At 48.8% G+C, this 267,161-nt stretch overlaps 7 protein-coding genes across 17 annotated transcripts; 4 read left to right on the top strand and 3 right to left on the bottom strand.

The window, feature by feature from the left end:
* Positions 1 to 7,328: 7,328 nt before the first annotated feature.
* On the top strand, positions 7,329 to 28,064 carry LOC140133841 (uncharacterized). 2 transcript variants are annotated; one of them, XM_072154482.1, is made up of 4 exons: positions 7,329 to 7,503; positions 23,982 to 24,078; positions 24,155 to 24,229; positions 24,325 to 28,064. In XM_072154482.1, the coding sequence occupies exons 2-4, from the start codon at positions 24,045 to 24,047 to the stop codon at positions 27,978 to 27,980; spliced, it is 3,765 nt and encodes a 1,254-aa protein (XP_072010583.1). In that variant the 5' UTR covers positions 7,329 to 7,503; positions 23,982 to 24,044; the 3' UTR covers positions 27,981 to 28,064. The 2 variants fall into 2 exon arrangements, with proteins under 2 accessions (XP_072010583.1, XP_072010584.1); XM_072154483.1 differs by having other exon boundaries at positions 7,329 to 7,494.
* Positions 28,065 to 40,259: 12,195 nt separating this feature from the next.
* On the bottom strand, positions 40,260 to 76,822 carry LOC140133840 (uncharacterized). 7 transcript variants are annotated; one of them, XM_072154477.1, is made up of 42 exons: positions 76,449 to 76,822; positions 72,336 to 72,657; positions 70,229 to 70,372; positions 69,755 to 69,871; positions 69,121 to 69,234; positions 68,249 to 68,674; positions 67,790 to 67,915; positions 63,203 to 63,301; positions 63,012 to 63,122; positions 62,822 to 62,932; positions 62,661 to 62,738; positions 62,463 to 62,583; positions 62,280 to 62,378; positions 61,655 to 61,732; positions 61,427 to 61,576; positions 60,760 to 60,900; positions 60,528 to 60,677; positions 60,162 to 60,299; positions 59,958 to 60,071; positions 57,644 to 57,781; positions 57,251 to 57,385; positions 57,038 to 57,175; positions 55,892 to 56,023; positions 55,113 to 55,256; positions 54,784 to 54,909; positions 54,583 to 54,702; positions 53,741 to 53,902; positions 53,558 to 53,650; positions 53,318 to 53,476; positions 53,096 to 53,182; positions 52,864 to 53,016; positions 52,685 to 52,765; positions 52,433 to 52,588; positions 51,526 to 51,672; positions 51,312 to 51,371; positions 50,824 to 50,949; positions 49,521 to 49,709; positions 47,106 to 47,225; positions 46,901 to 47,035; positions 46,625 to 46,821; positions 46,395 to 46,532; positions 40,260 to 40,699 (listed from the first exon to the last, which is right to left on the bottom strand). In XM_072154477.1, the coding sequence occupies exons 2-40, from the start codon at positions 72,651 to 72,653 to the stop codon at positions 46,814 to 46,816; spliced, it is 5,244 nt and encodes a 1,747-aa protein (XP_072010578.1). In that variant the 5' UTR covers positions 72,654 to 72,657; positions 76,449 to 76,822; the 3' UTR covers positions 40,260 to 40,699; positions 46,395 to 46,532; positions 46,625 to 46,813. The 7 variants fall into 7 exon arrangements, with proteins under 7 accessions (XP_072010578.1, XP_072010582.1, XP_072010577.1 ...); XM_072154481.1 differs by having other exon boundaries at positions 52,685 to 52,768; positions 63,203 to 63,238; positions 76,449 to 76,821; XM_072154476.1 differs by having other exon boundaries at positions 52,685 to 52,768; positions 60,528 to 60,674; positions 76,449 to 76,821.
* A 1,797-nt stretch (positions 76,823 to 78,619) lies between these two features.
* On the bottom strand, positions 78,620 to 125,186 carry LOC140134167 (uncharacterized). Its single transcript, XM_072154803.1, has 7 exons — positions 125,022 to 125,186; positions 104,272 to 104,398; positions 101,138 to 104,083; positions 81,854 to 82,038; positions 81,307 to 81,433; positions 81,140 to 81,226; positions 78,620 to 80,361 (listed from the first exon to the last, which is right to left on the bottom strand). Exons 1-7 carry the CDS (start codon positions 125,034 to 125,036, stop codon positions 78,713 to 78,715), a joined length of 5,136 nt encoding a protein of 1,711 aa, XP_072010904.1. The 5' UTR covers positions 125,037 to 125,186; the 3' UTR covers positions 78,620 to 78,712.
* Positions 125,187 to 134,833: 9,647 nt separating this feature from the next.
* On the top strand, positions 134,834 to 162,120 carry LOC140133850 (uncharacterized). 3 transcript variants are annotated; one of them, XM_072154492.1, is made up of 7 exons: positions 134,835 to 135,011; positions 139,410 to 139,529; positions 139,609 to 139,677; positions 144,406 to 144,456; positions 147,910 to 148,044; positions 148,210 to 148,350; positions 161,796 to 162,120. In XM_072154492.1, exons 1-7 carry the CDS (start codon positions 134,898 to 134,900, stop codon positions 161,808 to 161,810), a joined length of 645 nt encoding a protein of 214 aa, XP_072010593.1. In that variant the 5' UTR covers positions 134,835 to 134,897; the 3' UTR covers positions 161,811 to 162,120. The 3 variants fall into 3 exon arrangements, with proteins under 3 accessions (XP_072010594.1, XP_072010595.1, XP_072010593.1); XM_072154493.1 differs by lacking the exon at positions 139,609 to 139,677 and having other exon boundaries at positions 134,834 to 135,011; XM_072154494.1 differs by lacking the exons at positions 139,609 to 139,677; positions 144,406 to 144,456 and having other exon boundaries at positions 134,834 to 135,011.
* Positions 162,121 to 166,551: 4,431 nt separating this feature from the next.
* LOC140133853 (zinc finger BED domain-containing protein 6-like) lies at positions 166,552 to 172,899 on the top strand. The gene is made up of 2 exons (XM_072154496.1): positions 166,552 to 166,776; positions 169,429 to 172,899. Exon 2 carries the CDS (start codon positions 169,532 to 169,534, stop codon positions 172,778 to 172,780), a length of 3,249 nt encoding a protein of 1,082 aa, XP_072010597.1. The 5' UTR covers positions 166,552 to 166,776; positions 169,429 to 169,531; the 3' UTR covers positions 172,781 to 172,899.
* A 13,168-nt stretch (positions 172,900 to 186,067) lies between these two features.
* LRRC61 (leucine rich repeat containing 61) lies at positions 186,068 to 200,129 on the top strand. 2 transcript variants are annotated; one of them, XM_072154498.1, is made up of 2 exons: positions 186,068 to 186,146; positions 198,653 to 200,129. In XM_072154498.1, the coding sequence occupies exon 2, from the start codon at positions 198,766 to 198,768 to the stop codon at positions 199,540 to 199,542; it is 777 nt and encodes a 258-aa protein (XP_072010599.1). In that variant the 5' UTR covers positions 186,068 to 186,146; positions 198,653 to 198,765; the 3' UTR covers positions 199,543 to 200,129. The 2 variants fall into 2 exon arrangements, with proteins under 2 accessions (XP_072010599.1, XP_072010598.1); XM_072154497.1 differs by lacking the exon at positions 186,068 to 186,146 and adding an exon at positions 192,105 to 192,182.
* An 11,793-nt stretch (positions 200,130 to 211,922) lies between these two features.
* On the bottom strand, positions 211,923 to 265,127 carry RARRES2 (retinoic acid receptor responder 2). Its single transcript, XM_072154500.1, has 6 exons — positions 264,970 to 265,127; positions 255,053 to 255,302; positions 233,588 to 233,692; positions 215,735 to 215,833; positions 212,859 to 212,975; positions 211,923 to 212,145 (listed from the first exon to the last, which is right to left on the bottom strand). The coding sequence occupies exons 2-5, from the start codon at positions 255,242 to 255,244 to the stop codon at positions 212,880 to 212,882; spliced, it is 492 nt and encodes a 163-aa protein (XP_072010601.1). The 5' UTR covers positions 255,245 to 255,302; positions 264,970 to 265,127; the 3' UTR covers positions 211,923 to 212,145; positions 212,859 to 212,879.
* Positions 265,128 to 267,161: the final 2,034 nt, after the last annotated feature.

Here is a 267,161-nt window from a genome sequence, read left to right on the forward strand (position 1 = left end):
TGAGTTACATCCTGTATTATACCCCAGAGCTGCACTCACTATTCTGCTGCTGGTGCAGTCACTGTGTACATACATGACATTACTTATCCTGTACTGATCCTGAGTTACATCCTGTATTATACCCCAGAGCTGCACTCACTATTCTGCTGCTGGTGCAGTCACTGTGTACATACATGACATTACTTATCCTGTACTGATCCTGAGTTACATCCTGTATTATACCCCAGAGCTGCACTCACTATTCTGCTGCTGGTGCAGTCACTGTGTACATACATGACATGACTTATCCTGTACTGATCCTGAGTTACATCCTGTATTATACTCCAGAGCTGCACTCACTATTCTGCTGCTGGTGCAGTCACTGTGTACATACATGACATTACTTATCCTGTACTGATCCTGAGTTACATCCTGTATTATACCCCAGAGCTGCTCTCACTATTCTGCTGCTGGTGCAGTCACTGTGTACATACATGACATTACTTATCCTGTACTGATCCTGAGTTACATCCTGTATTATACCCCAGAGCTGCACTCACTATTCTGCTGCTGGTGCAGTCCACTGTGTACATACATGATATTACTTATCCTGTACTGATCCTGAGTTACATCCTGTATTATACTCCAGAGCTGCACTCACTATTCTGCTGGTGCAGTCACTGTGTACATACATGACATTACTTATCCTGTACTGATCCTGAGTTACATACTGTATTATACCCCAGAGCTGCACTCACTATTCTGCTGGTGAGGTCACTGTGTAAATACATGACATTACTTATCCTGTACTGATCCTGAGTTACATCCTGTATTATACCCCAGAGCTGCACTCACTATTCTGCTGGTGCAGTCACTGTGTACATAGATGACATTACTTATCCTGTACTGATCCTGAGTTACATCCTGTATTATACCCCAGAGCTGCACTCACTATCTGCTGCTGGTGCAGTCACTGTGTACATACATGACATTACTTATCCTGTACTGATCCTGAGTTACATCCTGTATTATACCCCAGAGCTGCACTCACTATCTGCTGCTGGTGCAGTCACTGTGTACATACATGACATTACTTATCCTGTACTGATCCTGAGTTACATCCTGTATTATACCCCAGAGCTGCACTCACTATTCTGCTGCTGGTGCAGTCACTGTGTACATACATGACATTACTTATCCTGTACTGATCCGGAGTTACATCCTGTATTATACTCCAGAGCTGCACTCACTATTCTGCTGCTGGTGCAGTCACTGTGTACATACATGACATTACTTATCCTGTACTGATCCTGAGTTACATCCTGTATTATACTCCAGAGCTGCACTCACTATTCTGCTGCTGGTGCAGTCACTGTACATACATGACATTACTTATCCTGTACTGATCCTGAGTTACATCCTGTATTATACCCCAGAGCTGCACTCACTATTCTGCTGCTGGTGCAGTCACTGTGTACATACATGACATTACTTATCCTGTACTGATCCTGAGTTACATCCTGTATTATACCCCAGAGCTGCACTCACTATTCTGCTGCTGGTGCAGTCACTGTGTACATACATGACATTACTTATCCTGTACTGATCCTGAGTTACATCCTGTATTATACCCCAGAGCTGCACTCACTATTCTGCTGCTGGTGCAGTCACTGTGTACATACATGACATGACTTATCCTGTACTGATCCTGAGTTACATCCTGTATTATACTCCAGAGCTGCACTCACTATTCTGCTGCTGGTGCAGTCACTGTGTACATACATGACATTACTTATCCTGTACTGATCCTGAGTTACATCCTGTATTATACCCCAGAGCTGCACTCACTATTCTGCTGCTGGTGCAGTCACTGTGTACATACATGACATGACTTATCCTGTACTGATCCTGAGTTACATCCTGTATTATACTCCAGAGCTGCACTCACTATTCTGCTGCTGGTGCAGTCACTGTGTACATACATGACATTACTTATCCTGTACTGATCCTGAGTTACATTCTGTATTATACCCCAGAGCTGCACTCACTATTCTGCTGCTGTGCAGTCACTGTGTACATACATGACATTACTTATCCTGTACTGATCCTGAGTTACATCCTGTATTATACTACAGAGCTGCACTCACTATGCTGCTGCTGGTGCAGTCACTGTGTACATACATGACATTACTTATCCTGTACTGATCCTGAGTTACATCCTGTATTATACCCAGAGCTGCACTCACTATTCTGCTGCTGGTGCAGTCACTGTGTACATACATGACATTACTTATCCTGTACTGATCCTGAGTTACATCCTGTATTATACCCAGAGCTGCACTCACTATTCTGCTGCTGGTGCAGTCACTATGTATATACATGACATTACTTATCCTGTACTGATCCTGAGTTACATCCTGTATTATACCCAGAGCTGCACTCACTATTCTGCTGCTGGTGCAGTCACTGTGTATATACATGACATTACTTATCCTGTACTGATCCTGAGTTACATCCTGTATTATACCCAGAGCTGCACTCACTATTCTGCTGCTGGTGCAGTCACTGTGTACATACATGACATTACTTATCCTGTACTGATCCTGAGTTACATCCTGTATTATACCCAGAGCTGCACTCACTATTCTGCTGCTGGTGCAGTCACTGTGTATATACATGACATTACTTATCCTGTACTGATCCTGAGTTACATCCTGTATTATACCCAGAGCTGCACTCACTATTCTGCTGCTGGTGCAGTCACTGTGTACATACATGACATTACTTATCCTGTACTGATCCTGAGTTACATCCTGTATTATACCCAGAGCTGCACTCACTATTCTGCTGCTGGTGCAGTCACTGTGTACATACATGACATTACTTATCCTGTACTGATCCTGAGTTACATCCTGTATTATACCCAGAGCTGCACTCACTATTCTGCTGCTGGTGCTGTCACTGGGTACATACATGACATTACTTATCCTGTACTGATCCTGAGTTACATCCTGTATTATACCCAGAGCTGCACTCACTATTCTGCTGCTGGTGCAGTCACTGTGTATATACATGACATTACTTATCCTGTACTGATCCTGAGTTACATCCTGTATTATACCCAGAGCTGCACTCACTATTCTGCTGCTGGTGCAGTCACTGTGTACATACATGACATTACTTATCCTGTACTGATCCTGAGTTACATCCTGTATTATACTCCAGAGCTGCACTCACTATTCTGCTGCTGGTGCAGTCACTGTGTACATACATGACATTACTTATCCTGTACTGATCCTGAGTTACATCCTGTATTATACCCCAGAGCTGCACTCACTATTCTGCTGCTGGTGCAGTCACTGTGTACATACATGACATTACTTATCCTGTACTGATCCTGAGTTACATCCTGTATTATGCTCCAGAGATGTTCCGGGAAGTGCCCTTAACAGCAGACTCCCCCTAACGTCCTCATTCCCTTCCCCCTCCTTTCTGTCCAGGACGTTGCTTTCTTCCTATTACTGTAGTCAGGGGGGAGGGGCGCTGATGTTCTCCATCAGTCCATGGGGAAAATAAGTGATTTTCCGCCTCCTCAGATTCTGTATGAGTTTTGTGTCAGGATTCTCAGGATGAGGTAATAATCATCATAGATGTCGGTGACCGGGAGGATTCTGGGGGATCTACAATGAGGCGGAAACACAGGACAGATGAGAACGGACAGGACTGCGGCGTCACTGCCTCCACATCCATGAGGCTCCTTCTGTCTCGCTGTACTCGTATAATACCGCCATATGCAGCTATACTCTTATACAGGGGGCGTGGAAAGTGTTCAGAGCCATTTACATTCTTTACTGTTTGTTTCTTTGCAGTTAATTGGTAAAATCAAAAAAGTACCTTTGTTTTGTTGCCCAGTAATGTGCCCTCTGCCCCCCCCCAGTAATGTGCCCTCTGCCCCCCCCCAGTAATGTGCCCTCTGCCCCCCCCAGTAATGTGCCCTCTGCCCCCCCCCAGTAATGTGCCCTCTGCCCCCCCCAGTAATGTGCCCTCTGCCCCCCCAGTAATGTGCCCTCTGCCCCCCCCAGTAATGTGCCCTCTGCCCCCCCAGTAATGTGCCCTCTGCCCCCACCCCAGTAATGTGCCCTCTGCCCCCACCCCAGTAATGTGCCCTCTGCCCCCAATAATGTCCCCTCTGCCCCCTCAGTTATGAGAACTCAGCCCCCTCAGTAATGTGCCTCCCACCCCCAGTAATGTGCACTCTGCCCCCCAGTAGTTTGCCTTCTGTCCCCCAGTAATTTGTCTTCTGTCCCCCAGTAATGTACCCTCTGCCCCCTCAGTAATGAGAACTCAGCCCCCCAGTAATGTGCCCTCTGCCCCCCCAGTAATGTGCCCTCTGCCCCCCCAGTAATGTGCCCTCTGCCCCCCCCAGTAATGTGCCCTCTGCCCCCCCCCAGTAATGTGCCCTCTGCCCCCACCCCAGTAATGTGCCCTCTGCCCCCACCCCAGTAATGTCCCCTCTGCCCCCTCAGTTATGAGAACTCAGCCCCCTCAGTAATGTGCCTCCCACCCCCAGTAATGTGCACTCTGCCCCCCAGTAGTTTGCCTTCTGTCCCCCAGTAATTTGTCTTCTGTCCCCCAGTAATGTACCCTCTGCCCCCTCAGTAATGAGAACTCAGCCCCCCAGTAATGTGCCCTCTGCCCCCCCCAGTAATGTGCCCTCTGCCCCCCCAGTAATGTGCCCTCTGCCCCCTCAGTAATGTGCACTCTGCCCCCCCCCCAGTAATGAGCACTCTGCCCCCCAATAATGTCCCCTCTGCCCCCTCAGTTATGAGAACTCTGCCCCCTCAGTAATGTGCCCGCCCCCTGGAATGTGCACTCTGCCCCCCAGTAATTGTCTTCTGTCCCCCAGTAATGGGCCCTCTGCCCCCCAGTAATGTACCCTCTGCCCCCCCAGTAATGTGCACTCTGCCCCCCAGTAATGTACCCTCTGCCCCCTCAGTAATGTGCCCTCTGTCCCCTCAGTAATGTGCCCTCTGCCCCCCAGTAATGTGCCCTCTACCCCCTAAGTAATGTGCCCTCTGCCCCCCAGTAATGTGCCCTCTGCCCCTCAGTAATGAGAATTCAGCCCCCCAGTAATGTGCCCTTTGCCCCCTCAGTAATGTGCACTCTTCCCCCTCCTGGAATCTCCCCTGGTGATGAGTATTCGCCCCCGGTGATAAATATTCGCCCCCGGTGATGAGTATTCGGCCCCCGGTGAGGAGTATTGGGCCCCCGGTGAGGAGTATTCGGCCCCCTGGTGATGAGTATTCGGCCCCCTGGTGATGAGTATTCGGCCCCCTGGTGATGAGTATTCGGCCCCCTGGTGATGAGTATTCGGCCCCCTGGTGATGAGTATTCGGCCCCCTGGTGATGAGTATTCGGCCCCCTGGTGATGAGTATTCGGCCCCCTGGTGATGAGTATTCGGCCCCCTGGTGATAAATATTCGCCCCTGGTGATGAGTATTCGGCCCCCTGGTGATGAGTATTCGGCCCCCTGGTGATGAGTATCCGGCCCCTGGTGATAAGTATCAGCCCCCGGTGAGGAGTATTCGGCCCCCGGTGGTGAGTATTCGGCCCCCGGTGGTGAGTATTCGGCCCCCGGTGGTGAGTATTCGGCCCCCGGTGGTGAGTATCCGGCCCCCTGGTGAGGAGTATTCGGCCCCCGGTGGTGAGTATTCGGCCCCCGTGATAAGTATCAGCCCCCTGGTGAGGAGTATTCGGCCCCCGGTGATGAGCTATCAGCCTATTTTCTCAGTGATGAGTAGAAGCTTTGGAGCTGGTGCACCCCGGAGTTTCTCACCCCTGGATTTGGGGATCCTCTGCCTCCTCCCTGCAGATCCTCTCCAGGTCCCTCAGGTTGGATGGTGAATGTTGGTGGAGACATTTTCTGGTCTCTTCAGAGATGTTCCATTAGGTTTAGGTCCGGGTTCTGGCTGGGCCGGTCCGGCATGTTCTGGAGCCTCTGCTGTGTTATTTTGTGCTTCGGGTCATTGTCTTTATTTCTTCTAGTTTTTTTCTTTCATTTTTGGGACTTTCTCTGTCGTTTCTCCAGAACTCGTTGATCTGCAGCTTTTTTTGGCTTATTTTTGTGACTTTTTAGGCGCACATCTCCGCGTGCTCCGGGGCGGGTGCAGAGGAAGGATTCTTCTTTTCATGAAACCGTTTTAACATGTAAATCGGAATTATTTCACCTGCTTTAAATGTTTGACATTTTGCACATGAACCTGCTGGGTAGTTTGTTTTCATTTATAACTTGTTGCATTGACATGTTACTTTTTCATCACTTTTTATCCTTTTTTTTTTTAAAAATGAGTTTGGATGTGAAAATATCGTAAACTTTGTGGGTTTTTTCTTTTTTTACAATATTGACCTTACAGGTTTGGTAACAATGTTATTCTACGGGTTGTTAGCGGCGCGGCGATACCCAACGTGTCGTGTTTTGTGATGTGTGTGATGGGCATTAGCGGAGCTTTATTCATTTGATCGCTTGCTCGACGTGATATACTTCAGTACTAACATATATTATATCTATATACTACAGTCTGCATTCTGCACAGTGTTAGATTGAGCTTTCAGGCACTTACCTCCCGCAGCTCTGGGGGCCTTCATAGGACCCCAGGGCTGCCATGGAAACAGTTGGCACCTCTGTGCCCTGCTGTAGGATGCCGACCCGATGGGTGAGCGCCTGGTGCTGCTCCATAGTCGCTGGGATCGGGAGAATCACAATCCCGGCTGTTACTGCAGGAGCTCGGCCTTCACATACAGCCGAGATGCTACTGACCCCGGGCAATCGCTGAGACCTACATGTACGTCAGGATGCGCCAACAGACCACATATCCCGACGTACATGTACGTCTTATTGCAGCAAGGGGTTAATGAGCAAAAAAAGGGATTATTTTGACACTTTCCCTGCGGACTGTAATACGGCCGTGTGGACGAACACTCAGGGCTGCACCTCCACCTGCTGGAGACAGGGGGCGCTGTCAGGCTGCAAACTCCCAAGCATTCGGATCTTCCTGCAGTAAGTTATACTGTTCCCTGAGACTGCGAGCTGCTCTGTGGCGCCTGCCCTATACCCATATAACGCCGCCATGCAGAGTAACAGGTTATCCCTCACCCCCTGCACCGGAAGCAAGAAGAGCCTTTCCGCTGCCCCTCAGACCGCGTCTGGTCATGTGACCCCGAGACGAAGCGCGGGGTGCCTGGGTAATGGGTCAGGTGACAAAGCTGGTGCCGCACTGCATTGTGGGAGCAGCAGTCCACGGAGTGTGGGCGTGTACGAGTGCAAAAGGGACTGGAACTCCATCCCCCAGCATGCCGCGCGGCGCTCCCGGACTCCCGGCCCCTCCTCCTCCCCGGGCACTTCCTTTGTCTTTTCCTCCCGGATCCGCGGCCCGACCTCTGCAGCGGCGCATGGCGACCCGGGAGCGGATACCGCACTGCTACCGCATCGTGTGACCGCTGTACTGCAAGCGTCATGTGTGTAACGTATGTAACGTGCTCCGTGTCTCCCCATAACAGTGTCACCTACACCTCCCCCCCCATAACAGTGTCACCTACACCTCCCCCCCCATAACAGTGTCACCTACACCTCCCCCCCCCATAACAGCGTCACCTACACCTCCCCCCCCCATAACAGCGTCACCTACACCTCCCCCCCCATAACAGCGTCACCTACACCTCCCCCCCCCATAACAGCGTCACCTACACCTCCCCCCCCATAACAGTGTCACCTACACCTCCCCCCATAACAGCGTCACCTACACCTCCCCCCCATAACAGCGTCACCTACACATCCCCCCCATAACAGCGTCACCTACACCTCCCCCCCCATAAGTGTCACCTACACCTCCCCCCATAACTGCGTCACCTACACCTCCCCCCCCCCATAACAGCGTCACCTACACCTCCCCCCCCATAACAGCGTCATCTACACATCCCCCCATAACAGTGTCACCTACACCTCCCCCCCCATAACAGCGTCACCTACACCCCCCCCATAACAGTGTCACCTACACCTCCCCCCCCATAACAGTGTCACCTACACCTCCCCCCCCATAACAGTGTCACCTACACCTCCCCCCATAACAGTGTCACCTACACCTCCCCCCCCCATAACAGCGTCACCTACACCTCCCCCCCCCATAACAGTGTCACCTACACCTCCCCCCCATAACAGTGTCACCTACACATCCCCCATAACAGTGTCACCTACACATCCCCCATAACAGTGTCACCTACACCTCCCCCCCATAACAGTGTCACCTACACCTCCCCCCCATAACAGTGTCATCTACACCTCCCCCCATAACAGTGTCATCTACACCTCCCCCCATAACAGTGTCACCTACACCTCCCCCATAACAGTGTCATCTACACCTCCCCCCATAACAGTGTCATCTACACATCCCCCCCCCATAACAGCGTCACCTACACCTCCCCCCCCATAACAGTGTCACCTACACCTCCCCCCCCCATAACAGTGTCACCTACACCTCCCCCCCATAACAGTGTCACCTACACCTCCCCCCCCCATAACAGTGTCACCTACACCTCCCCCCCCCATAACAGTGTCACCTACACCTCCCCCCCCCATAACAGTGTCACCTACACCTCCCCCCCCCATAACAGTGTCACCTACACCTCCCCCCCCCATAACAGTGTCACCTACACCTCCCCCCCCCCATAACAGCGTCACCTGCACCTCCCCCCCCCATAACAGCGTCACCTGCACCTCCCCCCCCCATAACAGCGTCACCTGCACCTCCCCCCCCCATAACAGCGTCACCTACACCTCCCCCCCCATAACAGCGTCACCTACACCTCCCCCCCATAACAGCGTCACCTACACCCCCCCCATAACAGTGTCATCTACACATCCCCCATAACAGTGTCACCTACACCTCCCCCATAACAGTGTCACCTACACATCCCCCCATAACAGTATCATCTACACATCCCCCCATAACAGCGTCACCTACACCTCCCCCCCCCATAACAGTGTCACCTACACCTCCCCCCCATAACAGTGTCACCTACACATCCCCCATAACAGTGTCACCTACACATCCCCCATAACAGTGTCACCTACACATCCCCCATAACAGTGTCACCTACACATCCCCCATAACAGTGTCACCTACACATCCCCCCATAACAGTGTCACCTACACATCCCCCATAACAGTGTCACCTACACCTCCCCCCCCATAACAGTGTCACCTACACCTCCCCCCCCATAACAGTGTCACCTACACCTCCCCCCATAACAGTGTCACCTACACCTCCCCCCATAACAGTGTCACCTACACCTCCCCCCATAACAGTGTCACCTACACCTCCCCCCCCATAACAGTGTCACCTACACCTCCCCCCCCCCCATAACAGTGTCACCTACACCTCCCCCATAACAGTGTCACCTACACATCCCCCCATAACAGTGTCACCTACACCTCCCCCCCCATAACAGTGTCACCTACACCTCCCCCCCCATAACAGTGTCACCTACACCTCCCCCCCCATAACAGTGTCACCTACACCTCCCCCCCCATAACAGTGTCACCTACACCTCCCCCCCCCATAACAGTGTCACCTACACCTCCCCCCCCATAACAGCGTCACCTACACCTCCCCCCCATAACAGTGTCACCTACACCTCCCCCCCATAACAGTGTCACCTACACCTCCCCCCCCCATAACAGTGTCACCTACACCTCCCCCCCCATAACAGCGTCACCTACACCTCCCCCCCCCATAACAGCGTCACCTACACCTCCCCCCCATAACAGTGTCACCTACACCTCCCCCCCCCATAAGTGTCACCTACACCTCCCCCCCCCCCATAACAGCGTCACCTACACCTCCCCCCCCATAACAGCGTCACCTGCACCTCCCCCCCCCCATAACAGCGTCACCTGCACCTCCCCCCCCCATAACAGCGTCACCTGCACCTCCCCCCCCCCATAACAGCGTCACCTACACCTCCCCCCCCCATAACAGCGTCACCTACACCTCCCCCCCATAACAGTGTCACCTACACCTCCCCCCCATAACAGCGTCACCTACACCCCCCCCCCCATAAGTGTCACCTACACCTCCCCCATAACAGTGTCACCTACACATCCCCCATAACAGTGTCACCTACACATCCCCCATAACAGTGTCACCTACACATCCCCCCATAACAGTGTCATCTACACATCCCCCCCATAACAGCGTCACCTACACATCCCCCATAACAGTGTCACCTACACATCCCCCCATAACAGTGTCACCTACACATCCCCCCCATAACAGTGTCATCTACACATCCCCCATAACAGTGTCACCTACACATCCCCCATAAGTGTCACCTACACATTCCCCCATAACAGTGTCACCTACACATCCCCCCATAACAGTATCATCTACACATCCCCCATAACAGTGTCACCTACACATCCCCCCATAACAGTGTCACCTACACATCCCCCATAACAGTGTCACCTACACATCCCCCCATAACAGTGTCACCTACACATCCCCCCATAACAGTGTCACCTACACATCCCCCCATAACAGTGTCACCTACACATCCCCCCATAACAGTGTCACCTACACATCCCCCATAACAGTGTCACCTACACATCCCCCATAACAGTGTCACCTACACATCCCCCATAACAGTGTCACCTACACATCCCCCCATAACAGTGTCACCTACACATCCCCCCATAACAGTGTCACCTACACATCCCCCCATAACAGTGTCACCTACACATCCCCCCCCATAACAGTGTCACCTACACATCCCCCCATAACAGTGTCACCTACACCCCCCCATAACAGTGTCATCTACACATCCCCCATAACAGTGTCACCTACACCCCCCCCATAACAGTGTCATCTACACATCCCCCCCCATAACAGTGTCACCTACACCTCCCCCCATAACAGTGTCACCTACACATCCCCCCCCATAACAGTGTCACCTACACATCCCCCCCCATAACAGTGTCATCTACACATCCCCCCCCATAACAGTGTCACCTACACATCCCCCATAACAGTGTCACCTACACATCCCCCCATAACAGTATCATCTACACCTCCCCCCCCCATAACAGTGTCATCTACACCTCCCCCCATAACAGTGTCATCTACACATCCCCCCATAACAGTGTCACCTACACATCCTCCCATAACAGTGTCATCTACACATCCCCCCCATAACAGTGTCACCTACACATCCCCCCATAACAGTGTCACCTACACATCCCCCCATAACAGTGTCACCTACACATCCCCCCATAACAGTGTCACCTACACCCCCCCATAACAGTGTCATCTACACATCCCCCATAACAGTGTCACCTACACATCCCCCCATAACAGTATCATCTACACCTCCCCCCCCCATAACAGTGTCATCTACACCTCCCCCCATAACAGTGTCATCTACACATCCCCCCCATAACAGTGTCACCTACACCTCCCCCCATAACAGTGTCACCTACACATCCCCCCATAACAGTGTCACCTACACATCCCCCCATAACAGTGTCACCTACACCTCCCCCCCCATAACAGTGTCACCTACACCTCCCCCATAACAGTATCATCTACACATCCCCCCATAAGTGTCACCTACACATCCCCCATAACAGTGTCACCTACACATCCCCCATAACAGTGTCACCTACACATCCCCCCATAACAGTGTCACCTACACATCCCCCATAACAGTGTCACCTACACCCCCCCCCATAACAGTGTCATCTACACATCCCCCATAACAGTGTCATCTACACATCCCCCATAACAGTGTCATCTACACATCCCCCATAACAGTGTCATCTACACATCCCCCATAACAGTGTCATCTACACCTCCCCCATAACAGTGTCATCTACACCTCCCCCATAACAGTGTCATCTACACCCCCCCCCATAACAGTGTCATCTACACATCCCCCATAAGTGTCACCTACACCTCCCCCCCCCATAAGTGTCACCTACACCTCCCCCCCCCCATAACAGCGTCACCTACACCTCCCCCCCCCCATAACAGCGTCACCTACACCTCCCCCCCCATAACAGCGTCACCTGCACCTCCCCCCCCCCCCATAACAGCGTCACCTGCACCTCCCCCCCCCATAACAGCGTCACCTGCACCTCCCCCCCCCATAACAGCGTCACCTGCACCTCCCCCCCCATAACAGCGTCACCTACACCTCCCCCCCCCATAACAGCGTCACCTACACCTCCCCCCCATAAGTGTCACCTACACCTCCCCCATAACAGTGTCACCTACACATCCCCCATAACAGTATCACCTACACATACCCCATAACAGTGTCACCTACACATCCCCCCCATAACAGCGTCACCTACACATCCCCCATAACAGTGTCACCTACACATCCCCCCATAACAGTGTCACCTACACCTCCCCCCCCATAACAGTGTCACCTACACATCCCCCCCATAACAGTGTCATCTACACATCCCCCATAAGTGTCACCTACACATTCCCCCATAACAGTGTCACCTTCACATTCCCCCATAACAGTGTCACCTACACATCCCCCCATAACAGTATCATCTACACATCCCCCATAACAGTGTCACCTACACATCCCCCCATAACAGTGTCACCTACACATCCCCCCATAACAGTGTCACCTACACATCCCCCATAACAGTGTCACCTACACATCCCCCCATAACAGTGTCACCTACACCCCCCCCATAACAGTGTCACCTACACATCCCCCATAACAGTGTCACCTACACATCCCCCCATAACAGTATCATCTACACCTCCCCCCCATAACAGTGTCACCTACACATCCCCCATAACAGTGTCACCTACACATCCCCCCATAACAGTGTCACCTACACATCCCCCATAACAGTGTCACCTACACCCCCCCCCATAACAGTGTCATCTACACATCCCCCATAACAGTGTCATCTACACATCCCCCATAACAGTGTCACCTACACATCCCCCCATAACAGTGTCACCTACACATCCCCCATAACAGTGTCACTTACACATCCCCCCATAACAGTGTCATCTACACATTCCCCATAACAGTGTCACCTACACATCCCCCCATAACAGTGTCACCTACACATCCCCCATAACAGTGTCACCTACACATCCCCCATAACAGTGTCACCTACACATCCCCCCATAACAGTGTCACCTACACCTCCCCCCATAACAGTGTCACCTACACCTCCCCCCATAACAGTGTCACCTACACATCCCCCCATAACAGTGTCACCTACACATCCCCCCATAACAGTGTCACCTACACATCCCCCCATAACAGTGTCACCTACACATCCCCCCATAACAGTGTCACCTACACCTCCCCCATAACAGCGTCACCTACACATCCCCCCATAACAGTGTCACCTACACATCCCCCCATAACAGTGTCACCTACACATCCCCCCATAACAGTGTCACCTACACATCCCCCCATAACAGTGTCACCTACACATCCCCCCATAACAGTGTCACCTACACCTCCCCCATAACAGCGTCACCTACACATCCCCCCATAACAGTGTCATCTACACATCCCCCCATAACAGTGTCACCTACACATCCCCCCATAACAGTGTCATCTACACATCCCCCCATAACAGTGTCACCTACACCTCCCCCCATAACAGTGTCACCTACACATCCCCCATAACAGTGTCACCTACACATCCCCCATAACAGTGTCACCTACACATCCCCCCATAACAGTGTCATCTACACCTCCCCCCATAACAGTGTCACCTACACATCCCCCCATAACAGTGTCACCTACACATCCCCCCATAACAGTGTCACCTACACATCCCCCCATAACAGTGTCATCTACACATCCCCCCATAACAGTGTCACCTACACATCCCCCATAACAGTGTCACCTACACATCCCCCATAAGTGTCACCTACACATCCCCCATAAGTGTCACCTACACATCCCCCATAAGTGTCACCTACACATCCCCCATAAGTGTCACCTACACATCCCCCATAAGTGTCACCTACACATCCCCCCCATAACAGTGTCACCTACACATCCCCCCCATAACAGTGTCACCTACACATCCCCCCCATAACAGTGTCACCTACACATCCCCCCCATAACAGTGTCATCTACACATCCCCCATAACAGTGTCACCTACACATCCCCCATAACAGTGTCACCTACACCTCCCCCCATAACAGTGTCACCTACACATCCCCCATAACAGTGTCACCTACACACCCCCCATAACAGTGTCACCTACACATCCCCACATAACAGTGTCACCTACACATCCCCCATAACAGTGTCACCTACACATCCCCACATAACAGTGTCACCTACACATCCCCCCCATAACAGTGTCACCTACACATCCCCCATAACAGTGTCACCTACACATCCCCCCCATAACAGTGTCACCTACACATCCCCCCCATAAGTGTCACCTACACATCCCCCCCATAACAGTGTCACCTACACATCCCCCCCATAACAGTGTCACCTACACATCCCCCATAACAGTGTCACCTACACATTCCCCCATAAGTGTCACCTACACATCCCCCATAACAGTGTCACCTACACATCCCCCCATAACAGAGTCACCTACACATCCCCCCATAACAGTGTCACCTACACATCCCCCATAAGTGTCACCTACACATCCCCCATAACAGTGTCACCTACACATCCCCCATAACAGTGTCACCCACACATCCCCCCCATAACAGTGTCACCCACACATCCCCCCATAACAGTGTCACCTACACATCTCCCCATAACAGTGTCACCTACACATCCCCCATAACAGTGTCACCTACACATCCCCCCCATAACAGTGTCACCCACACATCCCCCCATAACAGTGTCACCTACACATCCCCCATAACAGTGTCACCTACACATCCCCCCCATAACAGTGTCACCTACACATCCCCCCCATAACAGTGTCATCTACACATCCCCCATAACAGTGTCACCTACACATCCCCCCCCATAACAGTGTCACCTACACATCCCCCCCCATAACAGTGTCACCTACACATCCCCCATAACAGTGTCACCTACACATCCCCCATAAGTGTCACCTACACATCCCCCCCATAACAGTGTCACCTACACATCCCCCATTACAGTGTCACCTACACATTCCCCCATAACATTGTCACCTACACATCCCCCCATAACATTGTCACCTACACATCCCCCCATAACATTGTCACCTACACATCCCCCCATAACATTGTCACCTACACATCCCCCCATAACAGTGTCACCTACACATCCCCCCATAACAGTGTCACCTACACATCCCCCATAACAGTGTCACCTACACATCCCCCCATAACAGTGTCACCTACACATCCCCCCATAACAGTGTCACCTACACATCCCCCCATAACAGTGTCACCTACACATCCCCCATAACAGTGTCACCTACACATCCCCCCATAACAGTGTCACCTACACATCCCCCCCATAACAGTGTCACCTACACATCCCCCCCATAACAGTGTCACCTACACATCCCCCCCATAACAGTGTCACCTACACATCCCCCATAACAGTGTCACCTACACATCCCCCCCATAACAGTGTCACCTACACCTCCCCCATAACAGTGTCACCTACACATCCCCCATAACAGTGTCACCTACACATCCCCCATAACAGTGTCACCTACACATCCCCCATAACAGTGTCACCTACACATCCCCCATAACAGTGTCACCTACACATCCCCCATAACAGTGTCACCTACACATCCCCCCCATAACACTGTCACCTACACATCCCCCCCATAACACTGTCACCTACACATCCCCCCCATAACACTGTCACCTACACATCCCCCCCATAACACTGTCACCTACACATCCCCCCCATAACACTGTCACCTACACATCCCCCCCATAACACTGTCACCTACACCTCCCCCATAACAGTGTCACCTACACATCCCCCATAACAGTGTCACCTACACCTCCCCCATAACAGTGTCACCTACACCTCCCCCATAACAGTGTCACCTACACCTCCCCCATAACAGTGTCACCTACACATCCCCCATAACAGTGTCACCTACACATCCCCCCATAACAGTGTCACCTACACATCCCCCCATAACAGTGTCACCTACACCTGCCCCATAACAGTGTCACCTACACCTGCCCCATAACAGTGTCACCTACACATCCCCCCATAACAGTGTCACCTACACCTCCCCCCCCATAACAGTGTCACCTACACATTCCCCCATAACAGTGTCACCTACACATTCCCCCATAACAGTGTCACCTACACATTCCCCCATAACAGTGTCACCTACACCTCCCCCCCCATAACAGTGTCACCTACACATCCCCCATAACAGTGTCACCTACACCTCCCCCATAACAGTGTCACCTACACATCCCCCCATAACAGTGTCACCTACACATCCCCCCATAACAGTGTCACCTACACATCCCCCCATAACAGTGTCACCTACACATCCCCCATAACAGTGTCACCTACACATCCCCCATAACAGTGTCACCTACACATCCCCCATAACAGTGTCACCTACACATCCCCCATAACAGTGTCATCTACACATCCCCCCATAACAGTGTCATCTACACATCCCCCCATAACAGTGTCACCTACACATCCCCCATAACAGTGTCATCTACACCTCCCCCCATAACAGTGTCACCTACACATCCCCCATAACAGTGTCATCTACACCTCCCCCCATAACAGCGTCACCTACACATTCCCCCATAAGTGTCACCTACACCTCCCCCCCCATAACAGTGTCGCCTACACCTCCCCCCCCATAACAGTGTCACCTACACCTCCCCCCCCATAACAGTGTCACCTACACCTCCCCCATAACAGTGTCACCTACACATCCCCCCATAACAGTGTCACCTACACATCCCCCATAACAGTGTCACCTACACATCCCCCCATAACAGTGTCACCTACACCTCCCCCATAACAGTGTCACCTACACATCCCCCCATAACAGTGTCACCTACACATCCCCCCATAACAGTGTCACCTACACATTCCCCCATAAGTGTCACCTACACCTCCCCCCCCCATAACAGTGTCACCTACACATCCCCCCATAACAGTGTCACCTACACATCCCCCCCATAACAGTGTCATCTACACATCCCCCCCATAACAGTGTCATCTACACATCCCCCCATAACAGTGTCATCTACACATCCCCCATAACAGTGTCACCTACACATCCCCCATAACAGTGTCATCTACACATCCCCCATAACAGTGTCACCTACACATCCCCCATAACAGTGTCACCTACACCTCCCCCCATAACAGTGTCACCTACACATCCCCCCATAACAGTGTCGCCTACACATCCCCCATAACAGTGTCACCTACACATCCCCCCCATAACAGTGTCACCTACACCTCCCCCCCCATAACAGTGTCACCTACACATCCCCCCCCATAAGTGTCACCTACACCTCCCCCCCCCCATAACAGTGTCACCTACACATCCCCCATAACAGTGTCACCTACACATCCCCCATAACAGTGTCACCTACACATCCCCCATAACAGTGTCATCTACACCTCCCCCCATAACAGTGTCACCTACACATCCCCCATAACAGTATCATCTACACATCCCCCCATAACAGTGTCACCTACACCTCCCCCATAACAGTGTCACCTACACATCCCCCCATAACAGTGTCACCTACACATCCCCCCATAACAGTGTCACCTACACCTCCCCCCATAACAGTGTCACCTACACCTCCCCCCCCCCATAACAGTGTCATCTACACCTCCCCCCATAACAGTGTCACCTACACATCCCCCATAACAGTATCATCTACACCTCCCCCCATAACAGTGTCACCTACACATCCCCCCCATAACAGTGTCACCTACACCTCCCCCCCCCCCATAACAGTGTCACCTACACCTCCCCCCCATAACAGTGTCACCTACACCTCCCCCCCCCCCATAACAGTGTCACCTACACCTCCCCCCCCCCCATAACAGTGTCACCTACACCTCCCCCCCATAACAGTGTCATCTACACCTCCCCCCATAACAGTGTCACCTACACCTCCCCCCCCATAACAGTGTCACCTACACCTCCCCCCCCCATAAGTGTCACCTACACCTCCCCCCCATAACAGTGTCACCTACACCTCCCCCCCCCATAACAGTGTCACCTACACATCCCCCCCCCCCATAACAGTGTCACCTACACCTCCCCCCCCATAACAGTGTCATCTACACCTCCCCCCATAACAGTGTCACCTACACATTCTCCCATAACAGTGTCACCTACACATCCCCCATAACAGTGTCACCTACACCTCCCCCATAACAGTGTCACCTACACATCCCCCATAACAGTGTCACCTACACATCCCCCATAACAGTGTCACCTACACATCCCCCATAAGTGTCACCTACACATCCCCCCATAACAGTGTCACCTACACATCCCCCCATAACAGTGTCACCTACACATCCCCCCATAACAGTGTCACCTACACATCCCCCCATAACAGTGTCACCTACACATCCCCCCCATAACAGTGTCACCTACACATCCCCCCCATAACAGTGTCACCTACACATCCCCCCATAACAGTGTCACCTACACATCCCCCCATAACAGTGTCACCTACACCTCCCCCCATAACAGTGTCACCTACACATCCCCCATAACAGTGTCATCTACACATCCCCCATAACAGTGTCACCTACACATCCCCCATAACAGTGTCATCTACACATCCCCCATAACAGTGTCACCTACACATCCCCCATAACAGTGTCACCTACACATCCCCCATAACAGTGTCACCTACACATCCCCCATAACAGTGTCACCTACACATCCCCCCATAACAGTGTCACCTACACATCCCCCCATAACAGTGTCACCTACACATCCCCCCATAACAGTGTCACCTACACATCCCCCCATAACAGTGTCACCTACACATCCCCCCATAACAGTGTCACCTACACATCCCCCATAACAGTGTCATCTACACATCCCCCATAACAGTGTCACCTACACATCCCCCATAACAGTGTCACCTACACATCCCCCCATAACAGTGTCACCTACACATCCCCCCATAACAGTGTCACCTACACATCCCCCCATAACAGTGTCACCTACACATCCCCCCATAACAGTGTCACCTACACATCCCCCCATAACAGTGTCACCTACACATCCCCCCATAACAGTGTCATCTACACATCCCCCATAACAGTGTCACCTACACATCCCCCCCATAACAGTGTCACCTACACATCCCCCCCATAACAGTGTCACCTACACATCCCCCCCATAACAGTGTCACCTACACATCCCCCCCATAACAGTGTCACCTACACATCCCCCCCATAACAGTGTCACCTACACATCCCCCCCATAACAGTGTCACCTACACATCCCCCCATAACAGTGTCACCTACACATCCCCCCATAACAGTGTCATCTACACATCCCCCCATAACAGTGTCACCTACACCTCCCCCCATAACAGTGTCACTTACACACACACCCCCATAACAGTGTCACCTACACATCCCCCCCCATAACAGTGTCACCTACACATCCCCCCCCATAACAGTGTCACCTACACATCCCCCCCCATAACAGTGTCACCTACACATCCCCCATAAGTGTCACCTCCCCCCCCCCCATAACAGTGTCACCTACACATCCCCCATAACAGTGTCATCTACACATCCCCCCATAACAGTGTCACCTACACATCCCTCCATAACAGTGTCACCTACACATCCCCCATAACAGTGTCACCTCCCCCCCCCATAACAGTGTCACCTACACCTCCCCCCCCATAACAGTGTCACCTACACATCCCCCCATAACAGTGTCACCCACACATCCCCCCCATAACAGTGTCATCTACACATCCCCCATAACAGTGTCACCTACACATCCCCCCATAACAGTGTCACCTACACATCCCCCATAACAGTATCATCTACACATCCCCCATAACAGTGTCACCTACACCTCCCCCATAACAGTGTCACCTACACATCCCCCATAACAGTGTCATCTACACATCCCCCCATAACAGTGTCACCTACACATCCCCCATAACAGTGTCACCTACACATCCCCCCATAACAGTGCCACCTACACCTCCCCCATAACAGTGTCACCTACACCTCCCCCATAACAGTGTCACCTACACATCCCCACATAACAGTGTCACCTACACATCCCCCCATAACAGTGTCACCTACACATCCCCCCATAACAGTGTCACCTACACATCCCCCCCATAACAGTGTCATCTACACATCCCCCCATAACAGTGTCACCTACACATCCCCCCCATAACAGTGTCACCTACACATCCCCCCCATAACAGTGTCACCTACACATCCCCCCCATAACAGTGTCACCTACACATCCCCCCATAAGTGTCACCTACACATCCCCCCATAACAGTGTCACCTACACATCCCCCCATAACAGCGTCACCTACACATCCCCCATAACAGCGTCACCTACACATCCCCCATAACAGTGTCACCTACACATCCCCCATAACAGTGTCACCTACACCTCCCCCATAACAGTGTCACCTACACCTCCCCCCATAACAGTGTCACCTACACACACACCCCCATAACAGTGTCACCTACACCTCCCCCCATAACAGTGTCACCTACACATCCCCCCCCATAACAGTGTCACCTACACATCCCCCCCCATAACAGTGTCACCTACACATCCCCCATAAGTGTCACCTCCCCCCCCCCATAACAGTGTCACCTACACATCCCCCATAACAGTGTCATCTACACATCCCCCCATAACAGTGTCACCTACACCTCCCCCATAACAGTGTCACCTACACATCCCCCATAACAGTGTCACCTACACATCCCCCATAACAGTGTCACCTACACATCCCCCATAACAGTGTCACCTCCCCCCCCCCATAACAGTGTCACCTACACATCCCCCCATAACAGTGTCATCTACACATCCCCCATAACAGTGTCACCTACACCTCCCCCCATAACAGTGTCACCTACACCTCCCCCCCCATAACAGTGTCATCTACACCTCCCCCCATAACAGTGTCACCTACACATTCTCCCATAAGTGTCACCTACACATCCCCCCATAACAGTGTCACCTACACATCCCCCATAACAGTGTCACCTACACATCCCCCATAACAGTGTCACCTACACATCCCCCCATAACAGTGTCACCTACACATCCCCCCATAACAGTGTCACCTACACATCCCCCCATAACAGTGTCACCTACACCTCCCCCCATAACAGTGTCACCTACACCTCCCCCATAACAGTGTCACCTACACATCCCCCATAACAGTGTCATCTACACATCCCCCATAACAGTGTCACCTACACATCCCCCATAACAGTGTCACCTACACATCCCCCATAACAGTGTCACCTACACATCCCCCCATAAGTGTCACCTACACATCCCCCCATAACAGTGTCATCTACACATCCCCCCATAACAGTGTCACCTACACATCCCCCCATAACAGTGTCACCTACACATCCCCCCATAACAGTGTCACCTACACATCCCCCCATAACAGTGTCACCTACACATCCCCCCATAACAGTGTCACCTACACATCCCCCCATAACAGTGTCACCTACACATCCCCCATAACAGTGTCACCTACACATCCCCCCCATAACAGTGTCACCTACACATCCCCCCCATAACAGTGTCACCTACACATCCCCCCCATAACAGTGTCACCTACACATCCCCCCCATAACAGTGTCACCTACACATCCCCCCATAACAGTGTCACCTACACATCCCCCCATAACAGTGTCACCTACACATCCCCCCATAACAGTGTCACCTACACCTCCCCCCATAACAGTGTCATCTACACATCCCCCCATAACAGTGTCATCTACACCTCCCCCATAACAGTGTCACCTACACATCCCCCATAACAGTGTCACCTACACATCCCCCCATAACAGTGTCACCTACACATCCCCCCCCATAACAGTGTCACCTACACATCCCCCCCCATAACAGTGTCACCTACACATCCCCCCCCATAACAGTGTCACCTACACATCCCCCATAAGTGTCACCTCCCCCCCCCCATAACAGTGTCACCTACACATCCCCCATAACAGTGTCATCTACACATCCCCCCATAACAGTGTCACCTACACCTCCCCCATAACAGTGTCACCTACACATCCCCCATAACAGTGTCACCTACACATCCCCCATAACAGTGTCACCTACACATCCCCCATAACAGTGTCACCTACACATCCCCCATAACAGTGTCACCTCCCCCCCCCATAACAGTGTCACCTACACCTCCCCCCCCATAACAGTGTCACCTACACATCCCCCCATAACAGTGTCACCCACACATCCCCCCCATAACAGTGTCACCCACACATCCCCCCATAACAGTGTCACCTACACATCCCCCCATAACAGTGTCACCTACACATCCCCCATAACAGTGTCACCTACACATCCCCCCATAACAGTGTCACCTACACATCCCCCCATAACAGTGTCACCTACACATCCCCCATAAGTGTCACCTACACATCCCCCCATAACAGTGTCACCTACACATCCCCCCATAACAGTGTCACCTACACATCCCCCCCATAACAGTGTCACCTACACATCCCCCCATAACAGTGTCACCTACACATCCCCCCATAACAGTGTCACCTACACATCCCCCCATAACAGTGTCACCTACACATCCCCCATAACAGTGTCACCTACACATCCCCCATAACAGTGTCACCTACACATCCCCCCATAACAGTGTCATCTACACATCCCCCATAACAGTGTCACCTACACATCCCCCCATAACAGTGTCACCTACACATCCCCCATAACAGTGTCACCTACACCTCCCCCATAACAGTGTCACCTACACCTCCCCCCATAACAGTGTCACCTACACACACACCCCCATAACAGTGTCACCTACACCTCCCCCCATAACAGTGTCACCTACACATCCCCCCCCATAACAGTGTCACCTACACATCCCCCCCATAACAGTGTCACCTACACATCCCCCCCCATAACAGTGTCACCTACACATCCCCCATAACAGTGTCATCTACACATCCCCCCATAACAGTGTCACCTACACCTCCCCCATAACAGTATCATCTACACATCCCCCCATAACAGTGTCACCTACACATCCCCCCATAACAGTGTCATCTACACATCCCCCCATAACAGTGTCACCTACACATCCCCCATAACAGTGTCACCTACACATCCCCCATAACAGTGTCACCTACACATCCCCCCATAACAGTGTCACCTACACACACACCCCCATAACAGTGTCACCTACACACACACCCCCATAACAGTGTCACCTACACACACACCCCCATAACAGTGTCACCTACACCTCCCCCCATAACAGTGTCACCTACACATCCCCCCCCATAACAGTGTCACCTACACATCCCCCCCATAACAGTGTCACCTACACATCCCCCATAACAGTGTCATCTACACATCCCCCCATAACAGTGTCACCTACACCTCCCCCATAACAGTATCATCTACACATCCCCCATAACAGTGTCACCTACACCTCCCCCATAACCGTGTCATCTACACATCCCCCCATAACCGTGTCACCTACACATCCCCCCATAACAGTGTCACCTACACATCCCCCATAACAGTGTCACCTACACATCCCCCATAACAGTGTCACCTCCCCCCCCCCATAACAGTGTCACCTACACCTCCCCCCCCATAACAGTGTCACCTACACACCCCCCATAACAGTGTCACCTACACCTCCCCCCCCATAACAGTGTCACCTACACATCCCCTTCTGTTACATTGTTGCTTCCTCTTCTCCAGGTTTTCCTGCCGTTGTGGTTTATTTCCTGCGGTGACATTTGGATCTGTCGGTGTCGGTCGGTGATGATGGAGAACTACGAGTACACGATCTCCTCCGGTGAGAGCGTCAGAAGAGCTTACAATCACTGTATGGTTTGGTGATTCTATAAATTCTTGGACTCGTTCTTTTGCAGGTTATGAGGCGCACGAGGCTGAGGGGGTCTCCAGCATCCATGGTGGTCCGGAGCCCTGGTGCGCAGATTATGGAGGTGAGAGATGAGGCCTCGGAGGCTCAGGAGACTTGGGGGTGACGTGTAGCGCCCCCCGCAGGCCGGGATCGTGATCATTTGTCTCTGTTTTACAGTGGAGATTCTGGAGGCAGAGAGTTCTGCAGCGCAGGAAGTTGTGGACCTGGGGGGCTACGCGCACATCACTTATGAGGTCTCTGAAGGAGAAGAGGAGATCCACATCACGTCTCCCGAGATCACGGAAGTCTCCGAGGAGAAGCCGCACATCTGCAGCCGCTGTGGAAAGAGCTTTGGGTCGTACATGGCGATGGAGATGCATCGGACCTCGTGTGAAGATGTCACCAGACTCTGCAGAACTCAGCAGGTACAGAGGCCGTTCTCCTGCCCGGACTGTAATAAGAACTTCACGGCCCGATCTGCTCTTCTCAAACACCAGAAGACGCACACTGGAGAGAGGCCCTACAAGTGCTCCGACTGCCACAAGGCCTTCAGCCAGAGGTCCGCTTTAACTAAACATCGGAGGAGTCACACCGGGGAGAGACCTTATTCCTGCTCCGTCTGCTCCAAGGGCTTCATCCAGAATTCAGACCTGGTGAAACATCTGCGCACCCACACAGGGGAGAGGCCGTATCAGTGTGTCACCTGCCACAAGAGCTTTGCTGAAAGTTCTGCTCTGATCAAACACAAGAGAACGCACCTAAACGATGGACACCAAAGCAAAAGCCAGAAGAAACTGGTGGAAAGGCCGACAGGCTCCGCAGGGCAAATCCAGAGTGTGGAGGGTTTAAAGGGAATGTCCGATGTCCTGTACACGTGTCCGGACTGTGGGAAGACCTGGAAGCAGTGGTCCTCCTTTCTCCGGCACCAGCTGATGCATTCAAGAGATAGACCCCACAAGTGCGGTCAGTGCAGTAAGAGCTTCATCCAGAAGTCTGACCTGGTCAAGCACGAGAGGACACACTCTGGGGTGCGCCCATATCAGTGCCCACAGTGCCACAAAGGCTTCATACAGAAGTCTGATCTGGTCAAGCATCAGCGGACACACACCGGGGAGAGGCCCTTCCAGTGCACCCACTGTCACAAGACGTTTGCCGAAAGATCCGCCTTAGCCAAACACCAGAGAACTCACACAGGGGAGAAGCCCTACAAGTGCTTGGCCTGTGGGAAAGGCTTCACCCAGAAGTCCAATCTCATACTGCACCAAAGAATTCACAGCGGTGAACGTCCCTTCAGCTGTGATCAGTGTGAACGCGCCTTTATACAGAAGTCAGACCTGGTCAAGCATCAGGGGGTCCACACAAGGCAGCAGCGGGTCTCTATTGTGCAGCAGAGCTCTAGTCAATGGTCTGATCTTGAGAAGCAAGACCTGGTCCAGAATGGACACAACCTTTTCCAATGCTCCAAGTGCAACAAGGACTTTATCCTGGAGTCAGATCTCTCAAACCATATTCAGAGCCACCATGGAGACAAGTCGTACCACTGCAGGCTGTGCTCCAAGAGCTTCCTCCAGAAGTCAGACCTTCTCAGACACTGTAGGACCCACACGGGGGATCGACCCTACAGGTGCTTGGACTGTAACAAGAGCTTTGCAGAGAATTCAGCTTTAGTGAAGCACAGCCGAATTCATAGTGGGGAGCGGCCCTATAAGTGTGGCCTGTGTGAGAAGGCCTTCACCCAGCGCTCAGCCCTGACCAAGCACACGAGGAGTCATACGGGAGAGAGGCCCTATGCCTGTGAGCAATGCGGCAAGAGCTTCATCCAGAACTCTGATCTAGTCAAGCACCAAAGAATCCACACCGGGGAGAAGCCCTACCAATGCAGCGAGTGTGACAAAAGCTTCACAGAAGGGTCTTCTCTGGTGAAACATCGCAGGACCCACATGGGTGAGAAACCCTTTAAATGCCAGCAGTGTGAGAAGACCTTCACACAGAGCTCAGACTTGATTAAACATGGCCTGGTGCACATTGTGGAGGACCCCCCGGCTGCCACGGCCTTCCATGAGATTGTCATTATACACCCAGAAGACCTGAAAAGTGAAACAATGGAAGAAGGTCCCCCGTATCGATGCCCAGAGTGCGACAGTGTGTTCCTTAATAGACCTACCTTTAAGAAACACCTAAGAACATACCATATAGAGAAACGCTACCCCTGCAGCGAGTGCCCCCGCAGCTTTATTCAGACCTCCGACTTGGTTAAACATTTGCGAACCCACACGGGAGAGCGTCCCTATCACTGTGCACAATGCGGGAAGGGCTTCATCCAGAACTCAGACTTGGTGAAACACCAAAGAACTCACACAGGGGAACGGCCCTTCCGATGCGATGTGTGTGACCGCAGCTTTGTACAGAAGTCTGCACTGACCAAACATATGAGAAGCCACACGGGCGAGAAACCCTATAAGTGCGAGCTCTGCGGGAAGAGTTTCATCCAGAACTCGGATCTGGTGAAGCATCGAAGAATCCACACAGGAGAGAAGCCCTACCATTGCTCAGAGTGTGACCGCAGCTTCACCGAGGGCTCATCACTCATCAAACACCGCAGGATCCATGCCCGACCACAGCCCTACTCCTGCATGGAGTGTGGGAAGAGCTTTAGTCAGAGCACCAGCCTCCGAAAGCATATGAAGAGTCACGAGGAAGAAAAACGAGCCAGGGTCACTCCCAAGGTCGTCTCCGAGAATCCTGTCCATACTGAGACCACAATACACAGTAAAAAGGAAGGGGAGAGGATCTATCCCTGTAGTGTGTGCGGGAAGTGTTTTACTCACAAGTCCGTGCTCATCAAACATCTACGAATTCACACGGGGGAGCGGCCCTACAAGTGCAACCTGTGTGTGCGCAGCTTCATCCAAAAATCTGACCTGGTGAAGCATTACCGCACGCACACCGGCGAGAGGCCCTACCAGTGCCGCGAATGTGGACGAACATTTGTCGAGCAGTCAGCCTTGGCCAAACACCAGAGAACTCACCGCAGAGCGGACCGGGCCGACAGTGTGCAGCCGGGAGGAGGCCACCACCAGGTCACCTACTGGGGGGAATCCGAGGACAACCCCGGGAGCCTGATACCAAAGTTTCACGTTATTAAACAAGAAGAAAACCTTCCTGTCCTCAAACCCTTGGGCGGTGCTAGAAGTTTCCCGAATTTGCTAAAACATAGGAGAAAAACGACAAAGTTGCAGGTGTACGCGTGTCCTGAGTGCGGGAAGACGTTTGGCCATCGCTCCGTGTTCTTAGCCCACCGGAAGACGCACGGGGGCCAGCAGCACACCTGCAACGTGTGCGGCAAGAGAGTCAGCCAGAGGTCTGCCCTGGTGAAGCACATGAGGCGGCACACCGGGGAGAAGCCCTACACCTGCCCCACCTGTGCAAAATCCTTCATCCAGAACTCCGACCTGGCCAAACATCAGCGCACCCACACGGGGGAGAAACCCTATAAGTGTGAGCAGTGCGAGAAATGCTTCATTGACCGCTCTGCCATGGTGAAACACACAAGGACTCACACCGGGGAGCGGCCATACAAGTGTCCCGAGTGCCCGCGGGGGTTCGTGCAGAAGTCTGACCTGGTGAAGCACATGAGAATTCACACGGGGGAGAAGCCCTATCCCTGCTCCTCCTGCGACAAAAGATTCAGCTCACGCTCTGCCGCCTTCAGACATGAGCGCATGTGCCAGGGGGAGACGTCCTACCAGGACCCCGAACTCTACTACACCCCCCCAGTAACCTGGGAAGGACAGCCGCCCCCGGGAGCCTTCAGATTATTAATAGCGTCCTAGAGGCCTCACTACCCACAATGCATTGCAATGACTGAGCCGTGTGATGTAACATCCGAGGAGACTAATAAAGATTTTACTGCAACATTTCCGGGTCTGGGAGGAATGAATGGATCAGTACCGGATACCAGAAAACTCTAGGAGTGCAGCAGCTGCAGATAACTCCAGATAAAGCCTCCAGAGGGGGAAACGTCGCTCTTATTGTGCTGGAATAAAGAAATCCTGTGACCCAGAGCGAGGAGCTGCTGCGCTACTGGAGTTTTCTGTCACAGGTGCACGGCTCGTTATATATCCCTGGTCATGTGATGTCACACAGGTGCACGGCTCATTATATCCCTGGTCATGTGATGTCACACAGGTGCACGGCTCGTTATATATCCCTGGTCATGTGATGTCACACAGGCGCACGGCTCGTTATATCCCTAGTAATGTGATGTCACACAGGTGCACAGCTCGTTATATATCCCTGGTCATGTGATGTCACACAGGTGCACGGCTCATTATATCCCTGGTCATGTGATGTCACACAGGTGCAGGGCTCGTTATATATCCCTGGTCATGTGATGTCACACAGGTGCACGGCTCGTTATATATCCCTGGTCATGTGATGTCACACAGGTGCACGGGTCGTTATATATCCCTGGTCATGTGATGTCACACAGGTGCACGGCTCGTTATATATCCCTGGTCATGTGATGTCACACAGGTGCACGGCTCGTTATATCCCTGGTCATGTGATGTCACACAGGTGCACGGCTCATTATATATCCCTGGTCATGTGATGTCACACAGGTGCACGGCTTGTTATATCCCTGGTCATGTGATGCCACGCAGGTGCACGGCTCGTTATATATCCCTGGTCATGTGATGTCACGCAGGTGCACGGCTCATATATCCCTGGTCATGTGATGTCACACAGGTGCACGGCTCGTTATAACAGATTTGATTACTTTGGGTTATAATTAGCCAAGCGCGTGTGACATCACATGACCAGGGATATAACGAGCCGTGCACCTGTGTGACATCAAACGACCGGGGATATAACGAGCCATGCACCTGTGTGACATCACACGACCGGGGATATAAGGAGTTGTGCGCCTGTGTGACATCACATGACCAGGGATATAACGAGCCGTGTGCCTGCGTGACATCACATGACCAGGTATATAAAGAGTTCTGCACCTGTGTGACATCACATGACCAGGGATATAACGAGCCGTGCACCTGTGTGACATCATTCGACTGGGGATATAACGAGCCATGCACCTGTGTGACATCACACGACCGGGGATATAAGGAGTTGTGCGCCTGTGTGACATCACATGACCAGGTATATAACGTGCCATGCACCTGTGTGACATCACATGACCAGGTATATAACGAGTTCTGCACCAGCGTGACATCACATGACTGGGGATATAAGGAGTTGTGCACCTGCGTGACATCACATGACCGGGGATATAAGGAGTTGTGCACCTGCGTGACATCACATGACCGGGGATATAAGGAGTTGTGCACCTGCGTGACATCACATGACCAGGGATATAAGGAGTTGTGCGCCTGCGTGACATCACATGACCAGGGATATAAGGAGTTGTGCGCCTGTGTGACATCACACGACCGGGGATATAACGAGCCATGCACCTGTGTGACATCACACGACCGGGGATATAAGGAGTTGTGCGCCTGTGTGACATCACATGACCGGGGATATAACGAGCCATGCACCTGTATGACATCACACGACCGGGGATATAAGGAGTTGTGCGCCTGTGTGACATCACATGACCAGGGATATAATGAGCCATGCACCTGTGTGACATCACATGACCAGGGATATAACGAGCCGTGCACCTGCGTGACATCACATGACCAGGTATATAACGAGTTCTGCACCTGTGTGACATCACATGACCAGGTATATAACGAGTTCTGCACCTGCGTGACATCACATGACCAGGGATATAAGGAGTTTTGCGCCTGTGTGACATCACATGACCAGGGATATAACGAGTTCTGCACCTGTGTGACATCACATGACCGGGGATATAAGGAGTTGTGCACCTGTGTGACATCACATGACCGGGGATATAAGGAGTTGTGCACCTGTGTGACATCACATGACCGGGGATATAAGGAGTTGTGCGCCTGTGTGGCATCACATGACCAGGTATATAACGAGTTCTGCACCTGTGTGACATCACATGACCAGGGATATAAGGAGTTGTGCGCCTGTGTGACATCACATGACCAGGGATATAACGAGCCATCCACCTGTGTGACATCACATGACCAGGGATATATAACGAGTTCTGCACTTCTGTGACATCACATGACCAGGGATATAATGAGCCGTGCACCTGTGTGACATCACATGACCAGGGATATAACGAGCTGTGCACCTGTGTGACATCACATGACCAGGGATATAATGAGCCGTGCACCTGTGTGACATCACATGACCAGGGATATAATGAGCTGTGCACCTGCGTGACACCACATGCCCAGGGATATAACAAGCCGTGCACCTGTTTGACATCACATGACCAGGAATAAAATGAGCCGTGCACCTGCGTGACATCACATGACCAGGAATAAAATGAGCCGTGCACCTGTGTGACATCACATGACCAGGGATATATAATGAGTTCTGCACTTGTGTGACATCACATGACCAGGGATATAATGAGCCATGCACCTGTGTGACATCACATGACCAGGGATATAACGAGCCGTGCACCTGCGTGACATCACATGACCAGGTATATAACGAGTTCTGCACCTGTGTGACATCACATGACCAGGGATATAACGAGCCGTGCACCTGCGTGACATCACATGACCAGTTATATAACGAGCCGTGCACCTGTGTGACATCACACGACCGGGGATACAACGAGCCATGCACCTGTGTGACATCACACGACCGGGGATATAAGGAGTTGTGCACCTGTGTGACATCACATGACCGGGGATATAAGGAGTTGTGCACCTGTGTGACATCACATGACCAGGTATATAACGAGTTCTGCACCTGCGTGACATCACATGACCGGGGATATAAGGAGTTGTGCACCTGCGTGACATCACATGACCAGGTATATAACGAGTTCTGCACCTGTGTGACATCACATGCCCAGGGATATAACGAGCCATGCACCTGTGTGACATCACATGACCGGGGATATAACGAGCCGTGCACCTGTGTGACATCACACAACCGGGGATATAACGAGCCATGCACCTGTGTGACATCACACGACCGGGGATATAAGGAGTTGTGCGCCTGTGTGACATCACATGACCAGGGATATAACGAGCCGTGCGCCTGCGTGACATCACATGACCAGGTATATAAAGAGTTCTGCACCTGTGTGACATCACATGACCAGGGATATAACGAGCCGTGCACCTGTGTGACATCATTCGACTGGGGATATAACGAGCCATGCACCTGTGTGACATCACACGACCGGGGATATAAGGAGTTGTGCGCCTGTGTGACATCACATGACCAGGTATATAACGTGCCATGCACCTGTGTGACATCACATGACCAGGTATATAACGAGTTCTGCACCAGCGTGACATCACATGACTGGGGATATAAGGAGTTGTGCACCTGCGTGACATCACATGACCGGGGATATAAGGAGTTGTGCACCTGCGTGACATCACATGACCGGGGATATAAGGAGTTGTGCACCTGCGTGACATCACATGACCAGGGATATAAGGAGTTGTGCGCCTGCGTGACATCACATGACCAGGGATATAAGGAGTTGTGCGCCTGTGTGACATCACACGACCGGGGATATAACGAGCCATGCACCTGTGTGACATCACACGACCGGGGATATAAGGAGTTGTGCGCCTGTGTGACATCACATGACCGGGGATATAACGAGCCATGCACCTGTATGACATCACACGACCGGGGATAAAAGGAGTTGTGCGCCTGTGTGACATCACATGACCAGGGATATAATGAGCCATGCACCTGTGTGACATCACATGACCAGGGATATAACGAGCCGTGCACCTGCGTGACATCACATGACCAGGTATATAACGAGTTCTGCACCTGTGTGACATCACATGACCAGGTATATAACGAGTTCTGCACCTGCGTGACATCACATGACCAGGGATATAAGGAGTTTTGCGCCTGTGTGACATCACATGACCAGGGATATAACGAGTTCTGCACCTGTGTGACATCACATGACCGGGGATATAAGGAGTTGTGCACCTGTGTGACATCACATGACCGGGGATATAAGGAGTTGTGCACCTGTGTGACATCACATGACTGGGGATATAAGGAGTTGTGCGCCTGTGTGGCATCACATGACCAGGTATATAACGAGTTCTGCACCTGTGTGACATCACATGACCAGGGATATAAGGAGTTGTGCGCCTGTGTGACATCACATGACCAGGGATATAAGGAGCCCTGCGCCTTTGTGACATCACATGACCAGGGATATAACGAGCCATCCACCTGTGTGACATCACATGACCAGGGATATATAACGAGTTCTGCACTTCTGTGACATCACATGACCAGGGATATAATGAGCCGTGCACCTGTGTGACATCACATGACCAGGGATATAACGAGCTGTGCACCTGTGTGACATCACATGACCAGGGATATAATGAGCTGTGCACCTGCGTGACACCACATGCCCAGGGATATAACAAGCCGTGCACCTGTTTGACATCACATGACCAGGGATATAACGAGTTCTGCACCTGTGTGACATCACATGACCGGGGATATAAGGAGTTGTGCACCTGTGTGACATCACATGACCGGGGATATAAGGAGTTGTGCACCTGTGTGACATCGCATGACCGGGGATATAAGGAGTTGTGCGCCTGTGTGGCATCACATGACCAGGTATATAACGAGTTCTGCACCTGTGTGACATCACATGACCAGGGATATAAGGAGTTGTGCGCCTGTGTGACATCACATGACCAGGGATATAAGGAGCCCTGCGCCTTTGTGACATCACATGACCAGGGATATAACGAGCCATCCACCTGTGTGACATCACATGACCAGGGATATATAACGAGTTCTGCACTTCTGTGACATCACATGACCAGGGATATAATGAGCCGTGCACCTGTGTGACATCACATGACCAGGGATATAACGAGCTGTGCACCTGTGTGACATCACATGACCAGGGATATAATGAGCCGTGCACCTGTGTGACATCACATGACCAGGGATATAATGAGCTGTGCACCTGCGTGACACCACATGCCCAGGGATATAACAAGCCGTGCACCTGTTTGACATCACATGACCAGGAATAAAATGAGCCGTGCACCTGCGTGACATCACATGACCAGGAATAAAATGAGCCGTGCACCTGTGTGACATCACATGACCAGGGATATATAACGAGTTCTGCACTTGTGTGACATCACATGACCAGGGATATAATGAGCCATGCACCTGTGTGACATCACATGACCAGGGATATAACGAGCCGTGCACCTGCGTGACATCACATGACCAGGTATATAACGAGTTCTGCACCTGTGTGACATCACATGACCAGGGATATAACGAGCCGTGCACCTGCGTGACATCACATGACCAGTTATATAACGAGCCGTGCACCTGTGTGACATCACACGACCGGGGATACAACGAGCCATGCACCTGTGTGACATCACACGACCGGGGATATAAGGAGTTGTGCACCTGTGTGACATCACATGACCGGGGATATAAGGAGTTGTGCACCTGTGTGACATCACATGACCAGGTATATAACGAGTTCTGCACCTGCGTGACATCACATGACCAGGTATATAACGAGTTCTGCACCTGCGTGACATCACATGACCAGGGATATAAGGAGTTTTGCGCCTGTGTGACATCACATGACCAGGGATATAACGAGTTCTGCACCTGTGTGACATCACATGACCGGGGATATAAGGAGTTGTGCACCTGTGTGACATCACATGACCGGGGATATAAGGAGTTGTGCGCCTGTGTGACATCACATGACCAGGTATATAACGAGTTCTGCACCTGTGTGACATCACATGACCAGGGATATAAGGAGTTGTGCGCCTGTGTGACATCACATGACCAGGGATATAAGGAGCCCTGCGCCTGTGTGACATCACATGACCAGGGATATAACGAGCCATGCACCTGTGTGACATCACATGACCAGGGATATAATGAGCCGTGCACCTGTGTGACATCACATGACCAGGGATATAACGAGCTGTGCACCTGTGTGACATCACATGACCAGGGATATAATGAGCCGAGCACCTGTGTGACATCACACGACCGGGGATATAAGGAGTTGTGCGCCTGTGTGACATCACATGACCAGGGATATAACGAGCCATGCACCTGTGTGACATCACATGACCAGGGATATAACGAGCCGTGCACCTGCGTGACATCACATGACCAGGTATATAACGAGTTCTGCACCTGTGTGACATCACATGACCAGGGATATAACGAGCCGTGCACCTGCGTGACATCACATGACCAGTTATATAACGAGCCGTGCACCTGTGTGACATCACACGACTGGGGATATAACGAGCCATGCACCTGTGTGACATCACATGACCAGGGATATAACGAGCTGTGCACCTGTGTGACATCACATGACCAGGGATATAATGAGCCGAGCACCTGTGTGACATCACACGACCGGGGATATAAGGAGTTGTGCGCCTGTGTGACATCACATGACCAGGGATATAACGAGCCATGCACCTGTGTGACATCACATGACCAGGTATATAACGAGTTCTGCACCTGTGTGACATCACATGACCAGGGATATAACGAGCCGTGCACCTGCGTGACATCACATGACCAGTTATATAACGAGCCGTGCACCTGTGTGACATCACACGACTGGGGATATAACGAGCCATGCACCTGTGTGACATCACATGACCAGGTATATAACGAGTTGTGCACCTGTGTGACATCACATGACCGGGGATATAAGGAGTTGTGCACCTGTGTGACATCACATGACCGGGGATATAAGGAGTTGTGCACCTGTGTGACATCACATGACCGGGGATATAAGGAGTTGTGCACCTGTGTGACATCACATGACCGGGGATATAAGGAGTTGTGCACCTGTGTGACATCACATGACCAGGTATATAACGAGTTCTGCACCTGCGTGACATCACATGACCGGGGATATAAGGAGTTGTGCACCTGCGTGACATCACATGACCAGGTATATAACGAGTTCTGCACCTGCGTGACATCACATGACCAGGGATATAAGGAGTTGTGCGCCTGTGTGACATCACATGACCAGGTATATAACGAGTTGTGCACCTGTGTGACATCACATGACCAGGTATATAACGAGTTCTGCACCTGCGTGACATCACATGACCGGGGATATAAGGAGTTGTGCACCTGTGTGACATCACATGACCGGGGATATAAGGAGTTGTGCACCTGTGTGACATCACATGACCGGGGATATAAGGAGTTGTGCACCTGTGTGACATCACATGACCGGGGATATAAGGAGTTGTGCGCCTGTGTGACATCACATGACCAGGTATATAACGAGTTCTGCAACTGTGTGACATCACATGACCAGGTATATAACGAGTTCTGCACCTGTGTGACATCACATGACCAGGGATATAAGGAGTTGTGCGCCTGTGTGACATCACATGACCGGGGATATAAGGAGCCCTGCGCCTGTGTGACATCACATGACCAGGGATATATAACGAGCCATGCACCTGTGTGACATCACATGACCAGGGATATAACGAGCTGTGCACCTGTGTGACATCACATGACCAGGGATATAATGAGCCGAGCACCTGTGTGACATCACACGACCGGGGATATAAGGAGTTGTGCGCCTGTGTGACATCACATGACCAGGGATATAACGAGCCATGCACCTGTGTGACATCACATGACCAGGTATATAACGAGTTCTGCACCTGTGTGACATCACATGACCAGGGATATAACGAGCCGTGCACCTGCGTGACATCACATGACCAGTTATATAACGAGCCGTGCACCTGTGTGACATCACACGACTGGGGATATAACGAGCCATGCACCTGTGTGACATCACATGACCAGGTATATAACGAGTTGTGCACCTGTGTGACATCACATGACCGGGGATATAAGGAGTTGTGCACCTGTGTGACATCACATGACCGGGGATATAAGGAGTTGTGCACCTGTGTGACATCACATGACCGGGGATATAAGGAGTTGTGCACCTGTGTGACATCACATGACCAGGTATATAACGAGTTCTGCACCTGCGTGACATCACATGACCGGGGATATAAGGAGTTGTGCACCTGCGTGACATCACATGACCAGGTATATAACGAGTTCTGCACCTGCGTGACATCACATGACCAGGGATATAAGGAGTTGTGCGCCTGTGTGACATCACATGACCAGGTATATAACGAGTTGTGCACCTGTGTGACATCACATGACCAGGTATATAACGAGTTCTGCACCTGCGTGACATCACATGACCGGGGATATAAGGAGTTGTGCACCTGTGTGACATCACATGACCGGGGATATAAGGAGTTGTGCACCTGTGTGACATCACATGACCGGGGATATAAGGAGTTGTGCACCTGTGTGACATCACATGACCGGGGATATAAGGAGTTGTGCGCCTGTGTGACATCACATGACCAGGTATATAACGAGTTCTGCAACTGTGTGACATCACATGACCAGGTATATAACGAGTTCTGCACCTGTGTGACATCACATGACCAGGGATATAAGGAGTTGTGCGCCTGTGTGACATCACATGACCGGGGATATAAGGAGCCCTGCGCCTGTGTGACATCACATGACCAGGGATATATAACGAGCCATGCACCTGTGTGACATCACATGACCAGGGATATATAACGAGCCATGCACCTGTGTGACATCACATGACCAGGGATATATAACGAGTTCTGCACTTCTGTGACATCACATGACCAGGGATATATAATGACCCATGCACCTGTGTGACATCACATGACCGGGGATATAATGACCCATGCACCTGTGTGACATCACATGACCGGGGATATAATGAGCCGTGCACCTGTGTTACATCACAGACGCCATTAGCCCTGGCTAGTTGCTAGCAGTGTGTATTAGCTCTGCGCTCTCTTATAAAGATGATAAGCCAGTGTTTCCCTATGGCTGCAGTAGCTGGAAGCTGACACCTCTCCATTCCTTACTGCGGCCATTCGCCTACTAACACTCGGCTTTCTGCCTCTCCCAACCCCCCTTCTTTCAGCCCTGCATTCTGGTCATCATGATAAAACCATACAGTGAGACAGGAGATGCAGGCTATGGGCTCCAAGGTCAGCAGGAGGTCAAGGGGGAGGGGCTATGCCCTGTGCTTGCACTCAGATCAGTAATTACAGGAAGCAGCTCCTTCACGTCAGCTCTGTCCAGCCTACAGTCTGCCCTCATGTTCCCGCACACAGTCCACCTGCAGTTGCTCAGCTTAGTAAAGAATCTAGTGCCTCAAAAAATATCATCCATTAGCTGCTCCGCACCTCCCACTTCTCTCTAGGCTTAGACAAGAGTCAGGTCAGCACAGCCGTATGGTACGCAGGATGCTCTGTCTCCTCCATCCTCCTGCATGTCATCTGCTACTTCCTTAATGTTCTCAGCTGCCCTCAGGTGACGGGAGAGCGATGGCATCTGCAGTGTGTATAGTAGTCATAAGGTCGTATTAGATTATTGTTATAATGGTGTGTATGTGCGAGTGTAATAATCTGTATGTATAGATCCTATTAGTATCAGCGCGAGGATGTAAAATATTGGGGGACATTTATCTATTGCGCTTTTTTGTTTTCTTTTTGTACATTTTTTTGCACCTACACCCGGGATCTGCTGCAGTTTTCCTAAAGTCTCTTTTCAAGATGTTCTTCACCCCATATAAAGGAGCAGATTAGAGTCTGTCATATGTGATGTAAATGAGCCTAAAAAGTTACAAAAACAATAAATATCAAACTCATACAACCAAAAAAAAACCCCACATGTTCCTGCGCATCTCAGACTGGGACATAAGAACGTACAAGACTCCCACAGATACTGAGATACATGTGTCTGATTCTGAGTAACATTGAGGAGAGGCTGCAGCCCGAGATCCTGTGTTCTGATTGGCTGTGGTGCATTATGGGAGGTGAGGGAAGCTGCTCTGCTCTGGTGGTTTGGAGTCTATGATCACTGCCGGATGTGGGGGCTATGGGAACCATGAATACAAAATGTCCTGTGCCTGAATCAGAGCACAACCCCCCCCCTCCCTGACAACCCCCAAACACTTACAAGACCACCACGGCTGGAGCGGCCACGTATCTCCAGACCTAATCCCTATGGAGCACCAGGTCTCCCGCATCACCTCTGATTACAGTGCAGCAGTGACATCACAGGAGCGGCTGATATCACCTCTGATTACAGTACAGCAGTGACATCACAGGAGCGGCTTATATCACCTCTGATTACAGTGCAGCAGTGACATCACAAGAGCGGCTGATATCACCTCTGATTACAGTGCAGCAGTGACATCACAGGAGCGGCTGATATCACCTCTGATTACAGTGCAGCAGTGACATCACAGGAGCGTCTGATATCACCTCTGATTACAGTACAGCACTGACATCACAGGAGCGTCTGATATTACCTCTGATTACAGTACAGCACTGACATCACAGGAGCGGCTGATATCACCGCTGATTACAGTACAGCACTGACATCACAGGAGCGGCTGATATCACCGCTGATTACAGTACAGCACTGACATCACAGGAGCGGCTGATATCACCTCTGATTACAGTACAGCACTGACATCACAGGAGCGGCTGATATCACCTCTGATTACAGCAAAGCACTGACATCACAGGAGCGGCTGATATCACCTCTGATTACAGTACAGCAGTGACATCACAGGAGCGGCTGATATTACCTCTGATTACAGTACAGCACTGACATCACAGGAGCGGCTGATATCACCTCTGATTACAGTACAGCACTGACATCACAGGAGCGGCTGATATCACCTCTGATTACAGTACAGCAGTGACATCACAGGAGCGGCTGATATTACCTCTGATTACAGTACAGCACTGACATCACAGGAGCGGCTGATATCACCGCTGATTACAGTACAGCACTGACATCACAGGAGCGGCTGATATCACCTCTGATTACAGTGCAGCAGTGACATCACAGGAGCGGCTGATATCACCTCTGATTACAGTGCAGCAGTGACATCACAGGAGCGTCTGATATCACCTCTGATTACAGTACAGCAGTGACATCACCGGAGCGGCTGATATTACCTCTGATTACAGTACAGCACTGACATCACCGGAGCGGCTGATATCACCGCTGATTACAGTACAGCACTGACATCACAGGAGCGGCTGATATCACCGCTGATTACAGTACAGCACTGACATCACAGGAGCGGCTGATATCACCTCTGATTACAGTACAGCACTGACATCACAGGAGCGGCTGATATCACCTCTGATTACAGCAAAGCACTGACATCACAGGAGCGGCTGATATCACCTCTGATTACAGTACAGCAGTGACATCACAGGAGCGGCTGATATTACCTCTGATTACAGTACAGCACTGACATCACAGGAGCGGCTGATATCACCTCTGATTACAGTACAGCACTGACATCACAGGAGCGGCTGATATCACCTCTGATTACAGTACAGCAGTGACATCACAGGAGCGGCTGATATTACCTCTGATTACAGTACAGCACTGACATCACAGGAGCGGCTGATATCACCGCTGATTACAGTACAGCACTGACATCACAGGAGCGGCTGATATCACCTCTGATTACAGTACAGCAGTGACATCACAGGAGCGGCTGATATTACCTCTGATTACAGTACAGCACTGACATCACAGGAGCGGCTGATATCACCTCTGATTACAGTACAGCACTGACATCACAGGAGCGGCTGATATCACCGCTGATTACAGTACAGCACTGACATCACAGGAGCGGCTGATATCACCTCTGATTACAGTACAGCAGTGACATCACAGGAGCGGCTGATATCACCTCTGATTACAGTACAGCACTGACATCACAGGAGCTGCTGATATCACCTCTGATTACAGTACAGCACTGACATCACAGGAGCGGCTGATATCACCTCTTATTACAGTACAGCAGTGACATCACAGGAGCGGATGAGAGGTTTGAGGTAGAATGTGTTTATTTCCATTGTACAGATGATTGCACTTCCGATAAGAACCCTGTAAATGCCCTTGGGGGACGAGAAGTACTACAACCATCATCCTCTCTCCTGGATGCTGCTGTCCAAGAAAATTGTGAATATATAAAAAAATAAATATAATAAAATCTCCAAAATAGAAAGTTGTCTGAAGCGTCAGATCCCTCCACGTCCTGGTGCGTTGTCTGCACTGCAGAGCGTCACACCAATGTTATTCATATACATTTACATCACAGCCAGGAGTCCAGTGTGCCGATCCCAAGGAGCGCCCCCCACAGGAGAAGTGTGGTCACTGCACCGCTCACCCCAATCATCCCAAAAGGAATGAAAATGGAGATTATAGAAAGGGATCCCGACACTAATTCTGATGGTTCTTCATCACACGGAGGCTGCAAGTCACATATCTAAGAGGAAGAAGATATTAGAGAATATTAGAAACTTATAAATGGTGGTGTATAATCTGTATGTAGTGATCTCCTCCTAGTGGTGGTGTATAATCTGTATGTAGTGATCTCCTCCTAGTGCTGGTGTATAATGTGTATGTAGTGATCTCCCCCTAGTGGTGGTGTATAATCTGTATGTAGTGATCTCCTCCTAGTGGTGGTGTATAATGTGTATGTAGTGATCTCCCCCTAGTGGTGGTGTATAATGTGTATGTAGTGATCTCCTCCTAGTGGTGGTGTATAATCTGTATGTAGTGATCTCCTCCTAGTGGTGATGTATAATCTGTATGTAGTGATCTCCTCCTAGTGGTGGTGTATAATCTGTATGTAGTGATCTCCTCCTAGTGGTGGTGTATAATGTGTATGTAGTGATCTCCCCCTAGTGGTGGTGTATAATGTGTATGTAGTGATCTCCCCCTAGTGGTGGTGTATAATGTGTATGTAGTGATCTCCCCCTAGTGGTGGTGTATAATGTGTATGTAGTGATCTCCTCCTAGTGGTGTTGTATAATCTGTATGTAGTGATCTCCCCCTAGTGGTGGTGTATAATCTGTATGTAGTGATCTCCTCCTAGTGGTGGTGTATAATCTGTATGTAGTGATCTCCTCCTAGTGCTGGTGTATAATGTGTATGTAGTGATCTCCCCCTAGTGGTGGTGTATAATCTGTATGTAGTGATCTCCTCCTAGTGGTGGTGTATAATGTGTATGTAGTGATCTCCCCCTAGTGGTGGTGTATAATGTGTATGTAGTGATCTCCTCCTAGTGGTGGTGTATAATCTGTATGTAGTGATCTCCCCCTAGTGGTGGTGTATAATGTGTATGTAGTGATCTCCTCCTAGTGGTGGTGTATAATCTGTATGTAGTGATCTCCCCCTAGTGGTGGTGTATAATCTGTATGTAGTGATCTCCTCCTAGTGGTGGTGTATAATCTGTATGTAGTGATCTCCCCCTAGTGGTGGTGTATAATCTGTATGTAGTGATCTCCTCCTAGTGGTGGTGTATAATGTGTATGTAGTGAGCTCCCCCTAGTGGTGGTGTATAATCTGTATGTAGTGAGCTCCCCCTAGTGGTGGTGTATAATCTGTATGTAGTGAGCTCCTCCTAGTGGTGGTGTATAATGTGTATGTAGTGATCTCCCCCTAGTGGTGGTGTATAATCTGTATGTAGTGATCTCCCCCTAGTGGTGGTGTATAATCTGTATGTAGTGATCTCCCCCTAGTGGTGGTGTATAATCTGTATGTAGTGATCTCCTCCTAGTGGTGGTGTATAATCTGTATGTAGTGATCTCCCCCTAGTGGTGGTGTATAATGTGTATGTAGTGATCTCCCCCTAGTGGTGGTGTATAATGTGTATGTAGTGAGCTCCCCCTAGTGGTGGTGTATAATCTGTATGTAGTGAGCTCCCCCTAGTGGTGGTGTATAATCTGTATGTAGTGATCTCCTCCTAGTGGTGATGTATAATGTGTATGTAGTGATCTCCTCCTAGTGGTGTATAATCTGTATGTAGTGATCTCCCCCTAGTGGTGGTGTATAATGTGTATGTAGTGATCTCCCCCTAGTGGTGGTGTATAATGTGTATGTAGTGATCTCCCCCTAGTGGTGGTGTATAATCTGTATGTAGTGATCTCCCCCTAGTGGTGGTGTATAATCTGTATGTAGTGATCTCCTCCTAGTGGTGATGTATAATCTGTATGTAGTGAGCTCCTCCTAGTGGTGGTGTATAATGTGTATGTAGTGATCTCCCCCTAGTGGTGGTGTATAATCTGTATGTAGTGATCTCCCCCTAGTGGTGGTGTATAATCTGTATGTAGTGATCTCCCCCTAGTGGTGGTGTATAATCTGTATGTAGTGATCTCCCCCTAGTGGTGGTGTATAATCTGTATGTAGTGATCTCCCCCTAGTGGTGGTGTATAATCTATATGTAGTGAGCTCCCCCTAGTGGTGGTGTATAATCTGTATGTAGTGAGCTCCCCCTAGTGGTGGTGTATAATCTGTATGTAGTGATCTCCTCCTAGTGGTGGTGTATAATCTGTATGTAGTGATCTCCCCCTAGTGGTGGTGTATAACCTGTATGTAGTGATCTCCTCCTAGTGGTGGTGTATAATCTGTATGTAGTGAGCTCCCCCTAGTGGTGGTGTATAATCTGTATGTAGTGAGCTCCCCCTAGTGGTGGTGTATAATCTGTATGTAGTGATCTTCCCCTAGTGGTGGTGTATAATCTGTATGTAGTGATCTCCCCCTAGTGGTGGTGTATAATCTGTATGTAGTGAGCTCCCCTAGTGGTGGTGTATAATCTGTATGTAGTGATCTCCCCCTAGTGGTGGTATATAATCTGTATGTAGTGAGCTCCCCTAGTGGTGGTGTATAATCTGTATGTAGTGATCTCCCCCTAGTGGTGGTGTATAATGTGTATGTAGTGATCTCCCCCTAGTGGTGGTGTATAATCTGTATGTAGTGAGCTCCCCCTAGTGGTGGTGTATAATCTGTATGTAGTGATCTTCCCCTAGTGGTGGTGTATAATCTGTATGTAGGGATCTCCCCCTAGTGGTGGTGTATTATCTGTATGTAGTGATCTCCCCCTAGTGGTGGTGTATAATGTGTATGTAGTGATCTCCCCCTAGTGGTGGTGTATAATCTGTATGCAGTGAGCTCCCCCTAGTGGTGGTGTATAATATGTATGTAGTGATCTCCTCCTAGTGGTGGTGTATAATCTGTATGTAGTGATCTCCCCCTAGTGGTGGTGTATAACCTGTATGTAGTGATCTCCCCCTAGTGGTGGTGTATAACCTGTATGTAGTGATCTCCCCCTAGTGGTGGTGTATAATCTGTATGTAGTGAGCTCCTCCTAGTGGTGGTGTATAATCTGTATGTAGTGAGCTCCCCCTAGTGGTGGTGTATAATCTGTATGTAGTGAGCTCCCCCTAGTGGTGGTGTATAATCTGTATGTAGTGATCTCCTCCTAGTGGTGGTGTATAATCTGTATGTAGTGAGCTCCCCCTAGTGGTGGTGTATAATCTGTATGTAGTGATCTCCTCCTAGTGGTGGTGTATAATCTGTATGTAGTGAGCTCCCCCTAGTGGTGGTGTATAATCTGTATGTAGTGAGCTCCCCCTAGTGGTGGTGTATAATCTGTATGTAGTGAGCTCCTCCTAGTGGTGGTGTATAATCTGTATGTAGTGATCTTCCCCTAGTGGTGGTGTATAATCTGTATGTAGTGATCTCCCCCTAGTGGTGGTATATAATCTGTATGTAGTGAGCTCCCCTAGTGGTGGTCTATTATCTGTATGTAGTGATCTCCCCCTAGTGGTGGTGTATAATGTGTATGTAGTGATCTCCCCCTAGTGGTGGTGTATAATCTGTATGTAGTGATCTCCTCCTAGTGGTGGTGTATAATCTGTATGTATTGATCTCCTCCTAGTGGTGGTGTATAATCTGTATGTAGTGATCTCCTCCTAGTGGTGGTGTATAATCTGCATGTATTGATCTCCTCCTAGTGGTGGTGTATAATCTGTATGTAGTGATCTCCTCCTAGTGGTGGTGTATAATCTGCATGTAGTGAGCTCCCCCTAGTGGTGGTGTATAATCTGTATGTAGTGATCTCCTCCTAGTGGTGATGTATAATCTGTATGTAGTGAGCTCCTCCTAGTGGTGGTGTATAATGTGTATGTAGTGATCTCCCCCTAGTGGTGGTGTATAATCTGTATGTAGTGAGCTCCTCCTAGTGGTGGTGTATAATGTGTATGTAGTGATCTCCCCCTAGTGGTGGTGTATAATCTGTATGTAGTCAGCTCCTCCTAGTGGTGGTGTATAATCTGTATGTAGTGAGCTCCCCCTAGTGGTGGTGTATAATCTGTATGTAGTGATCTCCTCCTAGTGGTGGTGTATAATGTGTATGTAGTGATCTCCCCCTAGTGGTGGTGTATAATGTGTATGTAGTGATCTCCCCCTAGTGGTGGTGTATAATCTGTATGTAGTGATCTCCTCCTAGTGGTGGTGTATAATGTGTATGTAGTGATCTCCCCCTAGTGGTGGTGTATAATGTGTATGTAGTGATCTCCCCCTAGTGGTGGTGTATAATCTGTATGTAGTGATCTCCTCCTAGTGGTGGTGTATAATCTGTATGTATTGATCTCCTCCTAGTGGTGGTGTATAATCTGTATGTAGTGATCTCCTCCTAGTGGTGGTGTATAATCTGCATGTATTGATCTCCTCCTAGTGGTGGTGTATAATCTGTATGTAGTGATCTCCTCCTAGTGGTGGTGTATAATCTGCATGTAGTGAGCTCCCCCTAGTGGTGGTGTATAATCTGTATGTAGTGATCTCCTCCTAGTGGTGATGTATAATCTGTATGTAGTGAGCTCCTCCTAGTGGTGGTGTATAATGTGTATGTAGTGATCTCCCCCTAGTGGTGGTGTATAATCTGTATGTAGTGAGCTCCTCCTAGTGGTGGTGTATAATGTGTATGTAGTGATCTCCCCCTAGTGGTGGTGTATAATCTGTATGTAGTCAGCTCCTCCTAGTGGTGGTGTATAATCTGTATGTAGTGAGCTCCCCCTAGTGGTGGTGTATAATCTGTATGTAGTGATCTCCTCCTAGTGGTGGTGTATAATGTGTATGTAGTGATCTCCCCCTAGTGGTGGTGTATAATGTGTATGTAGTGATCTCCCCCTAGTGGTGGTGTATAATCTGTATGTAGTGATCTCCTCCTAGTGGTGGTGTATAATGTGTATGTAGTGATCTCCCCCTAGTGGTGGTGTATAATGTGTATGTAGTGATCTCCCCCTAGTGGTGGTGTATAATCTGTATGTAGTGAGCTCCTCCTAGTGGTGGTGTATAATGTGTATGTAGTGATCTCCCCCTAGTGGTGGTGTATAATCTGTATGTAGTCAGCTCCTCCTAGTGGTGGTGTATAATGTGTATGTAGTGAGCTCCCCCTAGTGGTGGTGTATAATCTGTATGTAGTGATCTCCCCCTAGTGGTGGTGTATAATGTGTATGTAGTGATCTCCCCCTAGTGGTGGTGTATAATCTGTATGTAGTGATCTCCCCCTAGTGGTGGTGTATAATGTGTATGTAGTGATCTCCCCCTAGTGGTGGTGTATAATCTGTATGTAGTGATCTCCTCCTAGTGGGGGTGTATAATCTGTATGTAGTGATCTCCCCCTAGTGGTGGTGTATAATCTGTATGTAGTGATCTCCCCCTAGTGGTGGTGTATAATGTGTATGTAGTGATCTCCCCCTAGTGGTGGTGTATAATGTGTATGTAGTGATCTCCTCCTAGTGGTGGTGTATAATCTGTATGTAGTGAGCTCCTCCTAGTGGTGGTGTATAATGTGTATGTAGTGATCTCCTCCTAGTGGTGGTGTATAATCTGTATGTAGTGAGCTCCTCCTAGTGGTGGTGTATAATGTGTATGTAGTGATCTCCTCCTAGTGGTGGTGTATAATCTGTATGTAGTGAGCTTCCCCTAGTGGTGGTGTATAATCTGTATGTAGTGATCTCCTCCTAGTGGTGGTGTATAATCTGTATGTAGTGAGCTCCCCCTAGTGGTGATGTATAATCTGTATGTAGTGATCTCCCCCTAGTGGTGGTGTATAATCTGTATGTAGTGAGCTGCCCCTAGTGGTGGTGTATAATCTGTATGTAGTGACTACTCACCAGGCCCGGGGCACCGTCCATGTCTATCTGTTACACTGGAGGCCTCTCTTCTCATACAAGGTCCATTAGATGCAGTTGTGTCTTTCCTGGAACATTTGGTTAGTCTGCTATGGGATTGTCTGGTGCAGAGAGCGCCCCCTGAGGACAGAAAAGGCAGATGACTTGTCTCTATCATCCCACAGTCCAGGTTATCGCTGACTGATTCATGGATCATGAGATCCTGTGCTCACCGGATTCCTGGAGACCCTCGCCGGCCTTTCTCCATATGTCGGTGGTCCGGCCCGCGCCCCTCCGCAGTCTCCATCACCAGGTTATTGTATGTGTCTGTGGTTCCCCCGAGGACGATGAGCCTCGTCAGCCCCAAATAATGACCCGTCTCTGCTGCCGTCACTGCTGGTCACCGCCATGACAGGGCGGCTTCAGGTTTCTGGAGGGGGAAGATACAGAGTCCTGTTATTTGGGGGGTGATCCGGGGTGTCTGTAGGCACATGGTGAGGACTTGTTACCGTGAGATGAGGTGCTCTTAAACCACCAGCTCCCGCTCCAGGCCTGCCCACTGCCTCTGCCCGCCGGGGTGAACGTTGGGACCCCTTTAAGGAGCTTCTCCAGGCCGCTGAGATGTTCATTGACTGCAGGGACAGCTAAGAGACAGGACACGGGTATCAGCACCGCCACAGCCACTGGCAGAGCATGCGGCTCTCATGTACCTACCTCCTCGGCTGGAGCCCGATGCCCCCGGGTCCAGCGGTCTGTCCAGCTTTCCACTTGGAGCCTGCGGTAAGTGAGCTGCGGGTCGCTGCTTCTCAATGGGAGGCGGATTTGGGGAGATTCCTGAGGAAACAAGAAGGAAGAGTCAGGGGCTGCACATGGCTGAAGAGCTCGTCCCACCAGAGAGGCCCCCAGTAATCAGGACAATGGAGGACCACCACAGCACCATACGGACCCCCCACCCATCCTCCCTGTGTAGGAAGGGGCTGTGCACACGGCAGCATACGGACCCCCCACCCATCCTCCCTGTGTAGGAAGGGGCTGTGCACACGGCACCATACGGACCCCCCACCCATCCTCCCTGTGAATGAAGGGGCTGTGCGCACGGCACCATACGGACCCCCCACCCATCCTCCCTGTGAATGAAGGGGTGTGCACATGGCACCATACGGACCCCCCCACCCATCCTCCCTGTGAATGAAGGGGCTGTGCGCACGGCACCATACGGACCCCCCACCCATCCTCCCTGTGAATGAAGGGGCTGTGCACACGGCACCATACGGACCCCCCACCCATCCTCCCTGTGAATGAAGGGGCTGTGCGCACTGCAGCATACGGACCCCCCACCCATCCTCCCTGTGAATGAAGGGGCTGTGCGCACGGCACCATACGGACCCCCCACCCATCCTCCCTGTGAATGAAGGGGCTGTGCGCACGGCACCATACGGACCCCCCACCCATCCTCCCTGTGTAGGAAGGGGCTGTGCGCACGGCACCATACGGACCCCCCACCCATCCTCCCTGTGAATGAAGGGGTGTGCACATGGCACCATACGGACCCCCCCACCCATCCTCCCTGTGAATGAAGGGGTGTGCACATGGCACCATACGGACCCCCCACCCATCCTCCCTGTGAATGAAGGGGCTGTGCGCACGGCACCATACGGACCCCCCACCCATCCTCCCTGTGAATGAAGGGGCTGTGCGCACGGCAGCATACGGACCCCCCACCCATCCTCCCTGGGAATGAAGGGGCTGTGCGCACGGCACCATACGGACCCCCCACCCATCCTCCCTGTGTAGGAAGGGGCTGTGCGCACGGCAGCATACGGACCCCCCACCCATCCTCCCTGTGAATGAAGGGGCTGTGCACATGGCACCATACGGACCCCCCCACTCATCCTCCCTGTGAATGAAGGGGTGTGCACATGGCACCATACGGACCCCCCACCCATCCTCCCTGTGAATGAAGGGGCTGTGCGCACGGCACCATACGGACCCCCCACCCATCCTCCCTGTGAATGAAGGGGCTGTGCGCACGGCAGCATACGGACCCCCCACCCATCCTCCCTGTGTAGGAAGGGGCTGTGCGCACGGCACCATACGGACCCCCCACCCATCCTCCCTGTGAATGAAGGGGCTGTGCGCACGGCACCATACGGACCCCCCACCCATCCTCCCTGTGAATGAAGGGGTGTGCACATGGCACCATACGGACCCCCCACCCATCCTCCCTGTGAATGAAGGGGCTGTGCACACGGCACCATACGGACCCCCCACCCATCCTCCCTGTGAATGAAGGGGCTGTGCGCACGGCACCATACGGACCCCCCACCCATCCTCCCTGTGAATGAAGGGGCTGTGCGCACGGCAGCATACGGACCCCACACCCATCCTCCCTGTGAAGGAAGGGGTGTGCACATGGCACCATACGGACCCCCCACCCATCCTCCCTGTGTAGGAAGGGGCTGTGCGCACGGCACCATACGGACCCCCCACCCATCCTCCCTGTGAATGAAGGGGTGTGCACATGGCACCATATGGACCCCCCCACCCATCCTCCCTGTGAATGAAGGGGTGTGCACATGGCACCATATGGACCCCCCCACCCATCCTCCCTGTGAATGAAGGGGCTGTGCGCACGGCAGCATACGGACCCCCCACCCATCCTCCCTGTGAATGAAGGGGCTGTGCGCACGGCACCATACGGACCCCCCACCCATCCTCCCTGTGAATGAAGGGGCTGTGCACACGGCACCATACGGACCCCCCACCCATCCTCCCTGTGAATGAAGGGGCTGTGCGCACGGCAGCATACGGACCCCCCACCCATCCTCCCTGTGTAGGAAGGGGCTGTGCGCATGGCACCATACGGACCCCCCACCCATCCTCCCTGTGAAGGAAGGGGCTGTGCGCACGGCACCATACGGACCCCCCACCCATCCTCCCTGTGAATGAAGGGGCTGTGCGCACAGGACCATACGGACCCCCCACCCATCCTCCCTGTGAATGAAGGGGCTGTGCGCACAGGACCATACGGACCCCCAGTGGTCTGATCCTTATCCCCTTTGTGTCACTTGTTATGTGTTGTATGGGCAGCGCCAGTCCCTGCGTGTGACCCCCATGATCTGCGGTTACCGGTCCGGGTAGATTTGCCGGGTTCCTCTGTACTTGATACTTTGGGTTTGGTGACAGTCTCCTCTTCTTCTGTCAGATCTATCAGCTGGTTACAGGGGACGCAGCTGCTGCCTGGGTGTCCGGCTTTGATATCCAAAACATTCCTGGGTCGGCTACTGGTTCCATCTGCAGGACAGAGAAGAGCGGAACCTGTGAGACAGACACAAAGAGTTTCCCTCTACACTCCTCAATACATCTCCAACAGGAAGATCTGCAGCTGTTCTAGGCTTAGGGTTATTCCACTACTACAGGTGTCACTATGGAGTAACTGAATGCACAGAGCACAGCAGTGTGAGGACACATCCCTATTGTACTTGGACAAACTACAATCTTGTAATATAAATCCATATCTCACAGTCCTGCTGCTACTAACAATATACTCAAAGGAATAATCACACATCTCTCCAGGAACATACACTGGCTGCACAGAGCTCAGCAGTGTGAGGTCTGATTACACATCTCTCCAGGGACAGTACATAACACTGGCTGCAGAGAGCACAGAGCACAGAGCACAGCAGTGTGAGGTCTGATTACACATCTCTCCAGGGACAATACATAACACTGGTTGCAGAGAGCACAGAGCACAGCAGTGTGAAGTATGATTACACATCTCTCCAGGGACAATACATAACACTGGCTGCAGAGAGCACAGAGCACAGCAGTGTGAGGTCTGATTACACATCTCTCCAGGGACAGTACATAACACTGGCTGCAGAGAGCACAGAGCACAGCAGTGTGAGGTCTGATTACACATCTCTCCAGGGATAATACATAACACTGGCTGCAGAGAGCACAGAGCACAGCAGTGTGAGGTCTGATTACACATCTCTCCAGGGACAGTACATAACACTGGCTGCAGAGAGCACAGAGCACAGCAGTGCGAGGTCTGATTACACATCTCTCCAGGGACAATACATAACACTGGTTGCAGAGAGCACAGAGCACAGCAGTGTGAGGTCTGATTACACATCTCTCCAGGGACAATACATAACACTGGCTGCAGAGAGCACAGAGCACAGCAGTGTGAGGTCTGATTACACATCTCTACAGAGACAATACATAACACTGGCTGCCGAGAGCACAGAGCACAGCAGTGTGAGGTCTGATTACACATCTCTCCAGGGACAGTACATAACACTGGCTGCAGAGAGCACAGAGCTCAGCAGTGCGAGGTCTGATTACAGGGACCTCACAGGGACAATACATGAGTGACATCTGCTGACAGCCTCCCTCCCTGATATTTGGCAGCTGGGGGGGGCTTTACCTTCTCTGATTTTCTGCTTCCTCTCGGCTGACGTCCTGCTCTTGCCGCACAGCGGTTCCTCCTCTGTCGTCAGGTCGATGCAGTGGCTTCTGGATGATCCATGGGATTGATCAGAGTCATTATGTCCTTGTAAAGAAAATAAGTAGAAATCTGGATTATTGGGATTAACCTTTGTGATCTGTCCCTGGGGATAGTCTGAAGACAGGTGGGGGTCATTCACCTGGCACAGCCGATGGCAGCAGTGGGTATCAGGTTGTACAGAACCTCCCGGACCCATGAACTGCTCAGAAGTCCTTCTTGCCAGCGACCGGCCAGCGCTGTATTAACTATTACAGTGCTGCAGTGTGGCCGGCAGAAGGACTTCTGTTCTCTGCACCATGTACAGTCCGTGGGGTCGGGCCGACATACAGCGCATTTTGCATGGTCTGCATACGATGGTGGGGAGGAGGTTGGAGGGAGAATCCAGGAGACAATAAGGAAGGACTTACTAGCTGCAGCGATGGCGGCCGCTCTCTGACCATCAGAGGAGCTTTTTAGTGACATTTCATCTGTGGATGGAAAGTAGATAATTACAATCGCACTGATCATGTTTACTCATATCCACTACCCCAAAGGGAAAACTGGTGCAAGAGACAATCACTACATGCGACTAGAAACCTTCATCTACATTTATCAGAGAAGTGAGAACAACACGTGACAGACCCCGATGACTGCGCTCACATCTGCTCTTCGTGGTCGGGACGGCATCGCTCTCGCTGGAAACGTTGCTGGCTACTGTCAGGGGGCTCAAGGCGTCAGGGACCCCATTATTCACGTTCTTCTGACCACTGAGGGTGGAGGAGACCAGATCTGTGCAGGGAGGTAGGGGAGGTCAGTCACAGAACATGGGGCAGAGATGGGACAGGACCATGTACTGGGCAGTGCAGGAAGAAGTACAACTTATTGGTACAGATATGGTATTGGATAAATATACACATCCCTTGTAAGAGAGGGGCTGCTGGCCAAAGACTGGTGAGCGGCTCCTTTCTTACATATTCAGGGGTAGTAGTGAAGCTGCGGATCTCCTGGTCACAGGGATAAGTCATCCCCCATAAGCAGAGATAGCAGGTTCACCACCAACGCCGCTCAGAAGTCTACACAGTCTGAGGGATAAGAAGAGTCTATTACAAGAGTTTAGGTGCATTTGCTGAACCTTTCAAAATGCAATGAAAACTTATTCTGCAAACGTGGCCTAAGACTATACAAGTAATATTTCCATGTAGCAGTAGCTGGTCCCCGGAATCTATTTCACTGGTGGACCCTAGGCCCCGCAGTGTGACCTGGATTACAAGGGTATAGTTACATGACAACTTGTTTTGGGAATGAATTATTCTCTTCATCAAGGCCATTGTAGTGCAATCTAATCTCTCCATCATGTAAGTCGCAGATATTCTCTTGACTGCACACTGGCAGCTTAACACATGAAAAAGGTTCTGCTGCAATATCTAGTGCAGCCTGAGGAGGCGCTGCAGGACTGGTATCCTCCCATCATGCTCCAGCACTCAGGCCTTGCATTAAGCTCTAATGTATATAATCAGTAGTGGTGCAGGGATAAGAGCAGGGCACTCACCCTGAGCCCTGGCATCGCTCCTCTGCTGGGTGCCACCCTCCAGGGTGCCCTCACTGACCGGAGTGCTGACTGCTGAGAAGGGGCTGACGCAGCTCATCTGGGAGAAGCCATTCACCACTTTCTGGAGACCGCTGAGGGCTGAGTATGAGGAGTCCACTGAGAGGAAGGAGGGATAAAAGCGCTTATTGTCACCCAAACAGGAAGGTGCAGATGTAAGGGGTGCCGGAGCTGTAGGGGACACAATAGTCTTACCTGGTTCAGAGATCCATTTCACAGTTTCACAGAGGAACAGACTGGTCGGTGCTGGGGATGAGTCCTGGACATGTGGAGACGCTGCTGTGGATGAAGAGAAGGTACTAACAGATGAAAACACCCTGCCCTGAAGAGCGGAGACAGACCAGACCCCATAATACCCCTATACGACCCCTCACCTTCCTCCTCCAGACAGGTCTTCTTCCCAGGACAGTCCCGGGGGCCGGTGTTTGGGGTCTTTCTGACAGCAGAGATGGGACTCACACATTCTTGCTCCACAAAGCCATGGACCACCTTCTGCAGGCCACGGATCGCTGTGATGGCCGCTTCCCCTGGGGGGATGAGATACAGACATGAGGCTGAGCCGTGGAAGGGCTGACCACGACATTTACATGAGAACAGGCTTCTCACCATTCTCAGCGGAGCAGGAGCTGGTCACAATCCCAACAGAGTCCCGAGGGGATCGTCTTATGCTGTCACCGAGACGGGAAGAGGAAGCTGCAGAGATTGTACAGAGGGACAGAGATGAGCACGAGGTCACAGCGACACCTTCCTCCATTACTGACAGACGTGGTGAGAATGACCGGCACTGTCAGGTCATTACGTGGGGGTCACCATGTCTGGGTCACTCACCAGATGAAGCCTCTTTAGGTTTCTTCAGTCCAATTCCCTCCTGGACGCTGGAGACGGGTGGCGGAGCAGCTACTGCAACCAGTGGACTGACTGATCCCAGTTCTGCAAACTCGCTGACCACCCGCTGCAGTCCACCGATCGCTGAATAGGAAGGGTCCACTGGGGATCAGAAGACAGAAGTGCTGAGTGGGGGAGGGGGCATTTACCACCAGGACAGAAGCCCAAAGCGCTTGCGGTTACCATTCTCCGAGGACCAGCTGGTGTCATCGCTGTACACAGAATCCACTGATGCGATGGTGCTGTCATTCAGCTCTGCCTGCAAACTGGGATCCTCTACAAATAAGGAAATAAGAGCATTACCACCGAGAGGAGGCTGCACCACACGTACCAGGCCTCCTCACCACATGTATCGCCCCTTCTCACCATTACAGGCATTGAGGTAATTGTATCTGTCCATTCTCCTGGCCAGCGAGTGTCCTACAGCAATGCTATACATGGCGCGGGACGAGCTAGTGGACTCCACGCAGGGGATCTCCTCCATCAGCCTCATCAGACCAGTCAGATGCACATTAGTAGCCACAGGTCCTGCAAACAACTTCAACAAGTTACCTCTGTACTGAAATCATAAAATAATTATTTTTGGGGTCAGCATGGGCCGTTCCATGACTACACCCCCCATATACACAGGGAGCTGCCATGTCCTTTGTCCTGACACCTTTCTATCATAGCCAGCCGTGGTCAGGGGTCAGCATGGGCGCTCTGACCCCTCTGTGACTACACCCCCATACACAGCGAGCTGCCATGTCCTGTGTCCTGACACCTTTCTATCATAGCCAGCAGTGGTCAGGGGTCAGCATGGGCGCTCTGACCCCTCTGTGACTACACCCCCATACACAGGGAGCTGCCATGTCCTGTGTGTCCTGACACCTTTCTATCATAGCCAGCAGTGGTCAGGGGTCAGCATGGGTCAGCAGTGGTCATGGGTCAGCAGTGGACAGGGGTCAGCATGGGTCAGCAGTGGACAGGGGTCAGCATGGGTCAGCAGTGGTCATGGGTCAGCAGGGGTCAGCAGTGGTCAGGGGTCAGCATGGGTCAGCAGTGGACAGGGGTCAGCAGTGGACAGGGGTCAGCATGGGTCAGCAGTGGTCATGGGTCAGCATGGGTCAGCAGTGGACAGGGGTCAGCATGGGTCAGCAGTGGACAGGGGTCAGTAGAGCCATGGAGAGTCATATAACCCTAGGGAAGTGCTTGGGCTGGACACTGACCTGATTTGGGCATATCTGGACTCTGGGGTGGAGGAATCCACTGCCTGGAGGCATCTATTGGACAGTTTTCATCTTTTTCCTGCTTTACTTTCACTTCTTCTTTGACCTCAGTGACTACGTCTGTATAAGAGAGAAGTCATCAGATAAGGGCCCTGTGTGCAGTCATACAGCTCCCTGTGGGTATGTGCCACCAATGGTCACCTTGTGTGGCAGTGCGTCTCGTGTCTGCTGTGGACACAACGTGTATGGAGGGGCTGGGCCGACAAGCGGGGATCTTCCGTACGCAGTTCATGACGCTCATCAGGTGGGAGTTACCAATCGCCTGATCTGCAGGATGAGGTAGACACATTTTAATGGCCGATCCCTGTACAATGTGACCCCGAACCAGGGGACAAGAATCCATGTACAAACACTGGAGCTATTGGGAGGACTGTGCGTGTAGCAGGCTTCATATGGTGGCTTGGATCCGGCTATGCAGACCTGGGATGGGGTGTGTGCACCAGTATGGGGGCTATCACAGTAATACATACCCTCACCAGGGGCCCTGGGCAGCTCCTCGGGGGGTCTCCACAAATCCCGGTGACTGGGAGAAGAGCTGCTGTTACGGGAATAGCTGGAGACATCCAGGGCCGGGCGCTTCCCACCAGCAAATACACCTGACCGACAGGACAGATCTGAGATGTAGAGAGGACAGAACCTTAGGAGCAGCTGCAGTCTCCCCATTGTCAGGATTTATGACTTAACCACAGAATTTCGAGGGGTCTCCCAGAGACGTGATACACAACCTCCTCTCCACACAAACTGAGGCAACTAACACTGCACGGATTACAGCCACAGTCCTGCTACTGACCCCAGGGGTCACATGATCAGAGCACCATAATTAATTAAATATAATTAATTCCTTTATTTATATAGCGCACACAGCTTACACAGCGCTCCAGAGCTTGCCAAATCGGTCCCTGTCCCCAATGGGGCTCACAATCCAATCAACCTACCAGTATGTTTTTTAGAGTGTGGGAGGAAACCGGAAGAAACCCATGCAAACATGGAGAGAACATACAGACTCTTTGCAGATGTTGACCCTGGGACTTGGACCCAGGTCCCCAGCGCTGCAAGGTTGTAATGCTAACCACTAAGCCACCATGCTGCCCCACCATTATAATACAACATATGAATGGGGGTCTCCAGATTATACAAGTCAGAAGGGGTCACATCCTGTGTGTGCAGCACCATCACATACACGGCTTATAGGAGGCTATCACAGTAATACATACCCTATATTATAATAAGAATAGAACTGATATCTTACCATCAGAGTGGGTCCTCTTCACCCCCAGTTCTGCCCTCTGGGGCTCCTCACTGCTGTGGGGGACACCACGAGTGTGAATCTTCTCCAGACACCTCCCCAGGGCAGAGAGCGGGACATTGCTCATAGGAGACGCTGCAGCAGCAAGAATACAACAGTCACTGACCAGAGAAGCGGCACAGACCTCAACCCCGGTCTCCTCACCCTCTGTGCCAGGCCCCCCCGGTCTCCACACCCTCTGTGCCAGCCCCCCCGGTCTCCTCACCCTCTGTGCCAGGCCCCCCCCCCCCTGGTCTCCTCACCCTCTGTGCCAGGCCCCCCCTGGTCTCCTCACCCTCTGTGCCAGGCCCCCCCGGTCTCCTCACCCTCTGTGCCAGGCCCCCCCGGTCTCCTCACCCTCTGTGCCAGGCCCCCCCGGTCTCCTCACCCTCTGTGCCAGGCCCCCCCGGTCTCCTCACCCTCTGTGCCAGGCCCCCCCGGTCTACTCACCCTCTGTGCCAGGCCCCCCCGGTCTCCTCACCCTCTGTGCCAGGCCCCCCCGGTCTCCTCACCCTCTGTGCCAGGCCCCCCCGGTCTCCTCACCCTCTGTGCCAGGCCCCCCCGGTCTCCTCACCCTCTGTGCCAGGCCCCCCCGGTCTCCTCACCCTCTGTGCCAGGCCCCCCCGGTCTCCTCACCCTCTGTGCCAGGCCCCCCCGGTCTCCTCACCCTCTGTGCCAGGCCCCCCCGGTCTCCTCACCCTCTGTGCCAGGCCCCCCCGGTCTCCTCACCCTCTGTGCCAGGCCCCCCCGGTCTCCTCACCCTCTGTGCCAGGCCCCCCCGGTCTCCTCACCCTCTGTGCCAGGCCCCCCCGGTCTCCTCACCCTCTGTGCCAGGCCCCCCCGGTCTCCTCACCCTCTGTGCCAGGCCCCCCCGGTCTCCTCACCCTCTGTGCCAGGCCCCCCCGGTCTCCTCACCCTCTGTGCCAGGCCCCCCCGGTCTCCTCACCCTCTGTGCCAGGCCCCCCCCGGTCTCCTCACCCTCTGTGCCAGGCCCCCCCGGTCTCCTCACCCTCTGTGCCAGCCCCCTCACACCCTATGCTTGCCCCCAGCCCTTGTCTATTTACCCTCTCCGATTGCCTGCCCCCCCCCTCCTCCCCGCAGCTTACTCACCCTCTCTACTCGCCCTGGTATAAGGACCGTCTGGGGTCCTTATCTGTCCGGCTCCATTAGCCGCGGTTACAGTGTAAAGATTGGGCTGATGTGCGGGGCTCAGTGACACCTTGGAGGCGTTGGTTCTGCTTGAGGCGTCTGTAACAATGGGAAACGATTCAGCTTCACTTTCTTCCATAAGGAGAATATTTTGCAGCACTGCAGTAAAGTTACCTGCACAAACTCGGCTAAGATCTGTGGCCAATCGTGTGGTGGACAATGTGCTGCCGTAAGGACGAGCGCGGCTGGAGGTGATCTCCTTCAAGCAGTTCACCAGTCTGTGTAATGGGGAGCTGCCCACAGAGGGATCTGTGCAAAGCATCAAGACATTACCTATAGGACATCCATTACACAGCAATAACATACACCCCACCTCCTGCAGAGATCTGAGCTGCAGTGTAAAGCAGGAGGACAGACTAAGAAAAGCAGAGGACTGAATCAGAATCCAATAAACAAGGCAGATAAGAAGAAGCCACTAATCAAAGCCAAACAAATAGAGAAGAGCCGCAGAGGAAAGTATAAAGACCTACAGGACAATCACAGCCCAGCAACACACAGATACAGCACCTGCAGGGAATCTCTGGGGAGAAGCCGACACCCTCCACAGCTCCCTCTCTGCTTGTGAGGTCCTAGAAGCCGTCGTGTGGTACAACCTTCTCCCATACACTGGGGACTCTGCCAAATCTCTCTCACTACCAGAATCCTCTGCAAGAGAGAAAGAGGTCACAGGATACAGGATAAGTAATGTCATGTATGTACAGTGACTGCACCAGCAGCAGAATAGTGAGTACAGCTCTGGAGTATAATACAGGATGTAACTCAGGATCAGTACAGGATAAGTAATGTCATGTATGTATACAGTGACTGCACCAGCAGCAGAATAATGAGTGCAGTTCTGGGGTATAATACAGGATGTAACTCAGGATCAGTACAGGATAAGTAATGTCATGTATGTACACAGTGACTGCACCAGCAGCAGAATAGTGAGTGCAGCTCTGGAGTATAATACAGGATGTAACTCAGGATCAGTACAGGATAAGTAATGTCATGTATGTACACAGTGACTGCACCAGCAGCAGAATAGTGAGTGCAGCTCTGGGGTATAATACAGGATGTAACTCAGGATCCGTACAGGATAAGTAATGTCATGTATGTACACAGTGACTGCACCAGCAGCAGAATAGTGAGTGCAGCTCTGGGGTATAATACAGGATGTAACTCAGGATCAGTACAGGATAAGTAATGTCATGTATATACACAGTGACTGCACCAGCAGCAGAATAGTGAGTGCAGCTCTGGGGTATAATACAGGATGTAACTCAGGATCAGTACAGGATAAGTAATGTCATGTATGTACAGTGACTGCACCAGCAGCAGAATAGTGAGTGCAGCTCTGGGGTATAATACAGGATGTAACTCAGGATCAGTACAGGATAAGTAATGTCATGTATATACACAGTGACTGCACCAGCAGCAGAATAGTGAGAGCAGCTCTGGGGTATAATACAGGATGTAACTCAGGATCAGTACAGGATAAGTAATGTCATGTATATACACAGTGACTGCACCAGCAGCAGAATAGTGAGTGCAGCCCTGGGGTATAATACAGGATGTAACTCAGGATCAGTACAGGATAAGTAATGTCATGTATGTACACAGTGACTGCACCAGCAGCAGAATAGTGAGTGCAGCTCTGGAGTATAATACAGTATGTAACTCAGGATCAGTACAGGATAAGTAATGTCATGTATGTACACAGTGACTGCACCAGCAGCAGAATAGTGAGTGCAGCTCTGGGGTATAATACAGGATGTAACTCAGGATCAGTACAGGATAAGTAATGTCATGTATGTACACAGTGAGTGCACCAGCAGCAGAATAGTGAGTGCCGCTCTGGGGTATAATACAGGATGTAGCTCAGGATCAGTACAGGATAAGTAATGTCATGTATGTACACAGTGACTGCACCAGCAGCAGAATAGTGAGTGCAGCTCTGGAGTATAATACAGGATGTAACTCAGGATCAGTACAGGATAAGTAATGTCATGTATGTACACAGTGACTGCACCAGCAGCAGAATAGTGAGTGCAGCTCTGGGGTATAATATAGGATGTAACTCAGGATCAGTACAGGATAAGTAATGTCATGTATGTGCACAGTGACTGCACCAGCAGAAGAATAGTGAGTGCAGCTCTGGGGTATAATACAGGATGTAACTCAGGATCAGTACAGGATAAGTAATGTCATGTATGTATACAGTGACTGCACCAGCAGCAGAATAGTGAGTGCAGCTCTGGAGTATAATACAGGATGTAACTCAGGATCAGTACAGGATAAGTAATGTCATGTATGTACAGTGACTGCACCAGCAGCAGAATAGTGAGTGCAGCTTTGGGGTATAATACAGGATGTAACTCAGGGTCAGTACAGGATAAGTAATGTCATGTATGTACACAGTGACTGCACCAGCAGCAGAATAGTGAGTGCAGCTCTGGAGTATAATACAGGATGTAACTCAGGTTCAGTACAGGATAAGTAATGTCATGTATGTACACAGTGACTGCACCAGCAGCAGAATAGTGAGTGCAGCTCTGGGGTATAATACAGGATGTAACTCAGGATCAGTACAGGATAAGTAATGTCATGTATGTACACAGTGACTGCACCAGCAGCAGAATAGTGAGTGCAGCTCTGGGGTATAATACAGGATGTAACTCAGGATCAGTACAGGATAAGTAATGTCATGTATGTACACAGTGACTGCACCAGCAGCAGAATAGTGAGTGCAGCTCTGGGGTATAATACAGGATGTAACTCAGGGTCAGTACAGGATAAGTAATGTCATGTATGTACACAGTGACTGCACCGATTGATTACATACCTTGTTTAATCTTTATTTTCAGGTCCCCGAGTCCAGTGCAGTTTGTCCCATGACTGGGAGACAAAGGGGATGCACTCGGGTTTCGGGATGAGGAGCGACTCAGTGAGGTCCCACCTGTTAAGTGATTGGAAGTGTATATTATACAAGTATATATTGTAACCATGGTCTCCTATGACAGGTCCCCTGTATATATGGTGCACTGACCTGCAGAGCAGGGGCTTCTGCTATGGTCAGGAGTGAGGTGGTCCCGGGCTCCTGGGCTGTACAGTGGAGTCTTTGGAAGGTGGGGGATGATGGGCTTCATAGGGTGATGTGGGGGACTGCAGGCTGCGGGCGACTCTTCTGTGGGCAGATGAATAACAAGTCTTCATATACACAGACAGGACATGTTGTCTCTGATTATGCCTCATCTCTAGCCATAGTATTATGGACACCTTAAAACTATTGGTCCCAACACATTAGCAGCAGTAACCAATAGCCTGGCATGTAACACACCATCGCTGTGACTGGTGGAGAATGTCAGGTTAAGAGTTGCCACATTTTCTTAGGTGCTGTGTATTACATGCTCACCTTGTTTTATCTGCACTCTGCCTGGCGCACGGTCCGCGCTGGCGCCAGGGTCGCTCTTTATACAGGACGGCGATGATCTGGACGCACGCTGGTCAGGTGAGGGGCTGACAGGTGTGCTGTACCTGGACGACTGACTCACAGCCACCTCTGCTGCAAGATACAGAACATCTCATTGATCCCAGGGCCCGGAGCTCAGCATCTACATAACATCCCCCACGGTCCTGAGATTTACTTTTTTCTGCTTTGGTCACGATTTTGATGTTATAGTGTTCTAGACTCCTGTGCACCCCCACATCAGCTGCGACCTCCGGGGCCTCGTGATGAACGTGAGCAGAAGCAGGAGAACCGGACGGGGATCGCTCTTCTGTTTTAACTAAAAAAAAAAATAATAAAATTATAAAATCCACAGATTAACGTTCAAAAACAGGGTATTTTTTTAAAAAAACAAGTAGGAATAGCAGTAAAATAATTAATATTGTATCAATAAACTCCAGCATAAAGTTATTGAGTTACATTTGAAGCAAAGACAAGACAAACGAGACAAAATTACATTTAAATGTTCTTTCATTCCTCCCCATAAATAGATGAGATGCTAAATGTATAAATCGGGGCACGGCTGAGAAACACACAAAAAACAAACCCCTAATCCCAAAAATAAAAAAGGTGATAGGAATAAAAAAAATAAAATAAATCAGTTGTTAAGACCCAAGTAGGCAGAGATGTGAAAGAGATGATGGGAAAGCTGAGTGAGTCGTCATCAGGGGTCATCATCCAGCTTTTCCAGGTCCTCTCCCCCCATGCATATCCATATCACTGCATTACTAGGTAGATTAGGACAATCCCTAGGATCTACAGGGCGGCCGTCACCCAGATTTTCGAGTGTTGGATAGAACTCATACCTTCCAGGAACGTCCGGCTGCTCCCATGATCCTCTGTGCTGCGGGCCGGAGAGGAGCTTTCATCTGTGACTGAACTGCCCAATAGGAAACCGGGGATCTCATTCACAAGCCGCATCAAGGCACCGAGGTGACTACTACTCTCAGCAGACTCTGCAGAAAGGAGAGTGATATTCAGCGACTGAGACACGTTACATACGTGTACACATCACGCGGTATCACACGCCTCACCTCGTCCGGAACAAGACGACGCATCACTGTCCTTCGCACATCGGCTGAAGCCGTCCACATCCAGGTCCTGGTTCTCCTCTGAAATGACAAGAAGAATTGTGCTTGGACCGGCCCCAAATCACAAAAGGCTTCTCAGGTCTTACATATACACAGCCCAAGAACCATGCCACGGCTTTAGCCTTCAGCTCTGTCCTGCACTGACACACTGTCACATGCCACAGCTGTCAGCAGGTCAGAGAAGGTCTTCATATTGTGAATGTAAACTGAATTTGTTGCGCCCCTAATGACACAGAATAAGGGGGGATAATTATCTGGTCACTGAAGTGCCCCCAGTGACCACAAAATCAGGACCTCCAAGTGCCTCAAGCATCCACTATTAAGAGCGCTCCATCAATAGGGCGTCTGCTATGAGAGCAGGTTCAGTCCCACTTTCATGTGGAGCACTCATGTGGGCGCTGTAGGCCCCTATTTTGTGACAATGGGGGTCCCATCATAATGATCAGAAAATTATCCCCTCTCCTATGTCTTTAGTTGCACATGAATGACTGTTCACATTACAGGACTGAAAACATTGATAGCTGCAGTTTGTTACAGTGTGTCAGGGCAGGACCTCACGTGCACTCACCCGGGGGATGGATCCTCCTGCAGGTCTCTTCATTCACCCAGAGATTCTCCTCCTGCTTCTCCATCCGTATCACAAGGTCAGGCTTCTCCTGCAGGAGTCCTAGGGTGGGGAATAACACAATAATGACACGCACGCCCCTTTAATGAGCACAGAACCGCAGGTGTGAACAGGGGCGACTGTTACCCAGACTGCTCAGGGACCGGTAGTTATCAGACATGACCGTCCTGTAGAGATCCTTCTCGCCGTCCCCAAGGAGTTCCCATTCTTCCTTAGAGAAATATATGGCGACGTCTTCATAAGTCACCTGAGGGAAAGGTCAGAGGTCAATAAATCAGACCATGCAGGACCCCTCTCTGGGGACACAATGAAGATCTGCAATACCTTATTCTCGGGGCTGTCACTGACGTCCTGTGGCTGCCGCCCGTCCGTCTCCGGTCGCTCTGGGTTACGCTCTGTTTCCTGTGCCGGAATATAGGGTCACCAATGGGTTAATCCTAGAACATGGATGTGCCGCACACATAAAACCAGAGGATGTGCATCACCTGATGTAACCATGAAGGGGCGCTCAGGAGCGGCGGGCAGCTGCGGCACACCGGGGGTCTCTGCAGGGTCCTCGCTTCTTCCCAAGTTCTCTGCTGGAGGTCATCACAAGTCTGAGAAGAAGAGGAGGAGGAGATCAGGAATATGATGCCAGATATAGGGTTCATGGGAGGGTCATAGGTCAGGACCTACCTGTGTCTCCTGATGCTGCTGTGATGTGACCACAGGAGAGGACAGATCACTGGATGTAGGGATTTCCCGATCCTCTGCCGTCTTCTCCGGCTCCACAAAATTCAGAACAATCTACAAAGAGAAAACTGACTAGTATGATCCACGAAGGGTTAATAATCACCTATAGAGAGGACATCATCATCTGCACTTACCTGCTTCACATGCCCCGAGGCGGATACACAGGGACACTGAGCCGAGGAGACACAAGGGAGAGGAGGCACATGATACCGCTCCAGCACTTCCCCAACACACTGACCATACACAGAGGAGACACAAGATTATACCCCGACATATACAGACCCCCGAGACAAACATAGGGGGCGGTATTATAGTAGTTATATTCTTGTACATAGGGGGCAGTATTATAGTAGTTATATTCCTGTACATAGGGGGCAGTATTATAGTAGTTATATTCCTGTACATAGGGGGCAGTATTATAGTAGTTATATCCCTGTACATAGGGGGCAGTATTATAGTAGTTATATTCCTGTACATAGGGGACAGTATTATAGCAGTTATATTCCTGTACATAGGGGGCAGTATTATAGTAGTTATATTCTTGTACATAGGGGGCGGTATTATAGTAGTTATATTCTTGTACATAGGGGGCAGTATTATAGTAGTTATATTCCTGTACATAGGGGACAGTATTATAGCAGTTATATTCCTGTACATAGGGGGCAGTATTATAGTAGTTATATTCTTGTACATAGGGGGCGGTATTATAGTAGTTATATTCTTGTACATAGGGGGCAGTATTATAGCAGTTATATTCTTGTACATAGGGGGCAGTATTATAGCAGTTATATTCCTGTACATAGGGGGCAGTATTATAGTAGTTATATTCTTGTACATAGGGGGCAGTATTATAGTAGTTATATTCCTGTACATAGGGGGCAGTATTATAGTAGTTATATTCCTGTACATAGGGGGCAGTATTATAGCAGTTATATTCTTGTACATAGGGGGCAGTATTATAGTAGTTATATTCTTGTACATAGGGGGCAGTATTATAGTAGTTATATTCTTGTACATAGGGGCAGTATTATAGTAGTTATATTCTTGTACATAGGGGGCAGTATTATAGTAGTTATATTCTTGTACATAGGGGGCAGTATTATAGTAGTTATATTCTTGTACATAGGGGGCAGTATTATAGTAGTTATATTCTTGTACATAGGGGGCAGTATTGTAGTAGTTATATTCCTGTACATAGGGGGCAGTATTATAGTAGTTATATGCCTGTACATAGGGGGCAGTATTATAGTAGTTATATTCTTGTACAAAGGGGGCGGTATTATAGTAGTTATATTCTTGTACATAGGGGGCAGTATTATAGTAGTTATATTCTTGTACATAGGGGGCAGTATTATAGTAGTTATATTCCTGTACATAGAGGGCAGTATTATAGTAGTTATATTCTTGTACATAGGGGGCAGTATTATAGTAGTTATATTCTTGTACATAGGGGGCAGTATTATAGTAGTTATATTCTTGTACATAGGGGGCAGTATTGTAGTAGTTATATTCCTGTACATAGGGGGCAGTATTATAGTAGTTATATGCCTGTACATAGGGGGCAGTATTATAGTAGTTATATTCTTGTACAAAGGGGGCGGTATTATAGTAGTTATATTCTTGTACATAGGGGGCAGTATTATAGTAGTTATATTCTTGTACATAGGGGGCAGTATTATAGTAGTTATATTCCTGTACATAGAGGGCAGTATTATAGTAGTTATATTCTTGTACATAGGGGGCAGTATTATAGTAGTTATATTCTTGTACATAGGGGGCAGTATTATAGTAGTTATATTCCTGTACATAGGGGGCAGTATTATAGTAGTTATCTTCCTGTACATAGGGGGCAGTATTATAGTAGTTATATTCTTGTACATAGGGGGCAGTATTATAGTAGTTATATTCCTGTACATAGGGGGCAGTATTATAGTAGTTATATTCCTGTACATAGGGGGCAGTATTATAGTAGTTATATTCCTGTACATAGGGGGCAGTATTATAGTAGTTATATTCTTGTACATAGGGGGCAGTATTATAGTAGTTATATTCTTGTACATAGGGGGCAGTATTGTAGTAGTTATATTCCTGTACATAGGGGGCAGTATTATAGTAGTTATATTCTTGTACATAGGGGGCAGTATTATAGTAGTTATATTCCTGTACATAGAGGGCAGTATTATAGTAGTTATATTCTTGTACATAGGGGGCAGTATTATAGTAGTTATATTCTTGTACATAGGGGGCAGTATTATAGTAGTTATATTCCTGTACATAGGGGGCAGTATTATAGTAGTTAACTTCCTGTACATAGGGGGCAGTATTATAGTAGTTATATTCTTGTACATAGGGGGCAGTATTATAGTAGTTATATTCCTGTACATAGGGGGCAGTATTATAGTAGTTATATTCCTGTACATAGGGGGCAGTATTATAGTAGTTATATTCCTGTACATAGGGGGCAGTATTATAGTAGTTATATTCCTGTACATAGGGGGCAGTATTATAGTAGTTATATTCTTGTACATAGGGGGCAGTATTATAGTAGTTATATTCTTGTACATAGGGGGCAGTATTATAGTAGTTATATTCTTGTACATAGGAGGCAGTATTATAGTAGTTATATTCTTGTACATAGGGGACAGTATTATAGTAGTTATATTCCTGTACATAGGAGCAGTATTATAGTAGTTATATTCCTGTACATAGGAGCAGTATTATAGTAGTTATATTCTTGTACATAGGAGGCAGTATTATAGTAGTTATATTCTTGTACATAGGGGACAGTATTATAGTAGTTATATTCCTGTACATAGGAGCAGTATTATAGTAGTTATATTCCTGTACATAGGAGCAGTATTATAGTAGTTATATTCCTGTACATAGGGGGCAGTATTATAGTAGTTATATTCTTGTACATAGGAGCAGTATTATAGTAGTTATATTCCTGTACATAGGGGGCAGTATTATAGTAGTTATATTCCTGTACATAGGGGGCAGTATTATAGTAGTTATATTCTTGTACATAGGGGGCAGTATTATAGTAGTTATATTCTTGTACATAGGGGGCAGTATTATAGTAGTGATATTCTTGTACATAGGGGGCAGTATTATAGTAGTTATATTCCTGTACATAGGGGGCAGTATTATAGTAGTTATATTCCTGTACATAGGGGGCAGTATTATAGTAGTTATATTCCTGTACATAGGGGGCAGTATTATAGTAGTTATATTCCTGTACACAGGGGGCAGTATTATAGTAGTTATATTCTTGTACATAGGGGGCAGTATTATAGTAGTGATATTCTTGTACATAGGGGGCAGTATTATAGTAGTTATATTCCTGTACACAGGGGGCAGTATTATAGTAGTTATATTCCTGTACACAGGGGGCAGTATTATAGTAGTTATATTCTTGTACATAGGGGGCAGTATTATAGTAGTTATATTCCTGTACATAGGGGGCAGTATTATAGTAGTTATATTCCTGTACATAGGGGGCAGTATTATAGTAGTTATATTCTTGTACATAGGGGGCAGTATTATAGTAGTTATTTTCCTGTACATAGGGGGCAGTATTATAGTAGTGATATTCTTGTACATAGGGGGCAGTATTATAGTAGTTATATTCCTGTACATAGGGGGCAGTATTATAGTAGTGATATTCTTGTACATAGGGGGCAGTATTATAGTAGTTATATTCTTGTACATAGGAGGCAGTATTATAGTAGTTATATTCTTGTACATAGGGGGCAGTATTATAGTAGTTATATTCTTGTACATAGGGGGCAGTATTATAGTAGTTATATTCTTGTACATAGGGGCAGTATTATAGTAGTGATATTCTTGTACATAGGGGGCAGTATTATAGTAGTTATATTCTTGTACATAGGAGGCAGTATTATAGTAGTTATATTCTTGTACATAGGGGGCAGTATTATAGTAGTTATATTCTTGTACATAGGGGGCAGTATTATAGTAGTTATATTCTTGTACATAGGAGGCAGTATTATAGTAGTTATATTCCTGTACATAGGGGGCAGTATTATAGTAGTGATATTCTTGTACATAGGGGGCAGTATTATAGTAGTTATATTCTTGTACATAGGAGGCAGTATTATAGTAGTTATATTCTTGTACATAGGGGGCAGTATTATAGTAGTTATATTCTTGTACATAGGGGGCAGTATTATAGTAGTTATATTCTTGTACATAGGAGGCAGTATTATAGTAGTTATATTCCTGTACATAGGGGTAGTATTATAGTAGTTATATTCTTGTACATAGGGGGCAGTATTATAGTAGTTATATTCCTGTACATAGGGGCAGTAATATAGTAGTTATATTCTTGTACATAGGGGGCAGTATTATAGTAGTTATATTCCTGTACATAGGGGGCAGTATTATAGTAGTTATATTCCTGTACATAGGGGGTAGTATTATAGTAGTTATATTCTTGTACATAGGGAGCAGTAATATAGTAGTTATATTCTTGTACATAGGGGGCAGTATTATAGTAGTTATATTCCTGTACATAGGGGGCAGTATTATAGTAGTTATATTCCTGTACATAGGGGGCAGTATTATAGTAGTTATATTCCTGTACATAGGAGCAGTATTATAGTAGTTATATTCCTGCACATAGGGGGCAGTATTATAGTAGTTACATAGGGAGAAGTATCACTTGCTGGTCATTCACATCATACACAGCAATTGTGTACCTGGTTAATAGATGGATCCAGGCTGAACTGTTCAGTGGTCTTGGGGATGTGAGGACACACTGATGGGTTCTCTGGTCTCTGGTGACATTTCCTGATATGTGTTGATGATTGTTCATTTGTCAGTTGCTAATAAAGATAGAAAAAGAAATTACTTAAATACAGAAGAAATTAGTTAGTACCACTCTTTATTTGCCTTTATTTGGGTCAGCATTGACTTATACGGCAGTTGCCTGTAGATGGCGCTAGACACTTGTTATCACTTAGTCTGTGGACAGGTAATAAATGTCTACTTAATACTGCACCAGTCCTGCTCATGGTCCCTGTTCTTAAAGGGCCAGTACAGTGTTTACCATTGGAGAAGAGACTAGGATACATTGCTAGCTAAATACTGACCCGTTTATGATTTAGGGTTATGGTAAAGGATACACCTTCAGTGTACATACAAATATTAGTAAATACCACATTTCGGGGTGCAGCATCTGTACATACAGTCCAAGGTGTCCCCAGATCCTGTGAGTCCCCGGCGGGGGTGCGCTGCTTCGGATCGGCTTGTCTTGTGCTGCCCTCGTTCTTTTCGGTCTGCATCGGCTCCTGGGAGGACTCTGGGCCCTGCGCCCCGGGGCTAGACTTGGGGGCGCTCTCCTTGGCTGCTGTGGAGACTTGTGCCTCGCAGTTTTCTTGTGGACCGCTGACCTCCATGCTGGTGTCGGGAGAGGACGTGCACAGGACAGGTCTCTCTGGATGGACCTGACCATCAGTGTCGGATCCTCCATCTTTCTCTTCAGTCTGGGTGCTGGAACTGAATGTGGAAGGAAAGTCTCGAGACGAGGTAGAAGACGTTGGGGGAATGGACTCGTGCGGATGATCAAGGAATATGATGACAACCTGAGGACAACAGGAGAGATTATATGCAGAACACAGAGCCGTCTAATGTAATACAAAATGTCCTCACCCTGCTGTGCTCTGTACACTGATTACTGCAATGATCTTTCCTGCTGCACCTAGAGACTGGTGTAGTGTCCACCAGACCCCCACTGCGGCTTTTACAGAGGGAAGCAGCTTCATTCAATCAGCTAAGAGCACAGCAGTGTGAGGACACGCCCCCAGTGCACTTGGAGAAGCTACAATTATGGAATCTACATTCATACATATCACAGTCCTGCTGCTACCAGCGACATACACAAAGCTCTGATTACACATCTCTCCAGGGACAATACGTGGCACTGGCTGCAGTCTACACGGTCACACCTGCTGACAGGTTCCCTGTAGATCTGCACCCTCACTCCCCACCTTCCTCATACAGATCTTGTCCCGTGTTTCCAGGCTCTCACCTGCTTGACCACTCTCTGCTGGCAGTGGCATCCTCCCTGACACTGGGGGGCGCTGTCTGTGGACACATTATCCAGTGTAAGAGCTTTCCCTTGGTCACGGAAGTTGAGAACGATCTGTGGAATAAGTAAAGGTCAGAAGTCGACAAGATCTGGATTACAATGTAGAATCAATATAGATTGTTCTGATTTTTTCATATTAAAGTTTATTTAAGGATATTCTAATAAACATATAAACAGTATTAACACTTAATCACAATAAGGAGCGCAGGTTGCACCCAAGGTAAACAATACTACTCGTTGTAACATTGTTGACCTTCATGTCATCCACACCATAGGAAGGTTATAGAAATTAGGTTACAATGTGTAACATATATAAATAAATAAACCATCAAGATCCTCTCATGAAATCCTCTGAGCTGCTGTGACCCAGAACCCCAGTCCTAAATATGAACTGTAATAATATATGTCTTGTTGGTATTTGTCATTTCTTAAAGGGGTTGCCAACATATAGCTATCGATATGTTTAATCCACAAGATGGGAGAGTGTGGCTGCCCCTTTAAGTAGTGAGGCCCCATCTGGTCCAGTTCCTCCTTTCTGATGTGTGTGACCTGAAGATTGACCCTGACCTCTCACCTGGCTGACCCCGGCTTGGGGGGTGACCACCGTGGCTCCTGTGCTGCACTGCGACACCCGGGGTCTGGATTCAGCAGCTGGGAAATGGACATTAAGTGAATTTCCACAATCTGAAACCTGAAGCAAAAACAGAGACACAGACACCTGGATCACTTATAGTTTCTTCAAATACACAAGGGACAAACACACATGTCCTCTTACTGCTGTTCTCTGTGTTGACAATCAGGTATTGTCCCTGGAGAGATGTGTAATCAGACCTTTGTGTATGTTAGTAGCTACAGGACTGTGATTTATGGATTAATATTCCAGGATTATATTGGGAGTGTGTCCTCACTGTAAGCACAGCAGTGTGAGGACGGTCCCAGTGCATTAACAACATTCACCAAGTTATGATTTAAGACCCTTTATTGGAGCTTCAGAATCAGGTAATGGGTCAGGTTAGGGCTGGGGTCATGATGGAGCCCATTCTCTTACCTTCGCAGCATTAGAGGTCCCGGGCACAGGTGGAGGACAGGTGCATGTGGGCGCCGGAGGCGAAGTCTGGGAAGAGGTGCATGCGGGCGCTGGAGGCGGAGTCTGGGTGCGCGGGCTGCCGGCGGCTGGTAAGGAAGAAGTAACCTAGAAAAAAAGAGAACACCTAACATTACACCAGAGGTTACAGGCAGCGCGATGGTCTGCAGGAGAACTACCGTCCGATACGCACGTGAAGCAGCCAAGTCTACAAGTGACATCAAGAAGAAAAGATGGCCGGTCGCTGGTTGCCATGGAAACTATGGAGAGATGGTTTGGCAGGAGCAATCAGCGAGAAGAGGAATGAAAACCTCAATGATTTATGATGCGAGGGCCGACTCTGCTACATAACACCTCCAATAGATGAGAAGATACAAAACCAGGAATACAACCCCTATCATCCTCATCATTGCAGTCTGGAGAGTCCAGCACAGAGGAAATGCATGAATAGCAACTTCTTAAAATATTCTGAGCCGGCTCGGCCTTCCCGTCCGGCACCAGGGGCGGCTCGGCCTCCCTGTCCGGCACCAGGGGCGGCTCGGCCACCCTGCCCGGCACCAGGGGCGGCTCGGCCTCCCTGCCCTGCACCAGGGGCGGCTCGGCCTCCCTGCCCTGCACCAGGGGCGGCTCGGCCTCCCTGCCCTGCACCAGAGGCGGCTCGGCCTCCCTGCCCTGCACCAGAGGCGGCTCGGCCTCCCTGCCCGGCACCAGAGGCGGCTCGGCCTCCCTGCCCGGCACCAGAGGCGGCTCGGCCTCCCTGCCCGGCACCAGAGGCGGCTCGGCCTCCCTGCCCTGCACCAGAGGCGGCTCGGCCTCCCTGCCCTGCACCAGAGGCGGCTCGGCCTCCCTGCCCTGCACCAGAGGCGGCTCGGCCTCCCTGCCCTGCACCAGAGGCGGCTCGGCCTCCCTGCCCTGCACCAGAGGCGGCTCGGCCTCCCTGCCCTGCACCAGAGGCGGCTCGGCCTCCCTGCCCTGCACCAGAGGCGGCTCGGCCTCCCTGCCCTGCACCAGAGGCGGCTCGGCCTCCCTGCCCTGCACCAGAGGCGGCTCGGCCTCCCTGCCCTGCACCAGAGGCGCCTCGGCCTCCCTGCCCTGCACCAGAGGCGGCTCGGCCTCCCTGTCCTGCACCAGATCCGGTGGCCAGGGTCACGTTCTGCTCCGCTGCCTGGGACAGGCCCATTCCTGGATCTCCCTAACATTAGGCAATTGCCCTTAGCCTCACCCAAAGTCTATTTGCAGGGGTTCACAGGACGACCTTGTGTTCTCAGCGCTCACAGCTGCTGTGCAGAGCGACAGCCAACAGCAAACAATGATGGTGGACGGGGAGGAGTCCCCCTGACAGCTGGGAACATGATTAATGGGATGGACGTCGCTTGTCAGGCTCGGAGTGAAATGAGGAATTGGAGTGACGCAGACAAGTGACAGTGATGGATGATGGGAGTCGTGTGTCAGGATCAGTCATCACGTCCACATCCATCACAAGGGCCCCGGATAATGTGCTATAACGGGAGCAGGGGGCACTTCCCACTAATATTAAGACCCCACAAGATTAATAAGGGGATAGATGGGATCACAAAGGAGCCGATCATTCTGCACCGATCAGCTACATTAGGCAGATCAGAGGTGACAGAGATCAGACCCCAAACCATCAGAGGTCACAGAGATCAGACCCCCACCCGTCCTGTCCCCCTGAATGACTAGAGTGTCCGGTGGATCATGAAACCTCCTATGGGGCTGATGAGTACAGCAATCCACTATGTCCAGCAATGCAGAATGGAACAAGCTCCATTCATCCGTCTGTTCTCAGGATCAGTGGGGTCCCAGTGGTCGGACCCCCAGGGATCAGCATATTAGCCCCATTTTATCTTGGGTTACCCCCTATAAACTGGTTGGACATCCTGTCCGTGGCACTCAGGCTCCTCTAGTGGTTCCTCAGCTCTAAGAGCCAGAGGGGGACATGTAATGAAGCTGTGGACCCCTGTTTTATGATCAGCCTTTTATCCCCAGTCTTACAGACAAACCCTCTAAGGTCCATCCTATGGATTTGGTGGGGATCCTTGTCAGCACTTACTTTGCTCACAGGTGTCAGCGCTGAGCTCAGCAGCACCGTCGGCTCCGCTCCATTTCGTAGGGTCACACTGGGGGTCTTGGCGTCCGAGTTTGTTTCAAAGGCTCCTTTATCAAAGTGCAGCGAGCAGAGCCGGTACCTCCCGGGGGCGCCGTTCTCCAGATCCTTCAGTAGCTGAGAAGACTCCTGGCCAGAGACCCCGCACACACTGAGCCATCTCTCTGCAGCCTCCCGATCAGCAGGGAAGGGGTGGAAGGTGATAGAGCTGTCTGGCCCCCCAGACTCACTCCTGCACCCCCTCACCAGGCAGCGAGACATCATGGACCTGACAAGAACAGAGACAGAGACCGGCATCAATCAGCGTCACCCAGACATGTCACATCCAACCGGACACACGGAAATTACCATCAGAATACAGGGACAGACATCTAAGAGGGGATTGTATGGGGGATGGGAACCCAAAGAGACCCCATAGAGTCTGTTATAGGAACAATCACCCTCATCCTCCACATAGAAGCTGAAACTACCAATAATACTTACTAATCCCAAACATGTACTATAATGTGTATTGTGTATGCGATTTATATCCTGTATTATACTCCAGAGCTGCACTCACTATTCTGCTGCTGGTGCAGTCACTGTGTACATACATGACATTACTTATCCTGTACTGATCCTGAGTTACATCCTGTATTATACCCCAGAGCTGCACTCACTATTCTGCTGCTGGTGCAGTCACTGTGTACATACATGACATTACTTATCCTGTACTGATCCTGAGTTACATCCTGTATTATACCCCAGAGCTGCACTCACTATTCTGCTGCTGGTGCAGTCACTGTGTACATACATGACATTACTTATCCTGTACTGATCCTGAGTTACATCCTGTATTATACCCCAGAGCTGCACTCACTATTCTGCTGCTGGTGCAGTCACTGTGTACATACATGACATTACTTATCCTGTACTGATCCTGAGTTACATCCTGTATTATACCCCAGAGCTGCACTCACTATTCTGCTGCTGGTGCAGTCACTGTGTACATACATGGCATTACTTCTCCTGTACTGATCCTGAGTTACATCCTGTATTATACCCCAGAGCTGCACTCACTATTCTGCTGCTGGTGCAGTCACTGTGTACATACATGACATTACTTCTCCTGTACTGATCCTGAGTTACATCCTGTATTATACCCCAGAGCTGCACTCACTATTCTGCTGCTGGTGCAGTCACTGTGTATATACATGACATTACTTATCCTGTACTGATCCTGAGTTACATCCTGTATTATACCCCAGAGCTGCACTCGCTATTCTGCTGCTGGTGCAGTCACTGTGTACATACATGACATTACTTATCCTGTACTGATCCTGAGTTACATCCTGTATTATACCCCAGAGCTGCACTCACTATTCTGCTGCTGGGGCAGTCACTGTGTACATACATGACATTACTTATCCTGTACTGATCCTGAGTTACATCCTGTATTATACACCAGAGCTGCACTCACTATTCTGCTGCTGGTGCAGTCACTGGGTACATACATGACATTACTTATCCTGTACTGATCCTGAGTTACATCCTGTATTATACTCCAGAGCTGCACTCACTATTCTGCTGCTGGTGCAGTCACTGTGTACATACATGACATTACTTATCCTGTACTGATCCTGAGTTACATCCTGTATTATACCCCAGAGCTGCACTCACTATTCTGCTGCTGGTGCAGTCACTGTGTACATACATGACATTACTTATCCTGTACTGATCCTGAGTTACATCCTGTATTATACCCCAGAGCTGCACTCACTATTCTGCTGCTGGTGCAGTCACTGTGTACATACATGACATTACTTATCCTGTACTGATCCTGAGTTACATCCTGTATTATACCCCAGAGCTGCACTCACTATTCTGCTGCTGGTGCAGTCACTGTGTACATACATGACATTACTTATCCTGTACTGATCCTGAGTTACATCCTGTATTATACCCCAGAGCTGCACTCACTATTCTGCTGCTGGTGCAGTCACTGTGTACATACATGACATTACTTATCCTGTACTGATCCTGAGTTACATCCTGTATTATACTCCAGAGCTGCACTCACTATTCTGCTGCTGGTGCAGTCACTGTGCACATACATGACATTACTTATCCTGTACTGATCCTGAGTTACATCCTGTATTATACTCCAGAGCTGCACTCACTATTCTGCAGGCTTGAGGACTAAAGCCTCCCATAAATTATTGCTGCTGCAGTGCCTGCACATGGCAAACATACCCTGTACCTGGGTGTCAGCCTAATCTTGCCCTCATCACTTTGTTATTGTGTTGCTAGGTTAGATTGTAATTCCTAGCATGCATATTTATTTCTTTGAAGGGGAATAGGGCTTCCTGGGAATTGTAGTTTGAGTGCTGAAGGCTGCAGACCCCTACTGTAGAGTAGCACATTATTTGATACCTTGACACATCAGTCTGCATGGGGGCTGCATACACATAACAACATGACCACGTGCAAAGTTTTAATTGTTAATGCATTGGAGCATTAGCGAAAAAAGGAGGTTACAAAAGTAATGAATGAATAGTGCTGCACAATATAAGCCCAATGGAAAATCAGATCTCCAGGTAAAGAAGATCCCCCAAGAGAAGCCCAGCATGGAGTGTAATCATCCTGGAGGAGCCGAGGGGTCCCGAGTCCTGGGGATCTGCTGATCACACTCTGCTGGGAAGAAAGTCATGCATTGCAAAGTAGGGCACTTGTCAGCAATGATGAATGCCCCCATTTGTGAGAACGAGCTGCAACAGGATCAGGGGGGTGTAAGATATCCCTGCGCCTCTCCACCCCCCTCAACCACAGCGCAGACACGAGCAATAGTGACAGCGCAGGGAAAAACACGAGGAGATGGCAACTACATAATTGGGCACAAGTCACAGTGATCGGCAAATACAGGAACATCATAAAATATAGAAAAATATGGGAAAACATGTGGAAAATATAAAAACACCAATGAGAGAAATAAATACAATATTGGTGGCCACATGGGAAAGCCCCAAAATATCTGTGTTTACAGTACAAACTCCCAAAACAATAACGAAAGAAAAAGAAAGGGAACAAAGTAACAGGATAATAGTATTTATTTTCAGACGTCCAATAGAAAAACAGAGAGAGAGATAATAATGATGTAGAGAAAACACAAAACAAAACTGCTGACAGTGCAGAAAACAAGGGAAGCCTCAATGCAGAAGTGACCCGAGCCCAAAAATCTACAAAAAATTATAGAAAAACCTCAAAAATAATATCAGGAGCGACGGCAGCACAGAAGAAGCTACAAGACGCCCAATGCTCAGTCTATGAACAGCAGAGAAAAAATATAAAAACATTTTTTTTAAATTAAAATGAGGTTTAATGTTAATATATAAAAGAAGAGAAACAAAAGTTCTTGGCGGATGTAAAGATAAGAAGTGCGGGACCAGAGCGATGTGACAGCTGGTGGCTCCGCGCGTCTGTCATCACATGGGGGACAATTACCAGGAGCGGCCTGGGGGGGCGGGGGGCGCTGCAGACCCTCTGATGTGTGAGGTGAGGGACATGACACAAGGTGATGAGAGGAATGAGGGCAGCACCCATATCATACACCTGGTGGATAATGGGGTGCAGAGGGGGTGCAGGCTGTGCAGAATGTAAGGGATGTAAGTTGTGGGTGCATTGGGTGCTGTAGTTACCGGCAGGGAAGAGGTAATATTGGGTGCAGCCTGCAATGTGTGATATAATGGGGGTGCACAAGGCACAGGGGGGTGCAGGGGTGCAGAATGTAAGGGGTTGTGGGTGCATTGGGTGCTGTAGTTACCGGCAGGGTAATATTGGGTGCAGCCTGCAATGTGTGATATAATGGGGGTGCCATGAGCAGGATAATCATACATTAGGTAATGTTGGGGTGCAGCACAGGGGGGCTTATATACACGATACAGTAGCGGGGTACTACACACAGGGTGCAGGATGATGGGTGTAATATTAGGGATATATTGGGGTGCGGTACACCGGAGCACAGGTGTCTTATATACATGGGGTGCAGTCTCCGTGGATATGGGGGTGCCGGGCGCCTCTTACCTCGCTCGTACATGGTCCTGGGCGCCGCTCAGCTCCGGGCTCCGTCCTATTGTCTGGGCTCCGGGGATGCGACTGCCGGGGAGTGAGGACACAGCACAGCCGGGGCGGACAGGAAGTAGGAGGAGAGAGGGGACATGGAGGCCGCGGACACCCGCCCCCGCACACCCGACACCCGGGGCAGCGCCCGGACTGTGCACGACCGGGGTCACACGTCACCCGCAAAGCATCACTGGGAGATGTAGTCCCCAGAGCCGAGGAGCGGAGGAGGTGGGGCCGGGCAGAACTACAACTCCCGTCATCCTCCTGTGTGTCACAGTCATTACTGTCCCCTCATCTCCCCCTGTGTCACAGTCATTAGTGTCCCCTCATCTCCCCCTGTGTCACAGTCATTAGTGTCCCCTCATCTCCTCCTGTGTCACAGTCATTAGTGTCCCCTCATCTCCCCGTGTCACAGTCATTAGTGTCCCCTCATCTCCTTGTGTCAGTCATTAGTGTCCCCTCATCTCCCCCCCCGTGTGTCACAGTCATTAGTGTCCCCTCATCTCCCCCTGTGACACAGTCATTAGTGTCCACTCATCTCCCCCTGTGTCACAGTCATTAGTGTCCCCTCATCTCCCCCTGTGTCACAGTCATTAGTGTCCCCTCATCTCCCCCTGTGACACAGTCATTAGTGTCCACTCATCTCCCCCTGTGTCACAGTCATTAGTGTCCCCTCATCTCCCCCTGTGTCACAGTCATTAGTGTCCCCTCATCTCCTCCTGTGTCACAGTCATTAGTGTCCCCTCATCTCCCCCTGTGTCACAGTCATTAGTGTCCCCTCATCTCCCCCCTGTGTCACAGTCATTAGTGTCCCCTCATCTCCTCCTGTGTCACAGTCATTAGTGTCCCCTCATCTCCTGTGTCACAGTCATTAGTGTCCCCTCATCTCCCCCCTGTGTCACAGTCATTAGTGTCCTCTCATCTCCCCCTGTGTCACAGTCATTAGTGTCCCCTCATCTCCGCCTGTGTCACAGTCATTAGTGTCCCCTCATCTCCCCCTGTGTCACAGTCATTAGTGTCCTCTCATCTCCCCCTGTGTCACAGTCATTAGTGTCCTCTCATCTCCCCCTGTGTCACAGTCATTAGTGTCCCCTCATCTCCCCCTGTGTCACAGTCATTAGTGTCCCCTCATCTCCCCCTGTGTCACAGTCATTAGTGTCCCCTCATCTCCCCCTGTGTCACAGTCATTAGTGTCCCCTCACCTCCTCCTGTGTCACAGTCATTAGTGTCCCCTCATCTCCTCCTGTGTCACAGTCATTACTGTCCCCTCATCTCTCCCTGTGTCACAGTCATTAGTGTCCCCTCATCTCCCCCTGTGTCACAGTCATTAGTGTCCCCTCATCTCCCCCTGTGTCACAGTCATTAGTGTCCCCTCATCTCCCCCTGTGTCACAGTCATTAGTGTCCCCCTCATCTCCCCCTGTGTCACAGTCATTAGTGTCCCCCTCATCTCCCCCTGTGTCCCAGTCATTACTGTCCCCTCATCTCCTCCTGTGTCACAGTCATTAGTGTCCCCTCACCTCCCCCTGTGTCACAGTCATTAGTGTCCCCTCATCTCCTCCTGTGTCACAGTCATTAGTGTCCCCTCATCTCCCCCTGTGTCACAGTCATTACTGTCCCCTCATCTCCCCCCTGTGTCACAGTCATTAATGTCCCCTCATCTCCTCCTGTGTCACAGTCATTAGTGACCCCTCATCTTATAAGTTCCCTTTTTTCTTAGGTACAGAAATATCCTGGTTGTGACTATTAGGGTAATAGACTAGGCATCATTAGCATACATAGATGTAGCAGGGATAGAACGGTGCTTACCAATGTCTGGGCTGCATCTCTGGGACCTGCGTCTATTGGACATCTATGGCATGTCCACAATGGGATATACACCTATGCCTGTACCGCAGCATATACAGGTGGTCCCTAAGCTCAGGTGCAGGGAGTCCATGACCCATCAGAACCTTCTGACTCACACAGTAAGAAAGTAGATCCATGGCATTAGAAGGAGTTTTTTTGTGGCAATGACAAAGTCAAGATCTCAAGTGTCCTAAAGAAAACCCAATGGGTGACCCTTCTGAGAGGAGAACACAACAACCAGAGCCTGAGATCAAAGGGGCATAAAGACACAGCCAAGACATGGGATTGTCCACAAATATAGTGTTTTATTGTAGGCCCTGAGATACAGAGCATGAACCCTGACATTGCTAGGAGTATGCAGCACGATGTTTGGTCCCGCTAGGTCTCTGTGTCTCCTGTGTGATCCCGCCGGTGCCTGATCAGAGACGACTGGTAGCGGAAGATCTTGTCACAGCTATTACATTTAAAGGGTTTCTCCCCAGTATGGATCCGCTGGTGGATCACCATGTTGGATTGCTGAGTGAACTGCTTCCCACATTCTGTGCAGGTATATGGCCTCTCACCCGTGTGTATCCTACGATGGACAGTTAATTTAGACATCTTAAGAAAACTCTTACCACACTCCGAACACACGTAGGGCTTCTCCCCATTGTGAGTCTTCCTGTGCTCGGTCAGACGGGACCATTGGATAAAAGCCTTATCACACATGGAGCACTTGAACGGACGCTCCCCAGTGTGAGTTCGCAGGTGGACTACAAGCTTAGACTTATCGAGGAACGATTTGTCACACTCAGGGCAGCTATACTTCTTATCCGGAAGTAAAAGGGCACCTAAGTACTCACTCAATGGCGAGCGTGGAAGATAATTGTCCTCATAGTCCTGCTCGTCACTGTGAGGACTTGTGGATGCTGGTGGGACCATGCTTAGAGGTCTGCATTTTGCAGTCTTTATCAGGTCAGATGTTGGTGGCTCCTCAGACAAGATCTTATCTGGCTCTCCGGGTAGTTGGGGATCGTGAACTTTAAGATGAAGCTTAAGACTTGAGTGTTGAGTGAAGGCTTTCTCACACAGGGTACACTTGTAAGGTTTTTCCCCAGTGTGAGTTCTTTGGTGGACCATGAGGGTGTAATGGTAGCTGAAGGTCTTCTTGCAGTCATTGCACTTAAAGGGTTTCTCTCCAGTGTGAGTCCTTTGATGGACCACAAGGTTGGATTGTTGACTGAAGCTTTTGTCGCACTCTGTGCACTTGTACGGCCGCTCCCCCGTGTGAATGCGGAGGTGGACAATGAGTTTGGACATCTTGATAAAGCTCTTACCACACTCGGTACATTGGTAGGGCCGATCACCGGAGTGTGTCCTCTGATGCTCCACCAGGTTTGATGGGTAATGGAATGTCTTATCACACTGGTCACACTTATGGGGTTTGTCTCCTGTGTGGATTCTCAGATGTTCCTTGAGATGCGACCTCTTGGTGAAGCCTTTCCCGCACTCGCTACATTTGAAGGGTTTTTCTCCAGTGTGTGTCCTTTGGTGCTCGATCAGCTTGGACTGCTGGGTGTAGCTTTTTTCGCACTCTGTGCACTTGAAGGGTCTTTCTTCGATGTGGCATCTCTTGTGCATCACCAGCTGGGACCTCTTCGGGAAGCTCTTGCCGCACTCTGGACATTTAAAGAGCTTCTCACCCGTGTGAGTTTTTTGGTGCAGAGATAGGACGGACTGGTTACTAAATGATTTTTCACAATTCGGGCATTGGAAGACCCTTACTGTGGGTGCAGGCCGTCGGGTAACTTCAGGAATTTGCTGTCCGGCTTGAACCACATCTTCACTCCGAACCTTTTCTTCCTTGTGGGTTTTCTTGTGAGTTTCAAGGAGGGTCCAGCTGCCAAACACCAACGTGCACTCCGAGCACCTGTGTAGTATCCGGGGGTTGCAGGATTTTTTCCTCTCATTGCTGGCGTTGATTAGCGCTTTTGGGCAGCTGAATGGGGCTTCTACTTTGTCTTCTACATCCCACCTTACTTCTTCTCCTGCAATGTTAAGGAAATAATTCATGATAAATGGGAGATCCCACCATAGTATGCCCCACTTCTCCCAAAAGCATGCAACACTTACACCCATTGCTTGAGCCTAATAGTCATCACTAGGGTCTTCCTCTACAAGGTCAAAGTGTTATAATTATAGGGATCTTCTGCTTTTCACCCTCAATTTCTGGTAAAGTGTCCCTGAAATATTCCCATTGCAGATTATCCTGCTAAAACCCATGTGATCCGCTCTCATCTGGCAGCAAACAGAAAGCAACAACTGTTCTGTATTCCTGCAGCGCCTCCACAGGTGTAAAGAAGCATTACAATGAAATCAATAGGGATCCCAATAAGGACTTGTTGGGTCCCGCAGGAATGACAAGTAATTTAAAAGGGTTTCCTGGAATTAAATTATTCATGAGTATCTAAGGATAAATGATCAGCGGCAGCAATGAGACGATTTTTGGGGGCTTGACACCCACATCAAGTGGCGTTTGGGTGATATCTGTGATATCATATCCATCAGTCACATGGGTACATCCATTTATTCACTATCCAAATAAATGGAACTGGACTGCAATACCAAAGACAGCCACAATACAATATATGGTGCTATCCAATAATCGCACTTGTCCAATCCCAGCTGATCATTGGGGTGCTGGACCATCAGCTATGTGATATCATACGGACAAGTAATCAATATCCTGGAACACCCCTATAATATGTCCGGGGGAGGGGATACGCTCTTGCATGTATGATATAGACCAGCACCGGATTCACTTACCCAACCGAAATCCAAAATAATTGCCAATAGATGCCTCATCGTCACCTAGGAGCCGGGGCGGGGGAGGGGGCCGGCAATACTGGTAGCCTGCGGCAGAAAATAGAAGTAGTCATTGGACAATAAGTCGGACTGAACCCCTCAATATCCCAATGTCTGAAACTCCTTACCCACAGACAGCACCAGGTCCAGGTTCTCCCGCGTGACCTCTCTGTACAGCGTTTTCTGCCACTCCTCTAGATGGCGCCATTCATCCTCTGAGAAATATACCGCCACCTCATCAAAGAATACGGGGACCTGGAACATGAACACGCTGGGGGTTATGGTGCGTCTCTGGCCCAATGTTTACCCCACTGGTACCTACGCTGGTAGCTCAGCAAATGACCAAAAAGGATCGTAGACTTAACCACTTCAGTGCATGTGATTATTATTATTATCCCTTCTATTACTTCTATAGATTTCATGATTGCACCAATAATACATCTAAGCGGACACGAGAAATCACGACTTAACGATAAAAGGCGTCAAATCCAGCTCCTATTAACCCTGTAGTGTCATTTATCCAGGATTTCTTGGGTTGATCTTGCAGCGACTGCATCCACCTGTCCTACAGACACATCCCAAAGAGGCTGATAACAGAGAACAATAGATTGCATACAACTGCACAAAAATGAGAGAGAAGTGCTGCCAGCATTAAGGGTTAATACAGCGACTCACCGTCCCTAACATTGCAGCAGACATCATGGAGCATCTGTAGGGCGCACATAGGGTGACGCTCAGTAACCACTGCACCCTGTGTGTGCCTGCAGCCTGTGTACTTATATCACATGACCTACCACATCCTGCTGCTGCAGCTGCCAGGACTACATCTCCCACAATCCCTTGCAGGCTGCTCCTGTACACTGCAATGTATAGCGGGGCTCCTAGTGTGTATAGGGTCTCTATAGGGTCACAGCAGGGGACATAGGTCGCACCCCATAGGGAGGATATCTGATTCCTTCCAAGCAGCGGCTGCAACCGGTTTGGCTCACACCCAAGTCACTTATAGGGAGCGAACTTCCAAGAGGTGGCGCTAGAGGTGCAGCTTTTTTTTGCCAGGATATATGCATACTATAAAAGCACAATCATTGCTGTATGTGCGGTAATGTTGTGCAGCTGCGTCTCTTGGACTTTGTAAAAAGGAATGAAGTGATCTTGTTCTCCCGGCTGCTTGTGCATATAATCGCTTGCGTTTCAAAATATGCAACCGCTCTGAAAAACGCTCCTTAAAAATGCAGGCACAAAAACCACAAGGGAGAAAACACAAAGTTAAGACACTTTATCAAAAATAACATTTAAAAAGCCAATATACAAAACTGGTGCATTTTACAAGGATGCAAAAACGCCAAGAAAAAACGTCCCGCATGTCACCGGCCTTGCAGATAAATAAAATCAGCGGTGGCGAGGCTATGCAGCAGTGACGACGTGTTCCCCTCCTGCTCCCCATCCGGTCCCGGAATCACCACCAAGTAGCGGCAGCGGATCTCAGCTTTCTGGAGACCCGCACGGTGATAATCGGGGGTATTTATAAAGCACGGAGGGCGTCTAAAACGGGGAAAGGCTGCCGAAAATTCAGGACATGCTTGATAGAATTCAGACACTAGAGGCGGCCCATGAGCACTTGGGGAGAGGAGTTGGGGAATATACTGGATCAGTAACACCTCCGGGACAGGCGGCTCCTTTATGAACAGTAACACGTGTGTTGGGTCCCTTGTGGGCCCCTTCATCCGAGGGTCTGCACCGATGGGGGCGTCCGCTGCTCAGTTGGACCGGGCACCACATTTATCATGCAGAGTCCAACAAAATTGTGTCGCACGCCCCATGGTAAAGGAAACCTACTACCCAGAAGTAGATGTGATGGAAGATTCCTCCTGCCTTTGCCCTAATCTGTAATTTCATGATCCTGGAATTGAACTTGTTACAAACTTTATTTTAGTAATATGTAAATTAACTATAGAGGCTCCTGGGGCGTGGACTAGCCCGGCCGGGCACTGGGAGCTAAGGGTGCTGTCACATGGTAACTCCTGCGTTTTTCCATGCTTATCCTGCGTTTTGCTGGTTCGAATCTTGGATAAACATTTTTCCAGCTGCAAAAACGCAAGCGCACCGAGACCGCACCGTGTGACAGCACCCTAAGGCTACGCCACCTCCCAGTAACCTCTGCAGTTCATTGACTTAAAAATTACTAAAATAAAGTTTTTAACATTAAATTACAGATTAGGGCAGAAGCAGGAGGAATCTACCATCACATCTACTTCTGATGGTTTCCTTTAAAGGTGCACCAAAAAAAGGGTTGCCCTCTTTTGGCGCAGTGCGCGGGGCACCAGATTCATGAAGAACATGGGCCATAAATCCTGAATCTGGAGCCCCCTGCACTATACACAGGACTCTGCACATAGTACACCCCCTGCACATGGTACTCCGCCTGCACATGGTACACCCCCTGCACATGGTACACCCCCTGCACATGGTACACACTGCACATAGTACACACACTGCACATAGTACACACTGCACATAGTACACACACTGCACATAGTACACACTGCACACAGTACACCCCCTGCACATAGTACACACTGCACATAGTACACACACTGCACATAGTACACACTGCACACAGTACACCCCCTGCACATAGTACACAGGACACTGCACATACCCTGTTTCCCCGAAAATAAGACAGTGTCTTATATTAATTTTTGCTCCTAAAGAGGCACTAGGTCTTCTTTTCAGGGGATGTCTTATTTTTCCAAGAACAAGAATTTACATTTATTGTTGAACAAAACATCTACTTCTCAAACATCCTTATAACTATTCAAACTCTGAATTATTGAAATATTTGGCCCCAATCTGTCATATTTAGCGATAGCGCTTTCCTTAAATGACCACTTCATGTCCATTTAGCTGCTTGTAGCGTATTTGTCCTGAAACAGTCAGTGATTTTATTCCGCAAATTCTTCACCCATGTCACAACCTATAAAGGATCTACTAATACTAATGTACGGCTTGGGGGGAGATGTAGCAATGACTGCAGCTAGGTCTTATTTTCAGGGGAGGCCTTATATTTCTATGATTGAACAAAATTATACTAGGTCTTATTTTCGGGGGATGTCCTATTTTAGGGGAAACAGGGTAGTATACACCCTGCACATAATACACAGGACCCTGCACATAGTACACACCCTGCACATAGTACACACACTGCAAATAGTACACTCCCTGCACATAGTACACCCCCTCCACATAGTACACACTGTACATAGTACACACCCTGCACATAGTACACCCCCTGCACATAGTACACCCCCTGCACATAGTACACACTGCACATAGTACACACCCTGGACATATGTACACACCCTGCAAATAGTACACTCCCTGCACATAGTACACCCCCCTGCACATAGTACACACTGTACATAGTACACACCCTGCACATAGTACACACCCTGCAAATAGTACACTCCCTGCACATAGTACACACTGCACATAGTACACACCCTGCACATAGTACACACCCTGCACATAGTACACACACTGCAAATAGTACACTCCCTGCACATAGTACACCCCCTCCACATAGTACACACTGTACATAGTACACACCCTGCACATAGTACACCCCCTGCACATAGTACACCCCCTGCACATAGTACACACTGCACATAGTACACACCCTGGACATATGTACACACCCTGCAAATAGTACACTCCCTGCACATAGTACACCCCCCTGCACATAGTACACACTGTACATAGTACACACCCTGCACATAGTACACACCCTGCAAATAGTACACTCCCTGCACATAGTACACACTGCACATAGTACACACTGTACATAGTACACACCCTGCACATAGTACACACCCTGCACATAGTACACACCCTGCAAATAGTACACACCCTGCACATAGTACACACCCTGCACATAGTACACACCCTGCAAATGGTACACCCCCCTGCACATAGTACACACTGTACATAGTACACACCCTGCATATAGTACACCCCCTGCACATAGTACACACACAGCACATAGTACACACTGCACATAGTACACACCCTGGACATAGTACACCCCCTGCACATAGTACACTCCCTGCACATAGTACACACTGCACATAGTACACACCCTGCACATAGTACACACTGCACATAGTAAACACACCCTGCGCATAGTACACCCCCTGCGCATAGTACACCCCCTGCACATGGTACACCCCCTGCACGTAGTACACTCCCTGCACAAAAATCCCCCCCTGCACATAGTACACCCCCTGTACATAGTACGCACTGCACATATTACACCCTGCACAAAGTACACACCACACATAGTACACCCCCTGCACATAGTACACCCCCTGCACATAGTACAACCCCTGCACATAGTGCACAGGACACTGCACATAGTACACACCCTGCACATGGTACACACTGCACATAGTACACCCCCTGCACATAGTACACACTGCACACAGTACACACCCTGCACATAGCACACCCCCTGCACATAGTACACACCCTGCACATGGTACACACTGCACATAGTACACACTGCACACAGTACACCCCCTGCACATAGTACACAGGACACTGCACATAGTACACATTGCACATAGTACACAGGACACTGCACATAGTACACACCCTACACATAGTACACACCCTGCACATAGTACACACACTGCAAATAGTACACTCCCTGCACATAGTACACCCCCTGCACATAGTACACACTGTACATAGTACACACCCTGCACATAGTACACCCCCTGCACATAGTACACACTGCACATAGTACACATCCTGGACATAGTACACACCCTGCAAATAGAACACTCCCTGCACATAGTACACCCCCCTGCACATAGTACACACTGTACATAGTACACACCCTGCACATAGTACACACCCTGCACATAGTACACACCCTGCAAATAGTACACTCCCTGCACATAGTACACACTGCACATAGTACACACTGTACATAGTACACACCCTGCACATAGTACACACCCTGCACATAGTACACACCCTGCACATAGTACACACCCTGCAAATAGTACACCCCCCTGCACATAGTACACACTGTACATAGTACACACCCTGCACATAGTACACCCCCTGCACATAGTACACACACAGCACATAGTACACACTGCACATAGTACACCCCCTGCACATAGTACACTCCCTGCACATAGTACACACTGCACATAGTACACACCCTGCACATAGTACACACTGCACATAGTAAACACACCCTGCGCATAGTACACCCCCTGCGCATAGTACACCCCCTGCACATGGTACACCCCCTGCACATAGTACACTCCCTGCACAAAAATCCCCCCGTGCACATAGTACACCCCCTGTACATAGTACACACTGCACATATTACACCCTGCACAAAGTACACACCACACATAGTACACCCCCTGCACATAGTACACCCCCTGCACATAGTACAACCCCTGCACATAGTGCACAGGACACTGCACATAGTACACACCCTGCACATGGTACACACTGCACATAGTACACACTGCACACAGTACACACCCTGCACATAGCACACCCCCTGCACATAGTACATTCCCTGCACATAGTACATACTACACACTGCACATAGTACACCCCTTGCACATAGTGCACAGGACACTGCACATAGTACACTCTGCACATAGTACACCCCCTGCACATAGTACACTCCCTGCACATAGTACACACTGCACATAGTACACAGGACCCTGCACATAGTACAAAGGACACTGCACATAGCACACCCCATGCACTGCACATAATACACCCCCTGCACATAGTACACACTGCACATAGTACACCCCCTGTGTGAAGGGGAATATCTATATATGAGCTTATAGTTTTATATTTTTATACTTTTATATAGCTGGCAAATACTAAAGTTTTTCTCCTCAGCAATATGCTCAGATATATTACTTAAGATGGCGCCGGCATCCACACAGCCAACACCCTATATCCAGGAAAAGAACAACATTCCCGATTCCAAGAAGGCTTCATCACTCATATCGAAACTCAACGCCCAGGACATTATCTGTCCAGATACTGGAACTGACCAACCAGGGCACATCGGATGCTAGACAAATTTGCTTAACCCTTGCCCATTATGATGTTGCATGACACATAACCACACCTTTCTCTCTTTTGTATAAATCTGGTAACACGGAAGTAAAGTCTAATCTTGCTGTCATGAAAGCTAGAGTGAAGAGCTTGTTTAAGATTAAAACTGAATAATCTTATCTCAGATTTTATCTTGAAAACGTGCACACTTGCTCTATCTGATTTGGAGGTGACTAACTGGACCGGTTAATTGTCGATTACGACCCTGACACCTGCACATAGTACACATTGCACATGGTACACACACCCTGCACATAGTACACCCTCTGCACATAGTACACTCCCTGCACATAGTACACACTGCACATGGTACACACACCCTGCACATAGTACACACTGCACATAGTACACACTGCACAAAGTACACCCACTGCACATAATACACCCCCTGCACATAGTACACACTGCACAAAGTACACTCACCACTTTCCTGTCTGTTCTCTTGCAGTCTCTCACCACTTTCCTGTCTGTTCTCTTATAGTTACTCACCACTTTCCTGTCTGTTCTCTTGTAGTCACTCACTACTTTCCTGTCTGTTCTCTTGTAGTCTCTCACCACTTTCCTGTCTGTTCTCTTGTAGTCACTCATCACTTTCCTGTCTGTTCTCTTGTAGTCTCTCACCACTTTCCTGCCTGTTCTCTTGTAGTCACTCATCACTTTCCTGTCTGTTCTCTTGTAGTCTCTCACCACTTTCCTGTCTGTTCTCTTGTAGTCTCTCATCAGTTTCCAGTCTGTTCTCTTGTAGTCACTCATCACTTTCCCGTCTGTTCTCTTGTAGTCACTCACCACTTTCCAGTCTGTTCTCTTGTAGTCACTCACGACTTTCCAGTCTGTTCTCTTGTAGTCACTCACCACTTTCCTGTCTGTTCTCTTGTAGTCACTCACCACTTTCCAGTCTGTTCTCTTGTAGTCACTCACCACTTTCCTGTCTGTTCTCTTGTAGTCACTCACCACTTTCCAGTCTGTTCTCTTGTAGTCACTCACCAATTTCCAGTCTGTTCTCTTGTAGTCACTCACCACTTTCCTGTCTGTTCCCCTGTATGCACTCACCACTTTCCTGCCTGTTCTCTTGTAGTCACTCACCACTTTCCTGTCTGTTCTCTTGCAGTCACTCACCACTTTCCTGTCTGTTCTCTTGTAGTCTCTCATCACTTTCCTGTCTGTTCTTTTGTAGTCACTCACCACTTTCCAGTCTGTTCTCTTGTAGTCACTCACCACTCTTCTGTCTGTTCTCTTGTAGTCACTCACCACTTTCCTGTCTGTTCTCTTGCAGTCTCTCACCACTTTCCTGTCTGTTCTCTTGTAGTCTCTCACCACTTTCCCGTCTGTTCTCTTGTAGTCACTCACCACTTTCATGTCTGTTCTCTTGTAGTAACTCACCACTTTCCTGTCTGTTCTCTTGTAGTCACTCACCACTTTCCTGTCTGTTCTCTTGTAGTCACTCACCACTTTCCTGTCTGTTCTCTTGTAGTCACTCACCACTTTCCAGTCTGTTCTCTTGTAGTCACTCACCACTTTCCTGTCTGTTCTCTTGTAGTCACTCACCACTTTCCTGTCTGTTCTCTTGTAGTCTCTCACCACTTTCCTGTCTGTTGTCTTGTTTTCTCTCACCACTTTCCTATCTGTTCTCTTATAGTGTCTCACCACTTTCCTATCTGTTCTCTTGTAGTCTCTCACCACTTTCCTGTCTGTTGTCTTGTTTTCTCTCACCACTTTCCTGTCTGTTCTCTTATAGTGTCTCACCACTTTCCCGTCTGTTCTCTTGTAGTCACTCACCACTTTCATGTCTGTTCTCTTGTAGTAACTCACCACTTTCCTGTCTGTTCTCTTGCAGTCTCTCACCACTTTCCTGTCTGTTCTCTTATAGTTACTCACCACTTTCCTGTCTGTTCTCTTGTAGTCACTCACCACTTTCCTGTCTGTTCTCTTGTAGTCTCTCACCACTTTCCTGTCTGTTCTCTTGTAGTCACTCACCACTTTCCTGTCTGTTCTCTTGTAGTCACTCACCACTTTCCTGTCTGTTCTCTTGTAGTCTCTCATCAGTTTCCAGTCTGTTCTCTTGTAGTCACTCATCACTTTCCAGTCTGTTCTATTGTAGTCACTCACCACTTTCCAGTCTGTTCTCTTGTAGTCACTCACGACTTTCCAGTCTGTTCTCTTGTAGTCACTCACCACTTTCCTGTCTGTTCTCTTGTAGTCACTCACCACTTTCCAGTCTGTTCTCTTGTAGTCACTCACCACTTTCCTGTCTGTTCTCTTGTAGTCACTCACCACTTTCCAGTCTGTTCTCTTGTAGTCACTCACCACTTTCCAGTCTGTTCTCTTGTAGTCACTCACCACTTTCCTGTCTGTTCCCCTGTATGCACTCACCACTTTCCTGCCTGTTCTCTTGTAGTCACTCATCACTTTCCAGTCTGTTCTATTGTAGTCACTCACCACTTTCCAGTCTGTTCTCTTGTAGTCACTCACGACTTTCCAGTCTGTTCTCTTGTAGTCACTCACCACTTTCCTGTCTGTTCTCTTGTAGTCACTCACCACTTTCCAGTCTGTTCTCTTGTAGTCACTCACCACTTTCCTGTCTGTTTTCTTGTAGTCACTCACCACTTTCCAGTCTGTTCTCTTGTAGTCACTCACCACTTTCCAGTCTGTTCTCTTGTAGTCACTCACCACTTTCCTGTCTGTTCCCCTGTATGCACTCACCACTTTCCTGCCTGTTCTCTTGTAGTCACTCACCACTTTCCTGTCTGTTCTCTTGCAGTCACTCACCACTTTCCTGTCTTTTCTCTTGTAGTCTCTCATCACTTTCCTGTCTGTTCTTTTGTAGTCACTCACCACTTTCCAGTCTGTTCTCTTGTAGTCACTCACCACTCTTCTGTCTGTTCTCTTGTAGTCACTCACCACTTTCCTGTCTGTTCTCTTGTAGTCACTCATCACTTTCCAGTCTGTTCTCTTGCAGTCTCTCACCACTTTCCTGTCTGTTCTCTTGTAGTCACTCACCACTTTCCTGTCTGTTCTCTTGTAGTCTCTCATCACTTTCCTGTCTGTTCTCTTGTAGTCACTCACCACTTTCCAGTCTGTTCTCTTGTAGTCTCTCACCACTTTCCCGTCTGTTCTCTTGTAGTCACTCACCACTTTCATGTCTGTTCTCTTGTAGTAACTCACCACTTTCCTGTCTGTTCTCTTGTAGTCACTCACCACTTTCCTGTCTGTTCTATTGTAGTCACTCACCACTTTCCAGTCTGTTCTCTTGTAGTCACTCACCACTTTCCTGTCTGTTCTCTTGTAGTCACTCACCACTTTCCAGTCTGTTGTCTTGTTTTCTCTCACCACCTTCCTATCTGTTCTCTTATAGTGTCTCACCACTTTCCTATCTGTTCTCTTGTAGTCTCTCACCACTTTCCCGTCTGTTCTCTTGTAGTCACTCACCACTTTTATGTCTGTTCTCTTGTAGTAACTCACCACTTTCCTGTCTGTTCTTTTGTAGTCACTCACCACTTTCCTGTCTGTTCTCTTGTAGTCACTCACCACTTTCCTGTCTGTTCTCTTGTAGTCACTCACAGCTTTCCTGTCTGTTCTCTTGTAGTCTCTCACCACTTTCCTATCTGTTCTCTTGTAGTGTCTCACCACTTTCCAGTCTGTTCTCTTGCAGTCTCTCACCACTTTCCTGTCTGTTCTCTTGTAGTCACTCACCACTTTCCTGTCTGTTCTCTTGTAGTCTCTCACCACTTTCCTGTCTGTTCTCTTGTAGTCACTCATCACTTTCCTCCTGTTCTCTTGTTTTCTCTCACCACTTTCCTGTCTGTTCTCTTGTAGTCTCTCACCACTTTCCTGTCTGTTCTCTTGTAATCTCTCACCACTTTCCTGTCTGTTGTCTTGTTTTCTCTCACCACTTTCCTGTCTGTTCTCTTGTAGTCACTCACCACTTTCCTGTCTGTTCTCTTGTAGTCACTCACCACTTTCCTGTCTGTTCTCTTGTAGTCACTCATCACTTTCCTCATGTTCTCTTGTTTTCTCTCACCACTTTCCTGTCTGTTCTCTTGTAGTCACTCATCACTTTCCAGTCTGTTCTATTGTAGTCACTCACCACTTTCCAGTCTGTTCTCTTGTAGTCACTCACGACTTTCCTCCTGTTCTCTTGTTTTCTCTCACCACTTTCCTGTCTGTTCTCTTGTAGTCTCTCACCACTTTCCTGTCTGTTCTCTTGTAATCTCTCACCACTTTCCTGTCTGTTGTCTTGTTTTCTCTCACCACTTTCCTGTCTGTTCTCTTGTAGTCACTCACCACTTTCCTGTCTGTTCTCTTGTAGTCACTCACCACTTTCCTGTCTGTTCTCTTGTAGTCACTCATCACTTTCCTCATGTTCTCTTGTTTTCTCTCACCACTTTCCTGTCTGTTCTCTTGTAGTCACTCATCACTTTCCAGTCTGTTCTATTGTAGTCACTCACCACTTTCCAGTCTGTTCTCTTGTAGTCACTCACGACTTTCCAGTCTGTTCTCTTGTAGTCACTCACCACTTTCCTGTCTGTTCTCTTGTAGTCACTCACCACTTTCCAGTCTGTTCTCTTGTAGTCACTCACCACTTTCCTGTCTGTTCTCTTGTAGTCACTCACCACTTTCCAGTCTGTTCTCTTGTAGTCACTCACCACTTTCCAGTCTGTTCTCTTGTAGTCACTCACCACTTTCCTGTCTGTTCCCCTGTATGCACTCACCACTTTCCTGCCTGTTCTCTTGTAGTCACTCATCACTTTCCAGTCTGTTCTATTGTAGTCACTCACCACTTTCCAGTCTGTTCTCTTGTAGTCACTCACGACTTTCCAGTCTGTTCTCTTGTAGTCACTCACCACTTTCCTGTCTGTTCTCTTGTAGTCACTCACCACTTTCCAGTCTGTTCTCTTGTAGTCACTCACCACTTTCCTGTCTGTTCTCTTGTAGTCACTCACCACTTTCCAGTCTGTTCTCTTGTAGTCACTCACCACTTTCCAGTCTGTTCTCTTGTAGTCACTCACTACTTTCCTGTCTGTTCCCCTGTATGCACTCACCACTTTCCTGCCTGTTCTCTTGTAGTCACTCACCACTTTCCTGTCTGTTCTCTTGCAGTCACTCACCACTTTCCTGTCTTTTCTCTTGTAGTCTCTCATCACTTTCCTGTCTGTTCTTTTGTAGTCACTCACCACTTTCCAGTCTGTTCTCTTGTAGTCACTCACCACTCTTCTGTCTGTTCTCTTGTAGTCACTCACCACTTTCCTGTCTGTTCTCTTGTAGTCACTCATCACTTTCCAGTCTGTTCTCTTGCAGTCTCTCACCACTTTCCTGTCTGTTCTCTTGTAGCCACTCACCACTTTCCTGTCTGTTCTCTTGTAGTAACTCACCACTTTCCTGTCTGTTCTCTTGTAGTCACTCACCACTTTCCTGTCTGTTCTATTGTAGTCACTCACCACTTTCCAGTCTGTTCTCTTGTAGTCACTCACCACTTTCCTGTCTGTTCTCTTGTAGTCACTCACCACTTTCCAGTCTGTTGTCTTGTTTTCTCTCACCACCTTCCTATCTGTTCTCTTATAGTGTCTCACCACTTTCCTATCTGTTCTCTTGTAGTCTCTCACCACTTTCCCGTCTGTTCTCTTGTAGTCACTCACCACTTTTATGTCTGTTCTCTTGTAGTAACTCACCACTTTCCTGTCTGTTCTTTTGTAGTCACTCACCACTTTCCTGTCTGTTCTCTTGTAGTCACTCACCACTTTCCTGTCTGTTCTCTTGTAGTCACTCACAGCTTTCCTGTCTGTTCTCTTGTAGTCTCTCACCACTTTCCTATCTGTTCTCTTGTAGTGTCTCACCACTTTCCAGTCTGTTCTCTTGCAGTCTCTCACCACTTTCCTGTCTGTTCTCTTGTAGTCACTCACCACTTTCCTGTCTGTTCTCTTGTAGTCTCTCACCACTTTCCTGTCTGTTCTCTTGTAGTCACTCATCACTTTCCTCCTGTTCTCTTGTTTTCTCTCACCACTTTCCTGTCTGTTCTCTTGTAGTCTCTCACCACTTTCCTGTCTGTTCTCTTGTAATCTCTCACCACTTTCCTGTCTGTTGTCTTGTTTTCTCTCACCACTTTCCTGTCTGTTCTCTTGTAGTCACTCACCACTTTCCTGTCTGTTCTCTTGTAGTCACTCACCACTTTCCTGTCTGTTCTCTTGTAGTCACTCATCACTTTCCTCATGTTCTCTTGTTTTCTCTCACCACTTTCCTGTCTGTTCTCTTGTAGTCTCTCACCACTTTTCAGTCTGTTCTCTTGTAGTCACTCACCACTTTCCTGTCTGTTCTCTTGTAGTCACTCACCACTTTCCTGTCTGTTCTCTTGTAGTCACTCATCACTTTCCTGTCTGTTCTCTTGTAGTCACTAATCACTTTCCCGTCTGTTCTCTTGAAGTCACTCACCACTTTCCTGTCTGTTCTATTGTAGTCACTCATCACTTTCCTGTCTGTTCTCTTGTAGTCTCTCACCACTTTCCTGTCTGTTGTCTTGTTTTCTCTCACCACTTTCCTGTCTGTTCTCTTGTAGTCACTCACCACTTTCCTGTCTGTTCTCTTGTAGTCACTCACCACTTTCCTGTCTGTTCTCTTGTAGTCACTCATCACTTTCCTGTCTGTTCTCTTGTAGTCACTAATCACTTTCCCGTCTGTTCTCTTGAAGTCACTCACCACTTTCCTGTCTGTTCTCTTGTAGTCACTCACCACTTTCCTGTCTGTTCTCTTGTAGTCACTCACCACTTTCCTGTCTGTTCTCTTGTAGTCACTCATCACTTTCCCGTCTGTTCTCTTGTAGTCACTAATCACTTTCCCGTCTGTTCTCTTGAAGTCACTCACCACTTTCCTGTCTGTTCTCTTGAAGTCACTCACCACTTTCCTGTCTGTTCTCTTGTAGTCACTCACCACTTTCCTGTCTGTTCTCTTGAAGTCACTCACCACTTTCCTGTCTGTTGTCTTGTTTTCTCTCACCACTTTCCTGTCTGTTCTCTTGTAGTCTCTCACCACTTTCCTGTCTGTTCTCTTGTTTTCTCTCACCACTTTCCTGTCTGTTCTCTTGTAGTCTCACACCACTTTCCTGTCTGTTCTCTTGTAGTCACTCATCACTTTCCTGTCTGTTCTCTTGTAGTCACTAATCACTTTCCCGTCTGTTCTCTTGTAGTCTCTCACCACTTTCCTGTCTGTTCTCTTGTAGTCACTCATCACTTTCCTCCTGTTCTCTTGTAGTCTCTCACCACTTTCCTGTCTGTTGTCTTGTTTTCTCTCACCACTTTCCTGTCTGTTCTCTTGTAGTCACTCACCACTTTCCTCATGTTTTCTTGTTTTCTCTCACCACTTTCCTGTCTGTTCTCTTGTAGTCACTCATCACTTTCCTGTCTGTTCTCTTGTAGTCTCTCACCACTTTCCTGTCTGTTCTCTTGTTTTCTCTCACCACTTTCCTGTCTGTTCTCTTGTAGTCTCTCACCACTTTCCTGTCTGTTCTCTTGTAGTCACTCATCACTTTCCTCCTGTTCTCTTGTAGTCTCTCACCACTTTCCTGTCTGTTGTCTTGTTTTCTCTCACCACTTTCCTGTCTGTTCTCTTGTAGTCACTCACCACTTTCCTGTCTGTTCTCTTGTAGTCACTCATCACTTTCCTCATGTTTTCTTGTTTTCTCTCACCACTTTCCTGTCTGTTCTCTTGTAGTCTCTCACCACTTTCCTGTCTGTTCTCTTGTTTTCTCTCACCACTTTCCTGTCTGTTCTCTTGTAGTCTCTCACCACTTTCCTGTCTGTTCTCTTGTAGTCACTCACCACTCTCCTGTCTGTTCTCTTGTAGTCACTCACCACTTTCCTGTCTGTTCTCTTGTAGTCACTCATCACTTTCCTCATGTTTTCTTGTTTTCTCTCACCACTTTCCTGTCTGTTCTCTTGTAGTCACTCACCACTTTCCTGTCTGTTCTCTTGTAGTCACTCACCACTTTGCTGTCTGTTCTCTTGTAGTCACTCAACACTTTCCTGTCTGTTCTCTTGTAGTCACTCGCCACTTTCCTGTCTGTTCTCTTGTAGTCACTCACCACTTTCCTGTCTGTTCTCTTGTAGTCACTCATCACTTTCCAGTCTGTTCTCTTGCAGTCTCTCACCACTTTCCTGTCTGTTCTCTTGTAGTCACTCACCACTTTCCTGTCTGTTCTCTTGTAGTCTCTCACCACTTTCCTGTCTGTTCTCTTGTAGTCTATCACCACTTTCCTGTCTGTTCTCTTGTAGTCACTCACCACTTTCCTGTCTGTTCTCTTGTAGTCACTCATCACTTTCCTCATGTTTTCTTGTTTTCTCTCACCACTTTCCTGTCTGTTCTCTTGTAGTCTCTCACCACTTTCCTGTCTGTTCTCTTGTTTTCTCTCACCACTTTCCTGTCTGTTCTCTTGTAGTCTCTCACCACTTTCCTGTCTGTTCTCTTGTAGTCACTCATCACTTTCCTCCTGTTCTCTTGTAGTCTCTCACCACTTTCCTGTCTGTTCTCTTGTAGTCTCTCACCACTTTCCTGTCTGTTCTCTTGTTTTCTCTCACCACTTTCCTGTCTGTTCTCTTGTAGTCTCACACCACTTTCCTGTCTGTTCTCTTGTAGTCACTCATCACTTTCCTGTCTGTTCTCTTGTAGTCACTCATCACTTTCCTCTTGTTCTCTTGTAGTCACTCACCACTTTCCTGTCTGTTCTCTTGTAGTCACTCATCACTTTCCTCTTGTTCTCTTGTAGTCACTCACCACTTTCCTGTCTGTTCTCTTGTAGTCACTCATCACTTGCCCGTCTGTTCTCTTGTAGTCACTAATCACTTTCCCGTCTGTTCTCTTGAAGTCACTCACCACTTTCCTGTCTGTTCTCTTGAAGTCACTCACCACTTTCCTGTCTGTTCTCTTGTAGTCACTCACCACTTTCCTGTCTGTTCTCTTGTAGTCTCTCACCACTTTCCTGTCTGTTCTCTTGTTTTCTCTCACCACTTTCCTGTCTGTTCTCTTGTAGTCTCACACCACTTTCCTGTCTGTTCTCTTGTAGTCACTCATCACTTTCCTGTCTGTTCTCTTGTAGTCACTAATCACTTTCCCGTCTGTTCTCTTGTAGTCTCTCACCACTTTCCTGTCTGTTCTCTTGTAGTCACTCATCACTTTCCTCCTGTTTTCTTGTAGTCTCTCACCACTTTCCTGTCTGTTGTCTTGTTTTCTCTCACCACTTTCCTGTCTGTTCTCTTGTAGTCACTCACCACTTTCCTCATGTTTTCTTGTTTTCTCTCACCACTTTCCTGTCTGTTCTCTTGTAGTCACTCATCACTTTCCTGTCTGTTCTCTTGTAGTCTCTCACCACTTTCCTGTCGGTTCTCTTGTTTTCTCTCACCACTTTCCTGTCTGTTCTCTTGTAGTCTCTCACCACTTTCCTGTCTGTTCTCTTGTAGTCACTCATCACTTTCCTCCTGTTCTCTTGTAGTCTCTCACCACTTTCCTGTCTGTTGTCTTGTTTTCTCTCACCACTTTCCTGTCTGTTCTCTTGTAGTCACTCACCACTTTCCTGTCTGTTCTCTTGTAGTCACTCATCACTTTCCTCATGTTTTCTTGTTTTCTCTCACCACTTTCCTGTCTGTTCTCTTGTAGTCTCTCACCACTTTCCTGTCTGTTCTCTTGTTTTCTCTCACCACTTTCCTGTCTGTTCTCTTGTAGTCTCTCACCACTTTCCTGTCTGTTCTCTTGTAGTCACTCATCACTTTCCTCCTGTTCTCTTGTAGTCTCTCACCACTTTCCTGTCTGTTCTCTTGTTTTCTCTCACCACTTTCCTGTCTGTTCTCTTGTAGTCACTCACCACTTTCCTGTCTGTTCTCTTGTAGTCACTCATCACTTTCCTCATGTTTTCTTGTTTTCTCTCACCGCTTTCCTGTCTGTTCTCTTGTAGTCACTCACCACTTTCCTGTCTGTTCTCTTGTAGTCACTCACCACTTTGCTGTCTGTTCTCTTGTAGTCACTCAACACTTTCCTGTCTGTTCTCTTGTAGTCACTCGCCACTTTCCTGTCTGTTCTCTTGTAGTCACTCACCACTTTCCTGTCTGTTCTCTTGTAGTCACTCATCACTTTCCAGTCTGTTCTCTTGCAGTCTCTCACCACTTTCCTGTCTGTTCTCTTGTAGTCACTCACCACTTTCCTGTCTGTTCTCTTGTAGTCTCTCACCACTTTCCTGTCTGTTCTCTTGTAGTCTATCACCACTTTCCTGTCTGTTCTCTTGTAGTCACTCACCACTTTCCTGTCTGTTCTCTTGTAGTCACTCATCACTTTCCTCATGTTTTCTTGTTTTCTCTCACCACTTTCCTGTCTGTTCTCTTGTAGTCTCTCACCACTTTCCTGTCTGTTCTCTTGTTTTCTCTCACCACTTTCCTGTCTGTTCTCTTGTAGTCTCTCACCACTTTCCTGTCTGTTCTCTTGTAGTCACTCATCACTTTCCTCCTGTTCTCTTGTAGTCTCTCACCACTTTCCTGTCTGTTCTCTTGTAGTCTCTCACCACTTTCCTGTCTGTTCTCTTGTTTTCTCTCACCACTTTCCTGTCTGTTCTCTTGTAGTCTCACACCACTTTCCTGTCTGTTCTCTTGTAGTCACTCATCACTTTCCTGTCTGTTCTCTTGTAGTCACTAATCACTTTCCCGTCTGTTCTCTTGTAGTCTCTCACCACTTTCCTGTCTGTTGTCTTGTTTTCTCTCACCACTTTCCTGTCTGTTCTCTTGTAGTCACTCACCACTTTCCTCATGTTTTCTTGTTTTCTCTCACCACTTTCCTGTCTGTTCTCTTGTAGTCACTCATCACTTTCCTCCTGTTCTCTTGTAGTCTCTCACCACTTTCCTGTCTGTTGTCTTGTTTTCTCTCACCACTTTCCTGTCTGTTCTCTTGTAGTCACTCACCACTTTCCTGTCTGTTCTCTTGTAGTCACTCATCACTTTCCTCATGTTTTCTTGTTTTCTCTCACCACTTTCCTGTCTGTTCTCTTGTAGTCTCTCACCACTTTCCTGTCTGTTCTCTTGTTTTCTCTCACCACTTTCCTGTCTGTTCTCTTGTAGTCTCTCACCACTTTCCTGTCTGTTGTCTTGTTTTCTCTCACCACTTTCCTGTCTGTTCTCTTGTAGTCACTCACCACTTTCCTGTCTGTTCTCTTGTTTTCTCTCACCACTTTCCTTATGTTTTCTTGTTTTCTCTCACCACTTTCCTGTCTGTTCTCTTGTAGTCACTCACCACTTTCCTGTCTGTTCTCTTGTAGTCACTCACCACTTTGCTGTCTGTTCTCTTGTAGTCACTCACCACTTTCCTGTCTGTTCTCTTGTAGTCACTCATCACTTTCCAGTCTGTTCTCTTGCAGTCTCTCACCACTTTCCTGTCTGTTCTCTTGTAGTCACTCACCACTTTCCTGTCTGTTCTCTTGTAGTCTCTCACCACTTTCCTGTCTGTTCTCTTGTAGTCACTCATCACTTTCCTCCTGTTCTCTTGTTTTCTCTCACCACTTTCCTGTCTGTTCTCTTGTAGTCTCTCACCACTTTCCTGTCTGTTCTCTTGTAGTCACTCACCACTTCCCTGTCTGTTCTCTTGTAGTCACTCACCACTTTCCTGTCTTTTCTCTTGTAGTCACTCATCACTTTCTTGTCTGTTCTCTTGTAGTCACTCACCACTTTCCTGTCTGTTCTCTTGTAGTCACTCATCACTTTCTTGTCTGTTCTCTTGTAGTCACTCACCACTTTCCTGTCTGTTCTCTTGTAGTCACTCACCACTTTCCTGTCTGTTCTCTTGTAGTCACTCACCACTTTCCTGTCTGTTCTCTTGTAGTCACTCATCACTTTCTTGTCTGTTCTCTTGTAGTCACTCACCACTTTCCTGTCTGTTCTCTTGTAGTCACTCACCACTTTCCTGTCTGTTCTCTTGTAGTCACTCACCACTTTCCTGTCTGTTCTCTTGTAGTTACTCACCACTTTCCAGTCTGTTCTCTTGTAGTCACTCACCACTTTCCTGTCTGTTCTCTTGTAGTCACTCACCACTTCCCTGTCTGTTCTCTTGTAGTCACTCACCACTTTCCTGTCTTTTCTCTTGTAGTCACTCATCACTTTCTTGTCTGTTCTCTTGTAGTCACTCACCACTTTCCTGTCTGTTCTCTTGTAGTCACTCATCACTTTCTTGTCTGTTCTCTTGTAGTCACTCACCACTTTCCTGTCTGTTCTCTTGTAGTCACTCACCACTTTGCTGTCTGTTCTCTTGTAGTCACTCACCACTTTCCTGTCTGTTCTCTTGTAGTCACTCATCACTTTCCAGTCTGTTCTCTTGCAGTCTCTCACCACTTTCCTGTCTGTTCTCTTGTAGTCACTCACCACTTTCCTGTCTGTTCTCTTGTAGTCTCTCACCACTTTCCTGTCTGTTCTCTTGTAGTCACTCATCACTTTCCTCCTGTTCTCTTGTTTTCTCTCACCACTTTCCTGTCTGTTCTCTTGTAGTCTCTCACCACTTTCCTGTCTGTTCTCTTGTAGTCACTCACCACTTTCCTGTCTGTTCTCTTGTAGTCTCTCACCACTTTCCTGCCTTTTCTCTTGTAGTCACTCATCACTTTCATGTCTGTTCTTTTGTAGTCACTCACCACTTTCCTGTCTGTTCTCTTGTAGTCTCTCATCACTTTCATGTCTGTTCTTTTGTAGTCACTCACCACTTTCCAGTCTGTTCTCTTGTAGTCACTCACCACTCTTCTGTCTGTTGTCTTGTAGTCACTTATAGTGAGTGTTTTGCGGACCTGCTCTGGTTGTTACCCGTTATTCCTGTCCTTCTTCCTATATTCAGTCAGTTGTATGTTTGTGTGCAAGCTGGGATTGATAGTTCTCCAAGTTACTTGCAGCAATCTTTTTGTTAGGTGGGCCAAAATTTAGTATACCAGACCCTAGTATCCTTTACTCCTTTTCCCTACTATCTGGATAGGTCTTTGTGTTCACAGAGAGAGAAGTTTTTGGGTCGGGGGAAGCTGACCATCACCCGCAGGCAGGGACTAGCTTAGGCATAGGGTAGGGGACAGTGTGGTGTCATTTTTGGGGTATATTTTGTCATCTGATGGGTTCAAGATGGACCCAGAGAAGGTCAAAGCTGTGTTGGAATGGCAAAGGCCTGAGACCTTGAAAGCATTGCAAAGGTTTCTGGGATTTGCCAATTATTATACAAAATTCATCAAGAATTCCTCTCTGCTTGCTTAACCTATAACTGATTTGACTAAGGACACAATCATCATATATGATCTCCTGCCGGCACTTCATGTAGACAGGTGAGCTCCAACCAGCCAGAGGCTGTATGAGGAAGCCTGATGGTAGCTGTGGTGTTGTGTTAACTAGCAAGCCAAGACACTTTTCACTTAGTACGAGGGTCCCTAGATTAGTGGAAGCTTCATGAAATGCCTGGTCTAGCTAGTAGTCTACTATGTTCATGACCAGGTGGAAGGATATTTTATGATGGTCAATGCTCTTGAACTTGTGCCCCCAGCAGGTCCAGTCCATTAAGTTTCTGTACTAGGCGATCAGATGTGTCCATGTGTTGTTGCACGGACCTCTGTGGCAAACATCCGAACCCGTCAACTTCAAGACTCCTGCGAACTATGAAGAACTTGAAATATGCAAGAAATGAACATCACAGACTAAGAAAATCCTTTAATTTAGTGACTTACAGCCAGCAGTAAGATGCCCCATTTCCCTGAGTTGCTGGATCCTCCTCCCCGTATATAGTGTATGTGATGTTTTTGTGTACAATTCCCTCCTTATCACGCACACAGGTCATATTTTTGGTGTTTGAGAAGCCCGCTGCGGTAACGGAAAGCCTTGCTGCATTGGGCGCATATAAAGGGCTTCTCCCCCGTGTGGATTCGTTGATGGACGACAAGATTGAACTTCTGACTGAAGTTTTTGTCACATTTCCCGCAGGAGTATGGCTTCTCCCCAGTGTGAGTCCTTTGATGAAGCACCAACTGCGAGGATTTGCCAAAGACCTTGTTGCACATGGTGCACCTGTGGTGGCCGCCGGAGTGCATCGCCTGATGCTCCACATACTGGTCTGAGTGGGAGAAACATTTCCTACACTGGTCACATTTATATAGATTTTTAACTGTTCTCCATCTGGGATCAGGAGAAGTTCGATTATCAAAGACACAGGATGACGACTTTGGTCTTCTCTTGGCAACTGGTGGACAATATGGTGAGATATCGATTGGGTTGTAACCTGTAGATTTTAGATTCTGAGAGACTAAGGAAACTTCACCAGGAGATTGAAGAGTGGAATAAAGTGCATCGATGCCTTTCCAAGCTATGTCAGATGAAGGCTTTACCCAAATATTAACTTTATAGGGTCCCGTATGCACTGACCTCTTCTCAGATATTGAACTCGGAGCTCGCTTTGACTTGAGATGTCTACCTAATGGCGCCAGTGGTGAAAATGATGTCCTACATTCAATACTTTTCCAAGTCTTCAGTGGTGATTCCATTCTAAAAGTTTTGATTACTTCTGGAAGGTCATAGTTTCTAACCTTTTGAGTTTGTTGAGAAGCAGGTGGAGAACTTAAAGTTCTATCTTTTGTAGGAGGTGACTGGGGGAGGTTTGATACAGTAGAGTTTTCTGTAGGCAGCTTCTTTTTACATGGTCCATCCCTCTGATGGCGAATAAGACTTGTTCGATAGCGGAATGACTTGTGACATTCCGGGCATACATATGGGTTCTCTCCTGTATGTATACGTTGGTGCACCACAAGATTGAAGTGTTGGCTGAACCTTCTTCCGCATTCTGTGCAGACATAAGGTCTTTCCCCGGTGTGAGTCCTCTTGTGGAGAATGAGCGTAGATTTACGAATAAAACTCTTATTGCATTCTGGGCAAATGTTTCGGGACCCGGTGTGGGATTTCTGATGTTCCACCAGATGACTCAGGTGACCAAAGACTTTTTTGCATTGACTACATTTATATGGTTTCTCCAGTCGAGAATGTGAAATGGGCCGGGATATAGCTGGCAAGTAAGTGGGCAAATGGCAAGCAGAGTTGGGAGGCTCCTTTATACATGATTGATGAACGGTGGATGTAACCAATGAAGAGCATTTCCCGTAATGTGAAGAGTAAGTTTTTATACAGGAGGCCGGAGAGCACAGCATGATGGATGAAGCAGGATGCTCTGCAGCTGATGGATGATTTCTAGCAGAGGACAATGAAGACGTAAGTTTTGCATTTTGATTCTGACATGAGGTGGAACATGTTACAGATTGTTTTTTGCTCGATTGGTAAATGGTGTCAACTGATGTAGAGGAAAGAAGGTTTACGGCAGGTGAACGATATTGTGAATATCTTGAGGCCAAGGTTAGTTTCTTATTCGATGGCAATGTACGAGGCATGGAGGAGAAGGATGAGTCCAATGGGGACTTATAATTCAATGAATGACTGATGGAGGAATCTGAGGCCAATGGAGTTTTAGTATGGGATGAACAACTGATGGAAATCGCTGAGGCTGATGAAGCTTTAGTAATTAATGAAAGACTTTTGGCTGGAGGATGTCTTCTCTGTGTAGGTCTGTAGGTTGAAGAAGCTGAATGAGTTATATTACCAGATGAGGAGCACACAGAGGAGGGTGCAGCCAATAGAGTTTTAACACTTGATTGGTCACGGGTCAAGGCTGATGATTTCCTCGACAAGTCATGAGAATTGGATATTGAGGGAAATTTGCTTCTTGCTGGAGGATGTGAGGAAGAAGTTGCAGCTGATACGTCCTTGAGACTTTGTAAATTGTGGCGACTGTCTTTTGAGGAGGACAACGGTCTAAGAAGTTTGGAATCTACTGTATTACTGAAGGATGCTAAATGACTGATTGGAAAACATGAAGGAACAGGTGATGTTTTATTCGGTCCATTGCTCCTTTTCTCCTCTATGACTTGTGTTTTTGGTAAATGTCTGACACATGTTCCCTCTTTCTCATGCCTGACCAGAGCCGGCTTGTAGCGGAAGCCTTTGTCACATGTATGACATGTGTATGGCTTCTCTCCTGTGTGAATTCGCTGATGGATCACAAGGTTAAATCTCTGGCTGAATCGTTTCCCGCACTCCGTACAGGCGAATGGTCGCTCCCCAGTGTGTGTCCTCCGGTGAAGCTTCAGGATGCACTTCCTAATGAAGGTTTTCCCACAGTCCGGACAGGGAAAGCTCTTGTTTTCCCTGTGAAGTTTCTCGTGCTCGGCCAGGAGGATGCAGTTGGTGGTATCCTTCGAAAATCTACTGAAACTATTCCGTGTTTCCGTAGTGTGAATTCCAGGTGAGAGCTTTATACTTTCAGAATTAGACAAAACTTTGTTACTCTTGTGAGATGTTGTTAGCAGTTGGTCAACTATTTTGGTCTTCTCATCATCTTGGGTCTGTATTGTGCTTGTTGTAAGTAGCAGATCCTCCAAGGAAGCTCTGTCATGGGTATCGAGAGATCTGAGCGTATCGATCCCTGGGTTCTGAAGATTTACAAGGGCCTCGCCTACCAAGGTAGATGGTAACTTGTTTCTGCGATGGTCGACTTTATGGTCATTAGGCACGGAGCATGGCTTGTCGAGATCTTCCAGGACATCATGGACAGGCTTCTTGTATTGAAGGTTTGATATGTTGATGTTGTCTTTATCCCTCCTTATTGGTAAAATACTCGAGACTGAAGGGGCATTTTCTTGTAATTCTTCAAAATGTAAGAAAATGTCTTCTGAAAAATAGGGAGAAAGTAAAAGTCAGGCCTGGCCTCCACTCTACTAGTTACATCCCAAATGAGATATAATCGGCAGTCTACTAGTTACCTTTAATAAAGCTATGACCTTCACTCACTGAGTCAATTACTAGTTGATTACCAGTTTAATGGTCTCCAATTCAACCTTTACTTCCCAGGTTACTTACCCAATGAAAGCAATGTTTCCAGGTTTTCCTGCATAACCTCCATGTAGAGATGCTTCTGCCACTCCTCGAGATGGCGCCATTCTTCATCTGAGAAATATACGGCCACATCACTGAAGTTCACAAGGAGCTGAAACACAGACAAACAAGTTGGGATTGTTGTACTCCAGAGCTGCATTCAAAGTTCTGCCAGTCACTAGTGGAGACCATCAACAAGGTGGTGATCGGTGATGACACAATATCACTATATCTCAATATCACTATGGTATGCTTTTTACCAGCAGCAGAATAGTGAGTGCTGCTCTGGGGTATAATACAGGATGTAACTCAGGATCAGTACAGGATAAGTAATGTCATATATGTACACAGTGACTGCACCAGCAGCAGAATAGTGAGTGCAGCTCTGCGGTATAATACAGGATGTAACTCAGGATCAGTACAGGATAAGTAATGTCATGTATGTACAGTGACTGCACCAGCAGCAGAATAGTGAGTGCAGCTCTGGAGTATAATACAGGATGTAACTCAGGATCAGTACAGGATAAGTAATGTCATGTATGTACACAGTGACTGCACCAGCAGCAGAATAGTGAGTGCAGCTCTGGGGTATAATACTGGATGTAACTCAGGATCAGTACAGGATAAGTAATGTCATGTATGTACACAGTGACTGCACCAGCAGCAGAATAGTGAGTGCAATCTCATTCTGCTGTGTGCTACTGAAGGGTGTGGTTGTGTGCTGCTGAGCTCCTGCACCACCTGGTGGAAGACCAATCCACCCAGGCCTGCTCTCTCCTCCCCAGGGAGGGAGTGGGTTCTGTGGGATGAATCCTGCAGGAAAATCCCAGGCTCCTGTCTCCCGGACCAGGCCGGCGGGGGGCAGGAGAAGCCAGTTACCGGCCAAATCGGAGGGTGTAAGAAGATCTGCCCGGAGCCAAGGACGCAGCGATGTGACCTCGGCTGCCACCCCCAAGACCCAGGGAAGCCGCAAGGTCTCCGGAACACAGAAGATCAAGGCAAGTGACATCAGCCTGAGTGCTCCTCCTGGAAAGCTGGATGTATGTGCGGGAAAGCTGGGTGGTTCAGCTGGAAAGCTGGGTGCTCACGGAGGTGTGCAAAAAGCATGGGGTGATCTTAAGGCCCGGGAGTCTGCTACCATCTATGGCTCCCGGATTGCTGAGCACCTCCGTGAGTACGAGGAAGCTGGAAAAGCGCTGAGGAGGCTCCAGGAGGAGATAAGGGAGACCTTGGCCCTAGCGGGGGTGGCTACGCAGAGAAAGAAAAAGTCTGATCTACTTACCACCATAGACAGACTAAAAGCCGAGGTCACCGATCTGCAGGAGAAGCGACATCTAATCCGCGAGCACAGCGGTCCGTTCCGGGAAAAGTTGGAGAATGATGCCCGGTTTGATGACATGCGCCAGGAGCAGTTAAGAAAACTGAAGGGGCTTCAGATCCAGGCGGATGATGGCGATGATGAGGAGGATGAGGAAGACCTGCCGTGTCCGTCTGGTGGCCTGCACCAACACCAGCAGGCCTCGCACGACAGGCTGCCTGCAGAGCAAGCGCCATTACCATCAGGCTGCGGCTCTGCCAACCTGGAGGAGGAAAGTGATGACAGCGGCCAGGGGGGGGCGCTAATGGCTCAGATCCGACAGCTTGAGTCCCCAGTTCACCTCCAGAACTTTTCCTTTGGTGATGATATCCCGAGTGACGACCAAAAGAGGAAGAAGACGAGACCCAAGAAGACCAAGGCGTCTCAGGAGGTGAATCTGGTGTTTCGTCCCCTCCCTGTTCCCTCCGGGCGGGCAGCAGTGCCAGCCTGTCGTGTAGGCCCCGTTGCCCAGCCCAGCACGAATCCTGCAGTGGACTCGGTGCCAGGGTGCGGGGAGAGTGCAAAGCCACGTTCCATCATGGCGCAGAGCACCAGCCTTGTTTGCAGTAGCAAGGATGGTGCAGGGAAGGCATCGGCCGAAAGGCCGGACAGTGAGGGCGATCCAGCAGGTCCTGGTACTGTGCGCTGCCCCCCAGTGGGAGGGGGGGGTGGCCCGGTGCCAGGGGCAGTGGCGGTGGCTCCTGTGGCCCCTAGCACTGTGGCTGCATCTAGCTCCGGTGAGCAGCGGCAGTGTGATGGGGCTGCTGGGGCTTGTGGTGCGGCGCCTCCCAAGCATCCCGAACAGCCTGCAGAGAAAGGCACAGGAAAAGTGTTGTTTTGCATTGGATCAACAGACCCTGGAGAGGGCACAAAAAGACTGTCCGGAGTCTGCAAGGGCAAGTGGCCTCTTGCATCCAGCGAGCAGCAGAGCAGAAATATTAAAAAAACTACTGGACAACAAGGGGTTAATGCCAATGAGGCAGAGGGCACCTTTAAGATCAGGGTTGGAGCTGCCTCTTCTCAGGCTGTATCAGCTATGGAGGTGGCTCTACCCCCAGTGCCCAGTGACGCCGAGGCAACCCCAGGTCCTCCTGGCCCAGCTGGTGTGAGTGATGCAAGGAAGCGAGGCAGTAATGCACATAGTGTGGTGAATGTTGGGGTGGTGAATGGTGCTGAGGGGGGTGATCCTGTTGTGCTTGCTGGACCTTCTGCACCCCCAGTGGTGGCCGCTCCCATAAGGAGCTATGCGAGTGTCACCGCTGGGGCAAGTGGGGTTAACTCCTTGTCTCCTGGCTCTGGGAACAGCGTTTTGCAAAGGCGTCTTCTGGAGGCTCTCAGGAGAGGGGAAAAGTCAATCACTGTAGAGGGGAGAGATGTTGATCTGTCCTTCTGGACAGACAGGCATGGCCTGGCAGCCTTCCAAGAGAAAAGGGGGGGAGAGACTGTATGGTCTTTACCCACAACTGGGCCCGGAGCTTCCCGTAGGAATGTGGTTCGTCTTCGCTGGAGGGGCAGTGACGCATGCCCACCCAGGTCAAGGGTGGTGGAGCTCCTCCTGAAGATGAACTTCAGGGCTAGTGACATCTTTGCCCTGATACATCCTTATGGTACTCCGGAGTTCGATGTCAGCTTTGTTCGGCCGGAGGGCTTAGAGCTCTTCTGGTCGAATTATGAGCTGGCAAAGAACGAGCCCGCATGGCGAGACTTTGCTGTGCAAGCAGTGTCTCGCCAAAACACAGTCAAGAAGGTGACCGTTTTGACCCGTAACGAGTCACTTTCTTGCATGGACATCATGACGTGGCTAAGTCGTTATGGCGAAGTAGTTCAGGTACCTCAGAAAAACCGCGATGAATTTGGCATTTGGTCTGGAGCCTGGACCTTCATGATGAAGTTGAAGTGTTCAGGCGGCACAGTCGCCCACATTCCTTCTTCAGCCTTTCTTGGACGGGACAGAATCCTGATTTTCTACCAGGGGCAGCCGAAGGTCTGTCACAGGTGCGGTGACCCCACACACTTCAGCGCCAGCTGCCAAGTGCAGAAGTGTGTGGTGAGCTCGGTCACCCTTTCAGCCGTTGTCCTCGCTCCTTTGCCAATGCGGTTGTGACCCCAGTGGAGGAGAGCCATGAGGTTGCTTCTGCTGGGGAAGGTACCAGCAGAGGTGGAGGAGCTGAGGGGCCTGTGAAGAAAAGCAAGAATAAGTCACCTTCTCAGTTGAGGCGGCTTGAAGCCAGACAAAAAGGGAGAGAACTGGGGAAGCCTCAGGTTGCTGGGGTGACCCTGGGTCCTTCCTCAGAGGCTGGTCTTGCTACTGAGGCCCTGAGGGATGATGAGTTGGATGAGGAGGTCAGGAGGATGGAGCGCGAGAAAGGTGCCATGTCCTCCACGTCCTCCCATTATGAGAGTATGGATGAGGATAACAGGATTTGGCTAGAAAATAAGCGCAAGCAGAAAAAGAAAAAGCGCGGCGCATCTAAGGTACCTAAGGAAGGGAAAACTTCCTCCCCTCTGGTTGAGCTTTCCAACCGGTTCCTCACCCTCGATGAGATCGCCTCCTCGGAAGGAGAGGCTGAGGGTGGGGTTCTGGAGGTGGCGGCGGAGCAGCCTGTAGGGGGCGCCGAGTCTCTATCCTCTGGGGAAGATGGGTCCTCAGAGTGGGAGACTGACTCAGAGCCAGGAGACAAGGACGAAGGAGAGGGTGGTCCGGGTGGGTCCTTGGGGTCCAATAATAACATGGACACCACAATTTCATTAAAAAGAAGTTGCCCTAAATCTGATGGGAAAAAAGAAAGGGGATCATCGTCAGAGGAGAGTCGGGGGAGGGGAAGCAATAAGAAAAAAGCCGTTTAACTCAATCACTCATGATGGCGGCACCCACTCCGTTGACGCTGGCGTCCATTAATGTCGCCAGCATTAAGTCTGATGCGGCTAGATTTGCAGCCTTTGATTTTCTCGGCCGTGTTGAAGCCGACATTTTATTTTTGCAGGAGACCAGGCTGCCAGATTTGGCGGCCGTGTTTAAAGCTAAGAGGGAATGGAGACACGGGCCTTCCTATTGGTCTCTTGCGGCCGAGCCGTATAGCGGAGTGGCGGTCCTCTTTACCGCACCGGTAGAATGCCGACGAGTTATTGAGTTAGAAATGGGGAGGTGCCTGATCCTGGATGTCCTCATGAAGGGACAAGAACTTCGCCTAATTAATATCTATGGTCCCCAGTCCAAGTGGGACAGGAAGTGTCTCTTTATGAGGATCAAGCCCTACCTTTTTACTAGTCGGCAGGTGGTCTTTGGAGGGGACTTTAATGCTGTCACGAGGTCCCAGGATAGGGGAGGTTCCAGAGACAAGCTGACTTATGATAGCGTCGCTCTTAATAGCATAGCCAGTGAGGCTCGCCTGGTGGATGTCCACATCCGGCACACCCCAGGCCACGCGGGGTTCACCTATTATAGGGGTAGCTGTAGGTCTAGAATAGACAGGTTTTATTTAAAGGAGGAAGCCATTTCTTCATCAGTGTCCGTTGTTGAGGTGGAGTTCTCCGACCACTGTCTAATTTTGTTTTCTCTGAATGTTACAGAGACCCCCCGGATGGGAAGAGGCTACTGGAAGCTCAATTCGTCTCTCCTGGAGGAAGCGGAGATAAGACAATCCTTTGAGGACTTTCTTCAGAGCCAGGTACCTTTGCTGGGCCTTTGTAGCAGTAAGTCAGAGTGGTGGGAGATGCTCAAGAAAAGGGTGGCGAGATTCTTCCGCCAGCTCTCGAGCCTCAGGAGCCTGGACAGGTACCGCCTGTATCAGGGCCTGAGGAGGAAACTCGAGCATCTCGTCTCGACTGGAGGTAGTCGTGAGGACATCTCCAGAGTGAAATCCTTGCTGAAGAGGTGTCAGTACGATAGACACGCATCTTCGGTTTTTGAGAGGGATTACGGGAAATACCGCTCGCCCGACCCTTACAGAAACTGCAAGATGTCAGTGAATGGTAAAGTTGTCACAGGACTGGTTGACAGTACGGGATCCCTGAAAAGGTCCAGATCAGGGATTCTGGAGGTCGTCAGATCCTTCTACTCGCACCTCTTGGGCAGGAAGGATCTAGATCGGGATGTGATGTCGGCTTTCCTGGCTGAAACTGTCCCTGAGCCAGGAGTAGACCCCTCTCTTGATGTTTTGACAGAGATGATCAGGGAAGAGGAAGTCAGCCGGGCGATTGAAGGGCTCGCCCTCAAGAAATCGCCAGGTCCGGATGGCTTAACATCTGAGTTTTATAAGACCTTTAAGGACGCCTTGGTTCCCCTCTTGACTGAGGTATTCAATGAGTGTCTTTCCTCGGGCGCTCTGCCGAAGTCAATGAGGAGGTCAGCCCTGATCATTCTGTCAAAGGGTAAGGACCGATCTCGTATTGAGAACTGGCGTCCCATAGCGCTTCTCAATACGGACAGAAAGGTTTTGGCAAAGGTGCTGTTTAATCGGCTGGTGCAGTTTGCGCCCCGGCTCCTTTCGGGGACCCAGCACTGCTCTGTTCCAGGCCGCAGTACATTTAGTGCTGTGCTTTGTGTCCGGGAGGCAGTGGAGCAGGGCAGGGCTGGTAACTGGAAGGGGTACTTGCTGTCCTTGGATCAGGCAAAAGCGTTTGATCGGGTTGACCACGAGTACCTCTGGTCTGTCCTTCTGAGGTATGGCCTGCCGGGGGAGTTTGTCAATTGGCTAAAGGTTTTGTACGCAGGGGCAGAGAGTTTCCCGCTTGTGAACGGTTGGATTGGCCGCTCTTTTGAGGTCGGGTCTGGTGTTCGCCAGGGTTGTCCTCTGAGCCCACTCTTATACGTGTTCGCGATTGACCCATTCCTTAGGAGGGTTGATCGTGGGCCGTTGGTGGGAGTCGGGATGGACCAGGCGGCACCGGAAGCCACTCTAAGGGTGGTAGCGTATGCCGATGATGTCACCGTTTTTGTGTCCTCGAGAGGGGAGGCGCAATGGGTGATGTCAGAGGTTGACCGCTACTCAGAGGCTTCTGGGTCCAAGATCAACCGGGATAAGTGTGAGAGTCTCTGGCTGGGAGAGGGGGATCCAGGCTTTGATCTCCCGGACACTCTTCCAGGGCCCCAAGACTCTGCCAAAGTTCTCGGCATCGAATTTGGCCAGGGGGATTACCCCATGCAAAACTGGGACGGCAGGCTTAAGATCGCCGCCCAGAAGGTGGACCAGTGGAAGGGTTGGTCTTTGACCCTCAGGGAAAGGGTGAACTTGATTAAAACTTACCTGCTCCCATTGCTGATATATCTGGGCAGTGTGTGCATGTTGCCAGAACCCCTCTGGACTCGAGTCTACAGTCTGTTCTTCCAGCTGTTATGGGGGAATAGGCTGAACCTAATCAAGAGGGAGGTTACTTACCGCACGAGGAGACAAGGAGGGTTGTGTATGGTCAACCCTGTGGTGTTCCTAGTGAATACCTTTCTTAAGATCAATATCGCCAACCTCTGGAAAGAGAGGGCTCCTCCGTGGGTATACTCCTGCAGGGGATGGTTTCGGCCTTTCTTCCAGGAATGGGAGACAGGAGGGCGAGTGAAGGATCTCCGTACACCACATGGGCATCTTCCGGCTTACGCTACCCCGGTTCTGAAGGTGATTCGCCGGTGGGGTCTGGGAATGTGGGAGATCAGGACCATGTCGAGGAAACTCCTTGACAAAAGGGTTCTGTTGACCCATTTCCAGAAGCCTCTGGTCCTCAGGGATTGCCCAAGTCGGGATCTGAGGGTGGGTTTAGGTCTTTTGAATTCCATCAGGATCCCCTTGAAGTTTTGGGACTTGACTTGGCGCTGTTTCCATGGAAAGCTGTGTGTGAGGGACAATCTGAAGTGTAGGAGCTCTGAGGAAAGGGGTTGTCCCCGGGAGGAGTGCGGTGGCCTGCTGGAGAGCATGGACCACTTCCTGCTTCAGTGCCCCTTTAACACAGAGGTGTACAACCGGGTGGGCGCTTCCATCCATTGGCCCGGGTTGGCCGGTCTCTCCTACGCGGAGTGGGCCTATGGAGCATTCAGAGGCCTGGGTGGCCGGGACCGCTGCACGTTATTCCTAGTTAGCCTAGTGGTCAGGTACCACACGTGGAACGCACGGTGTTTAGTATCGACGCAGCGTAAAATCCTCCCGGTGGATGAGGTGGTTAGGAACATTCTGGGTGACCTGGTGAAGGTGCGCTCTCTGGAGTATGAGAGGCTGGGCACCGGGAGGGCCTCTCTCCTTTGGAGGGGGTTCTCCTTTAGTGTCCCTTAGTCTGTCGTCTCCACTTCTGGTGTTGGGCTGATGCTGCACAGAAGATTTTTGTTTTGTGTTCTGAGCATATAGAGATGTAGGGCTTGCAGGCACCGAACTTGGGCTTTATGTGGTTTTGATATATGTTGATATGTTTAATGTGTTTGTATCTTGTGTACAGTGTGTATATAGTTATATGTAGTTATAGTTCTTGTGTGTATATAGCTTGGTTGGTTTTGGGCTTAGGGTGTTAGGGTGTTAGGTTGGGAGGGGGGTGGACGGGACTTGGACTGTACGATCCTGGGCACTGGTCTGGACTATATAGCGCGAACTTTGGACGTTAGACCAGTGTCTGGGGGGAGGGTGATGGGCGTGGGATTTAGTTAGTTATATTTTATGTTATTTAATGTTATTAATGTTATTTCCGTTATATTCATTGTTATTTCTGTGTTTATTTATTGTTTATTTATGTGTATTTTGCTGTGAATTTTGATATAAAAAAAAAAAAAAAATAATAATAATTAGGTGGTGGGACTGGGTGAAGGTTTTGTTTATTCTTATGCTGAGTGTGTGGTGTGTGTGTGGCTGGGCCAGGAGGTTTTGTAAGTTTATTTTTGTTTATATTTGTTCTTTTGTAATTCTTTTGCCAGAAGTTATGGCTTTATTTATGTTTATTATTGTAATGTTTTTCACTTTTATATAAAATAAAAGATTTACAGGATGTAACTCAGGATCAGTACAGGATAAGTAATGTCATGTATGTACACAGTGACTGCACCAGCAGCAGAATAGTGAGTGCAGCTCTGGGGTATAATACAGGATGTAACTCAGGATCAGTACAGGATAAGTAATGTCATGTATGTACACAGTGACTGTACCAGCAGCAGAATAGTGAGTGCAGCTCTGGGGTATAATACAGGATGTAACTCAGGGTCAGTACAGGATAAGTAATGTCATGTATGTACCCAGTGACTGCACCAGCAGCAGAATAGTGAGTGCAGCTCTGGGGTATAATACAGGGTGTAACTCAGGATCAGTACAGGATAAGTAATGCCATGTATGTACACAGTGACTGCACCAGCAGCAGAATAGTGAGTGCAGCTCTGGGGTATAATACAGGATGTAACTCAGGATCAGTACAGGATAAGTAATGTCATGTATGTACACAGTGACTGCACCAGCAGCAGAATAGTGAGTGCAGCTCTGGAGTATAATACAGGATGTAACTCAGGATCAGTACAGGATTAGTAATGTCATGTATGTACACAGTGACGGCACCAGCAGCAGAATAGTGAGTGCAGCTCTGAGGTATAATACAGGATGTAACTCAGGATCAGTACAGGATAAGTAATGTCATGATGTGTGTCCTCCTCGGGCACGGGTAGTTGAGCTGCTGCTGAAGATGGACTTCAAGGCGGCTGACATCTTTGCCTTGATCCATCCCTATGGTACATCTGAGTTTGATATCAGCTTTGTTCGGCCGGAGGGGCTTGAGCTCTTCTGGTCCAACTATGAGCTGAGATACAACGAGCCCGAGTGGCGGGACTTTGCTGTGCAAGCAGTGTCCCGCCAGAGTGAACTCAAGAAAGTGACCGTTCTTACCCGTAACGAAACACTATCTTGCTTTGACATCATGACCTGGATGAATCGCTACGGAGAGGTACTGGGAGTACCTGAGAAAAATCGAGACGAGTATGGTATCTGGTCAGGGGCCTGGACCTTCATGGTGAAGTTGAGACGTTCAGGTAACTCAGTCGCCCACATCCCTTCATCAGCCTTCCTGGGGAGGGATCGGATCCTGATCTTCTACCGGGGGCAGCCTAAGCTGTGTCACAGGTGCGGTGACCCCACACATTTCAGCGCAAACTGCACCGTGCAGAAGTGTGCGTTGTGTGGGGGTGTCGGCCATCTCGCTGCATCCTGTACAGGGCAGATTAGGTGTAACCTGTGTGATGATCTCGGTCACCCGTACAGTCGTTGTCCTCTTTCCTTCGCTAATGCAGGCTCAACCTCAGCGGATGAAAGCCATGAGGCTGAATCTGCTGGGGAGGGGACTAGCAAAGGCGGAGGAATGGAGGGGCCAGGGAAGAAAGACAGGAAAAAGACGCCTGCCCAGCTAAGGCGTCTAGAGAAGCGTCAACAGGAGGGAGAAGTCTCGGGGGAGGGAGATGGACACTACAATTTGTTTAAAAAGGGGGTGTTCATTTCCCGAGGGTGGTGGTAAGATGGGTAAAAAGAAAGCCGTCTAACTCAATCACTCATGATGGCGGCACCCACTCCGTTGACTCTGGCGTCCATTAATGTCGCCAGCATTAAGTCTGGTGCGGCTAGATTTGCGGCCTTTGATTTTCTTGGCCGCGTTGAAGCCGACATTTTATTTTTGCAGGAGACCAGGCTGCCAGATTTGGCGGCCGTGTTTAAAGCTAAGAGGGAATGGAGACACGGGCCTTCCTATTGGTCTCTTGCGGCCGAGCCGTATAGCGGAGTGGCGGTCCTTTTTACCGCACCGGTAGAATACAGACGAGTTATTGAGTTAGAAATGGGGAGGTGTCTGATCCCGGATGTCCTCATGAAGGGACAAGAACTTAGTCTAATTAACATCTATGGTCCCCAGTCCAAGTGGGACAGGAAGTGTCTCTTTATGAGGATCAAGCCCTACCTTTTTACAAGTCGGCAGGTGGTCTTTGGAGGGGACTTCAATGCTGTCACGAGGTCCCAGGATAGGGGAGGTTCCAGAGACAGCTGACTTATGATAGTGTCGCTCTTAATAGCATAGCTAGTGAGGCTCGCCTGGTGGATGTCCACATCCGGCACACCCCAGGCCACGCGGGTTTCACCTATTATAGGGGTTGCTGCAGGTCTAGAATAGACAGGTTTTATTTAAATGAGGAAGCCATTTCTTCACCAGTTTCTGTTGTTGAGGTGGAGTTCTCCGATCACTGTGTATCAGGGCCTGAGGAGGAAACTCGAGCATCCCGTCTTGACTGGAGGTAGTCGTGAGGACATCTCCGATTGCCCGACCCTTACAGAAACTGCAAGATGTCAGTGAATGGTAAAGTTGTCACAGGACTGGTTGACAGTACGGGATCCCTGAATAGGTCCAGATCAGGGATTCTGGAGGTCGTCAGATCCTTCTACTCGCACCTCTTGGGCAGAAAGGATCTAGATCGGGATGTGATGTCGGCTTTCCTGGCAGAAACTGTCCCTGAGCCAGGAGTACACCCCTCTCTTGATGTTCTGAGATCAGGGAAGAGGAAGTCAGCCGGGTGATTGAAGGGCTCGCCCTCAAGAAATCACCGGGTCCGGATGGCTTAACATCCGAGTTTTATAAGACCTTTAAGGACGCCTTGGTTCAATGAGTGTCTTTCCTCGGGCGCTCTACCGAAGTCAATGAGGAGGTCTGCCCTGATCATTCTGTCAAAGGGTAAGGACTGATCTCGTGTTGAGAACTGGCGTCCCATAGCGCTTCTCAATACGAACAGAAAGGTTTTGGCAAAGGTGCTGTTTAATCTGCTGGTGCAGTTTGCGCCCCGGCTCCTTTCGGGGACCCAGCACTGCTCTGTTCCAGGCCACAGTACATTTAGTGCTGTGTGTCCGGGAGGCAGTGGAGCAGGGCAGGGCTGGTAACTGGAAGGGGTACTTGCTGTCCTTGGATCAGGCAAAAGCGTTTGATCGGGTTAACCACAAGTACCTCTGGTCTGTCCTTCTGAGGTATGGCCTGCCGGGGGAGTTTGTCAATTGGCTTAAAGTTTTGTATGCAGGGGCAGAGAGTTCCCCGCTTTTGAACGGTTGGATTGGCCGCTCTTTTGAGGTCCGGTCTGGTGTTCGCCAGGGTTGTCCTCTGAGCCCACTACTGTACGTGTTCGCGATCGACCCATTCCTTAGGAGGGTTGATTGTGGGCCGTTGGTGGGAGTCGGGATGGATCGGGCGGCACATGTCAATGATGTCACCGTTTTCATGTCCTCGGTAGGGGAGGCTCAGTGGGTGATGTCAGAGGTTGACCGCTACTCAGAGGCTTCTGGGTCCAAGATCAACCGGGATAAGTGTGAGAGTCTCTGGCTGGGAGAGGGGGATCCAGGCTTTGATCTCCCGGACACTCTTCCAGGGCCAAAGTTCTAGGTATCGAATTTGGCCAAAGGGATTACCCCATGCAAAACTGGGACGGCAGGCTTACGATCGCCGCCCAGATGGTGGACCAATGGAAGGGTTGGTCTTTGACCCTCAGGGAAAGGGTTTACTTGATCAAAACTTACCTGCTCCCGTTACTGATTTATCTGGGCAGTGTGTGCATGTTGCCAGAACCCCTCTGGACTCGGGTCTACAGTCTGTTCTTCCAGCTGTTATGGGGGAATAGGCTGAACCTAATCAAAAGGGAGGTTACTTACCGCACGAGGAGACAAGGAGGGTTGTTTATAATCAACCCTGTGTTGTTCCTAGTGAATACCTTTCTTAAGATCAATGTAGCAAACCTCTGGAAAGAGAGGGCTCCTCCGTAGGTATACTCCTGCAGGGGATGGTTTCGGCCTTTCTTCCAGGAATGGGAGACAGGAGGACAAGTGAAGGATCTGCGCACACCGCATGGGCATCTTCCGGGTTACGCTACCCCAGTTCTGAAGGTGATTCGCCGGTGGGGTCTGGGAATGTGGGAGATCAGGACCATGTCGAGGAAACTCCTTGACAAGAGGGTTCTGTTGACCCATTTCCAGAAGCCTCTGGCCCTCAGGGATTGCCCAAGTCAGGATCTGAGGGTGGGTTTTAGTTTATTGAATTCTATCAGGATCCCCTTGAAGTTTTGGGACGTGACTTGGCGCTGCTTCCATGGAAAGCTGTGTGTGAGGGACAATCTGAAGTGTAGGAGCTCTGAGGAAAGGGGTTGTCCCCTGGAGGAGTGCGGTGGCCTGCTGGAGAGCATGGACCACTTCCTGCTTCAGTGCCCCTTTAACACAGAAGTGTACAACCGGGTGGGCGCTTCCATCCATTAGCTTGGGTTGGCCAGTCTCTCCTATGCGGAGTGGGCCTATGGAGCATTCAGAGGCCTGGGGGGCCGGGACCGCTGCACGTTATTCCTAGTTAGTCTAGTGGTCAGGTACCACACGTGGAAAGCACAGTGTTTAGTATCGACACAGCGTAAAATCCTCCCGGTGGATGAGGTGGTTAGGAACATTCTGGGTGACCTGGTGAAGGTGCGCTCTCTGGAGTATGAGAGGCTGGGCACGGGGAGGAGCTCTCTCCTTAGTGTCCCTTAGTCTGTCATCTCCTCTCCTGGTGAAGGTGCGCTCTCTGGAGTATGAGAGGCTGGGCACGGGGAGGGCCCATCTCCTTAGTGTCCCTTAGTCTGTCCTCTCCCCTCCTGGTGAAGGTGCGCTCTCTGGAGTATGAGAGGCTGGGCACGGGGAGGGCCTTTCTCCTTAGTGTCCCTTAGTCTGTCCTCTCCCCTCCTGGTGAAGGTGCGCTCTCTGGAGTATGAGAGGCTGGGCACGGGGAGGGCCTCTCTCCTTAGTGTCCCTTAGTCTGTCCTCTCCCTCCTGGTGAAGGTGTGCTCTCTGGAGTATGAGAGGCTGGGCATGGGGAGGACCTCTCTCCTTAGTGTCCCTTAGTCTGTCCTCTCCCCTCCTGGTGAAAGTGCGCTCTCTGGAGTATGAGATGCTGGGCACGGGGAGGAACTCTCTCCTTAGTGTCCCTTAGTCTGTCCTCTCCCTCCTGATGAAGGTGCGCTCTCTGGAGTATGAGGGGCTGGGCACAAGGAGGGCCTCTCTCCTTAGTGTCCCTTAGTCTGTCCTCTCCCTCCTGGTGAAGATGCGCTCTCTGGAGTATGAGAGGCTGGGCACGGGGAGGGCCTCTCTCCTTAGTGTCCCTTAGTCTGTCCTCTCCACCCTGGTGAAGGTGCGCTCTCTGGAGTATGAGAGGCTGGGCACGGGGAGGGCCTCTCTCCTTAGTGTCCCTTAGTCTGTCCTCTCCTGGTGAAGGTGCGCTCTCTGGAGTAGGAGAGGCTGGGCACGGGGAGGGCCTCTCTCCTAGTGTCCCTTAATCTGTCCTCTCCTCTCCTGGTGAAGGTGCGCTCTCTGGAGTATGAGAGGCTGGGCACGGGGAGGGCCTCTCTCCTTAGTGTCCCTTAGTCTGTCCTCGCCCCTCCTGGTGAAGGTGCGCTCTCTGGAGTATGAGAGGCTGGGCACGGGGAAGACTTCTCTCCTTAGTGTTCCTTAGTCTGTCCTCTCCCCCCTGGTGAAGGTGCGCTCTCTGGAGTATGAGAGGCTGGGCACGGGGAGGTCCTCTCTCCTTAGTGTCCCTTAGTCTGTCCTCTCCCTCCTGGTGAAGGTGCGCTCTCTGGAGTATGAGAGGCTGGGCACAGGGAGGGCCTCTCTCCTTAGTGTCCCTTAGTCTGTCCTCTCCCTCCTGGTGAAGGTGTGGTCTCTGGAGTATGAGAGGCTGGGCACGGGGAGGGCCTCTCTCCTTAGTGTCCCTTAGTCTGTCCTCTCCCTCCTGGTGAAGGTGCGCTCTCGAAAGTATGAGAGCCTGGGCACGGGGAGGGCCTCTCTCCTTAGTGTCCCTTAGTCTGTCCTCTCCCTCCTGGTGAAGGTGCGCTCTCTGGAGTATGAGAGGCTGGGCACGGGGAGGGCCTCTCTCCTTAGTGTCTCTTAGTCTGTCCTCTCCCCTCCTGGTGAAGGTGCGCTCTCTGGAGTATGAGAGGCTGGGCACGGGGAGGGCCTCTCTCCTTAGTGTCCCTTAGTCTGTCCTCTCCCTCCTGGTGAAGGTGCGCTCTCTGGAGTATGAGAGGCTGGGCACGGGGAGGGCCTCTCTCCTAGTGTCCCTTAATCTGTCCTCTCCTCTCCTGGTGAAGGTGCGCTCTCTGGAGTATGAGAGGCTGGGCACGGGGAGGACCTCTCTCCTTAGTGTCCCTTAGTCTGTCCTCTCCCTCCTGATGAAGGTGTGCTCTCTGCAGTATTAGAGGCTGGGCACGGGGGGGGGGGGGCAGTCTCCTTAGTGTCCCTTAGTCTGTCCTCTCCTCCTGGTGAAGGTGCGCTCTCTGGAGTATGAGAGGCTGGGCACGGGGAGGGCCTCTCTCCTTAGTGTCCCTTAGTCTGTCCTCTCCCCTCCTGGTGAAGGTGCGCTATCTGGAGTATGAGAGGCTGGGTACGGGGAAGACCTCTCTCCTTAGTGTTTCTTAGTCTGTCCTCTCCCCCCTGGTGAAGGTGCGCTCTCTGGAGTATGAGAGGCTGGGCACGGGGAGGTCCTCTCTCCTTAGTGTCCCTTAGTCTGTCCTCTCCCTCCTGGTGAGGGTCCGCTCTCTGGAGTATGAGAGGCTGGGCACAGGGAGGGCCTCTCTCCTTAGTGTCCCTTAATCTGTCCTCTCCCTCCTGGTGAAGGTGTGCTCTCTGGAGTATGAGAGGCTGGGCACGGGGAGGGCCTCTCTCCTTAGTGTCCCTTAGTCTGTACTCTCCCTCCTGGTGAAGGTGCGCTCTCTGGAGTATGAGAGGCTGGGCACGGGGAGGGCCTCTCTCCTTAGTGTCCCTTAGTCTGTCCTCTCCCTCCTGGTGAAGGTGCGCTCTCTGGAGTATGAGAGGCTGGGCACGGGGAGGGCCTCTCTCCTTAGTGTCCCTTAGTCTGTCCTCTCCCCTCCTGGTAAAGGTGCGCTCTGGAGTATGAGAGGCTGGGCACGGGGAGGGCCTCTCTCCTTAGTGTCCCTTAGTCTGTCCTCTCCCTCCTGGTGAAGGTGCGCTCTCTGGAGTATGAGAGGCTGGGCACGGGGAGGGCCTCTCTCCTTACTGCCCCTTAGTCAGTCCTCTCCTCTCCTGGTGAAGGTGCGATCTCTGGAGTATGAGAGGCTGGGCACGGGGAGGGCCTCTCTCCTTAGTGTCCCTTAGTCTGTCCTCTCCCCCCTGGTGAAGGTGTGCTCTCTGGAGTACGAGAGGCTGGGCACGGGGAGGGCCTCTCTCCTAGTGTCCCTTAATCTGTCCTCTCCTCTCCTGGTGAAGGTGCGCTCTCTGGAGTATGAGAGGCTGGGCACGGGGAGGGCCTCTCTCCTTAGTGTCCCTTAGTCTGTCCTCTCCCCTCCTGGTGAAGGTGCGCTCTCTGGAGTATGAGAGGCTGGGTACGGGGAAGACCTCTCTCCTTAGTGTTTCTTAGTCTGTCCTCTCCCCCCTGGTGAAGGTGCGCTCTCTGGAGTATGAGAGGCTGGGCACGGGGAGGTCCTCTCTCCTTAGTGTCCCTTAGTCTGTCCTCTCCCTCCTGGTGAGGGTCCGCTCTCTGGAGTATGAGAGGCTGGGCACAGGGAGGGCCTCTCTCCTTAGTGTCCCTTAATCTGTCCTCTCCCTCCTGGTGAAGGTGTGCTCTCTGGAGTATGAGAGGCTGGGTACGGGGAGGGCCTCTCTCCTTAGTGTCCCTTAGTCTGTACTCTCCCTCCTGGTGAAGGTGCGCTCTCTGGAGTATGAGAGGCTGGGCACGGGGAGGGCCTCTCTCCTTAGTGTCCCTTAGTCTGTCCTCTCCCTCCTGGTGAAGGTGCGCTCTCTGGAGTATGAGAGGCTGGGCACGGGGAGGGCCTCTCTCCTTAGTGTCCCTTAGTCTGTCCTCTCCCCTCCTGGTAAAGGTGCGCTCTGGAGTATGAGAGGCTGGGCACGGGGAGGGCCTCTCTCCTTAGTGTCCCTTAGTCTGTCCTCTCCCTCCTGGTGAAGGTGCGCTCTCTGGAGTATGAGAGCCTGGGCACGGGGAGGGCCTCTCTCCTTAGTGTCTCTTAGTCTGTCCTCTCCCTCCTGGTGAAGGTGCGCTCTCTGGAGTATGAGAGGCTGGGCACGGGGAGGGCCTCTCTCCTTACTGCCCCTTAGTCAGACCTCTCCTCTCCTGGTGAAGGTGCGATCTCTGGAGTATGAGAGGCTGGGCACGGGGAGGGTCTCTCTCCTTAGTGTCCCTTAGTCTGTCCTCTCCCCCCTGGTGAAGGTGTGCTCTCTGGAGTACGAGAGGCTGGGCACGAGGAGGGCCTCTCTCCTAGTGTCCCTTAATCTGTCCTCTCCTCTCCTGGTGAAGGTGCGCTCTCTGGAGTATGAGAGGCTGGGCACAGGGAGGACCTCTCTCCTAGTGTCCCTTAATCTGTCCTCTCCCTCCTGGTGAAGGTGCGCTCTCTGGAGTATGAGAGGCTGGGCAAGGGGGGGGGGCCTGTCTCCTTAGTGTCCCTTAGTCTGTCCTCTCCTCCTGGTGAAGGTGCGCTCTCTGGAGTATGAGAGGCTGGGCACGGGGAGGGCCTCTCTCCTTAGTGTCCCTTAGTCTGTCCTCTCCCCTCCTGGTGAAGGTGCGCTCTCTGGAGTATGAGAGGCTGGGCACGGGGAGGTCCTCTCTCCTTAGTGTCTCTTAGTCTGTCCTCTCCCCTCCTGGTGAAGGTGCGCTCTCTGGAGTATGAGAGGCTGGGCACGGGGAGGGCCTCTCTCCTTAGTGTCCCTTAGTCTGTCCTCTCCCGCCTGGTGAAGGTGCGCTCTCTGGAGTATGAGAGGCTGGGCACGGGGAGGTCCTCTCTCCTTAGTGTCCCTTAGTCTGTCCTCTCCCTCCTGGTGAAGGTGCGCTCTATGGAGTATGAGAGGCTGGGCACGGGGAAGACCTCTCTCCTTAGTGTTCGTTAGTCTGTCCTCTCCCCCCTGGTGAAGGTACGCTCTCTGGAGTATGAGAGGCTGGGCACGGGGAGGTCCTCTCTCCTTAGTGTCCCTTAGTCTGTCCTCTCCCTCCTGATGAAGGTGCGCTCTCTGGAGTATGAGAGGCTGGGCACGGGGAGGACCTCTCTCCTTAGTGTCCCTTAGTCTGTCCTCTCCCTCCTGGTGAAGGTGCGCTCTCTGGAGTATGAGAGGCTGGGCACGGGGAGGGCCTCTCTCCTTAGTGTCCCTTAGTCTGTCCTCTCCCTCCTGGTGATGGTGCGCTCTCTGGAGTATAAGAGGCTGGGCACGGGGAGGGCCTCTCTCCTTAGTGCCCCTTAGTCTGTCCTCTCCCTCCTGGTGAAGGTGCGCTCTCTGGAGTATGAGAGGCTGGGCACGGGGAGGGCCTCTCTCCTTAGTGTCCCTTAGTCTGTCCTCTCCCTCCGGGTGAAGGTGCGCTCTCTGGAGTATGAGAGGCTGGGCACGGGGAGGGCCTCTCTCCTTAGTGCCCCTTAGTCTGTCCTCTCCCTCCTGGTGAAGGTGCGCTCTCTGGAGTATGAGAGGCTGGGCACGGGGAGGGCCTCTCTCCTTAGTGCCCCTTAGTCTGTCCTCTCCCTCCTGGTGAAGGTGCGCTCTCTGGAGTATGAGAGGCTGGGCACGGGGAGGGCCTCTCTCCTTAGTGCCCCTTAGTCTGTCCTCTCCCCTCCTGGTGAAGGTGTGCTCTCTGGAGTATGAGAGGCTGGGCACGGGAAGGGCCTCTCTCCTTAGTGTCCCTTAGTCTGTCCTCTCCCCTCCTGGTGAAGGTGCGCTCTCTGGAGTATGAGAGGCTGGGCACGGGGAGGACCTCTCTCTTTAGTGTCTCTTAGTCTGTCCTCTCCCTCCTGGTGAAGGTGCGCTCTCTGGAGTATGAGAGGCTGGGCACGGGGAGGGCCTCTCTCCTTAGTGTCCCTTAGTCTGTCCTCTCCCTCCTGGTGAAGGTGCGCTCTCTGGAGTATGAGAGGCTGGGCACAGGGAGGACCTCTCTGCTTAGTATCCCTTAGTCTGTCCTCTCCTCCTGGTGAAGGTGCGCTCTCTGGAGTATGAGAGGCTGGGCACGGGGAGGACCTCTCTTCTTAGTGTCCCTTAGTCTGTCCTCTCCCCCTGGTGAAGGTGCGCTCTCTGGAGTATGAGAGGCTGGGCACGGGGAAGGCCTCTCTCCTTAGTGTCCCTTAGTCTGTCCTCTCCCCTCCTGGTGAAGGTGCGCTCTCTGGAGTATGAGAGGCTGGGCACGGGGAGGGCCTCTCTCCTTAGTGTCCCTTAGTTTGTCCTCTCCCCCCTGGTGAAGGTGCGCTCTCTGGAGTATGAGAGGCTGGGCACGGGGAGGACCTCTCTCCTTAGTGTCCCTTAGTCTGTCCTCTCCCCCCTGGTGAAGGTGCGCTCTCTGGAGTATGAGAGGCTGGGCACGGGGAGGGCCTCTCTCCTTAGTGCCCCTTAGTCTGTCCTCTCCCCCCTGGTGAAGGTGCGCTCTCTGGAGTATGAGAGGCTGGGCACGGGGAGGACCTCTCTCCTTAGTGTCCCTTAGTCTGTCCTCTCCCCCCCTGGTGAAGGTGCGCTCTCTGGAGTATGAGAGGCTGGGCACGGGGAGGGCCTCTCTCCTTAGTGTCCCTTAGTCTGTCCTCTCCCCTCCTGGTGAAGGTGCGCTCTCTGGAGTATGAGAGGCTGGGCACGGGGAGGGCCTCTCTCCTTAGTGTCCCTTAGTTTGTCCTCTCCCCTCCTGGTGAAGGTGCGCTCTCTGGAGTATGAGAGGCTGGGCACGGGGAGGACCTCTCTCCTTAGTGTCCCTTAGTTTGTCCTCTCCCCTCCTGTTGAAGGTGCGCTCTCTGGAGTATGAGAGGCTGGGCACGGGGAGGGCCTCTCTCCTTAGTGTCCCTTAGTTTGTCCTCTCCCCTCCTGTTGAAGGTGCGCTCTCTGGAGTATGAGAGGCTGGGCACGGGGAGGACCTCTCTCCTTAGTGTCCCTTAGTCTGTCCTCTCCCTCCTGGTGAAGGTGTGCTCTCTGGAGTATGAGAGGCTGGGCACGGGGAGGAGCTCTCTCCTTAGTGTCCCTTAGTCTGTCCTCTCCTCTCCTGGTGAAGGTGCGCTCTCTGGAGTATGAGATGCTGGGCACGAGGAGGGCCTCTCTCCTTAGTGTCCCTTAGCTTGTCCTCTCCCCTCCTGGTGAAGGTGCGCTCTCTGGAGTATGAGAGGCTGGGCACGGGGAGGGCCTCTCTCCTTAGTGTCCCTTAGTTTGTCCTCTCCCCTCCTGGTGAAGGTGCGCTCTCTGGAGTATGAGAGGCTGGGCACGGGGAGGACCTCTCTCCTTAGTGTCCCTTAGTTTGTCCTCTCCCCTCCTGTTGAAGGTGCGCTCTCTGGAGTATGAGAGGCTGGGCACGGGGAGGGCCTCTCTCCTTAGTGTCCCTTAGTTTGTCCTCTCCCCTCCTGTTGAAGGTGCGCTCTCTGGAGTATGAGAGGCTGGGCACGGGGAGGGCCTCTCTCCTTAGTGTCCCTTAGTCTGTCCTCTCCCTCCTGGTGAAGGTGTGCTCTCTGGAGTATGAGAGGCTGGGCACGGGGAGGAGCTCTCTCCTTAGTGTCCCTTAGTCTGTCCTCTCCTCTCCTGGTGAAGGTGCGCTCTCTGGAGTATGAGATGCTGGGCACGAGGAGGGCCTCTCTCCTTAGTGTCCCTTAGTCTGTCCTCTCCCCTCCTGGTGAAGGTGCGCTCTCTGGAGTATGAGAGGCTGGGCACTGGGAGGACCTCTCTCCTTAGTGTTCCTTAGTCTGTCCTCTCCCTCCTGGTGAAGGTGCGCTCTCTGGAGTATGAGAGGCTGGGCACGGGGAGGGCCTCTCTCCTTTGGAGGGGGTTCTCCTTTAGTGTCCCTTAGTCTGTCATCTCCTCTCCTGGTGTTGGGCTGATGCTGCACTGTAGATTTTTGTTTTGTATCTGAGCATGTAGTGATCTTGGGCTCGCAAGCGCCGAACCTGGGCTTTATGTGGTTTGGATTTTCTAATGATATGTTCAATGTATTTTGTGTGCTGTAAGTTATAGTTATATGTAGTTATAGTTCTTGTAGGTTGGTTGGTTTTGGGGTGCTGGTGTTAGGTTGGGAGGGGGGTGGACGGGATATTGGACTATATGATCCTGGGCACTGTTCTGGACTATATAACGCAAACTTTGGACGTTAGACCAGTGTCTGGGGGGGGGAGGGTGATGGGCGTGGGATTTAGTTATATTTAATGTTATTTCTGTTGTGATTTGTTTTGTTATCTATAACATGTTTGTTCTCATGCTGAGTGTGTGGTGTGTGTGTGGCTGGGTCAGGAGGTTTTGTTAGTTTATCTTTGTGCTTTTGTAATTATTTCGCCAGCAGTTATAGCTTATTATGGTTTATTTATTGTTATGTTTTCTACTTTTATATAAAATAAAAGATGTCCCGGATAAGTAGAGTGACTATATACATGATGACGGATACCGGCGGTTATTGGTAGAGAGGGGAACTGGAGGGTGTTAGTACATACCTGCCCATGGGGCATACTGATGCCGGGGGCTGGGATGCTGCACACTGATAGGTCGGAGGCTGCGTTGTCTCTGTGTCACCTCTGCTGCTCCGTACACTGCGGTACAAGGGTTAAATGCTACACATAGTGCAGGGAGCTAAGCCTCCTCCCAGCATGCACTGCTCATACACAGCTACTTCCCGGTTAGTTCAATGAATCTGGGAAAACTACAATTCCCAGAGTCCTCAGTGCTGCTCCCCCTGGTGGATGATATATACACTGCAGCCATGAGAGGGAACCAGCATCTGAGCCGTGAATCCAAATCCAAGGGGCGCTGGTTTACTCTCCCATCTACTTGGGGGTCTCTCCTTTTGGAGTTAGGGGATGTTAAGGAGGTGGCACTGGTTTCGGACGCCATGTTGACTACTGTCCGCCATCTTGGATACAGCGGCCATGTTCCCTGACCACTGTCCAGTTAATGTCATGATTCAGACTTCATGTTATGTAACCTGTTTGCTGCCTGTCAGCTCATACCCTGTGACATGTAATGAGAAGCCAGTCTGTCCGTGATTATATTGTGATTCTGGAGCCACTTATCATCTCCTTCTCAGCGTTAGTATAAACAATATCTGTGTACAAGGTCTCTGAGGACTGAGCACAAGTAATTCACTTTTCCCCAGAATGTGCTGATGACCAATAGCTTTGCAGTATACTATTCACGCCCCTTTAATGACTCTTCTGTCTGTTATATATTATGCATTTTGATTATTAAAGGAGAGAAGATCTTGACTAAGGCCCCTTCTCCACTGGCGTTTGTCACGCGCGAGTTCTGCGCGTGCATTTGACGCTCAGAACTCGCATTGCACTCTGTCCCATTGTATTCAATGGGTCTTTCTCCATTTGCGTGGTTTTCAACGCGCGTGCTTGCGTTCGTTTGCACGCGCGTCAAAATCGCAGCATGCTCTATTTTTGCGATTCACGCGCATTTTTCACGCACCATTCAAGTCTATGGGGACGTATCAAAAACGCATTGCACTCGCAAACATTGCAAGTGCAATGCGAGTGCAATGCGTTTTAAACGTAAGGGTTGCTAGGTGACCAGTATAACAGTATTTCCCCTGCTCGCGAACGATCATTTAATTAAAAAAACACAATGAAGAACAGTGAAGAATAGAATAAAACCAGTGAACACAGTGAACACAGTGACCACAGGATCATTTAAGATAAAAACACAGTGCAGAACACAGTGCAGAATAGATTACAGATGTTCGGCACATCTGCTTACTTGTCGGGAGATACGCGCGGAGCGCTGCGAACAAAATAGCATGTGAAGAACAATATATATGTGTGAAGAAGACATTGCAGATGTATGGAAACATCTGCAATGTGTTCTTTACACACATATATATTGTTCTTCACATGCTATTTTGTTCGCAGCGCTCCGCGCGTATCTCCCGACAAGTAAGCAGATGTGCCGAACATCTGTAATCTATTCTGCACTGTGTTCTGCACTGTGTTTTTATCTTAAATGATCCTGTGGTCACTGTTTTCACTGTGTTCACTGGTTTTATTCTATTCTTCACTGTTCTTCACATCTGCTAACTTGTCGGGAGATAATATATGCGCGCGGAACAGTGAAGAATAGATCGCAGATGTTTGCAACTTATCAGAAGACATTATTTTTCAATTAAATAAAACATTTTATTCCCGAACCATGGTCCCTTTGAAAAAGTCCCATTGACTTAAAAAAACGCGCGTGAAAAACGCACCGAAAACGCAAAAAAACGCGAACAAAAATGAAACAAAAACGCAGCAAAAACGTCAGTTTTTCACGCATTGCACCCGCACGTGAAACGCAACGCTAGTGTGCAAGAGGCCTAAGAGATTGTCGTGTGTCTTGGTCTTTATGTTCAATCATGAAAGGGTTAATTAGGACTCACCTTACAAAAGTCAAGAGGGCTGTTGGGGCCCTGCATAAAAATCCCTAACAGGGGAGGTCTCCTCTGGGGTTTGGGGTCTCTCACTTGCAGTTGGGAGATTCTCCCTTCTACATGTGGGATCTTTTTCTTACAGTCGGGGGTCTCTCCTGTAGTTGGGGGTCTGTCTCCTGTAGTTGGGAGTCTCTTTCCTGTAGTTGGGGGTCTCTCCCCTGTAGTTGGGGGTCTCTCTCCTGTAGTTGGGAGTCTGTCTCCTGTAGTTGGGGGTCTGTCTCCTGTAGTTGGGGGTCTCTCCCCTGTAGTTGGGGGTCTCTCTCCTGTAGTTGGGGGTCTCTCTCCTGTAGTTGGGGGTCTCTCCCCTGTAGTTGGGGGTATCTCCTGTAGTTGGGGTTCTTTCTCCTGTAGTTGGGGGTCTCTCTCCTGTAGTTGGGGGTCTCTCTCCTGTAGTTGGGGGTCTCTTTCCTGTAGTTGGGGAGTCTCTCCCCTGTAGTTGGGGGTCTCTTTCCTGTAGTTGGGGGTCTGTCTCCTGTAGTTGGGGGTCTGTCTCCTGTAGTTGGGGGTCTCTCTCCTGTAGTTGGGGGTCTCTCTCCTGTAGTTGGGGGTCTCTTTCCTGTAGTTGGGGAGTCTCTCCCCTGTAGTTGGGGGTCTCTTTCCTGTAGTTGGGGGTCTGTCCCCTGTAGTTGGGGGTCTGTCTCCTGTAGTTGGGGGTCTGTCTCCTGTAGTTGGGGGGTCTGTCTCCTGTAGTTGGGGGTCTCTCTCCTGTAGTTGGGGGTCTCTCTCCTGTAGTTGGGGGTCTCTCTCCTGTAGTTGGGGGTCTCTTTCCTGTAGTTGGGGAGTCTCTCCCCTGTAGTTGGGGGTCTGTCTCCTGTAGTTGGGGGTCTGTCTCCTGTAGTTGGGGGTCTCTCTCCTGTAGTTGGGGGTCTCTTTCCTGTAGTTGGGGAGTCTCTCCCCTGTAGTTGGGGGGCTCTCTCCTGTAGTTTGGGGGTCTCTCCCCTGTAGTTGGGGGTCTCTCTCCTGTAGTTGGGGGTCTCTCCCCTGTAGTTGGGGGTCTCTCTCCTGTAGTTTGGGGGTCTCTCCCCTGTAGTTGGGGGTCTCTCTCCTGTAGTTGGGGGTCTCTTTCCTGTAGTTGGGGGTCTCTCCCCTGTAGTTGGGAGTCTCTCCCCTGTAGTTGGGAGTCTCTTTCCTGTAGTTGGGGGTCTCTCCCCTGTAGTTGGGAGTCTCTCCCCTGTAGTTGGGGGTCTCTTTCCTGTAGTTGGGGGTCTCTCCCCTGTAGTTGGGAGTCTCTCCCCTGTAGTTGGGAGTCTCTTTCCTGTAGTTGGGGGTCTCTCCCCTGTAGTTGGGGGTCTCTTTCCTGTAGTTGGGGGTCTCTCTCCTGTAGTTCGGGAGTCTCTTTCCTGTAGTTGGGGGTCTCTCCCCTGGAGTTGGGGGTCTCTCTCCTGTAGTTGGGGGTCTCTCCCCTGTAGTTGGGAGTCTCTTTCCTGTAGTTGGGGGTCTCTCCTGTAGTTGGGGGTCTCTCCTGTAGTTCGGGAGTCTCTCTCCTGTAGTTGGGGGTCTCTCCCCTGTAAGTTGGGGGTCTCTCTCCTGTAGTTTGGGGGTCTCTCCCCTGTAGTTGGGGGTCTCTCCCCTGTAGTTGGGGGTCTCTCCCCTGTAGTTGGGGGTCTCTCTCCTGTAGTTCGGGGGTCTCTTTCCTGTAGTTCGGGGGTCTCTTTCCTGTAGTTCGAGGGTCTCCTGTAGTTGGGGGTCTCTCTCCTGTAGTTGGGGGTCTGTCTCCTGTAGTTGGGGGTCTCTCCTGTAGTTGGGGGTCTCTTTCCTGTAGTTGGGGGTCTGTCTCCTGTAGTTGGGGGTCTCTCTCCTGTAGTTGGGGGTCTCTCTCCTGTAGTTGGGGGTCTCTCCTGTAGTTGGGGGTCTCTCTCCTGTAGTTGGGGGGGTCTCTCTCCTGTAGTTGGGGGGGCCTCTCTCCTGTAGTTGGGGGGTCTCTCCCCTGCAGTTGGGGGGTCTCTCTCCTGCAGTTGGGGGGTCTCTCTCCTGTAGTTGGGGGTCTCTCTTTTGTTGTTCGGGAGTCTCTCTCCTGTAGTTGGGGGTCTCTCCCCTGTAGTTGGGGGGTCTCTCTCCTGTAGTTTGGGGGTCTCTCTCCTGTAGTTTGGGGGTCTCTCTCCTGTAGTTGGGGGTCTCTCCCCTGTAGTTGGGGGTCTCTCCCCTGTAGTTTGGGGGTCTCTCTCCTGTAGTTGGGGGTCTCTTTCCTGTAGTTGGGGGTCTCTCTCCTGTAGTTGGGGGTCTCTTTCCTGTAGTTGGGGGACTCTCCCCTGTAGTTCGGGAGTCTCTCTCCTGTAGTTCGGGGGTCTCTCTCCTGTAGTTGGGGGTCTCTCCCCTGTAGTTGGGGGTCTCTCTTCTGTAGTTGGTGGGGGTCTCTCCTGTAGTTGGGGGTCTTTCTCCTGTAGTTGGGGGTCTCTCTCCTGTAGTTGGGGGTCTCTCTCCTGTAGTTGGGGGTCTGTCTCCTGTAGTTGGGGGTCTCTCTCCTGTAGTTGGGGGTCTCTCCCCTGTAGTTGGGAGTCTCTTTCCTGTAGTTGGGGGTTTCTCCCCTGTAGTTGGGGGTCTCTCTCCTGTAGTTGGGGAGTCTCTCTCCTGTACTTGGGGGTCTCTCTCCTGTAGTTGGGGGTCTGTCTCCTGTAGTTGGGGGTCTCTCCCCTGTAGTTGGGGGTCTCTCCCCTGTAGTTGGGGGTCTCTCTCCTGTAGTTTGGGGGTCTCTCTCCTGTAGTTGGGGGTCTCTCTCCTGTAGTTGGGGGGTGTGTCCCCTGTAGTTGGGGGTCTCTCTCCTGTAGTTGGGGGTCTCTCCCCTGTAGTTGGGGGTCTCTCTCCTGTAGTTGGGGGTCTCTTTCCTGTAGTTGGGGGTCTCTCTCCTGTAGTTCGGGAGTCTCTTTCCTGTAGTTGGGGGTCTCTCCCCTGTAGTTGGGGGTCTCTCTCCTGTAGTTTGGGGGTCTCTCTCCTGTAGTTGGGGGTCTCTTTCCTGTAGTTGGGGGTCTCTCTCCTGTAGTTCGGGAGTCTCTTTCCTGTAGTTGGAGGTCTCTCCCCTGTAGTTGGGGGTCTCTCTCCTGTAGTTTGGGGGTCTCTCTCCTGTAGTTGGGGGTATCTTTCCTGTAGTTGGGGGTCTCTCTCCTGTAGTTGGGGGTCTCTTTCCTGTAGTTGGAGGTCTCTCCCCTGTAGTTGGGGGTCTCTCTCCTGTAGTTTGGGGGTCTCTCTCCTGTAGTTGGGGGTATCTTTCCTGTAGTTGGGGGTCTCTCTCCTGTAGTTCGGGAGTCTCTTCCCTGTAGTTGGGGGTCTCTCCCCTGTAGTTGGGGGTCTCTCTCCTGTAGTTGGGGGTCTCTCCCCTGTAGTTGGGGGTCTCTCCCCTGTAGTTGGGGGTCTCTCCCCTGTAGTTGGGGGTCTCTCCCCTGTAGTTGGGAGTCTCTTTCCTGTAGTTGGGGGTCTCTCTCCAGTAGTTTGGGGGTCTCTCTCCTGTAGTTTGGGGGTCTCTCTCCTGTAGATGGGGGTCTCTCTCCTGTAGATGGGGGTATCTTTCCTGTAGTTGGGGGTCTCTCCTGTAGTTGGGAGTCTCTCTCCTGTAGTTGGGGGTCTCTCTCCTGTAGTTGGGGGGTCTGTCTCCTGTAGTTGGGGGGTCTGTCTCCTGTAGTTGGGGGTCTCTCCTGTAGTTGGGGGTCTGTCTCCTGTAGTTGGGGGTCTGTCTCCTGTAGTTGGGGGTCTGTCTCCTGTAGTTGGGGGTCTCTCCTGTAGTTGGGGGTCTGTCTCCTGTAGTTGGGGGTCTGTCTCCTGTAGTTGGGGGTCTGTCTCCTGTAGTTGGGGGTCTCTCCTGTAGTTGGGGGTCTCTCCCCTGTAGTTGGGGGTCTCTCCCCTGTAGTTGGGGGTCTCTCTCCTGTAGTTGGGGGTCTCTCCTGTAGTTGGGGGTCTCTCTCCTGTAGTTGGGGGTCTCTCCTGTAGTTGGGGGTCTCTCTCCTGTAGTTGGGGGTCTCTCTCCTGTAGTTGGGGGTCTCTCTCCTGTAGTTGGGGAGTCTCTCTCCTGTAGTTGGGGGTCTCTCCCCTGTAGTTGGGGGTCTCTCCCCTGTAGTTCGGGAGTCTCTCTCCTGTAGTTCGGGGGTCTCTTTCCTGTAGTTGGGGGTCTCTTTCCTGTAGTTGGGGGTCTCTTTCCTGTAGTTGGGGGTCTCTCTCCTGTAGTTGGGGGTCTCTCTCCTGTAGTTGGGGGTCTCTCTCCTGTAGTTGGGGAGTCTCTCTCCTGTAGTTGGGGGTCTCTCCCCTGTAGTTGGGGGTCTCTCCCCTGTAGTTGGGGGTCTCTCCCCTGTAGTTCGGGAGTCTCTCTCCTGTAGTTCGGGGGTCTCTCTCCTGTAGTTGGGGGTCTCTCCCCTGTAGTTGGGGGTCTCTCTCCTGTAGTTGGGGGTCTCTCTCCTGTAGTTGGGGAGTCTCTCTCCTGTAGTTGGGGAGTCTCTCTCCTGTAGTTGGGGGTCTCTCCCCTGTAGTTGGGGGTCTCTCCCCTGTAGTTGGGGGTCTCTCCTGTAGTTGGGGGATCTTTCTCCTGTAGTTAGGGGTCTCTCTCCTGTAGTTGGGGGTCTCTCTCCTGTAGTTGGGGGTCTCTCCACTGTAGTTGGGGGTCTCTCTCCTGTAGTTGGGGGACTCTCCCCTGTAGTTCGGGAGTCTCTCTCCTGTAGTTCGGGGGTCTCTCTCCTGTAGTTGGGGGTCTCTCCCCTGTAGTTGGGGGTCTCTCCCCTGTAGTTGGGGGTCTCTCTCCTGTAGTTGGGGGTCTCTCTCCTGTAGTTCGGGAGTCTCTTTCCTGTAGTTGGGGGTCTCTCCCCTGTAGTTGGGGGTCTCTCTCCTGTAGTTTGGGGGTCTCTCTCCTGTAGTTGGGGGTCTCTCTCCTGTAGTTGGGGGTCTCTCTCCTGTAGTTCGGGAGTCTCTTTCCTGTAGTTGGAGGTCTCTCCCCTGTAGTTGGGGGTCTCTCTCCTGTAGTTTGGGGGTATCTCTCCTGGAGTTGGGGGTCTCTCTCCTGTAGTTGGGGGTCTCTCTCCTGTAGTTGGGGAGTCTCTCTCCTGTAGTCGGGGGTCTCTCCCCTGTAGTTGGGGGTCTCTCCCCTGTAGTTCGGGAGTCTCTCTCCTGTAGTTCGGGGGTCTCTCTCCTGTAGTTGGGGGTCTCTCTCCTGTAGTTCGGGAGTCTCTCTCCTGTAGTTCGGGGGTCTCTCTCCTGTAGTTGGGGGTCTCTCTCCTGTAGTTGGGAGTCTCTCTCCTGTAGTTGGGGGTCTCTCTCCTGTAGTTGGGGGGTCTGTCTCCTGTAGTTGGGGGTCTTTCTCCTGTAGTTGGGGGGTCTCTCTCCTGTAGTTGGGGGTCTTTCTCCTGTAGTTGGGGGTCTCTCCCCTGTAGTTGGGGGGTCTCTCTCCTGTAGTTGGGGGTCTTTCTCCTGCAGTTGGGGGTCTCTCCCCTGTAGTTGGGGGTCTCTCCTGTAGTTGGGGGTCTCTCTCCTGTAGTTGGGGGTCTCTCACCTGTAGTTGGGGGTCTGTCTCCTGTAGTTGGGGGTCTCTCCCCTGTAGTTGGGGGTCTCTCCTGTAGTTGGGGGTCTCTCTCCTGTAGTTAGGGGTCTGTCTCCTGTAGTCGGGGGTCTCTCCCCTGTAGTTGGGGGTCTCTCCTGTAGTTGGGGGTCTCTCCTGTAGTTGGGGGTCTGTCTCCTGTAGTTGGGGGTCTCTCCCCTGTAGTTGGAGGTCTCTCTCCTGTAGTTGGGGGGTCTCTCTCCTGTAGTTGGGGGGTCTCTCTCCTGTAGTTGGGGGTCTCTCCTGTAGTTAGGGGTCTGTCTCCTGTAGTTGGGGGTCTCTCCCCTGTAGTTGGGGGTCTCTCCTGTAGTTGGGGGTCTGTCTCCTGTAGTTGGGGGTCTCTCCCCTGTAGTTGGAGGTCTCTCTCCTGTAGTTGGGGGGCCTCTCTCCTGTAGTTGGGGGGTCTCTCTCCTGTAGTTGGGGGTCTGTCTCCTGTAGTTGGGGGTCTGTCTCCTGTAGTTGGGGGGTCTGTCTCCTGTAGTTGGGGGTCTTTCTCCTGTAGTTGGGGGTCTCTTTCCTGTAGTTGGTGGTCTCTCTCCTGTAGTCGGGGGTCTCTCTCCTGTAGTTGGGGGGTCTCTCTCCTGTAGTTGGGGGTCTGTCTCCTGTAGTTGGGGGTCTCTCTCCTGTAGTTGGGGGTCTCTCTCCTGTAGTTGGGGGTCTCTCCCCTGGAGTTGGGGGTCTCTCCTGGAGTTGGGGGTCTCTCCCCTGTAGTTGGGGGTCTCTCTCCTGTAGTTGGGGATCTCTCTCCTGTAGTAGGGGGTCTCTCCCCTGTAGTTGGGGGTCTCTCCTGGAGTTGGGGGTCTCTCCCCTGTAGTTGGGGGTCTCTCCTGGAGTTGGGGGTCTCTCTCCTGTAGTTGGGGGTCTTTTCCCTGTAGTTGGGGGGTCTCTCTCCTGTAGTTGGGGGTCTCTCTCCTGTAGTTGGGGGTCTCTCCCCTGTAGTTGGGGGGGTCTCTCTCCTGTAGTTGGGGGTCTCTCTCCTGTAGTTGGGGGTCTCTCCCCTGTAGTTGGGGGTCTCTCCTGTAGTTGGGGGTCTCTCTCCTGTAGTTGGGGGTCTCTCTCCTGTAGTTGAGGGGTCTCTCTCCTGTAGTTGGGGGTCTCTCTCCTGTAGTTTGGGGGTCTCTCCTGTAGTTGGGGGTCTCTCCCCTGTAGGGGGGCGTGTCTTTTTCGTACTTGGGGGTCTCTCTCCTGTAGTTGGGGGTCTCTCCCCTGTAGTTGGGGGTCTGTCTCCTGTAGTTGGGGGTCTCTACCCTGTAGTTGGGGGTCTCTACCCTGTAGTTGGGGGTCTCTCCTGTAGTTGGGGGTCTCTCTCCTGTAGTTGAGGGGTCTCTCTCCTGTAGTTGGGGGTCTCCTGTAGTTTGGGGGTCTCTCCTGTAGTTGGGGGTCTCTCCCCTGTAGGGGGCGTGTCTTTTTCGTACTTGGGGGTCTCTCTCCTGTAGTTGGGGGTCTCTCCCCTGTAGTTGGGGGTCTCCCTCCTGTAGTTGGGGGTCTCTCCCCTGTAGTTGGGGGTCTCCCTCCTGTAGTTGGGGGTCTCTCTCCTGTAGTTGGGGGTCTCTCTCTTGTAGTTGGGGGTCTCTCCCCTGTAGTTGGGGGTCTCTCCCCTGTAGGGGGCGTGTCTTTTTCGTACTTGGGGGTCTCTCTCCTGTAGTTGGGGGTCTCTCTCCTGTAATTGGGGGTCTCTCTCCTGTAGTTGGGGGTCTCTCTCCTGTAGTTGGGGGTCTCTCCCCTGTAGGGGGCGTGTCTTTTTCGTACTTGGGGGTCTCTCTCCTTTAGTTGGGGGTCTCTCCCCTGTAGTTGGGGGTCTCTCCTGTAGTTGGGGGTCTCTCTCCTGTAGTTGGGGGTCTCTCTCCTGTAGTTGAGGGGTTTCTCTCCTGTAGTTGGGGGTCTATCTCCTGTAGTTGGGGGTCTCTCTCCTGTAGTTGGGGGTCTCTCCTGTAGTTGGGGGTCTCTCTCCTGTAGTTGGGGGTCTCTCTCCTGTAGTTGAGGGGTTTCTCTCCTGTAGTTGGGGGTCTCTCTCCTGTAGTTGGGGGTCTCTCTCCTGTAGTTGGGGGTCTCTTTCCTGTAGTTGGGGGTCTCTCTCCCGTAGTTGGGGTCCTGTCTCCTGTAGTTGGGGGTCTCTCCTGTAGTTGGGGGTCTCTCCCCTGTAGTTGGGGGTCTGTCTCCTGTAGTTGGGGGTCTCTCCCCTGTAGTTGGGGGTCTCTCCTGTAGTCGGGGGTCTCTCCACTGTAGGGGGCGTGTCTTTAACGTACTTGGGGGTCTGTCTCTTGATGTGTGACATGATAAGTAGCTAAATACAAGGGGGGAGGGACTGAGGTATTTCGTGCCCCGCGGCTCCTTTCACAGGAAGAGGGGGGAGGGGGAGGATTTGGGCTTCTCTCCTCATTGTTCTGTCCTGCAGATATGAGGGCGCTGCTGGTTTTGGGGGGTCTCGCTCTGGGGATCTTGTTGGTGGCGGCATCTCACCAGGAGGAGCAGGAGGAGACTGGGATAGAGGCCAACCATGAGAGGGTCCAGGTAAGAGACCACCGGCTAGGATAGAGGGGGATGTGACCGCAGAGAGAGCGCAGCTCCTGGAGGGATAGGATCAGAGCGCAGCAGAAGAGAGTCACAAAGAGAGGAACAAGACACAAGAGAGACCGAGAGATACACAGTGTGACAAAGAAAGACACAAAAGAGTCACAAAGAGACTGACCTGAAGACACAGGAAGAGAGAGACATCCTGCACAACCAAAAGAGAGCGACAGGAGGAGAGACAGAGAGCGACAGGAGGAGAGACATAGAGAGTGACAGGAGGAGAGACATAGAGAGTGACAGGAGGAGAGACAGAGGGAGTGACAGGAGGAGAGACATAGAGAGCGACAGGAGGAGAGACAGAGAGCTACAGGAGGAGAGACAGAGAGCTACAGGAGGAGAGAGAGACAGAGAGTGACAGGAGGAGAGACAGAGAGCTACAGGAGGAGAGACAGAGAGCTACAGGAGGAGAGAGAGACAGAGAGTGACAGGAGGAGAGACAGAGAGCGACAGGAGGAGAGACAGAGAGTGACAGGAGGAGAGAGAGGGAGAGTGACAGGAGGAGAGACAGAGAGAGCGACAGGAGGAGAGACAGAGTGACAGGAGGAGAGAGAGGGAGAGTGACAGGAGGAGAGAGAGGGAGAGTGACAGGAGGAGAGACAGAGAGAGCGACAGGAGGAGAGACATAGAGAGCGACAGGAGGAGAGACAGAGAGCTACAGGAGGAGAGACAGAGAGCTACAGGAGGAGAGAGAGACAGAGAGTGACAGGAGGAGAGACAGAGAGCTACAGGAGGAGAGACAGAGAGCTACAGGAGGAGAGAGAGACAGAGAGTGACAGGAGGAGAGACAGAGAGCTACAGGAGGAGAGACAGAGAGCTACAGGAGGAGAGAGAGACAGAGAGTGACAGGAGGAGAGACAGAGAGCGACAGGAGGAGAGACAGAGAGTGACAGGAGGAGAGAGAGGGAGAGTGACAGGAGGAGAGACAGAGAGAGCGACAGGAGGAGAGACAGAGTGACAGGAGGAGAGACAGAGTGACAGGAGGAGAGAGAGGGAGAGTGACAGGAGGAGAGAGAGGGAGAGTGACAGGAGGAGAGACAGAGAGAGCGACAGGAGGAGAGACATAGAGAGCGACAGGAGGAGAGACAGAGAGCTACAGGAGGAGAGACAGAGAGCTACAGGAGGAGAGAGAGACAGAGAGTGACAGGAGGAGAGACAGAGAGCTACAGGAGGAGAGACAGAGAGCTACAGGAGGAGAGAGAGACAGAGAGTGACAGGAGGAGAGACAGAGAGCGACAGGAGGAGAGACAGAGAGTGACAGGAGGAGAGAGAGGGAGAGTGACAGGAGGAGAGACAGAGAGAGCGACAGGAGGAGAGACAGAGTGACAGGAGGAGAGAGAGGGAGAGTGACAGGAGGAGAGAGAGGGAGAGTGACAGGAGGAGAGACAGAGAGAGCGACAGGAGGAGAGACAGAGAGCGACAGGAGGAGAGACAGAGAGCGACAGGAGGAGAGACAGAGAGAGAGACAGGAGGAGAGACATAGAGAGTGACAAGAGGAGAGACATAGAGAGTGACAAGAGGAGAGACATAGAGAGTGACAGGAGGAGAGACAGAGTGACAGGAGGAGAGACAGAGAGCGACAGGAGGAGAGACATAGAGAGCGACAGGAGGAGACACAGAGACCGACAGGAGGAGAGAGACAGAGAGTGACAGGAGGAGAGACAGAGAGTGACAGGAGGAGAGACATAGAGAGCGACAGGAGGAGAGACATAGAGAGCGACAGGAGGAGAGACATAGAGAGCGACAGGAGGAGAGACATAGAGAGCGACAGGAGGAGAGACATAGAGAGCGACAGGAGGAGAGACAGAGAGCGACAGGAGGAGAGACAGAGAGCGACAGGAAGAGAGACAGAGAGCGACAGGAGGAGAGACAGAGAGCGACAGGAGGAGAGACAGAGAGCGACAGGAGGAGAGACAGAGAGCGACAGGAGGAGAGACAGAGAGCGACAGGAGGAGAGAAAGAGAGCGACAGGAGAGACATAGAGAGCGACAGGAGAGACATAGAGAGCGACAGGAGAGACATAGAGAGCGACAGGAGGAGAGACAGAGAGAGCGACCGGAGGAGAGATATAGAGAGCGACCGGAGGAGAGACATAGAGAGCGACCGGAGGAGAGACATAGAGAGCGACCGGAGGAGAGACAGAGAGCGACAGGAGGAGAGAGAGACAGAGAGTGACAGGAGGAGAGACATAGAGAGCGACCGGAGGAGAGACAGAGAGCAACAGGAGGAGAGAGAGACAGAGAGTGACAGGAGGAGAGACAGAGGGAGTGACAGGAGGAGAGACATAGAGAGCGACAGGAGGAGAGACAGAGAGAGCGACAGGAGGAGAGACAGAGAGAGCGACAGGAGGAGAGACAGAGAACGACAGGAGGAGAGACAGAGAGCGACAGGAGGAGAGACAGAGAGCGACAGGAGGAGAGACAGAGAGCGACAGGAGGAGAGACAGAGAGCGACAGGAGGAGAGACAGAGAGCGACAGGAGGAGAGAGAGGGAGAGTGACAGGAGGAGAGACAGAGAGAGCGACAGGAGGAGAGACAGAGAGTGACAGGAGGAGAGAGAGGGAGAGTGACAGGAGGAGAGACAGAGAGCGACAGGAGGAGAGACAGAGAGCGACAGGAGGAGAGACAGAGAGCGACAGGAGGAGAGACAGAGAGAGAGACAGGAGGAGAGACATAGAGAGTGACAAGAGGAGAGACATAGAGAGTGACAAGAGGAGAGACATAGAGAGTGACAGGAGGAGAGACATAGAGAGTGACAGGAGGAGAGACAGAGTGACAGGAGGAGAGACATAGAGCAACAGGAGGAGAGACAGAGAGCGACAGGAGGAGAGACATAGAGAGCGACAGGAGGAGACACAGAGACCGACAGGAGGAGACACAGAGAGTGACAGGAGGAGAGAGACAGAGAGTGACAGGAGGAGAGAGACAGAGAGTGACAGGAGGAGAGACATAGAGAGCGACAGGAGGAGAGACATAGAGAGCGACAGGAGGAGAGACATAGAGAGCGACAGGAGGAGAGACAGAGAGCGACAGGAGGAGAGACAGAGAGCGACAGGAGGAGAGACAGAGAGCGACAGGAGGAGAGACAGAGAGCGACAGGAGGAGAGACAGAGAGCGACAGGAGGAGAGAAAGAGAGCGACAGGAGAGACATAAAGAGCGACAGGAGAGACATAGAGAGCGACAGGAGAGACATAGAGAGCGACAGGAGGAGAGACAGAGAGAACGACAGGAGGAGAGACAGAGAGAGCGACCGGAGGAGAGATATAGAGAGCGACCGGAGGAGAGACATAGAGAGCGACCGGAGGAGAGACATAGAGAGCGACCGGAGGAGAGACATAGAGAGCGACCGGAGGAGAGACATAGAGAGTGACAGGAGGAGAGACACAGAGAGTGACAGGAGGAGAGACACAGAGAGTGACAGGAGGAGAGACACAGAGAGTGACAGGAGGAGAGACACAGAGAGTGACAGGAGGAGAGACAGAGTGCAACAGGAGGAGAGACAGAGAGCGACAGAAGGAGTGACAGAGAGCGACAGGAGGAGAGACAGAGAGCGACAGGAGGAGAGACAGAGAGCGACAGGAGGAGAGACATAGAGAGCGACAGGAGGAGAGACATAGAGAGCGACAGGAGGAGAGACATAGAGAGCGACAGGAGGAGAGACATAGAGAGCGACAGGAGGAGAGACATAGAGAGCGACAGGAGGAGAGACATAGAGAGCGACAGGAGGAGAGACAGAGAGCGACAGGAGGAGAGACAGAGAGCGACAGGAGGAGAGACAGAGAGCGACAGGAGGAGAGACAGAGAGAGCGACAGGAGGAGAGACAGACGGATATGAAACATTGGGGCAGATTTACTTACCCGGTCCATTCGCGATCCAGCGGCGCGTTCTCTGCGGTGGATTCGGATCCGGCCGGGATTCACTAAGGCAGTTCCTCCACCGTCCACCAGGTGTCGCTGCTGAGGTCCGCCGGAGTGCACGATCCTATTCCTGGTGAAGGTAAGCACGAGTCCCGCAACACTTTTTTTTTTTTAAAATGTGGCGGTTTTTCCGAATCCGTCGGGTTTTCGTTTGGCCATGCCCCCGATTTCCGTCGCGTGCATGCCGGCGCCGATGCGCCACAATCCGATCGCATGCGCCAAAAACCTGGGGCAATACAGGGAAAATCGGCGCAAATCGGAAATATTCGGATAACACGTCGGGAAACCGTGAATCGGCCCCTTAGTAAATGACCCCCATAGTGACAGGAACCTAACAACACGGTTAATTGCTGGTGTCCGTGTATATTTTTTATTTGGGGGGGGATGCTAACACTTTTCATGATGAGATTTTGTATTCTTCAGGGAGACTTTGTAAAGGAGAGAGAGATCCGATCATCAGATAATAAGAAAAAGAAGATCAAACCCCCCAGGAACCCAGGAGGATTCACTGCCATGGCCCGACCTAGCAAGCGGGAGAAGCGGGTCAGTATGGAGGACACTATATATATCTATAGGAGTGTCAGTCACCAGATCCACAACTCATAACACCTGTCTATTACAGATGTCAGAGGCCTGTCCCAAAAACAAGAAGAAATGCAAATGTCTTAGCTGTTACACATCATTAATTTCTGTAAGATACATCCTTTATATGTCTATAATCTGTATGTAGTGAGCTCCCCCTAGTGGTGGTGTATAATGTGTATGTAGTGAGCTCCTCCTAGTGGTGGTGTATAATCTGTATGTAGTGATCTCCTCCTAGTGGTGGTGTATAATCTGTGTGTAGTGATCTCCCCCTAGTGGTGGTGTATAATCTGTATGTAGTGATCTCCTCCTAGTGGTGGTGTATAATCTGTGTGTAGTGATCTCCTCCTAGTGGTGGTGTATAATCTGTATGTAGTGATCTCCCCCTAGTGGTGGTGTATAATCTGTATGTAGTGAGCTCCCCCTAGTGGTGGTGTATAATGTGTATGTAGTGATCTCCTCCTAGTGGTGGTGTATAATGTGTATGTAGTGATCTCCTCCTAGTGGTGGTGTATAATCTGTATGTAGTGATGTCCCCCTAGTGGTGGTGTATAATCTGTATGTAGTGATGTCCCCCTAGTGGTGGTGTATAATCTGTATGTAGTGAGCTCCCCCTAGTGGTGGTGTATAATGTGTATGTAGTGAGCTCCCCCTAGTGGTGGTGTATAATCTGTATGTAGTGATCTCCTCCTAGTGGTGGTGTATAATGTGTATGTAGTGATCTCCCCCTAGTGGTGGTGTATAATGTGTATGTAGTGAGCTCCCCCTAGTGGTGGTGTATAATGTGTATGTAGTGATCTCCTCCTAGTGGTGGTGTATAATCTGTATGTAGTGAGCTCCCCCTAGTGGTGGTGTATAATCTGTATGTAGTGATCTCCCCCTAGTGGTGGTGTATAATCTGTATGTAGTGATCTCCTCCTAGTGGTGGTGTATAATCTGTATGTAGTGAGCTCCCCCTAGTGGTGGTGTATAATCTGTATGTAGTGAGCTCCCCCTAGTGGTGGTGTATAATCTGTATGTAGTGATCTCCTCCTAGTGGTGGTGTATAATCTGTATGTAGTGAGCTCCCCCTAGTGGTGGTGTATAATCTGTATGTAGTGATCTCCCCCTAGTGGTGGTGTATAATCTGTATGTAGTGATCTCCTCCTAGTGGTGGTGTATAATCTGTGTGTAGTGATCTCCCCCTAGTGGTGGTGTATAATGTGTATGTAGTGATCTCCTCCTAGTGGTGGTGTATAATCTGTATGTAGTGATTTCCTCCTAGTGGTGGTGTATAATCTGTATGTAGTGATCTCCCCCTAGTGGTGGTGTATAATCTGTATGTAGTGATCTCCCCCTAGTGGTGGTGTATAATCTGTATGTAGTGATGTCCCCCTAGTGGTGGTGTATAATCTGTATGTAGTGATGTCCCCCTAGTGGTGGTGTATAATCTGTATGTAGTGATGTCCCCCTAGTGGTGGTGTATAATCTGTATGTAGTGAGCTCCCCCTAGTGGTGGTGTATAATGTGTATGTAGTGATCTCCTCCTAGTGGTGGTGTATAATCTGTATGTAGTGAGCTCCCCCTAGTGGTGGTGTATAATCTGTATGTAGTGATCTCCTCCTAGTGGTGGTGTATAATCTGTATGTAGTGATCTCCTCCTAGTGGTGGTGTATAATGTGTATGTAGTGATCTCCCCCTAGTGGTGGTGTATAATCTGTATGTAGTGAGCTCCCCCTAGTGGTGGTGTATAATGTGTATGTAGTGAGCTCCCCCTAGTGGTGGTGTATAATCTGTATGTAGTGATCTCCTCCTAGTGGTGGTGTATAATCTGTATGTAGTGATCTCCTCCTAGTGGTGGTGTATAATCTGTATGTAGTGAGCTCCCCCTAGTGGTGGTGTATAATCTGTATGTAGTGAGCTCCCCCTAGTGGTGGTGTATAATCTGTATGTAGTGATCTCCTCCTAGTGGTGGTGTATAATCTGTATGTAGTGAGCTCCCCCTAGTGGTGGTGTATAATCTGTATGTAGTGATCTCCCCCTAGTGGTGGTGTATAATCTGTATGTAGTGATCTCCTCCTAGTGGTGGTGTATAATCTGTGTGTAGTGATCTCCCCCTAGTGGTGGTGTATAATGTGTATGTAGTGATCTCCTCCTAGTGGTGGTGTATAATCTGTATGTAGTGATTTCCTCCTAGTGGTGGTGTATAATCTGTATGTAGTGATCTCCCCCTAGTGGTGGTGTATAATCTGTATGTAGTGATCTCCCCCTAGTGGTGGTGTATAATCTGTATGTAGTGATGTCCCCCTAGTGGTGGTGTATAATCTGTATGTAGTGAGCTCCCCCTAGTGGTGGTGTATAATGTGTATGTAGTGATCTCCTCCTAGTGGTGGTGTATAATCTGTATGTAGTGAGCTCCCCCTAGTGGTGGTGTATAATCTGTATGTAGTGATCTCCTCCTAGTGGTGGTGTATAATGTGTATGTAGTGATCTCCTCCTAGTGGTGGTGTATAATCTGTATGTAGTGAGCTCCCCCTAGTGGTGGTGTATAATCCGTATGTAGTGAGCTCCCCCTAGTGCTGGTGTATAATCTGTATGTAGTGATCTCCCCTAGTGGTGGTGTATAATCTGTATGTAGTGATCTCCTCCTAGGGGTGGTGTATAATCTGTATGTAGTGATCTCCTCCTAGTGGTGTATAATCTGTATGTAGTGATCTCCCCCTAGTGGTGGTGTATTATATGTATGTAGTGATCTCCCCCTAGTGGTGGTGTATAATCTGTATGTAGTGATCTCCTCCTAGTGGTGGTGTATAATCTGTATGTAGTGATCTCCTCCAAGTGGTGGTGTATAATCTGTATGTAGTGAGCTCCCCCTAGTGGTGGTGTATAATCTGTATGTAGTCATCTCCCCCTAGTGGTGGTATATAATCTGTATGTAGTGATCTCCTCCTAGTGGTGGTGTATAATCTGTATGTAGTGAGCTCCCCCTAGTGGTGGTGTATAATCTGTAAGTAGTGATCTCCCCCTAGTGGTGGTGTATAATCTGTAAGTAGTGATCTCCCCCTAGTGGTGGTGTATAATCTGTAAGTAGTGATCTCCCCCTAGTGGTGGTGTATAATCTGTATGTAGTGATCTCCTCCTAGTGGTGGTGTATAATGTGTATGTAGTGAGCTCCCCCTAGTGGTGGTGTATAATGTGTATGTAGTGATCTCCCCCTAGTGGTGGTGTATAATGTGTATGTAGTGATCTCCTTCTAGTGGTGATGTATAATGTGTATGTAGTGATCTCCTCCTAGTGGTGGTGTATAATCTGTATGTAGTGAGCTCCCCCTAGTGGTGGTGTATAATCTGTATGTAGTGATCTCCCCCTAGTGGTGGTGTATAATGTGTATGTAGTGATCTCCCCCTAGTGGTGGTGTATAATGTGTATGTAGTGATCTCCCCCTAGTGGTGGTGTATAATGTGTATGTAGTGATCTCCTCCTAGTGGTGGTGTATAATCTGTATGTAGTGATCTCCCCCTAGTGGTGGTGTATAATGTGTATGTAGTGATCTCCCCCTAGTGGTGGTGTATAATGTGTATGTAGTGATCTCCCCCTAGTGGTGGTGTATAATGTGTATGTAGTGATCTCCTCCTAGTGGTGGTGTATAATCTGTATGTAGTGATCTCCTCCTAGTGGTGGTGTATAATCTGTATGTAGTGATCTCCCCCTAGTGGTGGTGTATAATGTGTATGTAGTGATCTCCCCCTAGTGGTGGTGTATAATGTGTATGTAGTGATCTCCTCCTAGTGGTGGTGTATAATCTGTATGTAGTGATCTCCTCCTAGTGGTGGTGTATAATCTGTATGTAGTGAGCTCCCCCTAGTGGTGGTGTATAATGTGTATGTAGTGATCTCCCCCTAGTGGTGGTGTATAATGTGTATGTAGTGATCTCCTCCTAGTGGTGGTGTATAATCTGTATGTAGTGATCTCCCCCTAGTGGTGGTGTATAATCTATATGTAGTGATCTCCTCCTAGTGGTGGTGTATAATCTGTATGTAGTGAGCTCCCCCTAGTGGTGGTGTATAATGTGTATGTAGTGAGCGCCCCCTAGTGGTGGTGTATAATGTGTATGTAGTGATCTCCCCCTAGTGGTGGTGTATAATGTGTATGTAGTGATCTCCCCCTAGTGGTGGTATATAATCTGTATGTAGTGATCTCCTCCTAGTGGTGGTGTATAATCTGTATGTAGTGATCTCCCCCTAGTGGTGGTGTATAATGTGTATGTAGTGATCTCCTCCTAGTGGTGGTGTATAATGTGTATGTAGTGAGCTCCTCCTAGTGGTGGTGTATAATCTGTATGTAGTGATCTCCTCCTAGTGGTGGTGTATAATCTGTATGTAGTGATCTCCTCCTAGTGGTGGTGTATAATCTGTATGTAGTGATCTCCCCCTAGTGGTGGTGTATAATCTGTATGTAGTGATCTCCCCCTAGTGGTGATGTATAATCTGTATGTAGTGATCTCCCCCTAGTGGTGGTGTATAATCTGTATGTAGTGATCTCCCGCTAGTGGTGGTGTATAATCTGTATGTAGTGATCTCCCGCTAGTGGTGGTGTATAATCTGTATGTAGTGATCTCCCCCTAGTGGTGGTGTATAATCTGTATGTAGTGATCTCCCCCTAGTGGTGGTGTATAATCTGTATGTAGTGATCTCCCCCTAGTGGTGGTGTATAATGTGTATGTAGTGATCTCCCCCTAGTGGTGGTGTATAATCTGTATGTAGTGATCTCCCCCTAGTGGTGGTGTATAATCTGTAGCTTTGTGGAATTGGCGTCTCAGAAATAATTGATCCATCTAATAATAACCTTGATATTTCAGGCTGCAGAGAAGAGGACTCCGGTTCACACTCCGGAGGAGCGGAGACAGAGGGTGAGCAGATAATTTAGGGCGTACGTGATGTGAGACCAGAAACAGATGGTGGAAAAGGACTTTCCTCCATATGATTGATCTCTACCCAAATTTATAGACTTACATTACCAAGTATAACCTTTGAGTATGTTGTTAGTAGCAGCAGGACTGTAAAAAAATGGATTTATATTATTCCAGGATTGTAGCTTCTCCAAGAGCAATTGGAGTGTGCCCCAAAAACTGCGGTGCTCTGTGCTCTCTGCAGCCAGTGTTATGTATTGTCCCTGGAGAGATGTGTAATCAGACCTCACACTGCTGTGCTCTGTGCTCTCTGCAGCCAGTGTTATGTATTGTCCCTGGAGAGATGTGTAATCAGACCTCACACTGCTGTGCTCTGTGCTCTCTGCAGCCAGTGTTATGTACTGTCCCTGGAGAGATGTGTAATCAGACCTCACACTGCTGTGCTCTGTGCTCTCTGCAGCCAGTGTTATGTATTGTTCCTGGAGAGATGTGTAATCAGACCTCACACTGCTGTGCTCTGTGCTCTCTGCAGCCAGTGTTATATACTGTCCCTGGAGAGATGTGTAATCAGACCTCACACTGCTGTGCTCTGTGCTCTCTGCAGCCAGTGTTATGTATTGTTCCTGGAGAGATGTGTAATCAGACCTCACACTGCTGTGCTCTGTGCTCTCTGCAGCCAGTGTTATATACTGTCCCTGGAGAGATGTGTAATCAGACCTCACACTGCTGTGCTCTGTGCTCTGTGCAGCCAGTGTTATGTATTGTCCCTGGAGAGATGTGTAATCAGACCTCACACTGCTGTGCTCTGTGCTCTCTGCAGCCAGTGTTATGTATTGTTCCTGGAGAGATGTGTAATCAGACCTCACACTGCTGTGCTCTGTGCTCTCTGCAGCCAGTGTTATGTATTGTTCCTGGAGAGATGTGTAATCAGACCTCACACTGCTGTGCTCTGTGCTCTCTGCAGCCAGTGTTATGTAATGTCCCTGGAGAGATGTGTAATCAGACCTCACACTGCTGTGCTCTCTGCAGCCAGTGTTATGTAATGTCCCTGGAGAGATGTGTAATCAGACCTCACACTGCTGTGCTCTGTGCTCTCTGCAGCCAGTGTTATGTATTGTCCCTGGAGAGATGTGTAATCAGACCTCACACTGCTGTGCTCTGTGCTCTCTGCAGCCAGTGTTATGTATTGTCCCTGGAGAGATGTGTAATCAGACCTCACACTGCTGTGCTCTGTGCTCTCTGCAGCCAGTGTTATGTATTGTCCCTGGAGAGATGTGTAATCAGACCTCACACTGCTGTGCTCTGTGCTCTCTGCAGCCAGTGTTATGTATTGACCCTGGAGAGATGTATAATCAGACCTCACACTGCTGTGCTCTGTGCTGTCAGTGTTAGGTATTGTTCCAGGAGAGATGTGTAATCAGGCCTTTGTGAATGTTGTTAGTAGCAGCAGGACTGTGATATATGTATTTATTCCAGGATTGTAGCTAATCCAATTGCACTTGGAGTGTCCTAACACTGCTGTTCTCTTCATTGAAGTTCTCCACAGCCCCTCTCCTTTACGATGAGTAAAAGGTGCAGCAGGTATCTGGTTAAATGCCACTACAGTCACTCTTTTCAGTAAGGAAGAACTGTGAATTAGTCCAACAGAGCACAGCAGTGTGAGGACACTCCCAATATACTTGCAGAAGCTACAATACTGGAATATAAATCCATCTTTCACAGTCCTGCTGCTAACAACATACACAAGGGTCTGATCACACATCACTCCAGGGACAATGCATAACACTGGCTGCAGAGAGCACAGAGCACAGCAGTGTGAGGTCTGATTACACTTCTCTCCAGGGACAATACATAACACTGGCTGCAGAGAGCACAGAGCACAGCAGTGTGAGGTCTGATTACACTTCTCTCCAGGGACAATACATAACACTGGCTGCAGAGAGCACAGAGCACAGCAGTGTGAGGTCTGATTACACATCTCTCCAGGGACAATACATAACACGGGCTGCAGAGAGCACAGATCTCAGCAGTGTGAGGTCTGATTACACATCTCTCCAGGGACAATACATGAGACTGGCTGCAGAGAGCACAGAGCACAGCAGTGTGAGGTCTGATTACACATCTCTCCAGGGACAATACATAACACTGGCTGCAGAGAGCACAGAGCACAGCAGTGTGAGGTCTGATTACACATCTCTCCAGGGACAATACATAACACTGGCTGCAGAGAGTACAGAGCACAGCAGTGTGAGGTCTGATTACACATCTCTCCAGGGACAATACATATCACTGGCTGCAGAGCACAGAGCACAGCAGTGTGAGGTCTGATTACACATCTCTCCAGGGATAATACATAACACTGGCTGCAGAGAGCACAGAGCACAGCAGTGTGAGGTCTGATTACACATCTCTCCAGGGATAATACATAACACTGGCTGCAGAGAGCACAGAGCACAGCAGTGTGAGGTCTGATTACACATCTCTCCAGGGACAATACATAACACGGGCTGCAGAGAGCACAGATCTCAGCAGTGTGAGGTCTGATTACACATCTCTCCAGGGACAATACATAAGACTGGCTGCAGAGAGCACAGAGCACAGCAGTGTGAGGTCTGATTACACATCTCTCCAGGGATAATACATAACACTGGCTGCAGAGAGCACAGAGCACAGCAGTGTGAGGTCTGATTACACATCTCTCCAGGGATAATACATAACACTGGCTGCAGAGAGCACAGAGCACAGCAGTGTGAGGTCTGATTACACATCTCTCCAGGGACAATACATAGTACTGGCTGCAGAGAGCACAGAGCACAGCAGTGTGAGGTCTGATTACACATCTCTCCAGGGACAATACATAACACTGGCTGCAGAGAGTACAGAGCACAGCAGTGTGAGGTCTGATTACACATCTCTCCAGGGACAATACATATCACTGGCTGCAGAGCACAGAGCACAGCAGTGTGAGGTCTGATTACACATCTCTCCAGGGATAATACATAACACTGGCTGCAGAGAGCACAGAGCACAGCAGTGTGAGGTCTGATTACACATCTCTCCAGGGACACAGAGGTCTGCCTATGTAGGGTTATCTACCCCTCGCAGGCTGCGGCGGTGGCAGGAGGCCAATACTAAGTCTCCGTCTCTTGAGCAATAAGTCGCCTGCGGGGAAATTCCTTCTTATGGGAACAGAGGACGAGCATCTGGATCCTGACATCTGGAATCCACAACAAATCCTCTGTATACAAAGACGAGACGTCTCCAGGCTTGTGCTCCTGCGTCATGTTCCTGGAATCGGGGGAACACACAGAGGGGTGCGTGACAATGGGATGGGATTGGAGGTGGGGGCGCTGTCCTACACAAGTCTATGGCTGGGGCGGTGGTGAGAACTGGTACTGCATATCACAGGAGAGAGCACACTCCTGACATCCTCTGTGCTGCTGTCACACACAGGACACAGAAGAACACGAGAAGCTCAGAAAGAAGCACAAACACCTGAAGGAGAAGGGGAAAGGAAAGAGGAGAAGCAAGCAGCACCGAGAGAGACACAGCCACGAAATGGCTCAGCCACGATCAATCAACCCGCTGGTAGGTGGATCAGTGATCAATAGCGGAACCTTCTCACCATCCTGAGTATCTCTGATTGCTGTCAGTGATGTACAGAGCTGAGGGTTTGTTACAACTACATTTTATCCTTATATATAAGGGGAAAGGGAGTCAATGGATTAATAAACCTTCATGTCTCCAACACAGGAGGAGGCTCCAAAAATCCATCACAGCAACAAGAAATGGAGAAGAGAGAAGAAGGAGAGAGGACGAGACGTGGAGAAGGAGCTGAGACTCCACAGAGCAGGAGGAATGACCCTACTGGGCAGGAGGCCCACAGACCTACAGGTAAGTCACAGGAGCAGGCACCCAAAGGCATGTGGTTATCTGCTGCAGAACCTCATAATACACCTCAGCTGCTGCAGAACTACATAATACACACCTCAGCTGCTGCAGAACCTCATAATACACACCTCAGCTGCTGCAGAACCTCATAATACACACCTCACCCCTCTGCAGAACCTCATAATACACACCTCACCCCTCTGCAGAACCTCATAATACACACCTCAGCTGCTGCAGAACCTCGTAATACACCTCAGCTGCTGCAGAACCTTATAATACACCTCAGCTGCTGCAGAACCTCATAATACACACCTCAGCTGCTGCAGAACCTCATAATACACACCTCAGCTCCTGCAGAACCTCATAATACACACCTCAGCTGCTGCAGAACCTCATAATACACACCTCAGCTGCTGCAGAACTTCATAATACACACCTCAGCTGCTGCAGAACCTCAGAATACACACCTCAGCTCCTGCAGAACCTCAGAATACACACCTCAGCTCCTGCAGAACCTCAGATTACACACCTCAGCTCCTGCAGAACCTCAGAATACACACCTCAGCTGCTGCAGAACCTCAGAATACACACCTCAGCTCCTGCAGAACCTCAGAATACACACCTCAGCTCCTGCAGAACCTTATAATACACACCTCAGCTGCTGCAGAACCTCAGATTACACACCTCAGCTCCTGCAGAACCTCAGATTACACACCTCAGCTCCTGCAGAACCTCATAATACACACCTCAGCTCCTGCAGAACCTCAGAATACACACCTCAGCTGCTGCAGAACCTCATAATACACACCTCAGCTCCTGCAGAACCTCATAATACACACCTCAGCTGCTGCAGAACCTCATAATACACACCTCAGCTGCTGCAGAACTTCATAATACACACCTCAGCTGCTGCAGAACTTCATAATACACACCTCAGCTGCTGCAGAACCTCATAATACACACCTCAGCTCCTGCAGAACCTCATAATACACACCTCAGCTCCTGCAGAACCTTATAATACACACCTCAGCTGCTGCAGAACCTTATAATACACCTCAGCTGCTGCAGAACCTTATAATACACCTCAGCTGCTGCAGAACCTCATTATACACACCTCAGCTGCTGCAGAACCTCATAATACACACCTCAGCTGCTGCAGAACCTTACAATACACACCTCAGCTGCTGCAGAACCTCATAATACACACCTCAGCTGCTGCAGAACCTCATAATACATCTCTCTGCTGCTGCAGAACCTCATAATACACACCTCAGCTGCTGCAGAACCTCATAATACACACCTCAGCTGCTGCAGAACCTCAGAATACACACCTCAGCTGCTGCAGAACCTCATAATACACACCTCAGCTGCTGCAGAACCTTATAATACACCTCAGCTGCTGCAGAACCTTATAATACACCTCAGCTGCTGCAGAACCTCAGAATACACACCTCAGCTGCTGCAGAACCTCATAATACACACCTCATCTCATGCAGAACCTCATAATACACACCTCAGCTGCTGCAGAACCTCATAATACACACCTCATCTCCTGCAGAACCTCTTAATACACACCTCAGCTGCTGCAGAACCTCATAATACACACATCAGCTCCTGCAGAACCTCACAATACACACCTCAGCTGCTGCAGAACCTTATAATACACCTCATCTGCTGCAGTACCTCATAATACATCTCTCTGCTGCTGCAGAACCTCATAATACACACCTCAGCTGCTGCAGAACCTCAGTATACACACCTCAGCTGCTGCAGAACCTCAGTATACACACCTCAGCTGCTGCAGAACCTCATAATACATACCTCAGCTCCTGCAGAACCTCATAATACACCTCAGCTGCTGCAGAACCTCATAATACACACCTCAGCTCCTGCAGAACCTCATCATACACACCTTGGTTCAGAACTACAAAACACCTCGCAGCTGCTGCAGAACTTCATGCACAAAAGACACATGGAGACAACACGACTAGAGGTACACATGTACTGACACACGCATGCACTTATGTATTTTATAAAGATTACATACATTTATGTTTACACAAACAAAATTATATATCTGTCATTTAGTTTTATCACAATGCATCTTCCTGTGCAGTCTGAAGCCACAACATTCTCCTGCCGTGCCTCCCCCTCCCCCCTTCTCCTGACCAGACTGCTGCAGGAGTGAAGAGCAGAGGGAGCGCAGGCCCCACCACTATGGCCCCCCGGGAGCCTTATTATAGTAGTTATATTCCTGTACATAGGGGGCAATATTATAGTAGTTATATTCTTGTACATAGGGGGCAGTATTATAGTAGTTATATTCTTGTACATAGGGGGCAGTATTATAGTAGTTATATTCCTGTACATAGGGGGCAGTATTATAGTAGGTATATTCTTGTACATAGGAGGCAGTATTATAGTAGTTATATTCTTGTACACAGGGGGGCAGTATTATAGTAGTTATATTCCTGTACATAGGGGCAGTATTATAGTAGTTATATTCCTGTACATAGGGGGCAGTATTATAGTAGTTATATTCTTGTACATAGGGGGCAGTATTATAGTAGTTATATTCCTGTACATAGGGGGCAGTATTATAGTAGTTATATTCCTGTACATAGGGGGCAGTATTATAGTAGTTATATTCTTGTACATAGGGGGCAGTATTATAGTAGTTATATTCTTGTACATAGGGGCAGTATTATAGTAGTTATATTCCTGTACATAGGGGGCAGTATTATAGTAGTTATATTTCTGTACATAGGGAGCAGTATTATAGTAGTTATATTCCTGTACATAGGGGGCAGTATTATAGTAGTTATATTCCTGTACATAGGAGGCAGTATTATAGTAGTTATATTCTTGTACATAGGGGGCAGTATTATAGTAGTTATATTCTTGTACATAGGGGGCAGTATTATAGTAGTTATATTCTTGTACATAGGGGGCAGTATTATAGTAGTTATATTCTTGTACATAGGGGGCAGTATTATAGTAGTTATATTCTTGTACATAGGGGCAGTATTATAGTAGTTATATTCTTGTACATAGGGGCAGTATTATAGTAGTTATATTCTTGTACATAGGGGGCAGTATTATAGTAGTTATATTCTTGTACATAGGGGGCAGTATTATAGTAGTTATATTCCTGTACATAGGGGGCAGTATTATAGTAGTTATATTCTTGTACATAGGGGGCAGTATTATAGTAGTTATATTCCTGTACATAGGGGGCAGTATTATAGTAGTTATATTCCTGTACATAGGGGGCAGTATTATAGTAGTTATATTCTTGTACATAGGGGGCAGTATTATAGTAGTTATATTCCTGTACATAGGGGGCAGTATTATAGTAGTTATATTCTTGTACATAGGGGGCAGTATTATAGTAGTTATATTCCTGTACATAGGGGGCAGTATTATAGTAGTTATATTTCTGTACATAGGGAGCAGTATTATAGTAGTTATATTCCTGTACATAGGGGGCAGTATTATAGTAGTTATATTCCTGTACATAGGAGGCAGTATTATAGTAGTTATATTCTTGTACATAGGGGGCAGTATTATAGTAGTTATATTCCTGTACATAGGGGCAGTATTATAGTAGTTATATTCTTGTACATAGGGGGCAGTATGATAGTAGTTATATTCTTGTACATAGGGGGCAGTATTATAGTAGTTATATTCCTGTACATAGGGGGCGGTATTATAGTAGTTATATTCCTGTACATAGGGGGCGGTATTATAGTAGTTATATTCCTGTACATAGGGGCAGTATTATAGTAGTTATATTCTTGTACATAGGGGGCAGTATGATAGTAGTTATATTCCTGTACATAGGGGGCAGTATTATAGTAGTTATATTCCTGTACATAGGGGGCAGTATTATAGTAGTTATATTCTTGTACATAGGGGACAGTATTATAGTAGTTATATTCTTGTACATAGGGGGCAGTGTTATAGTAGTTATATTCCTGTACATAGGGAGCAGTATTATAGTAGTTATATTCCTGTACATAGGGGGCAGTATTATAGTAGTTATATTCCTGTACATAGGGGGCAGTATTATAGTAGTTATATTCTTGTACATAGGGGACAGTATTATAGTAGTTATATTCTTGTACATAGGGGGCAGTATTATAGTAGTTATATTCCTGTACATAGGGGCAGTATTATAGTAGTTATATTCTTGTACATAGGAGGCAGTATTATAGTAGTTATATTCCTGTACATAAGGGGCAGTATTATAGTAGTTATATTCTTGTACATAGGGGGCAGTATTATAGTAGTTATATTCCTGTACATAGGGGGCAGTATTATAGTAGTTATATTCTTGTACATAGGGGGCAGTATTATAGTAGTTATATTCCTGTACATAGGGGGCAGTATTATAGTAGTTATATTCCTGTACATAGGAGGCAGTATTATAGTAGTTATATTCCTGTACATAGGAGGCAGTATTATAGTAGTTATATTCTTGTACATAGGGGGCAGTATTATAGTAGTTATATTTCTGTACATAGGGGGCAGTATTATAGTAGTTATATTCTTGTACATAGGGGGCAGTATTATAGTAGTTATATTCCTGTACATAGGGGGCAGTATTATAGTAGTTATATTCTTGTACATAGGAGGCAGTATTATAGTAGTTATATTCCTGTACATAGGGGGCAGTATTATAGTAGTTATATTCTTGTACATAGGGGGCAGTATTATAGTAGTTATATTCTTGTACATAGGGGGCAGTATTATAGTAGTTATATTCCTGTACATAGGGGGGAGTATTATAGTAGTTATATTCCAGTACATAGGGGGCAGTATTATAGTAGGTATATTCTTGTACATAGATGGCAGTATTATAGTAGTTATATTCCTGTACATAGGGGGCAGTATTATAGTAGTTATATTCCTGTACATAGGAGGCAGTATTATAGTAGTTATATTCTTGTACATAGGGGGCAATTTTTATTAGTATAAAACAAACAAAAATACAGAAATACTTTTCCATCAAATAAATCAAAATCAGAAGTCATTCAGTACAAATCATACAAGAGCATAAGAGAGAAAAATTAGATCAACTTTAACTTGAGTCCATTTTGGCTACAAAAAGGGGGAAAAAAAACATAAGAAAACAAATACAATCACATTGTACAATCATATGTCAGTCTAGGTAAATGTTCCTCCATAGACTCCTATTCTCCTCCTTTTTCTTGACCTCCAATGACCGGATCCACCTGAGCTCTGACATGATGAGGCTTATGGCTTTGTCATGATGGAAGGTCTCACCATGTATGGACACCCTTGTCCTGATTTGCCAGTGATAATACTTTATGACCTGGATCACTATATACATGGTCTCCCGGTTGATGTTGCTTACATTAGATGTTATACCATAGAGGATTTCCAGGTACTGTAGGGACTGCAACAAGGGACTCCTAAGCTTGGTGGATATTTCACGCCAAATATTCCGACCACCCCAGCACTGAGAGATAAAATGGACCATAGTCTCCTCCTGCTGGCACCCGAGGGGACACATACGATCTGCCACACTCAGGAACTTTAGGTTCCCCCTAATAAAGAGCTTCCCTTGTAATGAGAGCCAGGCAATGTCACCGAACTTGGGGGGCAGCCTCCGACCATTCAGAAACCTCAGACTGTCCTTTAGTGTGGTGGTTGGACAATCTGGAAGTGCCAGCTGTAGAGAGTAGAAGGTCCTACATATTCGGGAGTACAGATCTTTCCTGGTCTTACTCTCAATAAAATCCTTGTCTATCCCCCATTTCTTCAGACACCGTATCCCATACTCCAGATACTGGGGGAGGAAGCCAGGAGTCCATCGGCCCCTCTTGAGACTGCCGCCTCGCACCCAAGACTCTGCAAAAGGCAATATCCAGTCCTTGATACTATTCACCCACAGGAGACTGTGGTTTGAGTTCAAGTTACCAAAATTAGCTTTCAGAAACATGGAGTCAAAGAAAACCCTTGGATTTAACATATCCAGCCCACCCTCTCTCCTCTGCAGGTAGGTGATCCCTCTTTTCACTGGGTTCAACCTGTTCCCCCATAAAAGCTGGAAGAACAGGCTAAAGAGCCTAGCGGAGAAAGATTCTGGCAAAGGAAAGACGACAGAGACGTAGAGGAAGACAGGGACCAGGTAAGTCTTCAGCAGAGTAACCCTTTCTCTATAGGTCAGCCTCCAGTTCTTCCATCGCTGAACCTTTGCATTTCCGGTATCCAACTTCTCTTCCCAATTTAGTTTGGCATTGTCTTCCCTCCCAAATTTCACCCCAAGGATCTTAATATGGGTGGAGGCCTTGGCGAACTGTGGCAGATCAAAGCCAGGAGCAGTATCCAATGTCCAGAAAGCCTGACTCTTCTCAAGGTTGACCAGAGACCCGGAGGCCTCTGAGTAACTTCTGATGGCTGCAGATAACATCTCCACTTCATGAGGCTCAGATATCACCACAGTCACATCATCCGCGTAGGCAACAACATCCAGGGGCAAGCAATGGGGGACAGGCACCCCCTGAAAATCGCACCGCTGCAGTGATCTCAGGAACGGGTCGATAGCAAACACATACAGCAGCGGACTCAGGGGACAACCTTGTCGCACCCCCGCCTCTACCCTGAAAGTGTCCCCCTGCCAACCATTGATCAGAGGAAAGCTCTTCGCCTCTCTGTACAAAGTTCTTAGCCAATCTATAAATTGTCCCGGAATACCGTACTTTGATAAAGTGGCCCATAGATAATCGTGATCAACCCTGTCAAAGGCTTTAGCCTGGTCCAGACCTACAACATATCTCCCACACCTCAGAGCTTTACATCTCTCAAACATCTCTCTAATCGAGATGACTGCTCCAGAGATGTTCCGCCCTTTTACTGTGCCGTACTGAGAGCCTGCCAACAGTGCCGGGGACAAACAGACTAATCTAGAAAACAGAATTTTTGCCAGAATTTTCCTGTCGACATTCAAGAGGGCGATCGGCCTCCAGTTCTTGATGTCACTAGGCTCCTTACCTTTAGACAGCAGGATTAACGATGAGACCCTCATGGATGGAGGCATCAGGTGATTTTCTAGACAATTTCTGTAAACATCCACAAGGATCGGGGCTAAGAGGTCTCTGAACTTCTTATAAGATTCTGCTGTTATACCATCAGGACCTGGTGCCTTCTTCAAATTTAACTTATCAATGGCCTCTTTTATCTCCTCCACCGTTATTTCTGCTGTCAAAGGAGAAAAGTCCAATTCTCTAGTGTCAGGGCCTGGAGTTGCCTCCAAGAATTGGGTCACTTTTTCCTTATCCAAAGCTTTCTTCTGAAACAAGTCAGTATAGTACGATCTCACCACTCCCAGGATTCCCTCCCGAGACTCTTGTAAAACACCCTGGGAGTCAGTGAGACCTGCAATCAGTTTTTTCTCCACACGCTCCCGGCAATTCTCAAACGGATCCGGTGCCCCTCGGGTGCCATAGTCACGTTCGACTACCAGGGAGGTGTACCTACTGTACTGATACTGCCTTATCTCAGATTTCAGCCGGTCAATGCTTTGTTGATCATCCCCACCCGCCGAATAGAGTGACTCCAATTCTTTACGCAGTCTCAGATACTGGCTGTACTTACTTCTCCCCTTCTTAATTGACAGTCTCTGTAAGAGGGACCGGATCTCCTCCTTGACGTCCTCCCACCAGTCAGCCATGTTGTCATAAAAATCCACTCTGTCCAGTTGATGCTGCAAAAAAGATGAAATGTATTCCTGGACCGAGTTATCATCTAGTAGACTACAATTAAGTCTCCACAGCCCTCTACCAGCCTCAGGATACTTTGTAGCACCCAAACAAAAATATAAGGCCAAGTGATCCGAATATGGGACATTTCTTTCCATTCTCTCACTGATGGCTTCAGTAGGACTCACCAGAGCTAGATCTATCCTACTGCTGCGTCCTGCACAGGTATAAGTAAACTTAGGACTCCTACCACCCTGTACAAAAACATCGGACAGGCCAGCCTGCTGAATTATGCTATTAAGGACCTTACAGTCCCTGGTAAGGGGCCTACTGTTCCTGTCCCTGGTGGTAGTGGTGGCATTAAAGTCCCCAGCCATGATGACAGGAATTGATGTGAACAGATAAGGCTTCACATCATTAAAAAGCTGAGTCCTTTCGGTCACTGTCTGTGGGCCATAGATGTTAATGAGCCGGAGTCTTCTGCCTCTGATGGTGATTTCTAGCAGCAGGCACCGTCCCATCGATACCTCGGTGAGTCTGTGGATGGTGACATCGTGGGTGTTAAATAAGATGGAGACCCCGGCATAAGGCTCCACAGCCAGCGACCAAAAGGAAGGACCAGACTGCCAATCTCTCTCCGCCTCTCGTAGGAGACCCAAGGTGTTTAAACGGTTCTCCTGCAAGAAAAACACATCGGCATTGAGATATCTAAGATGTTCGTACACAACATGCCTGGTCCTTCTAGCCCTAATACTATTCACATTGCTGGTGACCACAGTAAGATGGAAGTCTGCCATCAGGAGAAGAAATAGAAAGACCATCCCCATCATCATAAGTCAGAGTCAGAGTTATCTTCCTGACTACCGGCTTCCATATCCCATACAGACTGAGACTCGGCATGAAGGGGTCTCCTTTTTGTCGGAGGATCTCCCCCTGGGTCATCATCATATTCCTCCATCATGCGCTTCAGTTCTCTCTCTAATTCCTCATCTTCATCTGACTCAGACAGTACACTGTACCTATTAGTGGTCACAGTAACGTCCGCCTGACTCTCAACTCTCATTTTAGAGGGTTTTTGAACAGTGGTCCATGCACTCTCAGGTTTGCGGGAGCTCTTGTCCTTCTTTCTCTTTTTAACAACATTATAATTATCCCCGGTGGTAGGTGCTGGTGCCGAGGCAGGGGAAGGGACGGGCACTGGCTGCACTAATGGCTGTTCTACTACCTCCATGTCTCCCTCAGTGTTACCTGTCCCTGGATGGTCCGGGGCAGCACCACTAATATCCGGGGTCTCTGGCACTGTGCACACTGACCCTGACAATAGGGCCTCCTCCTCCTGCTCCTCATCTGGTACATCTGCCCCTTCCATCAGTTCTTCATCGGGGAGGTCCCTACAGATATTATGCCAGGCTTCAGGACAGTCCCTATGGGGGTGACCAATCTGACCACAAAGGTTGCACCTGATGGTCTTGCAGTTGGCGCTCACATGGCCGAGGTCCCCACACAGGGTGCACTTCACTGTGGTGCAGTTACTCGCCATGTGACCTGATCTCCCACACCTAAAGCATAACCTGGGCTGACCGACATAAAAGCATACACCCTTCTCTCTGCCGATAAAGAAGGAATTGGGGAGGTGATGGGTGATGTTCTGGTGTTGATGCAATTTAACCAGGACCCTCCACCCCCCGGTCCAGATCCCATCCTCATCCCTGGTCTTGGTCATGTCTGACATGAGGGTGCAATGTCTCTTGAGCCATATAATGATATCCTGAGGGGGGACAGACTCGTTCCAGAACATGATGGTGACAATGGCAGTATCTAGTTTGGAGATGGGAATAAAACTAAACCTGTTCCACCCCTCAGTATCTCTGTAGCGGGGTTGTTGAGCCCAGAACCGGTCCAGGTTAGACATCAGCTTGAAGCTAACATCATACCCCTGTCTATCAGGAAGATTTATCACTGCCAGGATGTCGGCTGGCTGGAAACCCATCTGGGCGCACAACATGTCCCTGACCACATGCCTCCTGTCAGGCAGATCCTCCTTAGCTCCCCTATGTCTAAACCTGACAACGTTCCTCCTCTTGAAGGCCTGACCAGTATAGCTGGTATTAGAGGAGAAGAATGGGGAACCCCGACTCCATGCATTACCTGATGACTGACCCCTGTCCTGCTGTGGGGGATGTGTGGGCTGTGGACCATCAGTACTAGGGCCCTGCTGACCACCCGGACCATGGGGCTCTGCTGCCTGTGGTATAACTAGAGGGGGGAACTCCTCAGATTTAGATTGTCCCGCACCCTCCATAACAACACCAGGGCTCTCGGTGTCACCAGCTGCCATAGAAAGCTCCATGGATGACTCCTCAGCTGGGACATTACCTCCCACAGAACCTTCAGCAATAACAGAACCTTCAGCAATAACAGAACCTTCAGCAATAACAGAACCTTCAGCAATAACAGAACCTTCAGCAATAACAGAACCATCAGCAATAACAGAACCTTCAGCAATAACAGAACCATCAGCAATAACAGAACCATCAGCAATAACAGAACCATCAGCAATAACAGAACCATCAGCAATAACAGAACCATCAGCAATAACAGAACCATCAGCAATAACAGAACCATCAGCAATAACAGAACCATCAGCAATAACAGAACCTTCAGCAATAACAGAACCTTCAGCAATAACAAAATCATCAGCATTAACGCTTTGCATAGTACAGTCCCGAATGTCCTGCTCAAAAACACTCCGCCCATCACAGTCCTGAGTAGGAACCCCCTGAGGTGCTACAGAATTACCTTCAGGTGTTAGTCCAGAGTCCTCCTGCTGTGCGCTGCCACCTGGGACTTGTGGTGCCTGCACCGCCACTTCACTGCTGTCATCAGTTTTACTTGCAGCTGGGACTTGTAGTACCTCGTCAGGGACTGCTGGGACTTGTAGTGCCTTACTGGGGGCTGCTGGAGAATTTGGCTGCTGTTGTCTTCTCTTGTACACCTCACCCTCCTGGAAAGGCAGAGTAGCTGGTTGCAGTATGGGTCTTGCCTGTGCCTGCTGGCTCTCACACCTGGATGTTGAGGCCTTGTCTTTCTCAAACCTCTGCTGGTTTCTGTAGGTCTCTCCCACCGGTCCCATTTGGTCAATAGTGGCCTCCATCTCCTGCACAACATCAGCGAGCTGTTTGGCCAGTGAGTCCAGCTTCTTGTCTAGCAGGGCCTGCTTCCCCGGGTTTGCGGTCTTTAGCTTATATGTGCAGTCTATCTGTTTCTGCATATACAGTTTGTGTTTCTTCAGTGTCTCCATTTTCCTCACCAGTGCTGGTATCTGAGCGGCGAGCTGGAGCTGTGGTGATGGCTCTGGGGGCTGCAGTTTGCTGCGGGGGGCTTGCTCAGGGTTGCTTGCAGTACTGGATCCTCTAGGTGCACTGCCACGGCTTTTCCCTTGCACTGGACCCTGCGTTTTTGGCGCAGAGCACTGTGATCCCTGGAGTTTTGCGGTCATTGCTGCTGCACGGGCCTCACAATCTCCTGGTGGGCGACTGGATCCCAGATGTCTTGCAGATTCACCTGTAGCACCTTTGGGCCTTCCCTCATGGCTGCTTCTGGTCACAGCCTGCATTCCCCCAGACCTGGTGCGCTCAGAAGGTAACACCACACTCTGCTGCAGGTTCTCCTGGATTGTCTGTCTCTCCAGTGATGTCCTCCTCTGCCTGCCCAGGGTGGAGGTGGATTGTCTGTCTCTCCAGCGATGTCCTCCTCTGCCTGCCCGGGGTGGAGGTGGATTGTCTGTCTCTCCAGCGATGTCCTCCTCTGCCTGCCCGGGGTGGAGGTGGATTGTCCCCCTGAGGCCTGGGATGGAGGCTGCTGCACACTCTCACTGTTTCTTTCTTTTTGTCTTTCCACCATTGTTTCTTTACATACAGACACAGATTGCTTCACCAGACTCTTACTTTTTGCTGTTTCTTGTTCCACAACAACTTTTACCAGATTTCTTGGACTGCAGACATTTGCTGAATCTTTGGGATTAAAATCCCTTGCTGAATGTGTCTGGGTATTAGTTCCCAGTTTAGGCCTTGAAGCCTGGGCCTTGGTTGGGGAATCTCCCTCACGAGCACCACTTGCACACGTCCTCACAGCTAGGAGGCAGTATTATAGTAGTTATATTCCTGTACATAGGGGGCAGTATTATAGTAATTATATTCCTGTACATAGGGGCAGTATTATAGTAGTTATATTCCTGTACATAGGGGGCAGTATTATAGTAATTATATTCCTGTACATAGGAGGCAGTATTATAGTAGTTATATTCCTGTACATAGGGGGCAGTATTATAGTAGTTATATTCTTGTACATAGGGGGCAGTATTATAATAGTTATATTCTTGTACATAGGGAGCAGTATTATAGTAGTTATATTCTTGTACATAGGAGGCAGTATTATAGTAGTTATATTCTTGTACATAGGGGGCAGTATTGTAGTAGTTATATTCCTGTACATAGGGGCAGTATTATAGTAGTTATATTCTTGTACATAGGGGGCAGTATTATAGTAGTTATATTCTTGTACATAGGGGGCAGTATTATAGTAATTATATTCCTGTACATAGGGGCAGTATTATAGTAGTTATATTCCTGTACATAGGGGGCAGTATTATAGTAGTTATATTCCTGTACATAGGGGCAGTATTATAGTAGTTATATTCTTGTACATAGGGGGCAGTATTATAGTAGTTATATTCTTGTACATAGGGGGCAGTATTATAGTAGTTATATTCCTGTACATAGGGGGCAGTATTATAGTAGTTATATTCCTGTACATAGAAGGCAGTATTATAGTAGTTATATTCCTGTACATAGGGGGCGGTATTATAGTAGTTATATTCCTGTACATAGGGGCAGTATTATAGTAGTTATATTCCTGTACATAGGGGGCAGTATTATAGTAGTTATATTCCTGTACATAGGGGGCGGTATTATAGTAGTTATATTCCTGTACATAGGGGCAGTATTATAGTAGTTATATTCTTGTACATATGGGGCAGTATTATAGTAGTTATATTCCTGTACATAGGGGGCAGTATTATAGTAGTTATATTCTTGTACATAGGGGGCAGTATTATAGTAGTTATATTCCTGTACATAGGATGCAGTATTATAGTAGTTATATTCTTGTACATAGGGGGCAGTATTATAGTAGTTATATTCCTGTACATAGGGGGCAGTATTATAGTAGTTATATTCTTGTACATAGGGGGCAGTATTATAGTAGTTATATTCCTGTACATAGGAGGCAGTATTATAGTAGTTATATTCCTGTACATAGGGGGCAGTATTATAGTAGTTATATTCCTGTACATAGGGGGCAGTATTATAGTAGTTATATTCTTGTACATAGGGGGCAGTATTATAGTAGTTATATTCTTGTACATAGGGGGCAGAATTATAGTAGTTATATTCTTGTACATAGGGGGCAGTATTATAGTAGTTATATTCCTGTACATAGGGGGCAGTATTATAGTAGTTATATTCCTGTACATAGGGGGCAGTATTATAATAGTTATATTCTTGTACACAGGGGGGCAGTATTATAGTAGTTATATTCTTGTACATAAGGGGCAGTATTATAGTAGTTATATTCCTGTACATAAGGGGCAGTATTATAGTAGTTATATTCCTGTACTTAGTTAGGTAAATAAATTTTCCTTGTTCTTCCTTCACATTGCAGGAGATGACGGAATGAAGATGATCCCAGTAATATTCCATCATCCCCTTACTTGGTGACCTTGGGTTTGCACCTTGAAGAGTGATGGGGGAGAGCTTCCTGCATGGCTCTTGTAGCCGAGTATTTAGCTTCTATAGTCTCACAGTAATGAATATTTAGTATCTAGGACACATTATAGCGGCGCATGGTCACAGGAGCAGTACTGATGCAGCTCAGGCTGGGGCTGTGAATGGACTGTAAGCTCCGGGGACAGAGAAGAACACAAGGTCCTGAATAACTCTTGATATAAAAACCACCACATGCAATGAATAAAATGATGACACTGTGATCTGATCTGTGTAATTGTGTGTAGAAAAGTGTTGAAATGAAGAGTTTCCCATCGGACCAAGATAACACAACTGAGGAGACTAAGGGTTTCCATACATGGGATTGTATGAGACCTCTGTATAATCCCTAGCACCAGCACAAGGCTCTGTATAATCCCTAGCACCAGCACAGACCTCTGTATAATCCCTAGCACCAGCACAAGGCTCTGTATAATCCCTAGCACCAGCACAGGGCTCTGTATAATCCCTAGCATCAGCACAGGGCTCTGTATAATCACTAGCACCAGCACAGGGCTCTGTATAATCACTAGCACCAGCACAGGGCTCTGTATAATCACTAGCACCAGCACAGGGCTCTGTATAATCACTAGCACCAGCACATGGCTCTGTATAATCACTAGCACCAGCACAGGGCTCTGTATAATCACTAGCACCAGCACAGGGCTCTGTATAATCCCTAGTACCAGCACAAGGCTCTGTATAATCCCTAGTACCAGCACAGACCTCTGTATAATCCCTAGTACCAGCACAGGGCTCTGTATAATCACTAGCACCAGCACAGACCTCTGTATAATCAGTAGCACCAGCACAGGGCTCTGTATAATCAGTAGCACCAGCAAAGGGCTCTGTATAATCCCTAGCACCAGCACATGGCTCTGTATAATCACTAGCACCAGCACAGGGCTCTGTATAATCACTAGCACCAGCACAGGGCTCTGTATAATCCCTAGTACCAGCACAAGGCTCTGTATAATCCCTAGTACCAGCACAGACCTCTGTATAATCCCTAGTACCAGCACAGACCTCTGTATAATCACAAGCACCAGCACAGGGCTCTGTATAATCACTAGCACCAGCACAGACCTCTGTATAATCAGTAGCACCAGCACAGGGCTCTGTATAATCAGTAGCACCAGCAAAGGGCTCTGTATAATCAGTAGCACCAGCACAGACCTCTGTATAATCACTAGCACCAGCACAGGGCTCTGTATAATCACTAGCACCAGCACAGGGATCTGTATAATCACTAGCACCAGCACAGGGCCCTGTATAATCACTAGCACCAGCACAGAGCTCTGTATAATCACTATCACCAGCACAGGGCTCTGTATAATCACTAGCACCAGCACAGGGCTCTGTATAATCACTACCACCAGCACAGGGCTCTGTATAATCAGTAGCACCAGCACAGAGCTCTGTATAATCACTAGCACCAGCACAGGGCTCTGTATTATCACTAGCACCAGCACAGGGCTCTTTATAATCACTAGCACCAGCACAGGGCTCTTTATAATCAGTAGCACCAGCACAGACCTCTGTATAATCACAAGCACCAGCACAGGGCTCTGTATAATCACTAGCACCAGCACAGGGGTCTGTATAATCAGTAGCACCAGCACAGGGCTCTGTATAATCACTAGCACCAGCACAGGGCTCTGTATAATCAGTAGCACCAGCAAAGGGCTCTGTATAATCACTACCACCAGCACAGGGCTCTGTATTATCACTAGCACCAGCACAGGGCTCTTTATAATCACTAGCACCAGCACAGGGCTCTTTATAATCACTAGCACCAGCACAGGGCTCTGTATAATCACTAGCACCAGCACAGACCTCTGTATAATCACTAGCACCAGCACAGAGCTCTGTATAATCACTAGCACCAGCACAGGGCTCTGTATAATCACTAGCACCAGCACAGGGCTCTGTATAATCACTAGCACCAGCACAGGGCTCTGTATAATCACTAGCACCAGCACAGGGCTCTGTATAATCAGTAGCACCAGCAAAGGGCTCTGTATAATCACTAGCACCAGCACAGAGCTCTGTATAATCAGTAGCACCAGCACAGGGCTCTGTATAATCACTAGCACCAGCACAGGGCTCTTTATAATCACTAGCACCAGCACAGGGCTCTTTATAATCACTAGCACCAGCACAGGGCTCTGTATAATCACTAGCACCAGCACAGACCTCTGTATAATCACTAGCACCAGCACAGAGCTCTGTATAATCACTAGCACCAGCACAGGGATCTGTATAAACACTAGCATCAGCACAGGGCTCTGTATAATCACTAGCACCAGCACAGACCTCTGTATAATCACTAGCACCAGCACAGAGCTCTGTATAATCACTAGCACCAGCACAGGGCTCTGTATAATCACTAGCACCAGCACAGGGCTCTGTATAATCACTAGCACCAGAACAGGGCTCTGTATAATCAGTAGCACCAGCAAAGGGCTCTGTATAATCACTAGCACCAGCACAGAGCTCTGTATAATCAGTAGCACCAGCACAGGGCTCTGTATAATCACTAGCACCAGCACAGGGCTCTTTATAATCACTAGCACCAGCACAGGGCTCTTTATAATCACTAGCACCAGCACAGGGCTCTGTATAATCACTAGCACCAGCACAGACCTCTGTATAATCACTAGCACCAGCACAGAGCTCTGTATAATCACTAGCACCAGCACAGGGATCTGTATAAACACTAGCACCAGCACAGAGCTCTGTATAATCACTAGCACCAGCACAGGGCTCTGTATAAACACTAGCACCAGCACAGGGCTCTGTATAATCACTAGCACAAGCACAGGGCTCTGTATAAACACTAGCACCAGCACAGGGCTCTGTATAATCACTAGCACAAGCACAGGGCTCTGTATAATCACTAGCACCAGCACAGGGCACTGTATAACCACTAGCACCAGCACAGGGCTCTTTATAATCACTAGCACCAGCACAGAGCTCTGTATAATCACTACCACCAGCACAGGGCTCTGTATAATCACTACCACCAGCAGAGGGCTCTGTATAATCACTAGCACCAGCACAGGGCTCTGTATAATCACTAGCACCAGCACAGGGCTCTGTATAATCAGTAGCACCAGCACAGGGCTCTGTATAATCAGTAGCACCAGCAAAGGGCTCTGTATAATCACTAGCACCAGCACAGGGCTCTGTATAATCACTAGCACCAGCACAGAGCTCTGTATAATTACTAGCACCAGCACAGAGCTCTGTATAATCACTAGCACCAGCACAGAGCTCTGTATAATCACTAGCACCAGCACAGAGCTCTGTATAATCACTATCACCAGCACAGACCTCTGTATAATCACTAGCACCAGCACAGGGCTCTGTATAATTACTAGCACCAGCATAGGGCTCTATATAATCACTAGCACCAGCACAGGGCTCTGTATAATCACTAGCACCAGCACAGAGCTCTGTATAATCACCAGCACATGGCTCTGTATAATCACTAGCACCAGCACAAGGCTCTGTATAATCACCAACACAGGGCTCTGTATAATCACTAGCACCAGCACAGACCTCTGTATAATCACTAGCACCAGCACAGGGCCCTGTATAATCACTAGCACCAGCACAGAGCTCTGTATAATCACTAGCACCAGCACAAGGCTCTGTATAATCACTAGCACCAGCACAGGGTTCTGTATAATCACTAGCACCAGCATAGGGCTCTATATAATCACTAGCACCAGCACAGGGCTCTGTATAATCACTAGCACCAGCACAAGGCTCTGTATAATCACTAGCACCAGCACAGCCCTCTGTATAATCACTAGCACCAGCACAGACCTCTGTATAATCACTAGCACCAGCACATGGCTCTGTATAATCACTAGCACCAGCACAGGGCCCTGTATAATCACTAGCACCAGCACAGAGCTCTGTATAATCACTAGCACCAGCACAAGGCTCTGTATAATCACTAGCACCAGCACAGGGCTCTGTATAAACACTAGCACCAGCACAGGGCTCTGTATAATCACTAGCACAAGCACAGGGCTCTGTATAATCACTAGCACCAGCACAGAGCTCTGTATAATCACTAGCACCAGCACAAGGCTCTGTATAATCACTAGCACCAGCACAGGGCTCTGTATAATCACTAGCACCAGCATAGGGCTCTGTATAATCACTAGCACCAGCACAGGGCTCTGTATAATCACTAGCACCAGCACATGGCTCTGTATAATCACTAGCACCAGCACAGGGCTCTGTATAATCACTAGCACCAGCACATGGCTCTGTATAATCACTAGCACCAGCACAGGGCTCTGTATAATCACTAGTACCAGCGTATAATACACCAAGTATCTTAATAAATGATCCATACTCTTTATTAGTTATGTAGTATGTCGGTATTATCTGCAGCAGTGGTATCGGCAGCCCGATACGCACGAGCGCCAGCGTATGATAAATATCCCCCATAGACTGATTATTTCATTTATAGAAGGCTCCTTGATTTTCTCAGCAATATTTGCTCCCCAACAATTTCCTTGGGAGAAAGGGGTTAATGTGAAAGTAGAGGACTACACCATTATTCCTAGCTGCAGGGGGGGCAGATCTGTTGGCAAACTGAAGGGGACTGTACCATTGCAGCCAGCACAGAGGGGAGAACTACAGAGAGGCTGGAGGACGGTACAATTACAGCCTCCAGTGTGGAGAGGAAGGGGTTATGTCCCAGCTAAAGGAACATACCATTACATCCAGAAGGAGGGGGACAGGAAACGCAGCCGAATCGTCTCTGGATGTAGAAAAAGCTACAGGAAAACCTCCGTCTTTACGAGGAACTTACTAAGAAGCCCCCGAGGATAATGGCTACTCACAGAGACCCCCAGGTAACTCACCCGACACTAATTTATAGGGAGACTAAAGACTAAGGAATAACCAAAAGTAACAGAATGTGACAGGAAGTGTAATATAATAACCAACATCACATTGTAATATACTGTCAGTATCAATACATGATACAATATATCTGTAATAATAAAATAACTCAGGATCAGTACAGGATAAGTAATGTCATGTATGTACACAGTGACTGCACCAGCAGCAGAATAGTGAGTGCAGCTCTGGGGTATAATACAGGATGTAACTCAGGATCAGTACAGGATAAGTAATGTCATGTATGTACACAGTGACTGCACCAGTAGCAGAATAGTGAGTGCAGCTCTGGAGTATAATACAGGATGTAACTCAGGATCAGTACAGGATAAGTAATGTCATGTATGTACACAGTGACTGCACCAGCAGCAGAATAGTGAGTGCAGCTCTGGGGTATAATACAGGATGTAACTCAGGATCAGTACAGGATAAGTAATGTCATGTATGTACAGTGACTGCACCAGCAGCAGAATAGTGAGTGCAGCTCTGTAGTATAATACAGGATGTAACTCAGGATCAGTACAGGATAAGTAATGTCATGTATGTACCCAGTGACTGCACCAGCAGCAGAATAGTGAGCGCAGCTCTGGAGTATAATACAGGATGTAACTCAGGATCAGTACAGGATAAGTAATGTCATGTATGTACACAGTGACTGCACCAGCAGCAGAATAGTGAGTGCAGCTCTCGGGTATAATACAGGATGTAACTCAGGATCAGTACAGGATAAGTAATGTCATGTATGTACAAAGTGACTGCACCAGCAGCAGAATAGTGCATGCAGCTCTAGAGTATAATACAGGATGTAACTCAGGATCAGTACAGGATAAGTAATGTCATGTATGTACACAGTGACTGCACCAGCAGCAGAATAGTGAGTGCAGCTCTGGAGTATAATACAGGATGTAACTCAGGATCAGTACAGGATAAGTAATGTCATGTATGTACACAGTGACTACACCAGCAGCAGAATAGTGAGTGCAGCTCTGGGGTATAATACAGGATGTAACTCAGGATCAGTACAGGATAAGTAATGTCATGTATGTACACAGTGACTGCACCAGCAGCAGAATAGTGAGTGCAGCTCTGGGGTATAATACAGGATGTAACTCAGGACCAGTACAGGATAAGTAATGTCATGTATGTACACAGTGACTGCACCAGCAGCAGAATAGTGAGTGCAGCTCTGGAGTATAATGCAGGATGTAACTCAGGATCAGTACAGGATAAGTAATGTCATGTATGTACACAGTGACTGCCCCAGCAGCAGAATAGTGAGTGCAGCTCTGGGGTATAATACACAATGTAACTCAGGATCAGTACAGGATAAGTAATGTCATGTATGTACACAGTGACTGCACCAGCAGCAGGATAGTGAGTGCAGCTCTGGGGTATAATACAGGATGTAACTCAGGATCAGTACAGGATAAGTAATGTCATGTATGTACACAGTGACTGCACCAGCAGCAGAATAGTGAGTGCAGCTCTAGGGTATAATACAGGATGTAACTCAGGATCAGTACAGGATAAGTAATGTCATGTATGTACACAGTGACTGCACCAGCAGCAGAATAGTGAGTGCAGCTCTGGAGTATAATACAGGATGTAACTCAGGATCAGTACAGGATAAGTAATGTCATGTATGTACATAGTGACTGCACCAGCAGCAGAATAGTGAGTGCAGCTCTGGGGTATAATACAGGATGTAACTGAGGATCAGTACAGGATAAGTAATGTCATGTATGTACACAGTGACTGCACCAGCAGCAGAATAGTGAGTGCAGCTCTGGGGTACAATACCGGATGTAACTCAGGATCAGTACAGGATAAGTAATGTCATGTATGTACACAGTGACTGCACCAGCAGCAGAATAGTGAGTGCAGCTCTGGAGTATAATACAGGATGTAACTCAGGATCAGTACAGGATAAGTAATGTCATGTATGTACACAGTGACTGCACCAGCAGCAGAATAGTGAGTGCAGCTCTAGGGTATAATACAGGATGCAACTCAGGATCAGTACAGGATAAGTAATGTCATGTATGTACACAGTGACTGCACCAGCAGCAGAATAGTGAGTGCAGCTCTGGAGTATAATACAGGATGTAACTCAGGATCAGTACAGGATAAGTAATGTTATGTATGTACACAGTGACTGCACCAGCAGCAGAATAGTGAGTGCAGCTCTGGAGTATAATACAGGATGTAACTCAGGATCAGTACAGGATAAGTAATGTCATGTATGTACACAGTGACTGCACCAGCAGCAGAATAGTGAGTGCAGCTCTGGGGTATAATACAGGATGTAACTCAGGATCAGTACAGGATAAGTAATGTCATGTATGTACACAGTGACTGCACCAGCAGCAGGATAGTGAGTGCAGCTCTGGGGTATAATACAGGATGTAACTCAGGATCAGTACAGGATAAGTAATGTCATGTATGTACACAGTGACTGCACCAGCAGCAGGATAGTGAGTGCAGCTCTGGGGTATAATACAGGATGTAACTCAGGATCAGTACAGGATATGTAATGTCATGTATGTACACAGCGTTTATAGCTGGCCGTGCTATTGATCATACATGACTCCTTTCTGTCTTCACAGGTTTGTTGTTACAAATGAAATAATTTGGAAAGATAATGGTGACCAGAGAATGTATTGCTAAGAACATACCGAAGTGTCAAAAATATCCAACATCCGAGTGGACATGTCCGAAGACACTAAAAGACTCCCTGTAGGGTGCGACCCAGTCCAGGAATTACTCCCTCCATCAATAGATCAACCCAAAGTTGACTTTCAGAGTAAGATGGATCCAAGTTCTGGAGAAAGTGGATTCACAAAATCACACAAAGAAATTATCCCAGAAATCGAAATCAAACTAGAATCCAGCGATGAAGACGAGGAGAAATCTGAGAAACTCTCCTCATGGTCTTGTCAAAAAAAGAAAAAAGGAATCCACTTAATTTCCCTAAATCTACGGAGTGGCCTAGAGAAAGGCCACATTGAGGATGACGGGTGTGTAAGTATGATCAGTGCTGCTCCATCAGTGGTCCGCCCGACCAGGCACAGACGGTCCACCTCGGAGGTCTGGGAATTCTTCTGCCGTGATCCCACCATCATCTCCAGAGCCGTTTGCTGTCTATGTCAGACAAGTGTCAGCAGGGGCAAACTAGGGAGCCGATTCGGTACCACTGCTCTAAAACGCCACTTAGAGAGTAAACACCCCCAACAATGGGCTCAACGGAAGTCCATGAGATGCCAAAAGCCAGATGGGGAAGAGGAAGAGGAGGAGGCTTATGTGGATGAAGAGGAAATGGAAGAGTCTTACCAAAATCCATTCAATGTGTCTGTTACTCAATTAGATTATCAAAAACCGATGGCACATGAAACTAATTCCCTTCTATGTCCTGTGGCTCCAGGTTCCCCAACAACATATGAGATAATTGACTCTAGTGATGATGAAGCGGAGAAAGAAAGAGGAGGCACGATGGAGGGATATGGAGAAGAGATGAATGGCAAAAGAAGGCGGGTTGAGCAGGTTACCAGTCTTAACCATTTTGACTTGGACCCCAATTTTCATATTGGTACCAGAAATTCTCCCCCCCACTCATCTGGGCTGCAGAACCCACAACCCATAGTCTCACAGACCTTCGGCTCCACTCATTATTCTCCAGTCCCACTGGGAGCCCGTCGGAGGAAGTCTTCTTCACCCGTATGGCAGTTCTTCTTCCTTGACCGCACCAACATTTGTAGAGCCATATGCAATCTGTGCCAAGTAAGTGTTGGTCGTGGAAAACTAGGGAGTCATCTTGGAACCTCAGCTCTCATGCGACATCTTGAAGGGAAGCATCCTCTAGAGTGGAGTCGGTACAAAATGAATAAATCAAAGAATGTCGGTGTCATTGAGGCAGAGGAAGAGGAGGACGAAGAGGCCGATGAGGCACTTATGTACACCCAACCAAGTTTTGGCCAGTTTGGTCGAAATTTTGTCATGTATCCTCCTGAGATGTCAGGTGACTGTAACCCAACTCTGCACGCTGTATCTATAGACTATGACAATGAAGACGCTGAAGGGAGGAGTAGTAATCCTTTCATTATTAAGGAAAATATTTTGGATCCAAAATGTATCATTCTTAAAGCCAATGGGAAGTATCCTTCAGACCATCCCAAAGCCCAGTCCTGGAACAGGAGCATCACTGAGCTGATGTGTGCAAAGACTCTCCCTTACTCGTTTATTACCTCCAAAGCTTTTAGGAAGTTTATGGCTCAGGCCGACCCCTACTACTCAGTCCCCTCAAGATCTTTCTTCTCAGGGAAGGCAGTTCCTCAAATTTATGAGGCAGTGTGTGAAAGTATAGTTCATGACTTAAAGATGTCAGGATGTCCTCAAGTTCACATCACTGCCCATGTGTGGTCTGGGGACAGCACCATGGATTATTTAGCTTTAACCGCCCACTGGGCAATTTTGAGCTCTGAGGCGGACCGTTCTACCGAGAGGAAGTCGGCCATCGTCTGCATCAAGCGCTTGCCCAAAGAGTACACAGAGGACAATATCCAACAGGAATTAGTTCGACAAGTTAGTCTATGGCTTCTGCCCAATGCTTTGTGTCCTGGTTTCGTGGTCTCCAGTGGAGATTTCAATCTTGTCCATGCAATTAAAGGGGCACATTACATGCATATACCTTGCTTTACCCACTCCCTGAACCTTCTGGTTATGGATTTCCTACAGAATAATTGCTACATTGCTGGAATGCTCAGCATGGCCAGAAAAACATGCAACCACTTCGTCCACTCCTCTAGAGCGAGGATAATATTTAGTGAGATTCAGCACAAAAATAATACACCCAAACATTTTCTGAAACTGGAAACTCTACCTCACTGGACCTCTACCTTCTATATGTTAAAGAGGCTCCTGGAGCAGCAGAGGACGGTGCAGGAATACTTAGGGATGCACAAATTAAGAACAGTTGACATTCATTTAAGCCCTAGTCACTGGAAGCTCATGGCGTCACTGGTGGATCTTCTACAACCCTTCGAGATGGCCATACGAGAGGTCAATGCCAGGCAGTCATCGCTTAGTCAAGTCTTGCCAGAACTTCGGTATCTCCATATATTCTTGAAACAAATTAGACAATGTTTTGAAATCAAAGGAGATACCAATGGGGTCATCTTGGCTGATAGTTTTGCTCTCAAACTCTCGGCAGACTATGGAATCAATGAGATGTTCCAAAAGGAAGAGTTTGTTCTGGCCACATTACTGGATCCACGCTTCAAAGGAAGAATCAAGGCGATTTTGCCTCCGGACTCAGATGTTGACCACTGGAAGCAAGTTCTTGTTAGGAAAGTCAAAGAAGTCATGTCTGCATCTTCTTCCGTTCATTTGTCCTCCCAGGGGAGCCTCTCCTCCGCCCAGTTTCCAGATCCTTCTCAGTCCCACGTATTAAACACTAAACATTTTGACTATGAAACCAGTGTGATGGCTCCACCATGGAGGAAAAACATGGCGCCTCCACCTTTAATCCACAAGGAGAAATCTTTGATTGAACACTTAGAGAGTGTTGGTCTTATGGCCTCTGAGTCCACTGGGGCCTCCTTGTCAACTGAAAGCCATTCTGCGTGCGTCATGGTGGAGAGATACCTCCAAGACAACAAAACTATAGGGGCAAAGGCCGACCCTTTGATCTACTGGCAAAAACATGCTTGGCTTTGGCCGGCGCTATCTAAATTGGCCATAATGTACCTGACCTGCCCTCCTTCGAGTAGGTTTGCTGAGATGGTCTTCACGTCTCCTCAGGCATCTATGGACACACCGCATCGGGCAGATATCATGGACGGGATGGAGCACATTTTATTCCTGAGAGTTAATTTAGAAAACTTTCCCAATTATAATCCCCCACCCCTAATCTTCTCCTCTGACCACGAGATAGAACAAAGTGATAGCGATGAGGGGCTCTAGACACATGTATGGGGTCATAAAAGGTCTGACAACAGGAGTATAACGGAATAAAGCCCCGAACCTCACTGGAAATATGTCTGTGGTTACTCTACTATGTTTCTTTCTGTCTGTCTATACCCTGTGGTCGTCTCCAAGGCTGCTCCTTGTTGTTCCAGTCTCTGTGCTGACATCCGGTAGATGATCATGTACCTGCATTCATGCATTGGAATACAAAGTAACATTTCAGACACAAATAAAATTGAGAATATGTAATCATAGAGGTCAAAGATTTATAGACCAGATAGATTACTACATACTGTATATACAGCCACCACTAGGAGGAGCTCAGGAGATTACTACATACTGTATATACAGCCACCACTAGGAGGAGCTCAGGAGATTACTACATACTGTATATACAGCCACCACTAGGGGGAGCTCAGGAGATTACTACATACTGTATATACAGCCACCACTAGGGGGAGCTCAGGAGATTACTACATACTGTATATACAGCCACCACTAGGGGGAGCTCAGGAGATTACTACATACTGTATATACAGCCACCACTAGGGGGAGCTCAGGAGATTACTACATACTGTATATACAACCACCACTAGGAGGAGCTCAGGAGATTACTACATACTGTATATACAACCACCACTAGGAGGAGCTCAGGAGATTACTACATACTGTATATACAGCCACCACTAGGAGGAGCTCAGGAGATTACTACATACTGTATATACAGCCACCACTAGGAGGAGCTCAGGAGATTACTACATACTGTATATACAGCCACCGCTAGGGGGAGCTCAGGAGATTACTACATACTGTATATACAGCCACCACCACTAGGGGGAGCTCAGGAGATTACTACATACTGTATATACAGCCACCACCAATAGGGGGAGCTCAGGAGATTACTACATACTGTATATACAGCCACCACTAGGGGGAGCTCAGGAGATTAGTACATACTGTATATACAGCCACCACTAGGGGGAGCTCAGGAGATTACTACATACTGTATATACAGCCACCACTAGGAGGAGCTCAGGAGATTACTACATACTGTATATACAGCCACCACTAGGGGGAGCTCAGGAGATTACTACATACTGTATATACAGCCACGACTAGGAGGAGATCAGGAAATTAAAATATACTGTATATACAGCCACCACTAGGGGGAGCTCAGGAGATTACTACATACTGTATATACAGCCACCACCACTAGGAGGAGATCAGAAAATTACTATATACTGAATATACAGCCACCACTTGGGGGAGCTCAGGAGATAACTACATACTGTATACACAGCCACCACTAGCTCAGGAGATTACTATATACTGTATACACAGCCACCACTAGGAGGAGCTCAGGAGATTACTACATACTGTATATACAGCCACCACTAGGAGGAGATCAGGAAATTACTATATACTGAATATACAGCCACCACTTGGGGGAGCTCAGGAGATAACTACATACTGTATATACAGCCACCACTAGCTCAGGAGATTACTATATACTGTATACACAGCCACCACTAGGAGGAGCTCAGGAGATTACTACATACTGTATATACAGCCATCAATAGGAGGAGCTCAGGAGATTACTACATACTGTATATACACCACCACTAGGAAGAGCTCAGGAGATTACTACATACTGTATATACACCACCACTAGGAGGAGCTCGGGAGATTACTACATACTGTATATACACCACCACTATGAGGAGCTCAGGAGATTACTACATACTGTATATACAGCCACCACCAATAGAAGGAGCTCAGGAAATTACTACATACTGTATATACACCACCACTAGGGGGAGCTCAGGAGATTACTACATACTGTATATACAGCCACCACTAGGGGGAGCTCGGGAGATTACTACATACTGTATATACAGCCACCACTAGGGGGAGCTCAGGGGATTACTACATACTGTATGTACAGCCACCACTAGGAGGAGCTCAGGAAATTACTACATACTGTATACACAGCCACCATTAGGAGGAGCTCAGGAGCTTACTACATACTGTATATACAGCCACCACTTGGGGGAGCTCAGGAGATTACTATATACTGTATATACAGCCACCACTAGGATGAGCTCAGGAGATTACTATATACTGTATATATAGCCACCACTAGGGGGAGCTCAGGAGATTACTACATACTGTATATACAGCCACCACTAGGGGGAGCTCAGGAGATTACTACATACTGTATATACAGCCACCACTAGGAGGAGCTCAGGAGATTACTACATACTGTATATACAGCCACCACTAGGGGGAGCTCAGGAGATTACTACATACTGTATATACAGCCACCACTAGGGGGAGCTCAGGAGATTACTACATACTGTATATACAGCCACCACTAGGGGGAGCTCAGGAGATTACTACATACTGTATATACACCACTAAGGGGAGCTCAGGAGATTACTACATACTGTATATACAGCCACCACTAGGGGGAGCTCAGGAGATTACTACATACTGTATATACAGCCACCACTAGGGGGAGCTCGGGAGATTACTACATACTGTATATACAGCCACCACTAGGAGGAGCTCAGGAAATTACTACATACTGTATATACAGCCACCATTAGGAGGAGCTCAGGAGATTACTACATATTGTATATACAGCCACCACTTGGGGGAACTCAGGAGATTACTATATACTGTATATATAGCCACCACTAGGATGAGCTCAGGAGATTACTATATACTGTATATATAGCCACCACTAGGGGGAGCTCAGGAGATTACTACATACTGTATATACAGCCACAACTAGGAGGAGCTCAGGAGATTACTACATACTGTATATACAGCCACCTCTAGGGGGAGCTCAGGAGATTACTACATACTTTATATACAGCCACCACTAGGGGGAGCTCAGGAGATTACTATATACTGTATATACACCATTAGGAGGAGCTCAGGAGATTACTACATACTGTATATACAGCCACCACTAGGAGGAGCTCAGGAGATTACTACATACTGTATATACAGCCTCCTCTAGGGGGAGCTCAGGAGATTACTACATACTGTATATACAGCCACTACTAGGGGGAGCTCAGGAGATTACTACATACTGTATATACACCATTAGGAGGAGCTCAGGAGATTACTACATACTGTATATACAGCCACCACTAGAGGGAGCTCAGAAGATTACTACATACTGTATATACACCAGTAGGGGGAGCTCAGGAGATTACTACATACTGGATATACAGTCACCACTAGGGGGAGCTCAGGAGATAACTACATACTGTATATACAGCCACCACTAGGGGGAGCTCAGGAGATTACTACATACTGTATATACAGCCACCACTAGGGGGAGCTCATGAGATTATTACATACTGGATATACAGTCACCACTAGGGGGAGCTCAGGAGATAACTACATACTGTATATACAGCCACCACTAGGAGGAGCTCAGGAGAGTACTACATACTGTATATACAGCCACCACTAGGGGGAGCTTGGGAGATTACTACATACTGTATATACAGCCACCACTAGGAGGAGCTCAGGAAATTACTACATACTGTATATACAGCCACCATTAGCAGGAGCTCAGGAGAATACTACATACTGTATATACAGCCATCACTAGGAGGAGCTCAGGAGATTACTACATACTGTATATACACCAGTAGCGGGAGCTCAGGAAATTACTACATACTGTATATACAGCCACCATTAGGAGGAGCTCAGGAGATTACTACATACTGTATATACAGCCACCGCTAGGAGGAGCTCAGGAGATTACTACATACTGTATATACAGCCACCACTAGGGGGAACTCAGGAGATAACTACATACTGTATATACAGCCACCACTAGGGGGAGCTCAGGAGATTACTACATACTGTATATACAGCCACCACTAGGGGGAGCTCAGGAGATTACTACATACTGTATATACAGCCACCACTAGGGTGAGATCAGGAGATTACTACATACTGTATATACAGCCACCAGTAGGGGGAGCTCAGGAGATTACTACATACTGTATATACAGCCACCACTAGGAGGAGCTCAGGAAATTACTACATACTGTATATGCAGCCACCACTAGGGGGAGCTCAGGAGATTACTACATACTGTATATACCGCCACCACTAGGAGGAGCTCAGGAGATTACTACATACTGTATATACAGCCACCACTAGGAGGAGCTCAGGAGATTACTACATACTGTATATACAGCCACCACTAGAGGGAGCTCCGGAGATTACTACATACTGTATATACAGCCACCACTAGGAGGAGCTCAGGAGATTACTACATACTGTATATACAGCCACCACTAGAGGGAGCTCCGGAGATTACTACGCACTGTATATACACCACCACTAGGAGGAGCTCAAGAGATTACTACATACTGTGTATACAGCCACCACAAGGGGGAGCACAGGAGATTACTACATACTGTATATACAGTCACCACTAGGGTGAGATCAGGAGATTGCTACATACTGTATATACAGCCACCACTAGAGGGAGCTCAGGAGATTACTACGCACTGTATATACACCACCACTAGGAGGAGCTCAGGAGATTACTACATACTGTGTATACAGCCACCACAAGGGGGAGCACAGGAGATTACTACATACTGTATATACAGTCACCACTAGGGTGAAATCAGGAGATTGCTACATACTGTATATACAGCCACCACTAGGGGGAGCTCAGGAGATTACTATATACTGTATATACAGCCACCACTAGGAGGAGCTCAGGAGATTACTACATACTGTATATACAGCCACCAATAGGAGGAGCTCATGAGATTACTACATACTGTATATACAGCCACCACTAGGGGGAGCTCAGGAGATTACTACATACTGTATATACAGCCACCACTAGGGGGAGCTCAGGAGATTACTATATGCTGTATATACTGCCACCACTAGGAGGAGCTCAGGAGATTACTACATACTGTATATACAGCCACCATCAGGTGGAGCTCAGGAGATTACTACATACTGTATATACAGCCACCACTAGGGGGAGCTCAGGAGATTACTACATACTGTATATACAGCCACCACTAGGAGGAGCTCATGAGATTACTACATACTGTATATACAGCCACCACTAGGGGGAGCACAGGAGATTACTACATACTGTATATACAGCCACCACTAGGGGGAGCTCAGGAGATTACTACATACTGTATATACAGCCACCACTAGGGGGAGCTCAGGAGATTACTACATACTGTATATACAGCCACCACTAGGGGGAGCTCAGAAGATTACTACATACTGTATATACACCACCACTAGGGGGAGCTCAGGAGATTACTACATACTGTATATACAGCCACCACTAGGAGGAGCTCATGAGATTACTACATACTGTATATACAGCCACCACTAGGGGGAGCTCAGGAGATTACTACATACTGTATATACAGCCACCACTAGGAGGAGCTCATGAGATTACTACATACTGTATATACAGCCACCACTAGGGGGAGCTCAGGAGATTACTACATACTGTATATACAGCCACCACTAGGGGGAGCTCAGAAGATTACTACATACTGTATATACACCACCACTAGGGGGAGCTCAGGAGATTACTACATACTGTATATACAGCCACCACTAGGGGGAGCTCAGGAGATTACTACATACTGTATATACAGCCACCACTAGGGGGAGCTCAGGAGATTACTACATACTCTATATACAGCCACCACTAGGGTGAGATCAGTAGATTACTACATACTGTATATACAGCCACCACTAGGGGGAGCTCGGGAGATTACTACATACTGTATATACAGCCACCACTAGGGGGAGCTCAGGAGATTACTATATACTGTATATACAGCCACCACTAGGGGGAGCTCAGGAGATTACTACATACTCTATATACAGCCACCATTAGGAGGAGCTCAGGAGATTACTACATACTGTATATACAGCCATCACTAGGAGGAGCTCAGGAGATTACTACATACTGTATATACACCAGTAGCGGGAGCTCAGGAAATTACTACATACTGTATATACAGCCACCATTAGGAGGAGCTCAGGAGATTACTACATACTGTATATACAGCCACCGCTAGGAGGAGCTCAGGAGATTACTACATACTGTATATACAGCCACCACTAGGAGGAGCTCAGGAGATTACTACATACTGTATATACACCACCACTAGGGGGAGCTCAGGAGATTACTACATACTGTATATACAGCCACCACTAGGGGGAGCTCAGGAGATTACTACATACTGTATATACAGCCACCACTAGGGTGAGATCAGGAGATTACTACATACTGTATATACACCACCACTAGGGGGAGCTCAGGAGATTACTACATACTGTATATATAGCCACCACTAGGGGGAGCTCAGGAGATTACTACATACTGTATATACAGCCACCAGTAGGGGGAGCTCAGGAGATTACTACATACTGTATATACAGCCACCACTAGGGGGAGCTCAGGAGATTACTACATACTGTATATGCAGCCACCACTAGGGGGAGCTCAGGAGATTACTACATACTGTATATACCGCCACCACTAGGAGGAGCTCAGGAGATTACTACATACTGTATATACAGCCACCACTAGGGGGAGCTCAGGAAATTACTACATACTGTATTTACAGCCACCTCTAGGGGGAGTTCAGGAGATTACTACATACTGTATATACAGCCACCACTAGAGGGAGCTCCGGAGATTACTACGCACTGTATATACACCACCACTAGGAGGAGCTCAAGAGATTACTACATACTGTGTATACAGCCACCACAAGGGGGAGCACAGGAGATTACTACATACTGTATATACAGTCACCACTAGGGTGTGATCAGGAGATTGCTACATACTGTATATACAGCCACCACTAGAGGGAGCTCAGGAGATTACTATGCACTGTATATACACCACCACTAGGAGGAGCTCAGGAGATTACTACATACTGTGTATACAGCCACCACAAGGGGGAGCACAGGAGATTACTACATACTGTGTATACAGTCACCACTAGGGTGAAATCAGGAGATTGCTACATACTGTATATACAGCCACCACTAGGGGGAGCTCAGGAGATTACTATATACTGTATATACAGCCACCACTAGGAGGAGCTCAGGAGATTACTACATACTGTATATACAGCCACCAATAGGAGGAGCTCATGAGATTACTACATACTGTATATACAGCCACCACTAGGGGGAGCTCAGGAGATTACTACATACTGTATATACAGCCACCACTAGGGGGAGCTCAGGAGATTACTATATGCTGTATATACTGCCACCACTAGGAGGAGCTCAGGAGATTACTACATACTGTATATACAGCCACCATCAGGTGGAGCTCAGGAGATTACTACATACTGTATATACAGCCACCACTAGGGGGAGCTCAGGAGATTACTACATACTGTATATACAGCCACCACTAGGAGGAGCTCATGAGATTACTACATACTGTATATACAGCCACCACTAGGGGGAGCACAGGAGATTACTACATACTGTATATACAGCCACCACTAGGGGGAGCTCAGGAGATTACTACATACTGTATATACAGCCACCACTAGGGGGAGCTCAGGAGATTACTACATACTGTATATACAGCCACCACTAGGGGGAGCTCAGAAGATTACTACATACTGTATATACACCACCACTAGGGGGAGCTCAGGAGATTACTACATACTGTATATACAGCCACCACTAGGGGGAGCTCATGAGATTACTACATACTGTATATACAGCCACCACTAGGGGGAGCTCAGGAGATTACTACATACTGTATATACAGCCACCACAAGGAGGAGCTCATGAGATTACTACATACTGTATATACAGCCACCACTAGGGGGAGCTCATGAGATTACTACATACTGTATATACAGCCACCACTAGGGGGAGCTCAGAAGATTACTACATACTGTATATACACCACCACTAGGGGGAGCTCAGGAGATTACTACATACTGTATATACAGCCACCACTAGGGGGAGCTCAGGAGATTACTACATACTGTATATACAGCCACCACTAGGGGGAGCTCATGAGATTACTACATACTGTATATACAGCCACCACTAGGGGGAGCTCAGAAGATTACTACATACTGTATATACACCACCACTAGGGGGAGCTCAGGAGATTACTACATACTGTATATACAGCCACCACTAGGGGGAGCTCAGGAGATTACTACATACTGTATATACAGCCACCACTAGGGGGAGCTCAGGAGATTACTACATACTGTATATACAGCCACCACTAGGGGGAGCTCAGGAGATTACTACATACTCTATATACAGCCACCACTAGGGTGAGATCAGGAGATTAGGGTATTCTGTATTTTACGAAGGGGGCCTCTTTTTTAGGTGGACCGTAGGTGCCTTTGCCATACGCCTTGTTACAGGAGATGAATTCATCACTCCTCACCCTGCTGTGCTCTGTGCCCCAGCCTGCTGTGCTCCTGGGTGTTCCTGATGCAGTGTGATCACTAAACCTCTGAGGTCTTCACAGAACATCTGTAGTTACACTGAGAAGAAATCACATCGGGGCCGCGGTCACATGTTCCGATAGCGCTATGTATATAACGCAACGCTCAGGGGGCGGGGCCTCGGCGCCATCGCTTATGTGTTTCCAGGAAACGCATGCGATCAGTAACCGGACCCCGGGGCTTGTGCTGTTTATATAACAGACCCCGGGGCCCCGCGCTGGATCGGGGTCCAGGGGTGACACTGATATCACACGGCTCCGTTATTTCATACCTCCCAACTTTTGTGGAGGAGAAAGAGGGACAAAATGGCGGCGCGCGAAGCGCGCCGCGGCGATTTTTTTACCCACAGAAGCCACACCCTAGCCACGCCCCCTAACCACACCCCCTGGCCACGCCACTGCTCATACCTTCAACGCATCCACTGGCACCAATGTATATTTATGTATATAATTGGGGGGCATATTCCACTCCCCCTAGACAACGAGCATGTCCCCCCCAGACAACGAGCATGCCCCCCCCAGACAACGAGCATGCCCCCCCCAGACAACGAGCATGTCCTCCCCTAGACAACGGGCATGTCCTCCCCTAGACAACGGGCATGTCCGCCCCCAGACAACGAGCATGCCCCCCCCTAGACAACGAGCATGTCCCCCCCAGACAACGGGCATGTCCGCCCCCAGACAACGAGCATGCCCCCCCTTAGACAACGAGCATGCCCTCCTAGACAACGAGCATGTCCCCCCCAGACAACGAGCATGCCCCCCCTAGACAACGAGCATGCCCCACCTAGACAACGAGCCTGTCCCCCCCTGTGGCTGCGTGCCCTTTTTTGTGTGTTTGTGTTATTTTTGTCTTCCAGGACCGTGCCTGCTGTGGACTGCTTCGGATTCGAAGGATTACATCGATGACCGACAGTTCTAACAAATAAAATGGTCAACGAGGGTGTGTCTGCGTTTTTTGTTCAATAAAATTTTCTGAAAACGGTGTGATTATTTATTTTTTTTTGCGACACTCTTCATAGTTTGCCATAGTAGGGGTGCCGGGAAGAGCCGGGTACAAACCAGTACCTGACCGTCTATAGATGGTCAGGTAGTGGGGCGGCTGCAGGCTGTTATTGTTGCGCTGGAATAGCCCCCTAACAGTGGCCTATCCCAGCTCAGTAATGGCGGCTGCTGCTGCTTTTTTGTATCAGGCTGATTTGAACAATAGGGGGCACCCCATGGCGTTTTTTCTTCAAATTTTTGACAAAAATATGCGTGGGGTCCCCCCTTTAAAGGGGGCTCCCAGGCTGTTTCCCCCATTTTTACAAAAAAATGGGGGGGAAAACGGCATGGGGTGCCCCTATTGTTCAAATCAGCCTGATACAAAAAAGCAGCAGCAGCCTGCCATTACTGAGCTGGGATAGGCCACTGTTAGGGGGCTATTCCAGCGCAACAATAACAGCCTGCGGCCGCCCCAGCACCTGACCATCTATAGACGGTCAGGTACTGGTTTGTACCCGGCTCTTCCCAGCACCCCTGGTGGCGGTGGGTACCGGGGTAATGGTATGGGCGTTAGTGTAAATTTGCCCAAAAAATTAAGGCAAACACTAAGGCCAGCCCTTAGTAATGAGCACCGTCACCTAGCCGGCACCACTACTATGGCAAACTATGAAGAGTGTCGCAAAAAAATAAATAATCACACCGTTTTCAGAAAATTTTATTGAACAAAAAACGCAGACACACCCTCGTTGACCATTTTATTTGTTAGAAATGTCGGTCATAGACGTAATCCTTCGAATCCGAAGCAGTCCACAGCAGGCACGGTCCTGGAAGACAAAAATAACACAAACACACAAAAAAGGGCACGCAGCCACAGGGGAGGACATGCTCGTTGTCTAGGGGGGGGACATGCTCGTTGTCTAGGGGGGGGGACATGCTCGTTGTCTAGGGGTCAGGGGTAGACATGCTCGTTGTCTAGGGGGGGGGGAAATGCTCGTTGTCTAGGGGGGGGACATGCTCGTTGTCTAGGAGTCGGGGGGAGACATGCTCGTTGTCTAGGGGGGGGGGAATGCTCGTTGTCTGGGGGGGGGGACATGCTCGTTGTCTAGGGGGGGGCATGCTCGTTGTCTTGGGGGGGGACATGCTCGTTGTCTAGGGGTCAGGGGGAGACATGCTCGTTGTCTAGCAGGGGGAAATGCTCGTTGTCTAGGGGGGGGGACATGCTTGTTGTCTAGGGGGGGGAGACATGCTCGTTGTTGCAGTAAAGGGGAGGGGTCCTATGGAGCGCAGTAAAGGGGAGGGGTCCTATGGAGCGCAGTAAAGGGGAGGGGTCCTATGGAGCGCAGTAAAGGGGAGGGGTCCTATGGAGCGCAGTAAAGGGGAGGGGTCCTATGGAGCGCAGTAAAGGGGAGGGGTCCTATGGAGCGCAGTAAAGGGGAGGGGTCCTATGGAGCGCAGTAAAGGGGAGGGGTGTCCTATGGAGCGCGCAGTCCATAAAAACCACATTTGATATTTTCCTTCCCGCTTCCCAGTACAGGGCCTGGAATATTTAATACTGTCACTAGGAAGTGTAATTTGTTACGCAGAAACAGGCCGCACACAGCTCTGTACATGGAAAAATAAAAAAGTTATTGATTTTTGAAAGTGGGGAGTGAAATATGGAAACGCAAAAATCGTTCCGTCAGAATAATGGAGCAGGCGGCCGTGTATGACCAGTCTGCTCCATTACTGTCATAGAGCGATGACATGGACCTTATGTGGACCCCAACAGACCCCTCGTTTTCATGATCTATGGGGGTCACATCACTGAAACCCCCACACATCAGCAGGTTAAGCCCTGTCCTATGGATAGAGCCTAACTTGTATTTGTGGGAAAACCCCTTTAACCCCTTAACGCTCTGCGCCGTAGCTCTACGACGCAGAGAGTATAAGGAGTGTATGAAGAGGGCTCACGGGCTGAGTCTTCTTCATACAAGGTGGGGGGTTTTGCATGTTGCAGAAAACCCCCACCGCTAATAACCGCAGTCGGTCATTGTCGCCGGCAAAGTCTTTTTTACGATCGCTGTGCCCCCGAACGTCATCGGGGGGCGGCGATCGTTTGCCGTGGTAGCCTCGGGTCTTTTTTTGACACGAGGCTACATGGCTTCTCCAGATTCGTTACAATGAGCCAGAAGTATTGCAGTATATGGTAGGAGCGATCTGACCATCTAGGGTTAATGTACCGTAGATGGTCTAAGAAATAGTGGAAAAAAAAGAAAAAACAGGTTTTAAAAATAAAAAAAATTTATAAAATATTAAAAATTCTAATCACCTCCCTTTCCCTAGAACGGATATAAAACATAATAAACAGTAAAAATCACAAACATATTAGGTATCGCCGCGTCCCAAAATGCCCGATCTATCAAAATATAAAAACGGTTACGGGCGGCGGTGACCTCCGAGGCGGGAAATGGCGCCCAAATGTCCAAAATGCGACTTTTACACCTTTTTACATCACATAAAAAATGAAATTAAAAATGATCAAAATGTCGCACAGACCTCAAAATGGTAGCAATGAAAACGTCGGCTCATTTCGCCAAAAATGACCCCACCCCCAGCTCCGTGCACCGAAATATGAAAAAGTTATTAGCGTCAGAAGATGGCAAAAATTTTTTTTTTTTTGCACACATGCGTTTAATTTTTGAAAATGTATTAAAACACAATAAAACCTATAAATCCGGTATCACCGCGATCGCACCGAACCAAAGAATAAAGTTGAAAAAACTGATCCCACAAGAACGTGACGCACGTGCATTTGTTTTCAATTTTTCCACATTTGGAATTTGTTACGCACAAAATAAGCCCTCACACAGGTCTGTACAGGGAAACATGAAAAAGTTATGGATTTTTGAAGTTGGAGAGCGAGAAATGAGAGAAAAACCCTGCTTCCTTAAGGGGTTAAGGGATTAAGTATATGGTACAATAAAAACAGAATAGAAGGGCACTGGGGGGGTTAGGGATGGGGGCAGGGGGTCTATGGAGGAAAGTGTTTAACCCTTTAGCTGCTGCCAGCAGACACTGTAGAGTACCTGTTATCACACTGCAGCAGCTGCACACACTCGGCTCTGCTTCATCAGACGAACTTCAGTGAGGAGCAGGAGGAGGAGGTGGGGGCAGGGAGCTATTGATGTAGCAGAGCTGGAGAGCTCCTGCCTGCACGGAGGCTGATCCCCTGGGGCTGCGGTGCAGGGGCAGTGCAGAGAATATGACACTCTGCACTGCTCCATCCATCCATCCATCCATGTGCCTGCAAGTGGCAGCCTGAGGACAGGGAGGGCTCTGCCTTCCAGGGGAGGGGATGGGGGAGGTACCGGCTCTGCAGCAGACAGCCCGGGAGCTGGAGAGGAGGAGGACGCTGCACCCCGCCCCCTGGCTTCTCTGTATCCTGAGCAGGACGGGGGCGGGACTCGGGGGCGGGACTCGGGGGGGCGGGACTCGGGGGCGGGACAAAACGGAAAAATCCGTGAAAACGCAAAAAAAACGGGACTTTCACTTAACGGTCCGTGCAGGCGGGACAAGGGTTAAAAAACGGGACTGTCCCGCCCAAAACGGGACGGTTGGGAGGTATGGTTATTTAATTTGCTAATTTGGAAAAGTTGGTCACATGACACTTCACAAATCCCTGATAATGTGTTCCTCCATCCCAAAAATAGTCATAAGGGAAATTCAATGGGAGACTCCCCCCCCCCCTATATACAGGACAAAAGGAACGTCCTTATACACAGGACAATGGCTGCCATGGTGACAGTGTTAGGATTATACAGGTTAGACCCCGCCTCTCCCCAGTGGCTGCAGACCTCAGCGCAGGTAAGTGTCATTAACCCATTCATGTCCATAACATATTACACCCGGAATCATATATCCCCCAGAGAGGCTGTATCACACAGGATAGGATTAGATACATGGGTCAGCAGACAGTATCACACAGGAGAGGATTAGATACACAGCTCAGCAGTCAGTATCACACAGGATAGGATTAGATACATGGGTCAGCAGACAGTATCACACAGGAGAGGATTAGATACACAGCTCAGCATTCAGTATCACACAGGATAGGATTAGATACACAGCTCAGCAGACAGTATCACACAGGATAGGATTAGATACACAGCTCAGCAGACGGTATCACACAGGATAGGATTAGATACACAGATCCTCAGACAATATCACACAGGATAGGATTAGATACACAGCTCAGCAGACAGTATCACACAGGATAGGATTAGATACACAGCTCAGCAGTCAGTATCGCACTGGATAGGATTAGATACACGGCTCAGCAGACAGTATCACACAGGATAGGATTAGATACACAGCTCAGCAGACAGTATCACACAGGATAGGATTAGATACACAGCTCAGCAGACAGTATCACACAGGATAGGATTAGATACACAGCTCAGCAGACAGTATCACACAGGATAGGATTAGATACACAGCTCAGCAGACAGTATCACACAGGATAGGATTAGATACACGGCTCAGCAGACAGTATCACACAGGATAGGATTAGATACACGGCTCAGCAGACAGTATCACACAGGAGAGGATTAGATACACAGCTCAGCAGACAGTATCACACAGGAGAGGATTAGATACACAGCTCAGCAGACAGTATCACACAGGATAGGATTGGATACACAGCTCAGCAGTATCACATAGAATAGGATTAGATACACAGCTCAGCAGTCAGTATCATACAGGAGAGGATTGGATACACAGCTCAGCAGTATCACATAGAATAGGATTAGATACACAGCTCAGCAGTCAGTATCACACAGGAGAGGATTAGATACACAGCTCAGCATTCAGTATCACACAGGAGAGGATTAGATACACAGCTCAGCAGACAGTATCACGCAGGATCGGATTAGATACACAGCTCAGCAGTCAGTATCACACAGGAGAGGATTAGATACACAGCTCAGCAGTCACTATCACACAGGATAGGATTAGATACACAGCTCAGCATTCAGTATCACACAGGATAGGATTAGATACACAGCTCAGCAGTCAGTATCACACAGGATAGGATTAGATACACAGCTCAGCATTCAGTATCACACAGGAGAGAATTAGATACACAGCTCAGCAGTATCACACAGGATAGGATTAGATACACAGCTCAGCAGTCAGTATCACACAGGATAGGATTAGATACACAGCTCAGCATTCAGTATCACACAGGAGAGAATTAGATACACAGCTCAGCAGTATCACACAGGATAGGATTAGATACACAGCTCAGGAGTCAGTATCACACAGGATAGGATTAGATACACAGCTCAGCAGTCAGTATCACACAGGATAGGATTAGATACACAGCTCAGCAGACAGTATCACACAGGATAGGATTAGATTCACAGCTCAGCAGACAGTATCACACAGGATAGGATTAGATACACAGCTCAGCAGACAGTATCACACAGGATAGGATTAGATACACAGCTCAGCAGTCAGTATCACACAGGATAGGATTAGATACACAGCTGAGCAGACAGTATCACACAGGATAGGATTAGATACACAGCTCAGCAGTCAGTATAACACAGGAGAGGATTAGATACACAGCTCAGCAGTATCACACAGGAGAGGATTAGATAAACAGCTCAGCAGTCCGTATCACACAGGATAGGATTAGATACACAGCTCAGCACAAAGTATCACACAGGATAGGATTAGATACACAGCTCAGCAGTATCACACAGGATAGGATTGGATACACAGCTCAGCAGTATCACATAGAATAGGATTAGATACACAGCTCAGCAGTCAGTATCACACAGGAGAGGATTAGATACACAGCTCAGCAGTCAGTATCACACAGGATAGGATTAGATACACAGCTCAGCATTCAGTATCACACAGGAGAGAATTAGATACACAGCTCAGCAGTATCACACAGGATAGGATTAGATACACAGCTCAGCAGTCAGTATCACACAGGATAGGATTAGATACACAGCTCAGCAGTCAGTATCACACAGGATAGGATTAGATACACAGCTCAGCAGACAGTATCACACAGGATAGGATTAGATACACAGCTCAGCAGACAGTATCACACAGGATAGGATTAGATACACAGCTCAGCAGACAGTATCACACAGGATAGGATTAGATACACAGCTCAGCAGTCAGTATCACACAGGATAGGATTAGATACACAGCTGAGCAGACAGTATCACACAGGATAGGATTAGATACACAGCTCAGCAGTCAGTATAACACAGGAGAGGATTAGATACACAGCTGAGCAGACAGTATCACACAGGATAGGATTAGATACACAGCTCAGCAGGCAGTATCACACAGGATATGATTAGATACACAGCTGAGCAGACAGTATCACACAGGATAGGATTAGATACACAGCTCAGCAGGCAGTATCACACAGGAGAGGATTAGATACACAGCTGAGCAGACAGTATCACACAGGATAGGATTAGATACACAGCTCAGCAGGCAGTATCACACAGGATATGATTAGATACACAGCTGAGCAGACAGTATCACACAGGATAGGATTAGATACACAGCTCAGCAGGCAGTATCACACAGGAGAGGATTAGATACACAGCTCAGCAGTATCACACAGGAGAGGATTAGATACACAGCTCAGCAGTCCGTATCACACAGGATAGGATTAGATACACAGCTCAGCAGACAGTATCACACAGGAGAGGATTAGATACACAGCTCAGCAGTATCACACAGGATAGGATTAGATACACAGCTCAGCAGACAGTATCACACAGGATAGGATTAGATACACAGCTCAGCAGGCAGTATCACACAGGATAGGATTAGATACACGGCTCAGCAGTATCACACAGGATAGGATTAGATACACAGCTCAGCAGACAGTATCACACAGGATAGGATTAGATACACAGCTCAGCAGACAGTATCACACAGGATAGGATTAGATACACTGCTCAGCAGTATCACACAGGATAGGATTAGATACACAGCTCAGCAGACCATATCACACTGGATAGGATTGGATACACAGCTCAGCAGACAGTATCACACAGGACAGGATTAGATACACAGCTCAGCAGACAGTATCACACAGGAGAGGATTAGATACACAGCTCAGCAGTATCACACAGGAGAGGATTAGATACACTGCTCAGCAGTATCACACAGGATAGGATTAGATACACAGCTCAGCACACAGTATCACACAGGATAGGATTAGATACACAGCTCAGCACACAGTATCACACAGGAGAGGATTAGATACACAGCTCAGCAGTATCACACAGGAGAGGATTAGATACACTGCTCAGCAGTATCACACAGGATAGGATTAGATACACAGCTCAGCACACAGTATCACACAGGATAGGATTAGATACACAGCTCAGCACACAGTATCACACAGGATAGGATTAGATACACAGCTCAGCAGGCAGTATCACACAGGATAGGATTAGATACACAGCTCAGCAGTCAGTATCACACAGGATAGGATTAGATACACAGCTCAGCAGACAGTATCACACAGGATAGGATTAGATACACAGCTCAGCAGACAGTATCACACAGGATAGGATTAGATACACAGCTCAGCAGACAGTATCACACAGGATAGGATTAGATACACAGCTCAGCAGTCAGTATCACACAGGATAGGATTAGATACACAGCTGAGCAGACAGTATCACACAGGATAGGATTAGATACACAGCTCAGCAGTCAGTATAACACAGGAGAGGATTACACAGGATAGGATTGGATACACAGCTCAGCAGTATCACATAGAATAGGATTAGATACACAGCTCAGCAGTCAGTATCACACAGGAGAGGATTAGATACACAGCTCAGCAGTCAGTATCACACAGGATAGGATTAGATACACAGCTCAGCATTCAGTATCACACAGGAGAGAATTAGATACACAGCTCAGCAGTATCACACAGGATAGGATTAGATACACAGCTCAGCAGTCAGTATCACACAGGATAGGATTAGATACACAGCTCAGCAGTCAGTATCACACAGGATAGGATTAGATACACAGCTCAGCAGACAGTATCACACAGGATAGGATTAGATACACAGCTCAGCAGACAGTATCACACAGGATAGGATTAGATACACAGCTCAGCAGACAGTATCACACAGGATAGGATTAGATACACAGCTCAGCAGTCAGTATCACACAGGATAGGATTAGATACACAGCTGAGCAGACAGTATCACACAGGATAGGATTAGATACACAGCTCAGCAGTCAGTATAACACAGGAGAGGATTAGATACACAGCTGAGCAGACAGTATCACACAGGATAGGATTAGATACACAGCTCAGCAGGCAGTATCACACAGGATATGATTAGATACACAGCTGAGCAGACAGTATCACACAGGATAGGATTAGATACACAGCTCAGCAGGCAGTATCACACAGGAGAGGATTAGATACACAGCTGAGCAGACAGTATCACACAGGATAGGATTAGATACACAGCTCAGCAGGCAGTATCACACAGGATATGATTAGATACACAGCTGAGCAGACAGTATCACACAGGATAGGATTAGATACACAGCTCAGCAGGCAGTATCACACAGGAGAGGATTAGATACACAGCTCAGCAGTATCACACAGGAGAGGATTAGATACACAGCTCAGCAGTCCGTATCACACAGGATAGGATTAGATACACAGCTCAGCAGACAGTATCACACAGGAGAGGATTAGATACACTGCTCAGCAGTATCACACAGGATAGGATTAGATACACAGCTCAGCAGTATCACACAGGATAGGATTAGATACACAGCTCAGCAGACAGTATCACACAGGATAGGATTAGATACACTGCTCAGCAGTATCACACAGGATAGGATTAGATACACAGCTCAGCAGTATCACACAGGATAGGATTAGATACACAGCTCAGCAGACAGTATCACACAGGATAGGATTAGATACACAGCTCAGCAGACAGTATCACACAGGATAGGATTAGATACACAGCTCAGCAGTATCACACAGGATAGGATTAGATACACAGCTCAGCAGACAGTATCACACAGGATAGGATTAGATACACAGCTCAGCAGGCAGTATCACACAGGATAGGATTAGATACACGGCTCAGCAGTATCACACAGGATAGGATTAGATACACAGCTCAGCAGACAGTATCACACAGGATAGGATTAGATACACAGCTCAGCAGACAGTATCACACAGGATAGGATTAGATACACGGCTCAGCAGTATCACACAGGATAGGATTAGATACACAGCTCAGCAGACCATATCACACTGGATAGGATTGGATACACAGCTCAGCAGACAGTATCACACAGGACAGGATTAGATACACAGCTCAGCAGACAGTATCACACAGGAGAGGATTAGATACACAGCTCAGCAGTATCACACAGGAGAGGATTAGATACACTGCTCAGCAGTATCACACAGGATAGGATTAGATACACAGCTCAGCACACAGTATCACACAGGATAGGATTAGATACACAGCTCAGCACACAGTATCACACAGGATAGGATTAGATACACAGCTCAGCAGGCAGTATCACACAGGATAGGATTAGATACACAGTTCAGCAGACAGTATCACACAGGAGAGGATTAGATACACAGATCAGCAGACAGTATCACACAGGAGAGGATTAGATACACAGCTCTGCAGTCAGTATCACACAGGATAGGATTAGATACACAGTTCAGCAGCCAGTATCACACAGGATAGGATGAGATACATGAGGGGGTGTGGCCTGTCACATGCGGGGGGCGGGTCTATGTATGAAGCTGATGCAGGGAGGCCCCTTCTCGGCTCCATCTTCCTCCTCGCAGTGAGTATCCGCTCTCCCTTGTTATACGTTCTCTATAGGGGGCAGGGGACATATGTGGGGGGGTCTGTCACCCCTCGTGTCCCCCCAGAGTGATACAGGCCTGTACATCATGTGCCGCCCCTGCCTGCGTGATGGATGGGAGATACACCCCTGCACCCGAGCCTTGGTACCGGCTGCCCTACTAGGTGGCGTGTAACCATGACAACAATGACTACAACCAGTGGAATCACTGACAGCTGGGTCATACCATTCTCCCTGTCCACGGGGGTGTGCCACATCCCAGACAGCAGGGACACAGCGCAGGGAATCACACAAGGAGGAATTAGATACACGGCTCAGCAGAAAATGGTAGATAAAAGTGGAGACCCCCAGAGAAGACGTGTAATAGTGGAGACCCCCCTCCACCATTCTATAATACCAGAGGCCGCCATAGCTGAAGTATAATACAGGAGACCCCCAGAGCAGATGTATAATACAGGAGACCCCCAGAGCAGACCTATAATACAGGAGACCCCCAGAGCAGATCTATAATACAGGAGACCCCCAGAGCAGATCTATAATACAGGAGACCCCCAGAGCAGATCTATAATACAGGAGACCCCCAGAGCAGACCTATAATACAGGAGACCCCCAGAGCAGATGTATAATACAGGAGACCCCAGAGCAGACCTATAATACAGGAGACCCCAGAGCAGATGTATAATACAGGAGACCCCCAGAGCAGACCTATAATACAGGAGACCCCCAGAGCAGATGTATAATACAGGAGACCCCCAGAGCAGACCTATAATACAGGAGACCCCCAGAGCAGATCTATAATACAGGAGACCCCCAGAGCAGATCTATAATACAGGAGACCCCCAGAGCAGATGTATAATACAGGAGACCCCCAGAGCAGATCTATAATACAGGAGACCCCCAGAGCAGATGTATAATACAGGAGACCCCCAGAGCAGATGTATAATACAGGAGACCCCCAGAGCAGATCTATAATACAGGAGACCCCAGAGCAGATGTATAATACAGGAGACCCCCAGAGCAGATGTATAATACAGGAGACCCCCAGAGCAGATGTATAATACAGGAGACCCCCAGAGCAGATCTATAATACAGGAGACCCCCAGAGCAGATGTATAATACAGGAGACCCCCAGAGCAGATCTATAATACAGGAGACCCCCAGAGCAGATCTATAATACAGGAGACCCCCAGAGCAGATCTATAATACAGGAGACCCCCAGAGCAGATGTATAATACAGGAGACCCCCAGAGCAGATTTATAATACAGGAGACCCCCAGAGCAGACCTATTATACTGGAGACCCCCAGAGCAGATGTATAATACAGGAGACCCCCAGAGCAGACCTATAATACAGGAGACCCCCAGAGCAGACCTATAATACAGGAGACCCCAGAGCAGATCTATAATACAGGAGACCCCCAGAGCAGACGTATAATACAGGAGACCCCCAGAGCAGACCTATGGTAGAGGAGACCCTCAGAGCAGACGTATAATACAGGAGACCCCCCAGAGCAGATGTATAATACAGGAGACCCCCAGAGCAGACCTATAATACAGGAGACCCCCAGAGCAGATGTATAATACAGGAGACCCCAGAGCAGATGTATAATACAGGAGACCCCCAGAGCAGATCTATAATACAGGAGACCCCCAGAGCAGATCTATAATACAGGAGACCCCCAGAGCAGATGTATAATACAGGAGACCCCCAGAGCAGATGTATAATACAGGAGACCCCCAGAGCAGATCTATAATACAGGAGACCCCCAGAGCAGATCTATAATACAGGAGACCCCCAGAGCAGACGTATAATACAGGAGACCCCCAGAGCAGATGTATAATACTGGAGACCCCCAGAGCAGATGTATAATACAGGAGACCCCCAGAGCAGACCTATAATACAGGAGACCCCCAGAGCAGATCTATAATACAGGAGACCCCAGAGCAGACCTATAATACAGGAGACCCCCAGAGCAGATCTATAATACTGGAGACCCCCAGAGCAGACCTATAATACTGGAGACCCCCAGAGCAGACCTATAATACAGGAGACCCCCAGAGCAGATCTATAATACAGGAGACCCCAGAGCAGACCTATAATACAGGAGACCCCCAGAGCAGACCTATAATACAGGAGACCCCCAGAGCAGATCTATAATACAGGAGACCCCCCAGGGCAGATCTATAATACAGGAGACCCCCAGAGCAGACCTATAATACAGGAGACCCCCAGAGCAGATGTATAATACAGGAGACCCCCAGAGCAGATCTATAATACAGGAGACCCCCAGAGCAGATCTATAATACAGGAGACCCCCAGAGCAGATGTATAATACAGGAGACCCCCAGAGCAGATCTATAATACAGGAGACCCCCAGAGCAGATGTATAATACAGGAGACCCCCAGAGCAGATGTATAATACAGGAGACCCCCAGAGCAGATCTATAATACAGGAGACCCCCAGAGCAGATGTATAATACAGGAGACCCCCAGAGCAGATCTATAATACAGGAGACCCCCAGAGCAGATCTATAATACAGGAGACCCCCAGAGCAGATCTATAATACAGGAGACCCCCAGAGCAGATGTATAATACAGGAGACCCCCAGAGCAGATTTATAATACAGGAGACCCCCAGAGCAGACCTATTATACTGGAGACCCCCAGAGCAGATGTATAATACAGGAGACCCCCAGAGCAGACCTATAATACAGGAGACCCCCAGAGCAGACCTATAATACAGGAGACCCCAGAGCAGATCTATAATACAGGAGACCCCCAGAGCAGACGTATAATACAGGAGACCCCCAGAGCAGACCTATGGTAGAGGAGACCCTCAGAGCAGACGTATAATACAGGAGACCCCCCAGAGCAGATGTATAATACAGGAGACCCCCAGAGCAGACCTATAATACAGGAGACCCCCAGAGCAGATGTATAATACAGGAGACCCCAGAGCAGATGTATAATACAGGAGACCCCCAGAGCAGATCTATAATACAGGAGACCCCCAGAGCAGATCTATAATACAGGAGACCCCCAGAGCAGATGTATAATACAGGAGACCCCCAGAGCAGATGTATAATACAGGAGACCCCCAGAGCAGATCTATAATACAGGAGACCCCCAGAGCAGATCTATAATACAGGAGACCCCCAGAGCAGACGTATAATACAGGAGACCCCCAGAGCAGATGTATAATACTGGAGACCCCCAGAGCAGATGTATAATACAGGAGACCCCCAGAGCAGACCTATAATACAGGAGACCCCCAGAGCAGATCTATAATACAGGAGACCCCAGAGCAGACCTATAATACAGGAGACCCCCAGAGCAGATCTATAATACTGGAGACCCCCAGAGCAGACCTATAATACTGGAGACCCCCAGAGCAGACCTATAATACAGGAGACCCCCAGAGCAGATCTATAATACAGGAGACCCCAGAGCAGACCTATAATACAGGAGACCCCCAGAGCAGACCTATAATACAGGAGACCCCCAGAGCAGATCTATAATACAGGAGACCCCCCAGGGCAGATCTATAATACAGGAGACCCCCAGAGCAGACCTATAATACAGGAGACCCCCAGAGCAGATGTATAATACAGGAGACCCCCAGAGCAGATCTATAATACAGGAGACCCCCAGAGCAGATGTATAATACAGGAGACCCCCAGAGCAGATCTATAATACAGGAGACCCCCAGAGCAGATGTATAATACAGGAGACCCCCAGAGCAGATGTATAATACAGGAGACCCCCAGAGCAGATCTATAATACAGGAGACCCCCAGAGCAGATGTATAATACAGGAGACCCCCAGAGCAGATGTATAATACAGGAGACCCACAGAGCAGACCTATAATACAGGAGACCCCCAGAGCAGATGTATAATACAGGAGACCCCCAGAGCAGATGTATAATACAGGAGACCCCCAGAGCAGATGTATAATACAGGAGACCCCCAGAGCAGATCTATAATACTGGAGACCCCCAGAGCAGATGTATAATACAGGAGACCCCCAGAGCAGATGTATAATACTGGAGACCCCCAGAGCAGATGTATAATACAGGAGACCCCAGAGCAGACCTATAATACAGGAGACCCCCCAGAGCAGATCTATAATACAGGAGACCCCAGAGCAGACCTATAATACAGGAGACCCCCAGAGCAGATGTATAATACTGGAGACCCCCACAGCAGATCTATAATACAGGAGACCCCCAGAGCAGATGTATAATACAGGAGACCCCCAGAGCAGATCTATAATACAGGAGACCCCCAGAGCAGATGTATAATACAGGAGACCCCCAGAGCAGATATATAATACTGGAGACCCCCAGAGCAGACCTATAATACAGGAGACCCCCAGAGCAGACCTATAATACAGGAGACCCCCAGAGCAGATGTATAATACAGGAGACCCCCAGAGCAGATGTATAATACAGGAGACCCCAGAGCAGACCTATAATACAGGAGACCCCCAGAGCAGACCTATAATACAGGAGACCCCCAGAGCAGATGTATAATACAGGAGACCCCCAGAGCAGATGTATAATACAGGAGACCCCCAGAGCATAAGAGGAATCATGTAGTTCTGAAAGTAACATTGCTGGGCACATTAGTTAATAACGGCACAGGGGGGATGATGATGTTCATTTAAACCCATTCATAGGAATATGGACGGGAACATCAAATAGATTAAATAAATATATAAATATAAATGGATAAATATATTAAGTGAATGTATATCGGCATAAAAATAGTTAATACATTAAAATGTTTACATTTTATGTATTACATTTAATGTATTAATTAATTTTTAACCTATTATGCCCTTACTATCCTCATATTTTTATGCCGATATACATTCACTTAATATTTTTATCTATTTATTTATCCATTTATATTTATCTATTTATTTAATCTATTTGATGTTCCCGTCCATATTCCTATGAATGGGTTTAAATGAACATCATCATCCCCCCTGTGCCGTTATTAACTAATGTGCCCAGCAATGTTACTTTCAGAACTACATGATTCCTCTTAAATTGTAGTCCCAATTATTTTCTCTGCTATTAGAAGCATAACTCCTAATACGCATGCACCGTTATTATGACGGCTACTAGTCGCGTTCTCCGCCGGAAGTGACTTCCGATACTTCCGGTTTCGCTGGCACGTGCGGGACTGCACATGTGCCACCCGCAGATAGCGCGCCAGTTCCTCTTGTGGCGCCATTTTCCCTCCTCATCACAGCCTTCAACTGTAAGTAAAAGGTCTTACACTCTACTATAAATACCTATGTATCTCTCTATATGTATGCATTTATTTACTTTTGTCCTGAATCTGATAAAGGGTCTGCGACCCGAAACGCGTTATTTGGACTTATGAACTGGTAAAAATTTACTTTTTAATTTCTAATAAAGTAGCTATTTTTGATTGAACTAACTGGCACTTGTTTTGGTATACTTTCATAATATTGGGCAAACTACTACTATCAGCGCTCCACTTTGACTCATTTTTGCAAATCTGTCTTTCTGTTGCCTATGTACTTCCGGACCCCACTGGGGACCCCGGCGCTTTTTGAGCTGTGTGAGCTGCTTTTATAGTGTACTAGCCCTAGAATTATACCAATTCTCTGACGCCTGACATAATAGAAGAAACGGATATCCTAACTGCTAACATTACACCCTGGAACGTGGGAGCTTATCAAATTATATATGCGTATGAGTAAAGAATCCACCAGATGAGCACCCTACTTTATACCACCTAAACACCCTCAACTCCAAACGTTATCACCCGAGGCGCCGCCCTCTGTGTTTTCCCGTTTTTTTTTTTGTATCTTGACCTGCGATACATCAAGAGGCAGAAGCCTCTTGATGTATCGGGCTGCGAATTCGCAGCGGCAGGGAGATCATACGCTGGCGCAGGAGCGCCAGCGTATGATAAATATCCCCCATAATCTCTGATACATAATCTCTGATACATAATCTATGATACATAATCTATGATACATAATCTCTGATAGATAATCTCTGATACATAATCTCTGATAGATAATCTCTGATACATAATCTCTGATAGATAATCTCTGATACATAATCTCTGATACATAATCTCTGATAGATAATCTCTGATAGATAATCTCTGATACATAATCTCTGATAGATAATCTCTGATACATAATCTCTGATACATAATCTCTGATAGATAATCTCTGATAGATAATCTCTGATAGATAATCTCTGATACATAATCTCTGATAGATAATCTCTGATAGATAATCTCTGATACATAATCTCTGATAGATAATCTCTGATACATAATCTCTGATACATAATCTCGGATACACTGTATCTGGTGCACAATTTACACATGATGGGATTAGGTACAGTACAGGAGTCTTAGATACAGCCTCTCCTGACACATACCCTTGTATTTTCCAGGCCTCTCCTGGTCCCCAGTTGAGGTCATGTGACAGGCGTCTGCCCTGCACCTCGGGGGAGGGGACGACTCGGTTCTGGGCTTTATTACTGGACTAGAAGAGTTTTGGAGAACCATGGAACCTCGAAACAACAAGGACCACTCCCCGGAGCCCTCCAGGATCAGCCCGGAGATGCTGAAGTCTAGAACCGGGGAGTTTGACCTGGAATCCATCCTGTTCCTCAAGCTGCGGGGTCTGGGGGTGCAGGATTTGGGGTGTCTCGGGGAATGCCTGAACCTGGAGCGTTTGGACCTGTCCAATAACCTTGTCACACACCTGGCCCCCCTGTCCTCGCTCAAGCAGATGGTGGCCCTAAATCTTTCCTGTAACCGGATCTCTTCCTTGGAGCCGCTGGCGTCATGTGACAACCTGCAGACCCTGAACGTGGCGGGGAACCTCCTGTGCAGCGTGGAGACCCTGCAGTGCCTGAGGGGTCTGCGGAGACTGGAGAGCATCCGCCTGCGGGACCCCGTGTATAACCTCAGCAACCCCCTGTGCAGCGGCTCCTCGTACAGACACGCCGTGCTGGACGCCGTCCCCAGCGTCAGGGTCATCGATGGCGAGCGGGTGAGCGGCACCGGCAGTGACCTCTACCATCTGTGTAAGGACATCGATAACTCCTTGAAGCGCTGCGTAGGCAGCGGAGCCCTGGAGGTCTCAGGGGCCACCAAACCTTGGCTGGAGGAAGGATACTGGGAGCCGCGGCCGGCGCAGAGCTCCATCATTGACGAGACCTACAAACAATTCAGCGACATCTTACAGGAGTGTAAGGAACTGAGCAAGAGGGCGGACGACGCCATCGCCCAGGCCGAGAGGAGCCTCAGGGGCGACACCAACTCCTACGTCTTCTGAGTCCAGCAGCAGCTCACAGCAATGTGTATGGTCTTAGTAGCAGCAGGACAGTGAATTATAAGATCCTGGAATCGGAAGCCATGTTCTTCTAGTGCACTCCTCACACTGCTGTGTTCTGTGCTGTGATACAGTTCACTTCAGAGAGCACAGCACAGTGTAAGACATGCCTCCACGCCTGGAGAAGCTAAAATCCTGGAGTATAAATCCATATATAACAGTTCTGCTGCTACTAACAACATACACAAAGCTCTGTTTACACATCTCTCCAGAGATAATACATAACACTGGCTGCAGTCTGTCTGGTCACACCTGCTGACAGGTTCCCTTTGAAGGGCCACAAACAGCTATAAATGGACCTTTTATTCTCAGCCAGGGACTGTGATCTTTCCAAGTTTTCCTGCTAAGGAGGCTCCACATCCCAGTGTCTGCATGTAGTGGGATCTCCTCCTGGATGTGTAGCATTATTCCCGCTGCCTGTGTCAGTCGTCACTGCTGATCTCTCATTGTGTTCATGGTAAAATTATAAAGACAATGTAAATACTTGATTATGGTGATGTGTATGTAATATAATAAAGTTATGTACTCAGTGTCAGTGTGCTGCGTGTACAGTCAGGGTCACATCACTGTCATATATACAGGTACCATGGAGGAGGAGACAGGGTTATATAAAGGGAGGGGCCACAATATGAGGAGGAGATGAGAGGGAATACAATATATGGGGGAGATGAGTGGCCACAATATGAGGAGGAGATGAGAGGGGCCACAACATGAGAGGGAGATGAGAGACCACAATATGAGGGGAAGATGAGAGGACACAATATGAGGAGGAGATGAGAGGGGCCACAATATGAGGGGGAGATGAGAGACCACAATATGAGGGGGAGATGGGAGGTCACAATATGAGTGGGAGATGAGAGGGGATACAATATGAGGAGGAGATGAGAGGACACAATATGAGGAGGAGATGAGAGGGGCCACAATATGAGGGGGAGATGAGAGACCACAATATGAGGGGGAGATGGGAGGTCACAATATGAGTGGGAGATGAGAGGGGATACAATATGAGGAGGAGATGAGAGGGGATACAATATGAGGGGGACATGAGAGGCCACAATATGAGGGGGAGATGGGAGGTCACAATATGAGTGGGAGATGAGAGGCGCCACAATATGAGGGGGAGATGAGAGGGGATACAATATGAGGGGGACATGAGAGGCCACAATATGAGGAGGAGATGAGAGGCCACAATATGAGGGGGAGATGAAAGGCCACAATATGAGGAGGAGATGAGAGGGGATACAATATGAGGGGGACATGAGAGGCCACAATATGAGGAGGAGATGAGAGGGGATACAATATGAGGGGGACATGAGAGGCCACAACATGAGAAGGAGATGAGAGGCCACAATATGAGGGGGAGATGAGAGGCGCCACAATATGAGGGGGAGATGAGAGGCCACATTATGAGGGGGAGATGAGAGGTGCCACAATATGAGGGGGAGATGAGAGGCGCCACAATATGAGGGGGAGATGAGAGGGGATACAATATGAGGGGGAGATGAGAGGGGATACAATATGAGGAGGAGATGAGAGGGACCACAATATGAGGAGGAGATGAGGGACCACAATATGAGGAGGAGATGAGAGGGGATACAATATGAGGGGGAGATGAGAGGGGATACAATATGAGGAGGAGATGAGAGGGACCACAATATGAGGAGGAGATGAGGGACCACAATATGAGGAGGAGATGAGGGACCACAATATGAGGAGATGAGAGGGGAAACAATATGAGGGGGAGATGAGAGGGGATACAATATGAGGAGGAGATGAGAAGGGATACAGTATGAGGGGGAGATGAGAGGTGATAAAATATGAGGGGGAGTTGAAAGGGGCTACAATATGAGGGGAAATGAGAGGTCACTATATGAGGAGAGGAGAGGCCACAATATGAGGGTGAGATGAGAGGGGATACAATATGAGGGGTAGATGAGAGGGGATACAATATGAGGGGTAGATGAGAGGGGATACAATATGAGGGGAAGATGAGAGGGGATACGATATGAGAGGGAGATGAGAGGGGCCACAATATGAGGGGGGATGAGAGGGGATATAATATGAGGGGGAGATGAGAGGGGCCACAATATGAGGAGGAGATGAGAGGCCACAATATGAGGGGGAGAGGAGAGGCCACAATATGAGGGGTAGATGAGAGTGGATACAATATGAGGGGGAGATGAGAGTGGATACAATATGAGGGGGAGATGAGAGGGGCCACAATATGAGAGGGAGATGAGAGGGGCCACAATATGAGGGGGAGATGAGAGTGGATACAATATGAGGGGGAGATGAGAGTGGATACAATATGAGGAGGAGATGAGAGGGGATACAATATGAGGAGGAGATGAGAGGGGATACAATATGAGGGGGAGATGAGAGGAGCCACAATATGAGGGGGAGATGAGAGTGGATACAATATGAGGGGGAGTTGAGAGGGGCTACAATATGAGGGGAGATGAGAGGTCACTATATGAGGAGAGGAGAGGCTACAATATGAGGGGAGATGAGAGGGGCCACAATATGAAGGGGAGATGAGAGGGGATACAATATGAGGGGTAGATCAGAGGGGATACAATATGAGGGGAAGATGAGAGGGGTCACAATATGAGGGGGAGATGAGAGGTGATACGATATGAGAGGGAGATGAGAGGGGCCACAATATGAGGGGGGGTGAGAGGGGATATAATATGATGGGCAGATGAGAGGGGCCACAATATGAGGAGGAAATGAGAGGCCACAATATGAGTAGGAGATGAGAGGGGATACATCATGTGGAGGAGATGAGAGGGGACACAATATGAGGGGGAGATGAGAGGCCACAATATGAGGGGGAAATGAGAGGGAATACAATATGAGGGGGAGTTGAGAGGGGATACAATATGAGGGGGAGTTGAGAGGGGATAAGATATGAGGGGGAGAAGAGAGGGGCCACAATATGAGAAGTAGATGAGAGGCCACAATATGAGGGGGAGATGAGAGGGGATACAATATGAGGGGGAGATGAGAGGCCACAATATGAGGAGGAGAGGAGAGGCTACAATATGATGGGAGATGAGAGGGGCCACAATATGAGGGGTCGATGAGATTGGATACAATATGAGGGGGAGATGAGAGTGGATACAATATGAGGGGGAGATGAGAGGGGCCACAATATGAGGAGGAAATGAGAGGCCACAATATGAGGAGGAGATGAGAGGGGATACATCATGAGGAGGAGATGAGAGGGGATACAATATGAGCAGGAGATGAGAGGCCACAATATGAGGGGGAGAGGAGAGGCTACAATATGATGGGAGATGAGAGGGGCCACAATATGAGGGGTCGATGAGATTGGATACAATATGAGGGGGAGATGAGAGTGGATACAATATGAGGGGGAGATGAGAGGGGCCACAATATGAGGAGGAAATGAGAGCCCACAATATGAGGAGGAGATGAGAGGGGATACATCATGAGGAGGAGATGAGAGGGGATACAATATGAGGGGGAGATGAGAGGCCACAATATGAGGGGGAAATGAGAGGGGATACAATATGAGGAGGAGATGGGAGGGGATACAATATGAGGGGGAGATGAGAGGCCACAATATGAGGGGGAAATGAGAGGCCACAATATGAGGGGGAAATGAGAGGCGATACAATATGAGGGGGAGTTGAGAGGGGATACAATATAAGGGGAGATGAGAGGTCACTATATGAGGAGAGGAGAGGCTACAATATGAGGGGAGATGAGAGGGGCCACAATATTAGGGGGAGATGAGAGGGAATACAATATGAGAGGGAGATGAGAGCGGCCACAATATGAGGGGGGATGAGAGGGGATATAATATGAGGGGGGAGATGAGAGGGGCCACAATATGAGGAGGAGATGAGATGTCACAATATGAGGGGGAGATGAGAGGCCACAATATGAGGGGGAGATGAGAGGGGATACAATATGAGGGGGAGATGAGAGGACACAATATGAAGAGGAGATGAGAGGCCACAATTTGAGGGGGAGATGAGAGGCCACAATATGAGGGGGAGATGGGAGGTCACAATATGAGGGGGAGATGAGAGGCGCCACAATATGAGGGGGAGATGAGAGGGGATACAATATGAGGAGGAGATGAGAGGGGCCACAATATGAGGGGGAGATGGGAGACCACAATATGAGGGGGAGATGGGAGGTCACAATATGAGAGGGAGATGAGAGGCGCCACAATATGAGGGGGAGATGAGAGGGGATACAATATGAGGGGGACATGAGAGGCCACAATATGAGGAGGAGATGAGAGGCCACAATATGAGGGGGAGATGAGAGGCCACAATATGAGGAGGAGATGAGAGGGGATACAATATGAGGGGGACATGAAAGGCCACAATATGAGGAGGAGATGAGAGGGGATACAATATGAGGGGGACATGAGAGGCCACAATATAAGAAGGAGATGAGAGGCCACAATATGAGGGGGAGATCAGAGGCGCCACAATATGAGGGGGAGATCAGAGGCCACAATATGAGGGGGAGATGAGAGGCGCCACAATATGAGGAGGAGATGAAAGGGACCACAATATGAGGAGGAGATGAGGGACCACAATATGAGGAGGAGATGAGGGACCACAATATGAGGAGGAGATGAGAGGGGAAACAATATGAGGGGGAGATGAGAGGGGATACAATATGAGGAGGAGATGAGAGGGGATACAGTATGAGGGGGAGATGAGAGGCCACAATATGAGGGGGAAATGAGAGGCGATAAAATATGAGAGGGAGTTGAGAGGGGCTACAATATGAGGGGAGATGAGAGGTCACTATATGAGGAGAGGAGAGGCCACAATATGAGGGGGAGATGAGGGGATACAATATAAAGGGTAGATGAGAGGGGATACAATATGAGGGGAAGATGAGAGGGGATACGATATGAGAGGGAGATGAGAGGGGCCACAATATGAGGGGGGATGAGAGGGGATATAATATGAGGGGGAGATGAGAGGGGCCACAATATGAGGAGGAAATAAGAGGCCACAATATGAGGAGGAGATGAGATGTCACAATATGAGGGGGAGATGAGAGGCCACAATATGAGGGGGAGATGAGAGGGGATACAATATGAGGGGGAGATGAGAGGACACAAGATGAAGAGGAGATGAGAGGCCACAATATGAGGGGGAGATGAGGGCCACAATATGAGGGGGAGATGGGAGGTCACAATATGAGGGGGAGATGAGAGGCGCCACAATATGAGGGGGAGATGAGAGGGGATACAATATGAGGAGGAGATGAGAGGGGCCACAATATGAGGGGGAGATGAGAGACCACAATATGAGGGGGAGATGAGAGGTGCCACAATATGAGGGGGAGATGAGAGGGGATACAATATGAGGGGGACATGAGAGGCCACAATATGAGGAGGAGATGAGAGGCCACAATATGAGGGGGAGATGAGAGGCCACAATATGAGGAGGAGATGAGAGGGGATACAATATGAGGGGGACATGAGAGGCCACAATATGAGGAAGAGATGAGAGGGGATACAATATGAGGGGGACAAGAGAGGCCACAATATGAGAAGGAGATGAGAGGCCACAATATGAGGGGGAGATGAGAGGTGCCACAATATGAGGGGGAGATGAGAGGCCACAAAATGAGGGGGAGATGAGAGGTGCCACAATATGAGGGGGAGATGAGGGGGAGATGAGAGGCGCCACAATATGAGGGGGAGATGAGAGGCGCCACAATCTGAGGAGGAGATGAGAGGGGATACAATATGAGGGGGAGATGAGAGGGGATACAATATGAGGAGGAGATGAGAGGGACCACAATATGAGGAGGAGATTAGGGACCACAATATGAGGAGGAGATGAGAGGGGAAACAATATGATGGGGAGATGAGAGGGGATACAATATGAGGAGAAGATGAGAGGGGATACAGTATGAGGGGAAAATGAGAGGCCGCAATATGAGGGGGAAATGAGAGGCGATAAAATATGAGGGGGAGTTGAGAGGGGCTACAATATGAGGGGAGATGAGAGGTCACAATATGAGGAGAGGAGAGGCCACAATATGAGGGGGAGATGAGAGGTGATACAATATGAGCGGTGGATGAGAGGGGATACAATATGAGGGGTAGATGAGAGGGGATACAATATGAGGGGAAGATGATAGGGGATACGATATGAGAGGGAGATGAGAGGGGCCACAATATGAGGGGGGATGAGAGGGGATATAATATGAGGGGGAGATGAGAGGGGCCACAATATGAGGGGGAGATGAGAGGCCACAATATGAGGGGGAGAGGAGAGGCCACAATATGAGGGGAGATGAGAGGGGCTACAATATGAGGGGTAGATGAGAGTGGATACAATATGATGGGGAGATGAGAGGGGCCACAATATGAGAGGGAGATGAGAGGGGCCACAATATGAGGGGGAGATGAGAGTGGATACAATATGAGGAGGAGATGAGAGGGGATACAATATGAGGAGGAGATGAGAGGGGATACAATATGAGGGGGAGATGAGAGGAGCCACAATATGAGGGGGAGATGAGAGTGGATACAATATGAGGGGGAGTTGAGAGGGGCTACAATATGAGGGGAGATGAGAGGTCACTATATGAGGAGAGGAGAGGCTACAATATGAGGGGAGATGAGAGGGGCCACAATATGAAGGGGAGATGAGAGGGGATACAATATGAGGGGTAGATCAGAGGGGATACAATATGAGGGGAAGATGAGAGGGGTCACAATATGAGGGGGAGATGGGAGGTGATACTATATGAGAGAGAGATGAGAGGGGCCACAATATGAGGGGGGATGAGAGGGGATATAATATGAGGGGGAGATGAGAGGGGCCACAATATGAGGAGGAAATGAGAGGCCACAATATGAGGAGGAGATGAGAGGGGATACATCATGAGGAGGAGATGAGAGGGGATACAATATGAGGGGGAGATGAGAGGTCACAATATGAGTGGGAAATGATAGGGAATACAATATGAGGGGGAGTTGAGAGGGGATACGATATGAGGGGGAGAAGAGAGGGGCCACAATATGAGAAGTAGATGAGAGGCCACAATATGAGGGGGAGATGAGAGGGGATACAATATGAGGGGGAGATGAGAGGCCACAATATGAGGAGGAGATGAGGGACCACAACATGAGCAGGAGATGAGAGGCCACAATATGAGGGGGAGAGGAGAGGCTACAATATGAGGGGAGATGAGAGGGGCCAAAATATGAGGGGTAGATGAGATTGGATACAATATGAAGGGGAGATGAGAGTGGATACAATATGAGGGGGAGATGAGAGGGGCCACAATATGAGGAGGAAATGAGAGGCCACAATATGAGGAGGAGATGAGAGGGGATACATCATGAGGAGGAGATGAGAGGAGATACATCATGAGGAGGAGATGAGAGGAGATACAATATGAGGAGGAGATGAGAGGCCACAATATGAGGGGGAAATGAGAGGGGATACAATATGAGGAGGAGATGAGAGGGGATACAATATGAGGGGTAGATGAGAGGGGATACAATATAATGGGGAGATGAGAGGCCACAATATGTGTGGGAAATGAGAGGCGATACAATATGAGGGGGAGTTGAGAGGGGATACAATATAAGGGGAGATGAGAGGTCACTATATGAGGAGAGGAGAGGCTACAATATGAGGGGAGATGAGAGGGGCCACAATATGAGGGGGAGATGAGAGGGGATACAATATGAGGAGGAAATGAGAGGCCACAATATGAGGAGGAGATGAGAGGTCACAATATGAGAGGGAGATGAGAGGCCACAATATGAGGGGGAGATGAGAGGCCACAATATGAGGGGGGATGAGAGGGGATATAATATGAGGGGGAGATGAGAGGCCACAATATGAGGGGGAGATGAGAGGCCACAATATGAGGGGGAAATGAGAGGGAATACAATATGAGGGGGAGATGAGAGGGGATAAAATATGAAGAGGAGATGAGAGACCATAACATAAGGGGGAAATGAGACACCACAATATGAGGGGGAGTTGAGAGACCACAATATGAGGAAGAGATGAGAGGCCTCAATATGAAGAGGAGATGAGAGGGGATACATCATGAGGGCGTGATGAGAGGGGCCACAATATGAGGGGAGATGAGAGGGGCCACAGTATGAGGGGAGATGAGAGGCCACAATATGAGGGGGAAATAAGAGGGATACATTATGAGGGGCAGATGAGAGGGGATACAATATGAGAGGAAGATGAGAGGGGATACAATATGAGGAGGAGATGAGAGGGGCCACAATATGAGGGGGAGATGAAAGGCCACAATACGAGGAGAAGATGAGAGGGGATACAATATGAGGAGGAAATGAGAGGCCACAATATGAGGGGGAAGAGAGGAGGCCACAATATGAGGAGGAGATGAGAGGGGATACAATATGAGGGGGAGATACGAGGGGATACAATATGAGGAGGAGATGAGAGGCCACAATATGAGGAGGAGATGAGAGGGGATACATTATGAGGAGGAGATGAGAGGGGATACAATATGAGGAAGAGATGAGAGGGGATACAATATGAGGAGGAGATGAGAGGGGATACAATATGAGGAGGAGATGAGAGGGGATACAATATGAGGAGGAGATGAGAGGGGCCACAATATGAGGGGGAGACGAAAGGCCACAATACGAGGAGAAGATGAGAGGGGATACAATATGAGGAGGAAATGAGAGGCCACAATATGAGGGGGAAGAGAGGGGATACAATATGAGGGGGAGATACGAGGGGATACAATATGAGGAGGAGATGAGAGGGGATACAATATGAGGGGGAGATACGAGGGGATACAATATGAGGAGGAGATGAGAGGCCACAATATGAGGAGGAGATGAGAGGGGATACAATATGAGGAGGAGATGAGAGAATATACAATATGAGGTGGAGATGAGAGGCCAAAATATGAGGGGGAAATGAGGGGGTCCACAATTTGAGGGGTGGGGTGTGTCCCCCCTCATTCTCATAGATTGTAAGCTCTTTTGTCCCCCCCTCATCCTCATAGACTAAGCGCTTGTGTTCCCCCTCATGTTCTTAGACTGTAAGCTCTTGTGTGTCCCCCTCATCCTCATAGACTGTAAGCTCTTGTGTCACTCCCTCATCCTCATAGACTGTAAGCTCTTGTGTCACCCCCACATCCTCATAGACTAAGCTCTTGTGTCACCCCCTTATCCTCATAGACTGTAAGCTCTTGTGTCACCCCCTCATCCTCATAGACTGTAAGCTCTTGTGTCACCCCCCTCATCCTCATAGACTGTAAGCTCTTGTGTCCCCCCTCATCCTCATAGACTGTAAGCTCTTGTGTCACCTCCTCATCCTCATAGACTGTAAGCTCTTGTGTCCCCCCTTATCCTCATAGACTGTAAGCTCTTGTGTCACCCCCTCATCCTCATAGACTATAAGCTCTTGTATCACCCCCTCATCCTCATAGACTGTAAGCTCTTGTGTGCCCCCTCATCCTCATAGACTGTAAGCTCTTGTGTCCTCCCTCATCCTCATAGACTGTAAGCTCTTGTGTCCCCCTCATCCTCATAGACTGTAAGCTCTTGTGTCCTCCCCTCATCCTCATAGACTGTAATCTCTTGTGTCACCCCCTCATCCTCATAGGCTGTAAGCTCTTGTCACCCCCTCATCCTCATAGACTGTAAGCTCTTGTGTCCCCCCTCATCCTCATAGACTGTAAGCTCTTGTGTCCCCCTCATCCTCATAGACTGTAATCTCTTGTGTCACCCCCTCATCCTCATAGACTGTAAGCTCTTGTCACCCCCTCATCCTCATAGACTGTAAGCTCTTGTGTCACCCCCTCATCCTCATAGACTGTAAGCTCTTGTGTCACCCCCTCATCCTTATAGACTGTAAGCTCTTGTGTCCCCCCTCATCCTCATAGACTGTAAGCTCTTGTGTCCCCCTCATCCTCATAGACTGTAATCTCTTGTGTCACCCCCTCATCCTCATAGACTGTAAGCTCTTGTCACCCCCTCATCCTCATAGACTGTAAGCTCTTGTGTCACCCCTCATCCTCATAGACTGTAAGCTCTTGTGTCCCCCCTCATCCTCATAGACTGTATGCTCTTGTGTCCCCCTCATCCTCATAGACTGTAAGCTCTTGTGTCCCCCCTCATCCTCATAGACTGTATGCTCTTGTGTCCCCCTCATCCTCATAGACTGTAAGCTCTTGTGTCCCCCCTCATCCTCATAGACTGTAAGCTCTTGTCACCCCCTCATCCTCATAGACTGTAAGCTCTTGTGTCCTCCCCTCATCCTCATAGACTGTAAGCTCTTGTGTCCTCCCCTCATCCTCATAGACTGTAAGCTCTTGTGCCCCCCCTCATCCTCATAGACTGTAAGCTCTTGTGTTACCCCCTCATCCTCATAGACTGTAAGCTCTTGTGTCCTCCCCTCATCCTCATAGACTGTAATCTCTTGTGTCCCCCCTCATCCTCATAGACTGTAAGCTCTTGTGTCACCCCCTCATCCTCATAGACTGTAAGCTCTTGTGTCCACCCTCATCCTCATAGACTGTAAGCTCTTGTATCACCCCCTCATCCTCATAGACTGTAAGCTCTTGTGTCACCCCCTCATCCTCATAGACTGTAAGCTCTTGTGTCACCCCCTCATCCTCATAGACTGTAAGCTCTTGTGTCACCCCCTCATCCTCATAGACTGTAAGCTCTTGTGTCACCCCCTCATCCTCATAGACTGTAATCTCTTGTGTCCCCCCTCATCCTCATAGACTGTAAGCTCTTGTGTCACCCCCTCATCCTCATAGACTGTAAGCTCTTGTGTCACCCCCTCATCCTCATAGACTGTAAGCTCTTGTGTCACCCCCTCATCCTCATAGACTGTAAGCTCTTGTGTCACCCCCTCATCCTCATAGACTGTAAGCTCTTGTGTCACCCCCTCATCCTCATAGACTGTAAGCTCTTGTGTCATTGGGTCATTTATAAGCTTCTCCTTGGAAACGATCAAAAAATACAAAAAAATAGGAGCTGAGGAAAGAAACACGGGAGGAAAATCACAAGGTCCTGGGATTCAGTGCAGGATCCGGTTACTTGCAGAAGACCCGACCCAGGACCCCATCAAAGACCAAAGATGATCAACCACCACCCAGAGCCACGTGTCCCACACTCCTTCACCATCATTGATGCTCCTGGACTTCCTGAGAGCCAAAGCCAAAGACGTACGTCCAGCAGATGCGAGACTTCTTCTAGAACTCGGAGTTGTAGAACATCAAGGACGGATTCATCTCAAAAATTTCTGTCCTTTGTGACCAAGTTTGGGTCAGAAATAGAAGAAAATATTGTGACCTTCATAACTTCTGCTTGAGATGTCTGAAGACCACCAGCCCTGCCAACCATGATCCAGGCCCAAGTGCCACGTGCCGAAGATACCAGGGGTGGCCCCATCCATGTCACGCTCCATAAGGATGTCTCAGATGTAACTACCCCAGAGGTCCACCGTGCCACCATGGCTGACGAGCAGAAGTGGAGTTCAGGGTTGGAGGCCTTCAGCAACCTTTACAATTTTTGTCTCAACAATTGCCCTCAGGCAGAGCTACATCTCTGATACTACAGCGGAGGCGCTGGTCCACGTGAGGGAGGAGGTTATGGCCCAGCAGTGTGAGCTGGAGAAGACTCTTAGGCTCCTCAGAAGACACAAGAGATCCACCTGTCACCACATCTGCTCGGTGGCCTAGGATGAGGTGGTCCACGCGTGTGAAGCCTCTTGTAGGGTCGGGTCCAGTGACCACTTCTCTTCTCTGAGAAGTTTCTATGGGTCAACAAGAAAGTCACTTATCAAAGCTTAAAGATAAAGTACATGAAGGACGAGCAAGAGGTCTTCTCCTGTCAAATGGTTCTTCAGAGGAAGATGGATCCCAACTCATCCTGAGGACAACCCATGAGCTGAAACAAGTGACCTCCGTGAGGTCTTCAGAAGTATACGTGGAGCCACTGAGAAGCATAAGAGAAGATGTGGCCTTCAAGGTGGAATCGAGATGCTGGAGAAAGCCAAAGGTCTCATGAGAAGAAGACAGAAGATCTCCCAGACCAAGGAGGAGGATGAAGTCCTCAGTCATAGCGAGGCTGGATCCTTCCATTATCGATTCAGGATGAGCCTCCGACCCTCATGGATCAGGATGGACGAGTGTCTGATGCCTGGAGCCTGGTGACTGCTGAGACTGGTGGAACGTCATAGGTCATAAAACTCTCTGACCTCGGGCGCTAGTGGATAAGATCTGCCCCAGTTACCATTGCCCGGGGCATCGGGGGCAGATGGTTCCATCCAGAAATTTCCCCAACACAATTTTATATATTTATTTATTTATTCCTTTTGATGGTTTATATATAATAATCTACATCCAGTGTATAATCCCCTCCCGGGGGCAGTAAGTGGTCTCTGGGGGGTAGGTGACCCCATCCACCAGGTCATTGTGTGATATACATCTATAGAGTCCTGTGCTATATACTCTACAGTACACGGTATATACTCCTCAGACATCAGGGGCTTCCCTCTCACAGAGGACCTGAAACAGTGAGATAAATAGGATTAGATACACAGCTCAGGAGACTGTATCACACAGGACAGGATTAGATACACAGCTCAGGAGACTGTATCACACAGGAGAGGATTAGATACACAGCTCAGCAGGCAGTATCACACAGGATAGGATTAGATACACAGCTCAGGAGACTGTATCACACAGGATAGGATTAGATACACAGCTCAGGAGACTGTATCACACAGGAGAGGATTAGATACACAGCTCAGGAGACTGTATCACACAGGATAGGATTAGATACACAGCTCAGGAGACTGTATCACACAGGATAGGATTAGATACACAGCTCAGCAGACAGTATCACACAGGATAGGATTAGATACACAGCTCAGCAGGCAGTATCACACAGGATAAGATTAGATACACAGCACAGCAGAGAGTATCACACAGGAGAGTATTAGATACACAGCACAGCAGAGAGTATCACACAGGAGAGGATTAGATACACAGCACAGCAGTATCACACAGGATAGGATTAGATACACAGCACAGCAGACTGTACATTGGTTCGGTGCTCAGTTGGACCGTGCGCCACATTTATCATCCAGGGTCTGACAGAAATGTTTTCCAGGGCCCATGTTAAAGATGCACCAAAAAAAGTTGGTGCACTACACAGATGACTGCATCTGGTGATAAATGTGGGCCATTATCTGCTTAGATACACCCTTTGTTCGTACCATTCCCCTGTAGTCGGGTTCTCACTGAGACGTGACAAACGCGTAGCTCCCCGGCTTCCCGGGTCCCCCCTTCAGCTCCACCTTCTTGCAGGACTGACTCCGACTACTGGATCTCTTCTAGAAGGGGCAGAGATCACATGAGGTGCACGAAAGTAACATACAGAGAACAAGGGACAGAGATAGGACTGGGATACAATAATACATAACATACAGAGAACACGGGACACATAGGACAGGGATACAATAATACATAACATACAGAGAACACGGGACACATAGGACAGGGATACAATAATACATAACATACAGAGAACACGGGACACATAGGACAGGGATACAATAATACATAACATACAGAGAACACGGGACACATAGGACAGGGATACAATAATACATAACATACAGAGAACAAGGGACACATAGGACAGGGATACAATAATACATAACATACAGAGAACAAGGGACACATAGGACAGGGATACAATAATACATAACATACAGAGAACACGGGACACATAGGACAGGGATACAATAATACATAACATACAGAGAACACGGGACACATAGGACAGGGATACAATAATACATAACATACAGAGAACAAGGGACACATAGGACAGGGATACAATAATACATAACATACAGAGAACAAGGGACACATAGGACAGGGATACAATAATACATAACATACAGAGAACAAGGGACACATAGGACAGGGATACAATAATACATAACATACAGAGAACAAGGGACACATAGGACAGGGATACAATAATACATAACATACAGAGAACACGGGACACATAGGACAGAGATACAATAATACATAACATACAGAGAACAAGGGACACATAGGACAGGGATACAATAATACATAACATACAGAGAACACGGGACACATAGGACAGGGATACAATAATACATAACATACAGAGAACAAGGGACACATAGGACAGGGATACAATAATACATAACATACAGAGAACAAGGGACACATAGGACAGGGATACAATAATACATAACATACAGAGAACAAGGGACACATAGGACAGGGATACAATAATACATAACATACAGAGAACAAGGGACACATAGGACAGAGATACAATAATACATAACATACAGAGAACAAGGGACACATAGGACTGGGATACAATAATACATAACATACAGAGAACAAGGGACACATAGGACTGGGATACAATAATACATAACATACAGAGAACAAGGGACACATAGGACAGGGATACAATAATACATAACATACAGAGAACAAGGGACACATAGGACAGGGATACAATAATACATAACATACAGAGAACAAGGGACACATAGGACAGGGATACAATAATACATAACATACAGAGAACACGGGACACATAGGACAGGGATACAATAATACATAACATACAGAGAACAAGGGACACATAGGACAGGGATACAATAATACATAACATACAGAGAACAAGGGACACATAGGACTGGGATACAATAATACATAACATACAGAGAACAAGGGACACATAGGACAGGGATACAATAATACATAACATACAGAGAACAAGGGACACATAGGACAGGGATACAATAATACATAACATACAGAGAACACGGGACACATAGGACTGGGATACAATAATACATAACATACAGAGAACACGGGACACATAGGACAGGGATACAATAATACATAACATACAGAGAACAAGGAACACATAGGACAGGGATACAATAATACATAACATACAGAGAACAAGGGACACATAGGACAGGGATACAATAATACATAACATACAGAGAACAAGGGACACATAGGACTGGGATACAATAATACATAACATACAGAGAACACGGGACACATAGGACAGGGATACAATAATACATAACATACAGAGAACAAGGAACACATAGGACAGGGATACAATAATACATAACATACAGAGAACAAGGGACACATAGGACAGGGATACAATAATACATAACATATAGAGAACAAGGGACACATAGGACAGGGATACAATAATACATAACATACAGAGAACAAGGGACACATAGGACAGGGATACAATAATACATAACATACAGAGAACAAGGGACACATAGGACAGGGATACAATAATACATAACATACAGAGAACACGGGACACATAGGACAGGGATACAATAATACATAACATACAGAGAACACGGGACACATAGGACAGGGATACAATAATACATAACATACAGAGAACAAGGGACACATAGGACAGGGATACAATAATACATAACATACAGAGAACACGGGACACATAGGACAGGGATACAATAATACATAACATACAGAGAACAAGGGACACATAGGACAGGGATACAATAATACATAACATACAGAGAACAAGGGACACATAGGACTGGGATACAATAATACATAACATACAGAGAACAAGGGACACATAGGACAGGGATACAATAATACATAACATACAGAGAACAAGGGACAGAGATAGGACAGAGATACAATAATACATAACATACAGAGAACAAGGGACACATAGGACTGGGATACAATAATACATAACATACAGAGAACACGGGACACATAGGACAGGGATACAATAATACATAACATATAGAGAACAAGGGACACATAGGACTGGGATACAATAATACATAACATACAGAGAACACGGGACACATAGGACAGGGATACAATAATACATTACATACAGAGAACACGGGACACATAGGACTGGGATACAATAATACATAACATACAGAGAACAAGGGACACATAGGACAGGGATACAATAATACATAACATACAGAGAACAAGGGACACATAGGACTGGGATACAATAATACATAACATACATGAAGAACAATGTATACTTTACCGCGTCCACTTGATGTGCGGTGACACAGTCAATGAGCTGAGACATAATATCATGAGAACCATAAGTGAACTTGAAACAAGCAAAGCAATTAAATGTCCTCTGTAGAGGAAGAAAAATACAGGATCATTACCAGGAGACCAGACACCACAATGAGATATTACAGTCATGGCCGTGCACATCAATCAGGACTCGCTCTGGTTTGTTACAATGTATCTACAGTCACGGCCATAAGTTCTGAGAATGATACAAATGTAATTGTTACAAAGTCTCCGGCATCAGGTGTTATAATGGTAATTTGCAAATTCTCCAGAATGTTATACAGAGGGATCACTTATCAGCAATTCATTGCAAAGTCAGTATTTGCCTAGAAATTAACTTTTTCCCCCAAAACACATTTCCCCTTCACTGCAGGCGCCTTAGGCGGAGCAGCGGCCATGGTGTCAGTGATGTCTCCAGTAACACAGGTGCGGGGGCTGATGGGGACAGGGCTGGGGACAATGTGTCATGTGTAAGTAACAATCACCACTGGGCAGTATAATAGGAGCAGGTAACATGGTGTCAGTGATGTCTCCAGTAACACAGGTGCGGGGGCTGATGGGGACAGGGCTGGGGACAATGTGTCATGTGTAAGTAACAATCACCACTGGGCAGTATAATAGGAGCAGGTAACATGGTGTCAGTGATGTCTCCAGTAACATAGGTGCGGGGGCTGATGGGGACAGGGCTGGGGACAATGTGTCATGTGTAAGTAACAATCACCACTGGGCAGTATAATAGGAGCAGGTAACATGGTGTCAGTGATGTCCCCAGTAACACAGGTGCGGGGGCTGATGGGGACAGGGCTGGGGACAATGTGTCATGTGTAAGTAACAATCACCACTGGGCAGTATAATAGGAGCAGGTAACATGGTGTCAGTGATGTCCCCAGTAACACAGGTGCGGGGGCTGATGGGGACAGGGCTGGGGGACAATGTGTCATGTGTAAGTAACAATCACCACTGGGCAGTATAATAGGAGCAGGTAACATGGTGTCAGTGATGTCTCCAGTAACACAGGTGCGGGGGCTGATGAGGACAGGGCTGGGGACAATGTGTCATGTGTAAGTAACAATCACCACTGGGCAGTATAATAGGAGCAGGTAACATGGTGTCAGTGATGTCTCCAGTAACACAGGTGCGGGGGCTGATGGGGACAGGGCTGGGGACAATGTGTCATGTGTAAGTAACAATCACCACTGGGCAGTATAATAGGAGCAGGTAACATAGTGTCAGTGATGTCTCCAGTAACACAGGTGCGGGGGCTGATGGGGACAGGGCTGGGGGACAATGTGTCATGTGTAAGTAACAATCACCACTGGGCAGTATAATAGGAGCAGGTAACATGGTGTCAGTGATGTCTCCAGTAACACAGGTGCCGGGGCTGATGGGGACAGGGCTGGGGACAATGTGTCATGTGTAAGTAACAATCACCACTGGGCAGTATAATAGGAGCAGGTAACATGGTGTCAGTGATGTCTCCAGTAACACAGGTGCGGGGGCTGATGGGGACAGGGCTGGGGGACAATGTGTCATGTGTAAGTAACAATCACCACTGGGCAGTATAATAGGAGCAGGTAACATGGTGTCAGTGATGTCTCCAGTAACACAGGTGCGGGGGCTGATGGGGACAGGGCTGGGGGACAATGTGTCATGTGTAAGTAACAATCACCACTGGGCAGTATAATAGGAGCAGGTAACATGGTGTCAGTGATGTCTCCAGTAACACAGGTGCGGGGGCTGATGGGGACAGGGCTGGGGGACAATGTGTCATGTGTAAGTAACAATCACCACTGGGCAGTATAATAGGAGCAGGTAACATGGTGTCAGTGATGTCTCCAGTAACACAGGTGCGGGGGCTGATGGGGACAGGGCTGGGGGACAATGTGTCATGTGTAAGTAACAATCACCACTGGGCAGTATAATAGGAGCAGGTAACATGGTGTCAGTGATGTCTCCAGTAACACAGGTGCAGGGGCTGATGGGGACAGGGCTGGGGACAATGTGTCATGTGTAAGTAACAATCACCACTGGGCAGTATAATAGGAGCAGGTAACATGGTGTCAGTGATGTCTCCAGTAACACAGGTGCGGGGGCTGATGGGGACAGGGCTGGGGACAATGTGTCATGTGTAAGTAACAATCACCACTGGGCAGTATAATAGGAGCAGCTGCCATGGTGTCAGTGATGTCTCCAGTAACACAGGTGCGGGGGCTGATGGGGACAGGACTGGGGACAATGTGTCATGTGTAAGTAACAATCACCACTGGGCAGTATAATAGGAGCAGGTAACATGGTGTCAGTGATGTCCCCAGTAACACAGGTGCGGGGGCTGATGGGGACAGGGCTGGGGACAATGTGTCATGTGTAAGTAACAATCACCACTGGGCAGTATAATAGCAGCAGGTAACATGGTGTCAGTGATGTCTCCAGTAACACAGGTGCAGGGGCTGATGGGGACAGGGCTGGGGACAATGTGTCATGTGTAAGTAACAATCACCACTGGGCAGTATAATAGGAGCAGGTAACATGGTGTCAGTGATGTCTCCAGTAACACAGGTGCGGGGGCTGATGGGGACAGGGCTGGGGACAATGTGTCATGTGTAAGTAACAATCACCACTGGGCAGTATAATAGGAGCAGGTAACATGGTGTCAGTGATGTCCCCAGTAACACAGGCGCGGGGGCTGATGAGGACAGGGCTGGGGACAATGTGTCATGTGTAAGTAACAATCACCACTGGGCAGTATAATAGGAGCAGGTAACATGGTGTCAGTGATGTCCCCAGTAACACAGGTGCGGGGGCTGATGGGGACAGGGCTGGGGACAATGTGTCATGTGTAAGTAACAATCACCACTGGGCTGTATAATAGGAGCAGGTAACATGGTGTCAGTGATGTCTCCAGTAACACAGGTGCGGGGGCTGATGGGGACAGGGCTGGGGACAATGTGTCATGTGTAAGTAACAATCACCACTGGGCAGTATAATAGGAGCAGGTAACATGGTGTCAGTGATGTCTCCAGTAACACAGGTGCAGGGGCTGATGGGGACAGGGCTGGGGACAATGTGTCATGTGTAAGTAACAATCACCACTGGGCAGTATAATAGGAGCAGGTAACATGGTGTCAGTGATGTCTCCAGTAACACAGGTGCGGGGGCTGATGGGGACAGGGCTGGGGACAATGTGTCATGTGTAAGTAACAATCACCACTGGGCAGTATAATAGGAGCAGGTAACATGGTGTCAGTGATGTCTCCAGTAACACAGGTGCGGGGGCTGATGGGGACAGGGCTGGGGACAATGTGTCATGTGTAAGTAACAATCACCACTGGGCAGTATAATAGGAGCAGGTAACATGGTGTCAGTGATGTCTCCAGTAACACAGGTGCGGGGGCTGATGGGGACAGGGCTGGGGACAATGTGTCATGTGTAGGTAACAATCACCACTGGGCAGTATAATAGGAGCAGGTAACATGGTGTCAGTGATGTCTCCAGTAACATAGGTGCGGGGGCTGATGGGGACAGGGCTGGGGACAATGTGTCATGTGTAAGTAACAATCACCACTGAGCAGTATAATAGGAGCAGGTAACATGGTGTCAGTGATGTCCCCAGTAACACAGGTGCGGGGGCTGATGGGGACAGGGCTGGGGACAATGTGTCATGTGTAAGTAACAATCACCACTGGGCAGTATAATAGGAGCAGGTAACATGGTGTCAGTGATGTCCCCAGTAACACAGGTGCGGGGGCTGATGGGGACAGGGCTGGGGACAATGTGTCATGTGTAAGTAACAATCACCACTGGGCAGTATAATAGGAGCAGGTAACATGGTGTCAGTGATGTCTCCAGTAACACAGGTGCGGGGGCTGATGGGGACAGGGCTGGGGACAATGTGTCATGTGTAAGTAACAATCACCACTGGGCAGTATAATAGGAGCAGGTAACATGGTGTCAGTGATGTCTCCAGTAACACAGGTGCGGGGGCTGATGAGGACAGGACTGGGGACAATGTGTCATGTGTAAGTAACAATCACCACTGGGCAGTATAATAGGAGCAGGTAACATGGTGTCAGTGATGTCCCCAGTAACACAGGTGCGGGGGCTGATGGGGACAGGGCTGGGGACAATGTGTCATGTGTAAGTAACAATCACCACTGGGCAGTATAATAGGAGCAGGTAACATGGTGTCAGTGATGTCTCCAGTAACACAGGTGCGGGGGCTGATGGGGACAGGGCTGGGGACAATGTGTCATGTGTAAGTAACAATCACCACTGGGCAGTATAATAGGAGCAGGTAACATGGTGTCAGTGATGTCCCCAGTAACACAGGTGCGGGGGCTGATGGGGACAGGGCTGGGGACAATGTGTCATGTGTAAGTAACAATCACCACTGGGCAGTATAATAGGAGCAGGTAACATGGTGTCAGTGATGTCTCCAGTAACACAGGTGCGGGGGCTGATGGGGACAGGGCTGGGGACAATGTGTCATGTGTAAGTAACAATCACCACTGGGCAGTATAATAGGAGCAGGTAACATGGTGTCAGTGATGTCCCCAGTAACACAGGTGCGGGGGCTGATGGGGACAGGGCTGGGGACAATGTGTCATGTGTAAGTAACAATCACCACTGGGCAGTATAATAGGAGCAGGTAACATGGTGTCAGTGATGTCTCCAGTAACACAGGTGCGGGGGCTGATGGGGACAGGGCTGGGGACAATGTGTCATGTGTAAGTAACAATCACCACTGGGCAGTATAATAGGAGCAGGTAACATGGTGTCAGTGATGTCCCCAGTAACACAGGTGCGGGGGCTGATGGGGACAGGGCTGGGGACAATGTGTCATGTGTAAGTAACAATCACCACTGGGCAGTATAATAGGAGCAGGTAACATGGTGTCAGTGATATCCCCAGTAACACAGGTGCGGGGGCTGATGGGGACAGGGCTGGGGACAATGTGTCATGTGTAAGTAACAATCACCACTGGGCAGTATAATAGGAGCAGGTAACATGGTGTCAGTGATGTCCCCAGTAACACAGGTGCGGGGGCTGATGAGGACAGGGCTGGGGACAATGGGGCAAATTTACTTACCCGGTCCATTCGCGTTCCAGCGGCGGCTTCTCCGCTCTGGATTCGGGTCCGGCCGGGATTTAATAAGGTAGTTCTTCCGCCGTCCACCAGGTGGCGCTGCTGCGCTGAAAGTAAACTCATCGCGCCGGAATGCACCGAGCTGGACCAGGTGAAGGTAAGCGGTCCTTATGCGACACATTTTCGGTTTTTAAATGCGGCGGTTTTTCCGAATACGTCGGGTTTTCGTTCGGCCACGCCCCCCGATTTCCGTCGCGCGCATGCCAGCGCCGATGCGCCACAATCCGATCGCGTGCGCCAAAATCCCGGGGCAATTTAAGTACAAGCGGCGCAAAACGGAAATATTCGGGTAACACGTCGGGAAAACGCGAATCGGGCCCTTAATAAATGACCCCCATTGTGTCATGTGTAAGTAACAATCACCACTGGGCAGTATAATAGGAGCAGGTAACATAGTGTCAGTGATGTCTCCAGTAACACAGGTGCGGGGGCTGATGAGGACAGGGCTGGGGACAATGTGTCATGTGTAAGTAACAATCACCACTGGGCAGTATAATAGGAGCAGGTAACATGGTGTCAGTGATGTCCCCAGTAACACAGGTGCGGGGGCTGATGGGGACAGGGCTGGGGACAATGTGTCATGTGTAAGTAACAATCACCACTGGGCAGTATAATAGGAGCAGGTAACATGGTGTCAGTGATGTCCCCAGTAACACAGGTGCGGGGGCTGATGGGGACAGGGCTGGGGACAATGTGTCATGTGTAAGTAACAATCACCACTGGGCAGTATAATAGGAGCAGGTAACATGGTGTCAGTGATGTCTCCAGTAACACAGGTGCAGGGGCTGATGAGGACAGGGCTGGGGACAATGTGTCATGTGTAAGTAACAATCACCACTGGGCAGTATAATAGGAGCAGGTAACATGGTGCCAGTGATGTCCCCAGTAACACAGGTGCGGGGGCTGATGGGGACAGGGCTGGGGACAATGTGTCATGTGTAAGTAACAATCACCACTGGGCAGTATAATAGGAGCAGGTAACATGGTGTCAGTGATGTCTCCAGTAACACAGGTGCCGGGGGCTGACGAGGACAGGGCTGGGGGCAATGTGTCATGTGTAAGTAACAATCACCACTGGGCAGTATAATAGGAGCAGGTAACATAGTGTCAGTGATGTCCCCAGTAACACAGGTGCGGGGGCTGATGGGGACAGGGCTGGGGACAATGTGTCATGTGTAAGTAACAATCACCACTGGGCAGTATAATAGGAGCAGGTAACATGGTGTCAGTGATGTCTCCAGTAACACAGGTGCGGGGGCTGATGGGGACAGGGCTAGGGACAATGTGTCATGTGTAAGTAACAATCACCACTGGGCAGTATAATAGGAGCAGGTAACATGGTGTCAGTGATGTCTCCAGTAACACAGGTCCGGGGGCTGATGGGGACAGGGCTGGGGACAATGTGTCATGTGTAAGTAACAATCACCACTGGGCAGTATAATAGGAGCAGGTAACATGGTGTCAGTGATGTCTCCAGTAACACAGGTGCGGGGGCTGATGGGGACAGGGCTGGGGACAATGTGTCATGTGTAAGTAACAATCACCACTGGGCAGTATAATAGGAGCAGGTAACATGGTGTCAGTGATGTCCCCAGTAACACAGGTGCGGGGGCTGATGGGGACAGGGCTGGGGACAATGTGTCATGTGTAAGTAACAATCACCACTGGGCAGTATAATAGGAGCAGGTAACATGGTGTCAGTGATGTCCCCAGTAACACAGGTGCGGGGGCTGATGGGGACAGGGCTGGGGACAATGTGTCATGTGTAAGTAACAATCACCACTGGGCAGTATAATAGGAGCAGGTAACATGGTGTCAGTGATGTCTCCAGTAACACAGGTGCGGGGGCTGATGGGGACAGGGCTGGGGACAATCTGTCAGGATTAAGTAACAATCACACCCCTGGACACTTTACAAGGAGGCTGGTGCTTGGCATCATTGTTTCTCTTTTGTTACCCATGGTTATCTCTATAGAAACACGTGCAGTCATCATTGCACTGCACAAAACTGGCCGAACAGGGAAGAGTATCGCAGCGAGAAAGATGTCACCTCAGTCACCGATCTATCGCATCATCAAGGAATCCAAGGAGAGAGGCTCCATTGTTACCAAAAAGGCTCCAGGGCCCAAGAAGGAGCAGCAAGTGCCAGGAGCGTCTCTTACAAGTGTCTCAGCTTGGGGATGGGGCTCCCAGCATCGCAGAGCTCAGGAATGGCAGCAGCAGGTGTGAGGCATCTGCACGCACTGTGACACTGCGGAGACTCCTGGAGCAAGGCCTGGTGTCCAGGAGGGCAGCACAGAAGCCGCTTCTCTCCAGAAACCATCAGGGACAGACGGATATTCTGCAGGAGGTGCAGGGAGTGGACGCTGAGGACTGGGGGACAGACGGATATTCTGCAGGAGGTGCAGGGAGTGGACGCTGAGGACTGGGGGACAGACGGATATTCTGCAGGAGGTGCAGGGAGTGGACGCTGAGGACTGGGGGACAGACGGATATTCTGCAGGAGGTGCAGGGAGTGGACGCTGAGGACTGGGGGACAGACGGATATTCTGCAGGAGGTGCAGGGAGTGGACGCTGAGGACTGGGGGACAGACGGATATTCTGCAGGAGGTGCAGGGAGTGGACGCTGAGGACTGGGGGACAGACGGATACTCTGCAGGAGGTGCAGGGAGTGGACGCTGAGGACTGGGGGACAGACGGATATTCTGCAGGAGGTGCAGGGAGTGGATGCTGAGGACTGGGGGACAGACGGATATTCTGCAGGAGGTGCAGGGAGTGGACGCTGAGGACTGGGGGACAGACGGATATTCTGCAGGAGGTGCAGGGAGTGGACGCTGAGGACTGGGGGACAGACGGATATTCTGCAGGAGGTGCAGGGAGTGGACGCTGAGGACTGGGGGACAGACGGATATCCTGCAGGAGGTGCAGGGAGTGGACGCTGAGGACTGGGGGAAAGGCATTGTCTCTGATGAATCCCCTTTCCGATTGTTGGGAGAAGACAAGGTGAGCGATGCCTCCAGTCCTGTCTCCTGCACCTGTAAAGCTCCTGCAGCCATTCATGTGGGGGGGGGGGGGCGGCTTCTCAGCCAAGGGAATCGCCTAAAAACCCCTCCATGAATAAAGAATGGAGCAGAATGTCCTCCAGGAGCCGCTTCTCCCGACCCTCCAGGAGCAGATGGTGATGAGCAGAGCCTCCTTCAGCATGATGGAGCCCCGGCCATAAAGGGGAGAACTAAATGGTGCAGGGAACAGAACACAGAGATCCTGGGTCCATGGCTCCGGGAACAGAACACAGAGATTCTGGGTCCATGGCTCCGGGAACAGAACACAGAGATCCTGGGTCCATGGCTCCGGGAACAGAACACAGAGATTCTGGCTCCATGGCCCGGGAACAGAACACAGAGATTCTGGGTCCATGGCCCGGGAACAGAACACAGAGATTCTGGGTCCATGGCCCGGGAACAGAACACAAAGATTCTGGGTCCATGGCCCGGGAACAGAACACAGAGATTCTGGGTCCATGGCCCGGGAACAGAACACAGAGATTCTGGGTCCATGGCTCCGGGAACAGAACACAGAGATTCTGGGTCCATGGCTCCGGGAACAGAACACAGAGATTCTGGGTCCATGGCTCCGGGAACAGAACACAGAGATTCTGGGTCCATGGCCCGGGAACAGAACACAGATATTCTGGGTCCATGGCCCGGGAACAGAACACAGAGATTCTGGGTCCATGGCTCCGGGAACAGAACACAGAGATTCTGGGTCCATGGCTCCGGGAACAGAACACAGAGCTTCTGGGTCCATGGCCCGGAGACTCCCCGGATCTTATCCCATTGAGAACTTGTGGTCAATCATCAGGAGACGGGGGACAAACAAAACCAACACATTGTGACAGAATGCAGCAGTGATAGTGCAGGAATGGACGGCGATCAGTCAGGATCTGGTGCAGGAGGTGAGTGACAGCTGCCAGGGAGAATTGCAGAGGTCCTGAAGAAGAAGGAGAGGTCCTGCAGATACTGACTGGCTGCAGTAACTCCTCCCACCTGACAATAAAAACTTCTGCTCCCCATAATATGATTGCACTTGTATCTCTGTATGTGATAAAATCTGACAAACCAGAGGGACACATCGGGGCAGATTTACTTACCCGGTCCATTCGCGATCCAGCGGTGCGTTCTCTGCGCTGGATTCGGGTCCGGCCGGGACTTATTAAGGTAGTTCCTCCGACATCCACCAGGATGCGCTAAAGAGCATCGGAACGCACTGGATACACCGAGCCGGGCCGAGTGAAGGTAAGTGCAAGCTCTGCGACAGATTTTTATTTTTTTAAATGCGGCGGTTTTTCCGAATCCACGCCACCCGATTTCCGTCACATGCATGCCAGCGCCGATGCGCCACAATCCTATCGCGTGTGCCAAAATCCTGGGGCAATTCAGGGGAAATCGGCACAAATTGGAAATATTCGGGTAACACGTCGGGAAAACGCGAATCGGGCCCTTAGTAAATGTAACAATAGAAAATTTGTGTCATCTTATGGCCATGACTGTACACAGTGACTGCACCAGCAGCAGAATAGTGCGTGCAATCTCATTCTGCTGTGTGCTACTGAAGGGTGTGGTTGTGTGCTGCTGAGCTCCTGCACCACCTGGTGGAAGACCAATCCACCCAGGCCTGCTCTCTCCTCCCCAGGGAGGGAGTGGGTTTTCTGGGATGAGTGAACCAGGCAAATCCCGGGCTTCTGCCTCTCGGACCAGGCCGGCGGGGGGCAGGAAAAGCCAGATACCGGCCAACATGGAGGGGGTGAGAAGATCTGCCCGGAGCCAAGGACGCAGCGATGTGACCTCGGCTGCCACCCCCAAGACCCAGGGAAGCCGCAAGGTCTCCGCTTCACAGAAGATCAAGGCAAGTAACATCAGCCTGAGTGCTCCTCCTGGAAAGCTGAGTGACTGTGCGGGAAAGTTGGGTGGTTCAGCTGGAAAGCTGGGTGCTCACGGAGGTGTGCAAAAAGCATGGGGACATCTAAAGGCCCGGGAGTCTGCTTCCATCTATGGCTCCCGGATTGCTGAGCACCTCCGTGAGTACGAGGAAGCTGGAAAAGCGCTGAGGAGGCTCCAGGAGGAGATAAGGGAGACCTTGGCCCTAGCGGGGGTGGCTACGCAGAAGAAAAAGTCTGATCTTCTTAACACCATTGACAGACTTAAAGCCGAGGTCACCGCTCTGCAGGAAAAACGACGGTTGATCCGGGAGCACAGTGGTCCGTTCAGGGAAAAATTGGAGAACGACGCCAGATTTGAGGAGATGCGCCAGGAGAAGCTGAGAAAGCTGAAGGGGCTTCAGATCCAGGCGGATGAAGGCGATGGCGATGATGAGGAGGATGAGGAAGACCTGCCGTGTCCGTCTGGTGGCCTGCACCAACACCAGCAGGCCTCGCACGACAGGCTGCCTGCGGAGCAAGCGCCATTACCATCAGGCTGCGGCTCTGCCAACCTGGAGGAGGAAAGTGATGACAGCGGCCAGGGGGGGGCGCTAATGGCTCAGATCCGTCAGCTTGAGTCCCCAGTTCACCTCCAAAACTTCTCCTTCGGCGATGAGATCCCGGATGACGACCTAAAGAGAAAGAAGAGAGCCAGGAAGACCAAGGCGTCTCAGGAGGTGAATCTGGTGTTTCGTCCCCTCCCTGTTCCCTCCGGGCGGGCAGCAGTGCCAGCCTGTCGTGTAGGCCCCGTTGCCCAGCCCAGCACGAATCCTGCAGTGGACTCGGTGCCAGGGTGCGGGGAGAGTGCAAAGCCACGTTCCATCATGGCGCAGAGCACCAGCCTTGTTTGTAGTAGCAAGGATGGTGCAGGGAAGGCATCGGCTGAAAGGCCGGACAGTGAGGGCGATCCAGCAGGTCCTGGTACTGTGTGCTGCCCCCCAGTGGGAGGGGGGGTGGCCCTGTGCCAGGGGCAGTGGCGGTGGCTCCTGTGGCCCCTAGCGCTGTGGCTGTTGCTTGCTCCGGTAAGCAGCGGCAGTGTGATGGGGCTGCTGGGGCTTGTAGTGCGGCGCCTCCCAAGCGTCCTGTGCAGCCTGCAGGAAAGGGTGCAGGAAAAATATTATTTTGCATTGGATCATCTGACCCAGGAGATGGTAACAAGAGACTGTCCGGACTTCATAAAGAAAAGAGACCTCATGCATCTAGCGAGCAGCGGTGCTCAAACATTAAAACAGCTGGTCAACAAGGGGTTAATGCCAATGAGGCAGAGGGCACAAGTAAGATCGGGGTTGGAGCTGCCTCTTCTCAGGCTGTATCAGCTATGGAGGTGGCTCTACCCCCAGTGTCCAGTGACGCCGAGGCAACCCCAGGTCCTCCTGGCCCAGCTGGTGTGAGTGATGCAAGGAAGCGAGGCAGTATTGTACATAGTGTGGTGAATGTTGGGGTGGTGAATGGTGCTGAGGGGGGTGATCCTGGTGTGCGTGCTGGACCATCTGCACCCCCAGTGGTGGCCGCTCCCATAAGGAGCTATGCGAGTGTCACCGCTGGGGCAAGTGGGGTTAACTCCTTGTCTCCTGGCTCTGGGAATAGCGTTTTGCAAAGGCATCTTCTGGAGGCTCTCAGGAGAGGGGAAAAGTCAATCACTGTAGAGGGGAGAGATGTTGATCTGTCCTTCTGGACAGACAGGCATGGCCTGGCAGCCTTCCAAGAGAAAAGGGGGGGAGAGACTGTATGGTCTTTACCCACAACTGGGCCCGGTGCTTCCCGTAGGAATGTGGTTCGTCTTCGCTGGAGGGGCAGTGACGCATGCCCACCCAGGTCAAGGGTGGTGGAGCTCCTCCTGAAGATGAATTTCAGGGCTAGTGACATCTTTGCCCTGATACATCCTTATGGTACTCCGGAGTTCGATGTCAGCTTTGTTCGGCCGGAGGGCTTAGAGCTCTTCTGGTCGAATTATGAGCTGGCAAAGAACGAGCCCGCATGGCGAGACTTTGCTGTGCAAGCAGTGTCTCGCCAAAACGCAGTCAAGAAAGTGACCGTTTTGACCCGTAACGAGTCACTTTCTTGCATGGACATCATGACTTGGCTAAGTCGTTATGGTGAGGTTGTACAGGTACCTCAGAAAAACCGCGATGAATTTGGCATTTGGTCTGGGGCCTGGACCTTCATGATGAAGTTGAAGTGTTCAGGCGGCACAGTCGCCCACATTCCCTCTTCAGCCTTTCTTGGGCGGGACAGAATCCTGATTTTCTACCAGGGGCAGCCGAAGGTCTGTCACAGGTGCGGTGACCCCACACGCTTTAGCGCCAAGTGCAGAAGTGCGCTTTGTGTGGTGGGCTAGGTCATCTCGCTGCATCCTGTAAGGACATTAGGTGTAACCTGTGTGGTGAGCTCGGTCACCCTTTCAGCCGTTGTCCTCGCTCCTTTGCCAATGCGGTTGTGACCCCAGTGGAGGAGAGCCATGAGGTTGCTTCTGCTGGGGAAGGTACCAGCAGAGGTGAAGGAGCTGAGGGGCCTGTGAAGAAAAGTAAGAATAAGTCACCCTCTCAGTTGAGGCGGCTTGAAGCCAGACAAAAAGGGAGAGAACTGGGGAAACCTCAGGTTGCTGGGGTGACCCTTGGTCCTTCCTCAGAGGCTGGTCATGCTACTGAGGCCCTGAGGGATGATGAGTTGGATGAGGAGGTCAGGAGGATGGAGCGCGAGAAAGGTGCCATGTCCTCCACGTCCTCCCATTATGAGAGTATGGATGAGGATAACAGGATTTGGCTAGAAAATAAGCGCAAGCAGAAAAAGAAAAAGCGCGGCGCATCTAAGGTACCTAAGGAAGGGAAAACTTCCTCCCCTCTGGTTGAGCTTTCCAACCGGTTCCTCACCCTCGATGAGATCGCCTCCTCGGGAAGAGAGGCTGAGGGTGGGGTTCTGGAGGTGGCGGCGGAGCAGCCTGTAGGGGGCGCCGAGTCTCTATCCTCTGGGGAAGCTGGGTCCTCAGAGTGGGAGACTGACTCAGAGTCAGGAGACAAGGACGAAGGAGAGGGTGGTCCGGGTGGGTCCTTGGGGGCCAGTAATAACATGGACACCTCAATTTCGTTAAAAAGAAGTTGCCCCAATTCTGATGGTAAAAGGGAAAAGGCATCATCTTCAGAGGAGAGTCGGGGGAAGGGAAATGGAAAGAAAAAAGCCGTCTAACTCAATCACTCATGATGGCGGCACCCACTCCGTTGACGCTGGCGTCCATTAATGTCGCCAGCATTAAGTCTGATGCGGCTAGATTTGCGGCCTTTGATTTTCTCGGCCGTGTTGAAGCCGACATTTTATTTTTGCAGGAGACCAGGCTGCCAGATTTGGCGGCCGTGTTTAAAGCTAAGAGGGAATGGAGACACGGGCCTTCCTATTGGTCTCTTGCGGCCGAGCCGTATAGCGGAGTGGCGGTCCTTTTTACCGCACCGGTAGAATGCCGACGAGTTATTGAGTTAGAAATGGGGAGGTGCCTGATCCTGGATGTCCTCATGAAGGGACAAGAACTTCGCCTAATTAATATCTATGGTCCCCAGTCCAAGTGGGACAGGAAGTGTCTCTTTATGAGGATCAAGCCCTACCTTTTTACAAGTCGGCAGGTGGTCTTTGGAGGGGACTTCAATGCTGTCACGAGGTCCCAGGATAGGGGAGGTACCAGAGACAAGCTGACTTATGATAGCGTCGCTCTTAATAGCATAGCCAGTGAGGCTCGCCTGGTGGATGTCCACATCCGGCACACCCCAGGCCACGCGGGGTTCACCTATTATAGGGGTAGCTGTAGGTCTAGAATAGACAGGTTTTATTTAAAGGAGGAAGCCATTTCTTCAGCAGTGTCCGTTGTTGAGGTGGAGTTCTCCGACCACTGTCTAATTTTGTTTTCTCTGAATGTTACAGAGACCCCCCGGATGGGAAGAGGCTACTGGAAGCTCAATTCGTCTCTCCTGGAGGAAGCGGAGATAAGACAATCCTTTGAGGACTTTCTTCAGAGCCAGGTACCATTGCTGGGCCTTTGTAGCAGTAAGTCAGAGTGGTGGGAGATGCTCAAGAAAAGGGTGGCGAGATTCTTCCGCCAGCTCTCGAGCCTCAGGAGCCTGGACAGGTACCGCCTGTATCAGGGCCTGAGGAGGAAACTCGAGCATCTCGTCTCGACTGGAGGTAGTCGTGAGGACATCTCCAGAGTGAAATCCTTGCTGAAGAGGTGTCAGTACGATAGACACACATCTTTGGTCTTTGAGAGGGATTACGGGAAATACCGCTCGCCCGACCCTTACAGAAACTGCAAGATGTCAGTGAGTAGTAAAGTTGTCACGGGACTGGTTGACAGTACGGGATCCCTGAAAAGGTCCAGATCAGGGATTCTGGAGGTCGTCAGATCCTTCTACTCGCACCTCTTGGGCAGGAAGGATCTAGATCGGGATGTGATGTCGGGTTTCCTGGCTGAAACTGTCCCTGAGCCAGGAGTAGACCCCTCTCTTGATGTTTTGACAGAGATGATCAGGGAAGAGGAAGTCAGCAGGGCGATTGAAGGGCTCGCCCTCAAGAAATCGCCGGGTCCGGGTGGCTTAACATCTGAGTTTTATAAGACCTTTAAGGACGCCTTGGTTCCCCTCTTGACTGAGGTATTCAATGAGTGTCTTTCCTCGGGCGCTCTGCCGAAGTCAATGAGGAGGTCTGCCCTGATCATCCTGTCAAAGGGTAAGGACCGATCTCGTATTGAGAACTGGCGTCCCATAGCGCTTCTCAATACGGACAGAAAGGTTTTGGCAAAGGTGCTGTTTAATCGGCTGGTGCAGTTTGCGCCCCGGCTCCTTTCGGGGACCCAGCACTGCTCTGTTCCAGGCCGCAGTACATTTAGTGCTGTGCTTTGTGTTCGGGAGGCAGTGGAGCAGGGCAGGGCTGGTAACTGGAAGGGGTACTTGCTGTCCTTGGATCAGGCAAAAGCGTTTGATCGGGTTGACCACGAGTACCTCTGGTCTGTCCTTCTGAGGTATGGCCTGCCGGGGGAGTTTGTCAATTGGCTTAAGGTTTTGTACGCAGGGGCAGAGAGTTTCCCGCTTGTGAACGGTTGGATTGGCCGCTCTTTTGAGGTTGGGTCTGGTGTTCGCCAGGGTTGTCCTCTGAGCCCACTTCTATACGTGTTTGCGATTGACCCATTCCTTAGGAGGGTTGATCGTGGGCCGTTGGTGGGAGTCGGGATGGATCGGGCAGCACCGGAAGCCACTCTAAGGGTGGTAGCGTATGCCGATGATGTCACCGTTTTTGTGTCCTCGAGAGGGGAGGCGCAATGGGTGATGTCAGAGGTTGACCGCTACTCAGAGGCTTCTGGGTCCAAGATCAACCGGGATAAGTGTGAGAGTCTCTGGCTGGGAGAGGGGGATCCAGGCTTTGATCTCCCGGACACTCTTCCAGGGCCCCGAGACTCTGCCAAAGTTCTCGGCATCGAATTTGGCCAGGGGGATTACCCCATGCAAAACTGGGATGGCAGGCTTAAGATCGCCGCCCAGAAGGTGGACCAGTGGAAGGGTTGGTCTTTGACCCTCAGGGAAAGGGTGAACTTGATTAAAACTTACCTGCTCCCATTGCTGATATATCTGGGCAGTGTGTGCATGTTGCCAGAACCCCTCTGGACTCGAGTCTACAGTCTGTTCTTCCAGCTGTTATGGGGGAATAGGCTGAACCTTATCAAGAGGGAGGTTACTTACCGCACGAGGAGACAAGGAGGGTTGTGTATGGTCAACCCTGTGGTGTTCCTAGTGAATACCTTTCTTAAGATCAATGTAGCAAACCTCTGGAAAGAGAGGGCTCCTCCGTGGGTATACTCCTGCAGGGGATGGTTTCGGCCTTTCTTCCAGGAATGGGAGACAGGAGGGCGAGTGAAGGATCTCTGTACACCACATGGGCATCTTCCGGCTTACGCTACCCCGGTTCTGAAGGTGATTCGCCGGTGGGGTCTGGGAATGTGGGAGATCAGGACCATGTCGAGGAAACTCCTTGACAAAAGGGTTCTGTTGACCCATTTCCAGAAGCCTCTGGCCCTCAGGGATTGCCCAAGTCGGGATCTGGGGGTGGGTTTAGGTCTTTTGAATTCCATCAGGATCCCCTTGAAGTTTTGGGACTTGACTTGGCGCTGCTTCCATGGAAAGCTGTGTGTGAGGGACAATCTGAAGTGTAGGAGCTCTGAGGAAAGGGGTTGTCCCCGGGAGGAGTGCGGTGGCCTGCTGGAGAGCATGGACCACTTCCTGCTTCAGTGCCCCTTTAACACAGAGGTGTACAACCGGGTGGGCGCTTCCCTACATTGGCCCGGGTTGGCCGGTCTCTCCTATGCGGAGTGGGCCTATGGAGCATTCAGAGGCCTGGGTGGCCGGGACCGCTGCACGTTATTCCTAGTTAGCCTAGTGGTCAGGTACCACACGTGGAACGCACGGTGTTTAGTGTCGACGCAGCGTAAAATCCTCCCGGTGGATGAGGTGGTTAGGAACATTCTGGGTGACCTGGTGAAGGTGCGCTCTCTGGAGTATGAGAGGCTGGGCACGGGGAGGGCCTCTCTCCTTTGGAGGGGGTTCTCCTTTAGTGTCCCTTAGTCTGTCATCTCCTCTCCTGGTGTTGGGCTGAAGCTGACACTGTAGATTTTTGTTTTGTGTCCTGAGGTTATAGTGATGTTGGGCTTGCAGGCGCCGAACCTGGGCTTTATGTGGTTGGTTTGTTATGTTGATATGTTTAATGTGTTTGTATTTTGTGTACAGTGTGTATTTATGTAGTTATAGTTAATGTGTATATAGCTTGGTTGGTTTTGGGGTGTTGGTGTTAGGGTGTTAAGTTGGGAGGGGGGTGGACGGGATTTGGACAATATGATCCTGGGCACTGGTCTGGACTATATAGCGCGGACTTTGGACGTTAGACCAGTGTCTGGGGGGGGGAGGGTGATGGGCGTGGGATTTAGTTAGTTTATATTTAATGTTTTTATTTCCTGTTTGTCTTTTTTTGCTGTGTATTCTTTAGTTATTTATGGGAAAAAAAAAAAAAAAAAATTATAAAAAATTATATAACAAAAAAAAAAAAAGGAAAAAAAATTAGGTGGTGGGATTGGGTGAAGGTTTTGTTTTATAATGCTGATTGTGTGGTGTGTGTGTGGTGTGTGTGTGGCTGGGCCAGGAGATTTTCGTAAGTCTCTTTTAGTTTGTATTATTGTTTTGTTTTGTTTTGCCAGAAGTTATGGCTTGATTTATGTTTATTTTTGTAATGTTTTTCATTTTTATATATAAAATAAAAGATTTACAGGATATAACAGGATGTGATAATCGGTTGGGTGGGGGTTGTGGTTTTTGGTGTTTATTCATTTCGGTGTATTGTAAGTTATTGTTTTTGCTAGGTGTGAATGGGGCTGGACCAGCAGGTAAGATATTGTATATTATGTTTGGTTTGTGTTATGTTTTTTACTTTTATATATAATAAAAGATCTACAGGATGTAACTCAGGATCATTTCCAATGCTGTAGAAATCTGTGTGCATTGCTCCCCCTGCTGGCCACTTGAAGTAATAAGGTAATGAAGGGAAAGTAATTCAGCCCTTGCTTGGTTATGCCGTAGAGACAGAATAATACTGTACATGTCACAAATCACAGCAGGAGTTATTCATACAGAAGTTCTCTGTGCAATGGTCAGAGAGTTTGGACAAAAACGTTACCCCATTCTTTAATATCTCACAGTCTGTCTTAGTCCAGTGACTTTTATGACAAGATGTCTGTTTCAGTGCGAACTCCAAATTCACAAAGATACCAGCGCTGTAATCCTGGAAGAGACAAGGAGAGAAAACGAATTACCATGGAAAATACAAGCACCAGATGGAGAGCAGTATTATTACTGCCCCCTATGTACAAGAATATAACTACTATAATACTGCCCCCTATGTACAAGAATATAACTACTATAATACTGCCCCCTATGTACAAGAATATAACTACTATAATACTGCTCCCTATGTACAAGAATATAACTACTATAATACTGCCCCTATGTACAGGGATATAACTACTATAATACTGCCCCCTATGTACAAGAATATAACTACTATAATACTGCCCCCTATGTACAAGAATATAACTACTATAATACTGCCCCCTATGTACAAGAATATAACTACTATAATACTGCTCCCTATGTACAAGAATATAACTACTATAATACTGCCCCCTATGTACAAGAATATAACTACTATAATACTGCCCCCTATGTACAGGAATATAACTATTATAATACTGCCCCCTATGTACAGGAATATAACTACTATAATACTGCCCCCTATGTACAGGAATATAACTACTATAATACTGCCCCCTATGTACAAGAATATAACTACTATAATACTGCCCCCTATGTACAGGAATATAACTACTATAATACTGCCTCCTATGTACAGGAATATAACTACTATAATACTGCCCCCTATGTACAAGAATATAACTACTATAATACTGCCCCCTATGTACAGGAATATAACTACTATAATACTGCTCCCTATGTACAGGAATATAACTACTATAATACTGCCCCCTATGTACAAGAATATAACTACTATAATACTGCCCCCTATGTACAGGAATATAACTACTATAATACTGCCCCCTATGTACAGGAATATAACTACTATAATACTGCCCCCTATGTACAAGAATATAACTACTATAATACTGCTCCCTATGTACAGGAATATAACTACTATAATACTGCCCCCTATGTACAGGAATATAACTACTATAATACTGCCCCCTATGTACAGGAATATAACTACTATAATACTGCCCCCTATGTACAGGAATATAACTACTATAATACTGCCCCCTATGTACAAGAATATAACTACTATAATACTGCCCCCTATGTACAAGAATATAACTACTATAATACTGCTCCCTATGTACAGGAATATAACTACTATAATACTGCCCCCTATGTACAGGAATATAACTACTATAATACTGCCCCCTATGTACAGGAATATAACTACTATAATACTGCCTCCTATGTACAGGAATATAACTACTATAATACTGCCTCCTATGTACAGGAATATAACTACTATAATACTGCCCCCTATGTACAGGAATATAACTACTATAATACTGCCTCCTATGTACAGGGATATAACTACTATAATACTGCCCCCTATGTACAGGAATATAACTACTATAATACTGCCCCCTATGTACAGGAATATAACTACTATAATACTGCCCCTATGTACAGGAATATAACTACTATAATATTGCTCCCTATGTACAAGAATATAACTACTATAATACTGCCCCCTATGTACAGGAATATAACTACTATAATACTGCCCCCTATGTACAAGAATATAACTACTATAATACTGCCCCCTATGTACAAGAATATAACTACTATAATACTGCCCCCTATGTACAGGAATATAACTACTATAATACTGCCCCCTATGTACAGGAATATAACTACTATAATACTGCCTCCTATGTACAAGAATATAACTACTATAATACTGCCCCCTATGTACAAGAATATAACTACTATAATACTGCCCCTGTGTACAAGAATATAACTACTATAATACTGCCCCCTATGTACAGGAATATAACTACTATAATACTGCCCCCTATGTACAGGAATATAACTACTATAATACTGCCCCCTATGTACAGGAATATAACTACTATAATACTGCCCCCTATGTACAGGAATATAACTACTATAATACTGCCCCCTATGTACAAGAATATAACTACTATAATACTGCCCCCTATGTACAGGAATATAACTACTATAATACTGCCCCCTGTGTACAAGAATATAACTACTATAATACTGCCCCCTGTGTACAGGAATATAACTACTATAATACTGCCCCCTATGTACAAGAATATAACTACTATAATACTGCCCCCTATGTACAGGAATATAACTACTATAATACTGCCCCCTATGTACAGGAATATAACTACTATAATACTGCCGTCTATGTACAAGAATATAACTACTATAATACTGCCCCCTATGTACAAGAATATAACTACTATAATACTGCCCCTATATATAGGAATATAACTACTATAATACTGCCCCCTATGTACAAGAATATAACTACTATAATACTGCCCCCTATGTACAGGAATATAACTACTATAATACTGCCCCTATATATAGGAATATAACTACTATAATGCTGCCCCCTATGTACAGGAATATAAGTACTATAATACTGCCCCCTATGTACAGGAATATAACTACTATAATACTGCCCCCTATGTACAAGAATATAACTACTATAATACTGCCCCCTATGTACAGGAATATAACTACTATAATACTGCCCCCTATGTAAAAGAATATAACTACTATAATACTGTCCTCTATGTACCGGAATATAACTACTATAATACTGCCCCCTATGTACAAGAATATAACACTATAATACTGTCCCCCTATGTACAGGAATATAACTACTATAATACTGCCCCCTATGTACAGGAATATAACTACTATAATACTGCCCCCTATGTACAGGAATATAACTACTATAATACTGCCCCCTATGTACAAGAATATAACTACTATAATACTGCCCCCTATGTACAGGAATATAACTCCTATAATACTGCCCCCTATGTACAGGAATATCACTACTATAATACTGCCCCCTATGTACAGGAATATAACTACTATAATACTGCCCCTATGTACAGGAATATCACTACTATAATACTGCCCCCTATGTACAGGAATATAACTACTATAATACTGCCCCCTGTGTACAGGAATATAACTACTATAATACTGCCCCCTATGTACAGGAATATAACTACTATAATACTGCCCCTATGTACAGGGATATAACTACTATAATACTGCCCCCTATGTACAGGAATATAACTACTATAATACTGCCCCCTATGTACAGGAATATAACTACTATAATACTGCCCCCTATGTACAGGAATATAACTACTATAATACTGCCCCCTATGTACAGGAATTTAACTACTATAATACTGCCTCATATGTACAAGAATATAACTACTATAATACTGCCCCCTATGTTCAGGAATATAACTACTATAATACTGCCCCCTATGTACAGGGATATAACTACTATAATACTGCCCCCTATGTACAGGAATATAACTACTATAATACTGCCCCCTATGTACAGGAATATAACTACTATAATACTGCCCCCTATGTACAGGAATATAACTACTATAATACTGCCCCATATGTACAAGAATATAACTACTATAATACTGCCCCCTATGTTCAGGAATATAACTACTATAATACTGCCCCCTATGTACAAGAATATAACTACTATAATACTGCCCCCTATGTACAGGAATATAACTACTATAATACTGCCCCCTATGTACAGGAATATAACTACTATAATACTGCCCCCTATGTACAGGAATATAACTACTATAATACTGCCCCTATATATAGGAATATAACTACTATAATACTGCCCCCTATGTACAGGAATATAACTACTATAATACTGCCCCTATATATAGGAATATAACTACTATAATGCTGCCCCCTATGTACAGGAATATAAGTACTATAATACTGCCCCCTATGTACAGGAATATAACTACTATAATACTGCCCCCTATGTACAAGAATATAACTACTATAATACTGCCCCCTATGTACAGGAATATAACTACTATAATGCTGCCCCCTATGTACAGGAATATAAGTACTATAATACTGCCCCCTATGTACAGGAATATAACTACTATAATACTGCCCCCTATGTACAAGAATATAACTACTATAATACTGCCCCCTATGTACAGGAATATAACTACTATAATACTGCCCCCTATGTACAGGAATATAACTACTATAATACTGCCCCCTATGTACAGGAATATAACTACTATAATACTGCCCCATATGTACAAGAATATAACTACTATAATACTGCCCCCTATGTTCAGGAATATAACTACTATAATACTGCCCCCTATGTACAGGAATATAACTACTATAATACTGCCCCCTATGTACAGGAATATAACTACTATAATACTGCCCCCTATGTACAAGAATATAACTACTATAATACTGCCCCCTATGTACAAGAATATAACTACTATAATACTGCTCCCTATGTACAGGAATATAACTACTATAATACTGCCCCCTATGTACAGGAATATAACTACTATAATACTGCCCCCTATGTACAGGAATATAACTACTATAATACTGCCTCCTATGTACAGGAATATAACTACTATAATCCTGCCTCCTAGAGGTGAGGTTGTGTGCTAGTTGAGCTCCTGATCTCTCTGGATGTCTGGAGCTAGCCCAGGGCGGGGCCACCCTGGGTGGGGAAGCTCCCCATGCAAGGCCCAGGCTTCTAGGCCTAATCTGGTGAATACTACTCAGCCAGTGCAAGCAACCAATGTGATTTCAAAAGACTCCGTGAAAGGAACAAATGTGAACAGTCCCAGTTTTACAAAGAAATTTGATGTGGAAAAACCAGCAGTTTCAGGTCAGAACTTGGTGAAACAACCTGCAAGTATGATTGTAGTACCTGTGAGTAAAGCTAAAGTGCCTGAAAGTCCAAAAGCAAGGAACATGCAGAGTGTGCAGCAGCCTCCATCCCAGGCCTCAGGTGGACAATCCACCTCCACCCCGGGCAGGCAGAGGAGGACATCGCTGGAGAGACAGACAATCCACCTCCACCCCGGGCAGGCAGAGGAGGACATCACTGGAGAGACAGACAATCCACCTCCACCCCGGGCAGGCAGAGGAGGACATCGCTGGAGAGACAGACAATCCACCTCCACCCCGGGCAGGCAGAGGAGGACATCGCTGGAGAGACAGACAATCCACCTCCACCCCGGGCAGGCAGAGGAGGACATCGCTGGAGAGACAGACCATCCAGGAGAACCTGAAGCAGCGAGTGATGTTACCAGCTGAGCGCACCAGGTCTGGGGGAATGCAGGCTGGGAAGGAGATGCAAGGCGGCCATGAGGAAAGACCCAAAGGTGCTACTGATGTTGTGTCTGCAAGACCTCTGGGACCCAGTCACCCAGCAAGAGATTGTGACCCACGAGCAGTAACAGCAGCTTCCAAACACCAGAAGTCACAGGACTTTGCACCAAAGTCACCGGGTCTGTTACCAGGAAAGAGTGGTGGTGCGGCTACAGGATCCAGGCCTGCAACCAAGTCAGAACAACACCCCAGCAGCAAACTGCAGCCCCCAGAGCCATCACCGGAGCTCCAGCTGGCCGCTCAGATCCCAGCACTGGTGAGGAAGATGGATGCTTTACAAAAACAAAAGCTGTACCTGCAAAAACAAATAGATTGTACATATATGCTAAAGACAGCAAACCCTGGGAAGCAGAACCTGCTGGATAACAAGCTGGACTCCCTGGCCAAACAGCTCTCTGACATTGTGAGGGAGATGGAGTCTGTTATTGACCAAATGGGACCAGTTGGAGAGACCTACAGGAACCAGCAGAGGTTTGACAAGATGTCTGCGTCAACATCAAGGTCTGAGACCCAGCAGTCCCATGTAAGGCCAGTACTGCAGCCGGCAACTCTTCTTTTTGAGGAGGGAGAAGTATACAAAAGAAGATATCAACACGGTGAGGTACTACAAGACCCAGCAACCCTTGATGAGGCACCACAAGTCCCAGCAACCCTTGGTGAGGCACCACAAGTCCCAGCAGTAAGCAGACCTGATGACAGCAGTGAAGTTGTGCAAACACCACAAGGCAAACTGCAGGAGGACTCAGGACTCGCACCTGAAGGTAACACCTTAGCACCTCAGGGTGTTTCTCCACAGGACTTTGCTGTGCAGGATGTTTCTGGGGAGGACATTCAGGACTGTGATGTGCAAGGGGTTAATGCTGATATTGATGAAGCTGCTGATGTGCCTAATATTGTGGTTGCTGTTTCTGATATGTCTGATGTTTCTGTGCATAATAATGTCCCAGCTGAGGAGTCATCTCCAGTGCAGTCTATGGCAGCTAATGACGCAGATAGCACTGATGTTGTTGTGGAGGGTGCGGGACAATCTACAGCTGAGGAATTCCCCCCACTAGTCACGCCACAGGCAGCAGAGCCCCATGGTCCGGGTGGTCAGCAAGGCCCTAGTGCAGATGGTCCACAGCCCACACAACCCCCACAGCAGGACAGGGGTCAGACATCAGGGAATGCGTGGAGTCGGGGTTCCCCATTTTTCTCCTCCAGCACCCATTACACCGGCCAGGCCTTCAAGAGGAGGAATGTTGTCAGGTTTAGGCATAAGGGGGCCAAAGAGGATCTGCCTGACAGGAGACACGTGGTGAGGGACATGTTGTGCACCCAGATGGGTTTCCAGCCAGCCGACATCCTGGCTGTAATAAATCTGCCTGATAGACAGGGGTATGACATTAGTTTCAAGCTGATGTCTAATCTGGACCGGTTCTGGGCTCAACAACCCCGCTACAGAGATACTGAGGGATGGAGTAAGTTTAGTTTTATTCCCATCTCCAAACTAGATACTGCCATTGTCACCATCCTGTTCTGGAACGAGTCTGTCCCACCTCAGGATATCATTACCTGGCTTAAGAGACATTGCACCCTCATGTCAGACATGACCAAGACCAGGGATGAGGATGGGATCTGGACCGGGGGGTGGAGGGTCCTGGTTAAATTACATCAGAACCAGAACGTCACCCATCACCTCCCCAACTCATTCTTTATCGGCAGAGAGAAGGGTGTGTGTTTCTACGTTGGTCAGCCCAGGTTATGTTTTAAGTGTGGAAGATCCGGTCATGTGGCGAGTAACTGCACCACAGTGAAGTGCACCCTGTGCGGAGACCTCGGCCATGTGAGCGCCAACTGCAAGACCATCAGGTGCAACCTTTGTGGTCAGATCGGTCACCCCCATAGGGACTGCCCTGATGCCTGGCACAACATCTGTAGGGACCTCCCCGATGAAGACCTGATGGAAGGGGCAGATGTACCAGAGGAGGAGCAGGAGGAGGAGGCCCTATTGTCAGGGTCAGTGTGCACAGTGCCAGAGACCCCAGATATTAGTGGTGCTGCCCCGGACCATCCAGGGACAGGTAACACAGAGGGAGACATGGAGGTAGTGGAGCAGCCTGTAGTGCAGCCAGCGCCCGTCTCTTCCCCTGAACTGATACCAACCACAAGGGAAAATAATAGTGTTAAAAAGAGGAAGAAGGATAAAAGCACCAGAAAACCTGAGAGTGCGTGGACCACCGTCCAAAAACCCTCAAAAATGAAAGTGCAGAGTCAGGCTGATGTTACTGTAACCACTAATAGGTACAGCGTACTGTCCGAGTCAGATGGGGAGGAGGAGATAGATCGAGAGCTGCAACGTATGATGGAGGAATATGATGACGACCCAGGGGGAGATCCTCCCACAAAAAGGAAACCCCTTAATGCCGAGTCTCAGTCAGTTTGGGATATGGAAACTTGTAGTCAGGAAAACAACTCTGACTCTGATCTATGATGATGGGGATGGTCTTTCTATTTCTTTTTATGATGGCGCACTTCCATCTTACTGTGGTCACCAGTAATGTGAATAGCATTAGAGCTAGAAGGACCAGGCATGTTGTGTATGATCATCTAAAGTATCTCAAGGCCGATGTGTTCTTCTTACAGGAGACCCGATTAAACACCTTGGGTCTCATACGAGAGGCGGAGAGAGATTGGCAGTCTGGTCCGTCCTTTTGGTCGCTGGCTGTGGAGCCTTATGCCGGAGTCTCCATCTTGTTTAACACCCATGATGTCACCGTCCACAGACTCACCGAGATATCGATGGGACGGTGCCTGCTGCTAGAGGTCACCATCAGAGGTAGAAGACTCCGGCTCATTAACATCTATGGCCCACAGACAGTGACCGAAAGGACTCAGCTTTTTAATGATGTAAAGCCTTATCTGTTCACATCAATTCCTGTCATCATGGCTGGGGACTTTAATGCCACCACTACCACCAGGGACAGGAACAGTAGGCCCCTTACCAGGGACTGTAAAGTCCTAAATAGTATTATTCAGCAGGCTGGCCTGTCCGATGTTTTTGTAGAGGGTGGTAGGAGTCCCAAGTTCACTTACACCTGTGCAGGACGCAGCAGCAGGATAGATCTAGCTCTGGTAAGTCCTACTGAAGCCATTGGAGAAAGAAGGGAAAGAACGGTCCCATACTCCGATCACTCAGCTTTATATTTTTGTTTGGGTGCCTCTAAGTATCCTGATGTTGGTAGAGGGCTGTGGAGACTAAATTCTAGTCTGTTAGATGATGATTCTGTCCAGGAATACATTTACTCTTTCTTTCAGCATCAACTGGACAGAGTAGATTTTTATAATAACATGGCCGACTGGTGGGAGGACGTCAAGGAGGAGATCCGGTCCCTCTTGCAGAGACTGTCAATTAAGAAGGGGAGAAGTAAGTACAGCCAGTATCTGAGACTGCGTAAAGAATTGGAGTCACTCTATTCGGCGGGTGGGGATGACCAACAAAGGATTGACCGGCTGAAATCTGAGATAAGGCAGTATCAGTACAGTAGGTACACCTCCCTGGTAGTGGAAAGGGACTATGGAACCCGAGGGGCACCGGATCCATTTGAGAATTGCCGGGAGCGTGTGGAGAAGAAACTGATCGCAGGTCTCACTGACTCCCAGGGTGTCTTACAAGAGTCTCGGGAGGGAATCCTGGGGGTGGTGAGATCTTACTATACTGACTTGTTTCAGAAGAAAGCTTTGGATAAGGAAAAAGTGACCCAATTCTTGGAGGCAACTCCAGGCCCTGATACTAGAGATTTGGATTTTTCTCCTTTGACAGCAGAAATAACGGTGGAGGAGATAAAAGAGGCTATTGATAAGTTAAATCTGAAGAAGGCACCAGGTCCTGATGGTATTACAGCAGAATTTTATAAGAAGTTCAGAGACCTCTTAGCTCCAATCCTCATGGATGTTTACAGAAATTGTCTAGAAAATCACCTGATGCCTCCATCCATGAGAGTCTCATCGTTAATCCTGCTGTCCAAAGGGAAAGAGCCTAGTGACATCAAGAACTGGAGGCCGATCGCCCTCTTGAATGTTGACAGGAAGATTTTGGCAAAAATCCTGTTTTCTAGATTAGTCTGTTTGTCCCCGGCACTGTTGGCAGGCTCTCAGTACGGCACAGTAAAAGGGCGGAACATCTCTGGAGCAGTCATCTCGATAAGAGAGATGTTTGAGAGATGTAAAGCTCTGAGGTGTGGGAGATATGTTGTAGGTCTGGACCAGGCTAAAGCCTTTGACAGGGTTGACCACGATTATCTATGGGCCACTTTATCAAAGTACGGTATTCCGGGAGAATTTGTGGATTGGCTCAGGACTTTGTACAGAGAGGCGAAGAGCTTTCCTCTCATCAATGGTTGGCAGGGGGACACTTTCAGGGTAGAGGCCGGGGTGCGACAGGGCTGCCCCCTGAGTCCACTGCTGTATGTGTTCGCTATCGATCCGTTCCTGAGATCACTGCAGCGGTGTGATTTTCGGGGGGTGCCGGTCCCCCATTGCTTGCCCCTGGATGTTGTTGCCTACGCGGATGATGTGACTGTGGTGATATCTGAACCTCGTGAGGTGGAGATGTTATCTGCAGCCATCAGAAGTTACTCAGAGGCCTCTGGGTCTATGGTTAACCTAGAGAAGAGTCAGGCTTTCTGGACATTGGATGCTGCTCCTGACTTTGATCTGCCACAGTTCGCCAAGGCCTCCACCCATATTAAAATCCTTGGGGTTAAATTTGGGAGGGAAGATAATTCCATACTAAATTGGGAGAAAAAGTTGGAAGCCGGAAATGTAAAGGTTCAGCGATGGAAGAACTGGAGGCTGACCTATAGAGAAAGGGTTACTCTGCTGAAGACTTACCTGGTCCCTGTCTTCCTCTACGTCTCTGTTGTCTTTCCTTTGCCAGAATCTTTCTCCGCTAGGCTCTTTAGCCTGTTCTTCCAGCTTTTATGGGGGAACAGGTTGAACCCAGTAAAAAGAGGGATCACCTACCTGCAGAGGAGAGAGGGTGGACTGGATATGTTAAATCCAAGGGTCTTTTTTGACTCCATGTTTCTGAAAGTAAATTTTGGAAGCCTGGACTCAAATAATGATCTCCTGTGGGTAAGTAGTGTCAGGGACTGGATATTGCCTTTTGCAGAGTCTTGGGTGCGAGGCGGCAGTCTCAAGAGGGGGCGATGGACTCCTGGCTTCCTCCCCCAGTATCTGGAGTATGGTCTTAGGTGTTTAAGGAAATGGGGGATAGACAAGTCTTTTATTGAAAGTAAGACCAGGAAAGATCTGTACTCCAGAGTCTGTAGGACCTTCTACTCTCTGCAGCTGGCACTTCCAGACTGTCCAACCACCACCCTAAAGGACAGCCTGAGGTTTATGAATGGTCGGAGGCTGCCCTATAAGTTCTGTGACATCGCCTGGCTCTCATTACAGGGGAAACTGTTTGTCAGGGGAAATCTAAAGTTCCTAAGTGTGACTGATCGTATGTGTCCCCTCGGGTGTCAGACAGAGGAGACTATGGTCCATTTTATCTCTCAGTGCTGGGGTGGACGGAACATCTGGCAGGACATTTCCAACAAGCTAAGAATCCCATCACTGCAGTCCCTCAGGTACCCAGAGATCCTCTATGGTGTGACACCTACTGTAAGTAACATCGACCGGGAGACCATGTACATAGTGATCCAGGTCATCAAGTACTATCACTGGCACATGAGAACCAGAGTGTCCATACACAGCGAGCCATTCCATCATAATAAGGCCATAAGCCTCATAATGTCCGAGCTCAGGTGGATCAGGTCATTAGAGGTCAGGAAAAAGGGGGAGAATATAACACTCTGGAGGAACATCCATCTAGACTGAAATATGTCCGATTATATAATGTGGATGCATTTGTTTTTGTTTTTTTTCTGTTTTTTCTTTGTTTCCCTTTCAGCCAAAATGGACTCTTAAGTTATATTTAATATACATTTCATTTTTATGAATATGTATGATTTATTTTGATGGAAAAAGTATTTCTGTATTTATGTTTGTTTTTTACTAATAAAAATTGCCCCCTATGTACAAGAATATAACTACTATAATACTGCCCCCTATGTACAAGAATATAACTACTATAATACTGCCCCCTATGTACAGGAATATAACTACTATAATACTGCCCCCTATGTACAGGAATATAACTACTATAATACTGCCCCCTATGTACAGGAATATAACTACTATAATACTGCCCCCTATGTACAAGAATATAACTACTATAATACTGCCCCCTATGTACAAGAATATAACTACTATAATACTGCCCCCTATGTACAGGAATATAACTACTATAATACTGCCCCCTATGTACAGGAATATAACTACTATAATACTGCCCCCTATGTACAGGAATATAACTACTATAATACTGCCCCTATATATAGGAATATAACTACTATAATGCTGCCCCCTATGTACAGGAATATAAGTACTATAATACTGCCCCCTATGTACAGGAATATAACTACTATAATACTGCCCCCTATGTACAAGAATATAACTACTATAATACTGCCCCCTATGTACAGGAATATAACTACTATAATACTGCCCCCTATGTACAGGAGTATAACTACTATAATACTGCCTCCTATGTACAGGAATATAACTACTATAATACTGCCCCCTATGTACAGGAATATAACTACTATAATACTGCCCCCTATGTACAGGAATATAACTACTATAATACTGCCCCCTATGTACAGTAATATAACTACTATAATACTACCCCCTGTGTACAGGAATATAACTACTATAATACTGCTCCCTATGTACAGGAATATAACTACTATAATACTGCCCCCTATGTACAGGAATATAACTACTATAATACTGCCCCCTATGTACAGGAATATAACTACTATAATACTGCCCCTATATATAGGAATATAACTACTATAATGCTGCCCCCTATGTACAGGAATATAACTACTATAATACTGCCCCCTATGTACAGGAATATAACTACTATAATACTGCCCCCTATGTACAGGAATATAACTACTATAATACTGCCCCCTATGTACAAGAATATAACTACTATAATACTGCCCCCTATGTACAGGAATATAACTACTATAATACTGCCCCTATGTACAAGAATATAACTACTATAATACTGCCCCTATGTACAGGAATATAACTACTATAATACTGCCCCCTATGTACCGGAATATAACTACTATAATACTGCCCCCTATGTACAGGAAAATAACTACTATAATACTGCCCCCTATGTACAGGAATATAACTACTATAATACTGCCCCTATGTACAAGAATATAACTACTATAATACTGCCCCTATGTACAGGAATATAACTACTATAATACTGCCCCCTATGTACCGGAATATAACTACTATAATACTGCCCCCTATGTACAGGAAAATAACTACTATAATACTGCCCCCTATGTACAGGAATATAACTACTATAATACTGCCCCCTATGTATAGGAAAATAACTACTATAATACTGCCCCCTATGTACAGGAATATAACTACTATAATACTGCCCCCTATGTACAGGAATATAACTACTATAATACTGTCCTCTATGTACAGGAATATAACTACTATAATACTGCCCCCTATGTACAGGAATATAACTACTATAATACTGCCCCCTATGTACAGGGATATAACTACTATAATACTGCCTCCTAGAGGTGAGGTTGTGTGTGGTGTGAGCTCTTGACCCTCCTCATGTCTGGAGCTAGCCCAGGGCGGGGCCACCCTGGGTGGGGAGATTCCCCAAGCAAGGCCCAGGCTTCCAGGCCTACACCGGGAGTGGTCTCCCAAAAACTTTCTGTTAGGGATGCAAATCCTAAAGTCATGAAGAGTGAAGATTGTGGACATGATGTCGCTGTATTGGAGAAAGAGAAAGATTTGAACATGAATACTGCAGTGAAAGCAGCAAGTGCCATGACCAGCCAGCGTGGAGGAGCTCAGGTGATGCAGCAGAGTGTGAGACAAGCAGCAGGTGCACAGCCCCCCACTCCTGCACCCAGACAGAGGAGAAGGTCTCTGGAGAGACAGACCCTGAGAGAGAACCTGCAGCAGAGGGATGTGGTGTCCAGCATGGCCGCTCCAGGCCGCACCAGGTCAGCAGTAAAGCCGCAGACTGTTACTACAAGTGCTGCTAAGTGTGAACAGGCCCCTGCCAGTGCAAGCCACAAGCCTGGGAAGGAGACGGGTGCACCCAAACCATCTGGAGCTGCACCCCGACCAGCACAGCAGGGGAAGGAGACCGCACGGGCACCGGAGCTGCAGATGGCGGAGGAGATACCGACCCTGGTAAGGAGGATGGGGGAGCTGCAGATGGCGGAGGAGATACCGACCCTGGTAAGGAGGATGGGGGAGCTGCAGATGGCGGAGGAGATACCGACCCTGGTAAGGAGGATGGGGGAGCTGCAGATGGCGGAGGAGATACCGACCCTGGTAAGGAGGATGGGGGAGCTGACTAACCACAAGAAAATGCTGCAGATGCAAATAGACTGTATGTATTCACTTAGAACTGCGCACCCTGAGAGCAGCACCCTGTATAACTCCAAGCTGCAGGGACTAGGCATAGAGCTGGCACAGGTGGTCAGGGATATGGACTGTGTCCTGGAGAGGATGGGACCCCTGGCCGAGTCTTACAGGAACCAGGAGCGCTTCTCCCAGCAGAGACAGAGCTGTGACTCTGGGCCCCGGGCCCCTACAGCACAAGCTGGTTCCGTTCCCCCAGATGTCTCCCCGCGTGTTACACAGGTTCTCAGGCCTGCGAGCTTCTCGTTCCAGAAAGGACAGAGACAAGATCAGCCGCAGACCTCTGCAGCGGTCCCAGAGCAGGTGCATGGACCTGTAGTACCACAAGTCCCAGCAGTGTCTGAAAATGGTGAACTTGCATCTATGGGTCAGGGTGATGCGGTGACCCAGCAAAACTCTGTTGTGCTTGGGACTGGGGACACTGTTGCTATACATGAGGGGTCGGGGGATGGAGGGGACCCTCATTCTATCTGGGATGTACAGCCACCGGAGGAAAACATGGATGGGGGGCAGGGGGTTATACAAGATAATGTGTGTGACTTCCCCCCTTTAACATCGAGCCCCCCAGTAGAGTCAGGTCCCTCTAGATCAGACCCTCCCCCCAATTCCCGTAGTGAGCCCCGTCAGGAACCTCCTAAAAACGCCTGGAGCCGCGGCGCTCCCTCCTTCACCTCCGGCGCGCACTACTCCGGGCAGGCGTTTAAGAGGAGGAACGTGGTGCGCTTTAAGACCTGAGGCACCAAGGATGATCTACCAGATAGGAGGTTTGTGGTGCGGGATCTCCTGTGCCGCCAGATGGGGTTCACGCCTGATGACATCCTGGCGGTCATTAACCTGCCAGGCAGACAGGGCTACGATGTCAGCTTTAAGCTCATGTCTAGTCTGGACAGGTTCTGGGATAAATTCCCCCGGCTTAGGGACACTGACGGCTGGAATAAGTTTATTTTTGTCCCCATATCCAGGCCAGATACTGTGGTAGTTAATATAATATTCTGGAACGAGTCTGTTCCTCCCCAGGACATTCTAGTGTGGCTCAGGCGCCATTGTGATCTTGTGTCTGACCTCACTAAGAATAGAGACGCCGACGGTATCTGGACTGGAGGGTGGAAGGTGCTGGTAAAGTTACGCCAGTATAATAATATCACCCTGCACCTCCCCAACTCCTTCTATATAGGTAGAGAAAAGGGCGTCTGCTTCTATCCCGGGCAGGCACGGAAATGCTTTAGATGTGGTAAGATCGGTCACGTGGCCAAAATATGCACAGTGGCAAAATGCAACCTGTGTGGGGAGGTCGGCCATCTCAGCGCCACCTGTGAGACGGTACGATGCAACCTCTGCGGAGAGATGGGCCACCCACACAAGGATTGCCCGGAGGCCTGGCATAACATCGCCAGGGACTTGTCAGATGATGAGATGGTGCAGGAGGCAGACGCCTTAGAGGAGGAGGCCCTGGTGTCGGGGCAAATTCTGACCAGGCGGGAGGTACAGCAGGGGTCAGGTGAGACAGTACCAGAACCCCAGCAGTCAGACAGCAATCAGGGGAATATGGAGATGGTCACCCAGGAGCAGCCTCAGGCAGCCACCTCTGTAACACTATCTGAATTTGAGGAGTCAAAGAAGAACAAGAGGAAAAAAAAAGATAAATCCTCTCGTAAACCTGAGGAAGATTGTAATTTAGGCCCAAAAACCAGGAGAAAGTCCAGTGGTGATGCCGGGGTCATGGTCCTATCTAACAGATATGATGCTCTGTCAGAGTCGGATGGGGATTATGAGAGAGAGTTACAGCGCATTCAAAATGAGTGTGAGGTGGACACAGGGGATCCTCCAACTAAAAAGAAGCCCCCTCCTGTAGATACCGCTGAGGAGTCAGACATGGAGACTGGTGGTGTACAGGGGGAGGATGACTCTGACATATGATGATGGGGGTCGCTGCTTTGCTTATTTTGGTTATAATGGCTGGGTTCTCTCTAAAAGTTGCTTCTAGCAACGTCAACAGCATTAAAGTAAGAAGGACCAGACACGCTGTATATGACCACCTAAGATATTTGGACGCTGATGTCATCTTCCTGCAGGAGACCCGTCTGACCACCTTAGGGCATCTCCGTGAGGCTGAGCGTGAGTGGCGGTCTGGTCCTTCTTACTGGTCACTGGCTGTGGAGCCGTATGCCGGGGTCGCCATACTGTTTAACACCACAGACGTGACGGTGCACAGGCTGACGGAGGTCGCTATGGGGAGGTGCCTGGTGCTAGAGGTGACCATCCATGGTAGGCGGCTCCGGCTGATCAACATCTATGGCCCACAGACAGTGACAGAGAGAATCCAGCTGTTCAATGAGGTGAAGCAGCATTTATTTACCTCTATCCCTGTAGTAATGGCGGGTGACTTTAATGTTGTCATGACTTCAGGTGACCGGTCCTCGGGCAGAGCAGTGCTTAGAGACTCCAGGGTCCTACAGAGCATAATATCACAGACCCATCTACGTGATGTATTTACCTTGGACGGGAGGAAGCCTCGGTACACCTACACATGTGCTGACAGGCACAGCAGGATCGATATGGCGTTTGTGAGTCCCTCAGAGACTGTTAGTGGTATATGCGAGAAGGTTGTCCCATATTCTGACCATCTTGTCCTACTGTTTCACCTAGGAGCCACTAACCGCTCGGATATTGGTCGGGGGTTATGGAGGCTCAATTCTAGCATCCTGGATGATATCTATGTCCAGAATTGTATCCACTCCCTTTTTCAGGACCAGCTCCACAGACAGGACTTCTATGACAACATATCTGACTGGTGGGAGAACGTCAAGGAGGAGATCAGGTCCCTCTTAAAGAGACTGTCAGTGAAGAAGGGTAAGAGTAAGTACGGCCAGTATCTCAAGCTGCGGAAAGAATTGGAGTCACTGTATTCGGCGGGCGGGGATGACAAACAAAATATTGACCGACTGAAATCTGAAATAAAGCAGTATCAGTACAGCCGCTACACGTCCCTGGTAATAGAAAGAGATTACGGAAAACTGGGCGTTCCTGATCCATATGAAAATTGCCGGGAACGTGTGGCCAAGAAATTGATCACAGGTCTCACTGACTCCCAGGGAGTTTTACAGGAATCTCGGGAGGGTATCCTGGGGGTGGTGAGATCCTACTATGCTGAGTTATTTCAGAAGAAGGTTTTGGATAAAGAGAAAATGGCTCAATTCTTGGAGGCAACTCCAGGTCCTGACACTAGAGATTTGGACTTTTCTCCTTTGACAGCAGAAATAACAGAGGAGGAGGAGGTTAAAGAGGCCATTGATAAGTTACATCTGAAGAAGGCACCAGGTCCTGATGGTATTACAGCTGAATTCTATAAGAAGTTCAGGGACCTCTTAGCCCCGATCCTTGTGGATGTGTTTACTAACTGTCTAGAAAATCACCTGATGCCTCCATCCATGAGAGTGTCCTCCCTTATTCTGCTGTCTAAAGGTAAGGAGCCTAGTGACATCAAGAACTGGAGGCCGATCGCCCTCTTGAATGTTGATAGGAAAATTCTGGCAAAAATTCTATTTTCTAGGTTAGTCTGTTTGTCCCCGGCACTGTTGGCAGGCTCTCAGTACGGCACGGTAAAAGGGCGGAACATCTCTGGAGCAGTCATCTCGATAAGGGAGATGTTTGAGAGATGTAAAGCTCTGAGGTGTGGGAGATATGTTGTAGGTCTGGACCAGGCTAAAGCCTTTGACAGGGTTGATCACGATTATCTATGGGCCACTTTGTCAAAGTACGGTATTCCGGGACAATTTATAGATTGGCTGAGAACTTTGTATAGAGAGGCTGAGAGCTTTCCTCTGATCAATGGTTGGCAGGGGGACACTTTCGGAGTAGAGGCCGGGGTGCGACAGGGCTGCCCCCTGAGTCCACTGCTGTATGTGTTTGCCATAGACTTGTTTCTGCGATCACTGCAGCGGTGTGATTTTCAGGGGGTGCCGGTCCCCCATTGCTTGCCTTTGAAGGTAGTCGCCTACGCGGATGATGTGACTGTGATGATATCTGAACCTCGTGAGGTGGAGATGTTATCTGCAGCCATCAGAAGTTACTCAGGGGCCTCCGGGTCTCTGGTCAACCTTGAGAAGAGTCAAGCTTTCTGGACATTGGATGCTGCTCCTGGCTTTGATCTGCCACAATTCGCCAAGGCCTCCACCCATATTAAGATCCTTGGGGTTAAATTTGGGAGGGAAGATAATGCCAAACTAAATTGGGAGGAGAAGTTGGAAACCGGAAATGCAAAGGTTCAGCGATGGAAGAACTGGAGGCTGACCTATAGAGAAAGGGTTACTCTGCTGAAGACTTACCTGGTCCCTGTCTTCCTCTACGTCTCTGTCGTCTTTCCTTTGCCAGAATCTTTCTCCGCTAGGCTCTTTAGCCTGTTCTTCCAGCTTTTATGGGGCAACAGGTTGAACCCGGTTAAAAGAGGGATCACCTACCTGCAGAGGAGAGAGGGTGGGCTGGATATGTTAAATCCAAGGGTTTTCTTTGACTCCATGTTTCTAAAAGTAAATTTTGGTTGCCTGGACTCAAACAATGGTCTCCTGTGGGTAAGTAGTGTCAGGGACTGGATATTGCCTTTTGCAGAGTCTTGGGTGCGAGGCGGCAGTCTCAAGAGGGGCCGATGGACTCCTGGCTTCCTCCCCCAGTATCTGGAGTATGGTCTCAGGTGTTTGAAAAAGTGGAGAATAGATAAGACATATCTGGAGAGTAGGACCAGGAAGGAGCTGTACACTAATATCTGTAGGACCTTCTATACTGTTCAGCCAGCTCTGAGGGACTGCACAACGGCCACCCTGCAGGAAAGCCTGAGGTTCCTCAATAGTCCAAGGCTCCCTGCAAAGCTCTTTGATATCACCTGGTTATCCTTACATGGGAGGCTCTTTGTCAGGGGAAATTTAAAATTCTTGAGTCTCTCTGAGCGTTTGTGCCCCTTGGGATGTCAGCAGGAGGAGACTATGCAGCATTTTATCAGTGAGTGCCCGGGAGGGAGGCAGATATGGCAGGAGGTGTCCCACAGACTCGGAATATCAAGACTGCAGTCTCTGACCTACCCGGACATAATCTATGGGGTAACACCACAGGTAGCCGGCATCGACAGAGGGACCATGTACCTGATCATCAGTACAATCAAATATTACCACTGGCACACCAGGACCAGAGTGTCTGCACACAGCGAGTCCTTCCAACCCATGACCGCTGTAACCCAAATACTCTCAGAGCTGAGGTGGATACGATCCGTAGAGGTTAAAAAAAATGGTAATAATGTTAAGTTATGGAGGAACATATGTCTGGGGTAACTGATCAAGTAATTATATTAATTTCCACATTTTTCTTTTTACCAGTGATGGACTTTTTTTTGAGTTAAGATTATTATGAATTTATTATTTTTTGATCTGTAAGATGTGTTAAATAATTGTCTGCTCATTCTGATGAGAATGTATTGTAATATTTTCTGTTTGTTTATACTAATAAAAATTGCCCCCTGTGTACAAGAATATAACTACTATAATACTGTCCTCTATGTACCGGAATATAACTACTATAATACTGCCCTCTATGTACAAGAATATAACTACTATAATACTGCCCCCTATGTACAAGAATATAACTACTATAATACTGCCCCCTATGTACAAGAATATAACTACTATAATACTGCCCTCTATGTACAAGAATATAACTACTATAATACTGCCCCTATGTACAAGAATATAACTACTATAATACTGCCCTCTATGTACAAGAATATAACTACTATAATACTGCCCCCTATGTACAAGAATATAACTACTATAATACTGCCCCCTATGTACAAGAATATAACTACTATAATAATGCCCTCTATGTACAAGAATATAACTACTATAATACTGCCCCTATGAACAAGAATATAACTACTATAATACCGCCCCCTATGTACAGGAATATAACTACTATAATACTGCCCTCTATGTACAAGAATATAACTACTATAATACTGCCCCCTATGTACAAGAATATAACTACTATAATACTGCCCCCTATGTACAAGAATATAACTACTATAATACTGCCCTCTATGTACAAGAATATAACTACTATAATACTGCCCCCTATGTACAAGAATATAACTACTATAATACTGCCCCCTATGTACAAGAATATAACTACTATAATACTGCCCTCTATGTACAAGAATATAACTACTATAATACTGCCCCTATGAACAAGAATATAACTACTATAATACCGCCCCCTATGTACAGGAATATAACTACTATAATACTGCCCTCTATGTACAAGAATATAACTACTATAATACTGCCCCCTATGTACAAGAATATAACTACTATAATACTGCCCCCTATGTACAAGAATATAACTACTATAATACTGCCCCCTATGTACAAGAATATAACTACTATAATACTGCCCCTATGTACAAGAATATAACTACTATAATACTGTCCTCTATGTACCGGAATATAACTACTATAATACTGCCCCCTATGTACAAGAATATAACTACTATAATACTGCCCCCTATGTACAGGAATATAACTACTATAATACTGCCTCCTATGTACAGGAATATAACTACTATAATACTGTCCCCCTATGTACAGGAATATAACTACTATAATACTGCCCCCTATGTACAAGAATATAACTACTATAATACTGCCTCCTATGTACAAGAATATAACTACTATAATACTGCCCCCTATGTACAAGAATATAACTACTATAATACTGCCCCCTATGTACAGGAATATAACTACTATAATACTGCCCCTATGTACAGGAATATAACTACTATAATACTGCCCCCTATGTACAGGAATATAACTACTATAATACTGCCCCCTATGTACAGGAATATAACTACTATAATACTGCCCCCTATGTACAGGAATATAACTACTATAATACTGCCCCCTATGTACAAGAATATAACTACTATAATACTGCCCCCTATGTACAAGAATATAACTACTATAATACTGCCCCCTATGTACAAGAATATAACTACTATAATACTGCCCTCTATGTACAGGAATATAACTACTATAATACTGCCCCCTATGTACAGGAATATAACTACTATAATACTTCCCCCTATGTACAGGAATATAACTACTATAATACTTCCCCCTATGTACAGGAATATAACTACTATAATACTGCCCCCTATGTACAGGAATATAACTACTATAATACTTCCCCCTATGTACAGGAATATAACTACTATAATACTTCCCCCTATGTACAGGAATATAACTACTATAATACTGCCCCCTATGTACAGGAATATAACTGCTATAATACTGTTGAGACCAGAGGTAAGGATTGTACAGCGAGTCTCTCAGCAGTATCAGTTTCCTATGCTGGTAATAAAGCAGGAGTGGAGGGAGCTAGAATGCTTGGTATCCCCTCCTCCTGGTCACTGGTGGGGGCCCTGGGGCTTGCGCCCCAGGTCCCCACTCTATGATGCAAGGCTTTCTATAATACTGCCGTACTGTAGGTCTCTTACTATATCTGTGGCTGTGAGGATGTCGGATACTCGGAAGCTGTTCCTGACATGTTCCTTGTTGTGGAGACTTTCCATGACCAGTCTGAAGGCTTTCCTCTGGATGTCGGTGAAGTCTTTCTCTTTGATCTCGCTCTGGGAGGTGACAACCAGGAGAGCGGAGATAATGCACCATGTGATGGCGGTGGTCTTCATGGTGTCCGATGGTATGATCACCGACACCGTCAGATCTTTTTGAATTGCTCCTCAATGTCTGTAAGAAGAATATTTTTGACATCTAAAATATTTAAATAGGAAATCCCCACAAGTGCTGAAAGTTTAGCATCTACAGGGTATGGGGAAGCTGCAATCCTGGATTATAAATCACAACCCTGCTGCCAGGGCCGGTTCTAGACAAAGTGGGGCCCCAAAATAAAACTATTTTATGAACAGTCACAGTCAGCAATAGGCTCCTTTAGTATGGTAAAACAAACTGTAATTTTGGAGAATTTTAGTGGTTAGCACTACAGCCTTGCAGCGCTGGTCAAAGAGTTTGTATGTTCTCTCTGTGACTGTGTGGGTTTCCTCCATGTCCTCCGGTTTCTTCCCACACTCCAAAAAATTACAGGTAGGTTGATTAGACTGTGAGGCCCATTGGGGAGAGGGACCGATATTTTCTGAAAGCAGACACTTGCCCCATTTTCAAAATTGCATCAAAGAGTTTATAGACCTCGGCGCCTTCATGCAATTTTGATTCAAACTGAAACATTTTATGAAATATACTTAAAATTTGACTTTGCTGGCAAAAAATTTGTTCCAAACAGAAACTATTTCCCTTCACATCTCCTGAATGTAATAGATGGACGTGTGTAGAGTTCACAAATGTCCCTATTGATATGTTCACATAAATAAATCCACATAATATCACTAACACTGTAATAACTAGAGATCTGCTTTTCAGCTAGACATTGTTAGACCGTCACAACCTGCAAAATATAGCAATAAAACAGAATGAAAAGTAACCGCGCCATAAAACCTATAGAATAGAAAGCAGACAACCAGGCGATGCATTTGGCAATTAACATTCAAAATTTCCTCTAAAATATGTACAAATCCAAAATACTTATATAAAGAAAATATACTTTCCTAAACCAGTAAGATGTGAGGAGATGATACAGACCCCACATGTATATTCACCAAAATATGCAGCAAAGGGAACTGCAGAAAATTCCCACAGATGTATCACTGTATGTTCCTTACACAATGATGACCCAAATAATAACTATATATCCATAAACCTCTCTAATGAGATAACAGAAGTCACGTTTAGATGTCGCCATTGTATTAGCTGCACAATAACAGAACCCTCCGCGCTTCATAAGAATGAGAGTGAGAACGTCATAACATCGGTGGAAATAATGGAGGATGATGGGAAATGAAAACTTTATTCCAGAACATGTGTATGTTTTTGGTGTTACATATAACTTTATGGACATGTTCTGGGTCACGGTGCAGTCACATTAGGCGAAGAGGATCAAACGTTCATTGTAAGGTAAACTATCACAAAATAAAATGCAATAAGAGAGAAAGTGTGAGAGGGCTTAAAAACATGAATATTAGTTGATATTATTCCTTCTCAAAATGTAGTAACATATAAAGTGAATATTTCCATTATCTGTGAGGTGCAGCAGCTCCTGTGTGCAGCAAATTCTCCCTGTAGCTGCCGGTTAAGAATCTGGAAGGGGGAGGGGCATTTCAGGGGGCTGTATCTCTGGCTCTGTGACACATAGAACCTCACTTCTTTTTTTCTGTGAAAGAAGAGAGTCTCCTCTTTTATATGAATCTAATTTTGTGTTTTTAAGTGTTAGGAAAACAGAGCTATTAACTGTTAAATTGCCGTCAGGAGTGATTTTTATATATAAAAATGGCACCCGATATTCTCAATTTAAACCTGAATATCTCTGGATCCCTGGCACCTAGAAACAAAATTCATTTGGAAGAAGAGATTCTCCCCTTTCAGGGGGCCCTGGGTAATTGCCCCCTTTGCCTACCCTTAGCGCCGGCCCTGCCTGCTGCTACTAACAACATACATAAATGACAGATTATACATTACACAGCCGCTGTTAGGGACAATATCTATTGGCTGTAGGTAGCACAGAGCACAGCAGTGTGAGGATCCACACCTAGTGCTCTCAGGGAAGCTACAATCCTGGAATATAAATCCATATATAACAGTCCTGCTGCTACTAACAACATACACAAAGGTCTGATTACGCATCTTTCCAGGGACGGCACAGAGCACAGCAGTGTGAGATGTGATGCTGTGACTATAATTGTTGTAGCTTCCTCACAGGGTACAATATCTACAATGTGTGTTATACTCTACAGTCACGGCCATAAGTTCAGAGAATGATACAAATGTAAATTGTTACAAAGTCTCCGGCATCAGGTTTTATAATGGTAATTTGCATATTCTCCAGAATGTTATAAAGAGCGATCAGCTTATCAGCAATTCATTGCAAAGTCAGTATTTACCCAGAAAATGAACTTTTCCCCCAAAACACATTTCCCCTTCATTGCAGGCGCCTTAGGCGGAGCAGCGGCCATGGTGTCAGTGATGTCTCCAGTAACACAGGTGCGGGGGCTGATGGGGACAGGGCTGGGGACAATGTGTCATGTGTAAGTAACAATCACCACTGGGCAGTATAATAGGAGCAGGTAACATGGTGTCAGTGATGTCCCCAGTAACACAGGTGCGGGGGCTGATGGGGACAGGGCTGGGGACAATGTGTCATGTGTAAGTAACAATCACCACTGGGCAGTATAATAGGAGCAGGTAACATGGTGTCAGTGATGTCTCCAGTAACACAGGTGCGGGGGCTGATGAGGACAGGGCTGGGGACAATGTGTCATGTGTAAGTAACAATCACCACTGGGCAGTATAATAGGAGCAGGTAACATGGTGTCAGTGATGTCCCCAGTAACACAGGTGCGGGGGCTGATGGGGACAGGGCTGGGGGGCAATGTGTCATGTGTAAGTAACAATCACCACTGGGCAGTATAATAGGAGCAGGTAACATGGTGTCAGTGATGTCTCCAGTAACACAGGTGCGGGGGCTGATGGGGACAGGGCTGGGGACAATGTGTCATGTGTAAGTAACAATCACCACTGGGCAGTATAATAGGAGCAGGTAACATGGTGTCAGTGATGTCTCCAGTAACACAGGTGCGGGGGCTGATGGGGACAGGGCTGGGGACAATGTGTCATGTGTAAGTAACAATCACCACTAGGCAGTATAATAGGAGCAGGTAACATGGTGTCAGTGATGTCTCCAGTAACACAGGTGCAGGGGCTGATGGGGACAGGGCTGGGGACAATGTGTCATGTGTAAGTAACAATCACCACTGGGCAGTATAATAGGAGCAGGTAACATGGTGTCAGTGATGTCTCCAGTAACACAGGTGCGGGGGCTGATGAGGACAGGGCTGGGGACAATGTGTCATGTGTAAGTAACAATCACCACTGGGCAGTATAATAGGAGCAGGTAACATGGTGTCAGTGATGTCTCCAGTAACACAGGTGCGGGGGCTGATGGGGACAGGGCTGGGGACAATGTGTCATGTGTAAGTAACAATCACCACTGGGCAGTATAATAGGAGCAGGTAACATGGTGTCAGTGATGTCTCCAGTAACACAGGTGTGGGGGCTGATGGGGACAGGGCTGGGGACAATGTGTCATGTGTAAGTAACAATCACCACTGGGCAGTATAATAGGAGCAGGTAACATGGTGTCAGTGATGTCCCCAGTAACACAGGTGCGGGGGCTGGTGAGGACAGGGCTGGGGGACAATGTGTCATGTGTAAGTAACAATCACCACTGGGCAGTATAATAGGAGCAGGTAACATGGTGTCAGTGATGTCTCCAGTAACACAGGTGCGGGGGCTGATGAGGACAGGGCTGGGGACAATGTGTCATGTGTAAGTAACAATCACCACTGGGCAGTATAATAGGAGCAGGTAACATGGTGTCAGTGATGTCTCCAGTAACACAGGTGCGGGGGCTGATGGGGACAGGGCTGGGGACAATGTGTCATGTGTAAGTAACAATCACCACTGGGCAGTATAATAGGAGCAGGTAACATGGTGTCAGTGATGTCTCCAGTAACACAGGTGCGGGGGCTGATGGGGACAGGGCTGGGGACAATGTGTCATGTGTAAGTAACAATCACCACTGGGCAGTATAATAGGAGCAGGTAACATGGTGTCAGTGATGTCTCCAGTAACACAGGTGCGGGGGCTGATGGGGACAGGGCTGGGGACAATGTGTCAGGATTAAGTAACAATCACCACTGGGCAGTATAATAGGAGCAGGTAACATGGTGTCAGTGATGTCTCCAGTAACACAGGTGCGGGGGCTGATGAGGACAGGGTTGGGGGACAATCTGTCAGGATTCAGTAACAATCACACCCCTGGACACTTTACAAGGAGGCTGGTGCTTGGCATCATTGTTTCTCTTCTGTTACCCATGGTTATCTCTAAAGAAACACAAGCAGTCATCATTGCACTGCACAAAACTGGCCACAGGGAAGAGTATCGCAGCGAGAAAGATGTCACCTCAGTCACCAATCTATCGCATCATCAAGGAATCCAAGGAGAGAGGCTCCATTGTTACCAAAAAGGCTCCAGGAGCCCAAGAAGGAGCAGCAAGCGCCAGGAGCGTCTCTTACAAGTGTCTCAGCTTGGGGATGGGGCTCCCAGCATCACAGAGCTCAGGAATGGCAGCAGCAGGTGTGAGGCATCTGCACGCACTGTGACACTGCGGAGACTCCTGGAGCAAGGCCTGGTGTCCAGGAGGGCAGCACAGAAGCCGCTTCTCTCCAGGAACCATCAGGGACAGACGGATATTCTGCAGGAGGTGCAGGGAGTGGACGCTGAGGACTGGGGGACAGACGGATATTCTGCAGGAGGTGCAGGGAGTGGGCGCTGAGGACTGGGGGACAGACGGATATTCTGCAGGAGGTGCAGGGAGTGGACGCTGAGGACTGGGGGACAGACGGATATTCTGCAGGAGGTGCAGGGAGTGGACGCTGAGGACTGGGGGACAGACGGATATTCTGCAGGAGGTGCAGGGAGTGGACGCTGAGGACTAGGGGACAGACGGATATTCTGCAGGAGGTGCAGGGAGTGGACGCTGAGGACTGGGGGACAGACGGATATTCTGCAGGAGGTGCAGGGAGTGGACGCTGAGGACTAGGGGACAGACGGATATTCTGCAGGAGGTGCAGGGAGTGGACGCTGAGGACTGGGGGACAGACGGATATTCTGCAGGAGGTGCAGGGAGTGGACGCTGAGGACTAGGGGACAGACGGATATTCTGCAGGAGGTGCAGGGAGTGGACGCTGAGGACTGGGGGACAGACGGATATCCTGCAGGAGGTGCAGGGAGTGGACGCTGAGGACTGGGGGACAGACGGATATTCTGCAGGAGGTGCAGGGAGTGGACGCTGAGGACTGGGGGACAGACGGATATTCTGCAGGAGGTGCAGGGAGTGGACGCTGAGGACTGGGGGACAGACGGATATTCTGCAGGAGGTGCAGGGAGTGGACGCTGAGGACTAGGGGACAGACGGATATTCTGCAGGAGGTGCAGGGAGTGGACGCTGAGGACTGGGGGGGGGGGTCATTGTCTCTGATGAATCCCATTTCCGATTGTTGGGAGAAGACAAGGTGAGTGATGCCCCCCCAGTCCTGTCTCCTGCACCTGTAAAGCTCCTGCAGCCATTCATGTGGGGGGGGGGGGGGGCGGCTTCTCAGCCAAGGGAATCGCCTAAAAACCCCTCCATGATTAAAGAATGGAGCAGAATGTCCTCCAGGAGCCGCTTCTCCCGACCCTCCAGGAGCAGATGGTGATGAGCAGAGCCTCCTCCAGCATGATGGAGCCCCGGCCATAAAGGGGAGAACTAAATGGTGCAGGGAACAGAACACAGAGATTCTGGGTCCATGGCTCCGGGAACAGAACACAGAGATTCTGGGTCCATGGCCCGGGAACAGAACACAGAGATTCTGGGTCCATGGCCCGGGAACAGAACACAGAGATTCTGGGTCCATGGCCCGGGAACAGAACACAGAGATTCTGGGTCCATGGCCCGGGAACAGAACACAGAGATTCTGGGTCCATGGCCCGGGAACAGAACACAGAGATTCTGGGTCCATGGCCCGGGAACAGAACACAGAGATTTTGGGTCCATGGCCCGGGAACAGAACACAGAGATTCTGGGTCCATGGCTCCGGGAACAGAACACAGAGATTCTGGGTCCATGGCTCCGGGAACAGAACACAGAGATTCTGGGTCCATGGCTCCGGGAACAGAACACAGAGATTCTGGGTCCATGGCTCCGGGAACAGAACACAGAGATTCTGGGTCCATGGCTCCGGGAACAGAACACAGAGATTCTGGGTCCATGGCCCGGAGACTCCCCGGATCTTATCCCATTGAGAACTTGTGGTCAATCATCAGGAGACGGGGGACAAACAAAACCGACACATTGTGACAGAATGCAGCAGTGATAGTGCAGGAATGGACGGCGATCAGTCAGGATCTGGTGCAGGAGGTGAGTGACAGCTGCCAGGGAGAATTGCAGAGGTCCTGAAGAAGAAGGAGAGGTCCTGCAGATACTGACCCGCTGCAGTAACTCCTCCCACCTGACAATAAAAGCTTCTGCTCCCCATAATATGATTGCACTTGTATCTCTGTATGTGATAAACATCTGACAGACCAGAGGGACACATCATGTGACAGGAGGAGATTTGGGTCACTCTCAGGACTTATGGCCAGGACTCTAGTCACATCCAGAGCTGCGTTTCCTATGATCCCAGGAGTCTGTATGATACAATATCTGATGATTCAGCGCCTGAGCCTTTATACAAAGGGTTACATTATTTTGTTTATCCCAAAACTAGTTTCTCCCCTTGTGCTGGGGCCGGGGGTGAGGAAACAATTCTTATAATTGTTCAGTGTTTACAGGAAATGGTGACATTCCAGCAGAGCGGGGGGTGTCGCAGAGTCACCTCACTGCCCCCAGAGCTATATCCACCAATCACAGCTCAGCTCACATGCCTTTACTGCTTTGGAATTAAAACTGATATATGATTGGTTATTATGGGCAACAAAGATACAATCTATTACTCTCTGTTATCAGCCATTACATCCCGGGGAGAGGAGACTGTACAGGGGGGGTACAATCTATTACTCTCTGTTATCAGCCATTACACCCCGGGGAGAGGAGACTGTACAGGGGGGATACAATCTATTTCTCTCTGTTATCAGCCACTACATCCCGGGGAGAGGAGACTGTACAGGGGGATACAATCTATTACTCTCTGTTATCAGCCATTACACCCCGGGGAGAGGAGACTGTACAGGGGGGGATACAATCTATTACTCTCTGTTATCAGCCATTACACCCCGGGGAGAGGAGACTGTACAGGGGGGATACAATCTATTACTCTCTGTTATCAGCCATTACATCCCGGGGAGAGGAGACTGTACAGGGGGGGATACAATCTATTACTCTCTGTTATCAGCCATTACACCCCGGGGAGAGGAGACTGTACAGGGGGATACAATCTATTACTCTCTGTTATCAGCCATTACATCCCGGGGAGAGGAGACTGTACAGGGGGGGATACAATCTATTACTCTCTGTTATCAGCCATTACATCCCGGGGAGAGGAGACTGTACAGGGGGGATACAATCTATTACTCTCTGTTATCAGCCATTACACCCCGGGGAGAGGAGACTGTACAGGGGGGATACAATCTATTACTCTCTGTTATCAGCCACTACACCCCGAGGAGAGGAGACTGTACAGGGGGATACAATCTATTACTCTCTGTTATCAGCCATTACATCCCGGGGAGAGGAGACTGTACAGGGGGGATACAATCTATTACTCTCTGTTATCAGCCATTACATCCCGGGGAGAGGAGACTGTACAGGGGGGGGGTACAATCTATTACTCTCTGTTATCAGCCATTACATCCCGGGGAGAGGAAACTGTACAGGGTGATACAATCTATTACTCTCTGTTATCAGCCATTACATCCCGGGGAGAGGAGACTGTACAGGGGGATACAATCTATTACTCTCTGTTATCAGCCATTACATCCCGGGGAGAGGAGACTGTACAGGGGGGGGGGGGGATACAATCTATTACTCTCTGTTATCAGCCTTTACATCCCGGGGAGAGGAAACTGTACAGGGTGATACAATCTATTACTCTCTGTTATCAGCCATTACATCCCGGGGAGAGGAGACTGTACAGGGGGATACAATCTATTACTCTCTGTTATCAGCCATTACATCCCGGGGAGAGGAGACTGTACAGGGGGGGATACAATCTATTACTCTCTGTTATCAGCCATTACATCCCGGGGAGAGGAGACTGTACAGGGGGGATACAATCTATTACTCTCTGTTATCAGCCATTACATCCCGGGGAGAGGAGACTGTACAGGGGGGATACAATCTATTACTCTCTGTTATCAGCCATTACACCCCGGGGAGAGGAGACTGTACAGGGGGATACAATCTATTACTCTCTGTTATCAGCCATTACATCCCGGGGAGAGGAGACTGTACAGGGGGGATACAATCTATTACTCTCTGTTATCAGCCATTACATCCCGGGGAGAGGAGACTGTACAGGGGGGGATACAATCTATTACTCTCTGTTATCAGCCATTACATCCCGGGGAGAGGAGACTGTACAGGGGGATACAATCTATTACTCTCTGTTATCAGTCATTACACCCCGGGGAGAGGAGACTGTACAGGGGGGGATACAATCTATTACTCTCTGTTATCAGCCATTACACCCCGGGGAGAGGAGACTGTACAGGGGGGGATACAATCTATTACTCTCTGTTATCAGACATTACATCCCGGGGAGAGGAGACTGTACAGGGGGATACAATCTATTACTCTCTGTTATCAGCCATTACATCCCGGGGAGAGGAGACTGTACAGGGGGGATACAATCTATTACTCTCTGTTATCAGCCATTACATCCCGGGGAGAGGAGACTGTACAGGGGGGGATACAATCTATTACTCTCTGTTATCAGCCATTACACCCCGGGGAGAGGAGACTGTACAGGGGGGGATACAATCTATTACTCTCTGTTATCAGCCATTACACCCCGGGGAGAGGAGACTGTACAGGGGGGATACAATCTATTACTCTCTGTTATCAGACATTACATCCCGGGGAGAGGAGACTGTACAGGGGGATACAATCTATTACTCTCTGTTATCAGCCATTACATCCCGGGGAGAGGAGACTGTACAGGGGGGATACAATCTATTACTCTCTGTTATCAGCCATTACATCCCGGGGAGAGGAGACTGTACAGGGGGGGATACAATCTATTACTCTCTGTTATCAGCCATTACACCCCGGGGAGAGGAGACTGTACAGGGGGGGATACAATCTATTACTCTCTGTTATCAGCCATTACACCCCGGGGAGAGGAGACTGTACAGGGGGGATACAATCTATTACTCTCTGTTATCAGACATTACATCCCGGGGAGAGGAGACTGTACAGGGGGATACAATCTATTACTCTCTGTTATCAGCCATTACATCCCGGGGAGAGGAGACTGTACAGGGGGGGGGGGGGATACAATCTATTACTCTCTGTTATCAGCCATATGACTACTGGAGATACATGATATATTTGCACCCTATGTGTGGCTGATGTCATCTTATAACATTCTTGATGAGAAGTTTAGGACCGCCGCCCATTAGAGGAGTTTGTGCAGTTTTTTTGTGCAAAAGTAGCTTGTGTTTTCAACAAAATTATCCAGAGGTGAAGGAAAGAATCGAAAGGGCACAGAAAAGTTTCAGGGGAAGACACAGATATAAGGTAATACATACCACGCAGCGCTGCTCCTGCCTGCAACCGGGACCCGTGTCCAGACTGGAGAAGAGGAAACAGGCAAAGGAGGGGATACGGGGGGAGAGGAAGCTGCAGCGGGGACCTCACAACAACAGCAAATGGAGGACCGCAGCACCATGGTCTACACAGGGCCCAATGACTTCTCTGAGGTTTTTACTAGAATAGGAATATTTTTGAATTTCAAAATTTTTGCCTGAATGGTCTGAATAATAGAAGGGAAATTCCATAAACGGATACCAATACCAAATCTGGGCCCACTGCCAGCTAATGTGGTACTGATCCGGTATTACATCCTGTAGATCTTTTATTTTATATAAAAATAAAAAACATAACAATACAAACCAAACATAATATACAATATATACAAAATATATACAATATCTTATCTGCTGGTCCAGCCCCATTCACTCCTAGCTAAAACAATAATTTAAAATACACCAAAATGTATAAACACCAAATACTACAACCCCCACCCAACCGATTGTCACTCCCTCAACCAAACCAATAAACAATAAGACAAGCCACACCCACAAATAAACATAAATGACTATAAATGTACATAAACCCACCCTATCTATCTGTTCCTGGATCCTTCGATTGCTGCAACCACAGTGGACCTACCATGGCATTGTGTAGACCTGCGTTCCTGTTCTCAGACCTGCTGAGGCCTACGACACCCTAAGGCAGTGGTGGCGAACCTATGGCACGGGTGCCAGAGGCGGCACTCAGAGTCCTTTCTGTGGGCACCCGCTCCATCGCCCCCAGAACACCAGACAGGACTCAAAGAATCTTCCTGCAGTTCCAAGCAACTTAAAATATGCTGTTTTCAGTCATATTTTGATAGTTACTTTGCTACTTGGGACTGTAGGAAGAGGGATAATTAGACTGGATCGGATTATTTTTGGAGGACCTCCTGCTGGCCCCAGAGGGCAACTGAAAAGAAGCTAAAATGATGAAAATTTTCCATCTTTCTACTGTGTTGCTGTCCTCAGGAGGTCAATATGATCGAAAGTTGTTGAACAAGGAGCAATAAGAAACTACTTTTAATTTTTGGTTGGCACCAAGCGATAAATAAGGGGGTTTTGGGTTGCAGTTTGGGCACTCGGCCTCTAAAAGGTTCGCCATTACTGCCCTAGGAACACCATCACCGGGTGTCCCTAGCCGGCTGGACTTAGCCAAGGGATCCGGATGAGGAATAAATCCAGGATGGGCAGAAGCCAAGCACTAGGTACTCTCTTGATTGTATATATTATGCTACTGATATTTTTTCTCCCAGTTCTTCTTCAAGGACTGTGCCCAGAGAATGGACTCGGATGTGATTGAGTTTTCTGAGAGACTTATAGTTATTCATTTAATTACATATTATTGCCTTCCATCAATATAATGCTTTCCCTTTTCAGGTGAAAGGGACATTCTCCATTGCTGCTCCGCATACTATGCCTTTCTTTTTCAGGAAAAGGACATTGTTACTTTTGCTGCTACAAGTAGCCATGTGTAACGTTATGTAACGTTTCTAAGTCAATGCCAATGAGATTTTTGCACAAATATTGTAACAGGTACTTTGTGTTAGTATGCATTAACCCTTTGATAGGCTTTGCAGGCAGGTAGAAAAGACTGTCGTGTCACGGGCACTCCTGCGACCCATATCCCGGGTTGCAAGCGCACCCGTGTTCCTCCTGGTGCATCCGGTTCCAGCTTTCAAGGTAACTTACCTCTACTGGCTCCAGCGGCGGTCTCCGCGGCTCCCACGATTTGGCGCTGGTCGGCCCCCTTCCTTTGCAGCCCCTTCCTGTTTCCCCCGCCGGATCTTTGTGCCTTGTGCCCTAGAGAAAGCTTTGGTTCATGCCGTGCAATGTTATTACGATTTCCTGTTGTGACTCCGGTTCCATTCCTGACTACGCTCCTCTGCCGCCTGCCTTCACCTATTGCTACTTCCCCGACTCCGGTCCCGTGCTGCCGGTCCTGACCGCCTGCCGGTCCCCAACTACGATTCTGCTCAACCTCCCTGTACCTCGCCTTGGCTGCCAGCCCAGAGAAAGTGGCACCTGTGAAACGACCTGGGGGTACCACTCCGCAGCAAGTCCAACCCGCTTTGTGGTGGGCTCTGGTGAAAACCAGGTACCACATAGATTCCGATTCAGGCTGTCTCGTTTTAACCCTTTCATTACAA

The sequence above is a fragment of the Engystomops pustulosus genome, chromosome 5 (genome assembly GCF_040894005.1).
Source record: "Engystomops pustulosus chromosome 5, aEngPut4.maternal, whole genome shotgun sequence".
Lineage (NCBI taxonomy): Eukaryota > Metazoa > Chordata > Amphibia > Anura > Leptodactylidae > Engystomops > Engystomops pustulosus.

Excerpts from the sequence above, each read along its gene's own strand:
- LOC140133840 (XM_072154475.1), bottom strand. The coding sequence starts at position 72,653 with ATGATGTCTCGCTGCCTGGTGAGGGGGTGCAGGAGTGAGTCTGGGGGG. Across the intron at positions 69,235-69,754 it reads CCCAAGCCGGGGTCAGCCAG|ATCGTTCTCAACTTCCGTGA; the intron begins GTGAGAGGTCAG and ends CTTATTCCACAG. Across the intron at positions 61,577-61,654 it reads GTCGTCTTGTTCCGGACGAG|AGTCTGCTGAGAGTAGTAGT; the intron begins GTGAGGCGTGTG and ends TCCTTTCTGCAG.
- LOC140133850 (XM_072154492.1), top strand. The coding sequence starts at position 134,898 with ATGAGGGCGCTGCTGGTTTTGGGGGGTCTCGCTCTGGGGATCTTGTTG. Across the intron at positions 135,012-139,409 it reads CCAACCATGAGAGGGTCCAG|GGAGACTTTGTAAAGGAGAG; the intron begins GTAAGAGACCAC and ends TGTATTCTTCAG. Across the intron at positions 139,530-139,608 it reads CTAGCAAGCGGGAGAAGCGG|ATGTCAGAGGCCTGTCCCAA; the intron begins GTCAGTATGGAG and ends TGTCTATTACAG.
- LRRC61 (XM_072154498.1), top strand. The coding sequence starts at position 198,766 with ATGGAACCTCGAAACAACAAGGACCACTCCCCGGAGCCCTCCAGGATC.
- LOC140133841 (XM_072154482.1), top strand. The coding sequence starts at position 24,045 with ATGATGGAGAACTACGAGTACACGATCTCCTCCG. Across the intron at positions 24,079-24,154 it reads CGAGTACACGATCTCCTCCG|GTTATGAGGCGCACGAGGCT; the intron begins GTGAGAGCGTCA and ends GTTCTTTTGCAG. Across the intron at positions 24,230-24,324 it reads CTGGTGCGCAGATTATGGAG|TGGAGATTCTGGAGGCAGAG; the intron begins GTGAGAGATGAG and ends TCTGTTTTACAG.
- LOC140134167 (XM_072154803.1), bottom strand. Across the intron at positions 104,084-104,271 it reads GGAAACATTGCTTTCATTGG|AAGACATTTTCTTACATTTT; the intron begins GTAAGTAACCTG and ends CCTATTTTTCAG. Across the intron at positions 81,434-81,853 it reads CTGCTGCAATGTTAGGGACG|GTCCCCGTATTCTTTGATGA; the intron begins GTGAGTCGCTGT and ends TTCATGTTCCAG.
- RARRES2 (XM_072154500.1), bottom strand. The coding sequence starts at position 255,244 with ATGAAGACCACCGCCATCACATGGTGCATTATCTCCGCTCTCCTGGTT. Across the intron at positions 233,693-255,052 it reads TCCTCACAGCCACAGATATA|GATTACAGCGCTGGTATCTT; the intron begins GTAAGAGACCTA and ends TGTCTCTTCCAG. Across the intron at positions 215,834-233,587 it reads GTGAGATATTAAAGAATGGG|AGGACATTTAATTGCTTTGC; the intron begins GTAACGTTTTTG and ends CTTCCTCTACAG.
- LOC140133853 (XM_072154496.1), top strand. The coding sequence starts at position 169,532 with ATGTCCGAAGACACTAAAAGACTCCCTGTAGGGTGCGACCCAGTCCAG.